This window comes from Zootoca vivipara, chromosome 6 (genome assembly GCF_965207765.1).
Source record: "Zootoca vivipara chromosome 6, rZooViv2.hap1.1, whole genome shotgun sequence".
NCBI lineage: Eukaryota > Metazoa > Chordata > Lepidosauria > Squamata > Lacertidae > Zootoca > Zootoca vivipara.
In genome coordinates, this window is record NC_142589.1 from 8204997 (window position 1) to 8422136 (window position 217140).

The 217140-nt window shown below is 48.1% G+C and overlaps 8 protein-coding genes and 1 long non-coding RNA gene across 35 annotated transcripts; 5 read left to right on the forward strand and 4 right to left on the reverse strand.

Moving 5' to 3' along the window:
- The first annotated feature begins 28091 nt into the window (after window positions 1-28091).
- On the forward strand, window positions 28092-36307 carry LOC118086297 (uncharacterized). 2 transcript variants are annotated; one of them, XM_088671488.1, is made up of 6 exons: window positions 28092-28238; window positions 30558-30603; window positions 31834-31881; window positions 33139-33636; window positions 34779-34827; window positions 35294-36307. In XM_088671488.1, the coding sequence occupies exons 1-5, from the start codon at window positions 28168-28170 to the stop codon at window positions 34794-34796; spliced, it is 681 nt and encodes a 226-aa protein (XP_088527614.1). In that variant the 5' UTR covers window positions 28092-28167; the 3' UTR covers window positions 34797-34827; window positions 35294-36307. The 2 variants fall into 2 exon arrangements, with proteins under 2 accessions (XP_088527614.1, XP_088527613.1); XM_088671487.1 differs by lacking the exon at window positions 34779-34827 and having other exon boundaries at window positions 28093-28238.
- A 988-nt stretch (window positions 36308-37295) lies between these two features.
- Window positions 37296-48137, forward strand: FAM131C (family with sequence similarity 131 member C). Its single transcript, XM_035121017.3, has 6 exons — window positions 37296-37710; window positions 40645-40763; window positions 41380-41476; window positions 45396-45578; window positions 46214-46324; window positions 46859-48137. The coding sequence occupies exons 1-6, from the start codon at window positions 37689-37691 to the stop codon at window positions 47140-47142; spliced, it is 816 nt and encodes a 271-aa protein (XP_034976908.1). The 5' UTR covers window positions 37296-37688; the 3' UTR covers window positions 47143-48137.
- Window positions 48138-48913: 776 nt separating this feature from the next.
- LOC118086919 (chloride channel protein ClC-Kb-like) lies at window positions 48914-84895 on the reverse strand. Of its 5 annotated transcripts, none has more exons than XR_015950305.1 (20): window positions 71945-72323; window positions 70860-71001; window positions 68028-68156; window positions 66094-66222; window positions 63003-63142; window positions 61859-61936; window positions 60214-60292; window positions 59555-59680; window positions 57723-57807; window positions 56511-56612; window positions 55496-55580; window positions 55064-55237; window positions 54818-54887; window positions 54411-54521; window positions 52889-53102; window positions 51645-51778; window positions 50397-50976; window positions 50149-50232; window positions 49448-49534; window positions 48914-49073 (listed from the first exon to the last, which is right to left on the reverse strand). XR_015950305.1 is itself a non-coding variant. In XM_088670954.1 (20 exons), exons 2-20 carry the CDS (start codon window positions 70972-70974, stop codon window positions 49026-49028), a joined length of 2091 nt encoding a protein of 696 aa, XP_088527080.1. In that variant the 5' UTR covers window positions 70975-71001; window positions 84832-84895; the 3' UTR covers window positions 48914-49025. The 5 variants fall into 5 exon arrangements, 3 of the variants coding, with proteins under 3 accessions (XP_088527080.1, XP_060132290.1, XP_034974889.2); XR_015950304.1 differs by having other exon boundaries at window positions 72298-72319; XM_088670954.1 differs by lacking the exon at window positions 71945-72323 and adding an exon at window positions 84832-84895 and having other exon boundaries at window positions 50397-50497.
- Window positions 74010-80570, forward strand: HSPB7 (heat shock protein family B (small) member 7). Of its 2 annotated transcripts, none has more exons than XM_088670963.1 (3): window positions 74010-74468; window positions 77389-77525; window positions 80201-80570. In XM_088670963.1, exons 1-3 carry the CDS (start codon window positions 74405-74407, stop codon window positions 80384-80386), a joined length of 387 nt encoding a protein of 128 aa, XP_088527089.1. In that variant the 5' UTR covers window positions 74010-74404; the 3' UTR covers window positions 80387-80570. The 2 variants fall into 2 exon arrangements, with proteins under 2 accessions (XP_088527089.1, XP_034976375.1); XM_035120484.3 differs by lacking the exon at window positions 74010-74468 and adding an exon at window positions 75656-75949.
- A 459-nt stretch (window positions 84896-85354) lies between the features above and the next one.
- On the forward strand, window positions 85355-104531 carry ZBTB17 (zinc finger and BTB domain containing 17). 8 transcript variants are annotated; one of them, XM_035120382.3, is made up of 15 exons: window positions 85355-85566; window positions 87277-87568; window positions 89674-89862; window positions 91209-91370; window positions 91927-92040; window positions 92742-92998; window positions 95106-95248; window positions 96997-97297; window positions 97421-97508; window positions 98723-98839; window positions 100033-100153; window positions 100613-100743; window positions 101701-101916; window positions 102537-102626; window positions 103946-104531. In XM_035120382.3, exons 2-15 carry the CDS (start codon window positions 87280-87282, stop codon window positions 104218-104220), a joined length of 2493 nt encoding a protein of 830 aa, XP_034976273.1. In that variant the 5' UTR covers window positions 85355-85566; window positions 87277-87279; the 3' UTR covers window positions 104221-104531. The 8 variants fall into 8 exon arrangements, with proteins under 8 accessions (XP_034976273.1, XP_088527079.1, XP_034976272.1 ...); XM_088670951.1 differs by having other exon boundaries at window positions 85451-85566; window positions 87362-87568; XM_088670949.1 differs by lacking the exon at window positions 85355-85566 and adding an exon at window positions 85780-85994.
- Window positions 104532-105467: 936 nt separating this feature from the next.
- SPEN (spen family transcriptional repressor) lies at window positions 105468-177188 on the reverse strand. Of its 10 annotated transcripts, none has more exons than XM_035120375.3 (15): window positions 176638-177188; window positions 159179-159499; window positions 155546-156022; window positions 128238-128398; window positions 127313-127513; window positions 126484-126635; window positions 124507-124632; window positions 123838-123951; window positions 122688-122801; window positions 118417-118517; window positions 109804-117703; window positions 108245-108658; window positions 107542-107736; window positions 107056-107214; window positions 105468-106644 (listed from the first exon to the last, which is right to left on the reverse strand). In XM_035120375.3, exons 1-15 carry the CDS (start codon window positions 176718-176720, stop codon window positions 106513-106515), a joined length of 10650 nt encoding a protein of 3549 aa, XP_034976266.3. In that variant the 5' UTR covers window positions 176721-177188; the 3' UTR covers window positions 105468-106512. The 10 variants fall into 10 exon arrangements, with proteins under 10 accessions (XP_034976266.3, XP_034976269.3, XP_034976268.3 ...); XM_035120378.3 differs by lacking the exon at window positions 176638-177188 and adding an exon at window positions 174835-175662; XM_035120377.3 differs by lacking the exon at window positions 123838-123951 and having other exon boundaries at window positions 176638-177161.
- Window positions 177189-177613: 425 nt separating this feature from the next.
- Window positions 177614-181667, forward strand: LOC148685239 (uncharacterized). Its single transcript, XR_015950306.1, has 2 exons — window positions 177614-178027; window positions 181454-181667. It is a non-coding gene; the product is annotated as an uncharacterized LOC148685239 (long non-coding RNA).
- A 5526-nt stretch (window positions 181668-187193) lies between these two features.
- FBLIM1 (filamin binding LIM protein 1) lies at window positions 187194-202018 on the reverse strand. 5 transcript variants are annotated; one of them, XM_035118895.3, is made up of 8 exons: window positions 201340-201518; window positions 197511-197757; window positions 195761-195924; window positions 194589-194700; window positions 193596-193765; window positions 192833-193011; window positions 192516-192633; window positions 187194-191258 (listed from the first exon to the last, which is right to left on the reverse strand). In XM_035118895.3, the coding sequence occupies exons 2-8, from the start codon at window positions 197749-197751 to the stop codon at window positions 191145-191147; spliced, it is 1098 nt and encodes a 365-aa protein (XP_034974786.1). In that variant the 5' UTR covers window positions 197752-197757; window positions 201340-201518; the 3' UTR covers window positions 187194-191144. The 5 variants fall into 5 exon arrangements, with proteins under 5 accessions (XP_034974786.1, XP_034974783.1, XP_034974782.1 ...); XM_035118892.3 differs by having other exon boundaries at window positions 201297-201518; XM_035118891.3 differs by lacking the exon at window positions 201340-201518 and adding an exon at window positions 201583-202018 and having other exon boundaries at window positions 189203-191258.
- Window positions 202019-204023: 2005 nt separating this feature from the next.
- TMEM82 (transmembrane protein 82) lies at window positions 204024-211006 on the reverse strand. The gene is made up of 6 exons (XM_035118899.3): window positions 210579-211006; window positions 210414-210486; window positions 208923-209097; window positions 207197-207605; window positions 206403-206590; window positions 204024-205440 (listed from the first exon to the last, which is right to left on the reverse strand). Exons 1-6 carry the CDS (start codon window positions 210844-210846, stop codon window positions 205339-205341), a joined length of 1215 nt encoding a protein of 404 aa, XP_034974790.1. The 5' UTR covers window positions 210847-211006; the 3' UTR covers window positions 204024-205338.
- Window positions 211007-217140: the final 6134 nt, after the last annotated feature.

The following is a 217140-nucleotide window of genomic DNA, read 5'->3' on the forward strand; positions in this document are numbered from 1 at the left end:
CCCAATTTCAAATCCTAGACAAGTCCTGCTCTATACGGGGAAGGGTGGCTCCGGAAATGTGCACATTTGCACTCCAAAGGTCCCAGGTTCAGTCCCTGGTAGCGTCTCCAGGTAAGGCTGGGGAAGAATCCTGCTTGAAACCCTGAAGAGCTGCTGGCAGTCAATGCAGACAATACTAAGAGACCAACGGTCTAACACGATGTTAGGCAGCTTTCTGTGTTCTGTCTGCTTCTTCCTGAAAACTTGCCTTGGTGAAAGAGTCTTCTAAAGTCCTTTGGCAGCCATATACACAGAATGCCTCAGATTCCATTGTGTGGCTTTGGGCGTTTATAGAGCTCTGGATTTCTACAGCAAAGTGTTGTTGTTTTCGGGGTGTGTGTGTTGTTTTTGTTTAAATTGCCTGTCACAACTGGTCAATTCTCAGCCCTTCGTTATTGTTGCTATTTTTGATGTACCGAGTTGGGACACTGCAAAACTTCCAGAACTCGCTTCATTTCCCTTCCCATCCTCTCCAAAAGGGAAAGGGAAGAGACCCAGAGACTCTGCACGGGTCACTTGGCACACAAAAAAAAGCAGCTTGGAAGCGCAGTGACCCTTTCAAACTGAGAAAAAGCAGTTAGCATGAGAGCACGTTCAGCTCGGCTGAAAAGGAGGCCAAACAATACCCCACCATTCCCTTGGCATGTGGCACAGCAGGCTCTGGGTGCTCAGCCACTGAGCTTCTGGATGCCATAGCAAGAGGGCCTTGTTTCAGCTGAGGATGGGAGCAATTCATGGTCTGATCCTGCATCAAGCAGTTATGGTATCTGTGTGGTTATGATGAATCGGACTGGCAAAACAAGATAGGAAGGACGTACATGCTTGAATGTGCATGTGTACACTGTCTTCTTTCCCTCCCTGCCTCCCTCCCACCCTGGGCACAGGCAACCCATGCTGGTATTCTCAATGCTGACCACCAGTGGCTTCCCTGCATTTCAGAGAGGACCCACCTGCAGATGCTACTGTGGGACTGAACCTGGGACTTTCTGCATGCTCAGCCACTGAGCTAGAGCCCTTCCCCAAACAAGTAGCCAACTAGCAAACAATACAGAAGCAAATAAACGTGGCTACACTAAGGCCAACAACGAGATTGAAAAGTGTCACTTGCAACCAATGATTCTGCACACTATATTGCCTAGCAAATTTGGCTAACAAACTGTAGGATTAGCATCATGTCCTGTCCTGGTCTGCGGCGCTCCATCTCCTTTTAAGCTGTACTTTTTCCCCATACCTTCCTCTCTAGGTAAAAGTGAATGAATAATTATTATTTTAAGGTAAGTCAGGCCAGAGTTGCTGGCAGTACTGTTTACATCGGGAGCAGCCAGCTGAGTCTCAAGGGATTTTATTTAAGGCAAAAGATGCAGCCACATTGGCGAAAGCCAAGCAGGTCTGGGTGGGAGACTATCTGGGCAGCATACTCTGCCTTGCATTCCATCATCGAAAAAAGGCAGGATATAAATGTACCGGTAATAAAGGACCTCAAGGTGCTTAGGTTTCGAGTTTTGACAACTGGGGGAAAAGAAGGACGGGGGGACGGACGACAAAGGCAACAGAGGATGGATATCTGTAAAGACAATTATAGCAAATATCAATGGCTGACTTCCACATAAGCATTTGGAAGGAGGGGGGCACTTCCTCGCCAACTTGGGTTGGCCATCCGCCAGCTCCCACCTTTCTGCCTTCTTGCTTACATCCAGGCCAGGATGTCACCGGCTGTCAGCTTCCTCCTCCTCAGTCTCCTCTGTGCTGCCATTTGTTATACAGCCTATTGTGTTGAAATGTAGCAGCGTCCTTAAGCAAACTTAAGTTGTAAAAGGGAATGGGAAGCCCTTCAGTCACTGTGTCATATAATAGACAGGAAGCAGTAAAAGGAAGCAGTTGCTGTTTTGGGCCAAATGGGCACTGAACACTCCATGATGCCAATCACTGTCTCCACCTGAACACCAGCATTTAACTCCTCAGGGCTTAACCATTGCAACCACAGGCCCTTTCTCCATTTGTCCTGCAGCCTTTATAGATCTGCGATTGCTACAGACATGTGAACCATGATGCAAAGGCAGGGGAGCAGCCTTCCGCAGTTGCACCAGCTGCAACGATGGGTGCCAGCCTGCCAGGCAGACCAGCTGTGGTTCTTCATTTCCGCGGTCAGCAAATGACATGCTGGAAGTAGCAGCTTTTATGAGTCTCCCCAGGGCCTGGGAGTCTTCATGGATTCCATTCCTTTTTCTCTCTCTCAGCCTTGCCACTGACCTTGTTGGGAGTCACATGCTCGCTTCCCTTCTGGCTGAGTCATGTATATCCTTGGGTAAAATGGGTCTAATCCAACCGCACCATCTCTTTTCTAAACTCTGTCTGTAGAGTGCCTCCAGTAACTGGGATTAAATTTTTTGCACAGCTGTATGTTTCCATCATTCGCAATTAACTGCGCTGATAAGGGCACCACAATTGGAATTCCAGAGCTGAGAACACCAAGAAGGCGGTGGCAAAGGAGACTGGCAGGAATGCAAAATGGCTGGTATTGCACAGAGCAGGTACAAGGAGAGGCGCTTCAAACCATAAAATGCAATCTCACGTATCAACCCAATCTGACATCATTGTTACGAACACACAGACCTGCCTTATATTTTTGGCCCATTTATCCCAGCCTTGTCTATTCTGAGTAGTAATAGCTCTCTGAGGTCCAGGCTGAGAAAACCCTTTTCCAGCTTTGCAATCTCTTCAGCTCTAGGCTACGAAGGGGGAGATTCCTTCATTAGACCGTTGTTATGAGATTGTTCCTCTCCCCCAACACAGTAGAAAAGGTATCTATGGAACAGTTTATTTAGAAACCGCTGGACGTCTCCAAAAGACTCCTGGGAATTGTAGTTTGTTAAGGGTGCTGGGAATTGTAGCTCTGGAAGGGGTAAACTACAACTCCCTGGATTTGTTGGGGAAAGCCATGTGCTTTAGATGTATGGTGCATATGCAGCCCTAGTCTTGCTTTGAAGATTGCAGTGGGTACCAGAGATAACCTGAGCTAGGGCATAGTACTCTTTAATCAAGTTCTGGGGCAAAGACTCAGTTCTGCAGCATGTCAGGTCATCATCAGTATTTGAACATATGAAGAGGTGCCATAGTTCAGTAGCAGAGTAGATGTGCTTTGCATCTTGAAGGTCTGAAGTTCAGTCTTGTTGGGGTGGGCCTAAGAACCTCTGTGCACACCAGGCTGCTTCCCCCAAGCTTCAGCTTCCAGCATTGCACGGCTAAGACAAAAAACTTCTTCTTTCAGAGGCCTCACCTGTCATTTGTATAACAGGTTTCTTTCAGGGGTGGGGAATGTTATTACTGGAGTCAAATGCATCTTAAGTGATCACTTGCTTCATGACAGTGACCCAGATAACCTACTGGAATCAGTCTCATTAATCGATTAGTCCCATGATGCCCCCCCCCGAGCAAATGCAGATTAGCAGTAAATTGCTTTCTCCAATTTATTTAATTTAAATTGATGCATGCTGCTCTCGTTTGTAATTGGGAGTTTCTGCAGGGATTGAAGCATGAAGGAACGCTTCCTTTTCTTAAAGAAGGGAGAGAAAGGAAGCAGAGCAGCCGTCCCCCTGGGAATGGGCAGACTGGGTGGAGGGGGGATCTGTGCAAGTGACTATGGCAAAGGAACTGTTTGATTTGGGTCATTTCCCAGTGCGGGGAGGAGGGAGGGCATAGCAAAGGCCAGCTTGATCACCAGGGGGAAACCGTTGTCCTGGGTATCAGAAGCACAAAGGACAGTGGAACAATCTCTTGCGGAGCTGCAGAGTCAAGGTTGAGCACCTATAAATGGACAACGCTAGCTGGCACGTAGAGGGTTCAAGCCTTGAACAATGGCTTCTCTGCACACTGCCGCAACCTCCTTTTGTTCATTCACCTTCCCAGCTTGGCACCTATCCATGCGCCTGTGACTCATCCCCATGGCTCGTGCTCCCTGGAGGCTGGCGCCTTGCTGGTGCAATTTGTCCCTTTTTATTTCCCTGGCTTTTCATTCTTCTGGGGGTTCGATAGAGCCTTGGGGATTGTGTCACCTTGTTTGCCCACTGAGTGGGCCTGGTGTGAGGGCACATCCTGTGGAATAAAGCAGTAATAAAACTGTCCTCAGAAAGAGGAGCTGCCTCCTGAAAAGGTTTTGCAAAAGTGTGAGCCTGTGAAGGAAACATGCTTTCATTTTTGAGAGTGGGTGGATAAAGGAGCCATCCTCATTCCCTACTATGTTCACATTAGCAAAACTAAATACCTTGGAAACTGGTGTACTCGTGGGGAGAAAACCACAACCAGCTCACGGAAAGTGTCAGAGTTCTGAAGCAAGAAGGACTGGTTCTCTCTATTCACACTGAAACTGTATCCACACAAAGGCAAACACAGCTGGCTAAATCCACACTGCAGTTTAAGGTGGATTTGAAGCTGCTTTTGTCTGTATCGTTGTTGTTGTTGTTGTTACTTGTGGCAGATACAACAATGATAAAATAATTTTTAAAAACAACAACTAAATATCATTTAAAAACATTCCAAAAACATTCTCAACCAGTGATCTCCAGGTCACCAGGAACAGACACTTTCATCCATCAAATGCCTGGGAATGTTTTAATTTTTTCCCCTGAAACTCAATGATGAGATAGTCACACTTCACTATGGAGGGCATTCCACAAGGCCCTGTCACAGGTAGGCTGAACCAGGGATTTTCTGTATGCAAAGCACATGCTCCAGTTTCTCAAGGTAACCCATAGGGTTCCCCATCCTTATCACATGCATATTTGCTCTGTTCAGGGGCAGGTATCTCTGCTACGCAGGCCTCCACACCCACAAAGCCACAACACTGCACAAGCAAAGCATCTTGACACCAAAGCAGCCAGAATGCAGCAGCACCTGACTTGGGACTACACTTGGACCCCAATGGCTCAGGCTGCCTCCTTGTTTTCTCCAAGCACGGGCCTTGTCCATTTGTCTTCTGCATCTAGAACAGAGCATCCCACTGCTCCCCCATCGCCGCTTCCATCCTTTGACCTTTGCCTGACTCAGCCCTACTCTGCTAGCCACAGGGCTTATGGCACTGGCAGCTGCCTGGCCTTCAGGAATGTGTCAGCAGAATTCCATTTACAAGAGAGATTTACAAGGGGGCCTCTTCCTGCTGAGGATTCACAGAGGGCCGCAGTCTTTGGGGAAAATGGAGACAAGAGGCACACAAAAGCACTTTCCTACTCCCAGACATCCCCACAGAGAGGGGCCCTGTTTCCTCCTTACAATAGGGTATGATGCCACTGCTGTCCTGCTCACAACAAACTCTGTTTCTTCCAACTGGGCTGCTGCCCCTCCCTTCACAAGAGACCCTCCCTATGTCCACGTGACCAATTACTATACTACCTAACTCCATCTCTGGCATGTAGACCTGAACATCCTTTCCTTAAAGTTCTCCCTGTAAGGAGATCCAGTACTCTCCCAGGTGGGTTGCTCTGTTAGTCAAGTGGTTCTTCAAAGTGACAAAAATGTACCTTCCTGCACCACCAGCAGTCTGCAGTTGAGGTCTCCCTGCACAAAGCACAATATGCCATCTTTAGAAGAGGGCTCTGGAGACTTAGAATTAGATCTGCTACTCTAGGGCTCAGTAACTTGGACTAGCTCTGATCAACCCTGCCTGTTGAACATAGTGTCTGTAAATGCCCAAACAACTCTTTCAAAGTACTGGAAACTTTGAGGAGGGGGGCAGGAGGGAGGAAGCGGTTCAGCTGTTTTAGGTTTCTCTCGGGCAGGGGGAGCACCAGGTTTCAAGCTGATTGCAGTGGGAGACAGAGCGATTCCCAGGTTACCGCATTAATTACAGCAGTAGCATGTTTCCTGTCGTTAAGAAGGTGGGCAAATGGCCAGTGCAGAGGCTCACATGTCTAGTTTGGCCAGCAGGCTTTCCCCCACCACACACCCTAAAAGCTGCCATTGCGCTGGGGTTGTCTCTTTCAGATGCCTCCATATCCAGACATTTCATTTTATAGGCAGGATTGCAGGGCCTCTTTTTTGTGTGTCAGCCACTGGGCATCTCAACAGGAGCTGATGAGCCAAAGCTGAATCTGGAGAGTTCACAAGGCGAAGGCAATGCAGTTCAGCTCAAGTTAAGCCCTGTTTGCAACTCCAGGTATACATCTCACTCTCTGACTTGGCAGCATGGCAGGAAGAAGGGGTCAGATCAATTTATATTCATCTTACCCAGTCTGATCTTCCAAAAACATCGCATGAACTTCCCCCTTCTTTTTAATAGTTCTCTGTACTTGCCAATCATTTACTCATGCAGCCACATTCTCTGCCCAGGATGGAGCCAGTGCCAAAATTGTTCCTTTTTGTTTTGCGGTACCTTGCCACCAGCTCTACCGTTGGCTCCCTGCCCTGCCCTTCCCCTACCAACCCTCACCCTGTTTCTGAGGAGCAGCCACACACACGCCAGAGCTTGTGCCCACAAAGGAGGAGGCAGCCAGGCGCCTGGCTTGTCATGGGGAGTGATGGGTGTTTGAGTGATGGGTGTCATCTGAGAATGCCAACCACACTGCGGGGGAAACAAGGACACACGTGTGTGTGTGTGTGTGTGTGTGTGAGTGAGTAAAGGGGTTATTTCAAGGTGCTCACTAACACCTGCCTGCCAACTTTTGATATACTATAAACCCCTCCCCCACTACTTTGCCCACAAAGTGATTTATTTCAAAAAATCAAGATTATTTTTTAAAAAATTATTATTCAGCTGTTCCAAATAAGTAGGTTAAATGTACTAACTAATTTATTCCACCCTGTTAGTAAATTCCTCATCTGGGCACCTCCTGTTTGGCTTGACAGAAACTACCGTATAGCAAGACACTTTCAAGAATGCAGTTCACCTCCTCTCGAAGCCCTTCAACTTATTTTCAAACAAAAGCAAGCAGCTTTCTTGCATCTTGGCTGCTGGATAGCTATGGTCTGTTTAATCTGGCAAACTCACACAACTGCAAGAATGAGTGCAAGCGGTTTAGAGGAGGGTACTTATGACACCTGGGCTGGTGACTTTGAAGATCTAATGCTAGGAGGAAAGGTGTCAGATGGCATCACAATTAATTTGGCTTTCGGCTCAATACCATTCAATTTGTAAGGTTGGCCTTGCACAATTCTCACTCTATCCTGCTCCCACAAGGCACTTGTGAAAACCAAGATAGGGTTTTATTGTGACCTGCCCTGTAATAGGGCAGGGAAGAAAGTTGCACTGCCTGGTCTGGGTCACGGCATATTGCTCTCAATTACGAAGCCATTAAGATTGTGCCAGTTGTGCCAGTCCTACAAAATGAAACAGAAAGATAATAATGCAGCTCTGTCTGACCACAGCGGAAAGACAGGAGGTTCTTTCTAGCCCCGGGTGAGTCACCTTGTTGGCCATATCAGGTTGAAGTGTATTTGCACGGAGGTGGGTGGGGAGCTTTTGACTGCATTCTTGTCCGGCCACCGCCCCACCAATTCCAGGGAGCTCTTTGATAAGGCAGAAAGAGAGCGGAAGGAAGTTTGAGGTGGCACTGTAGGTTTCCTCACACATACACCCTTCTCCTCCAGTAGGTAAGGGGATGCCCCTTCAAGTTGGCAGGAGGCCCAAGAAGTTCCAGATCTGATAAGAGGCATTACTATAATAAAAAGGCCTCAGTGAGATTAGTTGAGGGCAGAGCCATTGTGATAGCTAGTAAGATCAAAGCAACTGGCATATGACCAACAGAATAAGCAACTATTAGACCAGCGCCACTCCCCACCCCCAAACAGTCATGATGCAAGTGCCCAAGGTTGCCTCTTGCTGACTCCCAGCACAGCCACCGATTGTCGCTAGCGTTTTGAAATAGGAAATAGGTGCTCCCCGTCTTAAGCTGCTACACCAATTATGAACGTTAATCTATCTAGAGTTATGCATATTTTATACAGTTAAAATACAGCATTTGGGGCGGCACTGTTCTTGAAGTGACGTGGGAGCTTCTTTAAGTTTGTACATTTTAAATATTTGTATACAGATGTAGACTCTGGAACATTTCCTTCCTCCCCCGCTCCTCCCTTTAAAGCAAAAAATAATAAAAGTCATTATGATTCACCCAGAGTCACAGGTATACTGCGTGAGAGATAAATGTACACACATTATACAGGTAGATAAATAAACAGAATGGGATGTAGTGAAGCCAGGCTGAAGCTGCAGCCCACACACCCAGGGAAGCATTAAAAGGTTCTTCTCTGTTTACCCTAATCTGCCAGAACAACTCATCTGGCACTGTTGTCCTCCAGCTGTGCGGTGGCTTTAGAGCAGGAAAAATATGTGATCTGCCTCTTTCATTAAAAGGCACAGAAACCATTCTGCACTGCGGCCCATAGGTGTGGCCGAGTTTCTCAAAGCCACTCCATCTCAACAGGTGTGCTTCATTTCAAACGATTAAACTCAGGGAATAGGACCTACTGTCTCCTCTGGTGAATTGAAATGCCCACTTGCCGGTTTGGAAACCCATCCAACCAAATGATAACGACACTGCAAAGGCACATTACCTGCTTCCTGGCTCTACCCGAAGGGGGAAGGGAGAAAGAATCATTGGTCCAAATATGAGTTGGACCAACAAGGGATGCCAACATTTGCCGCCTTCTTTCCCTCATGGATGTTGTTGGTGGATCACGCAGGAAAGCACTGGCACAAAGTTGGTGAGGGCGCAAAAACCTTGTGCTCAGCTGTTGTCCACGCAGCACCTCTCAGGTCAATTTGGAGCTTCTCTTGTCATGTGGGGTCTCTCTGGAGTGCTCCACCCCATTCTCCTCTTTTCTGCAGTCTTGACATTGTGGAGGTGGCAGGGGGAGGTTCCTGGCTTTCGCCTTTCTCCGTCTCTCTGTCCACCCTTAGGTGAGTCTTCTTCGGAGCATGCAAGTTCTCTTTGGGCTCCACAGCCCTGGTTCCCCTTTTTGCACTGTTGGGGTTGAGGGCCTGAGTTTCTGATGGGTCTTTGAGGCATTCCTGTAAACCCAGCAAAGGAGATACATATAGTTAAGGCTGGCTCAAACGAAGAGGCAAGGTTGCTAACTAGGCAACTGCTTGAAGTACTAAAATCCCAGGTGCACCTGCTTCAAGCTAGGTAAATATATTGGGGGGGGGGAGAGAGAGAGAGAGAGAGAGAGAGAGAGAGAGAGAGAGAGAGAGAGAGAGAGAGAGAGAGAGAGAGAGAGGCTTTATCCACCATCACAAAACATGCTTACGTGGATTCCAAACTACATTAGATATTGTGCCCAGTGATTGGATCTTTGTGCTTTGTCCAGATTACCTAAATACAGAGCACAGCAGTGTGATGATAAAGGTGCTTAAATAAAGGGGGGGGGAATGTAAACACAATGAGCAACTGAATCCATCACCATTTAATGCACAATTGTTAGGTGGCTCAAGAGGTGGGTAGAGAGCAGCATTTTAATTCACTGAGGGCAGTGAAACAAAACAAAAAAACACAGCTGCATCCTTCATGTGACATGTGAACAAGGGGTAACTTGAAGAGACCTGAGGGGAGACAAAGGGAGCATGCTAGATCCCAAGCTAAGGATTAGGGTGGATTCACAGCCATAGACTCCTGCAAACTCTTGTATCATTTCCCCCCCTCTGCCTAGATTCTCCCAGTCTTCTCTATAAAAAAAAAACACTACAGAAACTGGGCACCTCCCAAAACTCCTCAGTATTATTCACCTCTTCAGCTGAAACACACTTCTCCCAGGCTAGCAGACAGCTATAATCTACACTGAGAGCCTGCGGTCAGCAGCTATAAAAATCCATGCTGTAAATCTGCCACAGTCGGACGTTGCTATCTCTAAGGTTTGTTCAGGAGATTGTGAAATAATCCCTTAGTGAGACATCAGGTTCCTGTAGGTGATGACACAGGGTTTATATAACCAGAGTTTCAGGCTGTTCTCTAATCAGCTATAGACTTGGGCCTCCCATTGTTCCCTCCCTTTGCTTTTCTATTTTCTTCTCTTTTGGTCTTTCCTGATTTATGTTCCTACCTTGACAGTGGTTGGCCTTTCCCTTTCCCCTCTGAGCTCCCCCCCCCCCCAAATATAGTCAACATAGCTATTAAGTGGTTATAAGGAATGATGGTGAAATGGAGACTCCGTCTCAAGAAGCAGGCCTAGTGTTACACTGAATACCAGCTGCAAGAGCATGAGCAAAGACTACTGTGTTCAAGCCCTGCTTACAGGTAGGTAGCCGTGTTGGTCTGAGTCGAAACAAAATAAAAAAAATTCCTTCAGTAGCACCTTAAAGACCAACTAAGTTTTTATTTTGGTATGAGCTTTCGTGTGCATGCACACGGAAGCTCATACCAAAATAAAAACTTAGTTGGTCTTTAGGGTGCTACTGAAGGATTTTTTTTATTTTGTTTCAAGCCCTGCTTGTGAGCTTCCTAGAGGGAGCTGGATGGTCACTGTGGAGAAACAGAGCAGTGGGTCAGATTCAGCACTCGTCTAGGCCTGAATTGGAATCGTTTGCTTTCCACTCCCAGGGCCTTAATGCTAACTGCCCCTTTCCAAAATACCCTATAAACATACACTATAAACACTTAATGCACACCCATGTACTAAAGGTAAAGGGACCCCTGACCATTAGGTCCAGTCGTGACCGACTCTGGGGTTGCGCGCTCATCTCGCATTATTGGCCGAGGGAGCCGGCGTACAGCTTCCAGGTCATATGGCCAGCATGACAAAGCTGCTTCTGGCAAACCAGAGCAGCACATGGAAACGCCATTTACCTTCCCGCTGTAGCGGTTCCGATTTATCTACTTGCATTTTGACGTGCTTTCGAACTGCTAGGTTGGCAGGAGCTGGGACCGAGCAACGGGAGCTCACCCCGTCACAGGGATTCGAACCGCCGACCTTCTGATCAGCAAGCCCTAGGCTCAGTGGTTTAACCACAGCGCCACCTACCATCGCCTAAAATGGATAATAGAAACCAATTCTGACAACCCAAAAGTGCTCAAAGGGCCATGCCTGCCAACCTTAAATTCACAGAAATTGGCAAGGGCCCCGAGCAGAGCTCAAACACAGAGCTGCTAGGCCCAGGGCTACAAGAAACACAAGTAGGAAGGAGGGTGGGTTGTTGGACTCATACCCTGCTTGACAGCTTCCTAGGCACATCTAGTGAGCCACTGTGGGAACAGGATGCTGGACTAGTTGGTCTAACTTGGCAGTGTTTCTATTTTTATTATTTATTAAATTTCTATGCCACGTTTCATCCGAGGATCACAGGGCGGTTTACAACATAAAAACACATGTGCAAGCTGCTGCCATTCAGTGAACTGGGTGGAGCAATGAGCTAGCTCAGTTATAAGGCAGCTTCTTAGGCTCCAATGGAAAAGTGGTTAGAAACAAACAAAATGAAATTCAGCAGAGACAAATGTAAACTTATGCATTTTAGGTACACACAAAAACCCAAATACATGGGTACAGGATGAGGGAAACCCAGTTTGGCAATAGAACGTCTGAGAAGAATCCTGGGATTGCAGCTGATCACAAGCTGAACATGAGTTAGCTGTGTAATGTGGCAGCAAAAAAAGGCTAATAGCTTTTTTGACTGCATTAATAGTTTCCAAGTCACAAGAAATTACTTTATTATGCAGTAGTCAGGCTGATCTGGAGTGCCGAGCCCGGTACTGGAGGTGGGCAGGCGGGCAGGCGGGGGACCACACACTCAAGAAGGTTGCTGACAAATAGGAATTGGTTCAGGTAAGGGCCTGCTGGCCAATGGCCTACCTCATCCAGCATCCTTTCCTTACAATGACCTACGGTACCTCATACCTGTGGGAAACCCGCAAGCAGGACTGGGGTGCAACAGCAATGCTCTCCCCTCCTGTGAGTCCCAGCAACAGCCATGTAGTTCTTTTTTTTAAAATAAATTTTATTCCATTTTCCAATTGATCAAATTAAAATAAAAAAACAATCTTTTATACAAAACATCTTATATTTTCATCTTACATCTTGCTCTGCCGAGCTGTAACTTCCCCCCCTCCCTTCTTGCGGGTTTCTTGTTAACTCCATTTTTGCAGTTCCTTTTTGACTTTTTTAGTCAATTCGTAGGATTTATTTCAATCCTGCAAGTGTTTTTAAAGATCTACAGTTTTTCTCCATATAGTCCACATATTTACTCCAGTCTTTTTGAAACCTCGTCTCACCTTGGTCGCGGATCTTGCAAGTCAACCTAGCAAGTTCAGCATAGTCCATCATTTTTGTCTGCCACTCCTCAATTGTTGGTAATTCCTGTAATTTCCATTTTTGAGCTAACAATGTCCTAGCCACGGTTGTTGCATACATAAACAATACTTGATCTTCTTTTCTAATCTCTCCTCCTATTATTCCTAACAAAAATGCTTCCGGTTTTTTTGGAAAAGTATATCTAAACATCTTTTTCAAGCCATGTAGTTCTTATGATAAGGAGACTGGATAAAGCAGCTCATTCAGAAGTGCTTTAATAAAACCTCAGAATGATCTGGGAAGTGGGGCGTCATTGTTTGTCTCTCCCAGCTTCTAGCAACTCAAGAGGTTTCAGAACATGCTGATCTTGACATTGTTGGTCAAACTAATTTCTAGTTAATGATGAACATGATAGGAAGGATTAGGAGGGGATATATTTTTTTTGCAGTACAACCTAGGACAGGAAGAAAGCTGTCCAACTGAAAACACAAGGAATGCAAGCAGGGCCCTTTTGGCATTATGCTAGCTGTTAATTATGTATTGCTTTTGCCCACATTGCTATGGATTTTAAGATTTGCAGATTCCATGGTGCACAACCCTACAATAAGCTGAGCTGGTCTGTCTTACATCCAAGTTATTTTGTGCCCAGATCCAGAGGTTTTTCATACAAGAAGTCTGTCTGAAGTTACAACATGGTCAATTTGCCAATGTGTCCAGAAGAGCCATTAACTCAAGTTGACTGCAGAACAGCTATGCATCTGCACCACTAAATGTGCATTTTTAGGGGAAGTTAACAATCTGATGTGCATCACAGTATGAGTAGAGGCTGTTGCATGTCTGGGGATGAAATCATGCAGCTCACCAAACTGGTTGTGCTACTGAAATTCACAGATTTTATATTTCTGCAAATGGAAAAGGGGGGGAAAGGAAATACATAAATTGAGTGGGTTAGCGCTCCACAACGGAGAATGTGGGAAAATGCTACAGCTACTGCACTTGCTTTCTCAACCCCCAACTCTGACAGTTCTATCACCTCTGAAAATGGGACGAGGATGCTGGTCTTGAGATCCAATTTCAACATGCAACAGGAATTGCCCTCAGGGTCTGTGGCAATCTCAACCTCATGAAAGACAAGGAGCCATGCTTGGAAGGTGACTGCAGCTCATTTCAACTAAATTATAGAAGTGAGCAGAGAAAAGCTTCCCGAGAACCTTTTTTTCCTGTGGAAAGAACCTTGGTGTCCCAAAGTTCTTTCCCATCCTGCATAATCCTGACCTGCCTTGAACCGGCTTGGCCAGGGAACAAATGCAACAGTGCAAATGTTTATTTGGCCATTACTTGAAATAGAGACATGTAGACGTTTGATAAGGCAATAGTTTATCTGTCTTAATCGCACAACAGCACTTCCATCTATCTCGTGATGCTCTTGATGCTTGTTGTTGTTTAGTCCTTTAGTCGTGTCCGACTCTTCATGACCCCATGGACCAGAGCATGCCAGGCACTACTGTCTTCTACTGCCTCCCACAGTTTGGTCAAACTCATGTTAGTAGCTTTGAGAACACTGTCCAACCATCTCTGTCGTCCCCTTCTCCTTGTGCCCTCAATCTTTCCCAACATCAGGGTCTTTTCCAGGGAGTCTTCTCTTTTCATGAGATGGACAAAGTATTGGAGCCTCAGCTTCAGGATCTGTCCTTCCAGTGAGCACTCAGGGCTGATTTCCTTAAGAATGGATAGGTTTGATCTTCTTGCAGTCCATGGGACTCTCAAGAGTCTCCTCCAGCACCATAATTCAAAAGCATCAATTCTTCGGCGATCAACCTTCTTTATGATCCAGCTCTCACTTCCATACATCACTACTGGGAAAACTATAGCTTTAACTATATGGACCTTTGTCAGCAAGGTGATGTATCTGCTTTTAAAGATGCTGTCTAGGTTTGTCATTGCTTCTCTCCCAAGAAGCAGGCGTCTTAATTTCGTGTCTGCTGTCACCATGGAACCCAAGAAAGTAAAATCTCTCACTGCCTCCATTTCTTCCCTTTCTATTTGCCAGGAGGTGATGGACCAGTGGCCATGATCTTAGTTTTTTCATGTTAAGCTTCAGGCCATATTTTGCGCTCTCCTCTTTCACCCTCATTAAGAGATTCTTTATCATAGAATCATAGAGTTGGAAGAGACCACAAGGGCCATCCAGTCCAACCCCCTGCCAAGCAGGAAACACCACCAAAGCATTCCTGACATATGGCCGTCAAGCCTCTGCTTAAAGACCTCCAAAGAAGGAGACTCCACCACACTCCTTGGCAGCAAATTCCACTGCTGAACAGCTCTTACTGTCAGGAAGTTCTTCCTAATGTTTAGGTAGAATCTTCTTTCTTGTAGTTTGAAACCATTGTTCCATGTCCGCTTCTCTGGTCAATTCTCTGGTTAATTCCTCCTCACTTGATGCTTAGCTAGTTCCAAATCAGAGGCTGTGCCACCATCCTCCCTGAGTAGCTGTGAGTGACTCCATGGACAATCAGGACTCAAAGGAAAGCAGAAACTACAGGACAGTTTTGGCAGCAGGACAAATCAGGTTTTCCAAAGTACTAAATGCCATGCCGTTTCCATGGTGCACCACAGAAACTTTGGCATTTCTTGCTGGTCAGAGGTCTAATGTAGTGCCTCAGCTGCTCCAACTCTCATAAACACACGTCCATCCCACCTCCGTCCCCTGCCTATCCCAAAATCATGAAATTCTACAAGGACAGAATGGATGCCCCATATTTTCAAACGGCACTGACCCCTTAACTTGAGAAGGCAGTTGGCAACAGGTCATTGCTGCAGCAATCCCATTCCAGGGTGTCTCTCTCATGTCTCTCTCTTTTCTCTTCTACCTGTTACATTGCTTTGTTTTGGCAAGTCTGTGCCACATGGCAGACTGGGTGTGGAAGAGGGGGAGTTTATTTTTGGATATCTGCCTGCATGTGAGAGAAAGAAATATCTTGGAACGGCAGCCAGATGTTCCCTAATTGGTTTGATAAATACAGCAGATGTTTCATCGCCTTGATTTATGGCAGGAGGGGCACTGCCAAAGTTTTGTGTTGTGTGGCAAGGAGGCAGCCCTCAAGGCTGCAATCTGGATTTATGCAAAGGAGCAGCCCCACCATGAAATGGTCCAATCTACCACTTTTCTGCAGCTTTCTGGCATTCGGAGTTCACCTTGTACCAATGGAGGGTGAGAGGGAACTGTTTGCAAACTCTCTGCACAAACTTCTAAAACTGGTTCAGGGCATCTAACAGCAGATCTCAAGAGTGGCTGGGTGCCATTCTGGGTGCCCTTGAGGCTGTAACTTAGATTCTTATCCACCCCTGTTCCTTCTCCATGTAGCTCTGATGTTTGCCGCTTATTCCCCAGAGGTGGCCACACTTTTTTGGAAGGAAGAAAAACGAGCAATCCCTTTAATCGTACAAATAAACAATTTTATACTCCACTGAGACTAGAGCTGTCCTCTGTTTCCCATGCATATCATGAATATCTCCAGACAAGAGGCCACTGGAATGAAACTTGCATGACGTGGGTGGAGAATAAAAGAGGCAGGCCCATAATAATGTTTCTGCTGATGTGTTACAAAGCATTTCATAAGCTCAATAAGGGTAATTGTTGGAGAATTGAATAACGCTGACAGAAACAATGGTGCTGTGGTTAAACAGTGTCAGTTGACTGCATTTGGAGACATTTAGCAGACACACTCAAACCAGCTAGTGCGGATTAGTTAAAGGTAAAGGGGCCCCTGACCATCAGGTCCAGTCGTGTCTGACTCTGGGGTTGCGGCGCTCATCTCGCTCTATAGGCCGAGGGAGCCAGCGTTTGTCCGCAGACAGCTTCCGGGTCATGTGGCCAGCATGACAAAGCTGCTTCTGGTGAACCAGAGCAGCACACGGAAACGCTTTTTACCTTCCCGCTGTAGCGGTCCCTATTTATCTACTTGCACTTTGATGTGCTTTCGAACTGCTAGGTTGGCAGGAGCTGGGACCAAGCAACAGGAGCTCACCCCGTTGCAGGGATTTGAACCGCCGACCTTCTGATCAGCAAGCCCTAGACTCTGTGGTTTAACCCACAGCGCCACCTAGGTCCCTGCTAATTCCTATTAGTCACCTTCTTCAGGGTAGTTTAAGGGTAGATTTTTCTCAGGGCTTATCCACACTTTCCTTTTGCCCCGCTTTTTCCAGGCAGAAGTCCACATTTTAACGCTTTGTGTCCAAGCATGTTATTTTTTTGCCTCGTGAGGTTGCTTTTTTTTCTAAGTTTGAGGAGGGTGAGGAAAGACATGAGAGAGGGCACAATGCCTTGGAATCTAGATGGGTCTTTGGGTCACAGCAATTCAGATTTCCCTCATTCTTTCTTTTTCTTTTTAAAATAATTTTTCTTAAGGAGTTTCTTAGGTTACAAAAGCATGTGCATTGTCTCTTTTGTTTTTCCAGGTCTTGGTGTCATTTCTACAGATCAGTTACATTTGATGTGAGGCATTAGTATTGTATACCCCTTCCTTCCTTCCTTCCTTCCTTCCTTCCTTCCTTCCTTCCTTCCTTCCTTCCTTCCTTCCTTCCTTCCTTCCTGCTTTCCTTCATTCACTTTCTTGATTTCTACCTCAGCTTCTTTAACCACCTTTTCTTCCTTATTCCTGCCTCATATTCCCCCTCCTGCTTGTTTCTTGAAGCTTTCCTTCATTCACTGCATGTCCCCCGCTCACCTTCTATTCTTTACACTTCAGCTTCTTTGCCACCCTCCTTCCTATTTCCATCATCTTTCTGAGAGACCTTTCTTGGCATGCCTTCGTCTAGCTGTTTCCCCCCTCGGCGCTCTCTTTCCCCCTTCTTTTCTTATGCTGCTTTTCTCCCACCCAACAAACTCTCATCTCCTCAGGTTCTCCCTCTTTCCCTTCCCTTGAGCTTCGAAATGCCGCCTTCTCCTCCTTCCTCAGCTTCCCTTTCCACCTTGACTTCTTAATTCCACACGCCCACAAAATCCCTTCAGAGCCTCAGGCAGGCTTCTTCCCATCCCTTTTTTCTAGAAGACTCTTTTCTAGCCTGACATTCCCTCACTTTCATCTTTCCCCCACTTTCAACCACTTTATCTCCCCTCACCCTCCTGTTTCTTAGCCCTCTCCACCTCATCTGATTTCGTTTTCCTCAGCGGTTCTTACATTTTCTCTATTCCTTTCGAACCGCTTTGCTATTTTTCCTTCTGCCGCTCTCATTTTTTCCCGCCATTTCCCCCTCCCTCTCGCCTTCTCTGCCCCTCAGCAATGGGAAGGGGCCGGCAGCAAAAATAAAAATAAAAGGGCGGGAAAGAGAGACTGCATGTGCCATTGAGGCTCACCCTCCCAGGTGTAGTTTTCCGCCCTCTTTCCCTCCCCGGCCTTGGGCATCCTTGGCAGAAGGAAGGTGGAAGGGGGTAAAAAGGAGGAGGGGGCTTTTCATGGGAAACAACAGCAAACTCCGGAATATATTGCTTCAGAGGTTGCGCGTTTCCCCCCAGTCTTGAGCGGTAGCAAGATTTCAGGGCATAGGCCTGACGGGCTGTGGGTGTTGGGGCACCACAAACGTTTTACCCTGAAATCACAAAAAAATGAGCTATTTTTTTCAGAATTTCACCAAGAATTCGACCCTTTCGGTATAGGTTTCCCCAGACATTTTAAATGGTTTTCAAAAATTCCACCTGGACGCAATTTTCGACGGACATATCCCGACTACGTCCGGGAGATTACGGATGTATGGCAGCCCTACTTTAAGAAATATGGCGCACATTAACTCATATTTAGAACCTGGGTATAGAACAGCATAGGAGCGTCCCAGAGAGGGCGCAGAAGGGCAGGCGAACTCCTATGTACTCTTAGCCGGAGTGGAGAGGTGTGATTTCTACACTTGGGAAGACCATGAAGCAGAGCAGTGAGATGTGTGGCCTGGGCAGAGTCCTGAGGGCCAGTCAGGGAGGCCTGGAGGGCCGCATTTGGCCCTTCGCCAAATGAGTTTCCTTACCCCTGCCCTAGGTAAAGGTAAAGGGACCCCTGACCATTAGGTCCAGTCGTGACCGACTCTGGGGTTGCGCGCTCATCTCGCATTATTGGCTGAGGGAGCCGGCGTATAGCTTCCAGGTCATGTGGCCAGCATGACAAAGCCGCTTCTGGCAAACCAGAGCAGCACATGGAAACGCCGTTTACCTTCCCGCTGTTTACCTTCCTATTTATCTACTTGCATTTTGACGTGCTTTCGAACTGCTAGGTTGGCAGGAGCTGGGACCAAACAACGGGAGCTCACCCCGTCACAGGGATTCGAACCGCCGACCTTCTGATCAGCAAGCCCTAGGCTCAGTGGTTTAACCACAGCGCCACCTGGGTCTCTACCCCTGCCCTAGTAATTGCATTTAGGATTGTAGCCTTAATCCGTTTTAGGCTGCTCAAACTCACGATCAGTTAAGATTCTGAAGGTGCTGAGAAGTATCTTGTGGCCTCTTAATTCAGAAAGCAAAGCAAGGAGAGGTGACTCCCAGGTTTGGAATTAGGAACAGAGAGGAGACAGGACAGGTTCTTCTCAAACTGACCACTTTAAATCTTGCAAGAGGACGTGCCAGGACGTGCAAGCAAATTTTATCATGCACTTCCTGATTTCTAAGTGCCTCAGAGTCATTTGTTAAGCATGGGCTGATGCTGCCCAAGGCAAGTCATACACATCGGGGCAGGCTTGTTGAAATCAATGACTTAAGTGCCTTCAGGGAAAGGGCCTCCGCTCAGTGGGCAGAAAGCATTTGCTTGGCATGTAGAAGGTCTCATGTTCAATCCTACTGCCAGTCAAGGTAGAAAATACTGCACTAGATGGACCAGGGTTCTGACTCTGTGTGTGTGTGTAAAATTTTTAATTTATAATTTTCAGTTGTATAGATGTTAATAGTTTTACAATCATTCCAAGATTTCAAAACTTAGCTTTCTCTTCTTTCTGTGGTGCCTTAATATATATATTTTTACATTTCCTGCATATTCTAAATTAACTTATTATTTTATTCATCTACTGTACTTTAAATACATACTCTTATGAAACTGCAGGCTTTTGCAATAATCCTGCCAATGTGTTTACAGTTTGTAAATATTCAGTAGACCATTTCCATTCTTTTATGAAATTTTTTTTTATCTTGATTTCTTATTTTTCCGGTAAGTTTCACCATTTCTGCATATTCCATAAGTTTTTGTATCCATTCTTCTTTTATCGGGACTTCTTCTTCTTTCCATTTTTGGATAAATAACATTCTTGCTGCTGTAGTTACATACATGAATAAATTTCTGTACTGTTTAGGTAGTTCTACCTCTAAAATTCCCAAAAGGAAAGCTTCTGGGTTTTGGTTTTTTTAACAAATGTTATTTTAAACATCTTTTTCCGTTCATTATATATCGTTTCTCAGTAAGCTTTAACCGTACTACAAGACCACCACATATGATAAAAAGGACCTTACTTCTCTTTGCATTTCCAACACTGATTTGATTTTGATTTATACGTTTTTGCCAATTTACTCGGCGTTAGATACCATCTATGGGTGTGTCTCAGTATAAAGCAGCTCTCTATGAGTACTGCTTAGGTTATTTCCAGACAGGAACTTAATTGTGCAAATGGGATGTTGCTGACAACAACGGGGTGTTGCTTTGTTCTTAACTAACTGGATTTTCCCTGGAAAATGTAGATCCAGATTAAATATGGTGGGGAGGGGAGATGCAGGCTGCATTTGATGCCAATGGTGTTGTGTGGATGCTGTGGAATTCATGAGAAGCATCCATCCCATAATAAACACCTGTTTGGAAGCAGCCTTCCTTGGGTTCTTTGGGGCCTAGGTGCCCAAGAACAAAGGGCATCTTTGCAAACATGCCATACAATGATTCCGCCCCCCCTCCAAAAAAAAAAAAAAGAATATTGGGAACTGTAGTTTGTTAAGGGTGCTGCTGTTGCCATTCACAGGATTTTTTGGGAGAATACATGCATGCATCCAGAAGCATAAATAGTCTCCATTTTTCCAGCCCCCAGAATGGTCTTCAGCAGAGGGTCTTCAGCGTTTTTCCTGACTTGGCTTTCTGGACAGGAAACAGCCATCATTGTTGTTCGGCCCCTACATTCACATGACCAAACAGTCCAAGCATCCCTCTCTTTAAATCCAAAGAGGAGGAGATGCCAGTGCCTCAGTTTCCCTCCTGGAAACCGGTTTTGGATGTTTGCTCCCGAGTTGAGAATAACGGCGGTTTTGTAAACGTGACACTCCCCACGGAAGGCCCGTGAAAAGTTTAATGGATCACTGTTCAAGGGTCCCATGTAGAGCCCCTTAAAACTGAGGCGGGGATACTATTTACAAGCCCACAGTGGGCAGCGGGGGGGACGGACGGACCACAGGTCGTTTTTCATTCCTCCACACACACACCCATCCAAACCCATCTGCGTTATGCATCTTGTAAACTGCACGGCCTGTTGCGCTCCATATTTATTGGACCATAAATAAAACCTATTCAAAATTTTATGATACTCGCTGGATTCCGTGGCCCCCACCCCCGATTTTTTTATGACCCTTTTTTTGCTTCTGATGTGTGATGCAATCGCAAGTAAGAAATGGATACTCTCGCCAGCTGCACCTTAAAGCCACGGGAATCACTGGAGGCGTTAGAACCAGGTGGGGAGGGGGAAGACTGGGTCCCTTCCCCACACACTTTGGAGAGAGAAGGGAGGTGGGGGGCAAAGAGTGTGTAAAAAACCAGACCCACTAAATTCTTGTTATAAGATTGCTCACTCCTCCAACCTCCTGGTTTCTGACTCAGCTGTTAAACCCTTAGACTTGCCACAGAAATATGATTGAAACGAAATCCTTGGGTTACCCTCTTAAACCAGGGTTGGGGGACACCTGCCCCCTCCTGTGAGACATTGCTGGGCTCCCAGCAGTCCCAACAGCCAGCATGGCCAATGGTCAGAGATGACTGTGGTGGGAGTTATAGCTTGCTACAACACACTGAGGGCCACAGTTCATCCCCTCATTAAAAGAAGGCAGAGTTGTGATGCAGGAGTTGCGGTGGCGCAGTAAAAGCAAGTGTTGGTCTAACTCAAGCATGGGAGACCCATGGCCCTGTAGAAGTTGCAGGATTCCCAACAGCCAGCATGGAAGCACAAAGGGAGCTGGAATCCGACAACATTTGGAGGGCCACATATGTTACCCCTTCCTGCTCTTGTGCTGCCCTCACACAGTGATGATTTCTGGGCTTTTATAGAGGCCTGAAGAGCGGCAGGAGTGATGCTCAGGGGGTACCACTCAGCCTACCTGAAACGCCCCCTCTTAGGCTCAGAAGACGTGAAGCAATAACCTAGGAAAGAGTGTCCTGAAGGGTGCTTTCCTTCTCCATGCTCCACCAACCCTTGCGCACTTCTGGCTGCCCGAAATGTTTCTAGTTCAAAGAAAGGGGCTTTTCCGGCACCTCCTCGCTGGGAAAGGAGCCCTCCTTGGGTGCAGCTCCTCATGTATCAAGCACTGAGATTTTAAAAGTCAATCCGCCCGCAGGCACGCACCTCCTACCGTGCCCAGCCCTCAAGGTATTGGCCAAGAGGTGGGGAGAGGGGCAACCTGGGAGGGGAGCTAAGCTCCCCTTCTCCCATGCAAGGGACGTGTCCCCCAGATGGAGCCCCCTGAGTGCTGACAGGTTTTGCACACACACCTGCACACACAGCTTCCTTTGCAGCTAGGCAGGCTCTTTTCATCACCTCCACATCTGGGAAACGGTGAGGGAGGTGTCAGGAGATGCAGGCAAGAGGAAGCTTTTCCACAGTTCTGGCACCGCTGCTGCTGTTGCTGTTGCTACCTGCAACTGTGGAAAGCGCCACCCGCAGGGCTGCCCACAACCCCAGCAGCCCTGCCAGGATCCCTCTTGGCACCAGGAGGTGCCAGCCATCTCCTCGAGTGCCTGGCAGCAGCATTTCGCCTGTGGGCTGCTTTTGGACAGGATTGGGACCAGGCCCAAAGCAAGAGGGTTTCCTTCCGAGGGTGGAGAGACACCCTCGTGGTTTGCGGAGGGGCATCCTTGGTTGTTAAAAGACCCTCCTCAGATTTGAGGAGGATGCAGGGCTGTGGCAGCATCAGGACCCACACGCCAAGGATAATGGGCCATTGGCAGTTTCGCCCCCTGCCCCTTGGCAGACACGTCTGCTGTTTCAGGTGCCTCTCTCCAAGGGCCCAGCCTCTCTCATCTGGTTGACAGGAGAGCTTCCCCTGCCCAATGGCTGCCCCTGCTCTGTGGAACAGCATCTCTCCTCTCAGGACACTACAGGAGCTCCTCCAGGTCTACACCAGGCATCCCCAAACTTCGGCCCTCCAGCTGTTCTCGGACTACAATTCCCATCCTCCCTGACCACTTGTCCTGTTAGCTAGGGATCATGGGAGTTGTAGGCCAAAACATCTGGAGGGCCGCAGTTTGGGGATGCCTGGTCTACACTTTCCGGAAACAACTGGAGGCATTTTTGTTCTGATTGGCTTCATCCCCAGGTGGATAAAGGGGTCTTTGCCACGAGTGCCGACTTGTTGGGGTTTCAGCCTGGTTTTTAAATGTGTTCCTTGTTTTTGTTTTCCCCCATGGTTTCTAATTATAGTATAGGCAATTTGCCTTGAGATGGTGGTAAGGTGATGAATAAATCAATAAAATCAATAATGAATGAACCAGGAGAGAGGAGGGGGGAGGGAGTCACCAAGGAAAAGGCACCTGCAGCCAGGCTAAACAGAGGTGGCCCTACACACTTGGCTTACCTAAGAGGCTGTACCAAGGGCTGGTGCCCCCTTCCCAATCTCTCTTGCAAATCATAGCTGGGCTGAGATCGGAGACAGCGGGCAGCAGTTGCTATCTTGAGCCCAAACATTAAACCCTGAAGGGCCAGGAAAGATGGCTAGTTCCCTCAAGGGGCATCTTTGCTCCTAGGAAGTGGCACTGTGAGAAATCAGAACAACCTTTCCCTGCTCCTCAGGTGTTAACAGGCATTTTTATTACTCCCAGTTGCTGTTGCTGTGAATGTTCAGTGTGCTTGTTCTGCATCTGTAGGCTAAGCTTCAGTTGGATTTTCTCTGTCCTATTGGCATTTCATCGCCTCCTGACTCTGCCATCTTCAATGTTCTCCTCTTCACCCGCCAGCTTATATATTCCTGCCAGTTTCGTGCACCTGAGGAGCACCTCGTCTGCAAAAGCATCTTATGTAATAAATTTGCTTCCCTTTAAAGCTTATGTTTGTTTGTCCCGGCCAAAGGCTGTGATTAATGTGTAGCAGCAGCAGCAGCAGCTCAGGGTACAAGAATGCAGAAGTTTGAAACCTCAAGCCCAGTTATCACAGCAGAAACAGGGAGATACATAAAATAAGCAAAGTTTAAAAGTCAGATTACTAATTATTATTAATAAACCTTTTCCACAAGAACATCTGTTACTCCTGATAGATGAACATAGCCACTCCCCTGGAAGTATCCCCCAAACATTCCTTTTGGGTTTTGTTCTTCATTGGTCAACACAGCTCCAGCTGGCCAGACTCACATCTAATTTCTCATTCTCGGCTTTCCATAACCAACGACCAAATTAACTTTCTTTCTTTCTTTCCTCAGCCAGGCCTGCCAACGGCAGTCAGAACATAGGAAGAAAATGAACTTTTCTGCCTCCTACGCTGTGCTGGTTGACACTGGCAGGCAGCAACTCTCCGGGGGTTGATGCTGTTGGTGATTGAAGCTGAGTCCTTGAGTTGAAAAGGATGACACAATGATTCAATCGTATTTTAATGAAGACAGACACCATATACCATGGCATAACCTTGGATGCCAGTTTTGAGTTCCTATCCAGGTGATGATAACATCAAAAAAATCCCCTTCATTGGTGGCTGGTGCCCCTTAAGATAAGCAGAGTCCATGACTGGCTGAGCCAACTCCTTCAGTTTTGCCCCCATCCTCCTCTCCTCCTCGAGGAACACTGAGAAAGAGGGAGCTGACAGGCAGGGCCCCGTTATGAGGCAGACCAGGGTGGGGTGGGGCTGGCTGAGGTTGATGAGGCAGTTCCCCCTTTGCCCTAATGGGCCAGCCTGCTCTGCCCCTAGTCCGAAGCCAAGTCCTCCTCCTGGTCCTTCTCATTCAGTGCTGGTCCTCCTTGCACTGCCTAACAGCGCCTCTCCAGGGGTCCAGGCAGGGCGGGGAGGCCTGCCCTGGCTGGCCAGCAGATGCCATATGTCATATGGCCTTTGCCAGCTGCAGGCACAATGACAGCCTTGGCTTGTTCTAGCTCCTCCAAGATATGGCCTGGATTTGTCCTTTGCGGAAGAGATTCCTGGGGTTAGCTGACAGTGTTGGTCCTGTGTAGCAGCTCTGAGAGCAAGGGGCCGGGAAAGGGTCTCTAGAAAACTAGGGGCCCCTTGAAGAGGAGGGTGGCAAAATGGGCACCTGCCGTACCTTACGGGAACGAGGCTTTTGCGTGTTGCCACAAGCCTTCCTGACGCATATCGTTGGGCGGAGCCGAAAGGCAGTCGAGCTGCTTCTTAAACATTTGGCGATCTGGCCTGATGAGAAATTGTGCACGCAATTGATGGTTATGCAGTCACATCACGCAGAGTGAAACAGGGTAGTGATGACGTCATGAGGCAGTGGCACAACAGCAGCCTCAAGCCGTGACGGAGAAATGATTCATTTCCAAAGAAGACCCAGAAGAAGTGTACATGCACACGAAAGCTCATACCAATGACAAACTCTAAGGTGCTACTGGAAGGAATTTTTTTATTTTGTTTCGACTACGTCAGACCTACCTGTAACCAGAGATATGGGTTTGGGATGTGGTTGCTCAGAGGCACTCTTTGTCCTCATCATTGCTCCATCTTCTTCCTAGGCCTGGCCTTGGCATTGCAAAGTGTGTCAGTGGCTCCTCTGGACAGTTGGGCCCCTGTGGTTTAAATAAGCTTCCCGTCAGGCAGAAATTCAACAAGTGCAGCCTTCTTTTGTTTCTATAGCAACTCCTGCAGGATGAGTCCAGGGGTGTGTTTGGGCATCTAGCCAGGCATCCGGTATGGATGCCTCTGGGAAGGAAGCCGGAAGATGGTGCCTTTTCCTCCTATTAGTCCCTTGCAGCCTTTCAGGAGTCTGCTGCAGCTGGAGGCTGTACAGTCGTACCTTGGATCCTGAACCCCTTGGTACCCCCGAACGCCGCAAACCTAGAAGTTAGTGTTCTGGTTTGCAAATGTTCTTTGGAACCCAAACGTCCGATGGGGCTTCCACGGCTTCCAATTGGCTGCAGGAGCTTCTGTAGCCAATCAGAAGCTGCCTTTTGGTTTCCGAACATTTTGGAAGTCGAACGGACTTCTGGAACGGAATCCGTTCGACTTCCAAGGTGCGATTGTATTCTCATAGCAAATGAGAGCTCAAGAGGAAAGCACTGCTAGATGAAACCCTGGGAGAGCCCATATATTCCAGTATTCTGGGCTGTGGTCAACTCAGTCCTACTCACAGCAGACCTACTATAATAACAAGGCCTAAGCTAATGTTGTCTGTTAACTTCAGTGGGTCTACTCTGAGCAGCATTAACATTGGCTACAACCCACTGTCTCCATCCCAATCCTACATGTTGTAGCCAGCCAATGTTAATCCTACTCAGAATAAACTCAATGAAGTCCATAGACAAGACTAACTTAGGTCCATTAATTTAAATGGATCTGCTGTGAATAGGACTTGGTTGGCTACAACCCGCACCATCTTGCCTCCGGAAGGCCAAGGAGCCTTTTTGACCCACCCACCCCGCAGGTAAACAGCCCTGCAAAATTTTCTTGATGCTTTTGGGAGGGGCATCTAAAGTTCTTGGCCATCAACACAATATTCTGTGTGCGTGAGCTGCACCTGTTGGAATTCAGCCTGCCCCACCTCTGGTAAAGGAACAAGTGTATGTGTTTGGGGAAAGCGGCCACCCTCTTTGGCCTGGCATAAAGCACTCCCTGCCCCCAGGAAGAAGGGAGAGGAAACCGCACCCACCATGCACCCTGGCCTCAAGCAAGCCCTGAGCAGAACCAGGAAGCCAGGTTGATGGGTGGCAGCAGCTGCTGCTGCTTTAAGAAAGACGCTAGCCGGGCCACACCTTGCACTACTTCCCTGTGAGTAGGGTATGAATCAGGGCCAGCTCCTAGGGGAGGTAAACAAACAGGGGCTGTTCCTCTCCACTCTCTCACCAGCTCATGGTGCCCAGTGGGCAAGGGAGGTGGCTCTGCCATAGAGTGCAACTCCAGCACCCACCAGCAGGACAGGCAAGTTTCCAGGGGTAGAGGTTGCGCAAAAGAGAAAGAGGGAGGATCGGCGCTGTTTGTTTGTTTGTTTTAGGCATTTATCAATGCCTCGCCCTTTAACCAAAAAGGCTTGCAAAAGTCAGCATTAAGCATAGCTGCCAAGTTATCCCTTTTTTAAAGGGAAATTCCATTATGCTGAATAGGCTTCCTCGCGAGAAAAGGGAAAACTTGGCAGCTATGCTTAAGGTGGTCCCTGCCCATCAAGGTTGACAGTCTAAAAAGACATGACATGCAAGTTCTATATGCAATTCTTACAAAGCAATTATACAGCCTGCACAGATGCTGGCTATCTCAAAGAGCAGCAGCTCAGCCGCTGTTTAGGCTGCCTTGCCCCTGATGAAGAGCACACACAGAGGGCAGATCCAGGAGCAGAGGCGATGGCAGGATCCAGGGTGAGAGAGCCTTCTTCAGCCAGAGGGCCACCTTCCTTTCTGGGAAACTTTCCAGGGGGCCGCATACCAGAAGTGAAAGTGGCAGAGCGATAAATCTTATCTTTTGGACAGGAGGCTACGGTACTTTCTACAGCCTGGCAAAAAGGTCAGATACTGTACTGTAGTTCAAGGGGACATTCCAGACTTGCAAGAGCTGGTGAGGGGTGTGGCTTGAGGACAGTCTCAAGGGTCACATTGGAACCCTGAACGTGAGGTTGTCCATCCCTGCTGAAACTGAAGGCCATGGCTGCATCCTGGAAGATTACCATGGAGAAGAGGGATCCCTTGAGAAAAACGTGTGTTAAGCTCCAGCATTCCTGAGTCAGGCTGGGATGATTTGCTGGTGCAAGAGCTCCCTCTGCCGGCAAGTCACCAGAACTCGTGGAAATCCAACAAAACTGAGTGTTGGAAGATTCAGGACGGATAAAAGAAAGTGCCGGTACTTCTTCAGGCAGAGCATAGTCAGACTATGGAACTCACTCCCACAGGAGCCAGGGGTGCCCACTTGGATGGCATTTTAAGAGGATTAGATAAATTCAGGGAGGAGAGGGCTATCAAAGGCCACTAGCCACGATGCCTATGCTCTGCCACCACAGCCAGCAATGCTTCTGAAAACCACAAAAGCAGGTTGCTGCAAACCACAGGAGGGGAGAGGGCTGTTGTGCTCAAATTCTTATTGAGAGTTTCACATCATGTGCATCTGGTTGGCTATTGTGAGAATAGGATAATGGACTGGATGGGAAAGTTTTTCTCCCTCTCTCGAAACACTGAAATCCATGCACATCTATCCAAGGTTTTTTAAACAGAGCCTGATATTCCTGTGTTGCATTGTCTTCTGTTTCTGGGGAAAGGGTGGGAGGTCTTCAAGCAAACAGGCTAATTGCCCCTTGGATTCGTCCTCTAAAAGGGGTTCGATAGCGGCCTCCTAAGGAGAAGCTGCTAGCTTTGACCCCCTCTAAAGAGGGTAATAGGAAGACGTCTCACAAGAAACAGGAAACGCTGCTCTGGACTGTAGCCACCGGCCACCTTGCCGCTCTAGCCGACGCTTCTCGTTTGTCCTCCTCCGGAAGGGGCTCCCTTTTGAACAAGCCGCCTCCCGGCATCCTCCGCGCTCCACCTGCCGCAAATCAGGGTGCACGGGGGATGCCGGGAAACGGGAGGGATGATTCAAATAGAGAGGAAGGGAGAGGCGGAGCGAAAGGCTGGTTACAACAGGAGTCAGATGGCGGACGGGTAAGCGGCTTGATCGCCATAGAGCTTGGCAGTTCTAGAAGGGCGTTTCCTGTCTCGGGGGAGGGACACCTGGGATCCCTAGCTTCCCTTAGAATCAGAGCCAAAGTCACTGGCTGTGATGGTAGTTGCCGCCTCCGGCCTGGCAGGAGAACATCCGAGGCTTGTGGGGGGGGGGCGTCGAGCTCTGATTGGCTAGCTGCGTTCTGCGGGCGTGGGAAAAACCCGCAAAACTTTCCGAAGTCTCCTGTGTGTTTTTTTTGCTTTGCTTTGCTTTGCTCCGCCCTGGTGTTTTGTGCGGGGGGTGGGGGAGTGCATAAATACTTTAATAAGTACTTCCATAAATAAGCTGGTAAATTTAAATGAACTTGTCCTGCAGCCGCAACCCGTGCGGTTATTATTTTCACCTTGTGTGCGGTGAAGCTGGGTTACGACAACCCTGGAAAGTAGCCTGCCTTCAGCCTGTGGATTTATGCAAAAAATAATAACTGATACCCAGGGGCAGCATTTCAACGGGCAAGTTCCCAGAATGGCTTCTGGCATAAATAATTGTGCGTGTTTATTGCACCTATGGACGGTATAAATTAAAGCGGCAACTGTAAAAAAACACACACAAAAAACACAAAACCCCATATAAAAATTTTGGCTTTGGAAACAGCATGGTTTTTTTAAACTCCTGAGGAAACTTAAAGTAAAGAATGCAACAACCCTGCACTGGGTAAACCTCTCTGGGGAGGCACGATGGGGAGTTACTGGCAAGTGAAGAGATTGGAGTGGGTGTGAAGGGGAGGTTTGCAGTTTGTTCCAGTGGGGAAGAGAGTTGCTGCTGGGTGTGACCAGAGGCGGGAATCAGTTTTGTAGAACTTTATATTAGACAAGGTGGTTAGAAGCATTTGTTTGTGTGAACAATGCAAGCATAATCCAGAAAGAATATTTAAAATAATTAAAAGTATATAGGCACAAACAAATCTTGGAGAAGGAAAATGTAAATGTACTTCTGTAAAATGCAGAAGCGAAATGTGATGGAAATGTAAGAAAATAAGAATGAAAGACTCTATTAAGTGGTGATTATATTGGTACATACCGGTACCACCCCAATCTCTGAGCTGTGTGAGATTCCAATCATCTTGGTGTTTACCCAAGGTCTGTGTTTCCTTTGGAAGTTGGCCACAACAGAAACTGTAGTGTCTTTATGATGTATGGTTTATTCACACACACACACACACACACACACACACACACACACACACACACCCTGAGTCTACAGGGGAGAGAGTGTTCAGAGCATTCATATCTGCAGAAGATTATTTGATCTTCTGGACCAATTAGCTCAGTCAGTAGAGCATGAGACTCTTTAAGATTGTAGGTTCACACCCCACGTTGAATAAAAGATTCCTGCATTGCAGGTTGGACTAGATGACCCTCATGGTCCCTTCCAACTCTACAATTCTACGATTCTATTATTGTTAGGAGCAGCAGGCTTATGTCTACAAGCAGAGGAACCAGCCATGCTGCCTGTCCCTGTGTTACAGCCTGCTCCAGCCAGCCCACCAAGAGTTCTACTGGCCCTCCTCCTCCCTTGCTTTTCAAACGTCTTGCAAAATGCCACAATTTTCCTTGCCATCCAAGCCTGAAATCCTAAACCTAGCCTTTGCCTGTTCACCATACCGCATGGGAGGAGCAGCTTGCACTCATCTGCCGTCAGGCAGTACCACCTTCTTTCGTACTACATGGTTCTTCTCCCCAGGTGATTCCTGGTCAAGAAACTGATTCAGCGCTGCTATATCTACATCTGGCACCCAGGCTGAGTCCAAGCATTTATTTGGCCAAAAGTATAGAATGAGGAATGGAAAATAAACCCATATTCAAAGTTGTCCACAAGCCAAAACCAAAAAAAAGTTTTAGTGCCGTAAAAATGACTGGGTACCATGTGATAAGAGAGAAGTAATGTCTGTGGAAAACGCAGCGCAGAAACACCTAATGCAGCACAAATTATTCCAGCAGCAAGAATGAAATCTATATGCTAAGGTATATTTGTGGGTTCCAGAGAAGAGATAAATTACAGAATAAAAAGGTATGGGGAGGGGGGCTGCTTATGTGAAAAAAAGATGAATTTGGAATCTGAGACTTCTTCACAACATCCCCCAAGTTTTCCTGCTTGTGTGGCTGGTTTGTTTCATTCCCCTTTTTGCTTGCAACTAAAACTTCTTTCTGCATTGGTAAAAGTGTTGTTGCCCCTGCCTCATCTTCTCAGTCCCTTCTTCGGGGTTGAAAATCTGTTGTTTTTCTTCAGGACACTGACTGGATTATTTCCCTTTCTAGGTGTGCAGACAGCATGCATACAGTTGACCTCCTAGAGAAGAACTTGGTGAGTTTCCCTCCCACCTTCTTGCTGTGGATGGATGGCTTTTTGGATGGGGGTGTGTGTGTGCAACACCTCCTTCCTTCCTTCCTTCTTTCTTTGAAGCCTTTATATCCTCTTGGGTTCATTCTTTCTCTACAATGTCTTTCCTGGGAGAAAAGGTGAATGGGGAGCAACTTGGCTTAGGGAAGTCGTGGTAGGGTGGGGTTTTTCCTCTGGGACTGCAAAATGGTGGCTTCCACCTCCAGCTCTGTCCTGGAGGCCCCTTATTTTCCCCAGATATATAAGTTGGGGTTCCCCACTTTGTGGCCCGGCAAAGGCAGACATGGGTCCCAGAAAGGCAGCATGCTGCTGTTGCTGCTGTGTTTATTTCTTCTTCAAATGCCCCAAGAGCACACCTTGTCTAACTGAAATGAAGGAGTGTCTCACATGGAGGCAGAACCACCAGCTTTGGGGGAGATTGTGAGCTTGGACTCCACTGATTTCTTCTGTCACCATCCTGGTGCTCCTGTAGCTCATAGAGCTGGATCCTTAAAGAGGCACTTGGAATGGCCTGGGTAGGAGGCATGATTTGAACAGGGTTGTTGACTAAGAGAATCTGCCAGGAGCAGAGGCTTCTCAAGCTGCTTCATACGTCCAGGATATCTAGGGTTCATCCGCCGAAAACAGCATCTGGGTGGATTTCCCGACAATCGACAAAAAGTGTCCTGGAAAACCTGGGCATATGGCAACCCTTGTTTGCGAATTTCCCAAAAATAGTTTTTAAAAAAACTTATTTGAAAGATGGCAGGTGTAGGGTTGGCCCCCGCCAACAGCACAGACCCGGGGCGGGGGGCGGGGGGCGGGGCAGAAATCACACCTCTCTCCACTCTGGCTAGGAGTGGCTAGGAGCCTGCCTGCACACTCCCCAGACTGCTGCTTGGCTGCTCTGGGCGGCCGGGCACAACTCGTTGCCAAGGGCAAGTTGAGGGCCACCTCCCTCAACACCTATTGTGGCCAGTGGTCAGGGATGGTAGTGGTGGACAACAACATCCTTACCCCTGACAAAAGTTCTCCTGCCACTACCTAAGCCACCCAGGCAGCCTTCCCTGATCTCTCTGTGATCTCTCTGTGTGAGGATGGGGGTCCCGAGTGTCTGTCCCTTCACTGCAAGGGGTGTGTGTGCTGGATATATTGGGGAGACGGCCTTTGTGGGCGCCTATTCCAGCCCTCAAACCTATCTGTCTTGTTCCCCAGGAAAAAATCAAGGACCACTTAGCCCTTCTAGACATGCTCCAGATGAAGGTGAGAGCAGGTTTCGCTCCTTGGGGGGCTGGTGCAGGGTGTGTGGGGCACCAACAGGCAAGAAATGGGACCTGGTCTTTCATGAGCAGGCGAGGGAATGGGCATCTAATGGGGGACCTCTAGAGCTTTGTGGTGCAAGTTCAGCTTTTTGAGTTTGCCTGCTGTTGAAACAAAAGGGAGGCAACTTTGGAGAGTTAGGCAGGGAGGAACAGCAGTGCGCGGGTGGCAGGCAGGCACAGGCCGGTGGGGATCGTGACCCTACTTGTGCTATGTGGAGGAAGGGCCGCAGCTCAGCACTAGAGCACCTGCTCTGGATGCAGAAACCCCAGGTTCAGTCCCCACTGGCAGCATCTCCAGGGAGGGCTGGGAAAAGACTCCCTACCTGAATTCCTGGAGAGAGCTGCTTGCCGGTCAGTGTCAACCACGCTGAGCTCGCAGGACCAAGGGCCTGCCTCTGTATCGGGCAACTTAATAGAGGGCCACCACTCTGTGGCAGAGCCCTTGCTTGGCTTGCAGAAGGACCCTGGTTCGATCCGCAGCAATGTCTCCAGGTAAGGCTGAGAGTGTCTCCTGCCTGCACCCTGCGGAGCCACTGCTGCCAGGCAGTGTGGGCAACACTGAGCTACACGAACCACGAGAGTAGGACTCTGATTCTTTTGTTGTTGTATATATTTCAACAACCCCAAAGTTTGAGCGTGAGTAGCGCAGGTGTGGTAAAAGTGGAGCGTTGTGGTAACTCGAAAACTATAAGGCAGAGGAAAGTTTCATTCCCACCAGCGACTTGGGCATGTGAGATAATCCAGTGCAGCAATTTTAATAAAAATATGAAATGTAGTGGTGGTTTGTTTGTTTTTAATGTGATCTGTCATGGAATCCCATTGAAGAAGATAACAATGGTTATTCAGATGTCGTTGCTTGTTGCAAAGGGGGCCCCATTCAAGTTTCAGGGCCGCCGCCGTTCCTGTCGGAGCAACATGGCTCATGGGCAGGGAAGGTTGAGACTGCAGCCCAGCTATAGCTGGCGAGGGGGCCGCAGACTCCCCCTATGTGTGCTCAAAGGCGGCCAGGTTGTGGTGAGGGCAGCAGGGGCAGCAAACAAGTGACGGCCTGCTTCAACTATGGTCCCCCATATCTTGTTGGCCCCCAACTCCCACCAGTCAGCATGGGGGGGGGCAGTGGTGAGAGATGTTTATGGGAGCTGTAGCAGCTGTAAGCCCTGTTTAAACACATTTTCTGAGTTTTCCTTGGACACCCCAGGTGACAGAGGTTTGTGTGGGATGTGAGGAGACCCGCCAGGACATGAAGGCCGAGGAGGAGAGGCTGGCGGAGCTGGAAGCCCAGTTGAAGATCCAGGATTCCATACCTGAAGACATGTTGGACGAGGAGGAGGAGGAGGAGGAGGAGGAGGAGGATGAGGAGGAGGAGGACAATGGTATGCTGGAGAAGGTCAGGGCCAACATAGCTCAGCTGAGGGCAAAGATAGAAGCCATGTCCCGGGAGGCAACTGAGCTGGAGGCAGATTTGACCAGATGTGCCCAGCAGAAGATGGTCTTGGCAGCAACCCTTGAGGAGCTCCTAAAGGGCAAGCAAGGTGCCCATCAGCGGCGGGCAGAGCCCCTTTTCTGTGACCAGGAAGCCAAGAGCCCAAAAGAGGCTGGAGGAGAAGGAGACCAGGAGGTCCCAGCCCCATCTCTACTGCTGCAAGAGGAGGCGGCTGGTGACCTCGGAGCAGAGGACCCTTCTCTCCAGGAAGAGGTGAGGACTGGGGAGGGCCTGGCCTGGCTCTGACGGGGTGTTCTGTGCTGAAAGGCCAGAGGGGCATCTCCTGCAGGGGTGTCTCCTTGGGGAAGGGATGTAGTTCAGTGGCAGAGCAGATGGCCCCTGCTGGCAGCATCTCCAGGTAGGGCTGGGAATGTCCCCAACCATAAGAAGAGCTTGCTGGGTCAGGTCAGTTGCCTGTGGGGAGCACAGGAGCATTCGATTGGAGCACATTGGCACTTTGCCCCCCCCCCTCCTGTGGTTTCCAGCAACTGGCATTAAGAAGCATTGATGCCTCCGACTGGAGAGGCAGAGCCATTGTGGCATGGAGCCTGGCGTGCCACAGCTGCCCATCAGTGTAGGCAGTATTGAGCTAGATGGGCCAGTGGTGTGGCTTGAGAGAAGGCATCTTCCTGTGTCCCTAAGAGAAGGGGAAGCCTCTCTTCCAGCCCTGATTACTACAGGAAGGATAGCTCAGTTGGTAGAGCACGAGACTCTTAATCTCAGGGCCATGGGTTCAAGACCCACATTGCATTGCATGACCCCTTCCAACTCTTGTGATTATGTGATCTAAGGCAGGGATTGGGGAGACCCGTGGCCTTCCAGATTTTTTTCTGCTGGCTGCTGCGCATTTTAAGGGTCCAGCATGATCTGGAAGGCACTGGACCTGGCTCCACATAAGGCAGCAAGAGAAGGGGGACTTCCTTGTTCCGTCCCTGGGCCCAGGCTGGCAAGCAGTTCTGGCTGCAGCCACCTGTTTCGTTTCCCACAATGCCCCAGGCCAATGCTAGGTTCAGGGGCATTGTGGGTAATTTTAAAAGGGCAGCTGCTGCATCCGGCCGTCTTGTGCTGCTTGGGCCATACTGATGGATGATGCGGGGGTGCTCAGCAATGCCACTGCCAGGGAGTCTGTCTGTATATGAAGGGGTCTGATTGAATCCTAGGGAGGCAGAGGAGAGAATGAGCCCCATATAGGAGGTGGGGCAATGTGGGGGAGGCCCCTGACTCATCCTGCTCAACTCTGCAGCTACCTGAAGCAAAAGGGCGCTGGATCTATTGACCGTTGCCAACTGGCTGCAGAGGCTGAGTCGGTTCACTGGCCGGGCTGCTTCTGACGCCATGCCTTGTTGCTCCTGCAGGTCGCGAGATTTATCTGAGCAGAGGCTTCCACACCTCCCTAGCAGGCTCGTATGTTCTCCTTCCTCACTGGGCGTTGCAGCACTGGGTGTGAAGAAGGGCACTTCTCCTCTTCCTGGTCCCCCCAAGTCAGAGCACCCTGGTGGTGGTGATGTAGTTGTTAGTGTTCCACCAGGGTTCGAATCCCCACTGGGCCAGGATGATACACCCTGGGTGTGACCTTGGGCCAGTCACTGCCTCTCTCGGCCTAACCTACCTCGAGGGTCGTTGTGGGCATGAATTGAGGGAGAGAGAACTATGCACACTCTTTTGAGCTCCTTGGAGAAAAAGGTGGGAGATAAATTCAGTAAGTAACTGAAATAATAAAGTTCCTGGGTTGTGGGGTCGGTGCATGAAGAAACAGTGTGGCTGAGCCCAGGAAATGGGGGTGGCGGGGCAGTTGCTGTGGGGTGGGGAGCATTGCTGGAGATGCAGACCTCTTGGCCCTGAGGAGGACTCTGTTTTTTTTTCCCCGCAGACTGACACCCCAGAGCCCTCCAGACCAGCTGCTCACCCCCTACTGAACAGGACCCCATCCTGGCAACAGCGGGGCTGTGGGTTGTCATGCCACTGAGGAGGAGGAGGAGCAGGACTTAACAAGTAGTTGACCTCAAATGAGCCTGCAAATGCTGGGTTTGGTGGGGTGAGATAAACTTGAATTGTGCTTTACACACTTTGCCACAGATAAGAGAGGCCAGAATCCATCCCTCTTCATCCCTCCGCCAACATCCCCTCCCAAGAATTAACGCTGACCTATGACCTCCCCCCCCCACATTGACCAAAAGTTGTCTTCATTTAAGTGTGGTGCAACTGTGGACTGGCTGCTTGTAAGTTGTTCTCCAGTGTGCTATATATGTTTGTTTTTTGTTTTTATGGGGAGGGGGACCCCCTTGGGATTCTCTGCAAGTCTTTTTAACAGGAAAACAATCCTGCCGGTTTTTCTCTGTGCCAGACATGCTTTCTTCCCTACTAGTCCGTCACAATTGATCAACGGGAGGCAATAGAGGAGATCTCCAAGCAGAGGAGGGTCTGCGCTTTCAGGATCCCAGAGACGCTCAACTATTTTAGCACAGTCCCACAGTCAGGGCATTTCTGCCTAGGAAGGATTACAGTGCAAACAGCCGCCTGCCTTTCAAAAAAACCCCAAAACTTGTGCTTTGATTTGAAGTGCATCTTGCTCTTTTATCGACAAATGCACTGTTTGCATAGTGATTTCCCTTCTGCTGAATATTTTTCTCCCAGTTTGGAAGTGGTTTAGTGTCTGAGCTCCATGAACCTCTCCTCCTTTGACTTGCTGGTCCCCCAGTTCCCTTCTTGAGATCCTCCTCCTCTTCCTAAGACTTTGTTTTTGGGCAGCCTCTGGTTTTGTATGGAGTGGCCTTGTTTTTAAATGTGTCCTGCTATGTACAGTTATCCTGCTTAAAAATGTGTTTCATCCCTATGGGTGTCTTTTTGACTATTTTGGATTTTGAATAAACTCCTTTGAACTTGCGCTGTTGCAGACATTTTTTTCTCTTAAGCATTTGCTCCGTCTGTGCGCAGAGCAGAGCTCTAAAAAGTGGAATCGAGAAGTGTAAGACCAGCCCATCTGGTCCAGCACCCTGATCTCCACACTGGCCCACCACAGGCCCCAAAGGGGAAGAAGCCTGCAAGCAGGACCCAAAATGCCAAAGCAGCAGATTGCTGTGCATTTGTAGCAATGACCAGAGGAGGAATGACTGCAGGGAGCAATGCAGAGAGAAGAAATGCCATGGTGTATCTGCTGCAGCACAACTGGATGCCATCACCTGCCCCAGCTGCAACAAAAGATGTCTCTCCTGCATCAGTCTCTCCAGCCACATCAGGAGCTATAACTCTCCAGTGGTTTGACTTCACCCCTGAAGGTGCACTCTTTTCTTGTCTCCTGAGACAAACGGATGCCAACCAACTGAACCATTCACCCTCTGTGCCCTGCCCAACGTGCATGCGTGCCCTGGGCGCCAGCAAACTATGCTACGCCACTGCCCTTCACACACACACACACACACACACAAACACACCAAATTGAGGGGACTGCCCCCTTGCAAAATTGATGGAGGGTGGAATTCAAACGTTTTGTGTGCAACGTTTTTTTGTGATCGATTATGTGCCCCCCCCAATATTTTATTCAAGTTAGCACCCCTGCTAGTGAGCCACTGCTGCCAGCCCGAGTAGGCAATCCCAGAGCTCATTTCCAAGGCGCAAGAGCTCCCTCTCCTGACAAAAGGGGTTGCCAGGTGAGCCCCGATGCCTGGCAGGGAGGCTGCTACTTTCCACACTGAATAGACTGCAATAACTTCGGGGGCGGCCGCTTGTTTACAGGTGGCGCTATTCTGGCAACTTCATCGCCCCCCCCCCAAAAAAGCTGTCGCGGCGGGTGGCGGCGTGGGAACCCAGCAGGATGCTAATCCCGGCTCATCTGCCCAGCAGAGTGTGTCCAACTCCCGCGCACGCATTTCAGTGGGTCTACTCTGAGGAGCACCCAACGCCCTCGCGCCTTACCCCGGAGAAGTGGGGTGCTGCTGCGCGGAGGCTTCCGGCGAGGAAAGCGCTTTCCCCTGCGCCTCGCTTTCGCTCCCGCCATGGGAGTCCCCGGCGCCCATCCCCGCCTTCAAGGCGACTTTGTCCGAGGCGCGGCGATCTCCGCCCCGAGGAGCGCGCGCCGTCGGGCGGCTGGGCTGGGCTGAGCGGGTGGGGGCGCCGCCCCTCGACGGAGGCAGCTCCGCCGCCGCCTCGCTTCAGGCGCCGCCGCCGCCGGGAAAGGAGCGAAGCGGGCGAGGCGGGCGAGGCGGACGCGCGGGCAGATCCGTGTGGCTCCTCGATGCGCCCCGGCGGGGAGGGCAGCGGCGGCCGCCATGGGGTCGTGCGTGACCAAAGGTGAGCCTCTCCGCCGCCCAAGGTCAAGGGGGAGAGGGGCTCCCTCCTTCTGGAGGGGCGCCCGCCGGGTACGAGTTAGCAGCGGCGCCGCCCTTGGGGATGGGGAGGGAGAGCGAGAGCGAGATGGGTCTGCTCCTCTTCCCCCTTCCCTCCCTCTCCCCGGGGCGCCCCGGACTGGAGGGGGCGGCGGCTGGGGGAGGGCGCGCGCTGGACTCAGCTAATCCGACCCCCCACCCGCTTCTTGGCCCGCGTCTGTCGCGCTTCCTTCCGCGCAGCTGCCCGGCGGGGGGAGCCTGTTGTTATTTTCCTCACCGCCCCTCCCTTGGGAAGGGAGACGCTTGAGATACCTGAGGTGCGGCAGGTCCTGGGTTCGGATTCTGCCTCAGGAGGGATGGGGGGGCAGCCAGTGGGTTGGAGAACACGTGGACTGGTAGGAAACAGGACCTGAGGAGCCCTGGACCCCTGTTGTCCCCTCTTCCCCCAACCCACCCCAGAGCAGCATCAGCTGGGACCCCCTGGGCTCCCTCCGAATCCGGAGACACGCCCCACACCCATTGCCAGCCCCACTAGCCTTCCTGTTGTTACCAGCTGAGGTGGCTAAATAGGGCCTCCACACCCAGCAGCAGTCTACCTCTGCACAGCCGCAGTTGTGGGTTTCTAGGGAGGCACCTGCTTGGTCTCTCCAGGGAAGGAGAAAGCTGGGCTAGTTGAGCCCACCATGGTCTGATCCAACAGTGCTCTTGTTTGTATTTTACACATGCTCAGTAGGACCCTAATTATGATATTGGGGGTGGGTGGGTGTGATCCAAGCTGGTAAAGGTAAAGGGACCCCTGACCATTAGGTCCAGTCGTGACCGACTCTGGGGTTGTGACGCTCATCTCGTGTTGTTGGCCGAGGGAGCCGGCGTACAGCTTCCAGGTCATGTGGCCAGCATGACAAAGCCGCTTCTGGCGAACCAGAGCAGCACACGGAAATGCCGTTTACCTTCCCGCTGTAGTGGTACCTATTTATCTACTTGCACTTTGACGTGCTTTTGAACTGCTAGGTTGGCAGGAGCTGGGACCAAGCAACGGGAGCTCACCCCGTCGTGGGGATTCGAACCGCCGACCTTCTGATCGGCAAGCCCTACGCTCAGTGGTTTTAACCCACAGCGCCACCCAGGGCCGTCTTAAGCGCCCCCGGCGCCGTGGAGCAACAGATCCCTCTGGCGCCCCCCCCCCGTTTCCCAGTGCGGTTGTCGAACCAGCGGACCGGGTGGGCACAGCTTGCGGCGCCCTCCTGGCGGGCCGGCGCCGTGGTGCCCTGCGCCACCAGGGGTCTACCTAGAGCCGGCCCTGGCGCCACTCACGTCCCGATCCAAGCTGGTACTGGGGATCAACTTAAGATGGGGACAAAGCAGATCCCTAGGAGCAAGAGGCCTCTTGGAGTGAGCAGCCGTGAGTGCCAGCTTTTGACTCACACAGAGACCTTTCCCCAAGCGTGGGGGCTTTGCTGGTTTCTTAAGCAAGGGAGGAAACTTGCAAAGCAAGAGGAAGGCTGTTTGTAAGCTCAGGGACTGCGCTTATGACATGGGAAGAAGGCCGTGTAAAGAGTGGTTTAACTCCCAGGGAAGTGGGAGATGTGCAAAGTGGCCACAGGGCTTCTCTGTGTGAGATTCTGTGATTCCACCCCCTGCCGGCAGCAGATTTCAGCTTCTCTTGTTTGCACCAGACTGTCTGTGCTGAGACTGTTGAGACACAAGGGTGAGGAGAGACTGAGAAACTCAAGCTTTGGCATTGTCTTACAAAGCCAGTCCTGGGCATATGAAGGCGTAACAAAGAAAAGTGCCTCTGAGCATGTGCAAAATGCCGGCCGCCTCCTTCCCTCCCTGACCACCACTGTATCTCCTCTGTCTGGGATTAGGTGGTGGTGGGTCCTGGCAGGTGCTGTGGGGCAGCCGAGCTCACCCTTCCACTCCCCTCGCGCCCCTTTAAAGGTGCCTGGTGCCTGCTGGTTCTCAGTCGCCACTTTTGTCCTGAAAGGAGCCCCCCACTAAAAAGGGGGAATTGAGCCATGTAGGTGCGTTTCTGAATGCAATAGGATCAGCTATGGAACAGAGCTTTTGGGTTTGTCCTGAGTCCCCCTGGCTGCCTGCTGGAAGATGCGTCATCAAAACCCATTTGAAGTGTGTTTATTTCATTGCCTCGGATGTGAGGTGACTCGAAAATTTAAGGAACGGGAGACCTGCTGGATCCAGCCAAAGGCCTCTGAGCCCAGCCTCCTGTCCTTGTGGCAGCCAACCAGAGGGAAGACCTGAGCATAACGCCAGCGCTCTCCCAGCTTGCGATTCCTAGTATTCAGACTGCCGGATTAGATCATAGCCATAACCTTTGGCACCTGTAATCCTCCTCTATGAATTTGTCTATTCCTCCCCCCCCCCCTACAAGCCATCTAGGTTGGTGGTTATCATTGCCTCCTGCTGGGGTGAGTTCCATGGTTTAAATCTGTGCCGGGCATCCTTTTTATATGTACTGAATCTCCTACCATTCAGCTTCACTGGGTGACCACACTGGGTTTGAATGTTATGAGAGAAGGAAGGAAAAAAAAACATTTTCCTCTCTACTTTCTCAATACTAAGCATAATCTTACATGTTTCTATCATGATCCTGCACCCCATGGCTCTCCCCCCCCCCCCCCCGCAAGCTATCAAGCCCCCAAACTTGGGGACTTGTTGCTCCACCCCCTTCATCATTTGGGCTGCCCTTTTCTGAAACTTTTTCCAGCTCTACAGTATTCTTGGTTTGCACACTCCCTGCTCGAAAAAGCCTCTCCTCAGTTTCGTGGAGAAGCCTGGGGGAGAAGCAGGGGACGGGGAGAGGTCACAGCAGGACACCCAGGAGGCCCTTCTGCCCCCAGAAGCTCTGCTGATGGTTTCCTTCTGCTCCTTCTTCCAGATTTCCTCACAAGCGCCCACAAGGACCAGCCTGTTGTCACCCCTCAGCTGGAAAGCCCTCCTGTTGCCCCACAAGAGAGCCATGGCCTTTCCAATGCCCCAGTGAAGGATGGCAGCGAGGTAACTGCTTTTGGCATCACCCACCTCTCTCCCTTGGGAATGGTGGTGGATCTGTGGAGCTCCTAGTTTTCTGGTCTCCTGTGCTGTGTGTGTTATTGCCTGCACTGACTGGCAGCAGTGGCTCTCTGGGGTCTCAGGTGGCAGACATTCCCAGCCCTACCAGGAGATTCCAAGGACAGAACCCGGGCACCTTCTGCATGCCAAGCAGGTGCTCTTCCACTACCTTTGAGACATAGGGACATAAGAAATGTCCTTATCCGAGTCAGAACATGGGATCCATCTAGCTCAATGTGGTCCAGACTGACGGGCAGCGGCTTCTCTGTGGTTTCAGGCACAGGCAGTTTTCCCCCAGGAGATGCTGCCTGGGATTGAACCTGGGACCTTCTGCATGCCAAGCAGGTGCTCTACCTCTGAGCTATGGCCACTCCTGGTGCCAGAGACCCCCAAAGAGCCACTGCAAAACAGATCAGCCAGCAGTGGGTCTGGTGGGCAAATAACTTTCTCTCTTGCCTAAGGTGGCTTCCTCTACCCCAAAGCGGGTCAAAATGAAAGCCCCCCTCTTTCTCCAGCCCTGCTCTTTCACTCCCCCCACTCCATCTGTTTTCTCTTCTTGCAGAAATGCTTCAAGCCCTCTGGCGGGCTCCTCTCCAGTGGAGACACCGAGTCCCCCAGCACCTACCACGTGACGGCCCTCGCCACCTCTTCCCTGGGGGGTAGGTACACCTGCTTTCCCCCTCGCACCCTTGACTTCCAAAACCGCACCCTGTGCCCTACTTCTTCCAGGCTCTGGCCCTCCCTCTGTTTCCAAAGGTGATCTTCAGAACATCTCTGGAAAACCCATAAGCAGGGCAAGACTTTAGCAAAACAATTCCACGCACATCCTTTGCCTGAGTCCCCAGCTCTGCTACTTTGAAACAAGGCGTTTTCATTAAACGTTTTCTTTTTTTTTTTAAATATCATTTTTTATTAATTTTTCAAAGATAGAATATAAAGTAGAATACAAACAAACCATAAAAGAATAACACTCTACAACAAAGAAATACAGATAAGAATACAGCAAAATAGAATAAAAATAAAAAAGCTTCTTATAACCTTTACTAGTTCCTTTCTTGTATTTGGTGACTCCCTCCTTCCCTCCCTCCACGTTTCTAGTATTAACTATATCAGCGCTCTCGTTTTCAACATTCTTAACTTTTTCTAATACCAACCTATGATTATTATCATTTCCATTCTTCTCATCATTCTTTACTCTTATACATTGAATCTTATATACTTTTAAAAACAAATATCTTCCTCCTTACTTCTTATATACTAGTGCCTCTATAGCATCTTCGTACTTCCACTCCCTTACTACTCAGTTTTAATCTTATAATTCTTTTCCAAATATATCTTAAACTTCTTCCAATCCTCTTCTGCCTTCTCTCTTCCTCTGTCGCGGATTCTCCCAGTCAGTTCAGCCAGTTCCATATATTCTATCAACTTCATCTGCCATTCATCAATCGTCGGGAGATCTTCTGTTTTCCATGTCTTTGCTAATACAATTCTAGCAGCTGTTGTGGCATACAGAAAAAAGTGGTATCTTTCTTTGGTATCTCTTTCCCTATAATACCAAGTAAAAAAGCCTCTGGTTTTTTAACAAATGTGTTTTTAAACACCTTCTTCAACTCATTGTAAATCTTATCCCAGAAGTTTTTTACTCGGGGGCAAGTCCACCACATATGGAAAAAGGTCCCTTCCGATTCTTTACATTTCCAGCACTTATTGTCTTTTTTATGATAAATCTTTGCCAATTTCACTGGCGTAAGATACCATCTATACATCATCTTATACAAATTCTCTTTCAACACATTACAAGCAGTGAAATTCATATTATATTTCCATAACCTTTCCCAATCCTCTATCATAATATTATGACCTATATCCTTTGCCCAATCAATCATCACCGATTTCGTTTGTTCATCCTTTGTATGCCATTCCAGCAACAATTTATACATTCTTGATAGATTTTTAGCTTTTGGCTCTAACAATTCTGTTTCCAACTTAGACTTTTCTTGTTGAAAACCAATTTTCTTATCCATTCTATACAATTCATTGATCTGATGATACTGCAGCCAGTCACATAATTGATCTTTTATCTGGTCATATGCTTTTAACTTTATCTGTTCATTTTCAACTATTAGTAGATCTTTATATCTTAACCATTTTTCTTCCATATTCAACTTTTTCCTAGTTTTTACCTCCAAGGGTGAAATCCACCTGGGTGTTTTCCTTTCTAACAAATCTTTATATCTAATCCAAACATTGAGCAATGATTTCCTTATTATATGGCATTTGAAGCCATAATGAGCCTTGACCTTATTGTACCAAAGGTATGCATGCCAACCAAATACGTTATCAAACCCTTCTAGATCTAAAACATCAGTATTTTCTAGTGTAAACCATTCCTTCAACCAGCAAAAAGCTGCCGCATCTGAATATAACTTTAAATCCGGCAGGGAGAAGCCTCCTCTTTCTTTAACATCTGTCAATAACTTATATTTAATTCTTGGCTTCTTCCCCTGCCTTTCATTAAACGTTTTCATGGCCAACGGCTGATCCTGAACCAATTCTCCAGGAATGGCACTGTCTCCTCTCTTATTTTATTTTTTTAAAGCAATCTTAAGTTTCCCACCGTTGCATTTCCATGCCGAAGGAGTGCTTCACCTGTTGCATTTTTGGCTGCTGGCAAACTGTTCATAGGGGCCTGCTAGAAGCAAGAGAGAGAAAACACCCACTTTTAAAGAGGTGTGTGTGGTTTGTGTTGAGAAAATGGTCCCAAGGGAACCAAAGGAAAGACATGAGGAAACAGTCCCTGCTATGCTGGATCGCAATATAATTGGCTCATTGTGAAAGAGCTGGGTGTCAACACTCCTGCCTTCTCAGGCCTGGGCAAGCACCACAAGAGAGAATACTACTACAATGCAAAAAGGAGCAAAAACTGATCTGAATGTTCTGACAGTAAATGGTGCAGATTTTGGACCGTGTCAGGCATAGCCTTTAAATCCTGTCGCATAGCAGGCGGTTGTGTGAATCCTTTCGGGATACCTGGGTAATTCCTTGCATCCAGGTGCCCCTGGCTCACAAAGTCACCCAGCACCCTTTCCAAGGCGTCCCTACAGGGGCCTGGACCACCACCCCTTTTCTGCATTCAAGGGCGTCTTAAGCTTATCTGGCGCCGTGGTGCACAGATCCCTCCAGCGCCCCCCACCCCCCACATTTCCCTCTGGGCGGGCAGCAGCTGGAGGGTGGGCGGGACGGAGGCTCAAGGCACTGCACGGTGCGGCATGGTGCAGGCGGGCAAAGGCTGCACTGCCAGCGGAGCTGGAGGGTAAATTTTACGTCCCCTCCCTGCCGCCTGGCTGCTTGGCCTGGCCTGGCCTCCCGTCGGCTAGGTGGTGTGCACAGTCGTGCTCTCCCTTCATCGCTTCGGCTCCGGGGGACTGGCGGCGGCGCTTGCTCGCTTGGCTCGGGGAAGCGGGCGGGCGGAGGAAGCTCCTTGGCTCCGGAGAGCAGCTGGGCAGCGGAGGCGGTGAGGTCCGGTGGGTCCTCCTGCACGCCCGGAGCGCCATAGTGCAGCCGTGGTGTGGGAGCTGCAGACAGAAGAGCCAGGCGCTGCCCACTGAAGTTACAGGTAGGCAGGTAGGAACGGCCCCTCCAGGTGCCTTTTGGCTTTTGTGAAGGTGGCGGCCTCCTCCACACCGTAGGGCAGTGGCAGGCGCAGGCTGAAGGTGGCGGGGCGTCACTGCAGCTCCCGCCCGTGGACCTCGAGCTGAGCCTGAGCGGCTGAGCTGAGGCAGGGCAGCTCCTCCGTCACCACCAGCTCGCCAGCCGGTGTGCAGGGAAAGGGGAGGCCGCTGGCAAAGCCGCGCAGCTCCCCCACTCGCTGGGGCATCCCTGAGAGGCAGGCGCCCTGGCACAACGCGTCAGTAGCCCCAATAGGAAAGACAATGCCGGATTTGCAGACCCTGCGTCCTCTTGGCTCGTCCTCTCACAGGGGGAGCAATGTGACCGAGGCCCTTTTGGTGCCGAGTTATGAGTTCTGCTCCGTTTATTTCTGGCGGGTGCCAGCTTGACGAGGCAGGTGGGTTGCTAACCACAGAAAGGCACAGCTGAAATCTGCTGCTCTCCCTTGCAAGCAAAGATGTGTCAGGGCTGTGGGCCGAAGCAGATGCAGAACGCAGTCATTTTCATCCAATACGTTTATTGCACTAGCCAAAGGCGATTCCTTGCCAGGTAGCAACCTACAAAAATATAGTGGTTTTTATTATGTGTTTTGCGTTTTTTATGTTGTGAACTGCCCTGATATCTATGGATGAAGGTGTGCAAATAAATAAATGCACAGAACATACATTCATCATATAAATCAGGCATTAGTAATACGAGGAAAGAAAAATCGGAATTACTGGCAGTAAGCTCAGCTTCAGATTTAACCTTCCAATCTGCAAAACAGTATTATTGTACAGTACTGGGCATTTGTTCCCATGGAAACCTTCCTGCAAGACTCTCAATGGGGCTGGCATAGATTCCCTCCCTCTGCTCTGTTCCCACCTGTGCCTTATTGTGCCTCCTCCATCTTTGCTGCCCCCCCGCCAGGCCTCGTCCAGAGCATCAAAGACCACGTCACCAAGCCCACAGCCATGGCTCGTGGCCGTGTGGCCCACCTTATTGAGTGGAAGGGCTGGAGCGCTCCGAGGACGGGCTGGGAGCAGGCCCTGACGGAGGAGGAGATCTACGCCGACCTCACCGATGAGCTGAAGGAGGCCTGGTTTGCAGCAGGTCAGCCGTGGGGCTGGGGGCTGGGGGCTTGCGATCCCATAAAGGAGGCACCAGCTTAAGAACCATGTTCAGTTGATGTTGCCCGGGTGCTGATGTCCCTTGGGGCGCTGAGAACTCCTGCCCCTCTCCTCTGAAACTGCTCATGAAGGCTGCTTGTGTACACTTCAGAGTAAGTGCCATGGGCGCTCACTGGAGGAACTTTAGCATGTCAAAGGGTGCTGTGAACTGTAGCTGTCTGTGAAGGATCTCCTCCCAGCTCTCGGCTCCCAGGATTCTTTGGGGAAAAGCCATGGCTGTTAAAAGTGGTGTTAAGAGCTCTTTAAATGCATGGCACAAATGTTACCTTTTTCGAGCATCCCGGAAGAGGAAACGACAGTAAATTTTGGCCGAGTCTTCTTGCTGTAATCTAAGCAGGAACCGGGTGGCGTAGGGGGTCATACCTTGTGCCAGCCCTCAGCTTTGTTCCCAAGAAAGCCTGGATGTTCTAGATCAGGAGGGGCTCCCTTGTGGGGGGGGATTTGCAATGGTTCACTCAGGTTAAGCTTCATTCTCCTAGACCTGCGAGGGTCCAGGCAGGGCTGGCATGGGCCGGCTGTTTACCTGACATCTTCTGCCCTCCGCCTTCCCCTGCCCAGGTGTGGCTGAGCAGTTTGCCATCGCCGAAGCCACGCTGAGCGCTTGGTCCTCCATGGATGAAGAGGAGCTGAATTACAGGGGGGATTTGCAGGAAGGCCCCCGGCTCCAAGGTAACTTCCAACCCACCTCTAGTTCTCCCTTTTTATGTTGTTGTTGTTGTTGGGGGGGGTTGCAGCCCACCAAAGTAGACCCAATGAAATTAATGGTGCTAAGTTAGCTTCGCCTGTCAACTTCAATGAGCATTGGGTCTCTCCATCCTTGAAGGCTTTTGTGAAGCGGTGCGCCCAGTTATCTTTTGAGGATGCTATTGGTCCAAGGTGCCCTTGCTCCCTCCCCCATAATGCTCTTGGGCTTCCTCTCCCACCATCCCTCACCACTGGCCCTGCTAGCTGAGGGGGGTGGGGCACAGATTCCCCACCCCTGATACACCGGAATCTGCCATATTGAGTCAGGCCATTGGTTTCATCTAGCTCAGTGTTGTCTACTCTGACTGGCAGCAATGGGTTCTAACCCTACCTAGAAATGCTGCTTGTGGGGATTGAACCAAGGGCCTTCTGCGTGGAAAGTAGGGGCTCCCTACCCCCCGAACCACAGACCCTTCCCCAAATTTAATTAATAATAATAATAATTTCTCCTCCTTTCAGACCTGAGAGGCCTCTATCTGCCGCCGGGGACCTTCCTCCTCACCCCACAGGGCACAGGGAGCCCCTCCAACTTGGACAGCAGCCTCCCAGCCTTCTCCCTCTCCAGCTGCAAGTCCCCCCTGCCCACCGGCTGGAGCACCCCAATGGACAGCCTGGCAAAGGGCTTGCCGCAGGAAGCGGGGCAGGAGAGCCCGGTGGGGTCCCTGTGGCTCCAGCGCAGTAGCACCTCCCTCCGATACGTTGACAGCAGCTCCCTCTCGGAGGACGAGGTGTTCTATAACTAGAGGACTCTGGAGGGAGGGCAGGGTCTGGGCTGGGGGGGGGCTTGTGTCCAAGGGTTCCACCGTCACATCCGGTGAGCGAAGGAACTCCATTCTGAGCATTTAAGGAGGTTCCTCAAATTGTGGCACCCTTGGGTGACGACTGCTTGCTCGAGCAAGCCCTGGTGGAGGTAATAACAGTTGAATCGCTTCAAAAAGCGATTCAGTTGAATCGCTTCAAAAAGCAGTGGTTGCTTTTTTGGTGATTATAATCTCACTGCTAGGTAAAGGGTAAAAGGGACCCCTGACCATTAGGTCCAGTTGTGACCGACTCTGGGGTTGCGCGCTCATCTCGCATTATTGGCCGAGGGAGCCGGCGTATAGCTTCCAGGTCATGTGGACAGCATGACAAAGCCGCTTCTGGCAAACCAGAGCAGCACATGGAAACGCCGTTTACCTTCCCACTGTAGCGGTTCCTACCGGTATTTATCTACTTGCATTTTGATGTGCTTTCGAACTGCTAGGTTGGCAGGAGCTAGGACCAAGCAACGGGAGCTCACCCCGTCACAGGGATTCGAACAGCCGACCTTCTGATCAGCAAGCCCTAGGCTCAGTGGTTTAACCCACAGCGCCACCTGGGTCCCTTAATCTCACTGCTACAGCCCTTTTATTTAAACTGAACTTCCGGGGCCACTCTGGTACTAGCCCTAGGGTGCTTGGCTTTTGTAGGGGCAGCCAAGGAGGCCTCTCAAGATGGGGCCACATAGGCAAGGCGTTTCGGGCCTTTGTGTGCCCCACTCCCATCTTCCCAGGTCTGCGAGAGCTGCCAAAAGGCCACCTTCCATCTGCTTGCTTGGTTTGCAGAACGAGATGGGGGAAAAACCCTCGCTCTTTCTTCCAGGGGAGTCTGCTTGGCTGGCTGTGGGGAGATACCTGCTTTGAGGGACCTCCACCCTGCCCCACACAGCCCGGCTGTGTGTGTATATTTTGTAAATAATAAAAGAGATATTGCACAGAAATGCCTCCGTGTATCCAGAGTGCACTGTCTGCTGGAAAGCAGCTCAGAGCCCCGATGCAACAGGGGAAAAAGCTGGAACATGTGCAGAGGAAGGTGACCGAGGTGACAAAGGAGATTCCAACTAAACATCAAGAAGAATTTTCCGATGGCAAGGGCTGTTTTGACAGTGGAATAGGCTCTGTCGGGAGGTGGTGGGCTCTCCTTCCTTAGAGGTTTTTAAGCAGAGGTTGGATGGCTACCTGTCATGGATGCTTTAGCTGAGATTTCTGCGTCGTGGGGGGGGGTTGAACTAGATGACCCTCGGGGGGGTCCCTTCCAACTCTACAATTCTATGAGGAAAGCAGGGACCAATTTATATGTGATTCTTTTGCACTTTAAGCTGTTCTTGCAGGAAATCTGTTCCGGACAGGCTTTGATTGCAAAGGAATTGTCACCAGACAACTCCCTCTTTTCCTTGCCCAGAGGTGGTGCTCCTAGGAGCAGAAGGTGGGTTTTTTAAAAAGACACCCCCCCCCAAAAAAATCCACATTATTCTGTACCACCCTGAAAACCACTGAAACACTCCCACCCCAGAAATTCAGGTGGTGGATTGGGGGGTCCATTTCAACTCAGCCCAAATATTAGCACAGACCTTCCATCATATTGTAATAGAAAAAGGGTTTTTTAAAAATATTTCTCAGTTGTTTAAAAGTTTCAGTTGTTAAAGGTTTCAAGATGTGCCAAGAGCTTCTGCTCCCCTCCCGGACCTCCCCACCCACCCCCATTTGCCACCAAGGGTGTGAAAATACATCTTTAATTTGCTCTAGACACCAGGTAAGCATTCAATAGGAATCTCCTTTCGAATCCCCGCCTGGTCCTCTGTGGTCTCTGTTGGGAACGACGTCTCTTCTCATTTTGCTACTTTGGGATTTGCCAGGTCTTCGATGGCTTTCCTTACCTGAAGAAAAAGAAGAGAGCAAGGACTGAGAGATGGATGGGAAGTGGGGTGGGTGTGTTGACACTGCAAGCAGCCTAGAACAGGTTTAACTGCCCTAGTTTTTCTGCAACCCCTGATGAGGAACTGGGAACTCCTTCCTCAAGAAACGCTTAGTCCTCCAGCATTTCTCAGAAGCACTCTGGGTGTGCTGTAAGGCATTCTCCCACCAACAACCCTGCGAGGTAGGTCAGGCCCAGAGTCACCCGGTGCATTTTGCGGCTGAGGGCAGGAGGGGGATTCGAATGCAGCTCTCCCCATTCTGCCGCTCTCTGAGCTTAGGATCCAGCCCCGTCCTCTCGCAATCTGCCCCCGCTTTAAGAGTGCCAGCCAGCTACCTCATGCCTGGAGACCACGCCAACCACCTTCCCCAGCTGCGTGACAAAGGCTCTCTGAAGGTTCAGGAGCTCAAAAAGGTTGTGCACCTGTGGGGAGAGAAATGGGGAGGAGAGAGATGGAGCGGAGGTCAGGATGGTGATGTGGGGTAGGCCCTTCCTGTATCTCCTTTAACTAGGCTCCTTGCATCTTGAAAAGCCGGCCCATTCCCCTGGTAACAGCAGCAACTTGTGAGACCGGCATGCGCACACAGAGAATGCCCCCTTTCCTTCATTTTCACAGCGCAAAGAGGTAGGATCCCGTTCCACCTTCTCAGGAACCCTGCGAGGTAGGCTGGAGGAAGGGCCCAACGGCCAAGAATGCACAGCTATGTGTGTGTTTTTTTCCCTTTTACAAGAAGCAGCCCCACAAAGGCTGTGGCAGGAAAACTAACCGTTGGGAGGCTGGCAGAAAACACTTCACCTTTCCCCTCCCCAAAGGATCTTTCTCTCTGTAATAAAATAAACACCCCCAACTTCCAGCAACAACAGCCCTCCCTGCCATTATTCTCCAGCCGGTGACATTTGGAGGTAGACTCCTACTGGGCATGGAGGCTCCATTTCGCTGTGAACAAATAAAGGGGACGTTGGTGTGTCCAGAGCCAAGAGCACTTCCTGCCATGCTTCACCACCTGATAACCCTCACCTGCCTGCCATCCATTTACCTGGTGGAGGGACATCCATGGGGAAAGCTGCAGGGTCACGGGGCTGATGGCGCAGGATCCTTCCAAGGTCTGGGCAGATGGAGGCTGCATGAAAGGGGGAGGCGGAATGAAACCTTGCAGGGTGTGGCAATTGGGGTGCACACGCAACTCTGGCTAAGCTGCATTGCAGAGAAGGTGCTGCCTCTCCCCCCCCACACACACAGAGCAGAAGGCAGCTCCCATCTCCGCCTCAAGGGCTTGTGACCCACCTCTTCCCCCTGTGCCTTGTGGGGCAGGCTGGCATCATCCTGCGTCTGGAGGAACTTGATCAGCTCCGATCTCTGGATCATCCCCAGCAACATGGCTGTCTCTGCGGGCGAGAGGAGGAAGGAAGAGGGCATCAGAGGGGCTCGACTGCTGGATCAGGCCAAAGAGGGTCTGTTGAACCCAGCACCCCAGGAATAATAATAATAAAAATAAAATAATAATAATAATAATTTATTATTTATACCCCGCCCATCTTTCCGGGTCTCCCCAGCCACTCTGGGCGGCTTCCAACAGAAAAATACAACACGATAATCTATTAAACATTAAAAGCCTCCCTGAACAGGGTTGCCTTCAGATGTCTTCTAAAAGTCTGGTAGTTGTTTTCCTCTTTGACATCTGTTGGGAGGGCGTTCCACAGGGCAGGCGCCACCACCGAGAAGGCCCTCTGCCTAGTTCCCTGCAACTTGGCTTCTCACAACGAGGGAACCGCCAGAAGGCCCTCAGTGCTGGACCTCAGTGTCCGGGCAGAATGATGGAGGTGGAGACGCTCCTTCAGGTATACTGGACCGAGGCCATTTAGGGCTTTAAAGGAAGAACATGAGATGAGCTGGATTAGGCCCACCTTAGTCTTAGCATCCTTTCCCCCCCCCAGTGGTCACCCAGGTGTGCCTGATTGGAGGCCCACCCACAGGACCCCACTAGGGATCCCCACAGCAACTGGCCCTGCAGCAGCATCCTGCCTCCAACAGTGGAATCCTAGAACTGTAGAGATGGAAGGAGTCCCCCAAAGGTCATCTAGTCCAACCCCCTGCAACACAAGAGGTAGAAGAGAACTAGGTCCCCTCCATCGAGGCCTATGCTGAAACAAGGGGGCAGCTCCCACTCTAGATCTCTTTGTGGACTGTGACGGGGGTGCCTGGGTACGTACCCTGGCGCCTCCTGAGCATGGGCAAAGAGCAAGTCCCAGCTGCTTCTCAATTCCTGCTGTTTCTCCTTGTCTCATTTCCATGCTATGGTTTCCCCCCAAAAGTGAGCGAGAGTGACGCCGGCCGGATAGGCAGAGCCTCAGGTGGGTTGCCTTGACCGAACAGGGCCTCAACACCCCCCACAAAGCTGGAAGTGAAATAAAGCCCCAGGCCTGATGCCACAGGGAAGGCCATGGGGGTTTGGGAGGTGGTGGGAGGGGAGAACCAGGCACCCAGCTTTGCAGGGCTTCCTTCCCCCTCAGAAAACCCATTAAGTCCCAGTACCAGCATTGTCCACCACCGGGTACTCAGAGTCGTCTGTCGAGGTGACCGTGCTGAGGATTTCCTGGAAGGTGGCATCTCTGGGCAGGGCGACGAATTTGGTGTTCATGAACTCCTCTGTAGTGACCTTGTAGGAGCTGCAGGCGGGAGAAAGTGGCGTCAGAATGACTCCAGAGAGAGCCCAGTAAAGAAGAGGGCTGTTAAAAAGCCTGTGAATCGACGGCATGCACACAGCCTGGTAAATGTGTGGCCTGCCCTGGAATATAGGGACATAGGAAGCTGCCTTGTAGGGAGTCAGTTCATCTAGCTTTGTAGTGTCCACACAGGTCGGCAGCAATGGCTCTGCAGGGTTTCAGGCAGACTCCAACCCTACCTGGAGATGCCAGCAAAGATTGAACCTATGTCATGGTCTGGTTGACCCAGAGGAACGGGTGGGAGGAACCAGCTGGGAACCCCCAAGGGTCAAAGGCTCAGAGCCTGGGGATTGGTGGTGGGGCGATGATAAGTGGTCACAGGGAGAAGACAGGGAGGAGGAGGAGGTGTCAGAAGCTGAGGAGGCAACAGGGCTTAGTGAGCTGGGAGAGTCTGTGGCAGAGAGAAGTCCAGAATCAGAGGAAGACACTGAAGCAGAAGTGTGGGGCGAGGGAAGCCAAGAGGCAGAGATGAATTGGGCTGCTGAAGCATCGCCGATGTCTCCCTCTCTGGCTGTGGCAAGCTCCCGACTCTCCCCTAGTCTCCCAGAACCAGAAGAGGCATGAAAAGGACAGAGGAGAAGTTGGTCTCATGCAGGTGCAGTCTCCGATTGCTCGGAAGGAGCCCTGGGAGAGGAGCAGACCTAGATGGCTGTGGGGAGGCGGGGACGTCTCTGCAACTGGTTTCATGGAGTAAGACCTACAAGGAATGAGCTGCTGGGCTCATCAGGCCTGACCCTCACCCAAGTCCATGAAGAGTTCACTCCCAACCATTGAACTGTGTGATTTAGCGGCCAACTCACTCCACGACAACCTTGCACCTTCCTATCGCAAAGCAGGCTCTGTGCCCCTGAGCTATGGCCCTTCCCGACATGCAAAGCGGCATAAGGCAAGAGAGACTCTGAGTGTGGCCACAGTGTCCTTTCCCTCATCAGCAAGCAGCTAGATGAGAAGGCTCTCGGGATGCCCCTCAATGTCCCGGGAGTGGGAGGGCGAGAAGCTGTGCCCCCACCTGCTCCCCCGCACCCTGTGACGTGGGAGGGGGTTCCGCCTCACCCAATGTGCCTGCTCCTGATGCGGGGCAGGTAGGGCAGCTTCTTGACGATGATGGTGCCATCATAGAAGGAGGGCTGGAACTTCTGGGCGATGGCGTTGGCGATCAGCACGGCTAGGATGACGGGCAGGATGTGGGCAATCTGCCCCGTCATCTCAAAGGCCAGCAGGGCCGTGGAGAGGGTGTGGGTGACCGAGCCGGAGAAGGCTGCTGCCCCTAGAAGAAGAAGAGCAGAATCTAGAGCAAGGGTTGTCCCTGGGCGGGGTGTCCTGAGGCAGGCCGGCAGGTCACCCTGGGTGTGGGTCCCTTGTTAGCCCCCACCGCACCCCGATTCCTATTCCAAGTCCCAGAGCTGGCTGAGATCTGCATCTTGCTTGAAGAGGACGGCGTCCCCCACCAGAGCAGAGGAGCTCAGGGGGATGGAGGACAAGTCGTGCATCGAACACAGCTCTGTCCTCCAGCCCTGCCTAATGACAGAGCTGGCCCTCCTCTGTGCTGGTATCGCCCCAGGATTTAAGGTTGTGGCTTCCCCCTGCAACACGCCACCCCAGTGTGTCTGAGCCGCGAGGGACTCCAGGGGTTCCCGGTAATAATAATAATAATAATAATAATAATAATAATAATAATAATAATATATTATTTATATTATTTATATTATTTATATATTTGGCTTTCAACAGAATATTAAAATACAATAATCTATTAAACATTAAAAGATTCCCTAAACAGGGCTGCCTTCAGATGTCTCCTAAAAGTCTGGTAGTTGTTTTTCCCTTTGACATCTGGTGGGAGGGTGTTCCACGGGGCGGGTGCCACCACTGAGAAGGCCCTCTGCATGGTTCCCTGTAACTTGGCTTCTCGCAGCGAGGGAACCACCAGAAGGCCCTCAGCACCGATGGGGGTGGAGACGCTGCGGTTCCCTCCGAATAAAGGTCAGCGGAGACTGTGGCGTCTTCAAGATATACGGTTCTATTCACATATATGTACAACCTATGGGGGGTCATGGCATCAGCACCCCAAGAAATCTTGCTTCACCATTAGTTGCCACTTTGGATGCAGCACAGAGCCAGCAAGTCCCTCATTCTCCGGTTTCCAGCTCAGCTCTCTCACACCTTTCTGGTTCTTGTTCTCCTACCTAGCAGCAAGGTGAGGGGGGCGGAGGAGGAAAGGCCCACCTTGGAGCCCAGAGGGCCCCACCCCTCTTGCAACCTAGCCCCTTTTTTGCAGGATGCTGATGAGGACATTTAAGTGGCCAGCCAGCTCCTCTGATAGATTTCTAACCCTCACTGCGTACAAGACCCCAAGAATTGGGAGGGAATCCTCCAGACAGACACCACCACCACCCCCCCTGCAGAATTGTAGTGAACAGAGAGAGGACCTCGCTGTCATCACAACCATGAGTCCCTGGGGTGGAGGGGAGGGGGCAAGTGTCTGCCTAGCCGTAGTTGCCTAGACCTTTGGCTGCCATGGCTTATTGGCTTGTGCCCACCCCACTCCCCACCTTGAGCCACGTTGCAGACTCACCTGCCAGTGCGTAGCTTCCAGGAGTGATGAGGCTGGAGCCCCCCCCTGATGAAATGCCCTGGGGGAAGAGGAAGGCGGCGGTTTCCCCAACCAGGCGCCCGAGTGCAGCTCCTGTGGTGGGGGAGGAGGAAGAGGTAGAAAGAAGCAGGTTGCATCTACGCGACAATCCTTTCCAGACCACGTCTCCACTGCACGCTCAAACTGGTTTTGAACTGGATTAACTGTCATGGAGATCCCCTTCTCCGGCCCATTTGGTGCTTGGCAGCTGAGACCAGCGAAAATGATCCTGTGTTACCTGCATTGCAAGGTCACCTTTCCCAACTCTCCAGTTCTTTGATTCTGTGACCCAGTATGGAGGGGGTGGTGGTTATCTGATGCAGGGAAAGGGGAGATGGGGGGGCGCTTACCATAAACAAAGACGGGCATGAAGTACCCAGCGGGCATCGGCATGGTAGTGGCCAGGATCAGCATCCAGAACTGCGAAAAGAGGACGGAAAAGTGAGGCCCGGGGTCCCTCTGCGGCAACAGATAACGGCCACTTGCTTTCAGACAGCCTGTGATGCCGCCAGCATGCCTGAGAACACTCCAACTTCTGAGGGTGAAAGCACCATACCTGAACACTTTGTCCCTCGTCAGAGCCCCCCCCCCCGTACCTTCATGAATAGGAAGACGGCCAGCGTGCCAAAGATGGTGATGTTGGGGTCCCACCACTCAAGCCACAGGTTGTGGGCATCGACTTGAAGGGGCCTGGCCAGCGATGCGTTTTGGGAAAGGGCACTCCAGGTGTGGTTGTCAAGGAGGGAGGTGAGGAGCTCCTTCATGCTCAGCTACAGGGGAGGAAAGATGGGGGTCTGGAAGGGCTGGCGCAAACGGGAGGCCCACCCACCCTCCCCCTTCTGGTCTGTGGGGGGGGGAGCAGTGGGTTCCTCTTTCTGTGCCACCAGACAGGGTGGCCTTGGGCCCGTTCACTGGCTGCTGTCAGGCCCGTGGGTGCCACCTGTTGTTATTCAGCAGGGAGAGGGTTGCACTCTGCACATGCTCCAGGGTGCTCTGTGCTGGGAAGGAGAGAGGTACCCAGTATTTACCTTGGAGGCCATGAACTGCCCCAGGCCCGGTGGGAAGGTGATGGAGGAGAGCAGGAGGGCAACCAGCACCGAGTAAAGAGGTTTCCTGGAAAAATGTACCACAAACAAACAAACAAACAAACATAAAACTAGGGTTATTTTCCGGGATTGGAAATGAAAGGCAGGGCTTCCCTGCACAAAGCTAACTCTGATGGCAGACCAGCAAGTTTCACACAGCTCAAAGCAAAAATAGAAAAGCTCATTGGGTGGAGGAATCTGTACATTTTCCAGGCATCACAAAGCTCTTCCACCAGGTGCTGAGGATTTCTGTGCCACTTGAAAGCTTGCATACAAGGGAGAATATTTTTTCTTGGGGTGATGGGGGAAGTAATAATAAAATGTTGGTCCATCTCTACCGTGGGTAGGCAAACTAAGGCCCGGGGGCCAGATCCGGCCCAATCGCCTTCTAAATCTGGCCCACGGACGGTCTGGGAATCAGCGTGTTTTTACATGAGTAGAATGTGTCCTTTTATTTAAAATGCATCTCTGGGTTATTCGTGGGGCGTAGGAATTTGTTCATTTTTTTCTTCAAAATATAGTCCGGCCCCCCACAAGGTCTGAGGGTAGTGGACCAGTCCCCTGCTGAAAAAGTTAGCTGACCCCTCTACTGTCACTCACTTTTAAATACCTTGCGCACAATATGCTTTTTTTCTATACCCTGCTCATTCTGTTCCCAAAGCCAGAATTTTTTATTTTTATTTTTTGTAATCCCTATGTCATGGAAAACCCAAGAGGACCCCAAATATGTGAAAGGAGAATGGCAGCTGCTACGGTTCATTTGTGCTTTCATGGAACATTTATCGCCCATGCAACAACCTGGCGAGGCAAACTTCTGTTGTTCCCATTTTGCAGAGTGGGAAACTGAGGCTGAGAGGCAGCAGTGTGTTCAAGGCCGGTTGGTTGGTCCTTGCAGGAGCCCTGGCCTCACCCCACATGAGCCCCAGCGCATGACCCCTACTCCCAAGGTATGACTTACTCCTCTGCAAGCAGCTTGGCCGTGAAGCAGTTCCTCCGGACGTAGCCCAGGAACCAGCGCTGACAGAAAAGGTAAGCACAGCTCACCACCCCACAGACTGCGCTGCAAAGAAGCAGGGAGGGAGGGTGGGTTAGGGTCACTTTGACTGCTGGGCACACAATACCCCTTCGGTGTCGTCCCCCACCCCACCCCACCCCGAGGCTGCATTGCAAGGAAGGAGATGGGTCACATTTCAAGCACATGGTCCCCCCATGAAGGACCCTAAAAACTGTAGTTCCCCCCCCAGAAGCCTTGACACCGTTCTAAGAATTCTAAGGTCTCAAATATAGAATGAATGTACAAGGCAAACACATACAAAAGTATTTCAACCACATGTCTGAAATAGTACAAGAGAGCAATCCTGAAGTCATTTTGACTCTCTCAAATTGACCTCATATATATTTCTCTGCAATGAGGAAGGAAACGGGAAAAGCTTTCCAATTGTCTTTGGACTTACACCTCCCTTTTCGAATACAGTCAGGCAAGTATCTGCTAAGCTGTGCGAATTATCAATATGTTTAAGAGATTCAGGAACTAAAAGCAGGCATCCCCAAACCGCGGCCCTCCAGATGTTTTGGCCTACAACTCCCATGATCTCTAGCTAACAGGACCAGTGGTCGGGGAAGATGGGAATTGTAGTCCAAAACATCTGGAGGGCCGAAGTTCGGGGATGCCTGAACTAAAATATTCACCATCTCAAAGGAATCGCCAGGCTACCCAGAAAAAATGCAATCAAGTAAGTCATTATCAGGTATCCTGGCAGACAGGAGAGAAGCAACACTCTCAAATATCTGCTGGAAACCACTTCTGTGATGTATGTATGGTTTTTTTTGGGGGGGTGTGTGTCTTGGGGTACAGGGTGGACAATTTCAAAAGTCTATATAGGGGCTCACACACCATTGTTCTGAGTCTCTCCTACCTCCTTTCAAGGGGGGGAGAAAACTCTGTTGCAACAGAAAAATAAAGATCCCCCTTGCTTTCTATGGATCTTGCTTCCATCTATTCATCTCTGACCGACCATGGACTTAGAGGACTCTGTCCCTTGGGGAGTTGGGCAGCAAAAGCCAAACCCTCTATTCCCCCCCCTATAACAGCACACTCCAGTTCCCAGGATTATTGAGGGGATGCTGGGATGGACCAGACCCCCAAATCCCTCAAGCACACCCTGCTCACCCAAGGAACATGAAGAAGAAAGTCTCTGGCAGGTCAAAGGGGAAGTCAATCTTAAAGCTGGTCTTGAAAAGAGCCATGATGGTCTCTGGGGAGGGAGAAAAAGCAATGTGTTTTAAACACAAAACAGGGGTGCCCACAAAAACAGAAGCCCCCTTCCTCATCTACCTGAGTCCCCCCCCCGCTTTCCTTCCACCCAAGACCCCCTTCCCCAATTTATCACTTTCCCCTCCTCTCTCCCCCATCTGGCTTAAGCCTCCCCACCCCACCAATGGCCAACATTTGCAAAAGGCCATTTGCTTGGGGCCAAACCCCACTTTGCTCCTGCGCAGCCAGTCGGGGAAACCAGCAAGCCACGTTGTTTGACACCCATCACCTGCTCACCGTGGCTGCGGAGGTTTTTCCCCCAGAGTGCCTTCCTCCACCACCAACATCCAGGTCTAGGGTTTCCCAAACTTGGGTCTCCAATTGTTTTTGGACTACTATTCCCATCATCCCTGACCACTGATACTGTTAGCTAGGGATGCTGGGAGTTGTAGTCCAAAATCAGCCGGAGAGAGACAAGTTTGGGAAACCCTGCTCTAGAAACATCTTCACGCAGCATCGGTGGTGGCTGGTAGGGCGGGAGGCAGGGAACCCAACAGTAGGTGGCGCCAGAGCCAACGACAGGGAAACTGCTCCTAGCCTTGCCCCCTCCATCCTCCTTTTTCGCCTCCCTGCTAGTTCTTCTTCAAGGGCAACACTGAGCCTAAGGAGGATTAGCTGTGGTTCCTGCATTGGGGGGGGGGGGGTTAACTGGATGAACCTTTGGGAAAGGGAGGCAGGCAGGCAGGCAGGCAGGTGGGCCTGGAGGGGTGAAGACTGAGATTGGTGTGCCAGAGCCCCCCTTTGCACACATAGACCATCCTCCACTGCATGGGGGGGGGGGAAATGGTGAGGAAGGGAGGGGAAGGGGTTCAAGGGAGGGGGGCACACCTAGCCTGTTCAACTAGGGTTGCCATATTCGCAAAAGTGAAAATCCGGACAAAAGTTGTTGAGCTTTTTTTTTTCCTTTTAGGGTGGGGGGGATCAAACATTTTTGGGATTTTAAAGGGGCTTTTTAAGTTAAAAAACAACAACACCCTGCTTGCCATATGTTCAGGTTTCCCCAGACATTTTGCTGAGTCTGGAAAAATATGCCCAGACGCTATTTTCAAGCATATGGCAGCCCCATTGTCCCTTCCCTAACACAAAACATCCTTCTTGCAGCAAACCTGAGGGTTCGGCACTTCCAACAAGGTCGCCACAATTGCTCAGTCATATATTTCCAGGGCAGTTGCGGTCAGGTTAGAACAGGCATGTCCAACAGGTAGATCATTGATGTCTGTGGTAGATCACCGGTAGATCAGTGGCTCCCCCAAAGAAGCTAAAAAACTTTGGCTCCCCTAAAAAAAGCTCAACATCTTTGCCCTGCACCCCTAAAATGACCTGAACCACCCAAAGCAGGGCTTTCCTTCCTAAAAAAAGCTCAACAACTTGGACCTGAACCCTCCAAAAGGGGGTAGATCGCTGCCAGTTTTTAACTCTGTGAGTAGATCACAGTCTCTTGGAAGTTGGCCACCCCTGGTTTAGAATATTTCCACATGTGAGGCCTCCCAGCAACACCCCCACCCCTCAAATATATTTCCCACCCACGCAAGGTAAGCGCAGCGAGTGGGGAGAGGTGTTTGCTATGTGGATGAGCACGCTGGCCAGGGCGCCAACACTGCAGAGCAAACCGGAAGCAAGAGCTGCTCTCCACCCACCCGCTTTGCAACGCTTTGCGCTTCCCCAGCAACTCTGCTCAGCTTCCTCACCTTGTTCGCTGTTGAAGACAGCCAGCAGGCGAAACATGAAGGCCCCGCAGGTGGCTGAAAAGAACCCCCTCCAGTAGTCCCGGACTGCGAAATGGGAGGACACGACCTCGATGCTGAAGAGGACCCCTTGGTGGAACCAGGTGAAGAAAATAGGTAAAGCAGAGGTCGGCAACTGGCAGCCAATATGCCCCAACCAGAGGCGGACCTGGGCTCCCTTGTGCCTTGGCAAGGAGACACATGGACGCCTTCAAAGTTGGGAGAAACCATGGACAATAAACGCATGAAGTTTGCTGTTTGTCGCCTCTTGCGCTCTGCCACTGACTTCCTCCGCGACTGTGACTGGATCCCTCCGCTGAGGCACCCAGAGGAGCCTGCACGCCTCGTCTCGCTGCCCAGAGCTGTGGGGGGACGGGCAGTCTCTTACCCACTTCGAGCCAGAGTGGAGAGGTGTGGTTTTTGCAGGCCCCTGACCAAAACAGCCTGCTTCCCCCAATGACCACTGGTTTGCCGCTTTAGATATGAGCTGCATGACAGAGTGACGCAAAGCGTTTTCGCCAAACACGCACAAACTCCAAGCTCTGTAAACTTTGCAAGTCACTTGCCAGCTAGTTTTACTGAATCTGACCCACAGATTCAGTCTGTGTGCTTGTTTCTCTTACCGCTGATGGGAGCCCCGAAGACAGTGGCCACTCCAACAGCTGCTCCGGCCACCAGCATCTCGTTCTGTTTGCTCTTATTCTAGAAGGAAGAGAGATCCATTTGCTAAGCGCCTCTTGCATCTGCTTGAGAGGCAGCGCGGCTAAGCATGAATCCACTGGGGCTCCAGAATGGGTGCTGAGTGCTGCATTTGCCTTCCAAGCCAGCATGAGCCACTCAAGTTTGACCCCTTTCCAGCTCTGTGCTCAGATTATTAAACTGAGCAAAGATTGGGGGAGACAATCCGTTCCTTCCGGTTGCTCTCCTTCTCGTTTCTCAACCTCTTAAATCCAGTTCTCATTTCTACATTAGTTAGCGATTTTTGAAAAATAAAAGAAATGAGACCTCTTGGAAAATCTGCAACATTCTAGTGTGAAATCTTTGTGGGTGCGGGTGGGTGGGTGATTTTTGCCTAATGTACACATTTTTCTGCAAAGCCATTTCTCTTAATATAACACACTAGCTGTACCCGGCCACGCGTTGCCGTGGGAAGAATGGCAGGTCTAAAAAAAATTTCTTACCTGGGAAGTCCTTTTTGGAATGGAAGAGTTGATGGAGGTTAGGATAGGTGAGGGTTGGTGTGAGTCTGTGGATGGTAGGGTCTCCCCGGGGGGGATTGGGTCTCGGGGAGGTGGAAGGGTCTCCCGGAGTGGGCTGGTTCCTGAGGAGGTGGTTGAGTGTTTTGTGGGGACTGTTGGGCGGTGCAGCAGGGGTTCCCGGAGCGGGCTGGGTCTCAAGGGGGGGGGGTGTTTCTGGAGGGGCCTGTCAGGCGGGGTGGTCCGTGACAGTGGTTCCCGGACCTCTGGGACGGCCTGGGTCTGGGGTGTCCTGGTCTCTGGGGTGGGCTAGCTCCCTGAGCATGTACTCTGTCGGTGGAGGGGTCTCCCTGGGTGGCATGGCTCATGTCAGAGGCGGGGTCTGTGGGGTGTGGCCTAGTCTCCATGGGGAGGGGTGGTGGTGGTGGAGGAGGAGGTGTCAGGATTGTGCCACTGGAGGGCGCTATTTTTGTTTGGGTAAAAACACCTTTTTACCTGTGTTAGGTGTGTACAATTCAAGGTTATGCAAACACTCGGGTATTGCCGTGGACCGTTATGTCCAAATTTCTACACAATCCGTCAAGCGGTTTCGGAGAAAAGTGGAGCCCACAATTTCGCTCTTTCTACATTTTTATATATGTAGATTTGTGCATATTGCTTTTCCTTAATGCATGCTCTTTATGTACACTTTGCCCTCGTTCTATGCATTTCTGTACGCCTGACTCTGCCTTGCAAAGTTTGGAAAGGTGCAAATTTGAGAGGATGGCTGCAATTTAGGTTTGCATATTGTCCTGGACTCACCTCTAACGCGAATGGAATCCAATTTATCCCCTGCCTCTAGCAAGGATCCCCACTTGGCTCAAAAGCACCCACTGAAAATGCGGTGGGGTGGTTATTTTGTGGGGGCAGAAATCACCTCTTCAGCCACCCTGGTTGTGAATGTAGGAAGGTGTCAAGAGGGAGAAGGAATCTACATTTAGCAATCTGGTGAAGGAATCCTTGGGCAGGCCCACTCCACCCCTTAGTCCCGGTGGGGGGTGGGGTGGGGCATTGCTGCCCCCTTGTTCCTTACCTCATATTCCCCAGAGACACTGGTCCGAATCTTCCCTAAGTAGGCAGCAATCATGCTGGAGAGGTGAACGAAAGGCCCCTGGAGGAAGACAAGAGGAGGGACTCAGAGGGCAGATTAGTAGAGGGAGGGATCCTACAATTCTATAGGGATGCTTGGGCTGCAGGGGATTGGGCTAAGTGAACTACCATCTGATACGCAGGCTGAGTACCTACCTGCCCGCAGACTGTCTCGTCAGAGTGGTGCATGCCCTGGTTATCTCCCACTTGGGCTACTGCAATGCGCTCTACATGGGGCTACCTTTGAAGGTGACCCAGAAACTACAACTAATCCAGAATGCAGCAGCTAGACTGGTGACTGGGAGCAGCCGCCGAGACCATACAACACCAGTCTTGAAAGACCTACACTGGCTCCCAGTATGTTTCCGAGCACAATTCAAAGTGTTGGTGCTGACCTTTAAACCCCTAAACGGCTTTGGCCTAGTATACCTGTAGGAGCATCTCCACCCCATCGTTCAGCCCAAACATTGAGGTCCAGCTCCAAGGGCCTTTTGACGGTTCCCTCACTGCAAGAAGGGAGGCTACAGGGAACCAGGCAGAGGGCCTTCTTGGTAGTGGCACCCGCCCTGTGGAACACCCTCCTGTCAGATGTCAAGGAAATAAACAACTAACTGACTTTTACAAGACATCTGAAGGAAGCCCTGTTTAGGGAAGTTTTTAATGTTTGATGCTTGATCACATTTATTATTATTATTATTATTATTATTATTATTATTATTATTATGTTGGAAGCCACCAGAGTGGCTGGGGAAACCCAGCCAGATGGGTGGGGTATAAATAATACATTATATTTTATAGGTATTCTTATTCTTATTATTGCAATCCCTTCCTACTTTACAAATTTATGTTTCTGTAGGAATCCCGGTGGATCTCCTGCAGAGGGTGGCATGGTCCACTGAGTCAAGTTTCTTAAGTGGACCAGGAGGCAGTCGTTGCAGGACTCCAACTCGCCTCCTCTCCCAGACCCAAGCTACCTTGCTCTAAAGCTGCTGGGGGTGTGAGCCTGTTCAAACAGCCACAGGGTGTAAACGGTGAAGAAAAGCTCATGGGCTGCTTCCCTTCAACCAACCAACCAACGGGTCACTTACGACTTTCCCGAGGAAGATGGTGCTCCCGCAGGCCAGGGTGCAGGTCAAGCCCACGACTTTGGCGCTAAAGTTCTCGATGGCCAGGTATTCTTCCAAGATGACCCCCGTCAGGATGATCTTCAGCTCAGGAATGCCGGAACCTGGAAGAAGGAGCACACAGGGAGGAGGTTCCAGATTGTTTCGGGGGCCTCCAGGCTGTCTAGGAAGATGTTCCTAGTGGCCTCCCAATGAGGATCTGCCTCTTTTCTTTCTGCATTGGTCCCACCCAGCAGCTTTCTCCCTGGCCTACCTCATAGGAGGCCTGTTATGTATTCAGTGGTCTGTGTTTGCCTGAGCTTGAGTCTGGATTAACGATTCTGAGCTCCTGTGTTCTGATTCGATAGACGTTGTTCAATCACAGAAGATTTCAGGATTTGGGCCTCTGCCATTGGCCCTTGAACTTTGAGTCGTGATTCGCAGTTTGGAAGTTTAGACAGCCAATCACGTTGGGAGTGGGAGTGGCCCAGGCTTTCAGAAATGTATATAAGCAGTTGCTTTGCCTCTGATTCCAAGTTATGTAGTTCAATAAAGGTTCTTGCTGTTATCAATGTGTCTTGCCTCGTGGGAACCCACCTACATTTCTTTCTTTTTTTTATAATCTATTTTTATTAATTTTCCAATTAAAAACAATTATATCACATTCATTATTTCAAATTATACAAATACATATCAATCAAACCGAATATTATGCCAAATCATCTAAAATTTTTCGGGGTTCCCATGCTTCAAGAAATTGGGGATTCCTCGCAACTGCTCACTGCCGTCTTTTTCTAAAGTCTAAATCATCACTCAAAGTCTATAATAGTCCCGATCTTTCCCTTACAGTCACAAAGATGTTTTCCTCTTTCATCCGGTTTTTCCCCAGCTGCTGAGATAAGTATCAAACGAGATTTCACATATGTTCTTTCTCCTGTGTGAGTTAATCAGTCCGGCCTCCCCATAAATCTTCTTGGTCTGGAGTGTCCCTGTTGCGTCGGTCTTTCAACACGAAGCAGCGCCATTTTAGAAAACTCAAATCACTTTCGTTTTCTTCCCATAACTATGTAGATTAACGATCTTTATAAAATTTACAGCTTTTCCAGGCAGAAGATCCAGCCGTCACATTATGCATAGACTCTTGATAAATTAGTGGCTCTCCTTGCCCTATAGCTGAACTTAGCTTCAGGTCGCTGTTCAAATTCAAAGTGCGTCACACCCCATAAATCCTCCGAACGCTTTCCAGGCACTCCTTCTATCCAGTTAGAGGGGGGCTTCTCTCGTCAGCAATTTTACATCTTCAAAAAATATACTCAGTATCAACAGTTTATAAAGTTCAACTCACACAGATATCTTTTATTTCTCGTTCGTTCCAAACAAGCCAGGACATCACGTCCGGGAAGGTATGGAGTAACTCATAGAGTATATGCAAAAAATAAAAAAGACTCACTTCCCTTGTCGTTCCGTCCCCATCAATCCTTCTTCAAGATAAAATACAGCCTTTGACTCCTCACCCTCAGCAGCGTAAATTCCTCGGCAGTAAACAGAGCTTCTGCCCCTCCTTCTGAAGCATGTCCATGAATTTAAAACCTAATTATCTTCTTTAATCATGGAGCCCCCCCATGCAGTTTGGCGTCCGGGAGTTCCGACGTTCCTCATGAGTGCTTTCAGCCCAAGCCCCCCCCCACTCCTTAAACAATCGGAGTGGGTTTGGGGGCATCGCGGGCCAGCGGCCCCTCTCCGTAACCCCCGGAGAGGTAGGGGGGTTGCCATTTACTCCCCTAGCAACCGCCAAATTCCTCATGAAGGTCGGAGGGATGGAAAACAGGTCAGCCATTCCTGCAGGCGGAACCGGAAGCCTCCTCTCGGAACCTACCTACATTTCAAGGCCTTTGCTGAGTTAGCCAATTAATCCATCCAGCTCAGTTTTGTCTACACTGACTGGCAGCAGCTCTCAAGGGTCTCGGGCCCCACCTGGACCTTCAGCATGCAAAGCAGAACATTGTTCTTATATTTGGCATTCCTTGTGAGCTTCCCTTAAGACGCAGGAAGTGAGGAAGCCACTTTATACCAGATCAGACCCTTGTCTACACTGACTGGCAGAACTCTGGGGTTTCAAGCAGGGAGCCTCTCCCAGCCCTACCTGACAGGGCCGGCTGGATTAACCATTAAGCAAAACAAGCACATGCTTTGAGCATCGAGGGAAAGGGGGCGTCGCAGGAAATTTTCCACTGCCGGATTTTTAACATTAATGGTCACAAATTGCTCAGCTGAGCGTTCATTTTCTCAGCTGAAGTATATTACAAATCCCAACAGAACAACTATACAAACAAGGCCCGCTGGATGCCTACTAAGTATAGTAGCAAATGCGTTACGTAAGATGTTTTGAGGATCTGATCAAAGACACTGCAAATAGAAAAAGCAGGAGAAATTTTTTTCAAATACAAATAAAGTGGAAGTATACAAAAACAAGCATTATATCCCATCTTACTGTAGGTTTCATTTCATTTTGAAAAAATTGTATTTTATTCTACTGTTTATTGTTGTTTTTTTGACCAAACTGCGGGAGGCAGTGCAAGACAGGAGTGCTTGGCGTGCTATGGTCCATGGGGTCACAAAGAGTCGGACACGACTAAACGACTAAACGACAACATTGTTGTTTTATGTTTTGAATTAGATATATGCAGGGGCCTCTAATGCTCTTAACCTGGCCCTGTTCCAGGGTTGAATCTGGGGCCTTCTGCATGCAAGGCTCTACCACTTGAGCTCTGACCTTTCCCCAGAGTACAAACTTCCTGCACCCCAGTCCTCCACAAATGAATTGTGTTCACACACTTTCCTAGCTGCATCAGGCTTCCTTTTGGAAGGAAAAGGAGCTGCAGATATGACAGTTAAGACAGAGGTGGTGAGCAGGAGTTCCTGATGTTCCTTCTCCTTCCCTTCCCTCTGCTGTTAAGATGCCAGGGAATCAGGCAGGCTGTTGAGCTGCTGGCGGTTTGGGGCCGGGGCTGGCTTCGCACCTTGGCTGCCAGTGGCCGACCCCTGCTCCCACCCCCACCCCCACCCAAAGGCTCACCTGCAGAGTGTGGTGTGATGCTCTGCGCGAAGCCAGTTGAGAAAGCCGACAGCGCGACGGGGTACATGGTCCAGGAGAGGTACTTCAGCACCGGGTAGTCCCCAATCTCTTGGTAAAGCCACATGTGGGCTAAAGAAACAGAAAGGGAAATCGACATGTCCCTCTGGACGCATCGCCTAGCAGCTGGTTTAAACTGGGCGGCTTAACACAACGATGGAGAACCCATCGCCCTCCAAACATAGTTGAATTCCAACTCCCCTCATCCCTAGCCAATGGCTGGGCTGCCTCAGCAATGGCTGGAGGACCACACAGGCCATGTACTGCCCCTGACACTTGCCTTTACTGCCCCTGGCTACCCCCATCACTACTCTGCTTTCTTCTGGTTTGTTTGTTTTTTTGGACTACAGTTCCCATCATCCCTGACCACTGGTCTTGCTATCTGGGGAAGATGGGAGTTGTAGTCCAAAAAAGCACACACAAAAAAAAAACACAACCCAGCTAGAGACCCAAAATTGGGAATCACTTGTCTAAATGATCCTCAAGCTCCCTTCCAACTGTGATTCTATGAATGGACAGATGGAGAACATATGTGGCGGCACTCTGGATGTTGCTGGACTCCGGCTCCCATCATCCCCCTGACCATTGGTCATCCCGGCTGCTGAGGCTTCTGGGAGTTGGAGTCCAGCAGTGAACTGGGGGGCACCACAGCGTCTTTCTCTGCCTTCACATTTTGCCCAGTCCTTTTTAAAGCTGTGCAAGAAAGTTAGTTTTCGTGGATAGCTTCTGAAGGTGGCTTTGTTCTAAGGCAGGCACGCCCAAACTCGGCCCTCCAGGTGTTCTGGGACTACAACTCCCATCATCCCTAGCTAACAGGACCAGTGGTCAGGGATGGTGGGAATTGTAGTCCCCAAACATTTGGAGCAGGCATAGACCAGTGTTTCCCAACCTTGTGCCTCCAGCTGTTTTCGGACTACAATTCCCATCATTCCTGACCACTGGTCTTGCTAGCTAGGGATGATGGGAATTGTAGTCTCAAAACATCTGGAGGCACAAGGTTGGGAAACACTGGCATAGACAACCTTGGCTCTCCAGATGTTTTGGAACTACAACTCCCATGATCCCTAGCTAACAGGGCCAGTGGTCAGGGATCATGGGAGTTGTAGCTCCAAAACATCTGGAGAGCCAAGGTTGCCTATGCCTGATCTGGAGGGCTGAGTTTGGGGGTGCCTGTTCCAAGGGCTTTGACGCCCACAGAATCATTCTTATAAATGGCATTGCAAGTCAATAATTGCTGCTAATTGGGCCCCAAAGGCAGGATAGGAATCTTTTAAATGAATGAACCCATTAAAGGGGATAAATGCGAGGAGGCTACGATCCTTTCCGTAGGGGGTTTGATGGGAGAACAGATGGAGATATTCAACTAAGCATCCAACTAAGTCAGGGATTCTTTAGCTGTGGTTCCTGCATTGCAGCGGGCGGGCTAAACTAGATGACCCCCGGGGTCCCTTCCATCTCTGCAATTCTATGGTTTACTACACTCACAATGAAACCATTGAAAACAATGGACCAACGTTGGCAAAGTCTATTAATTTAAAAGGGGCAGCCCAGCCAAATGGGTGGAGTATAAATAATAAAATCATCATCGTCGTCATCATCATCAAGCCCAGTGTTTCCCAAACTTGGGTCTCCAGCTGTTTTTTCCAGACTACAATTCCCATCATCCCTGGCCACTGGCCTTGCTAGCTAGGGATGATGGGAGTTGTAGTCCAAAAACAGCTGGAGACCCTCGTTTGGGAAACACTGAATTCTAGCCCAACCTGCTGCAGTGCAAGAATCCAATTAAATAAATCCTATGAATAATAATTTAGCTCTCTGGTTCTCCTGCTCCTAGGAGCCTAAGACTGACTGAGAGCAGTCTGGGGGGTGTCTGTTACCGTTGGCCATCCTGGAGATGGTGAAGTCCATGGCGAAGCTGACCAGGGCCATGATGACCCCCAGGGCGAAGAGGAAGTACCAGTCGTCCCCCACGCGGAAAAGCTGCCGCTTGACGAACTCCAGGCAGCCTGCAGGAGGCAGCAGAGGACCAGGGTGAGTCAGGTACGTTGGCACCCATAAGAAGAAAAGCCCAGCGGGTTTTTTTTGGGGGGGGGGTTTGCAGACCCTGCATTTGGCACACATTGGAATCTGTCCCTCCCCCCCCCCACAAATGTTGACATTCCAATTTTAAAATCTGATGAAAACAACTCGCTGAGAAATTTTTAAGGTCACACGGTTTAACAATTATAATCTGCTGCAGGATTTTATCTATAGATTTAAGGACACAGCATATGAATGTCAGGAGCGTCACTGCAGAATCAGGTGCCTGCAAGCGGGGCGTGGGGGTAAAAGCCTTCTCTTCCTTTTCATTTAACAGTAAATAGTGCTCCAAGGTTGACTGGCACTGCACATGGAAGTTCCCTTTTTTCCCATTGCGTCAAATTCACCCTAGTGGTGGGGAGCCTGCTGGCTTCCCAACATCTCTGACCGAGAATCAGAGAATTGTAGGGTTGGAAGGGTCCCCAAAGGGTCATCTAGTCCAGCCCCTGCATTGCACGACCTTTTGGTCTTGCTAACTGGGGCTGATGGGCATTGAAGTCCAATGGCACCTGAGAAGTCCCCCACCCCTGTAACAGACTCATCTCCCTCCGTGGGTGGGTGGGGGTCAGCTCCTCCCTATTTAAGACAATTTGAGTCAGAACCTTGTGGCAGGGCGTTCCATCAGTTAATTTCACAACAGTGCAGACAAGTCCTTTTGATCTGCCTGCCTGGAATCTCTGCTGAATCGGGTGACCCTGAATTTTAGTCCTATGATGGCAGGAGGGCGAAATGCACTTTCTCCTTTTCCTTAGAGGTTTATAAGCATTGGTTGGATGGCCACCTGTAAGGATGCTTTAGCTGAGATTCCTGCATCGCAGGGGGTTGGACTAGATGACCCTTGGGTGCCTTCCAACGCTACAATTCTACGACTCCTCACTAGCATAGGCGTAGCCAGAATTTTTGTGGCGGGCGGGGGGGGAGCAGAACCTCAGATTTGTATTGGTTTTGATTGATTTGGGGGGAGGGCAGCTGCGCCCATGCTACTACGCTTATGCTCTCACTAGGCGTATATTTATAAACATTGGATCATATATCATGAAACACTTAGGGCTTTGAGATGGGACAGCGACATAAGGGGGGGAAAACTCTTCCCACACTCTTTCACCAGAGCACGCTGGAAGTTATAAAGGTTGTGCCCCGCAGGAAGGTTAAATCTACTGCGTTCTGAGATCTCAGATTCCTTTCTGAGCCATTTAGCACCAAATGGAATCAGCTCGGCTCTCAGTCTTGTCCGACTTGTGCTTGGGGGGCGGGGGGGGGAGAGAGACGCAGGAAAAACACAAAGTCCGGGACAAAGTCTCCTCTCCATTCCCCGCCGGGCGTATTTTGAAGCTGGCCAGACGCAGGAATGGCTAAATCCATAGCTAAATCGCTCTCTGGGTCACCGCGTTGGAATCCCACACCTCCTCCCCACAGGCGGCCACTTCCATCGCTGGTTCCTGCTTTAGAACATCTCTGGCGCGCTCACGGGGTTTCACTTGGCTGGGGAGCAGCGCCAGTTTTCGAGACCGACAGGGCTCCGCCTTCATCAGATGGGACTGTTGTTTAGGGACCAACAAACCCTGCCCACATGACAGCGGATCGTGCATTTTCCATGACAAGTGTTTTTTAGGCACATTGCCTGGCTTGCTAATTCTTGGTCGGATCACGCTGCCCTTCTTTCTCAAAGGCAAGCAGGTACTTCTTCTCTGCCTTGATTTCTCTCTCGCACTCGCTCATAAACACTTATTGTTTATAAAAAAAATGTATATACCGCTTGGCTGTTAGAAAAACAACAGCAGCCACCTCAAAGCAGTTTTGCAGAAAAGGAATCAAGCAATGAAATGACCAAATGGGAAAATAACTACAATAATTCAAAACGTTCAAAAAGTTAAAATAGCAGTGGACTGCAAACAGATTAAGACATCAGCTTTCCAATAAACATCTGGGCAGGCTTGCTTAAACAAAGATGTTTCAGCAGGTACAACGAAGGGGCCTGCCTGATGTATGGCAGCACCTAGAGAATTCCCTGCCTGTTGACAACACCAGTCCGAAAAGATCTACAGTACGTTGGCTCCCAGTACGTTTCTGAGCACAATTCAAAGTGTTGGTGCTGACCTTTAAAGCCCTAAATGGCCTTGGCCCTGTATACCAGAAGGAGCGTCTCCACCCCCATCATTCAGCCCGGACACTGAGGTCCAGCTCTGAGGGCCTTCTGGCGGTTCCCTCGCTGCGAGAAGTGAGGTTACAGGGAACCAGGCAGAGGGCCTTCTCGGTGGTGACGCCCTCCCTTCAGTTGTCAAGGAGATAAACAACTTTTTGACTTTTAGAAGACATTTGAAGGCAGCCCTGTTATAGGGAAGGTTTTAATGGTTGACGTTTTACTGTGGTTTTTATAATTTGTTGGAAACTCCCCAGAGTGAGCAGATTACTGTATTATTATTATTATTATTATTATTATTATTATTATTAGCTATCTAGGTTGGTGGTGGTCACTGTGTGAAAAAGGACTGCCTTGATTCTTCCTGCATTCCCACCAGCACCTGAAGGTTTTGACGACCAGCTTGGATTCTGCACAGGGAACTTGTCTCTGGATAATCACCCAGGGGAGGCTCTGACTCTTAAAGACCCCTGGATTCCTTTCCCCTTACCTCTGATCTTCCTCCGTGTTTTTGGCCAAGGTTTCCAACTCTGCTCCAGCATCAGAATCCGCTCTTCCTCCTCCTCCTTTCCATCCTTCCTCTTCTGCTGACCTTCTGCATCCATCTGCTGATAGGGCTGGCAAGCACCCCTCTGTTGAAAATGGGGAAGATTCCCAGTGGGTGACTGCATGGTGGGGCAGGGAGGAAAGGCTGGAATTTGCTGCACCATACCTCCCAACTCTGTGGGGGTTGTGATCCTGTGGGCAAGTTGGTGCAAATGGGAATGGGCCTCTGGGGGGCTCTGAGCTGCTGGAGGGCACTGAGCTAACAACTTTGGGCCCTTCCCTAAATCCATCCTTGGCCCTCTTCCATCTAATTCAAGCCGGACCTGGGTGAACTCAGCCCCACATTGCCATGGAATGTGTGAAGCAGGAGGGAAAGGGTGCCTCTAGGCATGCACAGAGCGCCTTTCCTCTGCACAACTGAGTACTCCACTAGCACCTGGAGTTATGGGCCACAACTTCGGTATAACACAAAACAGGCCGATCCAGGTAGCTCCCCGCATTATTTTAACTGTAAACATGAAATATTCTCAAGTTCCTGAGGCTGCAGTCCTGTGCACACTTAAGCTCGGCCTAAACCCTGCAAAGCTGACCTTCCTGCTTAGCATAGCATTGGGCTGCCAAATTACTCAAAAATTCAGAAAGACAAAGGCCCCCACCTCCCCCAGGGTTTATTTCTAAGAGAAAATGCTACTAATTCACATCTCTAGCTCCTCTTTCTGCCTCAAGTAGGAATTCATGGCAGCTGCTGCTGTTTCTTCTTGAAAACCACCAAACTGGAAAGAATTAACCCCAACAAAACACCCTGAGCAACCCTTGTCGCTTCAGCTACGGGAGCAACCAAGAGTCTTCTCTGAAGACCCCCCTTGCAAGGGGGTTTCCTGCAAGAGACTCCCACAGCTCTGCTCTAGGCTGGATTACACACGAGTAAGACCTGCTATGTTTAATGGGCTGAATCCCAGGTAAGTGCGCAAGCCACAGGTGGCTGCCTGAGTTAACCCGCTACAACCCTAGAGCATGCAAAAGACTTACCCTGCCTCTCTGGTGGAAAAGTCCTGGTGTGTCCTCTCTGGAATCTTGTTTCTCTGCACCTGCGCTAGCCAGAGAAAACACCTGTCTCCCTCCCTCCCTCCCTCCCCACCACACCCCTCTCTCTGACCTCTAACCATCTGCAGGTGCTTTGGGACCTTGCAGAAAATGCCCTTCAGGGATGCAGGCAGAGCTGAGCTGGAAGGAACTGGCCTGGCAGCAACTCAGGAGCAAGGAAAAGGGGCTGCGAGGGGAGAGCTGCTTGCCTGTGCTGGGATCCAGACCTCCTACACCACAAGGTTGTCGTCTGAGCCAGATTCAAGGGCCAGCATATGATTTCAGTTGCACGAGCTCACCTGCGGAGTACATGCCTGCATTCCAGTTCCCAAAAGTACGCGTCACACTCTTGAGTGACAAAAAGACAGAGCCAAGGGCAGTGGGGCTGTGTGGGCAGGGCCTTGCTGTGCCTCCGCGCTTTCCTTTCTCCTCTGTAAGCGTCATAAATAAGGAGGGATGGTGACGAGAGACCTGGTTTTATTTGTGTTTCAGCGAGAAACTGCTTCTCTGAACTTCATTATATAATTCCCCAGCCAAACAATGTGGATGGGAACGCATAAGTTTGGGGAAAGGGGGCATCAATGAAACCAACATACGAAAGCAACATTATTTGCACAGTGCATAGTTAATCTATGGAACTCCCTCCCACAGGAAGCAGTGATGGTCACCAACATGGATGACTTTGAAAGAGGATTAGACAAATCCATGGCTACAAGCCACAATGGCTATGCTCTCCCTCCACTGTTGGAGGCAGGATGCCCCTGAAAGCCAGTTGGGTGGGCATCACAAAAGGGAGAGTGCTGCTGCTGCTCTGCTCAGGTCCTGCTTGTGGGGCTGGACTAGATGACCCTTGGGTTCCCTTCCAGCTCTACAACTCTTATGATTCTATTATTCCCTTTGGGGCATCTGGCTGGCCACTGCGAGGACAGAGGTGCTGGACTAGATGGGACTTGCTTTTCCCTGTTCCGGATGGGACAATACTTGTGTCCTTTAAAAAAAATGCCCCCCTCATCACCAACTCTGTAACCAGGGGTGGCACTGGGGGTATGTTTGAAAGACCCATTGGAAGGTGAGGGGGCAGAGATGACATACCCCTGAACCACTTGTTGCAGGATGGGAAATGCCCCCATCACTCAGCGCCTCCTTGTTAAAAGCTGAATTGTCCCCATTGTGCAGCACCTGGCAGAGAGATAAGCTCCCTCTGCACCGCCCAGAGACATAAGAACACCAGGAGAGGCAGCTGGATCAGGCCCAGGGCCCTTGTAGTTCAACTTGTTGCTTTCAGTCCCCGTGGCCAACCAGATGCCCCGCAAGGGAAGTCTGCAAGCAGGACCCGAGTGCAAGAGAGCAACTCTCCCCTCCTTCTGTAAGTGTGGCAGTGTCTCCTGGAAATGGGGCAGGGAGAGAGAGAGAGAGAGGCTGCAGGCAGAAAAATGCATCTCTTTTACTGGCAAATGTGAGCCCCATCTTTTCTCAAGCACTGGGGAGAACTGTGTCAGATGGCTGACCCCAGGGTGTCCCATCTTTTAGTGTGGCAGCAGCGCCCACACTTTGGAACTCCCTGCCTATTGATGCCAGGTGCCTTCAATGTGTTCTTTTTGGTGCCTGCTTTAAAAAAAACAACCCACCATTTTTGTTTCGACAGATACCCAGACTGTGGTCATGGTTTTAATCAGTTTTAAATTAAACGTTTTAAATAGCTGCTGATAATTTTTTATTTTTGCAAATCAAAGCGTATATAAGTTTTATGAATCAAAATACAGAGGGGCAGCTTAGGAGCCAACTCCTAGGGGCCAAGGTACCATGCCCCCCCCCAAGTTGATGTGTATTGCCATTCAAATGGTGTGCGGGGCGGGACTTCAAATCGATTATGCGGGGCGGGACTTACCTGCCCTCCCCCAATGTTTTATTCCAATTGGCATTCCTGGGGGGCAGGGCCAGATTGCCTCCCCGCCCAAATATGCCCCCAGTAGGTAACGCGTGAATTATTTCTGTGCCTCCGCTCCAACCAAGAGGGCGAGCGGGTGGTTCCGCCTGGGCTGCCTTCCCCAGCGGGTCTCCTGCGGATCGGCGTGACATTGGCAGGTGTCCCTGGCAAGAGAGCGCGAGCAAAGGGTGACTCAGGCTTGAGCCGGGAGACGGTGACCAAGCAAGCCGGATTTAGCTCTGAATCGATCCAGCCCCCTCTCCTCCTCCTCCTCAGAACCGCCTGTGAAATGCCCTCCGCCTGCCTCATCTCACCCCTCCCAGCGCGCAACGGAGGCGCATTCCGGGCGGCCGGGTGCGCAGAAGCGCCCCGGGGCGGGCTTGGCCCGGGATCCCTCGGAGCGAGTTGTGAAAGGGAACCTTAAATGGGCGAAGGCTCAGGATGCAAGGTGGGGTGGGAATCTGGCACTGCCTCCCCCAATGCTCACGGCGTCCCCTTTCATCCCCCCCCCCCCCCGCTGCAAGGCACGCAGGATTTGCACAGGTGAGGAGACCACCATTTAATGCATATCCATTTATTGTGAGGACCAAGCCTTTACACAAATATCTACATGACAATAATTTAAAAAAATATTAAAATTCATTACATACTATCCCAACAAAACCTTCATCCCACAAAACAGGAAGGGGAAAAAAACAACAGCAACGAGTTAAACAGACAGTGAAGGGGTCTTTACTTTGTCATCCAGAAATCTTTGCCTGGCTTTCATGGCCTTTGTCACAAAGACCGCTACCACGTGGGTAATCTGGACCACCATTTAAGAAGGATATTGACAAACTAAAAGGTGTGCAAAGGAGGATGACCAAGATGATAAAGGGTCTGGAAAGCAAGCCTTATGAGGAACGGTTGAAGGAGCTGGGTATGTTTAGCCTGGAAAAGAGGAGACTGAGAGGAGATATCTCTAAAGGGCTATCATATGGAAGATGGAGCGAGCTTGTTTTCTCCTGCTCTGGAGGGTAGGACCCAATCCAATGGATTCAAATTACAAGAAAGGAGATTCCGACTAAATATAAGGAAGACATTTCTGACAGTAAAAGCTGCTTGACACCCTTGGGAGGCAGTGGAAATTTTAAGGCAGAGGTTGGTTGGATGGCTGTCTGTCAGGGATTATTTAGCTGAGATTTCTGCACGGCAGGGGGTTGGACTAGATGACCCTTGGGGGTCCCTTCCATCTCTACAATTACATGAATCTGTGATCGGTTGTCTGTGGGACTCTCCCAACGTCCTGCCCTCAAGGCCTTGATCTGCCAGCCCAGACCCCAGCTTCTCTCTGCTCCAGCTCAGAGAATTGTTTTTTTTGTGGGGTTTTTTTTTTTTAGGATCTGGGAAAAGTCCTGCTTTTGTTGCCTCCTGTCACAGAAACTCACCCTCCCCGCCCCACCCCAATCCCTTGCCAGGCTCACATGCCCACTCATGAGCCTTTTTTTGGAAGGCAGGGCTAATCGCTGGGGGAGCTGTTATTATCCAGGCCGGCAGGAATGCCAGCCATGACTCCCCCCACCTTGTTTGTTTGGAGCCTGTGTACTCCCCCCCTTCCACCGGGGAAACTTTCCAGCAGGATGGAGTGATGATGCTCGAGCGCCTAAATTTAGAGACTTTGACAAGAGGCCTGGAAGTTGGCCCAGAGGCTTGGAGCGCCTTTATATGCACTGCTAGCTGTGGCTGAGGTCCCTCACGAGCACCCGAGAGTGACTCAGAGCAGAGCAGAAAGGGCTGAACAGGGAAGGGAGTTCCTCTCTCCTCACCCACCCCACTTGGGTGCCTCCAGCCTCCTTGGGCAACTTGAATTAGGGTGCCTCTCTTCTTTTCTCCCGGATAAGACCCTCGGAGAGGTCGAAGCCACTGTTGGGGAGTGCAGCTCTTTCCTCAAGCAGGGCTCGCCATCATGGAGAAGGCGCGCGGGATATTCGGCGACAATTTTGGGGCCTTTCTGAGGCCATGCAGCGAGGCCCTGGGCTTCTCAGGCAAGGCGGCTGTGGGAACGGGGCGTGTGTGTGTGTGTGTGTGCCTGGGTGTGATCCTGTCCACACCATACATTTAAAGTGCATGGCTCCCCTCGAAGCAGCCTGGGAACGGTAGTTTGTTAAGGTCAGCTCTGTGGTGGGTAAACTACAGTTCCCAGGATTCTTTGGGAGGGGAGCCAAGACTGTTAAAAGTGGTATAATGGTGATCTGAAGGTGGGTGTGGCTTCTGAGGCAAATTTGCTGCCACATTCTCACGTCTTGAACTGCAACAGAGCCAAGGAGGAGATTTGGCACTAAAATGCTGGCGAATTTCTACAGCGACTTTATAAAAAGAATTTGAAAACTAATGTGGAGCACTGAACTTCCAAAGGGGTAAATGATAAACTGGAAGAATCCAAAGATGCAGCTCATTCCATCCCTAACCCAATTGGACCTTCAGGTTGGATGGGGCTCCCCAAGGACGGAGGGAGCTACTTTGTGAAGTCTCTCAGACTGCCTCCTCCTCCCTTTGCCTCTGAGGCGCTTCCCAAGGTCTCAGGCAGAGGTCATTTGGCTGCAGATTGAACCTGGGACCTCCTGCATGCAAGCCAGGGGCCCTGATTGCTGAGCTAGGAGAGCCCCTTCCCTTAACACAGCAAGCTGCATTCGGCTGAGTCCAGCCACTGTTCCATCCTGCTCAGTATTGACACCTTCCCAGCCCTGCTTGGAGATCCTGCTACGGGAAATTGAACTTGGGGCATTCGGCAGGCAAAGCAGGTGCTCTAACCACTGAGCAACCACTGCCCATCGCTTATTCAGACAGGAACAGGCCTGGAACAATGCTGGGGGGGGGCAGGAGGGTGGCTGGGGCTGCTGATTTTCTTACTGATGCTCCACTCTGGGGGTCTTTTCTGTGGCCCAAGGAGGTGTGATAGGATCTGGCACTCTGGACCTGGTCAATGTCGTGTGTTTGGGTGACTGGCACTGCTGAATCAGGCCAAAGGGCCCCCACCCATCTATCCCAGCCTCCTGTTCTCACAGTGGCTGACCAGAAGCCCCCGCCCCATGGGAAACCAGAGCATCTCTACCTCTGACTGTGACGGTAACCATGATTCACTTCGTTGTCCTCCAGAATTTGTCCAGTTCTCTTTTAAAGCCATCCAAATTGTTTGGCATCGCTGTCTCCTGCGGGAGGGAGTTCCACAGTTTAACTGTTGTCACTGTGTTTCCTTTTCGCTGTCCTGAATCCTCTGAACCGGCTCCCCCACTTCCAGCTGCAGTATTCGGAGAGGGAGGGAGGGAGGGAGGGGCACCTGTCTCTCTGTCCGCTTCCTCAAGTATCCCACCCCAGTATTCTGTCCCCAGGAGACGGATCCTCTGAACCCTTCTGTGGCCCAGGGAACAGATCCTTGTGCCGAGGGATCTGGGGTTCACTTTGCCCTTGTCCCTCTTTTTCACAGCGGGCCGTGCTGGAGGGATGGGCAACATCAAGACCTTGGGGGACACCTACCAGTTTGCAGTGGACGTCAGCGACTTCTCCCCTGAAGACATCATCATCACCACGTCGAAAAACCAGATTGAAGTCCACGCAGAGAAGGTGAGGGGCCGAATCCTCTCCCTCCTCCTCTTAGATCAGGGGGAAAATACCGTAGCTTTTAAGGCAGCGGGGTTCTGGACTACAACTCCCATGAGCCACAGTGGTGCGGTACTGGGGGCTGATGGGAACCGTAGTCCAAAGGATCTGGGGAAGGAAGGGTGGACCATCTCCCATCCAGACCAACCGTTCTGCCTTCTTAGGGCAAAATCTATTCCCGAAGAGCCTCTGAGTTTGGGGCTGGGGACACTGTTAAATTTAAAGAGCATAGCTTTCCTCAAAGGATTGAGGGAACTGTAGTTGGGAATTCAGAGGGTACCGCAGGCGAAGTCCAGCATCCTGCTCCCACAGTGGCCAATCAGGTACCTGAGGGGCAAACTATGGTTCCCAGAATTCTTGAGGGAAGCCAGGTGCTTGAAAAGTGCTTCCAGCCTGAAATGAGATGGGGTTAAGCAGTGCCGTTCTTGCAGAGGTGCTGGATGTTGCTGGCATAAGAAAGGGCACCCAGGATGCTGCCAGGGAGGGGAAGAGGGGCTCCTTCTGGGCTCTCTCTCCCTGTCTGCCTGGCATCCTTCCCCAGTGCCAAATCCTCTCTGCCTTTGCTGGGGACACACAGTGCTCTCTCCTCCTGCCATTCCTCTGGGGCGGGAACGCAATGTTCCAGACAGTAGGCATTGGTGACAGAAGCACTAAACCATCTTCCTCACTCTCTGGCTGCCTTGAAAATCCTGGAGGGATTTTGGGAGGAAGACATGAGCTTTGCGGGCGGGCCAGGAAATGGGCGCACCTGTTCTGGTTCGGGGTCCCGAGAGGGGCTGACGGGAGAAGGAGCGACTTGGAGAGCTTGGCGTTGGGCAGTGAGGCTGAGGAAGCAAGATGAGTTGGCCCCATTGTGCAGACCAGGCAACTGAGGCAGGGAGGTGTGGTTTCTATCAGGGACGCCCACATACCACAAGCATGGCAGCTTAGCAAGAGCTGAAGACTGGACAGACTCCAGTCAGGCCACGTATGTTGTTGTTGTTGTTTAGTCGTTTAGTCGTGTCCGACTCTTCGTGACCCCATGGACCAGAGCAAGCCAGGCACTCCTGTCTTCCACTGCCTCCCGCAGTTTGGTCAGACTCATGGCTTCGAGAAAGCTGTCCAACCATAGGCCATGTATACGTCATGCATTTAAAAATCATTTAATCAATCTGCCTATAAATGGTTCAATCAATCTGCCTATAAATAGTTCAATCAATCGGTCAATCAGTTTAGGGCCATGACCACAGAAATGGATTGCAGTGGTGTATAGGAGAGGGCAAGGAGTCTTTCCAGTGGAAGCTCAGCCAACCTGGACCTGGGTGGTATCATGTATTGCTAGCCTTACTCAGAGTAAGCCCACTGACGTCAAGGGGTGTGACTAACTGAACTCCAGGAGTTTCATTGCCCGATTCCCCACCCCCACTCCCAAAAATCCTGGGAACTATAGTTTGCTAAGGGTGCTCTGTATTGGGTGAACTACAGTTCTCGGGGTTCTTTGCATGAAAGTCATGTTTTTTTAAATGCATGACATATACGTTGCCATTCATTTAAGGCTAGCAATGCATACCACCCAGTGTCCCCCTTCCAAGGTCCAAGTTGGCTGAGCTTCCACAAGGAGGCTGCATTCCCTGCCCTCTGCCCATGCTCTAGAGCCCACCCCCATCCCCCACTGGGGAGACTCCTTGCCCTCCCCTATACACCACTGCAACCCATCTCTGTAGTCACGGCCCTAAACTGATTGATTGATTGACTGATTGATTGAACTATTTATAGGCAGATTGATTGAACTATTTATAGGCAGCTCATGGATGCTTTAGCCGAGATTCCTGCATTGCAGGGGAGTTGGACTAGATGACCCTTGGGTCCCTTCCTACTCTATGATTCTTGCTGTTGTTTAGTCATTTAGTCGTGTCCGACTCTTCGTAACCCCATGGACCATAGCACGCCAGGCACTCCTGTCTTCCACTGCCTCCCGCAGTTTGGTCAAACTCATGTTCGTAGCTTCAAGAACACTGTCCAACCATCTCGTCCTCTGTCGTCCCCTTCTCCTTGTGCCCTCCATCTTTCCCAACATCAGGGTCTTTTCCAGAGACTCTTCTCTTCTCATGAGGTGGCCAAAGTATTGGAGCCTCAGGTTCAGGATCTGACCTTCTAGTGAGCACTCAGGGCTGATTTCCTTCAGAATGCATAGATTTGATCTTCTTGCAGTCCATGGGACTCTCAAGAGTCTCCTCCAGCACCATAATTCAAAAGCAAAATTCAAAATTCTTTGGCGATCAGCCTTCTTTATGGTCCAGCTCTCACTTCCATACATCACTACTGGGAAAACCATAGCTTTAACTATAGATCATAGAACTATGATTCTATGATCCCATAAACATACAGGAAGGTGGTATACACCACTAAAAAATCACAACAAATGAAAGCATCAATAAATACTGGTTGGTAGAAATCAAAATGAAAATGTCCTGTCTGAACAGTAATGTTTTTCAGGAGACATCTAAAAGACAGCAAATGACTATTCCCGAGGCAGGGAGTTCCTCAGGGCCTGCTGTGCTAAAGGCTGACCCATCCTCAGAGGGAAAAGGAAGGCAGACTAACCATTCCCAGTCCAGGCCCCCGCTGACTCCTCTCTCCTCTCTCTTTGCCCTGCTCAGCTGGCGGCCGACGGGACCATCGTGAACACCTTCACCCACAAATGCCAGCTGCCTGAGGATGTGGACCCCACTTCAGTCACCTCTGCCCTGGGCGGAGACGGCTCCCTGACCATCAAGGCTCACAAGCGCCCCGGCAAGCACATTGAGCATGTGCAACAGACCTTCCGGACTGAAATAAAAATCTGAGCATCTCCCATCGCCCCATAGCAACTGGGGGATGGTCGGAGATAGGCCTGGGGGTGAGGGGGGGGTTGGTTGGTTTCGTAAGGTGAGTGAAGGGTTTGGGCTCACCACTCCCCCACTTTGGCCGTTCTCCTTTGTATATAATAGATTGCCTTTGGTTTGTTATAAATTATTGGGGATACCGGTAGCTGGTGTGACCTCTGTTTTTTCCCTTGCGGGCGACTGTTTCTTTTCAAAGAATTTTTTTTCCAAAGGGAGGGAAACATCTTCTCTGCATGTTTGGGAATGTGGGAATCCAGGGGTACAGTTCTGGTCGCTTTGCCTCAAAGAGGATATTGTCGAAGGCGCTGAAAACGCAGGAGGGGATGGAGCATCTCCCCTGCCAGGAAAGGCTGTAGCATATGAGGTTTTTTTAGTTTAAGGAAAAGGCAAGTAAGAGCGGACATGCTAGAAGTCTACACAATTATGCACGGCATGGGGAAAGCTCGATAGGGAGTAGTTTTTCTCCCTCTCTCATAACACTAGAACTCGTGGTCATCCAGCGAAGCTGAACGCTGGGAGATTCAGGGAAGAAAAGAGAAAGCAGGACTGAACTGTGGAACTCACCGCAACAAGATGTAGCGACGGTCACCAACTTGGATGGCTTTAAAAGGGGATGAGAAAATCCGTGGAGGGAAAGGGCTGTACTGTAGTAGCTCAATGGCAGGGCACCTGCTGGGCATGCAGAAGGCCCCAGGTTCAATCCCTGGCAGCACCTCCAGGTAAGGCTGGGAGAGAATCCCGCTGCCAGTCAGTGCAGACACCGCTGAGCTAGATCAGCGGCGGATTCAGGGCAGTGCAGGCGGTTCCGCTGCACAGGGCACTGAGCAGGTACAAATTAAGAAAACCCAGAATTGAGAAGTTCCATTGAGGGGGACACCAAACTTTGGCCATGCATAGGGTGTCCATTGTTGGCTAGGTGGACCCCATGCATGGCCTGACTCAGGACAAAGCAGCTTCCTCTGTTCTAGGACCTCCTAGGCACCATATCAATGTTCTGCCTTGGCTGCCACAAGCATCATGCCTTTGGGGTTCAGCTGCTGGGAAATCCCAAGCAGAGAGGGTGCTTGTGAGCTTCCTTTAAGGCCTCTGGTTGGCCGCTCTGAGAAAAGGACGCTGGACTAGATGGGACAGCTTGACGCAGCTGAAGGACTATTCTTAGTGTTATAGTGCAGTAGATGGGATGGGGGGGGGATTCTCCCCTATTGCAAAAACTTCATCACCCCAGTCCTCAACACGCGAGCCTCGTTTTCTGTGGCAGGGTTGTTCTGGGGCATATTTGGGGGGGAGAAAGGAAAATAAAAGCTGCAAATCCTAGACTCTGTTACCCCATGGAACACAGTGGAACTTACTTTCAATTAAGCCAGTGGATCTTGCTTTTTTCCTGACCATTTAGGTGATACCGATGGCTTGCAAAATCCCTCGCAAGCCCAGGAACATCCCATAAATGGGAGCTTCTAATAAGCAGAAGAATAGACTACGAAGTGGAATTGTAGAAATCAGAGTTGCTGGGAAATGATGGATCTAGGAGCAAAAGTCTTTCTCTGTTTGTGGGCCCGGGTGGGGGGGGGAGAAGGGGGGCAAGGTGGAGACATCCGTCCTTGATGCTCTATCCTATTGCTGCCTCTGCCTCCATCCTCCCATGTAGGCCGAGGGCCAATGGCCAGAGAAGCGAGAGGGACGGAAGGAGTGACTCACTCTCTGGAAATAGACAGCTGCCCTGACAAAAGACAGGCGCTGCTAGCTGGGAGGTCAGCTGCCCGCCTGTGCCTGGCTTGTCCAGCGATGGGGTGGGCAGTAACCACATCCCATTCGGAGCCACCTTGTCCTTTGGGCAGAAGACAGACAGAAGTATCCCCCCTGGTGTGAATGACACCAGGGGACTTCTGCCCAATGGCCCAGCCTGGCTACAGTTTACTCCCCGCACATAGAAATGAGGATAGCGGGGAGCAGATCAGGCTGGAATCCTAAGGTGCTCACTTTCAAAGTGCAAGGATTTGCTTTGATTTGCTTGTGGGGGTGGCTGGAGGCAGGCTGCCTCATCTAGGGCAGGCGTCCCCAACCCAGATGTTTTGGTGTCCTAGAGGGTGCAATGTTGGGGAGGCTGATCTAGCGGTTGGTCACCCACGGCTTGAAGGGAAGTGTGCCCACCGGCCATTTCATTCTGTGAGGATGCCTCTTGAACTGCCTGGCAGGCGCCAAGAGAGATACCCCCTTGCTCTGAGAACACCACATTAAATAAAGATGGTTCTCCCTGGAACGTTTGACTTGGCCAAAATGTGTGGGATTTTTTTGGGGGGAACGGGACATCATGGGGAGGTCAGTGCACTTGCATAAGACTTTGGCCGGCCTTCCTAGTGGACAGGGCAGGTGAGAAAGAGCTGGCCTCTGTTTTGTCTGCAAAACAAGCCGCCGGCGCCTGGTGTTTGGCTCTGGGATGGGTCTGTTTATAGTAACACCAGGCACTCTTGGCATTGTGTTGGTGCAACAGGGAGAGGAGTGTAGAGGTCACTGTGACCTCTCGCTTTCTGGATGGGGGGGGGGGACTGTCAGGAGAGGCAACAGCCTGCCATAATGGCACCAGAAAGGGAATCTACCTGGGAAACTGGCCATCGGGAAGCCAAGAAGCGGGAAAGGGCGTTCAGGGCACGATTGTCTCAACATGTGAATGTTCCACAGGTTAGCCAGGGCTTTGACTCCAACTCCAACTCCAGGGCTTTGACTCCAACTCTATCAGCCTCAAAATCACCCAGAGCCACCTGGAAACCCATTGGATCAATCAGCCTCTGAAGGGGCACCATGAAAATCCACACACCCTTTTCTGCAGAGGGCAAAGGGTACTGAAAGCCTACATCTCAGCAAGAAGTGATCGGACCATGATGTTAACACCCCCCACACACACTTTCCGATCACCTGCCCGGTTGAGAAAACAAGGTCCAGAGTGTGGCCTGTCATATGCACTGGCCCAGTGACATGTTGGGACAGCCCCATGATTGTCATGGCAGCCATGAAGTCTTGAGCCACCTCAGAGCCAGACACCTGGCTTTGGATACTGAAGTCCTCTGAAAGGAGCAGTCTGGGAGTCCTCCGTAGTGCCTCCAAGACCAGCTCTGTCAGCTCAGGCAGGGAGATTGCTGGGCAGCAAGGTGGGCACTAAACCAACAGAATCCTCAATTGGTCCGATTGCCCAATGCCAGGAACACACACTCTATATCCCCCCCCCAACTGGACAGAGAGCCAGGAGAGAGAGGATCGCTAAAGACCACAGCGACTCCTGCTCCCCGACTCTCAGCTCTTCCATGATGCTGCATTGAGTACCCAGGTGGGCCCAGCTGATACAGACCAGATCAGCCTCCGTAATATGATCATGGATGAGGAGGGTCTTACTCGGAGCCAGGCTGGCAATTCAGCAGGCGCAGCTGCAGACCCAAGCATGGCTCAGCGTCAAAGGCAGGCTCCTCCTGAGCATGAGAGAGGAGGAGCCACAGCCATTGAAGCTGTGCAGTGCTGGGCAAGGACTCCTCCTGACGATGCATGCCCAATACGTGTTGCACACGTGACATCACAGGCGCACGCCACGCCACACGGCTTGGCCCCTCCAGTCTTCGGTCCAAGGTGGTGGCTCTAGCTGGCACTAACTGCCTGTGCCAGGTGCCCCTTACCTGGCCTGCCCCTGCCCGAAAACCATACCTTCCCCTACCCTGAACCACTGTGACTGAGTCTCTCCTGCTCTCCCCAGCTCCTCTATTCTGAGATCAACCTACAGGCCCGTCCTAGCCATAGAGGCTAGTGGCGCGGAGAACCATGGCGTCAGGCACTGGAAGGGCGCCAAGTGAGCGCAGGGTTCCGGCGATCTGGCCAGGACTGCGCTCCTTCTCCGAGAACTCCGCGCTGCGGCTCCTTCTCATTTCCCCAGCGCTGGGTTCCGCTCAGTCGAGCTTCGCCACCAGCGCGCGCACAGCGCCCAAGCAGCTCTTGCTGGTCCCGCGGTGCGCGTGCTGGTGACGAAGCTTGTCTGAGCGGAACCCAGCGCTGGGGAAATGAGAAGGAGGCGCAGCGCGGAGTCCTCGGAGTTGGCCTCCCGCTGCTGCTGCGGTCCGCTTGGCACTCCCAGGCCCTTGGAGAGGCGCTGGAGGGGGGCACTGGAGGGACCTAGCACCAGGGCGCTGGGTGGGCTTAAGACGGCCCTGTCAATCTATGTTCCTTCATTTAAAAAACAAAACCTCCAAATTTAAAAGCACAGAAGTTAAAACAATTTAAAACATTTTAAACAGTTAGGGCAAAAACAGCATCAGGATCACAACAACAACAACAACAACCCCAAACAATACCCCAGCCCTTGTGATCATTCTGCTGTTGTCCAGCATTATGCCAGTTGTTTGTCCATTATACTGATAGTATTTACCTACCTGACTAGCTGGAAAGTTTACTTTAAACAGCACTCTCTTTATTTTACAGTAGTCCTCTCTCCCTCTCTTTCTCTTGAAACTTCTTGTTTGCTGGCGGAAAGTGAAGAGTGGAGCAAAAGGTGGAGAAAGGAAAAGAAAGTGTGGGGGACGAGAAAGAGGAACAAAGAAATAGAAAGAAGAAGAAAGAAATCCATGGGCAGAAAAAAATGTTTTTAATTGGAATTAAAAAAAATGATGTTAGTTGTTTCACTGTGATTATTGCAGCCATTCGGGGGGGGGGTGTTGTTTTTAAAAAGTGTACAAATTACAGTCGATCATGATGATTAATAATTCATAACAATAGGAGGAGGAAAATGTGAGGGGGAAAGAGCAAAAGAAGAAATTAATGGGCAATCTTTGCGTTTCCCTATCCCCCGGAGAAACTGTGCTGCCTCTAGTGCTCGTCCTTGCCTCTGGTGTCATGGCGGCCAAGAGACGCTGCGGAGCCGCCTGCGTCACGTGCCAGCCGTTCCTTTGCCCCCGCCCCTTTTCCGCCGGCGAGACGGGACGCGCCGTGCACGCAAAGCAAAAGAGGGGCAAAAAATGCGCGTCGAGAAAGAGGGCGGTGGCTACGGAGACGCCGCTTCCGCCCGGGCCCAAGATGGCGGCGCCCTTTGTCTGTTTCGTGTCACTCTGAGCGCCGCCGCCGCCGCCGCCGCCGCCGCCCGGGATTATGTGACGCGCGCCGGATAGCAGGTGCGGGGTGGTGGTGGGGGGCAGGGGAGGGTTCGTGGAAGGGGAGGGGCCGGGAAGGGGAGGGGCAGGAAGGCAGCTGGGGTGGGGGCTGCCTGTCAGGGGGAGGGGGCTGCTAGCCAGCAGGTGGGGGAAATTTAGGGGGCCGGGGGCTACCTGTAAAGGGGGAGCGGGGAGCTAATATGGGGCATTGAAAGAGGCGGCAAGCTGGGAGGGTTGGGGGGCTGGAGGGGAGAAGAAACAAGCAGGGGGGCAATCGGGGTGTGTGCAGTGGGGGGACGAGGTTAAAGGGGTGGTCCAGGAAAGCAAGCAGTGGAAGGGGGAGAGGAGGAAGGGGACAATCGGGGGCGCTGCCCGCCTGTGGAGGCCAATTGCCCTCCCCCCAACACACACACCGAGTGTCAGGTACTGCTGAGGGTGAGGAAATTCAGGTCAGTAACATTTGTATTGTGTTTGGAAATACAATCTGGAATTTAAAAAAAGAAAAAAAGAAATGTGGGGTGGTGGGACTTACTTCTTCAGGGTGGGGAAGAGAGGTGAAGGTCCAGTTAGGATTCTTTCTGTGCCCCTTTGTTTTGGTGAGTTGGGGGTTGAAAGCATATTCGGGTGAGGTGAAGGGGCTGTTGCTCAGTGGTTAGAGCATGGCATTCAGAACGCCCCAGGTTCAGTCCCTGCTGGCAGCATCTCCAGGTAAGGCTGGGAGAGGGACCCTTGCCTGAAACCCTTGCCTGAAACCCTGGAGAGCCTTTGCTGCCTGTCCACTTTCTGCATTCTGGTGGGGGCGGGCAGGTGATGGATGCTCTCAATGGGGCAGGGAGTGTGGACCCCATGAGGGAGGAGATTGAAGGTATTGGAAGAGGGGAGCAGGGTTCAAGTCCCACCTGGGCCCCAGACCCAAGAAATAAATCATCTCAGCCTGTCTGAGTGTCTGGAAAATGGGAACAAGCTGATTTGCCTTGTCTTGAGAGCAGCAACACTAAGGGCAGTAGAGCCCCTTTGCAAATACACATCCTAGGAAAAGAGACATTTAAAATCTGGAATTTAAAAAAAGAAAAAAAGAAATGTGGGGTGGTGCTACTTACTTCTTCAGATTGGGGAAGAGAGGCGAAGGTCTAGTTAGGATTCTGAAGAAGTGTGCATGCACGCGAAAGCTCATACCAATGACAAAATTAGTTGGTCTCTAAGGTGCTACTGGAAGGAATTTTTTTATTTTTTGTTAGGAAAAGAGGATGTAACTGGAAAGGTCAGCCTGTTTGGAGTGACAGCTGTCAGACTTCTTCAGATGTGCCTCAGAATTAGTGTGTTGATTTGCTACAGGGGGATCTGGCCTCATTTACGCTGGGTTGTCCCTGGAAAGGAGGGAGATGCCTTATACTGAATCCCATTGTTGGTCCATCTAGCTCAGTACTGTCTACACTGACTGGTAGCAGTTTTCCAGTGTTTCAGGCAGGAGTATCTCTCAGCCTTACCTGGAGGCACCACTGCAGATTGAACCCGGGGCCTTCTGCATGCCGAGCAGGTGCTCTCTAACAGAGCTAAGCCCCATCCCCTTCTGTTGTGTGCAGAAGCGGTTGTCAACAGAATTGTAAAGCTGGAAGAGAACCCCTGAGGGTCATCTAGTCCAACCCGCTGCAATGCAGATATCGCAACTCATGCATCCACGACAGATGGTGAAGCATTGGAACTTCATGCTGCTTTTCTTTCTCTGGGCAGGGCATGATTCGTGGGGCAGAGGGAAGCCTGAATAGTCAGAGGAGGGGCGCCTGTGCTCAAGGGCCTCCTGCCTCTCTCCCCGCAGCCATGGATTTCCCTCAGCACAGCAAGCAGGTGCTGGAGCAGCTGAACCAGCAGCGGCAACTGGGCCTGCTGTGCGATTGCACCTTTGTGGTGGATGGCATCGACTTCAAGGCCCACAAGGCAGTGCTGGCGGCCTGCAGCGAATACTTCAGGATGCTCTTTGTGGACCAGAAGGACGTAGTGCACCTGGACATCAGCAACGCTGCAGGTGGGCCTAGCAGTGGATGGGGTTGCGGGATATTATCCCCTGCCTGAGTGGTCTGTGAAATGCAGAGTTGAGGGAAATGACTAGCTGGCCAGGATAACAGTTGCAAAGGGGCCAAATGACCACCAGGCCCTGAAGCAGCCAGCCTAGGTTGTACAGATGTCCCACAGGAAGGGACCTGCAGAGCTGACTTTTTTTTTTTAAATAAGTCTTTATTGTTTAAAACAAAGAAAAACAACAAAACAAATAGATTGAAACGAACAACTTCACAATTTCACATTTACAGACATACAAACTCACCATACTAACACTTAACTAAATCATACATACCTACACGACAAACTCATACCTACCTACCTACATAATTCCCGCACCCCAACATACGACTCATCACTAAAATATATACATACCGTAACCCACATTAATCTTAAAAATCTCGTTATTCTATTACTTTCATCTTCACATTTTCTTCACCAGATTCTGAACAGACTTCCGATTAAACTTGCTGGTTTTTTAAGTTATTTCCTTTATATTTTGCACAGTGATATATATATTGTTTATTTTCATTCCAACTGATATCTAATAATTTATTTTACAAGGTACAGTCTATTTCTGCCAACGGGGTTTCTTTTAATTTATTCTTTTTCAAATACTCTTCAAAAATTTCCCAATCCTTATTGACTTTTTGTTTAGTTTGACCTTTTAGTCTACCAGTTGTTTTTGCCAATTGCGTATACTGGAAGAATAAGGTAGTACCCAATATAACAGACTGGCAAGCCCTAATGATAGAATATACGCAAAAGAGCTGACTGATTGCATTACATCCAGCCTTTTTCTCTGAGGAGCTCAAGGTGGTATGCATGGTTCCCCCCCCTCAATTAATCCTCACAACAACCCTGCAAGGTAGGTTAGGCTGAGAGGCAGTGACTGGCCCCCAGTGATGCCCAGTGAGAGCTTTATGAATGAGCAGAGATTTGAACCTTGGTCCTTCCCAGGGTCCAGTCCAAGTCTCTTAACGAGTACAGGTAAGTCAAGCAAGGTGAGCCCAGAGTGAATGGCTCCAGGTGAGTCGAGCAAGGGACCCACGTCGCATTCCCCATGCAAGGCAAACAGCAGCAAGCCCCCTTCTGAAAACTATGGGGCAAGTTGTATCCCCCCACCTCTGGGCCAGAGATACAAGGCAGAATCAGACTTGAGCAAAAACCACCTTGGGGGAGGTATGACTGGGCCCTGCCGGTGCCTCTGGGCCACCCAGTATCCCGGTCCCCCGATGTCCCCAGTGCCCCCGAGGAAGTAGCAGTGGGTGCCTCCTTGGTCCCCAGAAGGAGCCTAGAGATTTCTTTCGAGTTATTGAGGCGGCGTATAAATTACCTAATAAATAAATACAGAATTAAAAGAAATAAAATCGGATACTAAATCACAAAGTATAATTTTATTTTGTAAAACGACACAAAACTTCCATGCGTGTGTGTATGTCATGTGCGACACAGGACTGGGTCTGATTTCTTCACATGAACAAGACGCCCCCCCACCCCACCCCTACCCCCAGTTTAGGTGGAGATAAGTCATAGAAAGGGAAGAGAAAAATGGCTAGGGAGGGTGGGGAATATGGGGTGTTTCTTGTCTTTACTGTTTTCATTTTTAGCTTTGTAAAACTATGAGATTCAGTTTTCAAAAGAAGAGTGTGGAGAGGAAGAATATCTAGCAAAGTTCTGGCTTCCCCCCATGATGGCTCCTTCAATGCTTTCTATTTTTAAAAATCAAATTCTTTCAAATTGTTGGTGCCCCTGCTTTGCGGATGCCTTAAACCATGTGTTCAGTTTGCCTGTCGGGCCATCCAGCACTTGCCTTACTTGCAGGTGGGAAGTCCATGATGGTCTGTCATAAGAACACAAGCAGAGGCAATGGCCCATCTAGTCCTGCCTCCTGTTCTCACAGGGGCCAGCCAGATACCTATGGGGAAGCCTGCAAGCAGGAACTGAGCACATGAGCAACTCTGCCCTCCTGCGGTTCCCAGAAACTGGCATTCAGAAGCATCGCCGCCTCCAACTGTGGAAGGCAGAGCCGAGCCGTTGTCCTGCGCTGACTGCTGTCCGTGCCTATTCCAGGTCTCGAGCAGGTGCTGGAGTTCATGTACACATCGAAGCTGAACCTGAGCCTGGAGAACGTGGAGGACGTCTTGGCTGTGGCTGGCTTCCTTCAGATGCAGGAGATCATCAGCGCTTGCAACTCCCTGAGGACTCTGTCGGCTCCGGCAGAAACTGCAGTGGAGAGCCCGGGGGGGACCCCGACAGATGGTATGGGGCTGTGGTTGTAATTGTGTGAGCAGGGAGGTAACGGGGCACTGCTCTAGATTTCTGGGCGATCCCTGGTTAGATCTCCGGAGATTGGTCTGTGAGCCCCAAAAGGGGGTCCCGGTCGAATATTTATTTTTGTTGTTGTTATGATTATTGGAAGTGGAAGGGAACCCATGTGTCATCTAGTCCAACCCCCTGCAATGCAGGAATCTCAGCTAAAGCATCCATTACAGATGGCCACACAGCCTCTACTTAAAAACTGTGCTGGACTTGTAACAGGGTAAAGGAGTATTGGGAAATAATTTATAATGAATTGAAAACAATGTTTAAGTACCTTTCCAAAAACATCAGAATCCTTCTTGTTGGGGTTAAAGTTCCCTCCTAAAACAACTGTCAAGGACCTGAGGACCTGAGGGAAAACTATATACACTAATACATAACAAGATGGAAATTCCCAGGTGTAAAAAAAATGAAATTATGTATGCCACGACCGTGACCCGTGTTTTGTTAGCTCCAAAATGGAAAACGAGCGAGGTCCCATCCAAAGAAGAAGGGCAATTTAAACTGATAGAATACACACAGTTTGCAGATTTAACTTATAGAATAAGAGAACAAGAAGAACATACGTTTAAAGATGATTGGAAAATGTTTATTGAATATATGGGTGAAAATTGTGTACATTTAAAAACGCTGGCAGCATTAGATAAATTCAAGAGTGTAGATAATTTTTGATGGATGTAACAGTGGAATACTGAATGGTTTGGCTTATGTAAAATATGCAGGGATTTATGGTGTGTAAATTGAACCATGGAAAGAGAAGAAGGGAAGTCATTGATTTAAGGTTGTTTAAATGAATATTCTAAAATGTAAAATAGAAAAACTTAATGAAAATTATACAAACAAAAAACAAAAAAACACAACACCTGCCAAGGAAGGAAAGTTCTCTCAACTGTTCCTCATAAAGCTTGGTTTCCAGACCCTTGATCATCTTGGCAGGGCAGAATAGAGTGGTGCTATTACTTCCCTTGGGCACTAGACTACTGTTGATACAGCCTAGAATAGCATCAGCTTCCCCCCCCCCTCCGCAGCTGCATCACACAGTTGGCTCATGTTAAGCTTGCTATCCACCAAGAGGGCATCCGTAGGGAGACCCCCAACCTTGGCCTGATCCTCACCCTTCTCTCCCCCAGCACCTCCTCAAGTTCTTGTCATCGTGGCAGCCCTTGTGCCCATTGTGCAGATGGGGTAAGTGGGTGGGGGCTCAGCATCTGGTAGCAGAGCTGCTCTCCTGGGGTCACAGCTGAGATGAGCCTGTCCTAGTTGGTTTTGGCCCCTCACTTTCCTAGGGCAGCAGAAAACGGCTGGTGGGGATAAAGAGGTGACAGAGACTCCCGGGGATCTGGAGGAGACCCCACAGCCCCCACCCAGCAGCATCCAGAAGGAGGTGGCCATGGATCCCACAGAGGAACAGGAGGAGGAGGCTGAATGCGCAGCTGGCGAGGGCCCAGGTAGGCACAGGGAACAGGGGTCTTCAAAAGCTTGGGTGCCTTACCTGATGCAATGAAATGGGCCAAAAATCCAAGTAGAGCTTGTTTTGAGATGCTTCAAAAGTATCTTACAGAGAATAAAAAGTTCCACCAAGGACCATCTAGTCCAACCCCCTGCAATGCAGGAATCGCAGCCCAGTGATCCATGTGTAAAATAGCCTTCCCTCACAACCTGATTCCCTCCAGATGTGTTGGGTGTTGTAGTCCAAAACATCTGGAGGGCAGCAGGTTGGGGAAGGCTGGTGTGGGATCTGAAGACGAAGAGGAGGAAATTCGAACTAAATATTTAGGAGGACTGCATCACTTAGCGTTCTTGAGATCTAGCACCTTGGGTGGGGCTTGATTTTAATGTTTGCAGCAGGCTTCATCTGTTAGCCCAGGATGTCTGTATGCTTCCCTCCTCCATCAAATCCTGCCCTGCTTCCTGTTCCCTTTCTCTGATTTCTTGCCCCTTATCCCTGTGGCTGTTGGTCACTAATGCTGAGGGGTATGTGACCAACTCCTCTCTTTTTTTCAGCTGTGGAAGATGACGTCTCCTCCCGAGTGCCCGAGACCTCACAGGTGGAAGGCTCCTCCCCTGGGGAAAGCAGCGCTGCCCCAAAACTTGCCCTATCCAGGGCTGGAGAGGCTGGTGAGTGGCAGCAGCAGCAGGGCGGAAAGCAAGCAAGTGCTACTGGCTGTGATCTCTGCGTGGCACCCAAGGGATCTTTGCTTTCCCTTTGGCCATGATGCCTGTAGGTCAAGAGGGCACCAAGCAAGCTTCCTTTCGGGGAGGACATTCTTGTATCACCAGCCGCCCTCAGAAGGGCAGCAGATGAGGCTTGCAGGATCTGGGTTCATAGAATCAGAGGATTGCAGAGTTGGAAGGGATCCCTGAGGATCATCTAGCCCAACCCCCTCCAATGCAGGAATCCCAACTGAAGATTTCAGGAAGATGGCCTCCGGGTATCTGAAAGGCCCTTGTTCTCTCTGTTCCTCCAGAGGGCAGAGCATGCAGATGGGGCAAGGCAGGGAGGCAGATTTTGGCAAAACCTTAGGGGGCTCCTTTGGCCAGGGGGGCACCACCCACCTCAGGCTCAGAAGCATTGCCTGGGAATCCTTCTGTTGGGGAGGGTGCTGTACGTTACAAGATCCTTAGCAGAGGGTCAGGCTAGATGCCCTCTTGAAACCCCGCCCGCCTTGCCGATTTTGTGAATGTAATCCAGGAGGGTACAGGGGGAAGGGGTTTTGGGGAGGCAGCTGCAGCCGCCTAGACACTGTTGGCTCCCACAAGATGGCATCTAGGGCAGGTGGCCCACTTGACTGCTTCTTTCTCTCTGTGTCTCTCTGTAGCTGAGCCCTCTGTCCTGAAGCTGCCCTCTGAGATGGAGGTAGAGCTCGAAGGCGAGGTTGAGGGGACCGTGCCACCGGAGGCCGAGGTACCTTCCCAGGCCCACGAGCTGGCCAACGGCAACTCCCAGGATGAGGAAGAGTCAGGGGGCTCGGACTCCGGGGCAGAAAATGCAGGGGAGGCCCGGCTTCTGCGCTCGGGGACCTACAGCGACAGGACCGAGTCCAAGACCTACGGGTCGGTCACCCACAAGTGCGAGGTGAGAGATTATCATTTCACTGAATCCATACCATGCCGAGCACTGGATGGTTGGCCAAACAGCATCGGCTGCTGCTGCCTTTTGCAGCCTAACTTTCTGCAGCTGAAACATAATGTGGCATGGACCTTCCACCCCAGAATGTTTTACTTTTACAGTGATAGGACAGGCAAACCATGCATTTCATTATCAGCCTTAAGTTGTTGGGGGTTTTTTCCAACAAAACCTGGGTGCTGTTACCAACCTCCTTGAATAGCTCACTGGGCCAATTTTAAGAAGGGCCAGATCCTGTCCTTATGGCCTGGGTGACCTGTATGCTTGATCAGTAGCTACACTCCCCTGCTGTCTCTCGAGACAGGCAGACACCAATAGTAGGACAGATCCTTTACGACATTGAAGTGAAGTAAGAAGCTCTCCAGTTGAGAGTTTGGTGGACGAAGGAGCCATTACAAGTTCAGCAGCAGCATCTCGCATCTTGCCAATGTTACCTGTCCATTTGCCGTTGGACATGGTCTTCCCATCGAATGCCGTGACCAAGTGTCGCAGGGGGAACTCGTCGGTGTGGAGGGCGCAAACCAGCCAGATCAGCTTACAACTGAGCTTGACCTCTACCCGATGCATGGCACCCACCCTCCCGGCCTGTGTGAACATTTGTAGAAGCGCCTCTAACGGCCTGCAGCTGGTTATCAGTGCCCTTCTACAAGATTACAAGCAATAACTTCAGCTGGTTTTTCTTTCTTTGAGCCTTTCTCCAAAATGAAGTGGTAGAGATTTACCGTATTTTCCCATTTATAAGACTAGGTTTCCCCCCGAAAATAATGTCCAAAATTTGGGGGTGTCTTATACAAAGGTGTCAGGGACCCAGGTGGCGCTGTGGGTTAAACCACTGAGCCTAGGGCTTGCTGATCAGAAGGTTGGCGGTTCGAATCCCTGTGACGGGATGAGCTCCAGTTGCTTGGTCCCAGCTCCTGCCAACCTAGCAGTTCGAAAGCACGTCAAAATGCAAGTACCGTAGATAAATAGGAACCGCTACAGCAGGAAGGTAAACGGCGTTTCCATGTGCTGCTCTGGTTTGCCAGAAGCGGCTTTGTCATGCTGTCCACATGACCTGGAAGCTGTACGCCGGCTCCCTCGGCCAATAATGCGAGATGAGCGCGCAACCCCAGAGTCGGTCACGACTGGACCTAATGGTCAGGGGTCCCTTTACCTTTACCTTAATGTGTTGTACAGTACTCCGTCTTTTTATGAGAAGTGGAGGTTGTACTTGGTTTTCCTAATGTCAGTTCATGACTTCCATCATTTCCATCCTGAGCATCTTTGCTCTTCATTTTCATCAGCAGGATTTTTTTTTTTTAATTTGATGGCATTGACGCATCCTGCTTATTTCTGCTTATATTCAGCAAGCTGCCTTCTCTTGTCTTATTGTTGCTTCTGCTCTTGGTCTGTTATGTTCAGGCAGATCTGGCGAGCCAATCTGATGGTGCAATCGTTTTTGAAAGATTTTTTATGCAATTTACACACATTTTTTTTCATGGAAAATAATAATGCAAGTTTCAAATTTATTGGAAATTCCTCATATTTTTTACGGAGTGGTTTACCAAAGTACAGTGGTACCTCGGTTTATGAACACAATTGGTTCCAGACGTCTGTTCATAAACTGAAGCGTTCATAAACTGAAGCGAACTTTCCCATTGAAAGTAATGGAAAGTGGATTAATCCGTTCCAGATGGGTCCGCGAAGTACTCAACCTGCAGCGTACTTAACCCGAAGCATGGGTGTAATTGGTTCCGGAAGTCTGTTCATAAACTGAAGCGAACTTTCCCATTGAAAGTAATGGAAAGTGAATTAATCCGTTCCAGATGGGTCTGCGGCGTTCGTAAACCGAAAATTCATAAACTGAGGTGTTCATAAACCGAGGTTCCACTGTAAATTATATTAATTAAACCACAATAGGTTTTGAATTCCTGAGTCGTGTAACAACTTTTATAAAATCACCCCCAATTTTGAGAATTTTGAAAGTTGGAAAAATTCAGCACACGTCCACTGGCAAGGGGGCGAGGGGGCTCCCTTGGGACCAGCCACTTATGCCGCTTCCTCCCCCCCCCCCCAGGACTGTGGGAAGGAGTTCACTCACACTGGCAACTTCAAGCGGCACATTCGCATCCACACCGGGGAGAAGCCCTTCACCTGCCGTGAGTGCAGCAAGGCCTTCTCCGACCCAGCAGCCTGCAAGGCGCACGAAAAGACACACAGGTAGGTGGGCAGTGGCCAGCGAGGCTGATCCAGGAGGGGAAGGCATTGTGGTGGGACGGGCAGGTTCGTGAAGGAAGGGGTGCAAGGATACCCGTTGCCAGTCGTGGTGGCCATGCGATGCCCGAATCAAAGCTGACATTTGCACCTAGGACCACCTCCTGCCTGTAAAATCGTGATTGTTATTTATTAAATTTGCAAACTGCCCTATACCCACAGGTCTCGGGGCGGTTCACGCTATGAAATCGCAAGATGAAAACACAAAATACATAATTAAAACAAAAACAACCACAGCCTTTGAGGTACCAGCAGGCCGTCCTACTAAGCACCAAGCTGTTCTGTAAAACTGTCTTACTGTTGTGCCACCCTGCAGCAAGGGGTTCCGCTGGTTAAGGGCATCTTTTCTTTCTGCAAAGCTGTCCATCATTCCCTCTTGCCCACCCTGAATTCTCCCATGGAGGCATAACTACACTTCTGTTAGTTATAATAATAAAAAATAATAATTTATTATTTATACCCCGCCCATCTGGCTGGGTTTCCCCAGCTACTCTGGGCAGCTTACAACAGAATATTAAAATACACTAGTGGGTCAAACCATAAAAGCTTCCCTAAACAGGGCTGCCTTCAAATGTCTCCTAAAAGTCTGGTAGATGTTGTTCTCTTTGACATCTGGTGAGAGGGGCGTTCCACAGGGCGGGTGCCACTACCGAGAAGGCCCTCTGCCTGGTTCCCTATGTTAAGGCAAAATTCTGGGTGCGAGAATGCTCAGCCACCCAGCTCATCAGGCAAGGGCCTGTGGTCGTTGCGGAGTATAAAAGGAAGGAGTCCAGCCACGATCCGGAGCAAACAGCAAGGTTTATTACTGCGCAGCAGGTTCAATGCCAGACAACACCGTGAACAGGGCTGCAAGAACTTTTAAAACTTCCCACCACCATCCCATAATGCACATCGAAAGCATCATACATACATCACTTGTGACAGGGTAAAACGTCAGAAAAGGGGAAGGTGCAAGGGGCATTAGCATACAGGTAAACAGGAGGTAAACGGGATTAACATAAGGTAACAATGCACAATGTCCCAGGACATTGATAAGCAAGTACCAGTAAGTATCTGGGAGGGGATCCTTGAGTACCTGGCCGGGGGGGGGGGGGGGAAACAATGGGTCCAGGTGTGTGTATTGCCTCTGGCTTCGGAGGGTCGGGAATGGCAGGAGATGGTACCTGAATGGATTATGGATATGCAGAGGAGCACCACCCTGGCTACGTGACCTCTCGCTTAAAGGATTATGGCTGTTCCCTGCATCCCTGAGAGCCCTTGGCCAGAGTCGCAAAAGGGGGTTTCATTTAGAAATACAGATACACGGTATTCATTCATAAAGAAATATGGTTACATAGAGTCTCCGGCAACAGAGAAAGGGTAGGAAAGGGAGCCTTTATTACACAGGGCTTGATCTTGAGGGGTTCGTGTTGGTGCGATACTAGAGTGGTGTTGTAGGATCAGACGGGGTCCCCTTGAGGGCATTTGTGCCAATCTTGATTCCCAAATGAAGCCTCGTTTGGGTGCCCCCCCTATAAAATTCCCTAACACCTGTAACTTGGCTTCTCGCAACGGAACCGCCAGAAGGCCCTCGGTGCTGGATCTCGGTGTCCGGGCAGAACAATGGGGGTGGAGATGCTCCTTCAGTTGCGGAGTCAGGTGGGCGGGTAGCATCGGTGACCCTTCCCCCTCCCCGTTCTCTCCCCCCCCCCCAGCCCGCTGAAGCCATACAGCTGTGAGGAGTGTGGCAAGAGCTACCGCCTGATCAGCCTGCTGAACCTGCACAAGAAGCGCCACACCGGGGAGGCCAAGTACCGCTGCGAGGACTGCGGCAAGCTCTTCACCACCTCTGGCAACCTGAAGCGCCACCAGCTGGTCCACAGCGGGGAGAAGCCCTACCGGTGCGACTACTGCGGCCGCTCGTTCTCCGACCCCACCTCCAAGATGCGCCACTTGGAGACCCACGACACCCACAAGGAGCACAAGTGCCCCCATTGCGAGAAGAAGTTCAACCAGGTAAGGCTGGAGGGGTGGAGGGCAGGTCCCCTGCTCCGGCTGGGGTGTGTGGAATGCCTACGGACGTTTGGGACACCCCACCCCCACCCCCTCTCAAAGCCGGTCTCTCGCCTTTGTTGCCAGGTGGGGAACCTCAAGGCCCACTTGAAGATCCACATTGCCGATGGACCCCTCAAGTGCCGGGAGTGTGGAAAGCAGTTCACTACGTCAGGTATGTGGTCGCCTTGGGCGGTCGCCCAGCCGGGCTGGGGGCCCCTGGCCTCCTTTGCCTGCAGCCCATCTGGGGCATTTGCAGATCAGAGAGAAACGAGGCAACACAAGCTCACTTGCAGTTAGTTGTTTTGTTAAGGAATCAGGACAGAAAACATGCAGAGACTTCTAAGATATACCACATTTTTTATTTTTCGCTCCACAACACGCAGTTTTTTTCCTCCTCAAGAGTAAGGAGAAATCTCTGTGCATGTTATAAAGTGAATGCCATGGCTCCAGCAGTGGGAGGAGCAGAGGGATGCCTCTGCTGCTAGAGCCATTTAGAAACACGGAGAGGGGTGTTGAAAACAAGCCGCTCACCAGCTGATAGCCAAGCTGATTGATAAGGGACACTAACAATAAAGGTGGCTGCCTGGGAGGGGGGAGGTAAAAACACATGGATCCTCAGGATTTTTGCATTGGGTCACCCCAAATTCACCATCAGATCACATAGCATGTCCATGGCTATAGCCTGCACCAAAAAACCCACGCATGCACTATTTTGTGGGGCTGCAATGGCACAAAAACGTGGTTACAAAGCCCCAGATCCTCATGGATCCTCAGGATTTTTGCATTGGGTCACCCCAAATTCATCGTCAAATCACATATCATGTCTGTGGCCACAGCATGAACCACAAAAATCATATATTCACTGTTTTGTTCTGAATATTTTTTTCCTGGTTTCCCTCCTCTAAAAAACTAAGTGCGTGTTATGGTCCGGTGCATGTTATCGTCCGAAAAATACGGTCCTCCACTATAGCAAGCAGTTGCTTGGGCTGTCTTGCACCTCCCACTTCACTCCATTCCCTGTGTTTTGGGCCCCAAGGGACCCTCTCTGTCTCTGCCTGGCTCTCTGTTATGTGTAGCAAAGAAGAATTGTCAGGGAAGATGCTGCCAAGTCTGACTCCCGTCTTTGCTCTGTGTTGGGGCACCTGCTTGTTTCCCCCTTTTCCTCAGCCTCCGAGCTCCAGCCTCTAATACCTCCCAGCTCTTCCCCTCCTCTGGGATGTGTCCAGTTGTCCACCTCCAGGAGCCTGGATCCAAATCCTCTCCCTCTGCGCTTTCCCTGGGAGGACTCTTAGCCGGTTTCCAGCACTCCTCCTCATTTAGCCCGTCTCCAATAGCCTGCCCAAGGCCTCTCCACATTTCCTCATCCTCCTCCTCTTTCGCCCGCAGGAAACCTCAAGCGGCACCTGCGCATCCACAGTGGGGAGAAACCGTACATCTGTGTGCACTGCCAGCGGCAGTTTGCCGACCCGGGGGCTCTACAGCGCCACGTCCGCATCCACACGGGTGAGTTTGGCCAAGGGGGTGCTCCCTTCATTCCCCGGGTGGTCAGAGAAGGCGTCACAGCTGTTGCCTTCCAGCAGGATGGCTCTCCCAGCCCTGAGCTGCTGGGGCTCATAGGACCATAGAGTTCTATGGAGTCGGAAGGGGAGGAGAGTTCACCGCTTTCCCAAGCCTCTGTCAAACAGCTCTTACTGTTGGAAAGTTCTTCCTTGTGTCATAGCTGCCAAGTTTTTCCCTTTTCTCACGAGGAAGCCTATTCAGCATAAGGGAATTTCCCTTAAAAAAGGGGAGAACTTGGCAGCTATGCCTTGTGTTCAGTTGCAATCTCCTTCCATGTCATTAGAATCTGTTGGTTCAGGTTACAAGGAAATTCCAGGTAAACATTGTGGGAATGTTAAGGATAGTAGGAAAGGATATAGTGAATAAGTATTATCCTTCCTTCACTCACGCTAGTTAAGTGAAGAAGCAGAGCAGATTCCTCTCAATATAGCTGGAAGCTAGTATGCAGATTCGTTTGAATCTCTTAGTTAAGATTATTTCCTGGTGTCCCCTTTAATCCCTCTTAAAAGAATAAAGACACAAGAGTCTTTCTGAGTAAAGCAACACAAAGTTTACTCGCATTTTAGTTCACGATATGACCCCTGAAAGGCAGGCTTTACTTAGCGGTTGCACAAAGTGTGAGTTAATCTCATAGGGAGACTGAACTCATGTGCTGCTGGCTGAGAGCCAGCAGACAGCAAAATTACATTCAGGTAACAAAATGGCAGCAAAATGACGACAACAACAACAACAACAAGGGAAAGAATAAGACTGAGAAAATAGCTGCATGACTTGGCTCTTTTATGGAGCCAGCCAGAGCCACACCCATCTCCCAGGTCACATGCAGGGGGAGGCTGCTCCAGACCAGTGGAACGGGAAGTTACACTGACTTTGTGTCCCCCTGCCTGTGTCCACTCTTGGGAAATAAGGAATGTTGCACTTGACTGTACCAATGGATTACATCCCACAAACATTAGGAAGATGTGGGAGGACAACCTCGGAAGATTGAACCTGGGACCTTCTGCATGCAAAGTTGGAGCTTGCCCCTGAGCCGTGGTCCCTTAACAATAAAGCAAGCTTGTAGTCCTCAAGCCACCCAAGTAGGTGGCCATCCCTGTGGCCCCATGATGTTACCCTCCCCTCCCTTCTCTCCCCAGGTGAAAAGCCCTGCCAATGCCTGATCTGTGGAAAGGCCTTCACTCAAGCCAGCTCCCTCATTGCCCACGTGCGCCAGCACACCGGGGAGAAGCCTTACGTCTGCGAGCGCTGCGGCAAGAGGTGGGCCTGGCCTAGGGAGAGCTCCGGGGTTCAGGGGTCATCTTCATCCATCCTGGGCTGGGGGCTGTGTTTTTGCGTGGTGAAAGGAGGCAATCTGTGTACCATGTGCTTAAACAAAGTACTTATGTTGGGCTTTTTTTTTTTTGGTTTTGCTAAACATGAAGGCAGGGCGGGAGATTAAACTGGGCCCTCCAATTATTTTATATAGATATATGCTTAGAGAAGCCTGTCCGAATGCTTAGAAAGTCGAGGTGAATTTTGGCTCGTTTCAGTAGCTTTACTTTTTGGGCTATTGTTGAAAGAAAAAGAAAACCTCATTTCGTATTTGTGCAAACCACTTTGAGGTTTGTTGGTTTGTTTTACAATCAAGCAGCCTATAAATTCTGTTAAATCAATCCAGGGAAACATTTTGAATACCTAGAAGTCCTGTACACAGTTTCTGTGCCGCCCCTCCCCCAGGTTCGTCCAGTCCAGCCAATTGGCCAACCACATCCGCCACCACGACAACATCCGCCCCCACAAGTGCAGCGTCTGCAACAAGGCCTTCGTGAACGTGGGCGACCTCTCCAAGCACATCATCATCCACACAGGTGAGTCCGGCTGTAGGGAGAGCCCTGGGGCAGCTGCATCCAGCCAGGTCCACTCCGGTCTCCTGTCTGTTAGTGCATGAGCCCCAATTTCTTCTTCGTCTCGGCAGAGTTACTCAAAGTCTTCCTGCATCTTCTCAGGAGCACCAGTCCAGCCTCCTCTTGGTAAATTCCCATGACAGGAATAATCACCGTGCCTATCCAGTTCTTTCCTTAAATTCTTTATTATTTACATTGCAAGTTGCATATAAAATAAGAAACAGAACTACAGTGGTACCTCGGTTTCCAAATGTCTCCGTTGACCAACATTTGGGTTTTCGAACGCCGTAAACCCGGAAGTACATGCTTCAGTTTTCAAACACGCCTCCAAAGTCAAACATGTTATGCGGCTTCCACGGAGCGCAAGATCCTGAGGCCTGGCTGCCGCCTATCGAGTTTCCGGTTTTCGAATGTTTCAGAACTCGAACAATCTTCTGGAACGGATTACGTTCGAAAACCGAGGTACCACTCTATATCTCTGCACCCTTCAGCTATTCGGCCAGAGAGACAGGCTGACAAACTTTCACATATTCTGGCAGGCACACTCCATCACATGCCCAGATAAAGATGCCTGTTGTTGGGGAGAATTCTTGTCACTAGGCAGATGTTTTAGGCGTGCTTCAAGGCGGTTTCAAGTTTATTTTGGCAAGACACCAGCACTATCTTCCCAGTGGCCACCCAGATGCCCCATAGAGAAGCCCACAGGCAGGACCCGAGTGCAACAGCAGCACCCTCCCCACTTGGTGTCCTTTGAGAGCGCAACTGCCTCAAGACCGTGGAGGTAGAATACATAGGCACCACGAGGCTGCGATAGTCGTGCACAGAGCAGGGAGTGCTATGCAGTGGTGGGGCCCTGCTGGGAAAGGCCAAAGTGAGAGGCAGATAGCTGAGGCCTCTGCGCCATCCTGGACTCCCCCACAGGCGAGAAACCCTTCCTCTGCGACAAGTGCGGCCGCGGCTTCAACCGTGTGGACAACCTCCGCTCTCATGTCAAGACGGTCCACCAGGGCAAGGCCGGGATGAAGGTGCTGGAGCACGGGGAGGGAGACGAGTTCAACATTGTGACCGTGGCTTCCGACGAGATGGTGACGCTGGCCACGGAAGCCCTGGCGGCCACGGCAGTCACACAGCTGACAGGTGAGCAGGAGATCATTAGCCGTTGCCATTCTCTTACGAAGGGCCCGAGGGAGGCTTGGGAACTCGGGTGGGGCTCTCCCCTTAAAAAGAGAATGCTTGCAACACTTATGAGAGCCCCCAGCAATTTGCATTTTCCTCCTCCCTTGCTTTATTCTGCGTACTATCCTTGGCCAAATAGAGGAGGTTGCAAAAGAACTGGCAAGCTGAATGTTGAAATCCAAACAAATGAAGCCTTCTGGTTTTCACCCAAAGTAGAATAGTTGTGGGCAGGGTGGCTTTTCGCCTCCTCTGTTCATTGCCTACGCTGAGGAGCAGTATCTCCAGTGTTTTAAATGGGGATGGGGTGTTTTTCCTAGCTGGAAATGCTGCTGGAAACTGAATGCATAGGACCTGCCTGCCAAGCAGATGATCTAACTGAGCTACGGCCTCTTCCCTGTCCGTGGAACAATCTTTGCTAGGGTATTTAGTGTCTTCTCCCCCCTGCATTTCAGTCCCTCCTTAAGCCCTCCCCACTGTTAGGAAGGGTGTCCGCCACAATGCAAAGGGCCCCTCTGCTGGCTTGGGTGGCTAAGGGGCCTCCATTGTGTGCTTCTCAACTCCCCTGTGGTTCTCCCCTGCAGTGGTCCCTGTGGCAGCACCTGTCACAGCTGACGAGACAGAAGCCTTGAAGGCCGAAATAACAAAGGCTGTGAAGCAAGTGCAGGAAGCAGGTGAGCATCCACCTGGAAGCGTGTGGGCCACTACCCCCCCTCCAAAGGAGGCCCTTGGCTCACCTTTCTTAGTCACAGCTCAGATCTTTGGTAACTGTGCAGAACACAAAGCAGGGCTGTTTCTAGAAGCTTGCAGTATAGAAATCTGGCCACAAGGGTGCAGCACCCCAATGTGTGAGCAGCTGTTTCATGCTCTTCCCCATTCTTTGGCCTTTCAGGTGATGGGGTTAAGCTTGAAAAGGGATGCAACTCTTCGGGAATGCAGCATTGTTTGGGGATACAGCCCCATCACCCTTTGCTGTCCATCCATGTACCCCTATATAAAAGAGGGAAATACTTTTAAATGTACCTAAATACAGGTTCACGGTGGTGGTTTTTAAAAAGGTACATGTAAATAAAAAGAACATGTGCATAGTAACAGTAAGGAGCTTCGCCCCTGGATTTGCTTGTCTGAAAATAGAAGGGCTTTGGTGGGGGGGGGGCTTTGCCCTAAATTCACCTCTGTCACCTGCCATGCTGTAGGGGTCTGCTTACCCTCCAGCGGGGTGAGAGCCATACCTGCCAAGTCCTGGACGGGAAAATCCAGGATCGGCAGCCGCGCGACACCGGGAGTTGCGTAGACACAACTTCCGGTGGCACTTTGCCCTTCTATGGGCACCAGAAAATGGCGGCGCCAACGCTGGAAGTCGCTTTACGCATGACCAGAAACACGTAAAAGCAACTTCTGACGCCATTTTCTGGTGCCCATAGAAGGGCAAAGCGGCACCAGAAAAATGGCTGCCGGCAGAAGTGGATTTAAGGGAGAATAACGGGATAATAACTGATACGGGAGACCCCCAGAAAACGGTAGGAAAAAGGGGGGTTTCCCGGCGAAAATGGGATACTTGGCAGCCATGGTAAGAGCAGTGGGTGTGCACAAGTTTTCAAAGTGCACTTTGTTGTCGGGCTCAATTGCACTAGGCATTTAAAATGTCATGCCACTTTAAACAAGTCCTGTCATCCCCCAAATAATCCTGGGAACTGCAGTTCTTTGGTGCCAAGTGTAGTGCAGAGCCCCCCCCCCCCCGGTTTCTCCCCACAGAGCTCCATTTCTCAGTGTGGTTTAACACTTAATACCTCTTCGCAGTGAACTCTAGGAATTGTAGTCCTGTGGGAGAGCCCTTACACCTTGTCTCAGCACCTGTGACAAACTACCCCTCCCTGGGTTTCTTTATGGGAAGCTATGATTTGTAGGATGGGAGGCTGGGGGCCACAGATGGGACTGACCACCCTGGCTCTCCTGCAATTTGCTGTCTTCTGGCTTTGTCCTGTCTTTCCAGATCCAAACACCCAAATCCTGTACGCTTGCGACTCCTGCGGGGAGAAGTTCCTGGATGCCAACAGCCTGGCCCAGCACGTCCGCATCCACACAGCCCAAGCCCTGGTGATGTTCCAGGCAGACACAGACTTTTACCAGCAGTACGGTGCCCCCACTGCTGCCTGGCAGCCTGAACAGGTCATTCCCTCGGGGGAACTGCTCTTCCGCACGAGGGATGGCAGCAGCGATGCCCAGCCCACTTCTCTGCCCACAGAGGCCCCACAGACTGCAGAGTGAAGGGAGGGCTAGTTGCAGAGGAGCAAGGGGACCGGTATGGATTGTACTACACGCTGCTCGGTCGCCGGGGGGGGGGGGGGCAGCACGTGTGGTTTGCTTCTAAGGTGCTGCTGGCTGTTCCCTCCTTGCCCATCCAATGCCTCCAGCTTCACTCACAAGCAGCTATTTAAGGAGGTGACGGCGTTACCAATGTAAAAAGTAATATTTCTGTATTTGAGAAGCTCCTGCATCTGTGTTAATATTTAGAAACGAAATAAAGGCCATTATTTTCTAATGTCTGATTCAAAATGCACACTAGTTTGTTGGGTATTGTCTCGGCAGCCTGTTTAAAAATCCCTTTGCATTGTATTAAAAGGAAAAGTATTCTGGTTATCAAATTATTCGATGAGGTTGAGAAATGAGGAAGCTGGTTGGTGAAAAATAGCAGGTCGTCAGTGCTGGGTTTCCTAGAGATTCCCCTCAGCTGCATTTGGTCAATATTTTGGCAGGTGCAGGCAGCGGGGTAGAGAAAGATGCTCCAGCTAGGTAAGAAGTGAATTAAAACAACTTTACCAGCCCCATTTATTTATATTTGAAGCTGGAGATTGAACCCCAGCACCCCCTCTGGCTGTCAAAATGGTTTCTCCCTGTACATCTGCTGCTGCTGCTCTCTCCATGAGCCAAGGGGGTGGATGGGGCACTTCATTTTGGAATCGGGCTATCTCACACGGCCTCAAACCATGCAAGGGAAATGCTACAACACCCACATTTCTGCTCTGACGCACCCAATAAATGATAATGAGGAGTTAACTCACCCCGAAGCAAATATATGCTATATTTGCAGAACCTCATGTAATTCCATTTTTTTAAAATGGCATCGTTTCTTTGTAGGGTCCGATCCAGACTAAACTGCACTAAAGGCCCCACTGTAATCCACAAGAACAAAGAGCAAACATCCTCAAACCCCACCCCAAGTCCTTTTCTTCTACACATCCACATTTCAAGTGACTGACAGAAAATGCTGAGACACTCACCCGCCGTGGGTTCCATCTCCCGTGACAGGCAAAAGCAGGCTCTGCCTGAAATTAGATATCTGGCATTTTAGGGTTAAGGGCGCTAGTGGGTATAATAATTTTAAAGTACCAGGTGCAAGTGCAAGTAGCAAGTGAGAATCAAGCTAATAGAAGGCAAAGAGGTTGAAAGTAGTACAATAAATAAATAAATTGCAGTCCCCCCGCCAGCTGCACACAGCACACCAAAGACTGGAATGTCTTGTATTTTTTAATAAAGTTTGTAATCCAATGGACACACAAAACAAAACGGCGCTGAGAAAACGTTTCCATAAATTAATTGTTAGGACGACAAGGGCAGGAAGAGGAGGAGGAGGAGATAAAAAGTCTGTACAAGTGTATAACACTTCCACATGTGAAGGAACGGAGAGGTAGGGAGGAGGAGGCGGCAATGTCTAAATGAAGCACACTTACAAATGAGTGACAAATACAAAGTCTGAGTATGAAAATAAGATTTTCTCTGAAAACACATTTTTGGCACAGATTAAAAAAAAGTTATGTTGTGGGGATCAGATTTCTTTTTAAAGTCAGTATTATATATTTATATATATATATATATTATATATATATATATATTTCTATGTACACACACCCACAGAGTCCTGCATATCCCACCAGGAAGGAAAATAGTTCTCTCCCTTTTGTGTTTTGCTTTGCTTCAGTGTAAACTGTACATCCCAGATGATGGAGGAGGAAGAAGAGGCAACTGCAGCATTGGGGGAGGGGGGGCAGCGCGCGGGGTCATCCGGGAGAAGGAGTGGGGAGACACATCGTGAAATGCTCCTTGACCCGCAGACTGGAGCAGAAGTTCCCAGGTCCTGCGTTTTCTAAGTCCACAACGCAAGTTCGTGCGTGTATCGAGACATCCACCCTGAACGCCACAACAAATCTTTAACTGTGCAAAGGTCCAAAGTCACTGATTTAGTGCAAAGGCAGTTCTGGTTCCTCCTCCTTTTTTTGTTTTTAAGTTATTTCGTAAGTTAAAAAAAATAGCCTTCCTTTCATTTCCCCCACAAGGAGGCACCAGCTCCCAGGACCAGTCTGCCTCGTTGAAGTGCCTCAGGTGTCCGTCTTCACTAGAGCAATATGTAAACATACAAGGTAGAATGGCGGCCACTACAAAGCCAGAGTTTCGGGCAGGAGGGTCCAATCCCTTCCGTCCATCCTCCCTTCCTTTGTCATTCACTGTCTCTCTGTTTTTGCTGTAGGGCCTTGGAGAAAGAAGTCCGTAACTGTAAGCCACTCAGACCGATGCAATGACAATCATCAGGTGAGGAGAGATGTTTGAGATACTGGCAAGGAGGTCCGGGGCGAGGCGGGAGAGATGACTCTCAGAGAACTCACAGGGTGGGAAGATCTGTAGGACGTAGGCGGGCTGGAATAGAGAAACACAAAGGGACAAGGGTGACTACACAAGCTCTCAACGGCCAACACTCTCGCCCCAGGCAGGAGCACAAAGGGCAGCCCTTTAGCCGCTTGTGCTGAAAGGCCTGGGCTCCTGTGATTCAAACTCAACAGGCTCCACCTTGTTGCTGCCTCACAAGCTCAGCTGTGACATCCCCAAAAGAACAAAGCAAAGCTGGGGACCGGGAGAGATGTGGTGGCGATGTCTCAAGCCTGCCTGGAAGAGCAGGTGTAGACAAGTCTCATTAAGTTCACACAGCGGTGAGGGAAATATGTTCTGCATATGCTCAGGCACTGCATTCTAACGACAGCCAACTAAGTTCTCGCATTTAAACACATTATGGGGAGGAAACAAACCCATCTTTCTCTCCCTTCCCCATACCTGGTTGGAGCCGGGGTTGGGAACATTGATGATGCCAGCGGCTTGCTTGGCTTGCAGGTAGCTAATGAAGGCTGCCTTGAGCGACTCCGTCTGGTTCACGACATCCTCTTGGTCTCGTCCACAAGGCAAGGCCAGCAGCAGGCAATAGTCGCTCTCCACCTGGAAGGCAGGACAAGACCCGTGAAGAGCACATCTCATGTGCACCTGCTTTGCTGCTCCATCCCTGCATTCCCAAGGACCCAGCGCCATATATTCCAGGCGCCTGATAAAGCACATCCATCAACACCCGACAGGTAACCCCTGCTTTCCTCACAGGACGCAGCCATGCTCAGTCCTGCAATGCGCAATTCTGCTGCAGACTGAACAGGCCTATGAAGCCTGGTCTCACAGAGGCTTTGAGCAGCAGGATCCAAGGCAGACGTGCCAAGCAGACTCAGAAGGCGCGAGAACCTCCTCGGAAAGGAGGCTCTTGCTCCAGCCATTTACCATCATCCTGCGCGCCACACCCTCCAACTGTGATGCTTCCAGCCTCATGCGCTGAGCAATCCTCAGGGGAGGTCCCCCTTCTGGGGCTGGCAAGGAGCGGTGTGCCAGGACGTTATTGCCGGAGACAAAGTGCAGCTGGACGGCCGCCGTGTCATTCTTCAAGGCCAGGAGCCCCTGCCAGACAATGGGGTATTTCTGCAAATGGGGGGAGGGGGAGAGAGAGAGGGAGGACACTTCAGTGTGAATGGCAAAAGCCATGGAATAACTGCAAGGAAGCAGGGCAGAGTTGGAGGGGGCAACCTCAGGCCTGGCCACCAAATGCACCCCCCAAAACCCATCGTGTTTTTGCCCAGCTGAAATGTGTCCTTGCCCCATGGACATTTGCCTCTGGCAAATGGAGGTGCCCATTGGTGACATGTGGCCCCCAGGAAGTTGCCCGGAAGAGAATATGGCCCTTGGACCAAAAGGATTCCCCACCCCTGGAGGTTTCAACAACTAGATGCAAGATTGGTGAGTGCCTCTCTGCCAGAGCCCAGCCTGTGGCCCACTCAGGGCCCTCCTCCTTTACAACCAACCCCTTGCTTCCTACTTGCACCAGCTTTCCCAACTGAATGTTCGTCACCAGGCCTCCCCCCGCCATCTGCACCACTCCCCAACCTCCTACCAACAATAATTCAATCAAAAGCCAGCACAGAAAACTCACGGTCAGCAGCTGGACCATGTCCACCGGTCTCTGGGAAACAGGATGAGGTGCAAGGTCTTGCTTGAGCACCGACTGGGGCTCGGGCCGCGAGAGGGGCAACCCCGGAGGAGCCCCAGGCCCCGAGGTGGTTGGGATAAAGAGCGCCGGCTTCTGCACTGGGGCCTGATGTGGGGATGGGAGTTCCTGCTTGACAGAGATAGCGACGGGAGACGGGTAGGAGGTCTGGCCTGCATCCGCCTGGCTGCGCTGAAGGTGCAAGTGGGGGTCGATCTGCTGGATGTGCCGGTTGACAGCCACTGGGTGGTGAGTGGGGTCTGGTCCTGCCGCCTGGGCTCCCTTGGGCTCCTGGGAGAGCTGGGGAGTCTTGCTATGAGCTGGCTGGTTGGGGTGGGTGTGCTCCCCTTCTGGCAGACCCTGAGAGGCACAAAGACAAAAGCAGGGCGCGTTGGAGGAGGAGGAAACACTGGTCTGGTCCTGCCTTCCTTGTGCCTGCTCTCCAAAAGAGGGCTCTGGAAGGCAGCAAAGGAGCAGCAAACTCCAAAGCTCACAGAAACACCACCACACCCTCTCCCCAGAAAAGCAAACTAGTGCAGGTTTATTATTCTAGATAAAAACACACGTGTGGCTTCTATCCTTAGGGTCTCCAACAATTGCTCCTCCGCAAGGCTTTCTGCATGTTGCATCTGTATGCTGAGCCATAACCTGCCTCTGTGGCTGTGGTTCTGGTTTCCAGAGCAGCCTTCTCTGGTTTCCAGGACCTTGATTTCCAAGCCCCCACATCTGTCACCACACAGCTACAGATTAAGGACTGCTGTGGGACCCCAATAACACTCCCTGTGACCTGCTACCCTGTGCATCAAATGCTTGTGGTAGCAGCTGCTGGCACTCTCCACTTCCTTCTGAGGTACATGCCTCCCAGCCATGCAATAACTTGCCATACACATACCTGCTGTATCAATCCCAAAATGTTTTTATACACAAGCCAAGAGCAGGCTTGGAAGCTGGGAGGAGGGGTGGGAACGGAAGACAAAATGAGGGACTTGCTGGTGGCACTGCACTTCCTTGCCTCAGGCAGCCTGGAAGATACACAGCCTACTCCCAAGGCAGACGGGCAGGCAGAGCAACTCCCACGTTGTGGAGAGGAAGGAATCCTATTCTGGGCACCTCAAAGAACAAGAGCCAATTCCCACCTGGGTCTTTTGCAGCAAACACAACAGCCAGCCTTGCAACACAGGGACCCCATACCTTTTGGGGCCCAGGGGCACTTTTGATACTGTTGTGGGCACCACAAAATACTGATTCCACAGAAGAAAGATGGGTGATGCTCAGAATGCTTCCCTATGGCATAAGCAGCTTGCGTGAACAAGATTTTCTTTTTTGCACACATTTGAGCCCCAACTGAATTCTGCAGACTGCATTTTTTATCAATTACTATGACACCTGGAGACATGGAACCTGGTCCACAAAAGCTTATGGTGCCATTCTAAACACTGCTAGTCTCCAAGGTGGTACAAGATACAGAAGCATCCCACCTATTGATCCCAGTGCTTTTGGCTTACCTGAGAGGGGGTCATACTCCGAGAAGGCAGCCCAATTGGCGACGCCCCGGAAAACTGAGGATGACCAAGCTGAGCTGCTGGATGGTAGCTCCTCATGTCCCCGTAGACCGTCCTGTAATCGTGGAAGGAGGTGCCCGCCGGGTGCATGATCTGCACGCCGTGAGGGACGACAACTGGTTGCGTCAGAGGGAGTCCTGGCAGCTGGCCACTGAGGAGGCGGGACTCACTGTGCGGGGAGTGAGCCATCTTGACTTCCGAGGCCTTGGGTGCCTCTTTGCCTGATGGGAGAGTCTTTGTGGCAGGGGGCGTCTTCACAGACCTCCCTTCTGGTGTGCGGGACTGCCGGGTCTCTGGGTGATGGTCGCCCCCCACTGCAGCCATGTGTGGGTGCATCATCATCCGCACGTCCCGGGGCACGTTGTACTGGTCGATCCGAATGCCGGAGGGGTGCAAGCGGTAGTCCGGCTGCATGACAAGCACGTCCGACTGTACGGGGGCAGACCCGCGGCACACCGTGTGGTGGTAGTGCATCTCCTCTTCGGAGGAATGCTGGGAAGACAGAGGCGGCATGACGATCTCTCGGATGGGGGCTGGCTGCGGCGTGCTGGACCGCTGCGGCTGCAGAGCCGCCCTTGGGGAGTGAAGCGCTTCGGGACGGATGCTGTAAGGCATGCCTGGCAGAGGAGGGGTGTTCATCCTGACCTCCCCTTGCGAGAGGTGCCCCAGGGAGACCGTCTGGGTGACACTGTGTGGGGGCATGATCACAGACTGCTCGGGGTGCATGCTGGAGATGTATTGAGGCACCGGGATCCCAGGGCAAGGAGACCCCTGGATCCCTAGCATGGAGTTGTTCCCAGACAGGGCTGGGGAAGAAGGGCCACCCGGATGACAAGCCCTTGGGAAGGGAGACGGAGAGTGCCCACTTGTCCGCGGAGAGAGAGGCTCCTGCTTCGTGACCCCCAAGTGAGACACCACCCGCTCCGCTGGGGTGCTGGGCCCTGCACTCACATGATTGGCCTCTGGGTGTATCTTGCTAGACAAGGAGGGGTGATGAGGCCCAACCCCGGGGCTCAAGCTCGAAGGCTGAAGAGTCTTGGTCTCCACTTTCAGGGCACCTGGGTCTGGAAGCTTTTTGTTGGTGGAAGAAGCAATGCTCGGTGGGAGCACCATCTGGTTGTGGACGAGGATGGATGGAGTGTTGGCAGACTGGGAAAGGACTTTGACTGGCCCCGACTGAGAAGTGGGCGCCTGGACAGAGAGGTGCAGGGGCTCAGATTTTTCCAGGCTGCCCCGTTCCTGCTTGATGGAGGAAAGTACAGGGGAAGGGCTGTACTGCTGAGCTCCCAGCACAAGTGACGATGGGGCTGAGACACTCCCGTACCCCGTTGGCGCCTGAGAGCCCTTTGGGATTGGCTGAGAGGGGCCAAGAGGTTCTTGCTTGATCTGGGACTTGGACACCGACTGCTGGAATTCAATGTCCACTGCGCTTGCTGGGGGGATCTGGCTAATCTTTGCTGTGATCCGCTGCTGGCCTTCCGTCTTCTGCTGAGAATAGCTCAGGAGCACAATGCCTTCTGATGTGTTGACGCGAAGGCCTGGGCTGGACCCTGTCTCCACCGGCCGATCTTCAATTACGGACATGGATCCCGGATGGAACCGGCTGTTGTCATTGGTACTTGGCCTCTGCTTGTATTTTGGCGAGAGGGCGTTGACTAGGCACGTCTGGGGCGCTTGCTTCACCAGTGCTATCCGTGGGGTTTCCTCGAGGTCAATGCTGTGGGGCATCCTGCTTATCACAGAAGTGGCCTTGGGAGCAATGACAGTGATGACCTTCTCCTTCTCAGTGAAAACGGGGGCCTCTGCCACTGGCGGCTCCAAAGCATTCATGGCTGGGACAGCTGGCTTGTCTTCTGATCCTGGCCGGACAACCTCTGCTGGAGGGGGTGGAGGATCTTCCTCCACCAGGCGAGGCGAACTCACAGGCTCGGCTATGGCAGCCGTGACATGTGTTGTTGATGCCACGCTGGTTGCAGCGACGTACTTGGGCTCCATCAGTATTTTCCTCAGCGTGCTGGAATTTGTGTCTATATCCGATGCCTTTGTGTCAGGGGGGAGAGCCGGTGGTGGGGTGGAGCGGGCCCGGGCCTCCTCGTGCTTCACAATCCACTCAGTCACCTTTGCTGTGCTGGAGTGAAGGGGGGCAGACCCTGCGGGGACAGGCTTTGCTGCAGCTGAAGGTGGGGCTGCTGCTGCTGGCAGAGGTGTATTGGGGGTGCCTGGCGGAGGAGTCACTGGAGCACTGTCAGCCCCCGGCTGTAGTTTGAAGCCACTCTGGCTCACCTCTTCAACAGGAACCGGCGGAGATAGCAGGTCCACTGCTTTGGGCATGGGGGTGCTCTCTGCCACAGGAGGTTCTGGAGAAGCCCCCTCCAGGGATGCAGCCTTGCCGGCATCAGGGGGACCCGGCTGGGAAGCCAGAGGAGAGCTTTTCTCTTGACTCTCTTCTTTCGAGGCTCCTTCTGACTTCCCTTTAACCTCGTTGGCCACTGGAGATTTGCTTTGTATACGTTCGGGCTCAACAGCCCTCGGTTCTGCTGCTGCATCCCCTTTCTTGCTTGTGCTCCGCTTGCGCCTTGGCCGGCTGGTTTTCTGGCGGCCCCGTTCCTTCCGAGCCATGTCGGCCTCTTGCAAGGGTTCTGCTTCTTGTGCTGAATTGGAGGATTCACTCACACTCACTTCCGCCTCTTTGACAGAGTCTGCCTCTGGGGCAGTGCCAGGGCCCGGTGGGGCGGGCTGCTCAGCTGAAGTGGCTTCCGACTCCAAGATATTGCTCACGGCTTGATCAGTTTCAGGCTCCATCTCTTCTCGTGCGGGTGGGAGCACCAACGGTTCTGCGGGCATTTCCGATTCGGATTCGGTAGGATATGTTGGTGGAGCAGGGAAACTTTCAGCCTCTCCAGAGATGTCATAGATGATGGAGCCAATGGCGGCTGCAAGTTCTGTTTCGCTGGCCTGATGAGCAGGCTTGTCCCCGTCTTCCTCTGGGCGAACGTCTGACACTTCAGCCGCCTGTTCCTTGTAGGCTGCAATCGTCTGGCTTTCGGTGAGCTTTGCAATATTCTCCACGGCCTGCTCCAGCTCGATCTGCTTGGCCAGCCGGTCTGCTTCAGGAGACTGCGTTGACTCACAAGCCAGATCCTTCTCTGCTTCCTGGAAGGGGTCTTCTGCCTCTGTCTTTATGAAATGGGGTGACAATTTGTCTTCCTTCCGGGGACTTTTGTTCTTGGGGGAAGATGCCGGCACAGGCTCCATGTCCTCTTCGCTGGGCCGCAAAGCACCTTTGACTTCATCCACATTAAGCCGGATTTCAACGCTTTTCAAGCTCTTCATCAAGGAGGCTTTATCGACAGCCTTGACGTTCCTGGATCTTCCACGTTTGGACTTTGGAGTTCTCTCAGAGACAGGCTTTCTTTCCACAATCTCAATGGTGCAGGCTTCAGGGACATTTTTCTCCAGCTCGACTTCTTTCCTATCTCGCTTCTGGTCACTCAGAAGAGGCTCTTTCTCCACTTTGGGCTTGTTACCGTTTTCACTTCCATTCGAGCCTTGGCCAGGGAGGTCAGGGGACTCTTCTGGCACCACCAAATTCTCAGCCTTCGACTCGTTCTTACCCCCTTTCTTAGCTTGAGGAGAGCTGGCTGCTGGAGAGTGGCCGTGTGCCAGCTTTTGGGATCGGGGCGACCTCCACCCCTCCACGGGTTTCGGGACTTCCACCATCTCTTTTGATTCTGCTTCTTCTACCTCTAGGTGGGCTGGTTCAGCCTTCACGGGAGAGACTTCCTCCTCAGGCTTGCGACGGGATTTGGGAGGCCTGCCTCTCCTTGGAGGGGTTGGAGTTAAGGTAGAGTCTGGTGGCTCCCTTTCAACCCTTTTCCTGGTAGGCCTGGTGACCTCCAGAGTATCCTTCATGGGCGATGGGCCTTCATGATCCCCTGTGGTGGCATAAACTGACCGCACATTCCTGCGCCTCGTCCTGCCCACTGGCAAGCTAGGCTCTGGGTTTTCCGGCTCTGGTGCAGCACTTGGAGATTTAGCAGCGTTTCTCGGAACCTTCTCTGTTTCCACCTTCAGTGCTTCCCCGCGGGGAGAGCCCGACCTTTTAAGTTTCTCGCGGTCAATCCTTTCACTCTTCCTTGTGACAGGCTTCTCCGCAACGTTTGCAACCGAAGTCTGGACAGGGTTTTTGGAACGTTTATTCTTGTATGGTTTCTTGTCTTTGATGACAACAAGGGGTTCGGCTTCCATCTCTGTGTCGGAGACTGGAGGCAGGACCTCCACAGCTGGCTCTGCTTTCTGCCCTGCACCAGCCTCAGAGTTCAGAGGTGGTGAAACACTTTCTTCTTTCAGCTCAGGCAGTTCCTCGGACCTTGCTGCTGGTTTGAGTGGTGGAGGTGGTGGTGGTGGTGGTGGTGGGATTATTTCAGGTTCTGGATCTGTGCCGATGTCCGCTTGAGAGAAAGAAGATCCAGGTGTGGGTGGCTTTGTGTCCAAATAGGAAGGGTGCACTAGGGGTACCAAGTCTTCCTCAGGAGGAGTTGCTGCAGAAAGAGCAGGGTCCTTGTTGATGTCTATTCCTGGCGGTGCTTCCATATGCTCAGGTGGTTCAGTTTTGACAGCAGCAAGGAGTTCTGGAAGAGGCTTTGGTTCTTCAGCCACAGGGCCAAGTTCAGGTAGAGGCTTCTCTTCTCTCAAAGAGGGCGCAATGACTGACAACTTCTCGTTTGTGACCTTTTCCGGCATGGCTGGCCCTGGTTCTTGGAGTACAAGAGCAACTGGAAATGGCCCAACTGAAAGCAGGTGCTTATGTTCTGCCACTTTGTCCTCAGGCGCTGCTGCTTCTGGGCTTTTGGGCTGACTCTCCTTCTCCTCCTGCTTTTCTGCTTCTTTGGGCTTCTGGTCTTTCTCCTTTTCTTTTTGTTGCATTCGTGTGAGCTCCACAAACCTGCTGTGGAAGAGAACCACTGGCTCTGGCACAAACTCTGACATGCCAATGTTCCCATCCAGGGATGCCTGCCGGCCATACAATCTACCAGAGAGGAAGTCAAGGTCTTCGTCTTTCCTTTCCAAGTGCTGCAGGCGCTTCGAGTCCTGCTCAAAGATGGAGCTGTGCAGGAAGCGTGAAGCAAAGAGCTCCTGCCTCTCTTGCTCATCCTCCTTGTGGTCTTCCTTCTTATCATCCAGCTTCCCTTCAGAATCGGTTCGGATTTTCTTCTTTTTCATATACCACGAGGGGATAGGCCTTGGAGCAGAATCCACTTTCTCTTTGTCCTTATTGTTCCTAAAATTAGCAAACCTCGAGTCCCAGTCAAGGAAAGACCAATTCTCTTCTCTGGAGGATGAGAGAGATTTGGCTCTCTCAAGCAAGGCCTTTGTGTCGGGAGTGATTGTCTTGTCCAATGCAAAGGAATAAAACTTGTTCCTTTCCAAAGAGGTTGGCAGCCTCTCCTCCCGATCACGAAGTTTCTCTTCCCTGTCCCGTAATAAAAAAGACAACCTGGAGCTCTCCAGCAACGAAGGGTTTTTTGGAGAATGGGCTTTATTATCGCCATCATCGTCAGAGTCTGAAGGCACCTCTCCTGGCTCCAGGTCCCGTATTGACCGCTTCCTTATGCCATCTCTCTTGACAATGCTGCTTGGGAAGGTGATGTCCACCCTCCCAGGCTCTTGTTTCACTTGGGATTCCCATCTGTTCAGTTCTTCCTCACAACTCACAGAAGATAATTTTATTTTAGCCATTTCTACCATCTGCTCTCTTCGACTGGAGTCGTAGGGATTAAATTTCAAAGAATCCTCCCTCACAGCCACATTAGAATATGGAGGACCCTTTTCATCCATTTTAGGTGACTCTTTGGTTTCTTTCACAGGCACCAGCCTCGGGGACTCCAGCATCTCCTCATCCTCATGGAAAGGGAAGGGCCTGAGGCTAGGGGAACAGGCCGCCCTTTCGGAGTCCTCGCTCACCTGCCGAGAGCTCCTGTAGTTTCTCTCTCTCTTTGTGCTAATTTCAAAGTCGAAAGCGTCAGAGGATTTCTTCCGCTTGCTGGGAGGGGAGTCGTCTGTCACATCCTGCGGGGGTTTCCCCACTTCATGCACCAGGCTACGCCTCTCGTACTCATCAAGGTCTTTCTTTGGGCTGCCAAACTTCTCGTGCTTTGCAATTTCCATTTCCATTTGCTGCTTCAACCTGCGACTCAGCTCCATTTGCTTCCGATAACTCTGCGTGTGATCAATGTCTATGGGAATCTTTTCCTCAATGTCGGATGACGGAGGCTTCTCTTGAGCTAGCTTGTGGTCGGGCACTTCTTCGGGAAGACTGCAGTAGTTTTTCCATTTGTCCTCTCGCTCAGTTCCTTGGTCATCTAACAGCTGTATATGCTTGTGCTGCAATTTGATGGAATTCACCTTCCTTGCAGGGATCTCAGGGGCTTCCCCGGGTTCCTCAAGTAGCTCCCCCAGCCTAGCCTGCAGCTCTAAACTGGGCCGTAAACCAATCCCCAGAGAAATACTGGCTGGCTCTTGAGCTTCTTTGGGGCTGGTCACTGAGGCAAGCCTTTCCTGCTTGCTTTTCTTGGATTCCCTTTTAAGAGTCTCTTTCCTCAAGGGCTTTCTCTCAGATTCACTACTTGTTAACTCAATCTGCTTTTTCAAAACCACACGCCCATCCTCCTCCTCCTGACTACTCCTTTTAAAGTCCGTTTTTTGCTTATCTGGCTTGAGGTTTGCATCCGCAAAGCGTCTTTTGCGAGCTTCCAGCTTTTCTAGATCTACTGGGTTAGTCACTTCACTAGGCAGCTCTGCCTTCAGGTGCTTCTTAGGCTTCAGTTTTGCATCCTTTTCAACCACTTCGATGTGACTGGCAAGCACCTTCTCTTTTGGCACTTTCACTCGGGCAGGTTCAAGTTTCAGCTGCTCTGACTTGGTTTGGTCTGCCTGAGAAATTTGCATTTTTTGTTCAAGCAAAGGAGACTTGAGCATGTCGTTTTCTTGCTTCCCACGCAGCTTTTCCAAAGCAGGCTGTTCGATTACTTTCCCTTCCTTTTCCTTGACTCGTGTTAGCACGACACATGGCATCAGCTCCAGACGGTTCTTTGCAGCTCCTTCTTTATCTGCTCTCTCCCGACTCGCTTTGCTGCTGCCTTTGACCTTCTCAGGGGTGGGCTCTCGTTCGGTTTCTGGGTCTGTTTCCGATGACTGAGAGCTGGGAGAATGATTTTTGGCCCTCCGTTTCTGTTTGTCTGCTTTATCCTTTTCAAGTTTTTCTGGTTTCTCCTTCCTTACCAGGCGCTTGTCTTTGTCCGTTCTCTCTTGCTCAAAGGCCCGCTCTTTTTCGGGCTTCTCGTTTTTTGTGTAGCGCTCGAGGCGGGCTTTGTCCAGCTTGTCATAGCGGGGTGGGGAGAGGGAGCTGCAGCTGCCGCTCCGCTCCGAGGACCGGCTGTAGATCCTCCGCTCAGAATCACTCTGCAGCCTCTCTGATTGGGACGGAGATGCTCCAGGGCTTTGGGGCCGTCGGGAATGAGCTGGGCTTTGGCTCCTTTCAATAGGCCTCCTTTCATGGTCCCGGTCCCGGTCTGATTCAAATCGCTCCCGCTCCCGTTGCCTGTAACTATACTCTCTTATGTCTTGCTCATAAGGGTCACCCCTGTAATCTCTGTATTCCCGTGGGTCGTCGTAATACCGTGGGTCGTAATACTCTGCTTGGTAAGGATCCCAGTCAGCATAAAACTCCCTGCTACGGGCTGGATATTCTCTCCGAGGATCTTCAGGATACGTTCCTGGGGTGCGAACAGCCTCATAGTAGGTACGGTCAGCAGCATATTCATAAGATCCTCTCCTTTCATCCCTGCCAAACCCAGGAACATAAAAAAGTCAGCTTCTCCCCAGATCAAGACCACCATATACAGCTCGACTACTGTAGCTACAGGTTCAATCAAAAGACAAAAATAACAGCTATTTTCTAAGCAGGCAGCTGATCCTTTAGTTCAATATCCCACATCCCACTGCTAAAAGAAGCTTCAGAGGCTTTTCCTAAGCCATGACCTTCAACAGGAATGAGTGATGAAAAAAACCCACTTCTGCACTATGGCCCTTCAGCTTCCAGCCCAGGTTCTTGTAGTCCCTTGCTATATATGGAATGTGTCTGGCAGGGCTGGGCGATATCTGTTGCAGGTGGAATTCTGCACATTCTCAGGAAGGGAGGCCAACATGGCACAGGTGTTCCAGGTCACTGCAGCAGCTCCCTCGCCATCCATGTCTCTTGGTCCAATGTACACCGTGAGACAGCACTCTGGGCCTCTCCCTCAAAATGTCCCCCTGTTTACAAGCCTTGGTTATGAGCTGCAATCATTTAAACAGAATTGCTGCTGGCTGCTAACCCTTTCCCCAACTCACAATGGTATTTTGGATGTCCATTGTAAAAATAAAAAAGCCAAAAAGAATTGAAATGACGGCAGGAAAAATGCCAAAAAGCTTGAATTATGAATTGCTGGGTAGATAGATCCTCCCAACCTCCAGAGACCCATTTTGGGCTGCTGTAAAGACACCGGGGGCACTTGCCTTCTTTCTGCCAGCATTTCATAGAAGTCTCTGATATCTTGGCCCGTATTCTCCATAGATTGATAGAATGACAACTGGCTTTCACGGTTTGCAAAATCCACCTGAAAAACAAGAATTTTTAAAGGCCCATTACTCCCAATAACACCCAATTATGAAAAAAGGTTCATCATCTGCATTTAAGACACGAGGAAAGGAGAGCAGATCTGTGACACGATTAAAAGTGCCCCCCGCCCCATTAAACCATCAGATGAGGAGAATTTTGCTTGCTGGTGGGTTTTTACATAGAAGCTAGTTTTAATAGAATATGGTACTTCACAGCTTAAATGTGGGTATGGAAGTATCATAATTTCATACACATTATGAAAAAAGAACAGCAACCATGCTGGGCCAATTCAGCAATGGCCAACCAGATACATTAGAGAATCTCATAAGGAAGGTGGGGAAGACATCAGTGCATTTAGCCACTGATAACCTTCAACATGTTAATATGAGAGTGATTTTTCTGTATGATTTTAGTCAAAAGGATCACGAGCGAATTATGAATGCTTGTATAACTAGTGAGATGTTGATGTTGTTCCTGTTCTTACTGTTGCTTTTCCCAAGAATATACTGTAATTAAAATGCCTCTGATCAATCTTACACAGCAAGCCAAACCCAGAATACTAAATCCACAGATACTAAATCCACAAATGCACAGAGTATGGGAAACAAGCAAGATGAATTGAAGCTTTTAGTACAGGATTGCAAATACGACCTGGTAGGCATTACTGAAAACTGGTGGCTTTAGACTCATGACTGGAATGTAGGAATTGTAAGGTATAACCTGTTCAAAAGGAATAGACCAAACAGGAAGAGAGGAGGAACATGGGGAACTTCAATTTCCCTGACATCTGTTGGGATTCTAACTCTGCCAAGAATGTAAGGTCCAACAAACTCCTCCATTGCCTCGCCGACAATTTCATTCCCCAAAAGGTGGAAGAAGCATCAAGGGGATCATCAAGAGGAACTGATTGACAAAGTGGAAGTACAAAGAAACTTGGGAGAAAATGACTATGCTCTTCTGGTTTTCATGATGCAGAGGCAAGGGGAAACTGTGTAGTCGGACACACACTCTGGACTTTAAAAAGGCCATTTTTCAAAAAGCTTAAGGAACTACTGGGTGTGATTCCAACAGTTGCAGGGGGAAAGTCAGGCTGGCTAAAGCTCAGAATGAACTCAGGCTCGCAAGGGAGGTTAGAAATAATAAAAAAAGGTTTCTTTGGCTATGTCGGAAGTAAGAAGAACAACAAGGAAGTGGTGGATCCTCTCCTTGGAGAAGACAAAGAAAAGGGGGAACTACTCAACACCTACTTTGCCTCTGTTGTCACCCAAAAAGAAAGCAATGCCGAACATGGTGATAACAGAATAAATGATGGAAGGAGGGAGCTGCGTCCCAAGATAGGAAAAGAGGTAGTAAGGGAACACCTAGCTACTTTAAATGAATTCAGATCTCCAGGGCTTGATGAGCTGCATCCAAGGGTCTAAAGGAGGTTGTGGATATAATTTCAGAGCCTTTGTCTATGACCTTTGAGAAATCTTGGGAGAACGGGTGAGGTCCCTACAGACTGGAGGCGGGCAAATGTTGTCTCCATCCTCAGAAAGGGGGAAAAGGAAGACCCAGGTAGCTACCGACCGGTGAACTTGACATCAATACCAGGGAAGGTCCTAGAACAGATAATTCAACAGTTGGTCATTTAGAAAAGGATGCTGTGATTACTAAGACCCAGCATGGATTTCTCAAAAATAAGTCATGCCAGACCAATCCGATTTCTTTTCTTTTTGCTTTTTTGCTGGTGGAATTACAAACTTGGTAGATCAGAGAAATGCTGTGGACATAGTGTGTCTTGATTTCAGTAATCCCCCACAATATTCTTGTGAGGAAGCTGGTAGAATGTGAGTTGAACAAGGTAGATTTGTAGCTGGTTGACTGACTGAACCCAAAGAGTACTCATTATTGGTTCCTCGTCATCCTGGAATAAAGTGACAAGTGAGGTGCTGCAGGGTTCTGTCCTGGGCCCGTTATTCAACGTCTTTATAAATGACTTGGATGAAGGAATTGAGGGGATGCTCATCAAATTCGCAAGTGATACAAAACTGGGAGCAGTAGCAAATGCCACAGAAGACAGAATCAAAATTCAAAAAGACATATTGGAGAACTGGGTGCAAGCTAACAAAAAGAATTGCAAAAGGGATAAATGTAAGGTTCTGCACTTAGACAGAAGAACCAGATGCACAAATATAGGATGGGGGACACCTGGGTTACTAGAAGTACATGTGAAAAGGATTGAGGGGTCTTGGTGGACCACAAGCTTAACATGAGGCAACAGTAGCAAAAAAAAAAGGCAAACGCTATTCTAGGCTGTATCAACAGAAGTATAGTGTTCAGATCAAGGTAAAGGACCCCTGACAGTTAAGTCCAGTCGCAAACGACTCTGGGGTTGTGGCGCTCATCTCGCTTTACTGGCTGAGGGAGCCGACGTTTGTCTGCAGACAGTTTTTCCGGGTCATGTGGCCAGCATGACTAAGCAGCACACGGAAACGCCATTTACCTTCCCACCAGAGTGGTACCTATTTATCTACTTGCACTTTTTGGGGGTGCTTTCGAACTGCTAGGTTGGCAGGAGCTGGGACTGAGCAACGGTAGCTCACCCCATTGTGGGGATTCGAACCGCAGACCTTCTGATCAGCAAGCCCTAGGCTCAGTGGTTTAGACCACAGCGCCACTCACGTCCCAGGGAAGTAATAGTATCACTTTATTCTGTCTTGGTCAGACCAACCCTGGAATACTGTGTCAAGTTCTGGGTGCCACAATTTAAGAAGGATGTTGACAAGCTGGAACGTGTGCAGAGGAGGGCAACTAGGATGATCAAGGTCTAGAAGCCAAGCCTTATGAGGGGCGGTTGAAGGAGCTAGGTATGTATAGCATGGAAAAGAGGAGACCGAGAGGAAATATGATAGCAATCTTCAAATATCTAAAGGGTTGTCACATGGAAGCTTTTTTCCCCTGCTCTGGAAAGTAGAATTCTTACCAATGGCTTCAAGTCACAAAAAAGGAGATTTAGATTAAACACACAGAAAAATTTTCTGACGCAAGAGCTGTTCAACAGTGGAACAGTCTCCCTTGGAAGGTTGTGAACTCTCCTTCCTTGGAGGTTTTTAAGCAGAGGTTGGGTGGCTATCTGTCATGGATGCTTTAGCTGAGGCTCCTGCATTGCAGGGAGTTGGACTAGATGACCCTTGGAGTCCCTTCCAACTCTATAAATTAGATTCAATAAATCCCTCTCTCAGGAAGTTGAATAAACAATCCTCAAACACCTGTTACAATGTAAAAAAAAAAAACCAAACGGCTAATTTTAATCAAAGACGGATGCACCAGAAGACATTCTGTAATACTCCACAGCAACAGGGCAGGCAGAAATCAAACTCACTGAAGCCACACAAACTATAGAACTAACACACAGGAGGCTCAATGTTAAATTCATCCTATACAGTGCACTTTTAAGGTGTTCACCTCTTAGTGCAGTCCCCTGCCCCACCTACCTACCCCCCCCCCCAAATATGGTGGCTTCCTGCTGGCTGGGACTTATGTGAGTTGTGGTCCAAAACACTGGGAGGGCACTAGGTTGGGGAGGGCTATCCTACTGAGGGCTACCCACACCCCTGACACCAGGTAGGATGTCTTATTTGGAAGCAGATAACCAAGCAAGACAAGAGGAGACAACATTTGAAAGGCCGTCCTGGGCAGTGCCCAATGCACCGCAAGGACCACATCTTTCCTCTGACGTAGAACTTATCTCCATCTCGGAAAAAGCACCATGGGACACAGCACATGCCTTTATTATGCCCCAAATGGCACAACACACCTGGCACATCCATGTACACAAGGCAAGACTCCTGCGCTCAAGGTGATCTCTCCTTGGGAAGGATGTGGTGAGCCAAGAGGGCAAAGGAAATTCTACAGCTGCAGAGATATTAGCGGCACAAGGTCCAGCAGCCAAAGAACTTAGGAAAGGAGAAGAACTGAGCAAAGCAAATGACAGGAAGGGAAAGGCTGGAAGCAGCAGTTGGAGATGCCCGCACAGCTCCACTCGGCAGAGGGGGGTGACAATAATCAATCTTATAAAAACTTTGGCAAACCATTCTGTGTCATTAAGCAATTCCCCTGCCTGGCCTATTATTTACTATTGTTTATTATCATTACTACTAATCTTTAGGAACTTAATTTTGCAGACCTTAATTTTATTCCCACCGATTTTCCTCCCCTTGGTCTCTTTTACAGCAGCTTGTGCATATTCAATTTCATTGTAGATAACGAGAGCCATGCCTTTTAAGCGGTCAAACACCACCTGTAAGAACAAAAAAACAAAACAAAACCAAAATAAGAGCCTCATCCACAGGACAGAAACGTCAGTCCCAGCAAACAAATGTAACTAGGGGCAGGGAGAATAGATACGGTTACAACACCAAATTTAGAGGCATTTTCAGCCTTCCCCGCAACAAGGCATCTTGTAAGAGAGACAATAAAAAGGGGCAAAAGGGACTGCTCTAGATTGAGAATAAAGTGGCTTGAGGCATTGGTAGGCCTTTATTTTGTTTTTCTGTATTTTACTTATTTCCCTGCAGTTGCAAATTTTATGCCCAGAGAGTACAAATTCTGTTTAAAAAACAGAACAAAAACAAGTGTAAGAAACCACAGTTTCACTAAGGAGATAAATGTGTGCTGCTCGAGACACAATGCACCAGCAGGCTTTGTGGAAGTAATGCCAAGAGTTCAAAATCCCACCCACTCCCTGCAGAGATTATGCAGGAGGCATTCCTGGCTCAAGCTTGTCCAACCCCCTTCATGGTTCATTCATGCAGAGGTGCTACATGACTTTAAGATCAACCTCTGCTCCAGAGATTATAAGGCAGCTCAGTGCATGTACCTGAGATACCTGCAAGGGGGAAGAGGGGAGATTAAAGGCATTGGGGGAGGGGGGAGAAGTCAGTTGCCTCTGCATTTAGAATGGGAGCCATAAGACAACTTCTGCATCTAATGTGACTAATCTGAGCCCTGTCACTGAAGTGGGCCATGCATCCACAATTCTAGGGGGGTTCACAGTTTTGCAAAGGTGGGGAGGAGGAAGAGAAGGTGGGCAGACACACCAAGCACTCTCTGCATACGTTTGGCTTGCCTTAACATGCCATTTCCCCAACTGGAAAAAAAAGTTGGCGAGAGCTTTGGACCTCTCAGAAGGATAGGCTCAGCCCGGAGAGAGAGAGAAATAGAGAGACAGAAGCAGGTCTTCAGGGCGGAGTTTGAATGTAGGGTCAGAAAAGAGCAGGTGTATTGAGGAAGGAAGAGAGGAGACCTCTTCGTGCTGCAGAAAGCCTCCCACCTACCTTCACCACAGGACCATAGCGGCAGAAATGTCGCGTTAAATACTGATCCGTCACGTTTGTCGAAAGACCATCCAACCACATGCAGTTGGTGGGCATGCTCTTCCCAAAGCCCAGCTGGACACAAAAGGGCAAAACTTCCAGTCAGTCAAAGAATTCACAATTAAGCTCATTTAACAAGAGCAGGCCTAATTCTAAGCTAAGATCCATATAGCAGGGGTGAGCAAGTACGTACTAAGCCAGTTTTTGGGTTTTTAAAAGCCAGTTTTAATTAACATAAATTCCAGAAGCTTAAATGGACACAAAATGTGGTCCCTTCCTATGGCAAGTGAATCAAGTGCAACTTGCAGTCCGTACTGGACAGGCAGGACAAGGAGCTGGAGAGAAAACTGTGAATGGCCAAGGAAACAAATGCCACCTCCACACCCATTCAGTTTCCGGGTTCTGCACCAAGATGGTCAAACAACTTTGCCCATTCGTGCCATCTGGAGGGACTGAAAAATCCCAAAAAACAATCCGATCTCAACTACAAGCAAACAGAAAGGCCCTAAGAGGGACACAGGGCATCTTATCCATGCTTCACGGCTCAAGCTGACAAGAATCACTTAAAATCTCTGGAAACAAAAACAAAAAAAACCCCTCAAAGAGCAGTACTTCTAGGAGAAAATTTACCTTGAGCCGATTATTTCCGAGATATTCCCCATCCATCTTCTTGATCGCTTTACACACACTTGTAATATCACAGTACTGCAGGAATGCATACTGGGGAACCCCGTTCACTTTCTTGATGTCAATATCCTGGTGGGGAAGGAAAGCAATTCACACTGAAAGACAACTAGGCCACAGGGCACCAAGAGGACTGCTGGTCAAAGAGAATGCCCTGCTAAGGAGGAAGCAGGCTCATAGTTTTGCAGGTTGGCCTTCAGGGATGCAGCTGACTCCAGTTTAAAACAGTTGTTGGCAAGGTAAAGCTCAGCAACGTAAGTGGGAGTCTGCAACTGGTGGCCCTAGGTCAAGTATCCACTCACATCTGTGGACTCTCCTTTGCTTCCTAAACCAGCAAGGTCAGGTTGGGGTGTGGACACAAGTGACAGAAGCAGTTTCCCCTCCCCAGCTTCTTTTTCTAAAAGACAATACCCCAGAACCATTCAGTGTTCCTGTCCTATTTTTATGCTCTTAAAAATACTGCTCATGCAAAACCACAACAATCCACTCTTCCCTCCCTTCCTCATCTCACAGCTCATTCTAAGATGACGCACACAATAAAATCCAGATGAACAACAGCAACAATACTGTGATGCTGATTAGTTATCTGAATGCTGGCTGTGTGTGTGTGTGTGTGTGTGTGTGTGTGTGTGTGTGTGTGTCTTTAGCGACAGCTGAAATCTTAGCAGTGACTAAGATACTCTGGAAATATTTAAAACCTGTCCCAGAGAAATTATCTACCTGGGGATTTAATGGGCTTAGGCAGGCAGAAGGATAAACAACATTTTGGCCAGCCTTCACTCTGATGACTAGGAGCCGAGGCAGGCACAATGTTCTCTGAGTAGGACGAGTCATTCTCCCAAGCTAGAAATAGAAGCTGGACACTTTCTATTTTTGCAAAACAACACTCACTTCTGCCTTTGTGAGCAGGCAAGGAAGGAGACTCCAGCACCTTCAACAAGTCCAGGGACAAGAGCAAAAGATCCAGAGAAGATTTCCATTCCCAGAAGCCTTTGGCTCCAAACAAAGGTGGGGAAGCAAAGACTTGCCCAAAGAGGGGACTTCTCTAACACCAGCCAGTCTTTGTTCTAGTGACGTAGCAGCATAGCTTCCAACTTAGGGTGACTGACTTGCCGTGAGCAAGCAATTAAAGCAAAAACAAACAGCTACAACCCTAGGTGTCACTTTCCCATTAATGATGAGGCATCCACACAACAGTGGATCTGCAACATACCCTACTGCCACAGTCAGTGTGCGCAAATGACAGTCTCTTTTCTCCTGGATGTTTCCTGAGTTTGCACGCAGTGCTTTTCAGGGCGTGCAGGTGGGGGATTAAAAGGCCTGGCAACACTCAACCCAGGCAGCTCTTGGTCCTGCTTGCTAACACATTCTCCTTCCCCAATGCCAAACACACAGAAGTGGAAGCAGTTTCTGCTGAACCAGGCTTGCATTGTTCAGCCATGGACATGAGTTTAGCAAATGCCTAGTAAGCAAGTGAAAAGGCTCCACCTCTTCAAGACAAAGCAAGAAGAGCTGCGCCCTTCGGGAAGGGAAGTCCCAGGGCTGCACAGCTGCCCCCGGTGCTCTTCCTCCTTGGGCACTTATAGGTGGGAAGGGCCAGGCAAGCCTTCTAACCAGCTGCCTCAAGTGCCACCTCTTCTTGCAAGGGAGCACAGCAAAGGAGGCAGTATCTGACATATGTAGGGCGCAGAGCATTCAGCAGATCAAACGGGGTTGTTTTCAATGTAAGGATGTCAAGACATTGCTATCCAGGGATAGGGAAGCTGCCTTTTCCCCCTTCCAAATTTATTCTTTCTATATCATGGCTCAATAAGATCCAGTGATGCTTATCAGATTAATGGACCTTCACAGCTTATCTTTAATGAGCTGAAACATGCTTCTCTCTCAAATGAACTGATACAAACACACACACACTGTACATACCACTATCCCTCCAAAACGCTGGAAAATGTTGCGAAGGTCATGATAAGTGGTGGTTTTTTCTAGATTGCCGATGAACAGAGTTCTCGTTGCCTTGGGGTGGAATTCATCTATTCTTTCATCTAAAGGCCGAAATTCATTCTCGCTCTCTGTTTCTGGAGGCAGGTGATTAAAAAAAAGTTCTTTTAACATTCTGTGGTGTCTTCTCTCTTTAACATTCTGTAGTGCCTAAATCTCTCTAAAGTGCCATGTCAGGAGGGCTGAGCTTCATCCCACCCCATTTCAAATGATCATAGATCTAGTAATGCCAACAAATTAAAGGTCAAAGCAGTCTACCAACTCCTATTCCGTAAGCAGAAACTAAATTCAACAGACTAATCTGGAAGGAAAACTGAAACAAGAGCTCCCGCCCACTTCAATGAGATTTGTGAAGAGGTTCCTGGTGGATGGTCCCAATCCACCAAAAATGACCAGCTGGCTAATGTTTTTGTTAGGGCCAACTTAAGCATCGCTAAACTTGAAGAAGAGCCATAGCTCACTGGTAGAGCATCTGCTTTGAAAGCAGAATGCCCCATGTTCAATCTCCAACAGCTCCAAGTTTCCTGGAAGAGAATGAGTCTGTTTCAATATTTCCTATGTAAAGCAACAAGCAAGCTAGCTTTTTTCATGAATTTTCTCCATTCTGGAGAACTTAAAAAGCTCATGGCTTTGTTGTGCTTCAGTTAGGCCAAACTGTTGTTATTTGGATTTTCCTTTAAGGGGCCAGCACAAGGCTACCTGCCATTTTCAAGGGCCAGCAACAACCTCCTTACAACAACCTCCTTGCGCTCACCTGGCCCTATCCAAGCAGTCACTTCAATCTGCATGCCAAAGAAGAGTTTCCCTTTGGAAGCATTGAGCGCTTTCTCCTGATCCTCCTGTTGCCGGAAGAACACCAGTCCATATCGCTCTTCAGAGGCTCCGTGAATCTGCACAGATGTCACCTTCCCGTACTTCTTGAACTCGTGGAATAAACCATCTTTAAGGCTGGTGTCTACACCCCAAGAAGCAAAGCAGAAGATTCATGCTGATGGTTACAAAAGACACTGTAGCCTTTTTGGAAAACGCAACACAAAGGTTGCGGTTTGTACTCTTTGGTGTTGTGACTTTCTATTTCTAAATGTATAGTGTTACATACACACAGAACTGCCACCTGCAGAACAAGCTGCTTGGATTCACCCTTCTCCCAACCAAACATGCCACCTCTCCTCCCCAATTCCCCTCTTTCTGCTGTCAACCATTCCCTGCATAGAGCAATGTGTAGTCTGCACTTGGAGAAGCCTAGCAGAATCACCCTGGCCATAAGGGAACCTCAATACAGCCTCCACTGGCATTGCTCTGTTGCTTCTTGCCCTTTTCCAGGATGAGCGGAGCCAAAACTGCGCAAATTTGCTCAGTCCTCTTTTGTGCAAAACTGATAAAACTGTGCACAGAATTTTGATTTAAAGGCACATACACAACTGTGGTAGGAAAATTCCATGCAACTTAGGTTGATGAACCAGACTGCTTTAAAAAACCCTCTTTCAAAATTAATGCTGCCCCATTTGCAATATGACATATTTCCCACCAGCATTCATGTCAGCGGTAGCCTACCAATGCAGTTCAAAGCTCATTATACAGAGCTTGCGTTTTCCAGTGGCATATTATGGGCAGTCACAATATCGCTTTGGTTTAACATCAATTATAGGTGATGCTGCTGGCGCCTCTTTAGATCTTACCTGTGGAGCGCACTGGAAGATTCTGAACCTTAATCCCAAAACTTTTGCGGGGCTCATCTTTTTCCAGAGATGGAAGCAACTGGGAGGTGGGTGCTGGAACTGCCGTGGATTGAACTGAACGGGCCGGAGACTCGTCACTTGAGCTGCTGCTGGAGTCACTACTGTGGAAGTAAAAAGGGAATGGAAAATTCAGCATAGGGAGGCTGTCAGGTCATTGCGTTGAAACAAAAAGGTGCCCAAGGCCAAATTATTTTACCCATCAGCAGAAAAGCAGCATATACATTTGGGGACAGAATGAGGGTGCCAAAGTCTTCCCTGAGGAATAATAGGGTGTGGGAGATTGTTTGCTTTTTGTACATGGGAAAAACTCAAGTGTCTTGTCCCAGGGCAATTAGAAATCTGAGATCTCTTTTCAGTCCTAAGCGGGGTTTAAATTAACAAAATAATTATGAAACTATTCTGTGATTAAGGAACCCAATACAGTCAAATAACTGGGGAGTTATATAGACTCTTTTTTAAGTTTATTGTAAATCTGGGCATACTGGCTGCAAGTTAAGATTCCCAGGTCTCAATTCACACGTTTCCTGAACAAAAGTGAATTTTTATAAGAATACATTAAATCCAAAAACTAGTCATTCACGTCTTTCACACTATATACAGGTAGCCAAACGTTTACACAAGTTCAATATGTGTGCAACTGTGTATATGCACATCATGCCAAACCCGGAAGTGACCCAGAAACACCATAAAGACATCACTGAAACAGAAAAGAAAACAAATAAAGAAATAGAGATATAGCGGGAAAAGTGATTAAGTGAAGGGAAGCGTGTTGTAAATAGTAGGAAGGAAACCTTTTTATTCATGTTTTTTCTACTTTCATTTTTGCTGATTCATGTGTTCTTTTTACTTTTATTTTTCCATTTCTTTTTTTCCCTTATTTTTTTCTTCTTTCATTTTCCCTTATGTAACTTAATTATTATGATTTTGTATCTATTAGTTGTATTATGTTGGATGATTGGATTTGAAATATTTATGATTTATATGATTTATTTGATTTAATTAATCTTTATGTTCGAATGAGTGGATTTGATATGTATGAGTTATATGATTTAATGATTTTGTAAACCTTTTAAAGACCAATAAAGTATATTTTTAAAACTTAAAAAAAAAGACATCACTGAAACATCACTAAAAAGGCGGAATGGAGGCAGGGGAGGTCAGAACGAGGCAGGGCAGAGCAGAGCTGAGCAGGGGCGGAATGGGTTTTTTCAATGGGTCAATTGTACTCAATTTTCACTGACAAGCTCATAATTAGGAAATTAATGTTCTGCTTTTTCTGTTCATATACAAGGGCACAAAGCAAAATGACTCACCTGAAGAAAAGGGCCACAAATCAACAAAAAGTTAGATGGCAACTAAACAAAAGTAATGGTTCTCAATAAATTGGTCCCAGGGGTGCGGAATAAGTTGCACACCCTTTTGGACATAAGCTTAAAGCCCCAATCAAGTGAAAATGAAAAGGAAGCAAAAATTAAACAAAAATCTTCACAAAGCCAAGGGACTCTACTTATCTTGGAACAACTTCCTCCTCACAGTGTCACGTGAATGGGCTTATGGCTTGCTGACTCCGCTGATGCTAATTGTTAATTATGGTGACACCTTGACAATGATCGGCTGATTGGTGCAATGGCTAGGACAGTTCAGAGTAGCTCACAGTCCACCTTCCATGAGGAAAAGGGTGTTGGTTAGTTGTGATTAAAACATTGCAGGGTTGTGGTTGAAAATTTTGATGGCCCTGAGAGGAGGTAGAGAAGCTAATGGACAGGGAGCCCTGAGGATAAGAAAGCTATATGAAGGTGCATAGTGGGAAAACAAAAATACAGTGGAACCTCGGTTTATGAACACCTCGGTTTACGAATTTTCGGTTTACGAATGCCGTGGACCCATCTGGAACGGATTAATTCACTTTCCATTACTTTCAATGGGAAAGTTCGCTTCAGTTTATGAACAGACTTCCGGAACCAATTACACCCATGCTTCAGGTTAAGTACGCTTCAGGTTCAGTACTCCGTGGACCCGTCTGGAACAGATTAATCCACTTTCCATTACTTTCAATGGGAAAGTTCACTTCAGTTTATGAACACTTCAGTTTAAGTACTCTGCGGACCGTCTGGAACAGATTAATCCACTTTCCATTACTTTCAATGGGAAAGTTCACTTCAGTTTATGAACACTTCAGTTTATGAACAGACTTCCAGAACCAATTGTGTTCATAAACCGAGGTACCACTGTATTAAAATTGTGTTTTTAAAATGCCAATTCAGATGTATGTGTTGGTTTTGTTTTTTGATTAAAATATTGTAAGTTGCTTTGAGTTCCCATGTCAAAAAAGTGACTAGTACATTTAATAAGTAAGGAGAAGGAAGACCCTGAAGGTAGAGTAGGAGAGGGGGAATTAAGGCATGAAAGGGCAACAAGGAGAAATTTCACAGTGCTTAAGACAAGTAGAATTTTATGTGGGAGGTGGAAGAAAAACTAGGGAGAATGATCTAGAACAGTGGTTTCCAAACTTCACCCACAGTCCACCTGAAAACTGCTGAGTGTCATGGAGGACCACTTAATGGGATTTCTGCCTGTTGTTTAGCAACTGTACCATACTATGCCTTACAATTTTATGGAATTCAAACTGTAATAAAATACAAAATATAAGAAACAAAAGAAGCAACAGAAATATAATTAAAATCAATATTAATATTTAATGTGATCGGTGTGCCGTCTTCAGCTACAAATCATGGCATGGATCACCTGAATGAAGTGTGAATGGTCTGTGGACTGCAGTTTGGGAACCCGATCTAGAAACACGGTAGAGAAAAGAGAGGGAACAAAGTAGACAGTGGTCTGAGGAAGTAATGGGTGGTAGGGATATGGGAGTTGGAAAAGGAGGGTTAGAGATAGGAGGGTCTGGGCACTTTACACGGGAATAAAGGGAGCAGCCAAGGGGGCATATGGTTGCTTTGCCTATACCAGTGATGGGCAACCTTTTGAGCTTGGTGTGTCAAAATTCGTCAAAAAATGAGCAGAACTCAGGTGGTGTGTCACTTTGAGAAAAAAACCATAATTTCGTGATTTTTATAGTTTAAATAACAAAAATGTATAATTGTTTCCCCTTTTTAAAAAAAGGAAAAAGAAGAGGGGGAAATTATTTTAAAAAATTTTTTAAAAATATTTTAAAAGGGAAAAAAATAAGGCAAAACCCAGGGGTCTTTCCCAGTGGGACTCTGGGCTCAAGCCTTCCTCCAACGGGTGCGCTGGGAAGGTGGGCTCAGGTTGGGCTTGTGCCTCCTCGTGGCCCTCTTCAGCCCACCTCTCCCCTCACTCGGCTATGCTTGCGCGGTGGCGGGGCAACAGGGAAGGGTTTTCAGCTTACTTGGGTGTCTCTTCTCTCTTCCCGGGATGGCGGCGAGGTGGCGGCGGTGGCAGCAGCGAGGTCGGGGTCGGGGTTCTTCTCCCTCCCCCAAGGGCCCCCTCCTCTCCCTTGAGGCGGGGGCGACGGGGATGGCAACGGAGCAAGAGGACCCATGTTCTCCTTTGCCTTGTTTTTCCTTCTTTTCTCCCTCCTTTCTGCGGGGGCGGTGGCAGTGGCAGCGGGGCCGGGGCTTCCTTTTTCCTCCTCCGGCCTCTGGAGTGCCTCAAGGCAATCCGTCAGGTTCTTGGGGTGGGGGTGGGGTCCAGCAGCTCCCCAGTTGCTGCACTGGTGGCCCCCAGTGTCCGGGCAGTGGCAGCAGCAGTTTCGGAGGCTCGGGAGCCCATCCGGCAGCTCCTGCAGCGCTGGTCACTTGCAGGAGCTCCGCAACTCCATGCCGACCACCATCTTACCTTGCCAGAAGTCCACAAGGACCCCAGAGATGCGTCACCTACGGCATTCCGCCGCTGGCCGGAAGTGAGGTCTCGGCATGCGGCCGCGTGTCACCGAAAATGGCTATGTGTGTCAGTGCTGACACACGTGTCATAGGTTCGCCATCACTGGCCTATACAGAGACATTTCATCAGATATGACCTCTGCTATAACTGCAGCACTGTGAGACTGGCAAGCAGCGGGACAGCGACACAAAGACTAAGCAGCAGCAGAGGTGGTATGGCTGAATTTCAAACATTAATTTTAAATTACTAGCCAAGTTTCGGTTCAGGTGCCCTGTTAACTGATTCTGCTAAGCACAATTATTTGGTAGTACAGTGCAACTTAAAACTGGGTTGGGATACCTATCAATGGCATGAAAATTATGGTTTTATGTACAAAAGGATGGCATCTGGAGATTCAACTCATTAATGACAGATTATTGTCTTGAGAGAAAGGAATGTCCTGGAAGATCCCATTCCTTTCCAATGGATGACTCATTTCAAGAGTAAGGTGTATATCCACCACTCTAGTAGCATCACTGAGCCATGATCATGTCTCTGCCAAAGGTAGGGAGTTCAGGTTGAATGCTTCGGGCATAATAGAATGAGGCCAATAAACTAGCTCCAGTTAGGAAGTAGAATGCAAGATTGCACATATTCCAAGGGTCTAGACCCTCATTCACCTTACATTCAGTGTTCAAAAGACACTGCTGTGCACCATGCTGTGCACCAGCCAGTCGGCCAGCTGATCTGTAGAGATGCCTTGTCGCTGTTTTATTCTGGATTGCTTTGTTTCTGGCTTTAATGTAACCCACTTTGAGATTTTTTCTTTGAAATACAAAGTGGTGGTTGTTGTTGTTTAGTCGTGTCTTCCACTGCCTCCCACAGTTTGGTCAAACTCATGTTTGTAGCTTCGAGAACACTGTCCAACCATCTCGTCCTCTGTCGTCCCCTTCTCCTTGTGCCCTCAATCTTTCCCAGCATCAGGGTCCTTTCCAGGAAGCCTTCTCTTCTCATGAGGTGGCCAAAGTATTGGAGCCTCAGCTTCAGGATCTGTCCTTCCAGTGAGCACTCAGGGCTGATTTCCTTCAGAATGGATCTTCTTGCAGTCCATGGGACTCTCAAGAGTCTCCTCCAGCACCATAATTCAAAAGCATCAATTCTTCAGTGATCACCCTTCTTTATGGTCCAGCTCTCACTTCCATACATCACTACTGGGAAAACCATAGCTTTAACTATACGGACCTTTGTCGGCAAGGTGATGTCTCTGCTTTTTAAGATGCTGTCTAGGTTTGTCATTGCTTTTCTCCCAAGAAGCAGGCGTCTTTTAATTTCGTGACTGCTGTCACCATCTGCAGTGATCATGGATCCCAAGAAAATAAAATCTCTCACTACCTCCATTTCGTCCCCTTCTATTTGCCAGGAGGTGACGGGACCAGTGGTCATGATCTTGTTTTTTTTGATGTTGAGCATCAGACCATATTTTGCGCTCTCCTCTTGCACCCTCATTATAAGGTTCTTTAATTCCTCCTCACTTTCTGCCATCAAGGTTGTGTCATCAGCATATCAGAGGTTGTTATTTCTTCCGGCAATCTTAATTCCGGTTTGGGATTCATCCAGTACAGCCTTTTGCATGATGAATTCTGCATATAAGTTAAATAAGCAGGGAGACAATATACAGCCTTGTCGTACTCCTTTCCCAATTTTGAACCAATCAGTTATTCCATATCCAGTTCTAACTGTAGCTTCTTGTCCCACACAGAGATTTCTCAGAAGACAGATGAGGTGATCAGACACTCCCATTTCATTAAGAGCTTGCCATAGTTTGCTGTGGTCGACACAATCAAAGGCTTTTGCATAGTCAATGAAGCAGAAGTAGACGTTTTTCTGGAACTCTCTAGCTTTCTCCATAATCCAGCGCATGTTTGCAATTTGGTCTCTGGTTCCTCTGCCCCTTCGAAATCCAGCTTGCACTTCTGGGAGTTCTCGGTCCACATACTGCTTAAGCCTGCCTTGTGAAATTTTAAGCATAACCTTGCTAGCATGTGAAATGAGTGCAATTGTGCGGTAGTTGGAGCATTCTTTGGCACTGCCCTTCTTTGGGATTGGGATGTAGACTGATCTTCTCCAATCCTCTGGCCACTGCTGAGTTTTCCAAACTTGCTAGCATATTGAGTGTAGCACCTTGACAGCATCATCTTTTAAAATTTTAAATAGTTCAGCTGGAATATCATCACTTCCACTGGCCTTGTTATTTGCAGTGCTTTCTAAGGCCCATTTGACTTCACTCTCCAGGATGTCTGGTTCAAGGTCAGCAACCACACTACCTGGGGTGTACGAAACCTCCATATCTTTCTGGTATAATTCCTCTGTGTATTCTTGCCACCTCTTCTTGATGTCTTCTGCTTCTGTTAGGTTCTTTCCAATTTTGTCCTTTATTATGGTAATCTTTGTACAAAATGTTCCTTTCATATCTCCAATTTTCTTGAATGAATCTCTGGTTTTTCCCATTCTGTTGTTATCCTCTATTTTTTGCATTGCTCATTTAAGAAGGTCCTCTTGTCTCTCCTTGCTATTTTTTTTTTGGAAATCTGCATTCAATATCCTGTATCTTTCACTATCTCCCTCAAATTTTGCTTGCCTTCTCTCCCCCGCTATTTGTAAGGCCTCATTGGACAGCCACTTTGTTTTCTTGGATTTCCTTTTCATTGGGATGGTTTTCGTTGCTGCCTCCTGCATAATGTTACGAGCCTCCATCCATCTTCAGGCACTCTGCCCACCAAATCTAAATCCTTAAACCTGTTCCTCACTTCCACTGTGTATTCATAAGGGATTTGATTTAGATTGTGTCTTACTGGCCCAGTGGATTTTCCTACTTTCTTCAGTTTAAGCTGGAATTTTGCTATAAGAAGCTGGTGATCTGAGCCACAGTCAGCTCAGGTCTTGTTTTTGCTGACTGTAGAGCTTCTCCATCTTTGGCTGCTGAGAATATAATCAATCTGATTTCGATGCTGCCCATCTGGTGATGTCCATGCGTAGAGTTGTCTCTTGTGTTGTTGGAAAAGAGTGTTTGTGATGACCAGCTTGTTCTCTTGACAGAACTCTATTAGCCTTTGCCCTGCTTCGTTTTGAACTCCAAGGCCAAACTTGCCAGTTGTACCTTCTATCTCGATTCCAAAGTGGTATAGAAGTGAAATTAACAACAACAACAACAACAACAACAACAACAACAACAACAAACAACAACAAACAACAACAACAACAAATTCCATTTAGGAAAAGAAATGTGACAGTGTTTCTAACACTGGCTTTACACAGCACTTCCTTATTAAGCTTTTTGAAATTGGCCTTCTTAAAGTCCAGTGCATGTCCAACTACACTCACTTTTCCCTTGCCTGTGTATAATGAAACCCAGGAGGATATAATCATTTCTTCCCAAGGTTCCCTGTGCTTTCACTATTTTCCTTCCTGTTGGTGAGCACCAGGTCTAAGAGAGATGACCTGTTTCTGGGAAACAAAATTGTCAGTGAGGCAACTGAGGAATTTATTGCACCTTTCATTCTTCGCAGAGTTTGAGTTCCAATAGATATTGGGGTAATTGAAGTCTGCCATGACTACTATATCTCTCTACCTTTTGAATGCTTGGTAATCTGCTCTAGGAAGGAATCATCCAAGTCCTCAATCTGGCTTGGAGCAGACACCCACAATAAGGTCACTGCTGTTTTCCTCTCCTACAATTTTTACTCATATACTTTCAATCTGCCTTCCATGCTCCAGGTCATGGATTTCTTCACAAGCATACACATCCTTTACATATGATGCTACTCCTGCTCCTTTCCTGTTTGTTCTATTTCATTTAGAAACTTTCTACATTCCAGTCATGAGTCTCATCTCACCAGCTTTCAGTAATGTCTATTAGGTCATGTTTGCCATCCTGTATTAAGAGTTCGTTTTTCTTGCTTGTTTTCCATACTCTGGGCATTGCAGAGACAACTGAAACCAGGAATCATTCATCCTCACACTCTGTCTCCCTCCATTGGGAGTCACCACTCATCTCTCCTCTGGGGACTGCAGGAATCATTCTGTACACTATCTTCCACTTGGTGTGTTCTGAGGCCTGTAACCACTGTACTTGCTCCTCTGGCCAAGAACTGGTGTCCAAGGTGAGGACATGGAACTGATTTTGTAGTTCCAGAGACACTGCTTTGCTCCTGACAGTCCTTGCTTTTTAGTGTCACGCTCCAATCTCCTGCATCATTTCCCCTCCTACCACTAGATGGCAATGCTCCTCTGTTCTCACTGTCTGTGTGTTTTGAATTTAAAAATCACCTGCCACTGGCACCTTTCTCTTGCCAGATTTTCCCCATGCGCCATAAACTGCTTAGGATTTGTTACTCAGGATTTCAAAATAAAGTGGATAAATTAAACTCTTGAATACCATACTTTCTAGCTGGTCAAACATTTGTTCCACCGACTGCTTTGATCCTGCAAATCTGCTCTGGCTGCTGGAAGGGATCAGAGGGGTGGGAAGTGTTCTGGTGGGGGGCTCTCTCAAGGTAGCGTTGCCATACATCTGGATTTTCCTGGGCATGTCTGGGATTCCAATGCCGGAATTAGTGTCGGGGGGGGGGGGGATTTCAGACAATCACCTCAATGTCTAAAGTGGATAAATTAAACTCTTGAATACCATACTTTCTAGCTGGTCAAACATTTGTTCCACCGACTGCTTTGATCCTGCAAATCTGCTCTGGCTGCTGGAAGGGATCAGAGGGGTGGGAAGTGTTCTGGTGGGGGGCTCTCTCAAGGTAGCGTTGCCATACATCTGGATTTTCCTGGGCATGTCTGGGATTCCAATGCCGGAATTAGTGTCGGGGGGGGGGGATTTCAGACAATCACCTCAATGTCCGGATTTTGTAAATTTCCCCCCAAAAGGCTTAACAATATTCTCCCCCCCCCAAAAAGAGCTTATCTCAAGGGGACTTCTCACCCTCCCTGTATTCTAGTTTTCTGGTTCGTTTTTTTTATTCTCTTGTTTGGTTTGAATTTAGTTCATTGTATTATTTTGTGGTTTAATCTTGTAAACCTTCATGATAGGGGAAAACAATTTCCTGGTAGCCATGCAACACATCAAGAGAAGTACTGTACAAATAAAAAACATAGATGGTGAGCATCTTGTGATGAGACTGGCTTCTTCTGTGAGACATGCGTGTACCATCCACAAACAGTTTTTTTCTACAGCATTAACTTTTTTTCCAGTTGCAGTCAGATTCAATTAGATTGATGGACATTATCATTTCCTTTAATTGCGTCACAGTCCTAAAAATACAGATATCGCTTTGTCCTGGGCCAGACATCATCTAGATTTGATTATCTAGGTACAGTTCTCAGACTTGGATCATTTTTTCCTAACAGAAATTTGTTCAGACATTGTTTTGTTATCAGAGCTTAAGGGAGAACCCTAATTTATAAACGGATTACATATTATTTTGATTAAATATTGAAGGTGCCCTTTTCCAGTAGGAATAACTGGAGAGGTTTCCTTAGCCTGGTGCTTTCAGTGGGGAGTGCCAGCGTCTTCTGTTAACAGGTTGCAGTGTCTCCTAGCTTCCCTTTTCAGAGAACAGCAGCAAAAGCGGTCTCTGTTCTGAAATCAGTTTGAAGAAATGTTCATAGTCTGGCTCCTCAAAACAGCACACATGCGCGAGAAAGACACACAGACACAGAAACACACACAGAGAGAGGGGGGGGGGAGAAGGCAAGTTGTGAGAGGCTTGCAGGCATCCTATTACGGCTGAATTATTTGCGTAATCTTTCATCTTCTGTGCTGTCACAGGATGAAAATAACGAACTACTGCACTGCGTGTCAACACACACCCCTTACACAAAGCTAAGCTGTGCCTTATTTGCTACCCGAATAGAATGCCTAGTAAATATTTATGAGAAAAAAAAGATATAAAAATTGAGTGATTGGTGTAGAGGTAAGAGTATGTAGAACCTGGTAATTTGCCATCAGTGTGGAATCTGATTCCTTGTGTACTGTAATTGAAAGACTTCCTGGAAGTGCCCTTTTAGAGGGTGCCCTATGTCCTGTTGCAGGAGCATGAAGGCAGCTAACGATTCAGATTTGTTCAGTTGATTCTCAGTCAGTTGGCAAAATGCTCCCCATCAGTTAACATGAGAGTGCCAAAGACATTTATCTTGAAGATGAGGGTGTTTCTCAGCAGCCATTTTTCATTCCTTTTTACCGATTACACATACAAAATTACAAAGCTACTTTTCTCATTCTAACTATCATCAAACAATACAGTGTAAATATAAAATACAGAACTCTTATTCCAGCTGATTACTATTCAGTCCTGGCTACTCTGGGCCCAAAATCAGGTAAACAGACCCTGTTTGATTAGATCTTCTCAGTGTTAGAAACTCAGATATATAAGCTAATTGCCAAACGTCATCTTAAATCTAGGTTACAGTCACCACAACAGTATGTCTAGGCATCATTCTCACTCCGCCCCGCCCCCCCCGTGAAACTTGTTGTTGTTAATTTCTTTTCAATTCCGCTCAATGTTTTAAAGAAACAATCTTAAAGCAGTTTGCAATACATTAAAACATCGAATCAAACAATCCAGAATAAAACCAGTTCAAGCTTCAAGGGAAATATTTCAGATCCTTCTCTAAGTGACATATTGCTTTCCCCATATTTATTTACCTACTTAAATTATATCGCTGCCCCATAGCAGAAGTATTCTAGAAAGCCAGTGTGATGTAGTGGTTAGATTAGGACATGGGAGATCAGGGTTCAAATCCCCAGTCATGAAGCTCACTGGGTGACCTTGGGCCAGTCAGAGCCTCTTAACTACCTCCCAGGGTCGTTGTAGGGATTAACTGAGGAGGGGAGTGAACCATGTACTCCTTGGGAAAAAGGCAGGATATAAATGCAGTACATAAGCTCTTCTGCTTACCTCCTTAAGAAAGTTATGGCTATTTGACAGTGAAATGGCCTCCACTGGAAGATGGTGGACACTCCTCCACTGGAGGTCGAATGGATCTGTCATGGATGCTTTAGTTGAGATTCCTGCATGGCAGGGGTATGATCTAGGGGCTCCTCGGGGTGCTTTCTAATAAATGATTATATGATTCTAAGTGCTGTGAGCTGGTGATTACAGGCAAAGTAACCTTACATTCACTTATCACATTACTGTTTTCCACTGTTTTCCCCCCTGAGATGTCTCACCCCACCAATATGTCCACTCTGGTGTGCAAGTCAAGAGTCATTTCCAGAAGAACTTGAGGATTACATACCACAGTAACGAAGAAGATGGGCACTGCCAAATGCAGGTTCTTTCCTTGCATGGGAAAGTATCATTACTTAATTAAAAAAACGGATTTATACCCAGTCCACCCCTCTGACCCAAATGATACAAAGAACCATGCAACTGCTCTTCCATCCCACTGGGGCTTTGGACTATGGTTTCTCAAAGGTCTGTAACCCCATGTCTTTCATGGTAACATGCCCCTTTTTAAAAGAAAAAAGAAAAACTATACTTGCTTAGTTTCAGCATTTGGTTCTCTCAGTCCATCAACTCCACAGGGGAAACTGCTTTCAAACTAAGGGGACTTACAAAAGCATTATGGGATATGGCATGGGATGGGGAGGCTTGTCTCATGGGCTAATTGAAGACCAGTGTGGTGTAGCTGGCAGGTGTCCAATGTATTTATGTTAAACCTTGGTCTTCAGTTCCATTCAAACATGACCCTGACTTCGTGGCCTTGGGCTAGTAATTGCTGTAAATAACCTACCTCAGAAGACTGCTGTTAGAAATAACAGCATATGTGCCCCATATCTCTGTTTGCAGACCCTCCTACAGGTCAATCACAACCCCCCCCAAAAAAAATATCTATCCAAATTAGGTTTGCCTAAAGTAGCACTTCAGATCTGGGGATCTGCATCAGAGAAGAGGACACTGGCAGAGGTGTGTCACAATGCCCTGTACCATTTCAGATGGCAGCCATTGTGGGGAGGAGGCGCTTTTGACCATTCCCTGCATGCAGAAAAATAGCTCATCAGGGACCTGCTAATCTACCAAGTGATGCTGAAGTTCTAAATCAGCATGTTATTTCCAGGAATAAAGAACTGGGCAAAGGGGTTTGAACAGGAGGAGCCAACCTGGCGCCCTCCAGAGGCTGTCAGACTACAACTCCCATCAGCCCCAGCCAGCAGGACAAATGGCCAGGGCTGATGGGAGCTGGAGTCCAACAAGATGGGGAATTCACCATGCCAGCCACCTCTGGGGTGGAGGAAAAAGAAAGTCCATAACTGCCATGCTGAATGAAGAGCAAGGAGCCCATCTGTCATGGATGCTTTCATTTAGATTCCTGCATTGCAGGGGGTTGGACTAGATGACCCTCAGGGTCCCTTCCAACTCTACAATTCTATGATTCTATGATAAGGGACTATTTATTCCAGGCCTCCAGGCAACCAACCAAGGGTAACTTTTTAAAACTTAAAACTGATCTCTCCCTCAACTCTGCATGCCCCCTGCAACACGCCTCCCCAGGCTTCCCCTGGCCTGGTCCACAAACAACTAACACCAGCAAGTGTCCTGGGAATTTGGGATTTATCCTCCAATATTCTTTTCTCACTCTCAGGAGTATGTGAAGTAAGGCTAATGATTTGCTGCTTCCAAATCTTGAGCTGATAGAACCTGCCATATGTTGTGCCATGGACTGCACTTTTTCAGGCTAGGTGACACACACAAAACAGAGTTAAAGCTGCTGAAGAGTTAAGTTAGCTTTAGCTCCTTGGTCATACACCTCTGTTTAGCAACATCTGCAAAACTAAAGCATTACCCTTTGAGTACAAGTCAATTGACTCAAACAGCCTCTGAACCTAATAGCTTAGTAAACATGCCAAGAGCACAGGTACCTGAGGTGACCTAATTTTCTATTAGTGCTGATCTATTACTGTTGAAAAGGAAAGTGCGAAGATGCTCTCTAGGAAGTTCAGATGTAAAAATAAGACAGAACTGAGAATAAAACACTCACTTAAACACATGACACATTAAAAGCAACTGTGCTTGCAGGCAAGAGAACACTTTTAAAAACTGCAAACTGAGCTGCAGAAGAAAGCACTCCACAATACACAGTTTTACCATAATACCACACTTTATAACAGCAGGTTAATAGCTGATCAGTTAACTAAATGGGAGGGGACACAGAGGGAAGCATGGAATGGAACGGTCCTCCGAAGTCAAGACCAACCACACCACAGAGCTTGTTCGAGATTGGGGGGGGAGAAACAATCTGTAGACACCCACACACCCACACCCACACACATTTGTGCAGTCAACCTTTCCACAACACCCTGGGGTCCATACAAGGTGCCAAACATTCAGTATGAGGTTAAATACGTTCTTTCGTTCATTCCATAAATTTTATTTACTGCTTGATTTCAGGGGGGTGGAACTGAAAGTGGTACACAAACCAAGCAGTGTGTTTTCTCCAAGCTGACATACAGGATGGGATATCCCTCCTAAGCCTCTCACTTTTCATGTTCAAGTAAAGCAAACTATTAGGCTTGAGTTGCAGAGAGGAACTGAGAGAATATTCTATGTTCTGTGGAAGGCTCAAATTGAGGCCTGGGTGGGGGGTGGCTGTAGAGATGTGAAGGCCCAGAAAAAACCCGGGAAAATTGGGGGGGGGGGGACAACGACCAGGTTTTTTCCTGAAGCCTTTTTTGTTTTTTCCAAAAAATTGGAAAAATTTTAATCCTGTAAAACACTCTTTAAAAAGTGAAATAAACTAATTTAAGCATATACAGTGGTACCTCGACTTACGAAGGCGATCCATTCCGCGGCACTCTTCGTAAGTCGAATCCTTCGTAAGTCAAAGTGTCCATTTTGCGCTTTGTACAGAGATAGAACGCGCGCGCAGCGAAAATACTTCCGGGTTTGCCGACTTTGGAAGTCGAAACCTTCGGAAGTCGAAGCATTCGTAAGTCGAGGTACCACTGTAGTAGTAGCTAAAGTGGTTAACAGATCACACACATCAGTGTGAGGAAATACATACGGTCTCATGGGCAAAACATGGGAGGTGGAGTAAGCATGTTGCATAGCAAACAGTGATGAATGAAAAGTTAAATTTCAGTTCCTGTTTGGATACACTATATTTTTAATATGCTAGTTGTGATAATTTTATGCCCATTAAAATTATCCATAGTTATATTTTATGTTTCTAAGTAACAGAATGACTTTCAATCTGGAAAAGAAAAAAGAAGTGCTAATGTAGCATTTTTTTTTCAATTCAAAAAATTCTGTTTCCCCCCCCAAAAAAACCCGGGTTTTTTTTAGTTTCAAAATTTCCGGAAATTTTACATCTCTAGGTGGCTGACAGTGTACAAGAGAGGAGAGAGAAGTTTCCATGCTCCATACCCTCCCTTCACAGTCTTTTCCAGGGCACCTGTCCCTTATCAATCTTATCCTTGGACGTAACCAAAAAGCCGTAACTAGAAATCAAAAGATAAACTGAGCTACTGCCAAGTAATCTACAGAAGGATCATAGGCATGAATGCAAATCTACATAATATGCAGAATTTATTTTACACATTTCTTTAAGACAGAACTTAATATTTCTTTCTGGCATAGAGCACAAACATAGCTCTAAACTCGGTGTATCATTTTCAATTCAGTGTTCATCAGGAGAGACAGCAAAATTTCCCCGTAATCCCTTAAACTCCAGAAATTCAAACCCTTCCAAACCCCAAACAGGTTATTGGACTCTGTTTCGATCTTCATATACACTTACTGCCAGGGGGAGGACCAATGACCTCAGAAGAATTTTATTTATGTGCCTTTCTAATGAAGTCTAATCTGATTAGCCCACACATTGTAAAAGAGCCAATCTCAAGTGATCCAATAATCAACCCTTGTTTTCAGAGGCACATAAGCAGATGTAATTACAACGAATTCCTACACACAAGTCCCATCCTTCTCCCAAAGCCTCCATACTTCTATAGGAGACAACATAGTAGAGTGAAATGAAGCATGTGGGACTTGAAACAAGATCAGGATCAGCCTTGAGAATTCACTTATTTCCTTGGCAAGCTACTCAACCTGAGTTTCTCTACCTGTAGAATGGGAAAAACTAGTGACCTACCTCAGAGGGATACTGGAGAAAAGAATAAGGAAGCGTTATCAGCCATCAAGTCTTTGAAACAGAGTGAAATGTAAATTCAGGAAACAAGCAAGCAGCATACAAGAGAATATGGACTGAAGATCCAACATATCCTTTCATCAACTTTGTTCTCACAACTCTGACCCACATAAGACGGAGGAATCAGCTGGTGGCCATGTGTCATGTCCTACTAGTTAATACTGTCATATGACTGTGTCAATAAACAACTACTGTAATTCCCCCCTAGCTAAAAATAGGCCAGTGCTCAGGCAGAGTCCAGAGATTCTTAGTCAGGTGAGCACAACACACCGGTTTCTTGATTTACATACTGATTAGAAGGCGGCAGTAAAAGACTGGTTACGCATGTTAATGACCTCCAAATTTTGGACTTGTGTCTAATAAGCAGAATTTGGAACACACGCTACACATGCCTTGTTTTGAAATGGGTAGTGAGATACATTTAAGTGTGTTATTCCACCTAGTATTCTTGTACAGAATGGCCTTAAAACAGATATTCAAAATGCTTCCAATACCCAGATACCAGGTCTTCCTTAGGACTATTATTATTTCAAAAACTCTAGTAGTATTGATTTACATAAGGTGCAACACCAAGCCAAGGGGGATGGGAATTACATATGATAGATATCTGGAGTGGATTGGCAGGGGTTTTAGCAGTTTGTGCTAAAATGTAGAGACAAATTTTTAAAAAACCTGTCCCGCTCTTTTAAAAAAAAGTCTTTAAAACAAAGGATATATGTGTGTTTTCTGAGTCACTTTATGTTTATACATGATTTGAAGTGTTATAGTAGCTGTGAGCATGTTTTAAGCTGGAAATCTCATGCTCATCTCTCACCTCTGCCATGCACTAACTGCGGGGCTCAGCAAGCCACTGTGATTCAACCTGGGCCTGCCATCTCTAATGGAGGAGGAACCTTACAGGCCTTCTTTGTCAGCCCACTGGTTCATCTAGATGTGTTAAACCAAAGGTGAGATGTTCTGGGAGCTCTGCAAACACCATCTGGATAGTTAAGATTACAATTACTTTGATTGGTCGTTGTTGCAAGAATGAGCTGGTATATGTTCATATTTGCTTGCTTTGATGCTATGCTTATATGTGGGCCCTGGGATGCTCGGCTCTTGGCCCAGAGACAGGAGCTATCTTTAAGCCTTGGGTCCCTTTACCTTTAATGGGGTCCAGTATATTCTAATCAGGACCCAGGTGGCGCTGTGGTTAAACCACAGAGCCTAGGGCTTGCTGATCAGAAGGTCGGCGGTTCGAATCCCTGTGACGGGGTGAGCTCCCGTTGCTCGGTCCCAGCTCCTGCCAACCTAGCAGTTCGAAAGCACGTCAAAATGCAAGTAGATAAATAGGAACCGCTACAGCGGGAAGGTAAACGGCGTTTCCATGTGCTGCTCAGGTTTGCCAGAAGCGGCTTTGCCATGCTGGCCACATGACCTGGAAGCTATACGCCGGCTCCCTCGGCCAATAATGCGAGATGAGCGCGCAACCCCAGAGTCGGTCACGACTGGACCTAATGGTCAGGGGTCCCTTTACCTTTACCTTTATTTGCCATCTATGCCCTCAAAGGTCAGGTGGATTGATGGGAGATTCTGGTCAAATTTACTTATGCCTTCGTTTGTATAAATAATGCTTACATTATACATATTAGCACTTTGTGGACAAATTACAGTAACCTCTCAATGTTGTTGTGTCCAGTCCCAGGTGCATTGTAAGTTTACACCTTTCTTTAATAAAGCACTAGACCTGGCCATTCTGGCATTTTTGACATCCTTGTTTGGTATCCCTGCATCAAACCACTCACTCAGGCTCTCTTTTGGGCCTGCAGTTTAGAACACTCGGCAAGTATGGCTTACTCTGACTAGCACTAGCTCTCCAAGAATCTTTCCAGTTCAGCTGCCCAATAAGCTTTCAACTGAATCAGCTCTCCCAAGATTTCAGACAGAGATTTCCCATTCCCCGAATCCTTTTGGTAGAGATGTCAGGTATTAAATCTAGAATTGTGAACATGCAAAACATAATGCTCCACTGCTAATTAGCCATGAAAGCTTGAAATTCGGATCTCTTGGCAACATCCTTTCTATTTATGACAAGTAGTGCTAAATTCACACAAATATCTGCAACTGAGTTCATCCACAGTCTAATTCCCCAACTGGGAACGTGAGTAACCAAAGCAACCCAAGGTTATGGTCAAACTTTCCAAGAACTTCTGAGAATTGTCCTTCTTCAGCCAGCAGAAAAGAAACATTCCCAACCCTAAGGCCTGTTTTTGAAAACCTGGTGTGAAAAATGAGCAGGTTCAGACAGTATGTCCTTAGAAGTTACTAGCCAGACTCCCTACAAGTTTACAGAAAACTTTTCAACCTGATCACCTGAAGACAACATTTACTCATGGGAATCATGTGAGCAGCTATTTATAAAACCCAGGTTCAGGTGTTCTGGTGATAAGAAGCAACAGCAGTGAAGTGGCACAACCAAGCTGCAGAAGTGTTTTTTCCAATATATACACTCATGGGCTCCTTATGCACAAATATAATTTCTAAATGCAAGTAGCAAGCATCCATGCAGAGAACAGCATCCTCCAGCAAATGTCAGACATTACCATTTTGATCAGAGTTGTCCTTGAACAAGGTTGGGGGAAAGCACAAAAGATTGCCACCTACATCTGCTGTTGCAAAAACAGCAGCAAAAGACCCAGCAAGAAATGATACTCATAAGAGTCGGACTGTCACACAATGTATTTATTTAGTGTCTGTCAATGCCATGCTAGGCTACGGGACTGGGTTATATTGCCCAAAACCAAACAGTACAGTGTTCGTACCAACAGCTCCATTAATTATGAATCCTGAAATCTGGGATCCCCTCCAAACCAGCACCAAAATTTTGCAATCTTTTTGAAGCATGCTCAAAGCATGGTAAGTGATACATCAACCCAGGGCTTGTCATTAACACCATTCAAAATACATCATTCTCCTATTTACTCCAAACTGGTGCCAAGCGGTTGCAATTGTTTTGCAGCGCAAAACCCCATGTTTTGCAGCACCCCCAAAAATGAGTAATTACTCAAACCGGGGGTCATAGGTATCACCCAAGAAACCAACACGGATCAATTTACTCCAAACCACTATCAACGTTTTGCAGCTGCTTTGCAGCATTTTGTAGGGTAAACCCTACACTTTGCAGCGCGTGCCCCCCCCCAAAGTACAGTAAGTGATGTATATAACTAGGGCCCCTAGTAAACACCACCCAGAATCCAACACAGTCTTGATTTACTCCAAACTGGTGCCAAAGTTCAACCAGTGACTTACTCCAAACCTGTACCATATTTTTGTAATTGTTTTCAGCATTTTGCAGCACTCTTCTAGACATTGACAAGAAACAAAAACATTTATACACACATTCTTGTAAACATACATACCAGCATCAGCTGCAAATATCTACATACACATACACATCTACATAAAGGTAAAGTGACCCCTGACCATTAGGTCCAGTCGTGACCAACTCTGGGGTTGCGGCGCTCATCTCGTGTTATTGGCCGAGGGAGCCGGCGTACAGCTTCCAGGTCGTGTGGCCAGCATGACAAAGCCACTTCTGGCGAACCAGAGCAGCGCACGGAAATGCTGTTTACCTTTCCCGCTTGGAGCGTTACCTATTTATCTTCTTGCACTTTAACGTGCTTTCAAACTGCTAGGTGGGCAGGAGCTGGGACCGAGCAACGGGAGCTCACCCCGTCGCAGGGATTCAAACTGCCGACCTTCTGATCAGCAAGCCCTAGGCTCTGTGGTTTAACCCACAGCGCCACCTGCATCCCTACACATCTACATACACATGGTCAATTATTGAGAAAAGTATTTATTAGCTAAAGTTGTTATCACCAGGACCTGAAAAAATTCCAGAAGCATAATGTGTGGGCAGTAAATGAAAATGGACCAGACTAAGGAATGTGGGAGCTTTATATGCACAAATTCATTGTTTTAAAAGCTGTAAGACACTATTTAGAAATGATAACATAGTGTAAAATTGAGTCTCCGAGAAGCCAGCATGTTTCCCGGGAGCATCCACTGAAAATGTTTACTGGCTCAGTTGCCAAAATATTTCTATGTTCCAGTTTCATAAGGTTACAGAAAGCTTAGTGCCAAATTTGTATGTTTCTATACAGGTGTAAATCTGTATATGACAAACGATTTGCCTATTTTTACTGCATAATGACTTCTTGTTCCTTAGGTCACTGTACTCCTCCCACATGTCATCATGCCTTGGAGAATATGCTACATAATGCTCCATGACATTCAGGTGGATTGATTGGCTCCCTCGGAAACGCACAACACCTCTAAGAACATGTCACACACAGCAAAAGAAGTGATGCACTCTCTTAAAATGCCAAAAGTTGGGGGGGGGGAATCTATAGACAAAAATAAATTCTGGGGGGTTAAAAAATTTTATACAAAACTCTATAAATCTGAACCATTGGACTCCCAAATCTTTACAAAATTCCTAGAAGAAAAAAATAAATCCCAAATTTATTAAGACTCTTAGCAGAAATCCAAAACAGAATAAAAATATGAAGCTCCACAAAGCACCCAGTCCTGAGGGATTCATTAGCTTTTTTATTTAAAAAAAAACCCAGAAAAATCTCACAAATTGTTTCTTGACATACAGAATAGAAGCCAAATTCCTGAAACTTGGCATATCTCGTTTATCACAGTTATACCCAAACCACAGAAAGAACTTTAACAAGTTTAATTACATAGATAGACCTATTTCATTGATTAATGTGGATGCTAAATTATTTACAGGCAAAATGGTTAGTGGACTTTCAAAAATTTCACCCAACTATGTCCACCATCGCCAAGTCAGATTCTTAACGCCTTCTCTATTAGATGGATTAAATACAATTTTTTAGAGTTAATCACATCCAGAACCTACTGTTTTCTTGATGCTGGGTGCAGCAAAGGCATTTAATGGTTTAAACTGGCAATATATCTTTACACCTACTCGCTGGATCATCAACTTGCCATGATGAGTGGGCTTGCATGTTCCTATGACCCTTGTGAGCGAAGCCCTCAGGAATCTCGTACTCCCAGCAGGGTCACCCAAGGCAGTAAGGTCAAAGGGAAGGAGCTAGACAAAGAATGATCCAAGAAGTCCTCAACGGCAGTACAGGGGGATAACAAGCGGTATGTTACAACGGCTATGAAGGCGGATGAAGGCTGCAGCAGATAGCAATCTACTGGTTTGTCGTGACTACTTCATGCCATCGGAACAGAGCCCTACTGTGAAGACTGTGCGTTGGTCAGCATGCACTGATCTACACACATAAAACAAATTCACGCACAGGTGTCTTCCAAAAACCCAACCCAAACCCCAAAAGTCCCATGGCGATCGGCAGCTGTATCCATGATTGAGCAGCCCTTTTTAGGATCCACTCTGCTCACCCTGAGAAGGGGGAGGGGCTAGAAAAGGTGCCCTAAACATAGTCCTGCCTCCCTTTTCCCCTGACTGGATTACCGCACCCAGTGGGGTCACCACCTAGCGGTTGTAAAAGACAATTGATCAACTCCCACCTGGAAACCAATGTCCCCACTGTGGAAGGAGGGGTGGATCCAGAATTTGCCTCCACACTCACTTACGGACCCATTGTTAAAACCGTGTTTATGGAAGACACTCTTACTTGGGTAAGAGTGATCGCCAAAGAAGAGGGTATCTTTACAATTCGATGTTCCTTTGGTATTAGTCCATTCTGGGTTGATGAATGGTGAATGGGGAACTCTCTACAACATTTCCCATTGGTCAGGGCACAAAGCAGAGCTGCCCACTGTCTCTCCTGCTTTTTACCTTGGTCAAATCTGCTATTAACCACTTTCTAAAATCAGATTTTACCATATGGAAGTAATGGGAGGCTGAACTTCTACCTTTTGATTCCCCCTTTAGTCCCAATAACTCAACACACTTCATTTCACACAGTAGCCAAATCAGGCTGATTTCCTAGGTGGGAAACATATATAAATTCAGAGATTTCTACACTAATCAAAAGCTCCTTACAGCTCCAGAATTATTATTTTTAAATGGGAGACAGATCATGTGGCTGGTTAGAGGTACACCAAATTATACATTTTCTAAATCAATCAAATATAAAGACCCAAGCATTATGCAGCTTAAACAGTTTAGAGCAACTACTCAACCAACTCATCCACTGAGAAAGGTCATCTCCCAACTATATAAAATCCTCACACAATTCGTCTCACTTCATTAAGACTAAAACAGGGGAAGACTTTGGAGAAAAATTAGAGAAACAACTCTGGGAACAAATTTGGAATAAACTACCATTTGGATTAATCTCAATTAGAACTTGAGAAAATGCTGTAAAGGTAGGTAAGGTAAAGGACCCCTGGACAGTTAAGTCCAGTCGAATTCAACTATGGGGTGGCGCTCATCTCCGCTTTCAGGGTGAAGCAGCCGGTTTTTGTCCACAGATAGCTTTTCTAGGTCATGTGGCCAGCATGACTAGACAGCTTCTGGTGCAACAGAACACCATGAAGGAAGGCAGAGCACACAGAAATGCCATTTACCTTCTCGTCGCAGCAGTACCTATTTATCTACTCATGCTGGTATACTTTCGAACTGCTAGGTTGGCAGAAGCTGAGACAAAGAGAGAGGAGTTCACCCTATCATGCACATTCAAACTGCTGACCTTATGATCAGCAAGATCAAGAGGCTCAGTGGTTTAAACCAGAGTGCCACCCCTGTCTCCTGGTACACGTGCCTAGCAAGACTATAGAGAAGTGGTCATAACACATTCAACCTTTGCTGGCAGAAATGCAATTTATCTGGCTCTCTAGTACAGGCATTGGCAACCTCTGGCCCATGGACCGGATACGGCACATGGAGGCCATTTATCTGGCCCACGAGCTGCCTGTGAACCGAGCCGCCCGTTCAGCAAGTCCCCCCACGCTGTGGTAAACCGGCGCAGGGACTCACTCCAATGTCAAACTAATTTTCTGTGCCTTTAAGTGTCATCACATCTGCCAATGCTTCACAAAAATAAGACAACAGTATTGCCAGCTCCTGGGTATCAGACTTGCATGTGAGTCAGTATCCCAACCCAGAGAATTAGATGCTACAGATTTTGCCAGCCTTCTGACAGTTCAGTATTCCCATTCAACTCTATTTGCTTCATAAGAGTAAGGATACATTACAAGAATTCTTGTAATGTTTCTAACTTCCTAAGTAGAAACTCTACCATCACAGAACAGAAGAGATATTGGAAAACAAGAATTGTATCTCCCTTTCTAATTCAATGCTATCAACACCATCACCACCACTTTGCAACTCTTCTGCTAACAACAAAAACAATAACAATTTTATAGAAATTCTATTTGTGGTATACAATACACAAACTACACAATGATCAAATTAATCAGTTTTCTTGCATTAATTAACTCAAAAGTATCAGGAGTTGAGTGTCATACTATTCCCCCATCACCCACAAAGCTCACTGGGCAACCTTGGGCCAGTCACTCCCCCTTCACAAGGTTGCTGTTAGGATAAAATGGTTAGAATTATGTGTGCAAACTTGAGCTTCATTGAGGAAAGGTGGGGCAAAAATAGGATAAATAAAACAAATAAATAGATGTGTTCAGCCAAACCTAAAAAAGAGAAAGTAGACAACAGTGGGTAAGGGGTGGAGACCTGACAATATAAACAGGTCAGTCATGCAAAAATTTAACTCTCCACTCCAAATAATATTTGGAGTGGGGATCACATAAACAAGTTCTAAAGTTAGGCCTCCTAGTTCTGGTTGGGAGTTGTTTTGCCCAAGCTCATTATTTTCAACAGCAAAATTCAAAACTGGGAGAAAAAAGGAAATAAATCTTCAGCCCTTTGCTGCAGAAAAGTCAGCAGGGGCTAATAAAAAGAGAGCCCTCATAATAACTGAACACAAAAGATGAATAAAGCATAGAAGGTGCAACAGTCAGCACTTCAAAAGATGCTGGCTCTTTAGCGTGTGCCTAATTAAAGGTTTTCTGCACTGCTGTGTGCCTGGAGAGTACACATCCCAGGTTAAAGCAGTCACCCCTTCAAATCCAGGTATCAGCCCTTCCCTTCTAGGGATGGCCAGAGGTCCCTGTCTGTCACAGTGGCTGAAGAGTTGCTTGTTCTCTCAGCTCTCTCCCACAACCTTCTGCTTTGTACAAACAAAACACCAGGCAGGCAGGACCTACATCTAACACAGCCTCTTGGGAGGTGGCACACAGCCAAATCCGACTGGATGATTCCAGTTCAGACTGGTTCTGGGAACACAAACAAGGAGGTCCTTGCACAGTCGACACTATTTGGACACAGCAGCTCCCACAGCATACAAGGCTGCTCCTCGCTTATCAGCTGTGGAGACCTGAGGCCTGGTTTGCCCACATTTTTCCGGCCACCTTATCTGAATGGAGGAAGGTGGAATTCCAGTGTTTTTCTTTTAATTTGTTTCACTGTAATTATATTTTTTTGCTACGCTACACGGGGAGCTTGTTAAAGGGTGAGAGAGAAATCAAATAAACTCCCTGCAAACATGGCTGATTTGCAAATGCACCTTGACTTAGACCTGTACAAATGAAAACAAAGCCTCAAGACAGAATTAATCAAGAACTGCTTTTGAATGCAAAACATCTGAATGAACAATGGTCTTGGGTCCTGTCGTCCTGAAATATTTTAAGATGAGATCTTCGCACAGGAATGGAACATCCTAGCAAGCAGCCTTGAAAAGAAACCCTAAACACAGACACACAAATGAACATGCCTGATATCTACACTCCACACTGAACAGTAGGGGACAGCTTAAGGCAAGGAATGTTAACACCTCTGGAAGAGACTGAACTAGAGCTAAGGAGAGCCTTAAAGAGCAAGAGAAAGGCATATCTGACAGGGCAGCTTTTGAAATTACTACTCTAGAAAGAAGCTAACACAACCCGCAGTTTACAACCCTGCAACTGAAGCTAGCTAACAGGAGTTTAGTCCAGGCATCCCCAAACTTCAGCCCTCCAGATGTTTTGGACTACAATTCCCTTCTTCCCCGACCACTGGTCCTGTTAGCTAGGGATCATGGGAGTTGTAGGCCAAAACATCTGGAGGGCCGCAGTTTGGGGATGCCTGGTTTAGTCATTCAACTTCTGGCTTAAGAAAGTTCTTTGGCCTAAAGAAATACATACAAATATCATAACAATGTAATATGTAAAAATGAACAGGGCTCTTTCTCTTGAAGAACTGTGTGTATGCATGGAGGGGTGGGGGCAGGGACATCCAATATTAAATTAAGAAAGGAAGAAAGAAACTAGTTATGTTCCTGAATGTTTGCACCATTAGCATGGGCATAACAGGCAATAGAAACAATTCAGATCTTTTATACAAGGCTAATCTCTCTCTCTCTCTCTCACCCACTCACACACACATTTATGGTGGTCATCATACCGTTCCTGCTGAAGTTCTCCACTCAAACTGCTTCTCCACGAGCTAAAGCACATGGAAAATGGCCTTTGTTGAACCTAAGCTCTGAAGCAGTTTTCCCCAATTGTACCCATGAACAGGAAGCACCTAACCCACCCACACTCCACTAAGTACCATTTTAAGCAAGTGATTCATCCTTAGTTGGCAAATTCCTGAGCAGGAAAGAAAGGAGGGGGTGCCACAGGAGGGAATGGCCAGTATTATGTAATGCAATAAAGTTTGCCAATGTCTACTTTCACTCCAGGAGAGGAGGCTGGTAAGCGAGAGACAGCAACCAATCTCTCCAGCCAAGTTTCAGGAAGCCTGAATGTTAAGTCATGGTGGTTTTTCTAGCACCTTTCACTACAGTAATATTCATCTTCATGTTTCAGTATACATGCAAGTAATAAATTTTAAAAATCCATGACAAGGGCAAGTTTCACCATAGAAGACGAATTCTTTCTAAAGTTCATCTGGTTTAACCAAAGAGTCATAGTCCATTAATCACAGCAACTACATTAGAAAACACAAGAATTAATTCAAGTGGAATTCTCGAAACACATTCTATATAAAAAGAAGCTCTGTGGTCTCCACAGTAACGTTACTTGAAAGCTGGGCTTCACCACAAGTATGTGAGCTTCAGAAGCCCAATGTGAAAAAATCACTGTTTGAAATTCCCCAGGCACTAGGCAAGTTCTGCAACTGCTACGGGTCCAATTGCAACCACGTGGAAATCTCTAGATGCCAGGTTGGCCTCTGACATCTCCATCTGACTGGCCCCTCCAGCTTTCTTAAGAAGGTAAGCCGAAGAGCTCATGTACTGCATTTATATCCCACCTTTTTCTCCAAGGAGTAGGAGTTCATCCTCCTCCTCAGTTAATCTACCTCACAGGGTCACTGTAGGGGTTAAGAGGCTGTGAGTGGCCCACGATCACCCAGTGAGCTTCATGATTGAATGAGGATTTGAACCCTGATCTCCCAGGTCCCAGTCAGACACTCCAGGTCCCAGTCAGTACACCACACTGGCCTCCTAGAGTACTTCTGCTTTGGGGCAGCTATATAAATTAAGCAGGTAAATAAATATAGGGGATATTTCCCTTGAAACTTGCATTTTTTTATTCTGGATTGTTTTGTTTTCTGTTTTAATGTATTGTAAACTGCTTTTTTTTTAAACGTGGGTGGCGCTGTGGGTTAAACCACAGAGCCTAGGGCTTGCCGATCAGAAGGTCGGTGGTTTGAATCTCCGCGATGGGGTGAGCTCCCGTTGCTCGGTCCCAGCTCCTGCCAACCTAGCAGTTCAAAAGCATGTCAAAGTGCAAGTAGATAAATGGGTACCGCTACAGCGGTAAGGTTAACAGCGTTTCCGTGTGCTGCTTTGGTTTGCCAGAAGCGGCTTTGTCATGCTGGCCACATGACCTGGAAGATGTACGCCAGCTCCCTTGGCCAATAACGCAACCCCAGAGTTGGTCACGACTGGACCTAATGGTCAGGGGTCCCTTTACCTTTAAACTGCTTTGAGATTTTTTCTGTGAAATACAAAGCAGCATACAAATGAAATTAATAATAATAATTTCATTGCCAAAAAAGGTGATTGTAACCTAGATTTAAGGTGCCAATTGGCAAATAGCTTATATATCTAACGCTGGAAATAATGTATTCAACAACACCAATCAGTATTTCAGGCAAGTATGCCGGAGTCAAGTTTGCAAAAACCTTGTACTAGTGGTCAAGCACTCACTAGAATAAGAAAGACAAAATTTAGTTTGATGAAACACTGAAAACACATTTCAGTTTGTGAGATTTTTATAGACATCAATAGAGGATAACATTGCAATGCTGGACCCTTCTTTTGCAAAGTCCTTTGCTGATTGGTAGCTCTGAAAATTAATTTTCTGCAATTATTTACAAGCATCTATAGCACTTTTACCAAGTACCTGTATTGAACATTTGGACATAGTTCACATAAAACACTTAGGCAAATTATGGCTTCCCTAGGACAAGCAAGTGTGTCGATGCATACAAGTGTGTCCCACCCTGTCCCGTTCCACCCCCATTCTGCCTTCTACCATGTCCAAAAGGACCCACACATCAGCAATTGCGCATGAATTGGACATGCCTAAAATGGCTGTCACCTGTACACACATGCAATTTGACTGGGAAGGAAGATACGGTCCTTTAAAACCAGTTTCATATGATACACATTCTATTCCAATATTTCTCTCATTCTCCCACAGCTCTTTATTGATAAATAAAAACAAAATAATAAAATCTGTCTATCAAGTCCTTGCTGAGCTTGAACAACATTATTTTGACCAACACTCCATTCATCTCTCAGGCATCATTACTAAGAGAAGGTTATTCCTTTAAACAAACAAAATATGCTGTAAAAAACACATGCAGACAGGGGGTGGGAGAAGAGAAAGCAAGGCAGACAATGACTGATAATTGACACTGGATTCTAAATAGAAGTGGGAAAGCCATATGAAACCAATCACATTAACTTTGTTCCATGAAGCACCATTTAAGTTGACACACTTTGAAATGTAGTACATATAAATGTCAACAACTTCATTCTTAAAGCAGGGGCTCAAATGTTGAAGGTACAGGTCTTCTGGGGGCAAGGGGGCAGGGAAATAGAGCAATAAGAAAAGGAAACTGCAATATCTCATGGGTAATTCTTGGGAATTCATATCGGGGCCCAGGATGAAACATGGCAGTAATAAATACGACAGGGGCGTTTACATACCTGTCACTGCTGGTACTGCTACTGCTGCTGATTGAATCACTGCTTGATGATCTGCTCCTAGAGCCGCTGCCACTAGGGGATCTGGTAGGCCTTGACGCTTGGCTCGCAAGCCTCTGAGGAGACTGGGTCCTAGACTGGGATGAATGTGGTGACCGGCTCCTGCTGTGCTGGTAATTCCGCTCTGGCCTCCGGCCTCGTACCTCCCGTGTGAGATCATCCCTGTAGATATCCCTGTGTACCACGCTGGGCAAAGTAAACTGCTCCCGGGCCCGAGGCTCGTAACGGGGGTCATGAGCATCAAAACGGCTCGGGCTGCGACTCCGAGAACTGTAATAGAGTCCGTGTTGTAAAGTCCGCTCTCGAGCATCTCTATAGTAATCCTGATCATAATGTCTTGTCCGATCAAATCCTCCTGTCCCCCGTTCATGGTGTCCATAGGCACTATGTTCATAAGCACGCTCCCTGTTATCTGAAGCCCTGCATTTAGGAGGGGGAAAATATTTATGTCAATCAGAGATGGAGGAGAAGGTCCCAATATCATGCAAACATTTAGTGTGGCATTGGCGATCTTCACAAGTAATATTAATAATAAAAGACTCTAAATGACTATAATGACTATTAAGCAAAACCAATGAGCTTGGTTCTTCCACACAACTCCTCAGTTACATCTAGGTACAGCACAGCTTGGCACTGATTCTGCTCCACTGATTAAACTGGGCTTTCATGACCAGAGTTCTGCATCACAGAACAAACTAATGATCTTCTGGGCCCTGAATGATTTTCACAGGTTGTTTTTTTTAAATCACCAATTTAAAATATACGTAATTCTTCTAGGGGCGCAATGCTCTAAGATTCTAAATAATTACAACTATTCATATTTTTCATTGCATGTGTATGCTGAAGATCTTTTGCTAAATGTTTGGCTGGCCATGAAAGCCCCTGTGAAAAGCATGAGTCCAGAAAAGGCAAGTTACTGTTAGCATTTTAGTTGCTAAGATTCCTTGGATATAATGTCAAAACAGCTAATAATCAATACATTGATCCTATTAATTATCCAAGAGGTAGGTACTTTTAAGTGCCACAGACAATGTGGAGACAAAGTAATGCCCACAAAAGGCGTCAAGTCCCCAAAGCAAGATTTCTGTTGATTTACTGGAAAGCTGTGGGCATTTTTGTAAGCAGCTTTGAATCAAAGAAAAGTGGGGTATTAATATTTAAAGAATAAAGCTAATTGCCACAGTTTCTATACTCCACATAAATAATCAGCAGTTTGCTCTACTGTGTACTTCAGAGTTAATGAGAACACTGTGCCTGTGACTCAGTTGACTGATGAGCATTTTCATAGGATAGTATTTCAAAACAGAAAGCAAAATGACCCAGAAGGCTTCCAAACCGGTAGTTTAGTACTCTAATTTATTAAAAGTAAAAGGATGGCCCATCTTTAGTGGCATGGCTAATCAAGAAAAATAGTAATTCAACAGGAAATGTTTGTGGATTTAGTAATGAGCCAGAGCCTGAGTTAGTTGCAAAATTTAAAGCCCCATTTTAGGAAGAAGGATTTTAAGCCATCTCCCTTTGTTCCAACAGTCTTCTTTGAAAACCAATTCACTGCTACTTCAGTTCTAGGCCCTCAATTCTCTCCCACCTCCACCCTCACAGTTCCTCCTCTTCTGCTGGGTCCCAGGACAGATCTTCTCAAAAGCCAGGGAACTCTTTTGTATTTTTCTTTTGTTTATTAAGAGTGGATTAAAATCTTCCTTGATTATAAATTTCTCTCTCTTCCTACACATGCATCTCAAGCACAGGGCTACTAATCCCCGAGATGAAGGTGCTTGATGAATCTTAAAGGCTTTCCTTTCTCTGAATTCCTGCCTCTTGAGCAATTCAGAGTTATCTTAACAGAAATGCAAAGCAAAATTCCAAAATGCACAATATACATTTCCAATTATTTGCAGCTACATGCAAATAAGGAAGCAAACTGTTTCCAAATGTGTGCACGTGTGTCTGTGTGTCTTCCTCCTTAAAAGAAGAAAAACAAGCAGCACTCTGCACCTTAAGGAACATTAAGCCAGTGAGAGCTGGTATAATAAAGGAACAGAAGCAATACTCCTAGAGGGTTACTGGTATAGTAAAAGAGCTCCTTATCCATTAGAAGGACACAGAAGACAGACAAAAGAACTAGCAGAGCTGAAAAATCTAATGACTACAGCAGTGCTGATTATCTATTAGTACTAATTACTACTGGAGTTAGTGGAAAGAGGGATTGACTTGGGTTAGGAGAGGAGCTAATATACACAGGGCAGGACATACCAACCTTTTCCAAGTGTGGAAACACGACCTATATTCCCAATTAAATCTAGGGAGAGAATTGTGAACATAACTTCCCCAATTTTGGCCCCTCTTATAGGGGTAATCCACCTTCTTAATGGGCAAGGGTGTCAAAATGATATTTTAGATGAGCGAGCAAGAAAAAAATCTTAGTGACAAACAGGGAAAAAAATCCACTGGAAGCCAGTTGTCCCAGATTGACATGAGGACTCTGTAACTCCCAGACTTCATTCTTCAGGCAGCAAAGCACGTCTAGGTATATCCAGCAAAAGAGAGTGACTCCAGCTCTAAGTCTGAATCAAACAGTTGGTAGAAAATACACCAAGATATGAATAGATGAATGCCTCATTGGTGGCTAGCAGACATCCTCTGTCCATCTTTGTAACCATCCAACAAAGTCAATTTTCTCTTTATGTATCCACAAGCTGATTATCAACAGAGTGTCTTTAAAGCTAAAGTGCCTTTTAACAGTACAGTGACAAATGCACTCTTAACAAGACTAGATAGTAATCCACTCCCCTGGGCCACTGGGATCTTGGCTGTGTACCATCCCACAAATTCGAGGTAGTAGCCATTATTCCAGCACCTTAACAGATGGCCTGTAATTTCCAAGATTTAGCAGTGTCCATCTCCTTCACTTTTGCCAATACCATGAGGAACAGTAATCCCAAGATATATGGAAGTGGTGTAGATCCAAAAGTGGAAACATCAAAAGCTGCCTTCTGCTGTCTTCACCATACCACAATGTATTCCCATGGCTAGAGGTTGTTTGTAGAATCCAAGACGATGAACGCATCACTTTTAAAAAGCCTACTAGAATTTTTTGGAATCAATCCAATTCTATACATAAACTATGCACACCAGAAAAACCCTGAAAAAAACTAGCCATGAAGCTTCTCCAAGACTCTGTAGGTTCTACATGCTGAAGATACTCCATACTGGGTTTTGAGGCTTGCAGTAACGAAATAGCTCCATTTGACAATAAGGATACATCCGAGTGAAGCCTTAACGTTATCCAAGAATGAGATTGTTCTAGAAGTTCTAGAAGAATAGCTCCATAATCGAGGATGACCATCGGAAGTCTTCCATCTTAGGACCAAGTATCCAACCAGCTGCAGGAAATATCCTCTACAGATCCACAAGATACCAGCCACTGGGGCGGGAATCACTTCCGTTTCCAAACCCAAAATAGGAAATGCAGATAAATCCCCAAATTTTAAATCCATCTGGGGGCCCTATACAGGAGTTTGTGTTTCTCACCACATCAAATACAAAATACCTGCCTAGTGAAACCTTGGAACTTACCCATCAAGTCTCCGCTCATAGCGTCCTTCCCGTGCATGAAGCGATGGTGGTGGGCCATACGTGGGCCCACCACCACCTCCTCTGAACCCAGAAACCTCTCTACTACGAGATGCTATGGAAACTGTATCATCCAATCCCCGAGCAGCACTAGGAATGGTTCCCGGTTCATTATAATCCGTCCGAAGGTCTCTATCTCCCATTTTGTTGACAGAGTTGTGTGCCTTCTGGGCACTCTTGATGTCCACAAAATCCACAAAGGCTGCCACGCCACCTTCTGACCCCCTTTTGGGGAGAATTTTGACACTTTCAACACGTCCATATCTAGGGGAGAAAGAAAGAAAAATAATATGTATTAAAGGTTCACACAGACAGAATACGTTGTCAAATCACATTTTAGTTGGCTGAAATTTCCAGCACTGAGGCTGTGATCCTAAGCATATTTATTTTGCAATCCATATGTGACTCCCCTCTATTTTATCTGTCCTTGTAAACAAAGGTTTTTGTTAGATTTGTTTATAATTTTATTGTGTATTTAGTGTCTGTCGATGTTAGGGATGATGTCGCAATCATTGGCTCACACAATAGAACTTTCATTCCAGTAACACTGCTTCACATCATGGCTTTAGTCTGTTAGAAACAAAGTTTCAAACAAACTGCTTTTTTACTCAGCTGCTCCTACCCTTCCCATCTCACTTTATAAGTAAACAAACAAACAAAGAAAGCTGTGATACAATATTCAGCTTTGAATACCCCTAAATAATATTTTATAAAATTATGCATTATACTGAAAGAAAAAGTCTTTTTCATAAAGGTATGTCACAGCTCCTATATGCTTCAGTTCAACCAGCCTTAAAAGTAACCAGATGAAAGGATTTATTGAATGTGTGTATTTCCAACTTGCTCACAGTTTAGTAATGATATTTACTATTTGCAAGGCACTGCTATACAATTTTAAAAAATAGAACTAACAACCAAGTCCTGCCCATGGGTTTACTATCTGAACAATGCTGTAAATCGCAGCTTCATCCAGGTTTGGAAGAATTATTTGGGAATTCCTAGGAAACAACCAAATAAAACATTTCATATTCCTGGATATCAGGACCACAATTTGCACACACTAGTCAACCAATGAAGTTTCTGTGTTTTTTGCAACCCCAGTGAGCAGGGAATCTGTTTGACCACTAATTTACAAATGTGGGTTTGAAGCCAATACACAAGATATTCCTACTGAAATCAACAGGCATGTCTGCTTTGAGTATGACTAATTTGATACAACCCCTGGCAATATTTTTAATGTCCCCAAACTGGATAGACAAGATGGAAGTTCTGAAATAATCCAGTTTTAATAAACCCACCTGTAAAGACCCTTTAACTGAACTCCCAGCTCCTTTGAACAAAATAAGTTATTCTGTAGGCATTATAGTTCCACAGATGTTCTATAAATGCTCCTTTTTAAAGCAGAAAATAAACTAACCTGGAGAAAGATGACAAAACAGTGCTATCTCACTAGAGATAGTACAAGAACTACCAAGGTTGTCAGACAACCTTCATGTATCTTTAATTGCCCTTTAATTATAGCTGAGGAAAAGAATAACCCAGCTTCCAATTTTGACACACCCGGCTCCATTTTCAAGAGTCCGAATTAGAAGTTTTAGGCCCAAGCAGTGAAAGAACAAAAGTCAAAAACCCAGAAACACAGTTACATGGACTAGCCACATGGCAAAAACAATATCAGATTGCTTTAACAAAAGAAAAGACACAGGCACCACTGACAACCATGTGCCGTGCCAGGAGCACATTTTCCCCAGTGTCCTTCTCTTTCCAGGCTCATAGACACTAGCGAAATCCATAGATTCATCCATGTGTGAGAACTGGCACCACCAACAAAGAAGATCCACAGGAAGGGAAACCTGCTGAGTATTGCCAGGAAAGGCCACAGGGAGCAAGGGGGCCACTAATCGAACAAATGCACATGTATTGAGCCTAACCTGCAGGGCGGCTTCCTCCCTTGCTCTTCAGTAGAAGCAAAAGCCCATCACAGGATTTGAGGGTTATTACTTGCTTCAAGTTCTCCAATGCTAGCTGGTCTAAGACTCATGGGGTGTAGAAACCCCATACAGTGCAAGGGGTAGTAGAGCACGTTCTGTTCAGATGACTAAGTGTTTTCAAAAACAACTGATGGGGTGATGTAGGACTCCGAGCCTTGAAATCTCAGCTAGCTACATGAAGCTCACTGGCTGCATTGGAGAAATCAGCACAGCCAATCAAAGGAGAGGGGGGAAGGACCACAGCTCCGTAGCAGAACACATGCTTTGCATGTAGAAAGTCCCAGGCTCAATGCCTGGAGATTCCAGGAGCGGATGACGGGAAAGGCCTCTGAATCCAAGAGCCCAAAGGGCCACAGCCAGTCACAGAGTCTAATACTAGGCTAGATGGAGAAATGTTCTGCGCTGGTTTAAGGCACTTTCCTATAATCAGAGGCACAGGCCAAATTTAAAATATTTGTGGGAGGAAGGAAACCTATGCAGTTAAATTTCTCCATCTACAGTTTTAAAAACCAGGCACAGCTGGAGACACTATTGCCAGATTACTGCTACAGCCCTAACATAGATTGCACAATATTTGTTAACCCACACCTAAATCTCAGAGCTGTGTTAACTATTTGGCACAGCTTGTCTTCTCATGCAACAAGCCACTGGGATGAGTGTGGCAGCTGCTTTTCAAGGAGGAGAGAGTAAAAGTTACACATCCTCACCAACATACACACAACCCTCAAGACAAAGCAGCTGTGCAAGCAGGAAGGCTTTCATCGCTCTGTGCCCTAGCATCGCCTGCTCCTTTTTAATTGCACATACCTTTTAGTCACCCACCGTGAAGATTAATCTGCCTAGTGATCCAGCCCAGCCCCACCCATTGGCTACTCTCCAAACTGCTCCTGTGGTGGCAGTTCCCGCGGGGAGGGGAGCTGCATTGCTTCATGCTATCTGATCCAGAAGGGAGGGGAGGGGAGGGAAAAGATCTGCAATGTTGCATCACGGGATCAGTTACTGCAGCAGAACAATGCACGGCAAGGAGAAGACAGGCTTTCTGAAGGGCTGCCGGAGGACAGGCAATGGAGGAAAGGGAGAGCATTTTTCACAGTGGCATTTGCAAGAGCAACAACAAGGAAGGAGAAACAGCAGAGAAAAGCTTTGGTGAGGGTAACCTTCATTGGGAACAAGAGACAAAAAGAACAGGAGCCATCATGACCTTCACCATGCTGAAAAGAGCCCTTGTGAAAACGCTTCCTCCATCTCTCTTTACTGACTTCAGCCTTTCCAAGAAGCAAACAGATAAAAAACACAGCAAGGGGGGAGGGGGGATTTGCTGCATGCTGGCTCTAAAGATCCCCATGAAAACAAAGCTCCTCTTGTTGCTCTTTTTTAGCAACCTTCCCCACCTTGCATAATTCATGTTAATCAATAAGTAACTCGCAGCATGTCAGACAAGCTGGTCTCATTGTATGTTTTGCTTTTCAGTGGATTCTATGAAGCTCTTTCTGCAAGTAAAATCCTCTGGGGGCATGAAGCCCTTTTCTTAGTTCTCTGGAACAAGTGTAAGACCTTTCAGTTGATCTGTTCCTTTAAGGCACCTGAAGGCTCCTGAAGACAGGAGAGCAAAACTGGGACTCAGGGCCCCTTGTCAATTACCCAACCACAAAGCCACGCTAAGCCAGTTTTTCTGGACTTAAACATGATCAGCACATTCACCTTAGACCAGGCTACCACAAAGAAGCCAACAGGGCAGCTGTGCTGCCCCCCTTGCCTCTTTCTTCCTCCACAATGGATCCTTGGGCAGGTGGTATTTTTCCTGGCTTAATTAAGTAGATTTCTTCATTGTCATCCTTAGGCTATGTGTCACCATGAGACAAGCCTCAGCTGAACTGGGGAAATGGGGAGACCTGAGGAAGCTGTCTGCAATAATCCAACATCACACTCCATAGCAACCTAGGTTAATGATGTGCATGTTAGCATTTTTGTTTGTTAACTATAATTAGTAAAACTGATTACAAAAGATTACAACAGTGAGGACATTAAATCTGGTGAGGCAGAAGTCTGCAAAGGCCACTAGAAAAAAATAGGACAGCTTAACAAAATATAAACGGAAAGAGCAAGAGCCAATGTGGGGCTGTTTTCCAAAAATAGGCATTTCATGGTAGCAGGGATATGGTGACAGGAAGTTTAAAAGTCAATATTCCACCACTGAATCTGACTTAGTACTCATTCCAAAGACTAACACAATATCTAGATTTCACACATGAATTTTATACACTCATTATTGGTCAATTTGGTCCTTTTTAAAGCACAGCTGTGAAAGAGAGCTTGTGGTTTGCAAAGCTAGGTTCTCCCAAGCTACTGAAAGCAGAACTAAACTGCTGCTGCTTATTTGCTGGCAACAGATTCCAAGGGCTCAAGGCAGAAATTGGCTTAATTAACAACACTGATTAGGAGAAAACCATATTCACAACTGCTGCAACGTGTGTTTAACCAAAAAGAAAGTGTGTGCTAAACGTGGCGGTTGGGATGGGGAGATTCCAGAACCTGCCATTCACATTTTTACAAGTCACTCTTCTTTAGACAAACATCAGCTTTGCTCAAATCTATGCAGCACACAGAATTGGAGGAGGGTGCGTAGACACATGTACAGGTACTATAGGCTCTTGCTAAGCACTATAGGTGTGTTCTTATTGCTCATCTTTGTTCATGCAAACACAGCCCAACCAAGTGAGGTCAACAGCACTGCTGACAATGTGAATGCATATATTCTATTCTATTAAAATCTCTTATCCCCCCCACACTATCCCATGGGCACATAAGCAGGTTAGCAACACACACATTAAAAAAATCCCCAAATAAATTATAGGTATTGCAGTCCTGGAACACCTACAGATACACTGATTTAATGGCATGCACGGAGCAGGGCAATAATCCTATGTTGCCTGTTACCCTTTCCCATTAGCTTGTATATGTCTATAAAAATAGGTAAGGAAGTTGCAAGCACTTTCCTCCATATTTACTGGAGTCCTAGTAATTATCTATGTTAATTTCAAGCAAGTAAGGGCAGCTCCATACCATACATTTAAAGCACATGGCTTTCCCCAAGGAATACCAGGAACCATAGTTTCTTATGGGTACAAAGAACTGTAGCTCTGTATGGTGAAAACGACAGAATTATTTTGAGGAAGTCATGTGCTTTAAATGTATGTTGGATCTGTTTTAAATGTTTGGTGTGGATCTGCCCTAGTTCACAAGAGAAAATTCTATATCACATAAAATTTACACCATTAAGATGATAAATCCACAGGAGTTAGGCATGCTGCAGGTCTGCCAGGCAAAGAATAGTTTACAGTACCTACTTCTTCATTATAAGCTCCATCAAAACATCAAACACTTGTTTCATGTTACAGTTAGTTGCTAAGCAGTTGTTGTCACAGGCATGTTTAGCAAGCGGCTAGTTTTATCACACTGACCGCACTGCGAGAAATGCTGAACATACTGTATAGGAAAAGGCATTACTGTAAAGGAAATGGCACTTCGCCGTCCTCAGAACTGTTCTCCAGGACCGTGTGCATCCCTCTTTCAAATACTATGCTTAGGTTCAATGCCTTCAACATCCAGGGCATGTTTGGTTGACCTAAAAGGGAGGTGCTGCAAAAAAATTGGGCCATTCCATATAGCTCTCCCCCTCTAGCCAGATTAAACACTGCACATTTTCTCAAATCAAGGGATAACTAGCCGGAGGTGGCATGCCTTTGAAAAAACAAGAAAGCCCAGTTCCAAAGAAGTCTTCAGTGGTATTAAATTGAACTGGTTGCAGCTCTAAGCTGCCAGTGCATTTTGGCTTTCACCACAGACACATAAGGAGCACACAGCAGCTCTTCCTGGCATCCATAGAGCTGGGTGGCCAGTGCCAGTTTTCAAGCTGCTGACAGAATTTCAGACTGTGCATCATTCCAGTCTGTCCTCGAAAGAATGGCAGATGACAGCTATTTTCAAATGCAGTATACAACCCACCCACCCTCAAGGATAATCAGTGCACCAGTATAGATTTAAAACACACAAACACACAAACACACACACACACACACACCACCTCCCATGAAGCTAAAAGCACAGGCATTTTTTTGCAGGGGGAGGGGAGGCAACAGAGGTGCAAGTATGCAAGACTGAAGTTTTTGATTAGTTTGCCAATGCATCAATTCAGGGTGGGAAAAATGTTGGTTGGTTAGTTTATACGGCACCTTTATCTTCCAATGATCTCATGGTTCTCCTCTCTACTTCATTCTCACAGCAAACCTGTGAGGCAGGTTAGGCTAAGAGATGGTGAGTGGCCCACGGTCACTCAGTGAGCTTTAGGGCTGGGTGGGGATTCAAACCCTGCTCTCCCAGGTCATAGGTGTGCAGATCAAGCACTACAAGACTAAAGGCAAGGCATGAACCTAGCAATTGTTTTGACACGAGACTTCCTGCCACGGAGAACGAGAGTTCGTTTCTGAACATGTCATGGCACCAGTTGGGACTGCTTAAGACTTGCACTGGTATAGGGAGAAGCACATGTGGGCACACAGAGTTCTACCTGACTCTTCAAAGAAGTTTTAAGTTTTAGAAATAAAGTCTGGGCCCCTGAACAATAAAGACTATGTTATGCCCTCCAATTGCTCTTGCAGCAGGCGCAAATAGGTCAGGTCCTGTGTTTTCCCACTGTAACATGAGGCTAAGGAGGGAGGAGCAGGAATCATCAAATGCATCAGCCAAAGACAGCCCAGCTGTCACACAAACCATATCTTCCTAAATGTAAGCCATAGATCACAGTCAGGTTGATGTCACTCAAGTGTCCTAAAGGCCATCTTGGCACAGCCTCATTGGAGATATCCTATTCCCAAAGTGAAGAGAATTCCCTAACATGGGGAAAGTTTGCTAAAAGGGAGATCACCCCACCTACTGGTTTTAGAGATTCTCTTTTGCTTTCCTTCAAAAATTGTGTTTCTTCAGACCGATGGTGAAACCAAAGACCGTTACCACTTGTGGGGCTGCACTTGCTCAAGGCTGCTGTCCACAGACCACAATGAAAGTCTCAGGGTACCACAACACATGTCAGAACAGCTTCTATTGCTTTGGAAAATGTTTCACAAGTGAATCAACTTGCAACCTTATATGGTTGTATTGAACATTAGTCCTACTAAGAGCAGACCCATGGAAATTAATGGACATGACCAACTTACTAGGTTTAATTTTCAAATGTTTTATACTCAGCACTTTTGCTTTTTAAAAAACGTTTCCCTTTCTGCAAAATATAACATAGCTTGCCACCATTAAGGCAACATACTTCCTATATCTGTGGTTTGACAGAAGCAAGGCCCCCCATGACCTCTGCACAGTGTTCAAAACTCCCATTGTTCTAGGCACATTTTGTGACAGGCAATTTCATTAGGGCAAGCAGTTTCTGAGCTCTGGGCACAGTAGTGTGCCTAAGATTTCAGTTTAAAACTGCAGAGTGGAAGGAAAGGAGGACCTTTTTCCTTCCTTCCCACTTCCAGCTACTCTTTGAAGACTGGAGAAGAGTCCCTCTGAAGAATATTAGGGGGGTCGACAGGGGAAGGACTAAACCATGTGAAAAATGAACATAATATTTCATATCTCAGTTTCTAACACTGCCTCTGCATAGTTCTAACTCGGAGCTAGTACCATGGGAGCAATTATGCAGGAGTCAAATTGCAATAACTTCCCCATATAAGCCAAGAGATTGGTGGCAGTATGTCAAGACTAGTCCTGACCCAATACCAGACACTGAGTGCTGTCCTTGAAGGACAAACCAGATTTCCCATAAGCCAAGGCCCTTGAGGATCAGGCAGTGTCCCCCAGAATCAATGTTGAGGATCAATGGGGAAGGAGGGAGCCCCGCTCCCTGCATCTGCTGGCACCAAAGTGCCAGTTCTGAGCCAGACTGACAACAGAGCATACTCTGTGGACCCAAAGTCCACAGAGCCTCATGAGTCAAGGGCATCCTCATGAGCAAGTAATCCCTGAAACTCCTTCACCACCAGTAACTGTGGTTAAGGTGTGGTCTAGGAGGTCTGAGCACACAAAGTCTGCCTCTTGAGCAAGTTGCTAGTAACTTCCCATATCACTGGTTCCTTGTTTCCCAGCCTCATCTTCCCTCCTTGTTGAGCTGCACTTTGCCTGGACTCCCTGAGGTATTGACCTCGGACTGCTGCCTGGCGTTGCCTCTGCATCATGCTTTGCACCTGAACTGATTCCAGGTGTCTGACCCTGGTTTGTTTGGACTGGACTGCACCTTCAACCTTGTTTTCCTTGGCGAGTGTTGCTGTAAGAGGCTTACAGCTCCAGGAACTGGGACCCAAACTCACTGAAGAACAACATAGTAGGGGTGGGGGGTGGGGGAAGAGAATGAAATAAATTCCTTGCATCAGATTATAAGGAACATATGATCATGTTAGTTTTCCATACCACTTTTTAAGAGCCAAGGCAATATATAGCAAAATATAAACCAACAACCATTAATAAAATAGGGTACCCATCCTTTAATGCACGAGGAGAAATGCCTTGATCTCAAGAACAACTCAATTTTACAAGTGTTGTTTTATTAATGTTTATTCTATGCATTTATTATTGCAACTCATCGTGGAGTCTTACGACAAAGGGTGGAATATTAGTTTTAAAAATAAATTAAAGAAACATTTCAAGAAGTGCTCTGGGAATGTGTGTGTATAGGTCAGTGGTATGGATCCAGCCACTGGGGCCTCCCTATCCAGCCCCCCGTGTCCCCTTTTCACCCCCACCACAATTAAGCTTGGGGGGGATCTGTCTAGTGGCTCAAACAGAATGTTTTCCCAAGAGTAGTTGTTGGGGTTTCTTCTAGGGGGAGGGATGGAGAACTGGGTAATCTTCATGGAGAATGCAGCTAAAGAAAGGTCAAGCCTGCCAGCTGTAATCTCCAGGAAGATCACATAATTGGGCTCCCATAAAGGCTCGAATGCTGTTTCCAAGCCTAACTGTTAAGCAGGGAGAGTGAATGTGTAAGTTGCATGTCTGTGCTCAGTATCTCTACCTACTTTTGTCTTTACCATGCCCACTGTTGGCATTTTCCCCGCTCAAAGATTAACCAAGGAAGTATGCAACCTCCATGCTAGGCTGGCGTCTTATCTGTCATACACACTATCCAACAGGGATCTAAGTAAGACAGTCTACAAGTACTACGGTAGTCACGCTTCCAGTTTCAGGATAGTTTGATGCACCAAAACATGATGCAAAACTAGCTTACGGTAAGTAGAGGCCACAGTGGGACATACATGCACATATGACATTAGTAATGACTGGCCTACACCACTGCCCTTCAGCATCTCAAGTAAACAGACACACAACCCTTTCTTTATCTATTCATTTTTAAGAATGAAGCCAACAGGTCATTAATGCATGTAATTAGCATTCACCAAGTTTAGTCGCACTGGGTGAGAGTATGACCACTACTCCCCTCCCACGCCAAAAGCACAAAAATGTTTGTGGAATAAGAACATTTACTTCTACAGTTCAAAGACTTCAGGATTTGCGACAAGGAACCCATAAGCCCATCTTGCAACACAAGTGACCTTTGTCTAAAAGCTTTACTGCATACAACCAACCGCAACACAGATATTATGAACTCAGCATCATATTTCTTGCCCCTGGAAGAATTTCAGCCTTCCTAGAAGTTTTACATCTGGCAGACAAGGAGATAGTTTACAGCTAGAGATTATAATGATTGCCTTCTCTCTCAGCTCATTTAATTACCTCCTTATCAGACATGTCCAGTTTCACAAAAGTCAGCTAAGATTCCTGGAGCTCACTTGGGTTAATTAGAAATTTGTAGAATACAAAAGGCTGAAATCCTAGCACAATTACTAGGAATCAAGTCCCATTTAATGCAGTGGGGCTTGCTTCTGCGTAATCAGTTTTGGGATCAGAATTCAAGGCTGACTTTGGGAAGGTTATGTGCTTCAGTGCGTACCTTTCTCAAATAGCCAAGCCACTTGCAAAACAGGGAGCAGATCACATTGCGGAATGTCAGACATGGTATCGCTTTTATGGTATCGTCACTATTTAGAAGCAGGCTCTAGAACAAGAAACAAAGCAGCTATGTGGGAAGTTTAAGGAAAATACAGCCCGGTAAATTTCACCCATTGACACAAACTTTCTAGAGGTTTGGCTGCTTTGTGGCTTTTATGTGTTTTGAAATGTTATTTATAGAACACTGTCATAGAATGCAAAGAACTGCTCCCCAAAGGAAATTTCAATGCTGTCCCCACTTTACGGGCATGAGGCTTGCTCAAGGCTATCCAAAAATCCATGGCTGAATCAGACGATGTGAGCATGCCCCTCCTGTTCAAACACTCATTTCATGTCCAGTGGGCTGGCAGGAAGGAAGCATCCAAGGATTTCTCCGGGGAACGCACCAGCAGCCTCAAGCTGTTTAACAAGCATGTAGATCTGAGGAATCCTACACATCATGAAGTGGCAGAGAGCAGAACAGTTCTGTCAGCCATAGCACAGCAATGATCCAACACCTACCTAGAACCTAGAGCACTCTGCTCCTCTTCATTCAAAAGATAACAATGAGGGTGTGGGTAGAATTCAAAACACAACAGCATTAAGGCAGCAAACCAAACTTTGCCAATATCAATTGTAGTTATTCTCATGGGGATCTCTGTCTGTCTTCAGAAGGAAAGCCTACTTTCTCTGCTACATCCTTCCCAATGACTCATTCCCTCTCTGCACCAAATCCTCCTTCTGTGAAGTCACTTGCAAAACAGGGTACACAACACCACACAGCTGCATATTTAAAAGAAGGTGGTAGTTTACTTAGGGAGCCATGTAAAAGATCCAGATCCACCCTTCTCAATCCGTATAGCCATGGAAGCGTGTTTAGGCTGTCATTAGTCATGCAGAGGCAGAACAGTGCACAGAAAGACTAGACAGCTAGCATCCAGCTGTACATACTCCTGTTTGTGGAGGATGAAAATGCCAGAGGGCATGCAGCTTGCGCTGTGTATGTGCATTAGTGCAAAGGTAGACAACATGGTGCCCTCCAAATGTTGTGGACTCCAACTCCTATCAGCACCCTCGCCCCCCTCTCCGCCAGCATGTCATGGATGATGGGAGCTATGATCCAAGAGCAACTGAAGGGCACCACATTGGTAGAAAGGAGGAGGGAGCAGTATGCGACTTGAAGTCACCAAAAAGAAAATAAAGAATGTACAGGAAAAGGCCTAAAGGAAAAACAGGTCTTAAAGGATACCAAACTGGTGTTTTTCTCCCACAATAAGACTCGGGGCCTAAAAAGGGTAAACTGAAATGGGAAACCTCAAAGGTCACTTTTCCTGCATCTTGTGAACGTGAAGCAGCACAAGCTCTTGAGAAGCACTCATTATGTTTGTGACGCCCATCTTTTAACTGTCACCATTTTATTAATGGACTAAACACACACATTATCTTATGTACTTAAAGCAGAAGTAGTTGAGAGCAAAGGTTCTTATTTTTCTCCTCAAGTTAATCATGGAGAAATGTGGACATTTGGCATTTGTGCAGAGGGAAAATGTTACTATATTTAGCCTCCTTCTCTTTGCAGGCTGCCATGCTTCTGTTTCAGCAGTGGGAAATTGCTTCAGTACTTCAATGACTGAAATGATTTGGATGCATTTACACTAGCGAAACACTTTCAGTTACAACTAATCAACTCCTCGGGCCCCGAACAAAAACCCTGAAAAGAAGAGGTACCCTAGCAGTTTCAGATGCCGTTTTAAATAAGACGTATAATCTGTATGCACCATCTTAAAGAGACTTTTAAAAAATAGAATATCTGTATTTCCAGATAATCCAGATATTTCACCCTCACCTCCACCATACCTGTCACATAGTCTCCTTACCAGCAGTCATGTTTTAGACTTTAAGCTCTTTGGAGCAATAGACCTGTTTTTCCTTCTAAAACTCTGTAAACTGCTGTGTACATAAAGGGCACTGTATGAATAAGAATAATAAAATAGTATCTTTGACACAAACAAAACCTCAGGGCAGTTTTCCCAAAAAGGATCACAAGAACTGTCAAAATTACAGGTAAAACATTATTCGGATATTATAGTAACAGCCCCCAAATATACAAAACCACACATTTACACAAACTAATAAAAATGATAGGGACACAGGTGGCACTGTGGGTTAAACCACAGAGTCTAGGGCTTGCCGATCAGAAGGTCGGCAGTTCGAATCCCCACGACGGGGTGAGCTCCCGTTGCTCGGTCCCAGCTCCTGCCAACCTAGCAGTTCGAAAGCACGTCAAAGTGCAAGTAGATCAATAGGTACCGCTACAGCGGGAAGGTAAACGGCGTTTCCATGTGCTGCTCTGGTTTGCCAGAAGCGGCTTTGTCATGCTGGCCACCTGACCTGGAAGCCGTACGTCGGCTCCCTCGGCCAATAACGCGAGATGAGTGCCGCAACCCCAGAGTCGGTCATGACTGGACCTAATGGTCAGGGGTCCCTTTCATAAAAATGATATGTATCCAAATTCATTTTACAGAATTCAAAAGCTTACAACTTTATGACATTTTGCTTGGTCCTAATAAAAGCATTATGGAAAAGGAAGTTTACTTGAGACTTCCAAGCCTCTCTCCTCAATTCCCTTTACTGTATAAGGTTTTAGAGTTAGGAGTCCCGTTCAGAAACACTTCCCCCCCTTTAATGAGTCATTCCTAAATGTACTTTTTTTAGAGTACATTTTTTTTTAGAACCCTGGAATGAACAACTTGAATGTTTTCTTCTGAAATGAGAATGTATCACCAGTACCAACTAGAAAGACTACATTTCACACTGGTGTGCTGCTAACCTTTTTTTACCTTTTGCTGCTAACAGAGGCTAGAATTTGGCTATGCCTGCCATTTATGTCCAGCAATACATCAGGTAGTTTTTTTTTGCCTCTGCAGCTAAAGGATGATAATTACTGCTTGCTCAGACTCTGCATATTCTTTGTCCTATTTTCAGACTGGGGGGGATGGGTGGGAAATTTGCACAGCCCAGCTAAATAAAAAAAGGCTCTTTTCCCTCTGAACTAAAAGAGGTCTCCTCTCCGGTAATTAAACCTTACTCATTCTATAGGCAACCACTATCAGCAGCCTTTCAAATATATATGCACAACACAGCTATCCTCCAGCACACTGATCCTCAACTGGCAGGTCGGGACTCACTAGTGGGTCGCAGCCTGACCCAAGGTGGGTCATAAAAGGAGCACTACCATCATGCAAATTATGGTAAAAGGAAAATAAATGGGTCCCCAATTGCATGTTTGGGTTAAAAGTGGGTCCTGGGCCTGAAAGGGTTGACAATACCTGCACAAGACAGCAAGGCAGTTATTGTGCAACTGGGCTCTGCCCTTCCCCCACACACGCCAGGGACATACAAAGGAAGGGCTGCTCTATTGTCAGTGTACAGTACTCACAATGGCCTCCTCCTGCCAACCGAAACTCAATTCAACAGATATCTGATAGTGAAAGGATTCAGTAATCCAAGTAGCTAGAAGCAGATGGAAAACACTTTTGCATATTTGGCCATATCAATTCTGGAATGTGTACCTCAGTATTTACCAACTCCCACCCACCCCCAATTCCAAATTCAACAGCCACATAAATCTGATTCTGAAATCTAAACACATACACAAAATTTCAAGACCTATATTTAAACTGATGGCACATTCAGAAAAATGAAAGAAAGAGCCACTTAATTCAGATCCTTCCATTTTTCTGAACCATCACTAAGCAACAGCACCATGGCAACTTTATCCAGCATTAAAAATGCTCTGTGAAAACAGGGTGAAGACAACACTGAAAAGTCAGATTTAATTCTCACTGGAGGAATCCTTTGGAAATCTTGGTTCATAAACCCATCATGTCTTTTTTTAAAAATCACCACTCCAAAATCTAGTCTATCACTACCCTGCAACAAGCATTATTTAAAAAAACCAGACAGGTCTAGCTGTACAACATCATTTTAAGCTCTGGTTATCTGTATTTCCAGTGTAAGGCATAATAAATAATAGGGCATTTGACCATTTCTTAATAAGAAATAAGGCAGCTGCTTCAGTTTTATGTAACAGCTACCAGGATCTGACTGGCTGGATTATGCCCCTCTTATACCTAGATTTTAATTCATTCAGATTAATTTCTTAATCCTTTGTCTGCTATTCTGTGTTTCATGCCACTTGCCACAAGGTTATTCTTACAGATTTGGCCCTTTACAAAACCTGGGAAAATGGTTTGCAAGGAGGGGATGTCCCTCGTGACCACAAATGCTGCAGCAGCAACTGCTCTTTTCTGCGAAATATTTTCCCTCTGCATGTTTTGGAGGAAGCTCCGCAGCTCAGGCAACTGTAACAAGGGAGCTGGAGAAATTCTCTCCTTACGCTGCTCTCCTAGCACTCCCCCACCTCCCTGTGTGCAGCCCGAGATCAGCTCTGTTCTTCCCTACATAAACTGGGCCGCCATTTTAGAAAGCCAAAGCACTGCACCAGTCACCACTACAGAAAGGGAGTCCTTTCCCTGAACATTTCCTCCCTCCCAACCTATGGAAGAAGAACAGCGGAGAAGGCAGGAAAATGTCTCTAAAAACAGGCGGCGCTGCTAAAGAACAAGTCAAGCTACATGCTGCTGGTCACAGCAAATGCTGCAACACACAGTTTGCCTGGATGTGTCTCTTCCTCTCTCAGCCATAGAAACCAACACTAAGAAACAAGCAACGTATAGGGAAACCAAGCAGAAATAAAAGGAACCATTGTTCCCATGCATGTTGCATTTTGCATAGCGGAGCACTGTTAAAACCTTTCCCCTCCCTCACCCCCAAGACAAAATCAAATGAAAAATTAATGACTGAAGCAAAAACAAATACCATTTTATCGGACATATTACCACTGGTCTTCCTCCCCACACCCAAAACTGCAATACTGGTGAGGAGGGAGATAAATGATCTGCTTTGGAAGTTGCAAAATGAGTTAACTTTGACAAATTCGGAATATACGTAAAACACTGATGATCAAGCAACAGCCAAGTAACTAGAGAGCTTCCCTTTAGTAAAGCAGGGCAGAGTTCTACTCTCCTTTCTCCCCCTACTACACCAGCCAAGCTTGTTCCCCATGAGGTAGCGACCAAGTCTATTTTTCCCATGGTGACTCATTAGGTTCACTCCATAATTTTCCTACTCTAAACATTAGCAAGGAAATTTACAAGCCCTTTCAGAGGCTCAAACTGGAAACTATTTTAGCTGACCAAAACACTTGTCTAGAATTCTACCTATCAGTTTCCTTCCACAATGCCATTAACAGGCTTCCACTGTAACAGCAGAAGTGAGTTGCAAACATGGTACTTACTCCTGCAATCATACATAACCTAGGATCCATCCACTACTAAGACGGCGCTCTCTCTCACTCTCTCTCTCTCTCACACACACACACATGTTGGTGCTATTAAGTGAATAATTATTAAGCCAAATATGACCTGTTGCTAGATGAATAGGAGGCGAGGAAATATTATTTTTGTTTGAATGGGCCTAAGGCAGCAAGAAAAATATTGAAAGTAACAATACCAATCTGGTCTTCAGAATTAGCCATGGCAGAAAACTGTTCCATCGCAAAGGAAACCAAAGGAAGCTGGGTTCAAGGAGGATTTCAGCTTCCATTCCCTCAAAGTTGTGCTTGAATTGCCAGGTCCCAAACATTTCATTCATAAATTGTTTCAAGAGGCAAGCAAGAAAAATAAATAAATAAATAAACAAATCAGACTGACACTTGTGCACCCCTGAAAACAGCAATAGTTTATCCATGTTGTGTTTATAATACACTGAAAAGCCCAAAAAACAAACAAACCAAGAAACAAAAACCCTCAGTTTCATCAGTGGATAGTGCTGGCACAAAAATATGGAAAAGAGAAATTAGCAGGCCTCTTCAGGTAAAAGTTGTTTCAATTCCAGGATGCCCTTAGAAAAATCCAATCCACAATGCTGATGGCACTTGGCAGTATCCTTCTTCCTCAGACTCTGGAGTTTCTTTTCAGAAGTTCCTTCCTTTAGTGTGTCAAAGATTCCAAGTGCAGGAGGGGATCCTTAATCCCAGCCCCCCTGAACTTCCTTCTCTCTTAGATCCAAGGTATTCCAATTCTACCAGATCCATAGGGGCAAGCAAAAGCAGCAGCTGCTATAATACTCAACACAGGTTTTCCCAGGCACATCTGCCTTCTGTGGCTTGGCTTGTGAAAGGGCTCGCTCATCAGGCATTCAACTCCAGGTCCAATCTTAGGTTTTCCCTTCCACATGGACAACCATGAAACTCCCTTCCCTTCCTAACACATCCTGATTTATATCCATGCCTCCACAGGCACCCCCTCCCAAACTAGGGGTATTTGATCTCTCTTTCCCTCCCCCCCTCCCACCTTCTCTTCTGCTTTCACACAACTCCAAGAGGAAAAGGTTCTCCCCTCACTACTGGAAGTGGCATCTTATGTATGTGTTGTGGGGTTAGAGTAGTCACCTTCCTCATTCTTCTCTTGACATCTTGAAGATTCCTCATAGTTGCCATGTCCCTGGGGATGGTACTCCTTCCCTCATTTTGCTAACCTCTCTCCCTCCATGATGTGAAATGGCAGATGCAGCTACCCTACTCTTCCTCCCACCCCACCCCCCAGTTATTTGCTTATGCTCTCCTGAAACCAACAACCCTTCATTATCTGGAGGAGTCACTGTTCCCTGCCTTCACCTCCCAAAGCACTCTCAGAAGCAACTGCCCTTGTTATAACTTAGGTCTTGCCTCAGTTTCCTATTTTCCCCACACACACTTCCTTAAATCTGGAATTTCCTTCTTCCACTTTTATCTAGGGGCTGAGCTCATAGTCTAGACTCTTCCCTTCACTCAGCCTCTCTTGCCTTTCAAACGTTAAGGTTTTTTCCTTTCCCACCAGTGCGTCTCTCTTCCCTTATTTATACAGAGAATTGGGGGGGGGGTCGTCTAATATAATGACTCGTGGTTGTAAACCCACCCACCTCTCTCTCCCTACCTGCTTACCTAGGTAAACCCATCGGGACTAAATGTAATGTAAACCGCCCTGTGGCCTTCGGATGAAGGGCAGTATATAAATGTAACAAATAAATAAAATACACTCTGCCTCTCTCCCGTTGGTTGAAATGATGAGGGGAGCGGGAAGATTCCCTACACGCACCCTTTCCTCCTACATTGGACTGAAGCGGGGAATCACTTTCCCTCTCCTTTTGCCTCCCCCACCCCCCTTCTATTTACCCCATGCTCTCCCCCCACTTCTTCCCCCTGCCCTTTCGGGGATGTCCTTCTGACTCCACCACCAGCCCCTCCCTCCCTTCCTCTCCCTCTCCTCCACTCACCGCTTGAAGTGCTCGATGATCTTCTCCTCGCGGACGTTCTCCGGCAAGTTGCCCACCCAGAGGTGCCTGGTCTCCCGGACCATGCTGCTGCCAGGCGATGGGGGCTCCTCCGCGGCGGGCGTTGCTCTCGCCGCCGCCCTCCGCTCGGTTCGCCTCAGCACCGCGAGCTGGGGAAGAAGCAGAAGCAGCTGCAGCCTCCTCTTCTTCCCGCCGCCGCCGCTCTTCGCCGCCGCCGCACTCGGCCTGTGCCTGCCGCCGCTGCTCCTCTTTCGCCGCCGCCGCCTCCTCCCTCCGCGGCGCCGGTGGGGGGCACCATCCCACCGGGCCCTCCCGACACCCGCCGCCTCCTGCTGCTGCTGCTTCTCCTCGCGGCTATCGCTGGTGGTGGGACCGCCGCCGCCGCTCCTCCTCCTCCCTCCGCGGCGCTTCTTCCCAATTTCTCCTCAGTAGCAGTAGCAGCAGCAGCAGCAGCAGCCCCCGCGGCGTCCCCCGCTCGCTCCGTTCACTCGCTTGCTCGCTGTCTCACCCCCCAACCTCCGCGCGCGCGCATGCGCCCTCGGCCGCCGGCCGCCACCAACCCGGGTCCTCGCGCTTCAAGGCTCGCTCCTCATTGGGCGGCTGGGCGCGCGGCGAACCAGCGCGTGCGCGTGCGTGTGTAAGGAAGAGAAAAGGTGCTTGTGTGAGAGAGAGGGAGGAAAAAGGAGGAAGCGCGCGCATGCGTTCTCGTGTACGGTATGTGCGAGGAGGAGGGGGCCCGTGCGCTGCGAGCTTTCGAAGGCCGGGAAGGAGTAACTAGGTGGGGTGGGGGAGGGGTGAGAGAATCCCGCTGTCCCCAATACGCCTTCTCCGCGGGAAGCGCGCAGGCGCACAAACACTCGCCTCCCCGCTTCGCTCGCGGTCTCAGGCTCTCAGGCTGTTGCGCATGCGTCCTCGAGGCTGGGGCGCTGGTGTTGTCTTCCCCTACGAGAGCCTCTGTGAGAAGTAGAAAGACCTCAAGGGAGGAGGAAGCCTCCTCGTTCGCTCCTCGCCTGCGCCATCAGTAAGGGTCATAGAATACCCCAGGCGTGGCACGGCTCTGCACTGCATGTGGGGCTTCCCCGCTCGCTCGCATTGGTATATTTCCACCATTGAAGTCGCTACCAGTGTTATTTGTTGGTTCCCAAAACTCAAATCCCAGCTCCTAGAAGCGGAAACTTAAGAGGAAAATGGGGCAGGAGGTCAGTCCCACCACCGCCGACCTTTAATTGGGCATTTCCTTCGTTTTGGTGCCACTTCCGTCGGAAAAGCTGAGCTGTGAACACTTCGCCGGCCAATGCCAAGACTGATGTGGCTTCTCGGGGGCTATGAACAGTTACACATACTGTATATGAAATCCATGGCGCTGCAATAGGTTTCCAATTATTTTTTATACCATATAGTAAGAAGAAAATCTGTTGTTTATCTGTGTATCGGACTGTTGGCTCCATGGGAACAGGGACTTGTCATGCCTGTTATTTGCATAAAGTATTGCGCGGGTGGCGCTGTGGGCCTAGGGCTTGCCGATCAGAAGGTCGGCGGTTCGAATCCCCGCGACGCGGTGAGCTCCAGTTGCTCGGTCCCAGCTCCTGCCAACCTAGCAGTTCGAAAGCATGTCAAAGTGCAAGTAGATCAATAGGTACTGCTACAGTGGGAAGGTAAACGGCGTTTCTGTGTGCTGCTCTGGTTCGCCAGAAGCGGCTTTGTCATGCTGGCCACATGACCTGGAAGCTGTACGCCGGCTCCCTCGGCCAATAACACGAGATGAGCGCCGCAACCCCAGAGTTGGTCACGACTGGACCTAATGGTCAGGGGTCCCTTTACCTTTATTGTGCATATAGATAGTGCCATGTAAGTAATAGGATGGGTCCTGAAATTTCGTGGGATTTAAATTTGTAATGCCTATAAGCAATTGGCCTAATCCAAGCCGGACTAACACTGGATCTAATTCTTTTTATATATTTGTATACTTTTCCATATCCGCTCATATTTGTTTTAGTTGTTTTAAATATAAATATAATTTATGCTGTCTTTTTAAAAAAGATTATAATAATACTTGTTGTCGTTTAGTCGTGTCCGACTCTTCATGACCCCAGGTACTTTATACAGATACTTATAAACACTTGCCCTGCCACCCATACCCACATCACCTCCATACAAATAAAGTTTGCTCTTTTTCTGTAGGACAGTTTTTCTCATATGTAACATTATGGAGATTAACAGCGTAAGCCTATACATCTACTCTCAATAAACTCCCGGAGAATCTTATCCCGTAAGACTGCAATCCTAAACACACTTGCTTGGGAGTTAGGTCTTGCTGAAAGGATGCCGCCTCTTGAGTAATTATGCATAGGATTGCTGTGTTCATCAATTAAAAACTCTGCCCTCAATTCATGTGTGGCAATGAGGCCCAGTCAGCACTCCTCTGCATGAACCCCAGAAACCTTTGTGACACAGAGGGATTATTTGGTGGGAAAAGTTCACATGGGAGGTTTCCCATAAAGGCTGGGAAAGCACAACACAAGAACAATGGCTGCTGCCGTAAAATGCCACATTTTAACAGATTGGTGTGAGCTGTGTGTTGCCCACTAGAGACTTCCCAACCTACAAAGAGTTTTCCCACATTCAAAAAAACAATATACGTATCCAACAAGACAAACACAATGGCAATCCATCTCTCCTGGTGTTCAATTCCAGCAATTTGGGATGAGCAATACCTTGAGAATTAGTAGTTGTTTTTAAAGCTCATTATGAATGAACCACTGGGATAGGAATTCCTTCGTGCAGAAGGTCTATTCCCCACCATCCATTATTTTTTTTAAGAGGGGAGATTCCTCTCTAGACCATGAAAGCTTATGGCATAATACATTTGCTGGTCCTTAAGGGGCCACAAGAGTCTCTGTTGTTTTTCCTGGAACAGATCGGAACTCAACCACCCCTCTGGAAAACATATCCTTGCTCTCCGTTCATAGAGAGATAGATAGATGATAGATAGATAGATAATTGGGTCTGTATAGTGAACAAATTAACTGCTGACATTTTTATAAAAGAGACCAAAAATCAGTAAAGATTAAACAAAATACTATCTGCAGCGAATGAGTATTAAATTAATAGATGCACAGAAAGTTGCTATACTGTATTCTTACAAGTGATAATGAAGTGCCTCTGAATATGTACCAAGTGTGTTTCCCTTACTCATAAGTAACCATGATTCCACCCATTTGGGGGATTGGAGAGATAAGCTGCACCTCTGACCTCAAAGCCTAACTGCAGATATAAACACCAACACTTATTGGTGTGGAAATTAAGCCCCAATAGCTACTTAGGGTATGAGAAAAGTTAATTATGGGGGCTGATATCTCAATGGTGGTCATTAATGGGCTGGGATTGCAGCATCACCGTTGAGTTGCAAGCCAGATGGGAACCCAGCCTGCTGTTCCATGCTGAACAAAGACAGAGGGGAGGGAGGGGGAGAGAGAGATGGCATTCCCAGCCACATCCTCCCCCTCCTCTTGCCTGGGGGTATAATTAGCAGAGGCACCCCAGGTCGAAACCTGCTCCACAGCTGCTTAATCACAGGGGCATATTAAATGTACCAGAAGGCAAGGAAACTCAGAGCATGGTTTTTCGTAGGAGGCTTATCAAACCTCTCCAACCAGCCCTCCCAGGTTCTCCCTTTCTTCCCCTTCCCACCATCCATCCAGAGTCCTCTGGCCAACTGTTGTAGTAACTGCTGGTATTAGGGCAACTCACAAGGAAACATGGCATCCTGGATTCTGGCTAACAGGCCAAAGGTGGATTGGATCCCATTAAATTAGGGAGCTAGATACTGTCAGACGCTAGTCGGTTATAAAACAATTGTGGAATGTCTTCCAGCCCTTAACGCAGTAATAGAGAGAGAGTAGTTAAGCACAACAGGAGAAATAAGGACTCTTGTGAACCCAGTAACCTATCCTTGGGCGTAGCCAAGGGGAGGCAGGGAGGGGCAGCTGCCCCCCTAAATAAATAGAAATCAATACAGAGCCAACTGAGGTTCTGGCCCCACTAACAAAAGGCTTGCCCCTCCAACAAAAATCCTGGCTACACCCATACATCTACCGGTACCTGCCACAACTCTGGATGTTTTACTGTTATCAGTTCTTTGCATCAGCCTACTCTGATAATTCTGCAGTTCAGAAAGGAACTGGGGAAACCTGGCCAGATGGGTGGGGTATAAATAAAGTTGTTATTATTATTATTATTATTATTATTATTATTATTATTATTTACTGTGTGAGCATTTTATATATTTTGTATTGTTCCTCTTTACCTCCTTTTCCAGTTTTGCACTGATTGTATTTGTTGTATTTTATCCTGGCAAGCTGCTTTAAAATTTTTATTTTATTTTGTATAATATGACTGATAAATGAAAATAATAATGGAATTAAAACTCTACTGTAGCACTACAGAAGACAAAGGAAAGGTTAACAAGGAGCCATTCCTAGATATAGCCATGTTGATGAGGCTGCCCAAGAGTAGGACATTTTAACTTCACTTTCCTTGAGACATTGTTTGACAACATCTGCAGGTGGGGAAAGTAACACCACTTTCTCTCTCTCTCTCTCTCTATATATATATATATATATATGGTAAGGATTGGAGTTTGACGTGCTGGCCACAGTACTTGCATTCAAGTGGGATTTCTGAGCCTGGGGAATTTAGGACTGATATGCCCAGGACTCTTATTTCGGATGTGGAATAATTTGGCTTTCACAAATGCTTATGTAAGAACTCCCACACTTGCTCTCTTTTTTCTCCATAGAGAAGCAGGCAGAAAATCACTGTGACAGCAGAGAAAACTTAATTGAATTTTCTGGACATGAACTTTCATAAGCAACAGTCTAGTCCACTGGATGCAGAAGGGGAAAAGGCAACACTCTTGACAACTTTGTACTGAATTTCCCACTGCTCAGGAAACAGAATAATCCCATAACCTCACCAAAAGCTTACATTAAAGCTGTATCAGTTGTAAATAAGCAATAGTCCCTCATTTCTTCCCCCATACTCAAACATTTTAAAAAAATTAAGTTTGAAGTCCATGCTGCTGAAGGCAAAATCTTAAATTAATCCAGAACGGATGAGGTAGGGCAATGCAAATTAGGTGTCCCCTTTGTGTTAAAAAGCCCTTTTGATGGTTTGAAATCCAGAGGGGGAAGAATGCACACTTTAAATAAAGCACAACATATATTGCAATAAATCTGGCTCATAGCTCTGGGGCTTGCTTTGGGATTTAGGCAAGGATCTCACCATCTTGTCTAGTGAATGCCAAACCCATCCAGAGCTGAAGTCTCTTTTCTTCCAAACTGCCAGGGCTGTCTCACCTACCACCCACCAAGAGAAGGGGTTGGGATGCATTTGCCAAGTTTGCTGAGGGGTTAAATTCAGGAGAAAAAGGTTTGATCTCTGATGCCTGGAAGCAGTGGAGGGGTGCTGAGCCAACTGGTGCCTCCTGTTCCTGTGCCCCAAGTAAATATAGGGCTGCCCATTCAAAACACAGCATGACCTGCTCTTAAGGCTTTATTATAATCTGCAGTCATGAAGATGAATGCTGTTATTTATGCCAATGTGTAAATAAACAACACACATGATTTAGTCCCCCCCTCCACTAGGGCACTCATGATATCCATATCAATGTGTCCCTTTTATCCTCAGTACAATTCTGCAGGATGGCTTAGGATGAGCATGGGACCAGCAAACCAGATCACCCAGCAAGTGGTTATTTGAACCGGAGTCTTCCAGGTTTGCAACCATTGCCCTAGAATGTTTGCACATCAAGCAAACAATCTGACCATATGGCCAGGAAACAGGTAGGGAAGTCTCAACCCGAGCTGCAGTGCCAGAGAATCACCCCTTCCAGATAAATGATCATTGTTGCTTATCTGAAGATGTGTTTCACATATCAATTATAACTGAAAATGTAAGCTGGAATTTAAAGTACAGCTGCAATCCTAAATATGCTTACTTGGCAGTTAACCCCATCAACACCAATACGACTTAGTTTAGAGAACATTATGTTTAGGATTAGGAAGGAAATGACGAGAAATGCACCGAAAGAGAAATCTAACGTGGGGTGATGTGGGTCCCATTCCCACACTTTGCTTGTGTCTCCCCACCCCGTTGTGTTTTTTCTTTCTTTCTGACAAGTCTGTTGCAAAGTAATCCCCAATTCCCATAAGTGCAACATTAAGAAAAGAAAAGAAAAGCCTTATATCACCAACAGTCCGTCTTATAATTAAAAATTTAAGTCTGTCCTGAGTTTTGTGCAACTTGGCAAAGGTGTAAAGGAAGAGGGGGAGGTCCTCAAGAATATATACAGTACTGTACTGTACTTGGAAACAGCAGCTTGCTACAAGGGTGGGCGGGAAGAAACGAGGGTTTTCTCCGCCGCCCCACTCCTCTCCCATGTCTCATTACTCCTGGGCTGCTGAAATGCTACCGAGCCTGTGATTTATTTATTTTTAACAGCCTAACAACTACCCTTTCTTTTTCTCTGCTTCCTTCTCCCCGTCCTTCCTTCCTCGCCCCTGCACTGCAGCCAACCACGCCTACACCACAATGCGGCAAAAAGGGCCGCCTCTGCAGTGGGTGAGCCTCCCGCCCCATACATTGCCTCCCCACTGTTCTGTTTCCCCTGTTCCCTCCCCCTGAGAGGCCACAAAGGGCAGGGCAGCCTTGCATGCAAAAGAGAGAAAAGGGTGTTGCTGGCGGTGGGGGTAGGACGGCAGGGCCCCCCTCCCGTGCTTTCTGAGCAGCACTTCCCACTTTAGAAACTTCTGGAACCAGGCAGCCAATCTAGGGAGAGGAGGAAGGCAGGAGACCCCTGGTTGATGCTCCTAGAGGAGGCAAGCCAAGAGTACCAGGCAAATGCATAAGATACTCGGCGCTCTCTCTCTGGGCTCAGCAATGCCCACAACCACCACGATTCCTCGTCCTCGTCCTCCTCCACATTTCATGATTATTTCAAAACAAACGCAAAAACAAAGCACATCACGCCAGTTTGGAGGAATGCCTGGCACATTAGCAATGGTGGATTTCAGAGGAGCCTCTTGGAAAACAATAGCCGGCCATTAAAACTAACTAACTAACAAAAAAGGCTGCACGTTTCAATCCTTTCCAGGGTTTGTCTGCTATGGAATATATATCTCATTCCTTTGCAACTCCAGGGAGTGATTTCTTCTTTTCTCTCTTTTTATTTTTATTTTTTTAAATAAAACCTGCCTCTTTCCTTAGGACAAGCCTGCATCTCAGTGGATTAAACCTGAAAAATAAAAGCCAAATCATTCCTGGATTATGATGATAATGATTTTTTTTAATTAGAAGGGTTGTGTCTGTCTTTTCGGTATTTTTATTTTTTTATTTTTTGGATGGGGGTTTTGCCTCCCCGGCTTTGCCTATCTTTTAGGATACATTGTAGTTTAAATGCGAACGGAGCCATACAAAGGTAATACGATCCAGCAAGCGTAACGTATTGGAGGTGAAATAGACAGTATTTTAAGGAAGAGGGGTTTTGTTTCGTTTTGTTTCAAGGGTGTGTTTGTGCGCGTTTTTTTAAACGGTTTTTATTCGTAGGGAAGTACTGTAGTGGGTCTGCATTGAATAATAATTAAAAAAACAATTAAGATTTTAAGTTTATCCAAGTGGTTTTTTAATAGCAAAATTGTGTCAGGGAAAGGAGTTGCCGGGGGGGGGCAGCATGTTTGTTTTGAGTAAAAAAAGGGTCTGAATCTTTCGCGATGACTTAATAAATCCCGGGAAGATCTCGTGTTTGTTAAAAACAAAGGCATTGTTTGTGCAAAACTCGGGTTGTGTTCATAGATGTAAACTAGTAATGAAATGGGGGAGGTTATAATGAACAAGACATTATTTCAACAGAAAAAAGGAGCCATATTTTTTTGTTGTTGTTGGGAACAAATTCCAGCCGGAAAGATTTCGATGTCAATGTTGCAGAGAGGGTGTGTGCTTTTAAACCGAATCAAGAATTTACAAAGGGGTATATTCGGACATGGTGTGGCAGAAACGCAGCCGAGAAGCCAGGTTGAAAACGAGGTGGTGAAATTGAATGTGTGGTAAAAGGGTTGGGACGACGACCAGTTAACAACGTCGAGTAAAGCACGGTGGCTACTTTCAATAATGAACAGAACAAAGTACAACGCTTCCCTTACAACCCATGCTGGATCGCAGTGGGTAATATATAAGTATACATTGGGGGGGAGTAGCTGTGCGAATTAAAATTTCGGCAGCATTCAGACGGAGGCAGCGGCCCTTTTATTCGAAATAACTGAAAACCTTTGGGCTTTTTTTTTTTAACAAACCCGCAGTGCAGCTTTTCCTGTCGCCTTCCTCACCGCCTCCACCTTCTCTTCCTTCTTCGTCCTTCGGCGGGCGCCATTTTGTAGCCTCCCTGGGCGGCCATTTTGTGGGCAGAGAGAGACCGAGAGAAGCCCGCCAAAGGCTTTCTGCGCGTATGTGGCTGCAGTACCCGCGAGAGGCCACCGAGTGGGAAATGGGGGCGCTGCGGCGCTCCTCCGCCACGCACGCCTTTCGTGAAAACGCGCGAGATCTCTTGAACCGAGCCGCCCTCCCCCACTCCATGGGTGGTTTCCAGCTGAGTTCTGCTCTGGGCAGAGCCATTAAAACCAATGGGTCTAATGCGAGCAGAACCAGCATTGGATGCAACCCTTAGTCAGGCGCATTAATTTCTATGAATCTACTCTTGAATTAGGAGTAGCATTGGTTATAAAGTGTTATTAATTGCTCTGTTATTAATTCCCCTCCCCCAAAAAATAGTTTTGCTGGCACACATTAAAATACTTTTATACCCAATGCTAAGAATCTTTTTTTATAATATACCAGAATAAAATAAATATTTTTAAAAATCTAATCTAAAACAGGAGCAAATAAAGGAAAAAACAAGAACAATAAATGAAAAGACTTCAATTATCTTTCTCTGTCAGCTAAATACAATAACTTTTCCCAATAATTCACTCAAATTAGTATCATGGAGGTAGCCAAAATTTAGGTGGGGGTGGAGAACCAAGCTATCTGCAACACAATTGGTCAGCTAAGTATTTTTTAAGTATTTACTTGATGAGGGGGAGCTGCCCCTCCCTGCCCACACTCATGACTGACATCCAACTATTCAAATTTTCTTTAAGCCATTACTTTTTCAATCTTCAAATCCAGATACTACATTTTCTCTTTTACGCAAAAAGTCCATAATAAGTTTCCAATACTTAATATGTCAATAATGATTTTTCTCCGATTAAACACGTTAATTTGTGCATATAACAGTTGCCACTGGGATCATATATTCCACCTTTTTATAAAGTGACAGGGCAGTGAACAGTCTGATACAGCTTTAAAAAGCATTATACAATATAATACAAGTGGTCGCTGAGTTTTCAAACTGTATGTGGTAGATATGCGTTTGGGTCGCATACTTCCTGCCTTGGAAACAGATGCTTCACAAGGCTGTTCACCTGCCTTCAACAACCATTTTCATCACACACCTCAATATTTATTTGTTTAAATCATTTATAGGCCTGTCTTCCTTGTGACAGAACCTGTGGCATGTAAACAGGTCGCAAAACCCTCACTTCAAATGAACATTAATGTGTGAGGTAAATGAACATTAATGTGTGAGGAAAATTGAAACTTTTATTCTTTTTTTATAAACAAAAAACCAGAAAGGAAACTGAGGCTGACGCAATATATTTTAAGTTGTGAGTGGGATGGAGTCTGTCCTAGCTTTCTCCCTGACATACTCTTTATTCAGGGAATTTATTTTCCTTCCTTTCCTGAGATAACTTTCTTCCAGATGAGCCCCTGCCTCCGCTGCAGACACAGTTTGACCGAGAATTACTACACTTCAGACCCCAGTTGAAAACTTTGGGTTTTATCCAGCTAAGTTATATTTCAGAGTAAACGCACTGAACTGGATGGATCCTTGTTAGTCATGAGGCAGGGCAGTTCTTGTAGAGTTTAGCCCTTTAAAACATGACAAAATTTGTGCATGTCTGGCCTTTGGCCACCACAGTGAGGTAAAATTAGCAGGACGCCACATAATATCCAGGGCTTATCTATTAAATATAGAGGTTTCAGTGGCAATTACCATTTTCTGAATGGCGCTGGCATAATTACACTATGCATTTTTTTAAACTGCCACTTACTCCATGGTTAGTTAAGCATTTTTTATTTCAGGTATTTATTTCAAGTTTTTAACTGATTTTATCTATATTGTATCTGTTGAGCTTGATATATACCGATCAAAGACAATTGTAATTAAGAGGATGTAAACTAAACATAAAACTATTTTCTCTCACCACTACTTCAAGCTGAATGTTTTTGAAGGGGCCAAGCCTTGCTTTGTTTCTGGAAAAAAAGGTGGAGGAACTCACCACAAAGTTTGTTTGTTTTTTTACTGTGGGCCCAGTCACATTGCTAATCCCCTAGACTATGGATAAATGTAAAATGTAATTAATAAACTCAAGCAGACAATGATCTGGATTAGAAATGGCCACAACTTTATTGATTACATATATAGGTGGATTTTTAGCTCAGGCATTGGGTTTATATCCATTCCAGCCCGCCCACCCCACAAAAAGACAAAAAATAATTATTATTTAATTTTTAAAAGTTAAGGCGAGTCAGTTCCCCTGAGCTCTTGCTCAAAAAAACCCACCCTGGGGCCAAGTCTGTCTGGAGTTCGTTTAGACGCGCAATTCTGTCTTCACCAAAGAAAAATGCTAAAGGTGGGAAGTGGTAACATTTGTTAACATGATGAAAAAGTGACAGCCACTGTCTGCTGAACCCCAGCTATGCTCAGCCTCTTAAGTCTGCAGTCCTACACACACTAACCCCACTGAACCTAGTGTAGCTTACTCACAAGTAAACATACATAGGCACCTGCCACTCCTGATCTTACACAATGCTAGAGATTAATACTCTTGTTTCACACGTACCAAACTTGTCAAGGCACATGCAGAAGAGAGATTTGAAGAGACCCACACCACACCCTTTAATAACTCTTGCCCTAAGACACCCGAAGGATGGTTGCCAGGAATGGTTTTTTAATCTACTTCTCCCAATTTAAATCTGGGGCATTTACGCAAACACCCAAAAGGGCTTGCCAGGAATTTTAGGGATTTCCAATTGCTGGTGGCAAAGGACCCCTCTCCAATTGCGCTGGCAAAATACCTCGATCCAATTCCACACTAGGGTTACTATTGCATCTTCTTCCAAGTATTGCATCATTGGTTGTATTAATTTTGTATAGTAGCAGTGGTATGTTATTGAGGAATAAAGGGTTTGGGTGTCAATGCTGGGCTGGCGAGCACAGACCTGCATATCTATTTTCAGAAACAGCATTTAATAACTCCTTGTGTAACTTCGCAGCATCAAGCCCCACAAGCTTTTTCACAGCAACAACTGTGTGTACTGAAAATGTAGTCTTAGGGTGACACTGAGAAATAATTGCACATGCTTCTCTTCATCCAAGGCCTTTCTGTCATCAGTGTATTTGTTTTTGTCTCTCTTAATCTGCATCTGCAATAATGGGATAGGATGACAGAAAAAAATGACCTACAGTACTTTACTAATTATAAAGAACCCTTGAGATAATGTGCACAGTTAGCTTTCAGCCTTTAGAAATGGTGCCTCATCAAATGTGTTGTTTTATGCTATGAAAAAGCAATAAAGAAACATTACCTGATCTGTCTGGGATATTAGAGCCATGGCTCGTCTGTTTTTATGTTTTTGTGATCTCATGTTTTTAATATTTTGGAAATCCTTTTATCTGTTCGGTATACATCTCTTAAGATATATCACATCATATCCGGAGATCAAGTAGAAGGTTTTCATCTATGTTTGGATACAAATGGATGACAAAACCTTTCAAAACTGCTGATTTTAACCAATGATTTCAAAACTGCCCTGATTTATTTTTTTGTTTCTTAGTATTCCTGAGCAATGCTGGATACAAGGTTGCTGGTTTCTTGTATTTGTATCCATTTAAATTGGTAATTGCAATCACTGGCAATGTAACAACAGTCCTTGAATGGGCTCCAATAGCTTTCCTTTCCCCCCTCATTCATTTGGTCCAGTCTGGGGTCCTCTCTTTCTCTCCCCCAGTATCTAATTTCCTTTCCCAGTAGGCACTTTTGCTGGTGTATCTGCCCCTCAAGTGACATGGGCAGGGCAGAGTGAGACCGTGGCCACAAGCAGCAGATGAGGCCAGCACATCTGTTTTGAACTGCAACTCCCAGCAGGTCAGCATGGTCATTTTGGACTACAACTACCAACAGCCCCAGACAGCATGACTGGGCAGATGTGAGTAGTCCAAAATACCTTGAGGGCTCCAGGTTGGGAAAGGCTACAGCACACAGTTTGGATCCCCATAGCATTCTCACCTTGTATGTATTTTTAATTGATTTAACCAGAAAATCACATAATGGCATTATAGGATCCATTTATATATTTGCTTGTAACATCAAAACAGAAGAAGGCCATTCCATTGCATTTGAAGTCAGGTTTTAATCAAGTGCGCATATGTGTGGTAATTTCGACACCAGCTACGGCTTCCTGATAATTGTTTCCAGAGGGGGAAAACTTAAGTGAACATCAGCACAGTCCAGCACAGACAGGAAAGATATCAAAAGGATACAAAAATCATAATACAGTGGTACCACGGTTTGCAAACGCAATCCGTTCCGCGGAGGCGTTCGCTTGCCGAGGCATTCGCTCGCCGATAGAGCGCTTCTGCGCACACAAACGCTGCGGAACCCGGATGTAAACACTTCCAGGTCCGTGGTGTTCGTAAACGGAGGTAGTCGTAAACCAAGGTTCCACTGTAGTCTTAATAATCCCATACCTTATTCCACCCCCGTACATTGTTTCTGTGCATTTAAACAACTGATTGGCACACACACACACACACACACACACACACACACACACACATATATATATATATGATTAAGACTCCCAAACAATTTTTGATGCCGTGACAGTTTCAGGCTAAAATGAAGGTGGAAAGACCCTTTCCCCATAACTAATAAATAGCCTTTGCCAGACTGCTATTAAGGTAGTGTTGCCTTGTGCTGCCCCCTGGTGGATAAGACGTGTGTTAATGGGCTGGGCAAGGTGCCTTAATGTGCACAAGAGAGCGTACATATAGACACATACAGCCGTAAATTTTTATGAGGCAAAATGAAACATTTGCCCAGGTTGATATTGGCGCAAGCATTTGAGTCACAATTAGGTGTTTCTCGGAGATTGGTGCTCCAAGCAAAACCAAAAGTATCACACAATAAGGTGTGGAAGTCTTAATTTATACATTAACAACACAGCAAATCTACAGATGGCAAGGCCCAGTTCATAGTCCTTTGCTTGTGGTGTGTTCTGTATTTGCTCAAAAGCAGGCTTGCCTTCATGGCCACATCACATGTTTTGAGCCTTGCTACAGAGATCTGGTCCTGGAGCTTAGCCTTTCCCCTACAGATTAAGCCTGATGCATTTGTGAGGTCACAACACACCTGAATTTGTTCCAAGCCTCAGCTCCTTCCTTATCACGTCTACAAGCAAGGTGGATGCCAGCTGGGAATGTGGACTTACATTGTTAAAAGACCCTGTAATAAAGCTTCCCAGCAACTTGCTGCTCTTTTCGCTCCAGAGATCTCCCAGTTGGAGGTGACCAAAGGTTTATGTCCCCCATTCTCAATGACAAGAAGCTATACTCTCAAGCCTGCCATGGGATTTCAGATAGGGCTCTGAAGAACAGAGAGGGAAACATAAACTCAGGAAAAGAAAGGTGCTTGTAAGGTTCTGCTGCTTTTATACCAAGAGTCTTGCTCCCAACAGCCTTCAGGCTTTGCTGGAACAAATCCCAAGTGAAGAAGTTTGGAATCCATCAAACCACCTTGCAGCTGAGCTGCACACACATCCCTACCATGTTCTGCTGGCTGAAAAGAGATCCACACATTATATATCTAGGAATTTGCCCTCTTTGGAAAAACGTTGCTCATGTATTACACCAGTGGAAAAAGCAACTGGCAGCCTGCAGCGGGGAATCCCGCCCATGGATGATTGACAGTTGACCACCTTTCACATGTGCCCTCTAGTGGTAAAAAAAACAACCAACCACATCCTGGTTCAGTCTCTCCCAGGAGATGCAATGCACTGCTACAGGCTGTTACAGCCAAGGCCACTGAAAGGAAGAATAATGCGGTAGGGGGAGATTCCTATAACTCCACCCTAGACTTTTAGCCAGGCTTGTTGCCAACCACTGCATTATTACACACAACCCCAGGACTAATCCCCAACACTGAAAGTTCCCCCCACCCCAAGGCTCAGTTGAAAGTTAACAGGAGAGGCACAAACTGGGACGTCCAAATGCTGAAGCGCACCACTGCTGCTCTGTGCTGCAGCGTCTGGAAATATGCTTGCGCTTCATTTGCTCAGCAAGATGATTCTTCGGTGTGTCTGATGTGGCAGGACTTGCAGAGGAGGTGGCTTCCCAGAGGGTAGCAGCCCTCTTCTGTGGGTTCTGGGGACAGCAAGACCCAACATCTCTGCAGAATGAAAGGAACAAATAGTGTGTTTGTCTGTGGTTAGCGTCCCTTTATGGAAAGGGTTGTAGCTCTGTGGCAGAGCACCTGCTTTGCATGCAGAAGGTCCCAGGTTCAATCCCCGCTGGCAGCAACCCCAGGTTGGGCTGGGAGAGACCCCTGCCTGAAACCCTGGAGGGCCATTGCTGCCAGTCAGCATAGACAATACTGTACTGAGCTGGGTAGATCAATGGTCTGACTAAATATAAGGCAGCTTTCTCTGTTCCTGTGTCACAACAGTTTAAAGCAGGCATCCCCAAACTTCGGCCCTCCAGATGTTTTGGACTACAATTCCCATCTTCCCCGACCACTGATCCTGTTAGCTAGGGATCATGGGAGTTGTAGGCCAAAACATCTGGAGGGCCGCAGTTTGGGGATGCCTGGTTTAAAGCTATTTGTGCAGACCTTCTCTATACAGACCCCGAACACTCACACCTTATTACCAGTGTTAGAAACAGATATGAAAGCTAGGAACTAAATGGCACCTTAAACCTAGGTTATGAGCGCAACAAGGGAATGTCTCTAGGCGCACTTTTTTATAACAATACAAAGCTGAAAATGAATGAACTGCAGCTAAAATATTATGTTCATTTTTCACGTGCTCTAGTCCTTTCCCCGCCTACCCCCCTAATATTAATATTAAGAAGGTCTCTTCTCAAGTCTTCAGAAACTATTCTGCAGTTTTAATCTGAAATCTTAGGTGCAGTACTGCACCCAGAGCTCAGAAACTGCTTGCCCTAATGAAATCCCCTGTTGCAAAATGTGCCTAGAACAATGGAAGTTTCGAACACTGCTTATTACCTATTTACAAACAATGCGAAGAGGTTCATACTAGTCCTTCAAACACAGTTCTAGTGCATTTGTTCATATGCCCGCTCTTTTGGTATAAAGGAACTATCCATAATATTTTGGCCTGCCCACATTCATTTGGCGAGCTGCAATTTAAGAGTCCAGGGAGTTCTGGAGATGTCGGGACCTTTCACACTCAAAATAGATGCTCCACCACTGAGTCCTTCACCTGATTCTCCATTTCTCTCTGTTATTCCTCGTTTACTTTTGATGTATGATTGAAAACCTTTGAATAGCATTTGTATTTCACATTTTAAAGAATGGCACTCGCCTTCAAACTTGGCTCGTGGTGATGATCTTGGCTAGTCTCCCTCCCACACACCTCACTGCATGACCTCAGCCATTGGACACCAAACCCTCTCCCAGGCTTACTTCACAGCGGTAGCAGTCCTCATGGAAGTTCTGCCCCATGCACTCTATCTTGTACGAGTCCCTTCCGTCACTTGGGATAATGGGCCTCTCACAGGCACCGCACACAGAAGCATACCTCCTGAAGGGGGGAAAGACAGGTTGTGACTGTGATTCTCTCTGCATGTCCATGGCACAAACTTCATCTTATCCCAAATACTTCTTAAACTCTGCATGCTTTGTGTGCGTCATTCAGGGCACCCCAGACGTCAACTTTGTTGGTATGAGGAACAGGAGATTAAATCCACCTTTCAAGAAGTGCTTAGTTCTTATCGCCATACCTGTAGAAGTCGTCCAAGCAATGCACTGCATCGTCATCGCCAACAGCAAAGACCTTGTCGCCAATGGCCCGGTGGCATACAACACAGGTGAAGCACTCCGGGTGGAATCCATGGCCCATGGCCCGCACAATTTTGTTCATGATTAAGGCATGGCACTTTCTACACTTCTCCAGGGTGTTCTGGGAGGGCAGGATGTATCCGGAATGAAGCAGAGAGATGTTAGATGCAGATTTTCAGTGTTCTTATTTAAGGGGTTAATAGCATGCATTCTGATGCTTTCCTCAAAATACTCAGTGTGTAAGATACCATGGGTTGTATCCAACCAAGACCTACTCCGAGTAGACGCACTGCACTGCACTGCACGGGGTTGGACTAGATAAGGCATAGGCAAACTCGACCCTCCAGATGTTTTGAGACTACAATTCCCATCATCCCTGACCACTGGTCTTGTTAACTAGGGTTGATGGGAGTTGTAGCCCCAAAACATCTGGGGGCCCCGAGTTTGCCTATGCCTGGACTAGATAACTCTTGGGGTACCTTTCAACTCAACAGTTCTATGAAATTAATGAATCTAAGTAAGTCATAGCCATGGCCGTGGCCCCTAAGTAAGGGGATTTACTACCCTCCCCATTAAAAACCATAAGCCTGGTAAGCCATAAACCTGGAATCTAGAAACAAACACTTATGGCAAATAAGGTCCTTGGGTGTCCTGTGGACCTTGAGCCACAAAGCAGGGGAGAGGAGAAGAGGCAGAGGTATTTACCTGGTAGCAGGTGACACACAGGGGGCGCCCCTCTTTCTGGTAGTAGCGCTGCCCCACCAGGGCACTGTGACATGTTCGGCATGTGAAACAGTCAGCGTGGTACTGTTTGTTCATCGCCTCAAGCGTGGGAGCCCCAGAAGAGATGTTTTTGTGACAAAAAGCACAGATATCTGGAAGAAAGAATCACATGGGCTTCCATCCAACAAAGTTTTACTCATAGCAGACCCACTGAAATTAATGGGCTAAGGTAGTAATGGACATTCAACTCTGAATAGGATCAGCATTGGATACAATCCTATATGTTTACAGCCAGTGGGTCCCTTTCCCAAGGTCAGTCCATGGAACCTTTGTAAAGAGTAGCACCTTGGAAACACAGGTGATTTTCAGCTTACATGGGGTTCTGTTCTGGGGATCACAAAACTGCACATAGTCAAAACACATTGGTTTCAATTGCAGGTGGGATTGCCAAAGTCATTTTTTCTGGACTCCTGCTCCATTTCCACCCCCTTTTTAATTTTTTGCTAAGTACATAAAGCTGCACGCACACTAATTAAATGTGCATAAGTTGTGAGTTACCTGTAATAATTCTATGGAGCCCCCAAAAGAACCGATTTCTGCACATACATACAGGTGAAACTCAGAAAATTAGAGTTATTTCAGTAACACAACTTAAAAGGTGAAACCAATATAAGAGATAGATGCATGACATGCAAAGCAAGATATGTCAAGCCTTTATTTGTTGTAATTGTAATTATTTGTCATTAGGCGGGTCAATTATATATGGAATGTAATTAATGAAATGTAATAGCGATATTTATTTTTGTATTATTGTAACTATTTGTTTTATTACTGTGGAATTTCCAAAAGAAAGCATTTGTAAAAATTAAAAGAAAAAAAAATAAGTTGCATTACTGAAATAAATGCACTTTTCGATGATATTCTAATTTTCCGAGTTTCACCTGTATTCCTTCTTGGTGTGCAGTTTATTCTCACCTGTTGCAACAGTATTCTCCACCTTCCTCTCTGTCTGATGCTCATCCGCCCAACCAAGGGTTGAAGTCAGAATTTTAGGTTGCCTCAGTTCTGCTGCAAAGGTTGCAGAAGTCTAGAAAACAGGAAGAAGTAGACCAGGGGTCAGCAACCTTTTTCAGCCATGGGTCGGTCCACCGTCCCTCAGACCATGTGGTGGGCTGAACTATATTTGGGGAAGGGGATGAACAAATTCCTACACCCCACAAATAACACAAAGATGTATTTTAAATAAAAGCACACATTCTACTCATGTAAAAACACGCCGATTCCCAGACCATCCACGGGCTGGATTGAGAAAGCGATTGGACCACATCCGGCCCCTGGACCAGGGCAGTCTCGAGCAGGTCGGGCGCCCTGGCGCTGAGGGGCGGAGATCGCTCCGGCGCCCCCGCCCTCACAGGGCGCAGCATGGTTTCCGCGCAGCGCCCAGCCTACCAGCCCGGCGCCCTGGCGCACCGCACCACCGGGAGTCTACCTAGAGCCGGCCCTGCCCTGGACCTTAGGCTGCCTACCCCTGAAGTAGACTAAGGCAGGCTGAGCACCTTCACAATATATTTCTGGGTGGCAGAGGTTAGCTTCAAAGGAAGCTCTACCATGAGAAGTATAGGCAAATGAACTACAACTGGTGCTTTTAAGGGCTCTTGTGCCTTTAGTGAAAAGTTTACTTTTTGCAAGTTATTGCTTCCTGTTGATCATGGTAGAGGATTAATAGCCTCTATTAACACCCTCAGTGTCAGTTTCTGTCCCTGGGGGCAAGCAGGAGGAGCTTTACTAGTTACCCCTCTCTTTCTTTTTAAAAGATTAAAGAACCTTTGCTAAATGGGACTTATTTGTGAACAAACATTGCAGAAGGCTATTTGCCACAAGGAACGATATTGCTGGATAACATGGACGTATATTAAATATTTGTGTAGAGGTTCTAATTCGGCCTCTAGCTAAGTGTAGGAAAACAATGCCTCAGCAAGGTTTAAGGGTTCAAATAAGGAAGCAAATATCACCTGGGTCCTCGATAATAACAAAGAGAACAAGCTGATATGAAGTCATGTGGAACGAGCCCAAGAGAAAAGAAACTACCCACTTATTGCATTAAAAGGTGACTGTCCAGATAGAGCCTTCAGCAGAAATAAGGCTACCTGCAAGGATGTGGGGGGAACAGATGTTTGTGTCTGGAGATCAGGACCAAGTGTTTCCACTGAGAAAGGTTTAGAACGTGGTGGAGGAGGAGGAAAGATGCTATCCAGGTTAGGGTCCACTGTATTACAGGACAGGATGGGAGGAGTTGGCAAGGCAGAACTACCTGAAACAGACACAGAACAACAGCTGCCTTAAGGACTCAAACTTGGTTTAATCATCTTTGTACATTTTAAAAACAAGAGGTTCAGCAGCTCAAACTTCGGAAGATATGCTAGGAGATACCAAGAAACCCCAACTCCTACTGTTTAACCCTAGTGTGGGAGGCTAAGGGGTTGCTCTTAAACATACTCTAAACTAGCTGAGGGAGCATTATTACTCTCCCAGATGCTGATGTCCAGAACTAAAAGCAGGAAGGGGCCACAGGTCAGCGGTTGAGCCCCTGTCTTGCATGCAGAAGGCCCCAAGCTGAATCCCCAATGGCATCACCAGGCAGAGCTGAAAAAGACTCCTTGCCTAGAATCCAAGACATCTGCTGCCAGTCAGTGTAGACCATTCTGAGCTAGATAGACCAAAGGTCTGACTCTGTCAAATGCAGCTTCCTCTCTTCCTACTACACTCTAGGTACAGTTGTTAACAACAACAACAACAAAAACAACAATTTATTATTTATACCCCGCCCATCTGGCTGGGTTTCCCCAGCCACTCTGGGCGGCTTCCAACAGAAGTATTAAAATACAGTAATTTATTAAACATTAAAAGCTTCCCTAAAAAGGGCTGCCTTCAGATGTCCTCTAAAAGTCTGGTAGTTGTTTTTCTCTTTGACATCTGGTGGGAGGGCATTCCACAGGGCGGGTGCCACTACCGAGAAGGCCCTCTGCCTGGTTACCTGTAACTTGGCTTCTCACAGCGAGGGAACCGCCAGAAGGCTCTCGGCATTGGACCTCAGTGTCCGGACAGAATGATGGAGGTGGAGACGCTCCTTCAGGTATACTGGACCAAGGTCATTTAGGGCTTTAAAGGTCAGCACCAACACCAACACTGGCGAGACAATCTGTGGGCAGGTAGGGGGTCTCAGCCTGCGTACCAGATGGAGCTGATAAACATCTGCCCTGGATACAGAATTAACCTGCACCTCCATGGACAGCTGTGAGTCCAAAATGACTCCCAGGCTGCACACCTTGGTCCTTCAGGGGCGCAGTTAGCCCATTCAGGACCAGGGAGTCCTCCACACCTGCCCGCCTCCTGTCCCCCACAAACAGTACTTCTGTCTTGTCAGGATTCAACCTCAATCTGTTAGCCGCCATCCAACCTCCAACCACCTCCAGGCACTCACACGGGACCTTCTGCTAGTTACGGCCTACTGCTAGCACTTTGCAAACACCTATCGGAACACAGAAAGTTGCCTTATTCCAAGTCAGACCATCAAGTCCATCTAGCTCAGTATGACCAACACAGACTGGCAGCAATGGCTCTCTAGGGTTTAAGGTAAGGAATCTTTTTCCTGTCCTACCTGGAGATGCTGCTGCCAAGGACTGAACCTCTGCCACAGAGCTGCAGCCCTTAGGTGAATGCTAGTATTTTTAATTAATTCACATTCATAGCCCTGGATATGGGCTCCTCAGCTGAGCCTTGGCTAAAGGGGAGCCCTTCTAGGACAAGGGTCTTGGCCAGCTGTCCTCCTGTCTATGCTTCCCCTTGCACCTGGGACAGACTACAGCGTCACTTCACTGTGATCTCAGTTCCTCTCACCTCCATTGGAAACGCCCGCTGTCCCTCTGTAGCAGCCTCTGCTCCCTTTAACAGCACCAGAAGATGTTTGGATCAGGGAGGGAGCAGCAGACTTGAATGCCTCCTTGGAGAGGCTGTTGCTGGGTGGAAGTTGAGCCCTCTGTGACTTTGCTTCACTTCTCACCATGTGGTCCCTCCTGGGTGGAGTGAGGGTGATGAAGATGGATGAAGCAATCCGTTTCTCCACCTTGTCGGACAGCATTTTCTCCTGGGAGAAAGAACAGAGGGAGAGACATTTGAGATTGTGGTCCTGCAAGGCCCCGTTCCCAGAATCTTTCCATCCCTCCAGCGGTTTGGTTATTTGGGGGGCTCAAATGAGCAAGTGGGAGAGAATGACATGGTGGGAAAGGGTGGGGAAATTTGGGTCTGGGAAAGCCTACTTCCACCCAGTCTTTGCTTCAGGCTCACTTTTTACATCTGCAAAATGTCAACAGTTGCATTATGGTGAAAGGAATCAACATTTTGGGCCAAAATTGCCCAACCAATGCTCCAATATAAGTTTGTTCCATGCCCTGTATGAATTGGGCATGTTACAGCAAATTTGCAATCACAGAATTGTAAAGTTGAAAGGGACCCAATAAAAGGAATCACAGTTAATTTGGATACTTGTGTTCTGTTGCATGTGGCAAAGGAAGGAAAAGGGGCAACATTTCCCTTCTTGTTTCCTTTTCCATCCTCCCAGCTCCACCAGGCATTGCCCACAGAGTGGCCCATTTCATGAACACAGCTTAAAGAGGACAGGGAGGAGCATTGCCTTTTTGGAACATGAAAGTTGAGAGTCTCAAGATGCTGGGTCCAACAATGGCAGATGCACAAACCTACCGTGCATGAAAAAAAGCACTTCACAAAACTTAAAGCAGAAAAAAAGCGGGAAGCAATCAACAACACCACAGAGCAGTCACTGCAAAACGAGAAGCCATTTCTCCCTTTGGCACTCCCGTGCACCAACCTTCCTTCCTCCTCAGCACATACCCTTTGCTTCCAAAAAAAATCTTCATTCTGGGGAAGGGAAGGAAAAGCTGTTTCTCTGCAGCAGAACAAGACCCGACAGACCAGGGAGCAGCGTTTCAACAGGAAGCCTGACGTGGAGCCAGCCAAGGGATTGCCACATGCCACAGCCCAGTCCTGAGGCAGCTGCTCTGAGCCCCAGCTCTGGCTCATCACCATCCCACAAGGAATGGGGCGGAAGCGATAAGGAAGTGGGCAAAGGGCAGCCCTGCTTCAGGCAGGTGAGGTGCTGGCTCTGAGGCTCTTCCCCAACGCCCAGGCTGTGTCTGCTGCACTGGAGCTGAACAGCCTGGGTCTCTTTTTTTACTCCTGCCCCTCTATACTGTAACTTGCTAAAAGCATTCCTACGCTTCCCCCTACTGGGGTGGCATGTGAAAGTTTGTGGTTATGCATAGTTCTGCTCTCCTGTGCAGAATCGTGTGTGTGTGTGTGTGTGTGTGTGTGTGTGTGTGTGTGTGGAGACTGTCAGTTTAATAAAATAGTTTACCTGTCCCCACCCAAACAAACAGGGAGTATGACCTTGTAATTAAACAAGCAGGCCACACCATGCCTTGCGGTCCTCAGGCTTCTCGGGGTGACCATGGAAGATTAACCTGGACACCTCTTTTATCTCCCTGTCCCCTGCCACCCATAATTTCTGGCATTCCTCTGGCTTCTGTCCAAACTCCTGCACCTCAAGGCTTGCAGCTCTGTCTGGCTATCTCTTTAGACTAGATGCCTCCCTCATTTTCTGGGAGAGGCTACTCTGGAGCAGGGAGGGGCTCTTTGTCAATTTTGGCTTATCTCAATTCCTCATTTTTCCAATATTAAGTTCAGTTTTCCACATTTCCACACCAGTTTCTTAAGAAGTCTTCATGGGAATTCACAAGCATATTACGGTGAATTTCTTCTGTAATATAGTCATACCTTGGTTTAAGTACGCCTCAGTTTGAGTATTTTCCTGTCTGGAACAGATTAATCCACTTTCCATTACTTTCAATGGGAAAGTTCGCTTCAGGTTAAGTGCACTTCAGGTTAAGTACAGACTTCCAGAACCAATTGTGTTTGTAAACCGAGGTACCACTGTAGATGTGTTTGTATGCTACACTCCCTAACAAATGTGTTTCCGCAAAACAATATTTATGCTGGTTGGATGCATATATTCTTAGCTGGAGAGCTGCATTGCAAATTCTGGAGAAGTACAATTTATGAGGGATTGCTGTGTTTCGGCTTACAAATTGTTTCAAAAAGTGTGAATTAGGTAAGTTCACCATTAAATGTGAGCTAAATTGGATTTTCTGCCCCTGTCTAGCTATGGTGGCAAAAAAGAGAGACCCCTTCCTCTCCAGCCACTAATTCTATGGTAACACTTTGGCTTGCTAGTGCTGTATTGGCTGTGAAGAGCAGAATAAATGCAATAAATGTGCAAATGTACAAAGCAACATCATCATCATCATAATTATTGCAGGAGGATGCAAAAAATTAAGATTCTGAAGGTGTTAGAGAGGTGATGCTCTGCCTTGCACCATTGTCTACAGCCAGCCTGTGGGGGGGTGCCCCATTTTCAGTGTGAAGACCCCAACACATTGGTGGAAAGCCAGCCACTTCCTCATCTGCCAATGGAATAACGCTTTTCTGTCTTCCCAGACCTCACAGCACCATCCCATGTCTACTTGGGAGCAAGTCCCCTTTGTATTCTGTGGGGCTTCCTCCCAGGAAAGAGTGCCTTGGATTGCAGCCTTTGCCTCTAGGACAATATTGGAGACACATATTTCTAAGCTGCGCCTGCATGCTATTTTCGTTTTTAAGCGCAGAGGTTTTTCACCTAAAGACAACCAACACCTTCACTTAAACGAGGGTACCTAAGTTATCACCTTACCAGGCTCACAGTCATGGCAAGCAAAAGCTAGAGAGCTTCCCTTTCACAGGATCATCAAGCAAGCAGAGGGGGGAAATCAGGGTCCTGACAAGCCACCCCCCCAAAAAAAAAAGTTAGAGGAAACGGGGCACAAGAGTTTGCAACACTAACATTTTGTAGGGAGAGCTGAGGTGGAGATAGTCATGCCAGGAATCAAGACAGCTATTCTTGGGGCAGGGGGGTTGTTTCGGTGGCGCCACTCCCCGCACCGAGGCTGTAATTGTGGAGGAGGAAGAAGCGCCCCCAGTGGCAGACCTACATTTGGGGGGGGGGCTGAAGCTTGAACTGTTATGCGGGCCCCTTTGCAACCAGCAGAAAGGTCTGGGTAACCACTGCTATCTTCTTCAGTGGGGTTGTTCCACGACAGATCACCACACCTTTGCAACATCTGTGCTACTACTGACAAACTTTGGGATTGTTGAAATACATACAGCAAAAAATCAATCAAACTTGGCCTACTAGCCCCAAACCTTTTAAGCAATGTAGACTAAATGGGGGGCCCCTCCAGGATTAGGGGCCCTGAAGCTTAAACTTCATGTAGTTTCATAGTGGATCCACCCCTGGCGGGCCCCCCCATCTCCGCCCTGACTCCCCAAAAGTCCTCCGGGACATTGAATGGGGCAGCTCCCGGCTGGATGGCGAGGCAGGCAGGGCAGTGCCCACGGGCGCCTCCTGCAGGGGGAGGCCCCAAAGAGCGGGAGACCCGCCGCGCCCTGCTCGGCGGTGCGGGAGCTCCCTCCAGCCGAGGAGACGGGACCTTTTGCTCGGTCTCTTCTGGCGGGCCGGGGAAGCTGCGGAGGGCCATCGACAAGGGCGCCGGGCGCCCTTGGACGCCACCCTACCTGGATCCGCGGCAACGCTGGTCCGACTCCGGCCACTTGGTACCTGCCCGGCGGAGCGAAGAGGTGCAGGGAGGGAGGCGTGTTCCAGCGGAGGGAGAGAGGGAGGGCTGGCAGCCCCCGGCTGATCTCGCCCCGGTCCCCGGACGACGGGAGGGAAGGGTCTGCTGCCCCCGCCAGCTGCGTCTTCGACGGGCGCCGTCTGCCCGTTTCCCGCCCCTCCTCGAACAAAAGGTGGCCCCGCCCGCGCGCTCCCCGTGCGCCCCGCCCCCTCCGCCCCGCTACCTACCTGGGTCCGGGGGCTTCCTCTCCCAGCGAGCTAGCTCCAGGCTTGCGGGACCAGGGCATTCCTTCCTGCAAGCCCACCCCTTTCTCCGGCAAGCTCCCACACGCCGGCCCGGCCCGAGGTGGAGGAGCAGCCAACGCCAGGCAGCCGGATCAGGCCACCCAAAACCGGGGCGCTAGAGGTCGGCTGCCACTGCTGCTGCCTGGGGGGCAAGATGCAGCCACATTGGGACTAATAGTAGCCACGGAGAACCTTAGCCCCCACCCCCCTCGGCATTTGCGCCTTTGAAAGTCCTCTCCCCTAAGGCCAACAGAAGAGACTTGCGTCTCCCTTGGCCCAAAATGAGCCCAGCTAGGCCAACATCTTAGGAGCCAACAAGGTCCCTGCATGCACCCCCCTAAAATATTTAGGCAAATGGTGTGTGTGCACTGAGTCATGTGATCGATTATGCAGGATGGGGCTTACCTGTGCCCCTCAATATTTTATTCAAGCTGGCACCACTGCCCCCAAGTGGACCCACTCACTCATACCCTCAGCCATACAGGCCCTGCCGTTGAAGCCAAGAAAAATAGGTTTAAATTCTCTGAACCTTCTCTAGCCCAGGGTCGTCAACCTTTTTGGACCTGGGGGCACATTTGGAATCCTAAGAAACACTCACAAGCACCACCATTTCACAGAACAAAAGCCGGCAATCCTCAGACCACACAAAACCTACGCCCTACTCCCAAAAGAAGGCAGGTGAAACAAGACAAAAAAGTAGGCACCTCACCCCAAGAACCCTAATTTATTCTAAATTAAAATTAGGAGGAGCACGTGGGTGCAGGATCGGTGGGTGCCAAGGGGGGAGGCTGAGAATGCCGGGGTGCCCGCTGGCAGCAGATCCCAGAAGAATCCTGCTGGAAAAGTTGATAGAGAGTCCCATCTAGACCAGCACCTAGTCCTCACAGTGGCCAACCAGTTGCCCCAAAGGGAAGCTTGTGAGTGAGACCTGGGCACAAAAGCAGCAGCCCTCTCCCCACTAGCAGCACACTATCCAAGGACAAAAGGAAACAGTGCTTCAGGTGCTGTGGAACTCATTGCCACAGGCTAATGCAACGAAAGCTAGCTGGCATAAGAAGCAAGCGTTGCAAAGGACTGGGTAAGGTTGTGGGCCTAGTGACAGTCTCTCTGCCCCTGGCGTTCCCCTCCCATGTCTTGGCTCTGAATCATCTTTGCTGCTCCATGGAAACCACTTCCCTCTATGGGAGACAATGTTTTCTCCAGCCTGACCTTGCAAGGGGCAAGGGTGCAGATAGATGCAGAGCTCAGACACTGTGTGCTCTGAGTCATGGCCAGCCTTGGAATGAATCTTTGCAAAAAAATGCTTCACCACAAACTACAGGATAGAACAAAGGCCTTCGACACAGGAACGTATCAAAGTGGCCTTACACTGAGCCAGACCCTTTGTCCACCTAGCTCAGTTTTGCCACTAGCCTGCTGCCCCAGAGAAGCCCCCCCCCACCTGCAAGCAAAACGCGAGCACAGCAGCCCCACTTGTGATTCCCAGCAACGGGAATCGCCCAGGGTTGCTGCCTGCTTCCAATCCTGGAGTGGACATTCAGCCACTGTGCCTGCCAGCCTTTTGGAGGTCTCCATTTGGCATGTCGGAGACAAATTCAGTGGGATTTAGGCTGCAAGGATAAGCAGGACGATCGCCCTCTCCTCCTCCGTGTCTCTCCTTCAATCATTTTCTGGAGTGGGGTTGAATGTTTTTATTTCCTGGTCTGCAGTGGTTTCTTTCTTTTGTCCAGCACTCTTGCGGAAGCAGCTGAGCTGTGTCAGCATTTGACAGCTCATTTGAGTTGCAGTGGTGAAGCCTTGAGTCAGCTTGAGCTGGCGTGGGGAGGAGGGAGGAGGTGGGAGAGCCATTGAGGATTCCCATATAAGCCTTGCTTTTTGCCAACCAGACAGGCAGACAGGAAGTGCAAGTGTGGGAGGCCTCCCCCTCCACACATTATCCTGTATTCCCATGATTACAAGGGCTGGAGGCAAAGGGAAGGGAAGGGAAGGGTGTGGAGCAAAGCATTAAGAATACATATAAAGGAAGGGCATGCAAGATTAGGCTCAAGGCAGAGAAGGAAGGAAGGAAGGAAGGATCGATCAAACTCCGGTTTGCAAAGAGGCTTCTGGGTAGGTAGAGGGTGTTTGCACACATGAGGATTAAATTGCTTTGTGGTTTAATCCGTCTCCAACAACACAGCCGTGGATCTAGCTCTGCCCAGGCCAGCTTTTCCCACACTCCTGATAATGTACAATTCCCCCCATAGCTTCCTGAACAGCAAGGGAATTGAAGCGCAAAGCGCAGCTACAAGTTAGTTAAGCACACTAGAGACCCCCATCCCCAAATTTCAATGGGTAAGAGTTAAGGAGGTCCTTGGGTGGTTAGTCAACAAATGCACTGGGGGTAAGGGCTGTCAGTAGCCACTAGCCATGATGACTATGTTCTACTTTATTGATAAAATTACTTTTGTGTTACCACCGTGTTAAAGTGAAGATCCGGACACAAAATTTGTTGAGCTGAAATTCACCAAAATCTACACTTCCGACTCGGGCTGCCATATGTCCGGATTTCCCCAGACAATTCAGCTTTAAAAAAACCACAATAATACAGATAATCACCCAGGTGGCTGATGAATCCACGATTAAACAGGTAACAGGCCCTGCTAGTGCAAATATGTATTCCAGAAGCAAGGTGGCCTCGGCTGAATCTCTGCTGGTAGGGGAACCGGTGACACTCCATGCCGACTTCTGGTTGGATAACCACCCTTGCAAGGTAGCCCCTTCATAAGTAACAAAGAGTCTTGTCACGGCTTAAACAGGCTACCAAAGTATTCTGGAACAAGCAGATACAGAAAGTGTGATCCTCAGCAAGCATAGTACCTGGGGTCTATTCAGTAGCGTATGTGTGTGGAGAAGGAGACAGTAAACTCTGAGGAGAGGGAAATTAAATGCAACTCCCCCCCCCAAACCCCCAACAACAACAGCAACCCCAACTGCAGGCAATATTTCACACATTGAACTCTGGTCTACAAAAATCTTATTTCCATAATATAATCCCATAGTTGTATTTGTTGTCGCTTAGTCATGTCTGACTCTTAGTGACCCTATGGACCAGAGCACGCCAGGCACTCCTGTCTTCCACTGCCTCCCGCGGTTTGGTCAAACTCAAAATATAAGTCTGCTTTATTCCAGTTTTTGTCAGAAGCCTTTGCCACCTAGGCACACCAGCTCCTTCCTTAGCTACCAGCACAGTACTTTAGTGTTTCTTTAAGACATTTTCATTTTCAGCACACCCCCCCCCCGCAACACACACACATGAAGCACATAATCCCTTGGTGCAATCTGTCCACCTACCAGCCCCTGTGTGTGGTCAGTGTGTGGTCTTTTGGTGGCACTCGCATAGCAGGCTGACGTTAAAAAGGGCTGGCTGTTTGTTTAAGAGAGGAGATAGCTTAAATTGGGGGGTAGGTGGATTGCAATTAATGGGGTGGGGAAATGCAATTGGGCAAGGCAACGACAAGCATAGAAATAAATAAGTCACCATTTAGTAAAGTGGCAGGCATGAAATATCTATCCCATATCCAATGCTGGGCCCAGAGAGTCCACAGCAGCCCAGCACAGTGGATCAGATGAAATGAACCATTCGGATGAAATCCAGCCCCAAGGATTTCTCCACCTTGGACTTGCAGCCACTGGCTCCTCCAGAGCCTGCTCTGTGTTTCAGGATGTTGCTGTTGCAGAGTGGGATTTTGAAAGGTCTTTGTAGTGTCTCGAGGGCTGTCGGGAGGCAGAAGCTGAGGGCGAGACCCTTTGAGAATAATCCTGAATTGTCACCACAAACAAAAGAAAAAACAGAAATATTAGATTCTAGAAAGCAGATCAATGACATCTTCAAATATCTCAAGGGCTGCCACAAGGAAGATTTCTGGTTTTCTCCTGCTCTGGAGGTGAAGACCCAAACCAATGGCTTCAAGTTACAAGAAAGGAAATTCTGAGTAAACCTGGGAATAGTTTTCTGACAGTTATAGCTGTTTGACAGTGGAACGGACTCCCTCGGAAGATGGTAGGCTCTCCTTCATTGGCGGTTTTAAGCAGAGGTTGGATGGCCATCTGCCATGGATGCTTTAGTTGAGATTCCTGCATTGCAGGGGGTTGGACTAGATGACTCTCAGGGGCCCTTCCAACTCTACAATTCTATGATTAGGAGGAGATTCGTGACAGGCAAAAGGGAGCATTACTTTCAATAAATGGCTGTTAAACTTGTGGAGCTTATGATCACAGGATGTGGCCTTTTGAAGCAGATTAGCCACGCTCATTGAGTATTTGTAATCCCATCTCTCCTAACGCTCTGGTGGCCATGGGACGCTTTGGACTGTGGCTCCCATCTCTGGCTGTATCTGAAACATCTGGAGGGGCACTAGGGTTGGGAAAGGTAGGACAGGCTATCTGCCAGGAGAGCGGGAAATGTGTCCTCTGAGTTTAGAGGCAGGAGCAGATGCTGGAGAGAAACCCCAGGGATTGGCTTTCACCATCTTCCTCAAACTGAGAGCTTTCTAGACATCCGTGTGACAAAATGGTGGACCTCTGGTATGATTCAGTGCGACAGTTTCCAAATATTGTTTTTTTAAATAGGTTTTAAAATATTGTCTCCCCGCAAGCTGGTGGCAGCCTCCACCGAGGTCCCTCAGACTCCCCACCCCAACAAAAAGCCCACTATTCCTCTCCCCTCCCACTGCCATCTTGGAATACCTTCCAGATGCTAACAATCTCTTGCTCCTCCTTACCTGCTTCCTGCAGATATCCAGCAGGATTCCCGCCCGCATCAGGCACCAGATCTCCCCAACCAGTGAAACAAGGACGTTCACAATGTCCATCCACCGGCCAACGGTCATCAGCAGGATCAGGAGGCCCCCCATCCTGACAAAGACCGTCTGGTAGGCCATCTGCTCTGTGGGGTTCTGCCTTTGCTCTTCTGCCATTGGACAAAGGAAAGATAAAATGGTTAGGTTTATGCCGGTCAACTTATATACAATGCCAGTACTATTCAGATGAGACTTGTTTAAATTAATGAACCTAGCATTACGCTTTCCATTTTTAAGCTGGGAATAGAGTAGTTGCTTTGGAAGACAATAATCAGGCATCCACACAACATGACCAGTACAACGAAGTTGATGTTGAAGAATCATTGCTTTGATACTGGTGATCTTTGCTTCTTCCAACACACTGGCATTAGTTCGTCTTTCTTCCCAAGTGATGTGTAAATTTTTTCGGAGACATCATTGATGGAACGGATCTACAAGGGATCTTTGTATTTAAGACCCCCTAGCTAGAAATGCCAGGAGTTGCACCTGGGACCTTTCCCCCTTACCAGACATTAGTCTGATTGCCTGTGATGCCACGGAATGTTCGCAAACATTCCAGGTGCTCCAGGAAGGGAAGGTGCCAGAAGCGGACCATTCTCCAGGAGCTTGCTTGCTGCTGGGGAAGGAAGCCAAAAGCCAATGGCCGCCCACACCTAGCAACCTCCCAAAGATCTTGCCCACTGAGCCAGAGGCCTGCGAGGGGAGGAGGAGCTCACCTTGCATGTAGATGACAAGCAGAGTGTAGCAGATGGTGAGCGGGGTCCAGAAGCGGATGGCCTCCGAGGTGGTGAGGAAGTCCCGGTTGATCAGGGCCACCGCCGCCAGGTCAGCCACCACGAAGGTGACCTTGAGGGCGTTGCAGAGGAGGCGAGGGATGCCGTGCCAGGTGGTCAGGAGGAAGAGGCAGACCCCGCAGTAGCGCTCCTTGCAGTGGAGCTCGTACATGGTGAAGACGTGGCGCGCTAGGCGCCAGACGTAGTAAGTTAAGAGTCCAGCCAGGCCGACGCTCAGGAGCAGGTTCCACGTGCGGTGGGGCGCCCCCTCCTGGAGGTAGCTGAGGCTGCAGGAGATGCCGCAGCCCAAGGAGTACTGGCAGAGGAGGTAGAGCTGGCTGTTGTGCGCCCCCTGCAGGATCCCAGTGGAAATTGAGAGATGGTAGCAGTGTGTATTAATATTGTTTTATTGAAATAATTTCAATTATAAAGAAATAGAGTGATACAAAGGGGGGGAAGGGAGAAAGTAAGGGGGGAGAGAACAAATGTGTGTGAAAGAAAGAGAGAGAAAGAAACAATACACAGGAATGTCATGTAATACAGTCGTACCTTGGATCCCAAATGCCCTGGAACTCAGACGTTTTTGGCTCCCGAATGCCGCAGACCTGGAAGTGATTGTTCCGGTTTGCGGACATTCTTTTGGAAGCCAAATGTCCAATGGGGCTTCCACGGCTTCCTGCAGCCAATCAGAAATAGTAATTTGGTTTTTGAACGTTTTGGAAGTCGAACAGTCTTCCAGAACAGATTCTGTTCAATGTCTAAGGTACAACTGTACTCCCATACATTCATATATAAATTGATATGGACGGTGGCAATGTATTGGGGGGTGTTTATTTTGATTATATATATCAGGCATGTCCAACAGGTAGAACATGATCTACCGGTAGATCACTGAACGTCTGCGGTAGATCAATGATAGATCATTGGCTCCCTCCAAAGAAGCTGAACAACTGTAGCTCCCCTAAAAAAAGCTCAAAATTTTACCTCCCCCCTGAAAAAACTCAACAACTTTGACCTGAAACCCCCCAAAATGGGCCTTCTTCCTTCCTAAAAAAGCTCAACTTTGACCTGCCTGAACCCCCCAAAAAGGGAGTAGATCACTGCCAGTTTTTAACTATGAGTAGATCACAGTCTCCTGGGAGTTGGCCCCCCCTGATATATATATTTTGATTTTAGATTTAGATTTTGTTCTGTCAACCATGTATAGGGCGGCATATAATTTCAAGAAGCAAATAATAGTGGTTAGTGTGTCAGACTAGGACCGGGGAGATCAGAGTTGAAATCCCCACTCGGCCATGAAGCTCACTGGGGGACGTTGGGGACCAGTCACTGGCCTCAGCCTAACCTACCTCACAGGGATGTTGTGGGGACAAAATGGGGAGGAGAGAGCCATCACATACAACGCTTTGAACTCCTTGGAAGAAAAGCTGGGATGTAAATGCAGTGAATAAATAAATAAAAATCCCTCCATCCAAATGGCAGGAGAAACCTTGACTGTCTGGGTGAACCGGCGAGAATTTGCTTCCTTCTACCGCAGGGCTCGTGAGTTATCTTGACTCTGCTTTTAACTCAGGTGCCTGTCTGGGGGCTCCCTGCCTCCCCTCCACAGCAAGCATGTGGTCCCACCTCAGCCCGCGCATGAAGAAAAGGGAAAGAAAGAGTGGCTCACCTTGTCAAGGGAGAGGACAGTGGAGATGGCCCGAAGGGAGAACTCCAGCACCACCAAGGCAGCCACACGGTAGCCGACCACCGTGAAGGTCCCAGTCAGCACCAGGAGATGCAGCTGGTCCAGGAGGGGCCACTGGTTGCGGATGATCTCCTTCTCCTTCTGCCGGTCGGGGTCGCTGGGGCAGAAATGAGGGTCTTAAGAAGGGGAAGGCAGGTGCAGGAGCAATTTCTCCGCTCAGGATTAAGAGCTCACACTCGGGACGCTACAGGACTAGCTGGAGTAGACACACCTTCCCTTTGCCACTTCCAGGATTCAGGTGAGCCTAGAGGGCTTCTCCCACCACCAGGTCTCCAAGGTTGGCAGGAACCTGAAATTCTCTGCATTTACTCCAGGAGAACCATCTTCCACCTCTCCCAGGGGCAGAGAGTTTTGGGGGCTCATACATGTCTGGAAATACCCTTTGGCCTACCAACAATCCAACCTCACAGGCTATGGGTAAATTGCGCATGGGACTCTATACATGCTCAGAGGGGGGTGCTCCTTTTCTGTACTGTTTCTGGGGCCTGGAAAGGGTCTTCTTGGGGCTTGGCTCCAAAAAGACCCTTGGAAACGCACAAAGGTTTGTTCGCTGGCAAACACAACCTCCCTGGCTGCCTTTCGCTGTCTCAATCTTGGAGGGTGTTCAGGCCCTCTGTGATTTCACATTTCCCAAGTTGAGTTCGGTCACCGAGATCAAATGAAACCTGCTCCTAGTTAAGCTCCCGGTTCAGCCCTGACCGAAACTGCCCCCAATCCATAGGGATGTGTTTGTGATGCCCTGTCCTCATACAAAGAATCACAGCTAAAGGACATCCTCGTCGTCTGAAAAATCGTTGATACACTGCTGAATACTGTTTTCCGTTGCCTGCGCTCATCTACTCTGTCTTGCTCTGTTTTCCAAAGCTGAGAAGATTAAGGAAATGTCAAGAAACGCATCTTTGCCTGGCAATCTTTTGTTCACCAATACAAAAGGCATCTCGCCAGCCAGTGTACAAAGAAGTCAGCTGGGCACTTCTCAGGTGGGGCCGTGCTCGCACCCTGCCCTGGAGAGAAGATGCTGCCACTCCAATATTTAACTCCCAGGGATCCCTGGGACGCAGTTGGACTCCAAAGCATGGCATAAAACAGATCTTTAAAAGGGGGGCACCCTATTCCTCAAAGGCAAGAGCAGAGACAATCAACTTCGCAGGAGAGGAAAATCTGGGCTTGCCCCTATTGAATTAATAGGAGTGTCTGAGATTCTTTCTGCAGACAGACGGAGCCATCAAAGCATCCGGATTCGGGAGGCTAACGTGACACTAGGCAGGTCGGCTTGCTGGTCTTTATGGCTCCTTCCCTTCACCTCCCCCACCCAGTCAGCACCTTATCAGAGCCATGCCTGTAAGGACAGAATGAGGAAGCGGCTCTCGTGTTTAGGAGACGAAATCTCTGCTCTGCCTAACAAGCACTCACTTCAAAGAGTTGATGTAGATGTAAATCTTCATCAGGCTGCCCAGGATGGAGACGGCACAGGCACCCACCAACCCTGCAAGGAAGCAAAGGTCAGAAAGGGGGTAGGGCTCAGTGGGTGGGGTAGGCCCCCCCCCGGGAGGAGGAGGAGGAGGAGGAGAAGCTCACCCTGCAAGACAGAGTCCACCAGATCGGAGCCCCAAGCCAGGCTGGGGAAGGCGGGCAGCCAGGAGAACAGGTAGGAGTATAGGCTGGAAAGCATGGTGCTGCCCCGGCCAGGGGAGGGTGAGGGTGGGTGGCTCAGCCCTGGCCTTCCTCTTCCCGGCTGCAGTCTCAAAGGTCTGCTGTTGGAGGGCTGGCGAGAGCCCAGGGACCTTGTGCTTGTGTTGTTGCTGCTGCTGCTGCTGCTGCTGCTGCTGCTGCTCTGGTAAATCATTGCTGCCTCTTTGCCCCCTCCTGGGGAGGAGGCCACTCAGCCAGAGCCCTTGTACAACCACTTCTGCTTGGGGAGAAGCAAGGCAGGGGGAAATCATTTCCTGGGCCAGTAGCAGCAGCAGCAGCAGCTGCAGCTCCCCAGAGCTCCCTAGAATGAAAGCAAAGGGAAACACTTAAGGCAAGGAGGTTTTTGAGTTCCAGCCCAGCTGCAAAAGGTGTAGCCTACTTGCCTGCGAATGTTCTTGCAGGTGTTGTCATCTCTGCCTGTTGCTGCCTCCCTTGAGCCTCTTCTGAGGAGCCCCTTCTTTACAGAAACAGGTGCCAAAAAGAATATCCATAGCTGCCAAGTTTTCCCTTTTCTCGCGAGGAAGCCTATTCAGCATAAGGGAAAATCCCTTTAAAAAAGAGGTAACTTGGCAGCTATGAATATCATGTAGGGAAGTGCTTCTGAGCATATGCAGAGTGCTTTCCCCTCGCATCACTAGTGAGTAACTTTAAATGAAGGAGGTGAACTCTCATGCGGGCGGCGCCTGAGCCCCAGAATCCGTTTTTCTTCTCAACAGACAACTTTTAGGCCACAGCACTTTAGAGCTGCGTTTGTTTTACTTGTGATACGTGAGTTTTCACACATACTCCTTGAAATCTACAGACTGTAGAACACACCTTACATATGCATGCAAATAAATGCATCTGGACTAACACGAGCCCTTGCTTGGACACACCGCTTCCCAGAAACAAACCCCAGGTGCCAAAGTTCACTCAGTCCAGCCCAGCTCCCTTTGCACAATGGTGAAGCAAATGTTAAACAGACCTGTCAATCAAAGCAGCAGGATGCCTTGTAAATAAGCAGGGTTCCAACTACCAGCGGTAATAATAATAATAATAATAATAATAATAATAATAATAATAATTTATACCCCGCCCATCTGGCTGGGTTTCCCCAGCCACTCTGGGCAGCTTCCAACAAAATATTAAGATACAATAGTCTGTTAAACATTAAAGCCTCCCTAAACAGGGCTGCCTTCAGATGTCTTCTAAAAGTCTGGTAGTTGTTTTTCTCTTTGACGTCTGATGGGAGGGCGTTCCACAGGGCGGGCACCACTACCGAGAAGGCCCTCTGCTTAGTTCCCTGCAACTTGGCTTCTCGCAACAAGGGAACTGCCAGAAGGCCCTTGGTGTTGGACCTCAGTGTCCGGGCAAAACAATGGGGGTGGAGATGCTCCTTCAGGTATACTGGACCGAGGCCATTTAGGGCTTTAAAGGTCAGCACCAACACTTTGAATTGTGCTCGGAAACGTACGGGGAGCCAATGTAGATCTTTCAAGACCGGTGTTATGTGGTCTTGGTGGCCGCTCCCAGTCACCAGTCTAGCTGCCGCATTCTGGATTAGTTGTAGTTTCTGGGTCACCTTCAAAGGTAGCCCCACGTAGAGCGCATTGCAGTAGTCCAACCGAGAGATAACTAGAGCATGTACCACTCTGGCGAGACAGTCCACAGGCAGGTAGGGTCTCAGCCTGCGTACCAGATGGAGCTGATAGACAGCTGCCCCGGACACAGAATTGACCTGTGCCTCCATGGACAGCTGTGAGTCCAAAATGACTCCCAGGCTGCGCACCTGGTCCTTCAGGGGCACAGTTACCCCATTCAGGACCAGGGAGTCCTCCACACCTGCCCGCCTCCTGTCCCCCACAAACAGTACTTCTGTCTTGTCAGGATTCAACCTCAATCTGTTAGCCACCATCCATCCTCCAACCGCCTCCAGGCACTCACACAGGACCTTCCCCGCCTTCACTGGTTCTGATTTGAAAGAGAGGTAGAGCTGGGTATCATCCGCATACTGATGAACACCCAGCCCAAACCCCCTGGTGATCTCTCCCAGTGGCTGCATGTAGATGTTAAAAAGCATGGGGGAGAGGACAGAACCCTGAGGTACCCCACAAGTGAGAGCCCAGGGGTCTGAACGCTCATCCCCCCCACCACTTTCTGAACACGGCCCAGGAGGAAGGAGTGGAACCACTGTATACGTAACAGTGCCCCCAGCTCCCAACCCCTCTAGACGGTCCAGAAGGATGTTATGGTCGATGGTGTCAAAGGCCGCTGAGAGATCCAGCAGGACTAGGAAACAGCTCTCACCTTTGTCCCTAGCCCACCAGAGATCATCAACCGGTGTGACCAAGGCAGTTTCAGTCCCATGATGAGGCCTGAATCCCGACTGGAAGGGATCCAAATGGTCCGCTTCTTCCAGGCGTGCCTGGAGTTGTTCAGCAACCACTTGCTCAACCACCTTGCCCAAGAATGGAAGATTTGAGACTGGGCGATAGTTGGCCATATTGGCCGCATCTAAAGATGGTTTTTTAAGAAGCGGTTTAATAACCGCCTCTTTCAGCGGGTCTGGGAAGGCTCCCTTATGGAGAGAAGCATTCACCAACCCGCGAAGCCCATTGCCCAGCCCTTCCTGGCTAGCTTTTATAAGCCAGGATGGGCAAGGATCAAGGAGACAGGTGGTTGGTTTCATTCGTCCAAGCAGCCTGTCCACATCCTCGGAGGTAACAGATTGGAATTGATCCCACACAACTTGATTAGATAGACCTCCAGCACTCCCCCGCCCTGGCCCTGCGCTCACGGTGGAGTCTACCTCTTCCTGAATCTGAGCTTCTTGTTAAGGCTGTCAGATTATATACAGAGAAACCACTCCCCTTTGTTTGTGTAACAAATATTTATTTTTGTACTCAGCAGGGGTGCCAAGTTGAATAAAATATTGGGGGGGGGTCAGGTAAGCCCTACCCCACATGATATGGCACACACACAACATTTGAATGGCAATGCCCATCAACTTGGGGGGGGGGAGCCCTCAAATATTTTATGGGGTGTGTGTGAAGGGACCTCAGCCACTCGGAGTTGACTCCTTTGGTACTCAGTAGATGTAAGGACCATAACCAAGGAAGTCGGGGAAACTTTGCATCTTGAATTTGTATACTGTTTCGAAAGTCCCATCTCAGGTGAGCTGTGGAGGGGAAAGGTGATATATAAATGTAATAAATAATAATTGAAGTTTGGGGATATCATGCTAATCACTCAGGACTGCAGGTGACAAAGCAGCTCCTTCTGCCATTTTAAAAAATGGAAGAAGAGTCTGCTGGAACCATTGAGTCCGGCAACCTATTCTCAGCTAGAATAAGCTTTGATCCTCCTGTCTTTATGGAAATGCCACCTAGAGTGCTTCTTTAAAAGCAATTGGAGGTGCTTTGCCTGCAACACTCATTATGTGCCAGGCATCATAACCCTTGGTGCAAGCCTTGGCTAAAAAGCTTTCGGAAGAGCTTCTGCTCATAAGCCGGACTGCAAAACAAAAATCGCATAGAGCAATTAGAGCCAATCAATACCAAGTGATAAGAGATACTATTGTGTAATAGTCAGCGATGGCACCAGGAGGAAAAAAAAGAGGTGTGTGTCTGCTAAAAAGACAGTGTGTTTGTGCCAGGGGAGTCCAAACGTGGTGCTGTGTCTGAGATTTTTGCTCCCTTCCTCATCACGTTTTCTCTTAAGAATGTTGCGAAAACTTATGGGCTGCAGTAAGTTGGCCCTGGGGGCTGATGGGGAAGAGAGGGGAATCAGAATGAGAGTGGTTTTGACAGTGGCTCTGGGGTGGAGTCGTGCAAGAACCAGAGGGAAATCCAGCTCCATCCTTGGTACATTTTAACCTAGCCTGCCTTCTGTTTTTGTTACAAAGTTTTCCTTCCTTTTTAATATTTGCAGATTATCACAGTCCTATATTATGAACTGATAGTTTTAAAATTAATTACATAACGTAAAAGAAAATAAAAAATTGTTTTGGGCTTTCCCTCTACTGCTGAAAGTTGACAGTCTCTATTTTTAGTATATATAAAAAGCACCTCTGGACAGTCAAAGGCAACTATGGGGAGCCGCCGTTTGTCTGCAGACAGCTTTCTGGGTCGTGTGGCCAGCAGGACTAAATAATAATAATAATAATAATAATAATAATATATTATTATTATTATTATTATTATTATTATTATTATTATTATTATTTATACCCCGCCCATCTGGCTGGGTTTCCCCTGCCACTCTGGGCGGCTTCCAACAAACATTAAAATACATCAAATATCACAGATTAAAAGCTTCCCTAAACAAGGCTGCCTTTAGGTATTTTCTAAATGTCAGGTAGTTGTTTATCTCTCTGACCTCTGATGGGAGGGTGTTCCACAGGGCGGGTGCCACTACCGACAAGGCCATCTGCCTGGTTCCCTGTAGCTTTGCTTCTCGCAGCGAGGGAACCGCCAGAAGGCTCTTGGCGCTGGACCTCAGTGTCCGGGCAGAACGATGGGGGTGGAGATGCTCCTTCAGGTATACTGGACCGAGGCCATTTAGGGCTTTAAAGGTCAGCACCAAAACCACTTCTGGCGCAACGGGACACCGTGACAGAAACCAGAGCGCACAGAAATGCCATTTACCTTCCCGCAGCAGCAGTATGTATTTATCTGCTTGCATTGGTGTGCTTTCAAACTGCTAGGTTGGCAGGAGATGGGACAGAGCAATGGGAGCTCACCCCATTGCGGGGATTCAAACTGCCAACCTTCTGATCAGCAAGCCCGAGAGGGGTTTAGACTAAGGTTACCAGATTCTTTTCAATGAATCCGGGGACACCTTTCAATTTCAATTGATTTTGTATGGGGACTGATTTGTAAATCCGGGGACTGTCCCCGGGAAACGGGGACGTCTGGTAACCTTAGTTTAGACCACAGCACCACCCGCATCCCGCTATTTAGTACAAACATAATTTCGGCTCGATGTGCTTTAACAGCTCTCCTCTAGGCGGACATATGCAATTGTGCGCATAATGTATTTTTGTGGGATGGATGGGTTTTTATTGGTAGATGATATGTTAATTGAAATTCATCCCTCCAGGCTCCCAGGTGTGTGAGTTTCGAAATCTAAAAAGCAAAGGAATCAAGAATGGAAAGTCTTGTTTTGAGCAAGACCAGGTAACAAAGCAAGCTGGCTCCCCCCCCCTCTTACCACGCTTAACAAACTGGCAACAACTTGTAAAGTATGTTTAAAAATAAGATTATCCGGGAGAGGAGGGGAAGTGACATCACGCCAAGCTTACTCTACCAAATGTATTCCTATGGTCTCTTGAGTATCTGCCTATCAGCAATATAGTTCTGTGGACTTAGCCCCTTCTCATGCTAACTAGCAATAATATGCACTTGTTGGGTTTGGCTGCTAATCTCCCAAAATTTTAATAGCTTATTTAATTGTTTAGTAAAATGTGCAGCTGAGCAGTTAATGTGCAGAATCACTGGCCACTGTGCACTATCCTGTGAGGAAAAGTCGCAACATTTGGAGCTTTTTAGTTTAGAGAAAAGATGAGTAAGAGGCAACAGGATAGAAACTTGGCCAAGCGTTTTTGATTTGATTCAGTCTCGGTCATGATTTTCTAAAATTGGGACGTTTCGTTAATTTTGTTCCACATGGCGCCAAGCTATTTTTTTTAAAAATGAGTCAGCTGTTAATTTACAACCTTCTGCTAGATGGCAGGAGAGAGGTTTGTAGACTTTGTGCGAGGCAGATTAAACTGGCTCGAAGGGAAGCTTTGTTGGCTGATGGTTATCCTCTGGTGTTTCTCTTTTGCTATTTGTGCACCTCAGCCTTCCTCAAGCTGATGTTTTGAACTACAGCGCCCATCAGCCCCCAGCTAGCACAGCTGCATGGTGCTGGAGCTGATGGGAGCTGTAGTCCAAATAGCTCAGAGGGCAGCAGATTGACAAAGGCTGGCCTTGCTGGTGACGACAGTCAGCTCCCTTCCGTCCTTCTGTGTGCCTTGCTACCTGTTCCCATTTCCCATGCTATACAGAAGTGCATCAGCGTTCCGTGTGGGTCCGGGTGAGCTTTAAGCCAAGGGCACCTATAGAGAGTCAAGAGTATATACCTGGTGAGGTGGCACCTTCTGGTGGATTCCAGGTCGTGGTGTGACGTTGACTAAGGTGCCTGTTCATGTGCAAAGCTGAAAGTCCACAGGTGGGTGCGGCTGTTCGTCCCGCAGCTGCTGTTCAGAAGGTGGCCCAGCCTGTGAAGAGGGAGTGCCCCCCCTCCCCATTGCCCTGGCTGGCAAAAACCCCTCTTCCCTTCCCAAAACACGCTGCTTCTCTGGCAACAAGATGCCCAGGGGAAGCCCACAAGCAGGGCCACCTTCGCTTGAGGAAAAAACTGAACTTGGTACGCCAGTGGGCTGGAGTGGTTTTGAGGGTGCCGGGGAGACCCAGATTCCAATCCC

What these genes read in the sequence shown, in the direction of transcription:
- LOC118086919 (XM_060276307.2), bottom strand. Translation starts at nt 72,318, where the DNA reads ATGCAGGCATGTACTCCGCAG. An exon ending in GTGTCTCTGGGGAATATGAG is followed by an intron (nt 60,293 to 61,858) that starts GTAAGGAACAAG and finishes TCTTCCTTCTAG; the next exon opens with AATAAGAGCAAACAGAACGA. An exon ending in CATGCCCGTCTTTGTTTATG is followed by an intron (nt 54,522 to 54,817) that starts GTAAGCGCCCCC and finishes CCCCCACCACAG; the next exon opens with GAGCTGCACTCGGGCGCCTG.
- SPEN (XM_035120375.3), bottom strand. Translation starts at nt 176,720, where the DNA reads ATGGTCCGGGAGACCAGGCACCTCTGGGTGGGCAACTTGCCGGAGAAC. An exon ending in ATCATCGAGCACTTCAAGCG is followed by an intron (nt 159,500 to 176,637) that starts GTGAGTGGAGGA and finishes TTTCTCCCCTAG; the next exon opens with ATATGGACGTGTTGAAAGTG. An exon ending in TCGGTGGGAATAAAATTAAG is followed by an intron (nt 118,518 to 122,687) that starts GTCTGCAAAATT and finishes CTTGTTTTTCAG; the next exon opens with GTGGATTTTGCAAACCGTGA.
- TMEM82 (XM_035118899.3), bottom strand. Translation starts at nt 210,846, where the DNA reads ATGATTTACCAGAGCAGCAGCAGCAGCAGCAGCAGCAGCAGCAGCAAC. An exon ending in GGTGGACTCTGTCTTGCAGG is followed by an intron (nt 210,487 to 210,578) that starts GTGAGCTTCTCC and finishes GCTTCCTTGCAG; the next exon opens with GGTTGGTGGGTGCCTGTGCC. An exon ending in GCTTGTCATCTACATGCAAG is followed by an intron (nt 206,591 to 207,196) that starts GTGAGCTCCTCC and finishes GTCCAATGGCAG; the next exon opens with AAGAGCAAAGGCAGAACCCC.
- ZBTB17 (XM_035120381.3), top strand. Translation starts at nt 87,280, where the DNA reads ATGATTCGTGGGGCAGAGGGAAGCCTGAATAGTCAGAGGAGGGGCGCC. An exon ending in GCGAGAAGAAGTTCAACCAG is followed by an intron (nt 97,298 to 97,420) that starts GTAAGGCTGGAG and finishes CTTTGTTGCCAG; the next exon opens with GTGGGGAACCTCAAGGCCCA. An exon ending in GCACATCATCATCCACACAG is followed by an intron (nt 100,744 to 101,700) that starts GTGAGTCCGGCT and finishes ACTCCCCCACAG; the next exon opens with GCGAGAAACCCTTCCTCTGC.
- HSPB7 (XM_035120484.3), top strand. Translation starts at nt 75,871, where the DNA reads ATGGAGAAGGCGCGCGGGATATTCGGCGACAATTTTGGGGCCTTTCTG. An exon ending in CGAGGCCCTGGGCTTCTCAG is followed by an intron (nt 75,950 to 77,388) that starts GCAAGGCGGCTG and finishes TCTTTTTCACAG; the next exon opens with CGGGCCGTGCTGGAGGGATG. An exon ending in TTGAAGTCCACGCAGAGAAG is followed by an intron (nt 77,526 to 80,200) that starts GTGAGGGGCCGA and finishes TGCCCTGCTCAG; the next exon opens with CTGGCGGCCGACGGGACCAT.
- LOC118086297 (XM_088671487.1), top strand. Translation starts at nt 28,168, where the DNA reads ATGATTCAAATAGAGAGGAAGGGAGAGGCGGAGCGAAAGGCTGGTTAC. An exon ending in AGGAGTCAGATGGCGGACGG is followed by an intron (nt 28,239 to 30,557) that starts GTAAGCGGCTTG and finishes TTCCCTTTCTAG; the next exon opens with GTGTGCAGACAGCATGCATA. An exon ending in TAGACATGCTCCAGATGAAG is followed by an intron (nt 31,882 to 33,138) that starts GTGAGAGCAGGT and finishes TGGACACCCCAG; the next exon opens with GTGACAGAGGTTTGTGTGGG.
- FAM131C (XM_035121017.3), top strand. Translation starts at nt 37,689, where the DNA reads ATGGGGTCGTGCGTGACCAAAG. An exon ending in CAGTGAAGGATGGCAGCGAG is followed by an intron (nt 40,764 to 41,379) that starts GTAACTGCTTTT and finishes CTCTTCTTGCAG; the next exon opens with AAATGCTTCAAGCCCTCTGG. An exon ending in GGAAGGCCCCCGGCTCCAAG is followed by an intron (nt 46,325 to 46,858) that starts GTAACTTCCAAC and finishes TCCTCCTTTCAG; the next exon opens with ACCTGAGAGGCCTCTATCTG.
- FBLIM1 (XM_035118890.3), bottom strand. Translation starts at nt 198,716, where the DNA reads ATGGTGATGAGCCAGAGCTGGGGCTCAGAGCAGCTGCCTCAGGACTGG. An exon ending in AGCGGGCGTTTCCAATGGAG is followed by an intron (nt 195,925 to 197,510) that starts GTGAGAGGAACT and finishes TGTCTGTTTCAG; the next exon opens with GTAGTTCTGCCTTGCCAACT. An exon ending in GGAGAATACTGTTGCAACAG is followed by an intron (nt 193,766 to 194,588) that starts GTGAGAATAAAC and finishes TCTTTCTTCCAG; the next exon opens with ATATCTGTGCTTTTTGTCAC.